General features: G+C 37.0%; 2 protein-coding genes across 2 annotated transcripts; both read left to right on the forward strand.

The window, feature by feature from the left end:
* The first annotated feature begins 8291 nt into the window (after window positions 1-8291).
* Window positions 8292-199477, forward strand: LOC149783150 (uncharacterized). The gene is made up of 5 exons (XM_089933351.1): window positions 8292-8394; window positions 197805-197890; window positions 198432-198580; window positions 198733-198861; window positions 199090-199477. Exons 1-5 carry the CDS (start codon window positions 8292-8294, stop codon window positions 199475-199477), a joined length of 855 nt encoding a protein of 284 aa, XP_089789477.1.
* Window positions 199478-201209: 1732 nt separating this feature from the next.
* Window positions 201210-239914, forward strand: LOC149783151 (uncharacterized). Its single transcript, XM_089931384.1, has 14 exons — window positions 201210-201308; window positions 209576-209819; window positions 210893-211015; window positions 212314-212433; window positions 215929-216051; window positions 220132-220254; window positions 222349-222557; window positions 225347-225392; window positions 225762-225895; window positions 228303-228428; window positions 229718-229832; window positions 231152-231286; window positions 232155-232280; window positions 235228-239914. Exons 1-14 carry the CDS (start codon window positions 201279-201281, stop codon window positions 235377-235379), a joined length of 1806 nt encoding a protein of 601 aa, XP_089787510.1. The 5' UTR covers window positions 201210-201278; the 3' UTR covers window positions 235380-239914.
* The last annotated feature ends 48444 nt before the right edge of the window (window positions 239915-288358 follow it).

The following is a 288358-nucleotide window of genomic DNA, read 5'->3' on the forward strand; positions in this document are numbered from 1 at the left end:
TTGACAAACAATACTGTTACAATACAACAGTATTGACAAACAATACTGTTGTAACAATGTGTGGCGATCATAGTCAACCGCCACCTTTGTTCGATTGTCTCCGCACGAATGGTTAAAGAAGTTTGTAGATTGTTATGAAGAAATAACTGATGGTCATAGAGCACTTGATCAAAAATTAATTGAGGTTAAGAAATTAATCAGACTACAGCTGAATAAAGTTCAGTGTGAAATAATGTGTAAAATAATTTCAGAAAATCCTATTAATATTTTTTGGAATATATAGAGACAATATGATTTGATAGTTGCAAGTAGAAAGATAGTTCGTGATACACTTCAACAACAATTATTTATGTTATATAAAGAAAAATTTTCAAATCTACCCGTACCATTGTAGTGTCAACCGGTTGATACGCGACGACAGAATATCGACGTTGATATACCAGGATCGTCACAAAAACAAAATCTTGTATTAAATGATATTGTCCTAGTTCCTGTCAATGTTGTTGAGTGCATTACTCATCGATAAAACTCCGTGGACGCTAGGATACGCAATGACATTTCATTCATCACAAGGATTAACCTTCTCTGATACAAGTTCTTTGATCATCGATGATCGTATTAGTTTATCTCGCAGTGTCTCGAGTCAGAAGAATATTTCAGCTGCGGACAATTGTCATAGACTTTACAGAAACCAGTGGTAATAACAATATTTTTGACAATGATATAGTAAGAAAGAAACTGGTCATAAATAGTGTGACCAAAAAAAAATAAACGCCACTTTGATCTCCATGCTGAATTTATAATGACATTAAAACAACATCTGAATAATCATTGTGCGAGCTGTAACACAGTAATATTGTGACGGTATTCAAATAATAATCCAAGACAACTTACTGTAGACAGAATTAATAGTAAATATGGTTATACACGCGAAAATGTGATGCTGACCTGTCTTGAATGTAACCTACGTCGAGGGGCTAGTTTACAAAAGTGAATGCGGTGGTAATAATGTGTCTTCAGGAATTACTTGTAATTGCTCACGTACGAATTCACGTTGAGGAGCAGTTGAATCTAGTCTGTAGATTGCAAGTCTACCCGTAGATCTTACCACGGAAGAAATTGTGTGTGTCGTAATACTCCAATTACCATCAGTCTCTCTTTTATACCGCCTTCAAATTCACCGGGTTCATATAAATATCTTACATTCACGTTACCTAATACTGGTTGTTTTCAAAAGTGATGTGTTGTATTGGTATATGTTTTTTTTTTTTTTGTAATCGCATTAATTGGTTTCATGGCAGTTCGAGTAATTTCATTATTTAATGCAATTATCACACTTCTTAATCTTGCAACCCAATCGCAGGATATTTTGTCTTTGTGAATTATTTCCTTGGCATATTCATGTCCAAATAACCGCTCAGCAAGTGTTCGATTAAATCGTTCAACAATTGCCTGATCACGATGTATTGCAGTATGTCGTCGTCTGATTTTGACATTATGTTTATTTATCAGAGATGATACTGTACCAAGACATTCTTTGCCAGGATCAACCTGTAATAGTAAATGTGGCCATCGCAAGGGTCCTCGCTGATAAATTAGTTCAAAAGCAGAAGAAACTTCAGTTGCTGTTTTGGTTGATAATAGTTCCGCTTCCTTATATCTGCTTGCAACGTCAACGATAGGTAACGCTTATTTTTTGTTAATTGACGTCTTCCAATTTTAATAGTATCAACTGGTAAAAATACAGTATCTGATTTATGAACTTCATTAGGAGTGCTGACATGAAAATATGCATGCTAAATTTTATAAGGTGGTGGAAGGTAAAATTGCCATATTGCCTGTCGTGTTAACCATTTTGCATCAACATAACGTGTAACATTTGCCGCATCAGGAAGTTTACTAATTGCTGTTCTACCTTTCAAATATCCTCTTGGGTTATAATAAATCGATTACATTATTTCAATCATTCGTTGATTAATTACCGGCTCTGAATAATTATTTACCTTTCATCGCGGATCTTACCAACAAATTAGCTAATGATTCCCTGTAAGATTTATTTTTTATAGAAGTTAATGCATGAATTAATTTTACGTCTGCAATATGTCGTTGTTGTAAATTTTTCCTTTTATAAGCTACATCATGAGCGTGACATGCTTTATCAGTATCATTTATAGGATACTCTCCAGCTCTTGGTTAATCTTGTTTATCAAGTCAGTTATCCAGTCGGATACCAGGACCATATAGTTATATCCAGGAAGATGTTTTACTCCTGGGTATTTAGCCCATGGAGTTCCTGGTAATTTTCCTAATGAAGTAGCGATATCACTACTAACTTTCATTGACTTGTCACCTGACTGTGTCAGGGAAATGCATTTATATTTATTTCTTACACATTTGCCTGTAAGTGCACGCTTTTCATTTTTTGTTATTATTGTTGTTAATCTACTTGTAGCGGGTGGATGATCTACATAGAACGCAATATAGATTCATATTATTTATTATATTTCTACAACATCGATGTCATTGATTTCTCAGCGACACGAAAGCAAGAGCCAGTAAAACATATTTCAGCATTACCGAATTCTATCATAATGATAATAATAGGTCCATCTGGGTCCGGTAAAACGCAATTATTACTTCATTTGATAATGAGATGGCTCAAGTGCGACAGTTATATTTAGTTGTACCACCAGTTGATGATAAAAGATGTTATGATGCACTTAAAGATTTTAATGAAAATGCAAAATTGTTAAATGAAGATCGTGACGACATTAATAATTTTATAACTGATATTGATGAAGCACCGTCCGTACATGAATTAGACGGGTTTATTAATAATCTCGTAGTCTATGATGACGTAATGTTAGTCAAACAATGAAATTCAGCTAGAATATTTTCTCGAGGTAGGCATAAAAATACTGATGTAATTTATGTTACTCAGAGATATACACAAATACTTAAAGTGATCAGAGATAACAGTAATATTTTAGTTGTTTTTAATGGAGTTGATATACATACTCTGCGAAATATTCATCAAACTTGGTGTAGTGGGGGATATGGACATGATTAGGTTCAAAAACTTCTTTTTAAAAGCAAACTCTACTCCACACGGATTTATAGCAATAAATGTACATGATCCTAGAACAAGATATCGTGTAGGATATTTGGCTGATATAATAATTACTTAATTACAGCAGCAGAGAGGGAGCGACCTCAATGAAACGTCTGGTGGGTAAACAAAAACACACATACACATATAGAACACACTAACGACAAAGACAAAGTAACAAAATAAAACTAACCCAATTAGACAAACTCTCGGTAAAGTTAGATGCTTCGGTTTGGCGTTAGTGGCCTAGAAGCATACGATGCCTGAACTAAAACTTCCTTGGTCATTGAAAGTCGCTATCTGAGAATATTTCTAATGTTCTTGTAGTTCTAGGCCAGCATGTTTCGTAGGTATGGTTCCTGGTGCAGAAACGAATAATGTTACAATGAGCAAAAATCACAATTGCAAATACAATTTCTGATGGTCTTCATGCTAACTTCCGGAATTTTTTTTTTAAAAATGTTGGAAAATGTAATATAACATACACCCTACGATTGATGAAACAAGAAATGCTCAGGAATGAAGCTGTAAACTTATTACATTTCTACTCTGGTCTTGAAAGCTTTGATTGTAAGGCATGATAAAGGAAATGATGTTTGACAAGTACTTTTTCTGACACTGGAGATTAATGCATTGATTGCCTTTCTATTGATTGCATTAGGAAGTGATGGACCCGTTGTTAACATAACCTATTAGACATAAGAGCTTTCATGATGTTTGTTTTTTATGTTCATTGTGATTATCACCAGTACCAATTATGGTTTGAATGTTTTGTTTACTTACTTGCAGTGTTTGTAGCACTGGTTTGACTAATTGGAAAATATAGTATTGTATTACTTTGGGAATTATTGCTTTTAATTGCAGTAGAGAAGACTGATTGGAGTTAAACATTGTAACTTATCACTGTAGAGTTAACTCTTTCAGTAATATACATTATTGTGCTTCTTTTTCACCCATTGTAGTAAAGGAAACTGTTTGGATTTAAATATTGTAACATTGTAGAATTCAGTTTTGTAGAAGTATAAATTCTTGTGTTTGGTTTTCACCCACTGCAGTTGAGGAAACTTGTTTGGAGGTAACTATTGTAGCTTTCCATTACGGAATAAGGTCGAAAAACATCAAGTGTTAGTCTAGAAATCAGTGTTGTAGAAATATACATTTTGTGTTTGTTTTTCACCCGTTGCAATAGAGAAAACGGTGTAGAAATACAAATTATTGTATTAATTTTTTCCACTGGGAAGTCTTTCTGGAGTTAATTATTCTGATTACACATAGTAGATTTAACAGCTGTATAAATAAAATCTCTTATGAAGTGTTTTTCATTAGACATGTAATAAAGAAAACTGTTATACACTTAAAATCTACATTTTAGAGTTCAGATACCGTTGTAGAATTATAAATGCTTGTGGGGTTTTCCATCATATTAGAGAAAACTGTTTGAAGTTAAACACTGTAACGTTTTATGGTAGAAATAAAATTCTTGTGCAAGTGGTGTTCATCACAATCAGTTATGTGCCTACTCTAATTTTCCTTGACACAGCTGAGAATTATTTACTGCCTAGCCAGGTCATATTGCTCATCATATATTGTCTTACGTTTTGAGTTCATTTGATGCAAACTAAATCAATAAAAAGTGTGAGGTTTAAAATTTCTGGTCCATACACTGTTGGTGAAAGTTCGGTGTTGTTGTTGTTTTAGGGTTTAACACCATTTTTGAGCACAAGATAGGTTATACATGGCGGCCAGTATAAATAGTGGAGGAAGAACCCGGGAAAACCCCCAAAAGAACCACCGACCCACGAGAAGGAACCGGCAAGCTTTCTCACATACCTCATTACGTTTCTTAGAGATATTGCTTGTGCTTGTATTTGTGTTGTAATCAAGTGTCCTCAAAGAAGAAAAAAAATGGTTTGTTCTGGCTGTTAGGACAATATTATGCATTGAAAAGACATTATGATGATATGTGAGGTAATTGTTAATCTTGAAGGTGAGTCATCAGAGTTTAAAATTTGATTTGTTTCTGACCTTATTTGCATACGCTTGTCCATACTTTATCATGAAATAGATCTTTTGCACCATTTGTTTACAGCTATACACACACACGCACACACACACACACACACACACACACACACACACACACATATATATATATATATATATATATATATATATATATATATATATATATATATATATATATATATATATATATATATATATATATATATATATATATTTATATATATATACATATATATATAAACAGCCTGACATGATTCATTTATTTCCCAAAAGAGCCAGTGACATTCCAATACATGTATATGAAAGTACTGTACTTAATGCAAGTACATGTATGTTGTTTCATTTCCAGTATTATCTAAATTGCCAGAACATGTAACTCTTCATGAAGCTGCAACATACATTTTGAATTATATTGATCATAACTTTTTGAAGCATGTTAGCCATGCCCTTTTCCAAGGAATTGGTAGGTATTATAATCATGCCAATCCAAGTATAGTGGTGTCTGTGACCATTATATAAATCGGGAGTTAGATTGAAATGTAAACAATGGTTTTATCATTTTGATCAGTCACCCAGAGCTAGAGTTTCTGGTGAGGACACTACTGTATCTATGTAACTATATATAAATATGAAGTATTTTCATACGTTTGGTTTATTGCACAACTCTTACTTCAGAAATCCGGACGGAGACTTTAAATCTTGGATATAATTGGATGTAAAGCTGTAGTATCCATCTTTAAGAAGTGGAATTGAGTGATGGATGAGGGGGAGCAATTATTGCACCTTAGTCACAACTAAGAAAATGCTGATATTCATATTCATTAAAAATATTATCATACAGGCCTTCAGGTTAGAAGATAATATTTGATTCACAAATGAGGATTGAACAGAGGTCCAGTAGCTACTGCACTTATCGGCTTGCCTGTATGTACGAACCCCAAAATGGCCTAGACTTAGAGGAAAATGGAATAAAAGGATGAAACGTGTTCATGACTATAGGCATTCATTTGTACCATTTACACATGATGACCTGATAATAAATTATCCAATGAATTCGGTCACCTTTGATTCCTCTGGCATAAATCAAGATATATAAAAGTTATTATTATAAGTTTCAAATATAACCAAACATAACGGAAAATGCTATCTCTATATCCATTAGAGGGATGCATGATACTATTAAGTGAAAATACATGGACAAATAATAACAGACAAGATGATGGATTTAGTGGTAACAAAATGGCTTGTTCAACAGACAGGTATGGTATTGTATGCTAGATGCCATTGTGTGAAACTGCAGGAACGCAAAGGGTCTGAAGATACTTCAGTGAATGTTTTGCAGTGCAAGACTGTGAGAGACGAGTTACAATGTGCGGTGTCTAGCTCTGATTAAAATGAAGCATATCAGCCAGGGATCGCACCTAAGTTTTGAGGATCTCTATGTAACAGATTTGTCTCAGGCAGAGTGGCAAAGTGGCAGAATAAGGACATTTGTGTCTGAACTAAAGAGAGACCATTGAATTCTTTGAAGCCAAACGAATTAGTGTCTACAGCTTTATAGTCACCCTGAGCTGTGCTACATTGTCATTGAGGACCCAGGTACCTTCTTCCTATCTTCCTTTTTAACTCATCTAAGTGTTTTACTCATTTGATTTTGAAAGGAGATGAATTATTAGGGATTTGAATGGTTAAAGTTTGACAGTAAGAGGACCTAGGATGGGTTTGATGATTTGGAGAACATCTTAAATGTTGCTCTTCACGGCAATGTCGGCAGGACGATACAATCCCTTTCTAGAAACACTTATGCCATCAGAAAGGAGAAGTGTGGTGTCCATAAAACAAGATCCGATTCAGCGACCCCCAGACCCATTAAATGACAAATAGAGCAAATAACATATGGCAGAAGTTTTGGTCAAGATGTAATGCAATGTGCCATACGTTGCTTATAAATCTTTAGGAAATGAGGCGATTGATATGGAGGAAATGAAGGATCCAAGTTTGGTAGCGCAATGCTGAGGGCTTCTTTGGTATCAAAGGAGAATGTCTCCAAAGATATTTTCGTTCTGGACGATATCGCTAGCGTATAAAGAAAGGTAGTCCTTATGAATTTGACAAAGAGAATAACCAAGGATATTAATACATCAGAGTTGAAAGGAATCGTGCAAGGACGGATGTTTTTCAACGTATATTGAATGCAGAAGTGCCATAAATCAACTAATTAGAGAAACCAGAATTCATTATGGCGATTTAACAATTCTATGACCAGACCATGCCAATGACTATGGTTGATTTTGACAAAGAGAATAACCAAGGATATTAATACATTAGTGCAGAAAGGAGTGGTCCATTGGTGTTTTTTTTTCCTGCGTGTATTGAATGCAGAAATGCCATATATAAACTAATTATATAAACTAGGATTCAGTATGTCAATTTAACAATTCTATGGTTCAATATTCCAGAGGCTGATTGAATTAGCTCTGGATCATTGTCATGCACCAGAGAGGCAACCAAAGTTAATCAGGGAGCATTACAACCCCATCCAGCTACAATTTACAGCAGAGATGTTTTTCAGTTCATGGATTGCGCGGGAAATGGGATCATCACAGGGTGTACCATCTCTGATATAATATTTGTCAAAGGCATGAACCTAATAATCAAGCGGGATATCCAAAAACAATATCAGTGATATATGTAATAACTCACGGGAGTATTCATAGATAACCATAAGTAATGTCTGACTCACATATCCAGATAAGATAGGTATTAAGTTTACTGAAAAATACCGTATCATGGGTTGGTATGAAATTAAAGGCTCGGATGTCCAGGAACTCGATGTTAGTGGACATAGTGGGAACAACCTACTCTGGAAGACAAGTCTTGAGAGATGGACACACGCAGCGCGGAAAGGAAGCTGATCGAGCTACGAGAGGGTCAATACTCCAGAACGAGTTATGGAAAATGGCGGAAAAGTGTCCGCTAAAGAGAAAGATTATATTGTCTTATGTTTAAAATCATGAGACTCTCTAGATCCAGTTTCACCTGAGATTTGTATATGATAGTTTGCCATCTCCAACAGACTTTGAGAGATGGGCCTCATTGAGAATCCTGCGTGTCCTCTACATGATACAAGATGTAGCCTAGAGCACATCCTGTAAGCATGCCAGATTTCACAAATACACGGCCACTATATATGGAGGTACGAGAGGGTCCTGCAAGAGCTAGGGGACAACTTGAAGAGGCAGAGAAAGAAGAAAAGAACAGTAATCAACAGGCCAAAAAACTTACCAACATTATCAGAAACAGAAACCAGTAACACCTCATAGCAGAGGGGAATCCTCAGTGAACCAGAGAGTTGGATAATGCGTGTGGATCTCGGAAATAAATTGGGTTTACTAGAAATTGTCTTGATGTCTCTTCGTCAAGATGTAGTGATTTGGTTATAGTCTAGGAAAATCTGGCAGCCATTGAGTTGATTGTGTTGATGGTGTGATGAGGCTGATGAAAGTCATTTGACAAAGTGTACAGATCTGATGGAGACATTCGACAGCAGGGAATATAGTACTTAGTTGTTCCCAGTAGTACTGGAAATTAGAGTGGTTCTTATTAACTCGGTCTGAAAGATGCTCATTGCTCTACTGATATTAGGAAAAGTGGAGGTTCAAGTAATACTGCTGAGAGTACTGCTTGCTATGGATGAAGCACAACAACACAATCTGGCTGCCTACCACCACCATCTAGTTACTGGTCAACATTGCCGCCCCGCCATCATTAGGGAGTTACGGAATAAGGTCCAAAAACACCAAGTGTTAGATTGTCCCAGCTGATAATATTAATGGTGCAGCAGTTGATACACTGTATCAAAATATCTACAGTTTGAATGGATATAGCAAAACAATTTCTCTTATTTACAAACACTCATGATGGCCCTATTATTTTGATTGCTCACATTGAGAAAAATTTCACTGACAAGTTTTACTTTAGGTACCAAATCTAACTGGAACAGGAAGGTTTTAATCCAAATTGTGTGTGTGTGGGTGTTGGGGGGATTTGTCAACGTTTTCGTGAATACAAGTCTCATATTGGGTGAATAAAAATCTATTTTGATACGAGCCTTAACACTAAATTGAGAATTCTCAACTCTGCGAAACATGTTGATGTCAAAGACATTTGGGTGGTTTTAATGACAAGCACAATTAATTTATATTCTCAGCAAGGGATAATGGTACAGAGCAAGTAGTAATTACTATGCATATGTCACAGAATACGTCAAGAAATAATTTGTCTTTGCTATAAAACGATATTATCATTTTCGTTGTACATGCATACAATGTTACCTAGGGTGAATAATTGAAGCAACTGAAGTAGCATGCATCTCTTTGTAGATCGCTTGTGGCGAGAGTTACTAAATGCACGGTATGCACGGGTATTTTACCCTGACAAACACTCACTCTCCTGTGGATTTAAGGCAAGTTTCATTTCTAACTGACACACTGGTCTATGGATCTTGTCAAGGAGTGAACGTTCTCCAGTTGTGTTCTCCAGCCATAGAGTATTTTATTTGATATGTGACTCGTATTCAGCTTTTAACGTCGTATCGTGAAATGATGCCTATACTATTATGCAGATTTGAAACGTTGTGAACTTTTGCTATTAGAGTTTAATTTAGTAGCATGTATCCATAGATTTTAATTCTGAAGCTATTATTATGATCAGTTTGGTTTTATTGTAGCTGTTAGGGCTGTCTGAAGCTGCTAAGTGCTTTCTGAAGCTTTTAACGGCTGTCTGAAGCTGTTTAGGGCTGTCTGTATCTGTTTAGGGCTGTCTGTACGTATGTATGTGTGCATGGTGGATCAATGAAGGGTTGGCGTGGTTAATACAAGTGTGCCAACCCAATTAAGAACTGTGTGCTGTAGGTGCGTATGTGCGTGCGGGTATCCATAGTATCTGTCTGGCATTCTGAGTGTCGATATGGAAGATGATGTAACCATCAAGCCCATACGAAGAGGAAACCGCTAGTTTGTAAACTTGTGCGCATGGTGAACCCATGAAGGATGTGTACGGCCACTACAAGTGTGGGCCAACCCAATAATTCGGGTGAGCTGTGTGGTTTGTCAGTGGACACATTTGCAAGTTTTAAAAATATTTATGAATCACACGGCTATACAAATGACTGAGTGATGTTTGTTTCAGCTGGTTGTTGTTTCAGCTGAGTACAATTGAGTCATTTTGATTACATAAGATTATTTGAATCTTTATTTTAATTACATGAGATCAGTTGAATCTCACTTTCATTACATGATGTAACATAGGATTATTTGAATTATATATTAATTCGATTTCTAAATGTTCATCTTTCATCACATTGTGTTGTGTTTTCATTCGATCAAAGCATTCGTTCAGGTCTATCTTGTTATAGTATAGGTATACAAATGACATCTAAACGAATGAGCCATATAGGATAAAAAAATAAACGACCGCTCCATTGTACAACACGTTGTTGACCTGATGCATATATATCTTTCTAAATGCACCAGATCTTCGTGTTATCCCTTTGGGTTTTGACAAATAAATATTTTACAGGATATAATAATGAAAAAGCAATGTGCAGCAAGTTAGAGATAATGGCCAAGCGCGTTGGACATGTACGAATACCTTGTTCGAGAAAGGCGACACAAAGAACATTATTTATTACCGATTCAATAAAGAAAACATATTTACTTAATGGAACCGGGACTTGAATGTATTAGCACCACAATAATGGATCAGCATGAAGTGAAATGTCCGCAGGAAAGTATAAATTTTGTGTGGTCAGCAAGAGAGAATGACCAGCTGAGATGTGATAGAGGTGCTTCAGCTCACTCGTTGAAAGAAGATAAGGCTCTGTTTATATGGCAGCCAATCAACGACGTCAATGTGTCGGCCGCTTTTAAAGCAATGATATGACATCATGATGGTGATCATGGTGTATGCTCCAACTAACGAAGCCCCTTAGGTGGCAATGTACAATTTAGATCGCGTTCTGATGGTCATGATGCGAATGATAAGACGAAAGATCCTTGTTGTATGCATCGGGGACTTGAATGTACTTACCGGTTCTACACGTTCACCTTCATTGCATGTAGTTTGACCGCATGGAGATTGATCATCGCATGGCACACCAATATACTGCTTATGTGCTGCAAATAAGCTATGTATAGGTGTCTCCGGGGGTTCAGGCAAACAGACATCCATCGTAATGCATGTATTTCAACAAAGGATAATTCAAAGAAATTAAATTAATCACACCATTGAAAACGGCAAGTAGATGTCAGTCTCAAACTGCCATGTCTTCCGCTTGTTTGAATTTGTCTGACCACCGACCCGTCTTTGCTGATATGTCGACCCAACTTAAGTTCAGCGACACGTAATGCGCAAAAGCCTTACTACGAAGCTGTACGAACGCAGTTAACATTTGAAACCGCATTGTATTGCACTCCGAGAACGAGGGACAATCGTGGCAATGTTTCCATGATACAATGAACTACACCACCAGACAACATCTGGGTCAAGAAAAGAGTGTCACGATAAGCTGGACTTCAAACAAAACTTTGGATGTCTTTAGGTTCAGAAGATCTGCTAGACTCCACGGTGATTAAACAGCCTATCGCAATCTCTGATCAATCTGAAAAAAGCAATGAACAAGCAAATGTAAGCTCGTAACATAGCTAAAGAGGCAAAGGAGTCCTTAACGAATGGGCTGGGGCATATGCAAATCCTTTTTCGGATCATCATACAGATCTATTTGAGGTTTTCGGGTAAGATTCAATGCGAGAGAAGGCAGATGCTACAACAATGGAGAGAACACCACAGCCGGTTGCTAAAAAGGCCGACCCACCACAACCCATGAGTTTGACCACGCTGCCAATCTAATTGAATCAGCATATGCTGTCCTTGTTGAACTGTGGTCTAAGGTTGACATTGCCCGGGGTGGGAGTGGGAGACAAGCGCCCCAATCCTCCAAAATGCCCCATACAGCCTGCGTCTCTTACTGCCTCTGTCAACTAAAATCCAGCTCCTGGCCTTCGCGAGTGGCTTAGATTTGAAGCCCGGCAGACCATGTTTTCTACTAACATGAGAAGGGGTGAAGGCGGCCCACTGGCGCCTTAAAACCAGTTGCTTCGGGTAGATGGGACTCGTAAACCTTGGATGGTAGCTCATCTAGGAGAAGGAAAACTCCGATTCCAAACCTCTGCTGCCTTGTGGCTATACCCACTCATGGGAAAGGCTAAGGGAGTAAACCCCGACAGAAAATCCGGAGATGGAGTCCCTAAGGCGGTATGACATTGACTTCAACGTCATTCCGGCAACTCCTGCGACGCCGTTGGTGCCAAGCTGTATCGACATTCGTCGTTCCCTTGGGCACACCAGCTGCGTGGAGAGGGGGCATCTGCTGCATGGGCAACAGCTGATTCTCCATACCACCCTGCCCAGGCTTCATAGCTCCACTGGAGAGGATACTCCAGCGTCGTCATACGGCGTCGGCACAACACAAGAAGTAGCAGTTTACCGGTTCTAAGTCAAAACTCGATTGGCGTAGAGCTTGGCGCCAGGGGTTACTTCTGACGGTGGGAGAGATCATCAAGTCTCACTGGACAGCTACCGCCCGCCTCAAGCTTGTCAGCCCCCAGTCAGTAAGGTGCTGACCGCCATGGCCTGCCTGCTTCACTGGGTGCGTGAAGCTTAGAGAACCATCTCGACAAGTGGGCCACAAAACTCTTCACCAGGAAAGACTAAAAGAAGAAATAAAAAGACTCCAACTCTTCGTTTTGCAACCTGGAACATCAGGACCATGTGTCCTGGATTGACCACTGACCTACAGCAGATCGACGATGCACGGAAGACTGCCGTCATTGACAGAGAACTCTCCCGACTGAACATCGACATTGCCTGCCTCCAGGAGACCCGACTGGCTGACAGCGGCACCATCATGGAAGCCAATTATACATTCTTTTGGCAGGCGAAGCCCTTGGATGAACCTAGGCAGCATGGTGTAGGCTTTGCCGTCAAGAACACGCTAATCGACTTCATTGAACCTCTATCATTAGGTACTGAGAGAATCCTTGCCCTCCGGTTGTCAACATCCTTAGGCCCGGTCAACATCTTCAGTGTGCACGTCCCAACCCTCTGCTCCACCTACGAGGAGAAAGACAAGTTTTATGAGGCTCTGGATCAGGCAATATCCAGTATCCCCAACAATGAAAGCCTTTACTTACTAGGAGACTTCAATGCTAGAGTGGGAGCTGACCATGAGGCCTGGTCCACCTGTCTCGGCTTTTACGGAAGGGGCAAGATCAACGAGAATGGTCAGCGACTGCTGGAAATGTGCTGCTCCCACAGTCTATGTGTGACCAACACTTTCTTCAAATGCAAGGAGATCCACCAGGTGTCGTTGAGACACCCACGTTCACGCCACTGGCACCAGCTAGACCTCGTTATCACCAGGCGTGCAGAACTGGCCAGTGTCCTCCTTACCCGCAGCTACCACAGTGCCGATTGTGACACGGACCATTCCCTCGTGGCCAGCAAGGTGCGAATATTACCCAAGAAGCTGCACCACGCCAAGAAGAAGGGTCACCCACGCATCAACACCTGCTGCGCAAGTAACCCAGAGAGAACACAGCAGTTCATCAGCAAACTGAAGGAAGCCCTCACCAAAGTGACACCTGATGACACCATTGACTCCAAGTGGTCCCATATCTGTGACCCTGTGTACAATTCAGCCATCACAGCTAACGGGAAGAGGGAGCGAAAGAATGTCGACTGGTATGAGGCAAACTGGGAGGAGATGGAGCCCGTGACTGAGGCAAAGAGGAAAGGCCTCCTGGCATACAAGGCTGCACCTAGCCTCAGAACACTACAAGCCCTCAGGATTGCAAGGAATAACGCCCAGAAGACAGCCCGCCGCTGTGCCAACACCTACTGGCTGAACCTTTGCAACAGTATACAGACAGCTGCTGACACCGGGGATACAAGAGGAATGTATGAGGGTATCAAAAAGGCGACAGGCCCCCCCCCAGCTACAAGACCGCCCCTCTCAAGTCCAAGACGGGTGAAGTCATCACAGACCAGGGGAAACAACTGCAGCGATGGGTCGAGCACTATCTCGAACTATATGCAACCCAAAACAATGTCACTGGAACTGCCCTGGACGCCATTCCAGACCTGCCTGTCATGGAGGAGCTAGACACACAGCCCACCCTGGAAGAGCTCGGAAAAGCCATCGATTGCCTTGCCTGTGGGAAGGCTCCTGGAAGCGACGGCATTCCACCTGAAGTCCTCATGAGCGGAAAACCAGCACTGCTTCAGCCCCTACACACACTCCTCTGCCTTTGCTGGGAACAGGGATACATCCCACAGGACATGCGTGACGCCAACATCGTCACTTTGTACAAAAACAAAGGAGACCGTAGCGACTGCAACAACTATCGGGGCATCTCCTTCCTCAGCATCGTCGGAAAGACTTTCGCCCGTGTTGCCTTGGCGCGCTTGTAGATCCTAGCCTACCGCGTTTACCCAGAGTCCCAGTGTGGATTCCGAGCGGGCAAGTCAACTGTAGACATGATCTTCTCTCTACGTCAGCTGCAGGAGAAGTGTCGCGAGCAGCAGATGCCCCTCTACATTGCCTTCATAGACCTGACGAAGGCGTTTGACATGGTTAGTCGGAGTGGACTCTTCAGACTCCTGCAGAAGATCGGCTGAACCTACGTCTGCTTGCTGTCATTATGTCGTTCCACGAGAACATACACAGCACAGTGTGCTTCAATGGCGCAACATCTGAAGCATTCCCAGTCATTAGCGGAGTCAACCAAGGCTGTGTCCTTGCACCGACGCTCTTTGCCATCTTCTTCTCCATGTTTCTCCATGTACGCATTCAAGGACTGCAGCGAGGGAGTGTACATCCATACCAGGGCTGACGGCAAGCTGTTCAACATCGCCCGTCTCCGTGCTAAGACTAAACTCACAGAGGTACTCATCCGTGAATTGCTCTTTGCCGACGATGCAGCCTTGACATCACACACGGAAGATAGACTTCAGCAGCTGGTATGCCGTCTCTCCCATGCATGTAAGGAATTTGGACTGACCATCAGTTTGAAGAAAACGAATGTCATGGCACAGGACACAGACTCCCCTCCCTCTGTCTCCATCGATGGGTACAATTTGGAAGTTGTCGAGAACTTCACATACCTCGGGTCTAACAACTCCAGCTCACTCTCCGTTGATTCTGAGGTGGGCAGCAGGATTGCCAAGGCAGCAGCAGTGATGGCCGGACTTAACCAGAGGGTCTGGAACAACCCCAACCTCACAGAAAAGACCAAACTGCGTGTCTGCCAAGCCTGCGTGCTCAGCTCACTTCTCTACAGCAGCGAAACATGGACCACCTATGCAAGACACGAGAGGAAACTCAACAGCTTCCACCTGAGATGTCTGGGGCGCATTCTGCACATCCAGTGGCAGGACAAAGTACCCAACACAGAGGTTCTAGAACGCGCCAACATGAACAGCATGTTCTCCGGCCATGTCAAGAGAATGGACCCAGGTCGCATTCCCAAGGACCTGTTATATGGGGAGTTAGCAGAAGGTGCACGACCAACCGGACGACCACATCTGCGCTACAAAGATGTTTGCAAGAAGGATATGAAGACAGCAAACATCAATGTCAACGACTGGGAGAGCTGTGCAAACAACCGTTCCAGCTGGCGTCTAGCTGTCAGGCAGGGAGTTCAAAACGCAGAGGAAAAGAGAAGAATAAAACAAGCTGAAAAGAGAGCTAAATAGAAGGATAAGCAAAAGCGTACTTTGGAGCTATGCCATCGTCTCCCGTAGACGGACGGATGCCAAGAAGTTGAACAACCAACGAGGTCATGGTACCTGTTGCAGTTAAAACATTGACAGCTGATAAAGCAGCTGGAAACTGGCATCACGAGCGAATTGCTAAAAGCGGAATGCTAGGGATACATAGCGTGGATAGCCAAGAGGTTTCCTTATGTGTAGAGACGGGCGACATTTCTGATGCCTGGAAAAGGGGTATTCTGAGATATTGCAAATGTAAAGCTATTTAGCGAGACTGCTGTAATAACCATATCACTACCCTACTTTATATGCATATAAAGACCTTAGTATATACCTTCCAAACCAGAGTGAAAACCATTAATTTCAATTGACTGTATGAACTGAATGATCTTACACCAGAAACTTGAATCAATGATTGCATTAAAACGTCTAACATATTGATTATATTCAGCATGGAAATCAACGAATCACCAAGGATGTCCTAAAGTGTGATTTTCACTAGATCTGATTTGCTGTAGATCTTTCTAATTAGCCTGGACATCGTGCAGAAGGATGAAGGATGGAAAAGCTTTTGGCCTTACATCAATTAGGGTAAATCCAAAATCCAAACGACCACTCCAGAAGCTATCACCAGCAAGAGCACCAAAGAAGCACGAGGATCAGATGCGTGTCTCTACTGCGTAAACCACAGCCCGGTTAGCAGCGAAGCAGAGATTAGACGCAGCATCAAAACCGCTTGTGGCTGCATGAAAACCAGAGTATAATACATCAGATGATCACATTCAGCCGTGCTACAACGGTCCAGCTATATACCACATACATTCTTCAGGCCATGCCATACCTTGCAACGTATGAACACATATATCTATATATGTGTATAACCAACGTTTGGGGCGTAAAATTGACATGATTATGAGCAATATTCAAAGGAAGGACAACACTTCAACAAATATAAGGTCATCAATTATGTTCAGTTTTTGGGGATGTCTTTTCTTTACTTTGCAAATATATACTATTAGAGACAAAAACATTTAATACATAGGCTGCGAACGCTTTTGCAAGTATCTTTCTAAAAAGTACTGTGTTGGTAAAACACTGTAGTTCTTTAGCATTTAAATTATTTTTGAGGTGAAACTCTCCGGAAGTTAACAGCATTTAAAACATATAGAGCAATAAGGTAAAATGGTAAATAAATGGATGGCAAATATAAGCTTTGTCAAGAATAGTACGTAATTTGAACAATTAAATGAATATATAGGTAACTGTTTGAATTCTCTGAAAACAATGGAGTGAGAAGAAATGCTTGTAAATTGGAATGTTTATGCCTAGAAATGAACTTAACAGTTCGGATATTGTCCAAATTAAATAGAGGAGAAGAACAAAACAACATTTTCTAAATGCTATTATTTAAATATGTAAATAGACTTGGAATAATGTTCTAAGAAGCTGCGTATCTGATTTTACCAGAAAAGATTAAAGTCTGACACCACTAGAATATGATCATGCGTGAGCGAATCATTGAACACAGATGGCATGAGAGCAAACAATTAATACACATGGTATAAGTGACAACCATTAATATACAGATGCGGTCTCTTGATAAAGGAACACAACAATTGATGATTGTATTGATTATCAAACATATGAGGGAGAAAACGATAATGAATTAGAATCAACTTCAACTTAATTGTTCGTTCAACTATTATTGCAAGAGTGATGCATATCACGATTGGAGACATGTCACAACTTGATGATACAAATGATAAATCATCCTGGGATGTTGTCGACAGGGATCGCAAAATGTATAGCTTAGTATTGAAAGATCAAATTATATCCAACCATAATGGAACAATTACTAATTTATTGGTAGACCGGTTAATGCGCAGGTTGACATAGTCCATTACAGAACATTAACAATGCATAATTACATGATATAGATAATTGTGTCTTTGACGGACAAATAAAGGATTTGTTGGTCCTTCCCTTCGTCCTTCTAGTCTCAACTTTATTTATTTGCAGGGAGGACATGGTATAAAAGTAATCGGAACATCCCCGGCCTTATCCGTAAAATCGAAAAGAAACATTAGATCTAATTTGGAGCCTTTGAGAACACAGTTTGGAACTACTTGTGTTTACATGGCACAATATGGCGGCAGCATGTGTCAGATTAAATGAAGTGAAACTTATCTGTTGTGGGAAAACAAACATTCGCTTAGAAAGATTAGTAGACTGTCAGCCATGTTGAAGCTTTATTATGTGCACCTGGGAGTTACCTGATCAGATGATAATTGCCAATTGTCAAATGAAAACACTAAATACGCATTGAAAAGTAACATAATTGTTATAATTTTTTTTTTTCGAATAAAGGAAATACTAGAGTAACATTTCACATGAAAAAGAAACATACAAACGAGCACAAGCAAGATACATAAAAGAGCGGAAACATTACAGGCAGTCAAGTATGTCAGAGAGAGTGTCAGTAACCATACAAACAGTATTTGTGACATATGTACCTTAATGGGTCTCTTTTGTACTTTGTTTGACCAGCATAAATAGATACAGTATGTGATCAATACGATTCCTATAATTTATCTATAGAAATATACGTCAGTGGTTGTCCGAATGTAATATCTACCTCATAACATGTTCACTTCTTGGTTTCATTACAGTTAATAACGGTATTATTCTAGTTACAAGATGAACAGATCTCGACCATTCAATAATAAAATAAAGATACTAAAATTTTCCGTCACTTCAAAATTAAACAAAATGTTATGAATACGATAGTGTTTTAGCATGTCGACGTTTGAAACAAAAATGAGAACATTGTCAATTTGATCTAGTATTCTTAAGAGCACACGTTCAGTTCAATATTTTATTTTCGTGTTTCTTTATAATGATTAGTTGATTATTTAACTTTACGTCGTCTACGCCTTACTGGGCATGTACGACGCTTACATCCAGCAATGCTGGATGTTTAATTACTCCTGGGGGATGGAATTGGTGCTTCATCCCCCAGGCATTTGTGGGTTCAAAGGTCACTGATTCATTTGACCATCAGATCGTGGGTCTAATTAGTTACTAACGACCTGAATATAGGGCCGCCATGAGTGGGAATGAACCCAACACGCACTCATGATAAGGAAGGTTGTATTCAGTTGCGATTGAACGCACCAGGTGTCAACCCAAGCAGTATGTAAACGTCCAATACGATTGGTCGGCAGCGATGACATCACATTAGGAAACCTGGTTATTTGACGGGTGAAAATGGTTCCACATCTCCCTCAATGTACGATGTCTGAGAGCGGCAAGGAAGGTAAATGAACTCGGCAAGCAGGACATGGATGTCGTGTACTCCCAGAAACGCCAGCCCGTCCTTATTTCAAATTAAGTCCAGCTGTTACTAATGGACGATATAGAATCCCAATAACGTGTAAGCCACCTATGCAATAAGCCAAATCAACTGAGTTAAAATAGTTTTCCTATAAATGATAAGAGTTGACATTTTATGTACAGAGTGTACCTTGTCCTCTAAATTTAAATAATACCAACCGGTGTAAGTCAAAATGACTCAATACATTTGGTATCACGCATATGAATAAAACAAAATGTACAGTATGTAAAAGTTTGATGGCTGTATGGAAATTATCAAATTAGGTTTAAGACAGAGTTGTTATCTAAAGATGTCTTCTTAATTCCAAAATGAAAACCTCATGATGACAAACAATTTGGTAGCCCTTAAAAGGACTATTTTAGTTAAGTCTACCCACTGCCATATACTCTGATGGAGGGCCAGGTTCTATCATATCCATCAGTATCCAGTCTTGCATTATTAGTGGGAAGCTAATTGACGGCACGTCCAGTCCATGATGTATTCTCATTAAAGTTGCGGGTCATCTGTTGACTGGACATTCCTGTAGTATTTCCCCTCTCTTTTTGAATTTAGCCACTACCTTTTTAATTTTGGATTTACTGGGTCTGGTGACGTTCTTCGGAGATTCTTCCCATTTGCAGAGTATGAGGGTGCTCAATTCGTCCATAAAGGTTTGCGCCACATATTTTTCAAACCATAGTCTTCCGAATATCACCAGGCGACATGTCTATTTGCCTGGTACAGGTCATGTTTATACGCACTCGGTCCTGCCGGCATGCTTGGTAAAGTTAATGCAGATTCCAGCTGATTTGATGTGGATAAAGTTTGCAGTGATGATGAAGGTGGTGGTGGTGATGGTAGTGGCGGTGATGGAGGTAAAGTCAGTTTTCTTCTAGTCACCTCTTCTAGTTGTTTTGGTGTTGCAGTCCGTTTATCTTGCACAGCCGTGACCCCTTCGTGTAGTTGAGTAGGTTGTATCATTTGTATTGTCTTTGGTGGTGGTGGTGGTTTAACGGACATTTCCAACTGCTGTTCGGCTCTTGTGTTTGCTTTGGGGACAGTAGATGGTTGCTCACAAGTAGTTTTGTTTACGCCATTATATCTTCCTGTTGGTTTTGTTCCATATCAGGAGTAAGGTAGTTCTTTTATCCTGAACTCTCAAGCTCCACCCTGATGCTACAGAAAGACCTAGGCCTTTCAATGCATTCATAGCTTCAGTGGGTATCATTTCCATCGCTAGTGTCATTCTTGCTGATGGGTGCTACTTGTTGCTGTGTTCGCTGTCGACCGAATGAATGACATAATGTATTTCTTTACAAAGATTTATAGCGTAATTTATAGTTACGTAAGTTGTTGAAGATACTGTATACAAATTTTATTGCGCCACGTCAGTCTTATTCATGACTGTATTTTGTTTGATTTTCCTGAAAGGGTACTTTGAACTAATGTAGGCACAACGGAAACTCCTGTGTGTAAAATAAGATATTTATATCGAGCGTGAAGTATTACTTTAGAAAGGTTTAGGTGCAGGCAAAATTACACGTCTCTACAAACATTAAGGGCACATTTTGTTATTAGACCGTAGAGAAAACGAATTAATTAATTGGTGCCATATGATCTGGTGAGTAGTTATTGTATTACATATCTGATCAGCGGGTCATCTGTATGTTTCCACATTAATCATGCTGCGCTTGCCAAAAGTAAACAACATATGTCGTTGATCCGATGAAAGGGATAAGCAGGCATATAAACGAAGTAAATATATTAATATACTGATTGGATGAAACTAAACCTTGCTTGATGTAAATATGAAGAATATGAGATATTTTAGCTCTTAAGAACCCAGAGAATGTAATTATCTGAACGAATACGATTAAAACAATATACTCTCTAACTCCTACGAGATCCTATAATCGTTTCTTCTAATGGTGAGAGTTATTTATTCTTGATTATTTCGTGGATTACTTGGAGAGGTCTTTATAAGCGTACATAAAACTGCTTAACCTACTCCCACAGTCACCCCTCCCTCGAATTTGTATTGTGGATCTTTTACAACTTTTGAACGCAACGGTTGGATGTATAAGAGAGATTATTTGCAGAATTGAAAAGACATATCTGATAATATTTATCTAGCAATACGGAACGATCTATTGTTTTACCATTCTATACAAAAGGTACGAAAAGAAATCCTTCTGATTTTCGAACTATATCCTTACTAAGTTGTGTTGGAAAAATCAGGGGCAGATTTGCTCAAATTTTGTATAATCACATATAAAATACAATTGGAGCATCGTCGATCGTTTCTATCTAGTCGAGAAGGAACCTCATGTAATGCGCCGCCATTGCACACTGTAATTTACAATTGCACACACGACCGAGTTAGAACATTTCCATAGCATACACATGATGAACTCCGCCAGAGGCGAACCCCTTAATCCATCAAATTGTATGAATATTAATAGAACTGCTTCTGAGGTTATTTATGGACTTGATGGAAATGATAGGTGCATATTATTTTATTTACAAGTATCAGTCTGGTTGTCTTCTTAATCACGCCAATTCATAGACTCTTTCTATAAGACGAAACTTTTAATTATCTCCCCCAGATGCCTTCACACGAGGATAACAGGGAAAACCAACACGTACAGGTAATCAGTTGGTACATACAGTTTCTGTAGATAAGTGAGATCGAAATGGTTTAATTTTCCATTTTATTAGTGCTGCATACTACTAATTATTTAAAAACAAAATGAGAATTAAATTCACCATGCATTTCACACCATGCACTGAAGGACAAAGAATCCACAAAAGGGTCCAAAAATATTATTTTATTGCTAGATGTTCGATGATCATCTTTGCCGTTTTCTTTACAATCAACTAAAACGTCATGCTACATGCCACTTTTGAGAAGGCAATCCACAAGCGCATGTTGTGCAATCTGAAGAATGGAGACAGATTTCAATAGTCTTAACTTGTTAGATTTTCTTCAACAAAACTTCACATTTAAAGTGATTACCGAATATTATGAAAGGCCGACATGTTATCATTGCCAGTAAACTCTCCTTTTCAACACTTCCTATATATGGGGACTGGGAGTAGAACTGTGTGATTTTAGCCCAGAACATAATACCGTTATGTTTTCTGCTCATCTCATTGTATAGATTAAGATTAAAAATTGAGATCAGAAAAGTTGACACTTAAAATTACCGTAATGATAAAATGTGCATCAAAGATTAATTATACAATACATTACGCTACACGTATTTTATTAATGCAAATAATGTAACTATAGAAATCATTCAGCTGCATTGGTAGAAATTAATTTGTTTTATTTAATAGGTTGGAATTACAGTGCTCGAATTATTCAGATTAATTGGAATAATAGTTCTAACGGAAATACAAAGTCATTTGGATTTATAGCGGCATCGGAAATACTGTGAATTAATTGTAATACATTTTGGGAGTATATTATAGTGATTCTTCTGTACTGTTCATACATCAGTACATTAGTGACCATCATTCGGAATATCTTTGGAACTCGTTCAAAATATTCGATACTATTGGAGTTGATAGATCATTTATCACTTTAGAATGTCATTCACCATACTGTAAGTAATTTTTAATGCCAATTCAAGAACTACAATAGCAGCCTCGCCGCTGAAACCCGTCCTGGGACAATACACCGTTTAAAGAAAGACAATATAATCATTGTGATAAAAATGACATCGGAGAAGAATATCATTATTTGTTCATTGGTCTCAATTTTCACAGAAATGGGTATGTTTCTAAACCCATTTTCGTTTTAACTGCGAACCATCAAAAATCTTGTGGGCCACCAATAACCGTAAACGTCTCAAAAATGTTGCCCAGTTAGTTAATGTGACGATGAAAATAATATAAACAAAATTGTCTTATCTATAGAAGAGAAAATTTTCCAAACTTCACAATGACATTTATTCTCTCATTCAGCTTTTGTACACTCCAGGAGAGTCAATGTATTCGAACACTGCAATGATACATTTATGTTTTATTGATGTGATTGTAAATGTTAACCTATGATGTGATTTGCATAGCATGTGTTAGTGACGTCGTCTTATAATGCTGTAGTAGTTGTAGTATTCTCATATGCCGTATATGTGTGACCGAAGATTTACTTTAATTAATGAAAATTTTGTTTTGTTCTGTCCTGAAATAACGCTTAAGCATTTTAAACCGACACTCTAATGAAAGATAAGTGAAAATTTCGTCAGCTTTAAAATTATTGTGCTAATTCATCGCTGCCATTCAGTTACCATATCTATTGGCATCCGCTACAGAAGCATTGTGCCGTCATCTAAATCAATCGTAAAAGACGTAATGTATGCCAATTAGATTTTGTTAATACATTTGCTTTTAAGCAATTTATGGAAATGTATCTCAAGAACAGAAGAATATCTCGATCCCTTTTTATTCCTCATTAATACTAGCAAATTTAACAAACGGATTAGTATTTGATCCCTTTCAATTCCTTATTTATACTTGCTTTCCAAGAAGCGCAGTTTTCTGTAGAAGATCTGTTTTGAGTTATGCTTCATCTAGCCTTTTTAAGATGTCTCCTGGTTTGTGTGACATGACATTAATTGATATGATATGTGTTTGCTTTTATCGGAGCTTTCTAAATTATATAGCCAGGACACAGTAATCCATTACAATCTATTGTTCTTGGCCTGCAAGATGTGATACTAGTATTGCTGTCTCACTCGGTATTCTCGTCCTTGTGTATCAATATTCTATTTGTTTCCTGTTATATACTCTGTAGTTAGAGTGCATGTTAAAACCCCAAAAGTTTTATATTTGCTGCTGTCATTCGCCTTTTCTACCGTGTGAAGGTTCTCAATGTTTCCACAGCCAAAGGCTGCAAAGTTTACCAACATTTATAAACGTGTACTCGGTTTACAATTGCCAAAACATTCATGTTTAATTGAAACGATTAAAAGCTCAACGTTTCCTCCTATCGACCAGAGTAGTTAAGTGGGATACTAGACGTACAATGGGAATTAGCATTACAGACCCCCCCCCCCCCGGGTCAATATACATACAAGTGGAATTTAACATGACGAAAAATCGTGGGTCAATATACGTACAAGGGAATTTAACATGGGAATAAATCGTGGGTCAATATACGTACAAGGGGAATTTAACATGGGAATAAATCGTGGGTCAATATACGTACAAGGGGAATTTAACATGGGGAATAGAGCTTGGGTTTGTTTAGGGACAAGGGGAATTGAATATGGGATTTTTTTTTTTTTTTAAATTTTTTAAAAAAAGGGTAGGCAATTGAAAAGTCATTCTCTTTTCGAGAAATATGGCTGGCCCTGAAAAGGGTCTTTGGGTTTATGTTAATGTATCCATTAACATAAAGGGCACCGCATTGGTCTTCTTCTTGTCCTTAGGCTGCGTCTCACTGTTGGTCCGTAAATCAGCACTCTTTTGAGGCATCCTTGTCTTTCTACGTAGATCCTACGTATCCACAGACTGGTGTTTGTCCTGTGGACAACGGTCCACTTGGATCGGACATACATGAGCATGTCCGTCCTGAACATCATGGAAGACACAAGCGTAGAAGATTGCACATCGGTCCACATCTTGAAGCGACGAGAACAGGTAGAGGAAGGATTGAAACGGACGGAATGAGTTCATTCACCAATCCGAACACGCGTTACAAAATTCAGTCAGCCCGCATCCAATCCGAAGAGAGTAGTCTGTGACGTCACGTGGTCTATATAGATTCGCTAGCGCTTGTGTACAGTCAATGTATGCGACAGTGATTCAACATGACGGAAACTCAGAAAACGATCCATTGGGGTGCACCAGCAGGGGAGACCGTCCAAGGGAACTCGGACTTACTTTCAGAAGAGGTGAATTGGGATTTTGTGGATTTTCTCTCCTCGCAAGAATTTGTTCCGGAACCTTCGTTACCTTCTTCATTGCCGCAAGTGGAGAATTTTAGACAGAGACAGAAAGAAGAATTGGAGAAATTTATACAACGACAAAAGGAAGCGGAACAAGCTTTTCTCCTACAGCAACAGCAGCAAGAAGAAGAGGTAAGAAAAAAAAGCAACAACAAGAAGTAGCAGCAAAGAAACAAGAGGGTGAAAATCAAACGGTCACGGTACTGTTGGACATTTTAGCGGAGTTAAGAATTCTGAAACAAATGTATCAGACTTCTTTATTACGACCGAAGAGAATACGACCTTCCCGAGCTAAACACGTTAACCCTGTGACTAAGCCTACCGTACCACCCTTAGTGATTTCAACCCAATCATCATCATCAACATTACGCAGTCCAGAAGTAGGCCTTGGCCGTGGCAAAGGCTTAAGGCAGTTAAAGTTGATTGCTTGAACTCACCCCTGCACCTAAATAAAAAGGCCCTTTTCAGGGCCACCCACATTTCTCGAAAAGAGATAGCCTTTCAATTTGCCAATCACTCAAAAAAAAAAAAAAAAAAAACAACCCCATTTTACCCCGTATAGTACGTGTCTTTGTATGAGTGCGTGAGTGTACGTTCTTATTTTAAAATCATAACTCAAAGACACTTATCTTATATCATTAATTTATTCTTTTATGAATATTTACAATCCAATTCACAATTCACAGCACAACACTTTAATAAAAAGTTCATTGACTTCTTCTTTCTCCTTGTTTAGTCTCTCTGTTTTTTAAATTTCTTCACCGTCAAACTCTTTTCCTCTTCTTCCTCCTCGCTTTCTTCCCTTCTTTTCTTCTCCTGTTTCTTTTTCTTCACCTGTCTGCTTTGTTCCTCTGAAAAATCCCTCTCTTCTTCCGAAGAATCCCTCTCTTCTTCTGAAGAATACCTCTTTTCTTCTGACTCCTCTTGTTTCTTTTTTGGGCAATCTGGAGACCAATGTCCTTTTTCTTTGCAGTAATAACAGGTATCATGACTTTTGTCTTTTTTAGTCCCTGTTTTTGTTCTTTTTTGACGGTCTGGACACTCTGAAGACCAATGCCCTTTCTTCTGACAGATATAGCAAGTATCTTGACTTTTATCTCGAAAGGAAGGAGAGTAGTCTGTAGGCTGGTCTGAAGAGAATTTTCTAATGACCCCTCGCAAAGCTCTGACGAAACGTTCGATTTGGTTAGTCTCTTCCATCGTTGTGCTCGGCTTGAGAGTGAAATGAATAGTGAAACGACAAGACACACACCCTTTTATATACGCTGGTATGCTATGACTATAAAGTAGTTCATGGTGTTTGAACTTGAGTCATTTGACTTTTTGCTTTCAAGATGAAACGATCTAATTCATTCGAGAAGAAAGAAGAAGAAAGAAGTAAGAGGCAGAAACGTGATCTATCGCCTCGTACCAGGGCTGAAATCTTGGCACAAATTAATGCCAGTGATTTTGAAGAGGACATGAGTGAACCAGAATTTGAAACCTCTGAACCAAGTTCACCACCCTTAGTCAACCCTGAAAAATACTATTCCATTCGAGAGACGGAAAAGCGGTCCTCTAGAAAATTTAGAACCACGGCTTACAAATACACGGTGAAGTTTAAAGATTTCAAGGCTGAAGTGCCGTTAGAGAAAGCAGAAGTGTTTATCACTGGGGTGTGGGATTCTTTGCTCACTGCACTCAAGCGACAATGTCAACCCAAAGAAGACGATCGCTTGAGACTTTCCATACAACACGACGGTTTGAAATCCCCTGTTTGGATCGAGTTTAGCACCCCTGCAGAATTGACCGCTTCCAAAGTCATGGACAAGATTCAACACGTACAACAATCTAATGATCAGTTTGACATCACCGATGGTAAAGCCACACTGGACATGACCTACGTCTCTCCTCCTCAAGGGACCGGACGCAAAAAGATGTTATTGGTGGACGACCTTCGCAACACCAAAAAGAGTCTTGTCCGAATTAACAACACTCATGACCAGATGTGTTTAGCCCGTGCCATCGTGGTGGGACGAACCTATGCCAACAAGAACGACACGGTAGAATGGAAAAGAACCTGGAACACTATTCAACGTTCCTATCGAGCCAAACAACGAAACGAAGCAGAACTCCTGTTGCAACAAACTGGCCTGTCCAAAGACACACCCTGTGGCATTCCTGAGATGCAAAAATTGCAAGATGTCCTAGCTCCACGCTACACCTTGAAAGTGCACCCTCAAGAAATGCGCGGACCTCTGTTGTTTCGAGGCCAAGATTTTAAGGACGGAAAATACATTCTTGTTTATTATCACGATGACCATTTCGATACCATTACCACCATCACCGGATTCCTGGGATACGGTTATTATTGTGAGAAATGTGATTATGGTTATAACAATCGAGAGCAACACAAGCATTGTGGAACGAAATGTCCAGGATGTTTGGCCTCTCCACCCTGTCTGAGCGAAGAACCAGTGCCTTGTTCAACTTGTCTGCGCACGTTTGTCAGCCCTACCTGTTACCAACAACATTTGAAAACACAAGGTTCACAGCAGAAATGTGCTTGTCAACTGCTGAGATCGTGTCCTACCTTTGGACCAGGCCTATGTACCAATAATGCCAAGGCACACGTATGTTCAGGAAAGAAAAAATGTCACATTTGTCACCACATCGTGGACTTGGAACACCAATGCTACGTGCAAAAATACCAACCCCCACCAGAGATAGAGGACGGTCACAAGAAGAAAGGCAATTTCATCTTTTTCGATTTCGAATGCATGCAAGAGACCGGCATTCACATCCCTAATTTCTGCGTGGCTCATCGAGCGTGCGAGAAGTGCATTCAAGAACCTATCTTCAGTCATTGCCCTCACTGCAGCAAGATTCCCGGAGGGCGTGAACAAATCTTTCGGGGACCGAACACGTTAGCCGATTTTGCCCAATGGGTCTTAGACCCCATCGACAAGACATGGAGCAAAGAGGACATCGAACGTTACGGAGATTGTCATCGTCATGCCACGGTGATGGCTCACAATTTCTCCGGATACGATGGACAGTTTCTTCTCAGATACTATACGGAACAAGGCACCGAGCGTCCTAAAGTGACTTTGAACGGAGCCAAAATAATTTTCATGCAAGTGGGACAAGTGCAGTTTAAAGATTCGATGAGTTACTTGGCTATGCCTTTGAGTCGAATGCCTAAAACGTTTGGAATGACAGAAATGACTAAAGGGTAATTTCCTCACTTTTTCAATACGGAAGCCAATCAACACGCCGTTCTACCCCATTTGCCTGAGGCTCACTATTACGACCCCGACAACATGCGTACCGAACAACGAGAAGCTTTCTACGCTTGGTACCAGGCTCACGCCTCGGACCCTTTCGACTTTCAGGAAGAAATGCTAAAGTATTGTCGTTCCGACGTGGACATTTTACGAAGTTGCTGTGGAAAATTTCGAGAACTGTTCATGGAACACGGAGGGGACGATCCTTTGAAAGAAGCTTGCACCATTGCCAAAGCGTGTTCCTTAGTGTATCGACAACGATTCATGCCTGAAAACACCGTGGCTGTCATCAGTCCTCAAACGACCCACTTTGTCAAGCGTCAATACTCGGTCAAAGCCCTACGTTGGTTACATTACTTGTGCGACAAGGAAGACAAGTGGATTCAGCATGCCCGCAACGGAGGGGGTGAAAAGACCATCGGAACGTATTCGGTCGATGGCTAGGACTTAGAAAACCCCAAGATCGTGTACGAGTTTAATGGTTGCTTATTTCACGGATGTCCCGTCTGTTACCCTGACCGTGACACTAAAAATCAGTTTTTACAACGGACCATGGAAGACCTGTACCAGGACACTTGTCAGCGACGCCTAAAGTTAGAACAGCAAGGATACCAAGTGGTGGAAATGTGGGAACACGAATACGATCACCGTATGAAAACCGATCCCGAGTTTAAACGCCTCGTGGAAAGTTACCAGTTCATGGACCCGATGAACCCGAGGGATAGTTTGTACGGAGGAAGGACCAATGCCACCTGTTTGCTGTACCAAGCCGACGAAGAGAAAGGAGAAGAAATCAAATACTTGGACGTGTGTTCGCTGTATCCCTACGTGTGCAAATATTGTCGCTTTCCTGTAGGGCACCCGCAATTATTAACGGAACACATCGACCTGAAAAACATTCGACAATACGAAGGCTTGATCAAGTGTAAAGTTTTGCCTCCCACGAACCTATACCATCCCGTCTTACCTCACCATTGTCAAGGCAAACTGATGTTTCCCTTGTGCCGTACTTGTGCCGAAACGTGCAACCAAGACCAACCTTGTCAGCACAGCCAGGAAGAACGTGCCTTGACGGGAACCTGGGTCAGCGTAGAATTGTTCAAAGCTTTGGACATGGGATACGAACTGTTAGAAGTGTACGAAATTTGCCACTTTCCCAAGACACAACAGTACCACAAGGGTGATCCCAGTCAGAAAGGCATTTTCGCTGACTACGTGGATGCCTTTTTGAAACTGAAGCAAGAAGCCAGCGGCTATCCTTCCTGGTGTCACACTCCCGAAGACAAAATACAATGCAAAGAGAAATACTATGAATAAGAAGGCATCACTTTAGACCACATCGAGAAAAACGAAGGCAGACGGTCGTTTGCCAAAGTGATGTTAAATTGCTTGTGGGGTAAAATGGCACAACGCCCGTGTTTACCCAAGACGGAATATTTGACAGAACCTTCCCGCTACTTCCAGATGATTCACGACAAAACCAAATACATGAAACACGTGGACGTCGTTCGAGAGGATTTGATCTTGGTCAATTACGAAGAAGATCTGGACTTTGTACATGACGACCCCTTTGGAAATGTCATCATTGCGGCTTACGTGACAGCCCATGCTCGCTTAAAATTGTACGAAGCTTTAGAACTGTTAGGGGAACGCGTCCTGTACTTTGACACAAACAGTTGCATTTACATCCATCACCCGATTCAACATCACCCTGACAGACCGTTTAGGAGCCTGGACAGACGAGCATCCCGACGACAAGATTCTAAGTTTCGTCAGTGGCGGTCCCAAAAATTACGGCTACGAATACCGTGACAAACAAGGAGAAGTGCACACGACGTGCAAAGTGAAAGGACTGACTCTGAATCATCGTACCAGTCGAGTGGTCAACTTTGGGGTATTGAAAGAAGCCTTGCAATCGGGAGAGGATGGAAACTTTAAAGTGACCACCTATCAACCGAACAAGATTGTACGTTTACTCACTCACCACATCGTCAGTCGGCCCTTGGAAAAAGTCTATCAAATCGTGTACCAGAAGCGAGTTCGACTTCCCAATCATTTCACCTTACCGTATGGACACGTTGGTATAAAACATTGGTTGTAAGAGGATAGTCGCCCACCAGAAAGATGACTTCGCCACAGCAAGAATCGAGTGAGAAACCCGATGAGAACTCCAAGTTCAAACCCTACCATTTTCCGGTCTTCTTACCTGACTATTGTGATTGTGCCCGTCGATTGGACACGTTTCAGAAATGGCCTACGGATAGGGAAGGATTACCTTCTTCGCATGTTTTAGCTAAAACAGGATTTGTCTACTTGGGACCTGAGTCAGGATTGGGATACGAGGTACAGTGTTTCGCTTGCGGACTGAAGTTACGAATGGATCTATGTATCTATAAAGATTCAGCTATTCTGGAACATACTCGATGGTCTCCGCACTGCCCTTACCTTTCTATGGCCTTTCCACCCATCACACTACGGTACAATGTTGACTGTACCTTAGAGACGGTATCTTCCTGAACAAGACATAAAAAACATAAAAAAGGAAAGATGTACAAGCTGGAGAGTGCATTGCGACTAGTATAAAAAGGGGGCTATGGTCAAGATCGGTAGTTCATTGGGACTACCAAGACCAAGCGAACAAGATGAATACTTTCAGAGAAACACAGAACAAGTTGTTTAGAAAGGCACAATTCAAGTGTGAGGCTTCTGAAGTGGAATGCGATTGTGAGCCTTGCGATGGGTACGATGCTGTACGTTGTGACCTGAGCGATGCCGTAAAGCATCATGGGAAATTTAGTGTCACGACCCCTATCATGGAAAGGGATGCTGTGCGTGTCAAACCTGAGGGATGCGAAAGTGATGCCGCTCGTCCTCTTGGACATTTTACTGGGTTTCGTTTTAAAGAGGAATGTTCACCTTCACGTCTACCCCCCTACGGATGTCATCCAGCCCTGAGCAAACTCCTGCCCATGTCACTCAACCCTCATCGAAACGAACCTGTGAAAGACGAATATTCGTTTCCTGTGCGTTTGTCGGAATACTGCGACTTTGAAAATCGTCTTCAATCGTTCAAAGGAGAATTTCCTAAGTATCTGGGAGGACCGACCCCAGAAGAATTAGCCAGAGCCGGATTTTTCTACTTGGGCGAAGGAGATAAAGTCAAGTGCTTCAGTTGCGGTGTGTCACTTCACCACTGGGAACCGCAAGATTCGGCCTACGTAGAACATGCTCGATGGTCACCGAATTGTCATTACTTACCCTTAGTGGGACCGAGACATTGAAGTAACTTACCATAATCTGTTCATGGATACTTTACAAGAGAACATTCGTGCTTTGCCTGTGGAGTTGAGAGAACGCATTTACCGAGAGCTGGTCAAAATACAAGTGAAACGTAAAGAACAATTGCATCCGTTACGTCACCGGTGTTTGATCCACTGGTACCTGAAGGCTATACAAGGATTGATTCAATTGAAAGTGTTCCATTGGACAGACATTGATCAACGATCCCCTGGTTTTAAAAAGGATTGGTTTGTTATGGACGATTCTATCTACTACATCATTGTAAACTTACTACATCGAATTCCAGAGGAAGAGTTAACGAATTACCAACATCTTGAACACAATGTCAACTAGGTGAAAGAGGAAACTTCTGAACGAATTGTAATGTGTAGATTAGTGACTAAACGATTTAAATTCGACACTGAAGTAAAACCATGTTTGTGCAAAGAGTACATTTCTTGTGTCAGACCAAAGAGGATTTAGTATGACCTATTCATGGATACTTTGCTAGAGAACATTCGTGCTTTGCCTGTGGAGTTGAGAGTACGCATTTACCGAGAACTGATCAAAATACAAGTGAAACGCAAACTCAAAGTGATTCATCCGTTTTTAAATTATGCTCTGTTCCAAAGTACAAGAAGACTGATTATGAGTGGATATTACATCAGGCACAAAGTTAAACGAGGCTATTGGCCACCACCCAAGGATTCCAAAAACAGTGTATATACTTATGGATACTTTACAAGAGAACATTTTGGGCTTGCCTGAGGAGTTGAGAGAAAGGATTTACCGAGAGCTGTATTGCTTCCGAAACAAAGAGACTATAAAATTAGGCTGCCATGCCACGGATTATGTCACATGTTATTGAACAGATTCCGTGGAAGGAACTCAACGACCATATTCAAACCGTGGATCATTACCATCGATTATTACAAGAACTGTATCCATTCAATTTGGGACGACAAGTGGTGTGTGTCTTAGTGACTTGTTTTCTGGGATTTCGTTTACCAGCCGATTCTTTGTGGACTCTTTACGATCAGTACTTACCACCTCAATGGTCTTAAATGGTCACGAAAAACTCCTTTTGCTCAAAGCCTTGCGTTTTCATCTGGATACTTCTCGACCTCAACAGGAAAAAAAGATTCGTCAACTTTTAGCTACCCAAGACGTGTATGACGATGTGTGTGTAGCTTGTGACTTACATCCCCATTGTACAGATGTCCGTGCCTGGAAAGAATGGGGTTTTGAGGCTTGGACCCAAGAAGTGGCCCAGTATGCACGAGAGTTGTTCAAGGAAAAAAGTTACTTTTCAACCCGTGTTAGTGACGGTGCCAGAAGAACCCGCCACCCAGGACGGGACTGTCGTGGACAGGCCTGAAAGACCCTTTCGGGAGGACACTTGTGTGACCTTACTACCCCCTACTATAGAACTGGTTAGAACATTACCCAAAACATGTGTCTTAGAAGGTAGTCTCAAAGAAGTCTTACGATGGTTCACGGTGACGGCACGTCAATTACTCCAAGGAATCATTCAGATTCCTCATCAAACCAAACGCTTTTTCGATCGAAACAAAGTCGCTTTGGTCCAACTGGCCGATCCCCGCATCGACACTCAAACCAAAAAACAAATCATTTTGAAACCTGGAGGGAGCGGTACTCTAGGAGGGGTCATCATTCGCTCTCTCTTAAGATGGGATCCTAATGCCCCCAAAGTTATCCCCCCAAGAAAAGTCCAACGAAGCCCCAAGAAGAAAAAGAAAAAGACCAGGTCCCCAAGAAGAACTTCTCCAGTGGCGGGACCCTCCTCTGATCAGACACCACCACCCCGGAAAAAGAAAAGAAGCCCCCAGAAAAAGAAACAGAGAAAAAGTCCCCAGAAAAAGAAAAGCCCACAGAAGAAAACTAGTCGCAAGAGAGGCACTTCGGCCAGGACGTAACCTTACACTCGCAAACCACGATCTGCCACGGCAGTGACTGCGTTTCCGGCATCCTCACGTTCATCCACTTCTCCGTTGATGACACCAAGAACTGAAGAGTACTTGGAGACGTTGATTACACCAAGAACTTCTCCGGTGATGACCCCAAAAAGAACTTCCCCAGTGGCAGGACCCTCCAATTTAGCGGCAGTGGCTGCTGCTCACAAAGTACCTTCTCCCAAAATCAAAGTCCATGAAAGATCGGACATGTTACAAAGTTTACTGGATTTGTCCAAGCAAGAACTGGCTCGATTTAGTCCGTTGCGTACCCCTGCACGACGTGTCATGCCTGTCCTCAAACTAATACGACGTAAAGACAATCAGTGGCGACGCGTTCCAGTATAAAAAAGGCCTGTGACCAAGTCGGGGTATCAGTGTTTTTTGGTGCTCCTGAAGACTCAAAGATGTCACCCTCCAGAAAACCCCAAGGAAAGAAAAGGAAAGGACTACCACCACGTTTAGTCAAACATGGGGACATGTTATCTGTCCTGTCCAAAGCTTCTCCACCTCTACGAAAAAAAACTCATTCAATCGGCCTCCAAAGAGGTCATCGATACCGTGTGCGAATGTTGTTTGAACGTTTTGAAAGGCACGATCCCTTTGTCCAAACACCAGAAACAATGCTTAGGCAAACATCGTCACGTTCTTCGCCAAATGGTTCGAAAGAAAATTCCCATTCGTCAAAAAAAGAAGATGTTGGTACAACGTGGAGGTATTTTACCTCTCTTGTTAGGCCCCATACTGAAAGGAGTCTTGGGAACCATGTTGGGAGGACTGGTGGGAGCAAGATAAAAAGGCCCTCTGGAGACCCAAGATCTCAGAATCAACCCCTGACAACCCCATGGAAGGACGAAAACTAGCTTTAGTGCCTTACAAACGATGGATGGAATACCATCGTTGGCAAGAACAACGCACCCCGCATCTACCTCCCAATCCCAATTTGAGCGAGATGTCCCAGTTACAACACGAATTGCAGTCCTTGATGGATCGCCAAGATTTGTCCGAAACAGAAAAATCGCAAAAGTACGGTCAACTCTTGCAACGACTGCAACTCTTTCACCAGAAAGCTTTAGACGAAACAGCTTTACCCACTCTGAAAGATTTTAAGACCTTGATGAAAAGTCCAGCACCATCACCAGTACCAGTACCAGTACCACCAGTACCAGTGACCAAGACAGAAAAAGGAAAAGAAGAAGAAGAAGGGTTACAAACTCCACCAGAAAAAGGACGCAAGTTAACAACACCACCTACCTCCAGAATTGGATGGATTAAAAAGATGATGGCCACCCCTTCTTCATCACAAGAGAAAAAGAAAGTGAAGACAGAAGTGAAACAAGAACCGATATCCCCCGCTCAGACATCCTCCTCTTCAACACCTATTGCCGGTCGCACACGCAAAGCATTGCAATCCAAGAAAATACCCCAAGAGAAAAAGAGTAGCATCTTCCAAGAGTGGGTGCCTTATTAACACACAAACCTACCAAAAATGGAAAAAGTCTTAACTAGCATTTACTACGATCCCTCCCATCCTGCAGGTTACGCAGGAGTTCAAAAATTGTATCGTGCTGCCAAAACTCGATTGAAAAGTCTCCGTTTACCTCAAGTGCAACGATGGTTACAAGAACAAGCTACCTACACTTTACACAAACCCATTCGACGCAAGTTTACCAGAAGTCGCACCCGAGTGGAAGGCATCGCTCATCAATGGCAAGCCGATTTAGCCGATGTCTCTCATTTGGCCAGCTACAATCGTGGCTACAAATATTTGTTTTGTGTCATCGACGTCTTTTCCAAATTTGCCTGGGTCGTGCCCTTGACTTCCAAATCGAGCAGCGAGTTAGTGCGAGCCCTGCAACGGGTGTTGAAACAAAGCGGTCGTCACCCTCTTCGATGGCAAACGGACAAAGGCACCGAATTTCTGAACCAAGCTTTCCAAAAAGAATTAAAGAAACGTGACATTCATTTTTTTACCACCGAGAATCCCGAAACCAAAGCCAGCATCGTGGAACGTTTTCAACGCACTTTGAAAGAACGCATGTGGAAATATTTTACGCATCACCACACTCTGAAGTACATCGACATCTTACCGCACCTGGTGCAAGCGTACAACCAATTTTACCATCGAAGCATCGGACGTGCCCCGCAAGACGTGACTCCCGAGAACGAAGTTTTGGTGTTTGAGCGCCTGTTTGGTACGTCCCCGACGAGGGCTGTCCCCAAGAAAAGTGGAGTGTTGGCCGTAGGAGATTGGGTGCGCATTGGCAAAACCAAACGCACTTTCGACAAAGGTTACTTACCTAACTGGACGACCGAATTGTTTCGCGTCACTGGACGAGTGCATGGCCGTCATCCTACCGTCTATAAATTGGAAGACATGAACGGAGAAGTGCTCAAAGGAACGTTTTATTTGCCCGAGTTACAACGTGTCACCAAAAAAGAAGACGACGTGTACGACATCGAAAGCATTCTCGAACGCAGAACCCGTAAAGTGGGCAAACGACGTGTCAAAGAAGTCAAAGTACTTTGGAAAGGATATCCACCCAGTTTTGATTCTTGGATCGACGCTTCGCAAGTCATCGACTATAAAAAGAAGTGACCATCATGCCCTTTCACACAGCAAACGCAGCTACGTCGACCACTCCTTCTTCACCTAGTTCTTCTGTGCAAGATTTACAAAAACAACCCTTGTGGGTGTGGTGCGGAGAACGTGTGCCTAAAACGCAAATCGTCTTTTTCTGCCAAATCTGTATTGTGTCATCGGGGCAGCCATCGCCAATTTGAGTTTGCAACAAGGAGACAAACAATTGTGGACCATTTTATTGAGCAGTTGCATCGGTTACCTGCTTCCCAATCCCTCTCTGAAATTCTCCTCGAACGGGAACCTTGTGTCCAGTGCCAGTGTCAGTCACCACTCCAACAACAACAATCAGAACCCCATTTTGGGCGGAGACACGCCTCTGACGTCCAGTAACCCCTCGGACAGCCACAGAACTCTGGAATTATGAGTCACCAAAACCAATTTTACTTAATCTTACCCAGTGACAGTTCCATGGAGGTGTTTCCCCACAACACGTTGTGTTGTTACACGGCCAAATTACCTCAGGGCATCCCCTTAGATCACGAGGCCCATTGGGAAGTGGCTTTAGTAGAAATGATTCACATGACCCAAGTCCTCAATGTCCTTTCCAATCAAAATTTTTTTCATGTGGAAGTTCATGACGAGCAATTGCAACAGGAGTTGAATAAGACAGCCAACTATGACAATAAAACCTATAATGAGAAAACTCAAAAGTGGACCTACCACTTGTCCATTCTCCCAGGCTATTATTTCAGTGGTCAACATTTGGTCAACACCATATCTGCCAAGTTTAATGGCGTGTTTGGGAAAGCTTTGGAGCATGTCAACAACAAAAGTGTCACCATGGAGTACCACAAAGTAGCTCGTCGCTTCTCGATGAAATTTGAGCGGAGTAAAATCATGTCCATTTTATTTTGTCCTGAATTGTTTGACATGTTGGGCGGAGACATGAACATGAGAACGACCATACTCAATAACAACGAATTACCCATCGTTTACGACAACGAGTCTTTTAGCAAGTTATTTCGTACCCCAGTAGAACTGAACCAAGGACTGAATTTGATGTTCGTGTATTCCGATGTGGTGGAATACAACGTGGTGGGACACACCTCCGTACCGTTACTGCGTGTCATTCCTTTCAAAGTGGATTCTGCCGCGAACGCTGACGAGGAAGGTGGAAACACTTACCACGTCCACCTCGAATTTGTCCATCCTCACTATTTACCGGTCAGCAAGTCGTATTTGGACACGGTCAACATTACTATAAAAGGAGATTTGGGACAAAATATTCCATTCACCAAAGGAAAAGTGACGGTGAAACTCCATTTTCGAAAACGGTTCTCTCGCGACTCGTAAGTCATGTATCCAGTGTACCGAGGGGTTGCACGACAGCGAGGACACGGTTTAGGAGATATGTTAAAATCGGCCTTTCGTTCGGTGGCCCCAGTGTTGAAACCGATGGTGACACGCGGATTGCACGCCTTGAAAGATGCGGCACTGACGCAAGGCAAAGAATTTCTCCAAAATGTCATCATCGACAAACAAAACCCTAAAGAAGCCTTCATGAGGGCAGGCAAAAATGTCTTGCTGCAAACGGGTAAAGACATTTTAGGTCGACGAGACACACCTATAAATGCCCTGCACGCTACCGAGTCAGGCATTCAGCAAGGACAAGGCAGAAAGAGACGACGAAGAAAATACCCTTTCACCAGACTTCAAGCTATAAAGGCCAAGAAAAGAAGAACCGTTCGAGACTTAGACGTTTTCGATTATTGAGAAAGAACAGAACAAAATGATGCACCGAGAGTCTTGCGCTTGTTCCAAGACGGAACTGGATCTGTTTGCCATGCCCCAACCATGATGACGATGCAAGAATCCCAGTGGGTGGAATTTCACCCCATCTCCTCATTGACCGATTCCGCTCCCATCGAGTTTGAAATCAAAGGACAGCCCGAAGATTACATCGATCTGAATAGCACTTACTTGTACTTGAAAGTCAAAGTTCTAGATAAGGATGATGGTGGAGTAGAGGACACTGAGAATATGGCTCCCGTCAACAATTTCATGCATTCCTTGTTCAGCTCAGTGGACTTGTACTTGAATAACAAACTGGTCAGCAGCAGCATGGATACGTACCCTTACCGTGCCTACCTGGAAAATCTCTTGACGTACGGAATAGATGCCAAGGATACTCATCTCAATGCCTGTCTGCTGTGGGAACCTGACGAAGCGACCAAGTTCGACGCATTGGATGGAACCAATCCCGGCTTTGAGCAAAGAGAAAGCAAAATCTCAGATAAGAAGAGTTTAGAACTGATGGATCGTTTGCATTTTGACATGTGGTTGCAAGAGAAATATTTGCTGAACGGGGTCAATGTCCGCTTGAGACTGAATCTCAGCAGTACCGCTTTCCATTTGTTGGCTGATCCTGCTAAGACTCCTGAAAGCAAAATCGAGGAGGCCAAACTCTACGTACGACGCGTGGAAGTGCTACCCAAAGTGGGAAACGACATCAGTCAAACGTTGAGCAGAACGACCGCCATGTATCTCATCCGACGTGTGGAAGTGAAAACGTTCACCATTCCCGCTAACCATCATTCCATGATCGAAGATCATCTGTTTCAAGGACAGTTACCCAAACGTTTAATCCTTGGTATGGTCGAGAATTCAGCCTTCAACGGAGCCCTCGCTAAAAATCCTTTCCACTTTCAACACTTCAACGTGAAGAAAATCGAAGTCAGTCGCGATGGCAAGACCTTGTGTACCAGACCTTTCGAACCGGACTTTAACCCCACGAAGATGAATTACTTGAGATCGTACTTGTCCCTGTACGAAGCCACTGGACAGTTAGGAACCAACACCAGTCACGGCATTACGTACGAAGATTACGCAGGAGGCTATGCTTTGTGGGCTTTGGATTTCACTCCAGACCAAGGCAGCGACGAGGGACATTTCCACCCTATAAAATCAGGCCAGATTCGTGTGGAACTTCAGTTTGCAAAGCCACTGGACGAGACAGTGAACGTCATCCTGTATGCAGAATTCGATAATACCATAGAAATCAACAGTTTGAGAGAAGTCATTCTAGATTACTAGAAGCCATGGAAGACTGTTATCCCTCTTTACCTAGTGGAGAAACTTTAAAGATGGAATGTAAGGAGACCGTGGAAAAAGAAGTAGAAGTGATCATGATGAAATCGAGATGGCCAGAACAAGAAGCCCATTTAGTCTCCTGTTTTGCCAAACACTTGGTCGAAAAATTGACGGAATTGATCAAGAAAAAATGCTATGGATGTCAAAACGATCAACCCAGTCAAATTCAACAAGATAAATGCCTGATGTTGAGTCAAGAAGAAAAATTGGACGTGTACCTGGATGAAGCTTGGAGTCTCAGCTCGGACGAAGACGTGTTGCACCAGTGGTATAAAGACTTGCGTGAACATTCTTATCCACCATTAACCACTCAAGAGATCCATCGTATCGAAGCTCTCCTGAATCATAGTGAGGAGACGAAACGAAGAAACGGTTATTTGTCAGACATTTTCATGCAAAAAGTCAGGATCGAATTGACGACTTATTATTACCTGTGAAGAAGAAGAAGAGAAAACAACACACAAATCAATGGATACCTGGGAACTTTATTACCTTTTGAACCACAGTTCGTATTCGTCTTCTTGGAATCCTGTCGTCTGTGCTAAAGATGAACTCCCTCATCGCAGACCTCAAGGCCATCAAGCTTACGTGATCAACACGGACGAAAGTCATCTCCCAGGAACCCACTGGGTAGCCGTTTACTTTCCTCAAGAAGGATGTGTGGAATATTTCGATTCGTACGGATTGCCCCCTTTGGAAGACGATATCATTGACTTTATGAGAAGAAATGCTCAGACCACCCGATTCAATAATGTGAAATTACAAGGCACAGATTCCTTGGTGTGTGGACAGTACTGTGTGTATTTTCTGCATCATCGCAGCCTGGGCTATTCCTTAGAAAATTTAGTGACTCATTTTGATCCTCGTTCTTCTTCAAGAAACGATGTGAAAGTAGATCGATGGTTTTGTGACCATTATGCTTATCTTTTGTCTCAAGCTAGGAAACGTAGTGTCCATCAATGTCCTAATGATTTCCAACAGTGGAAATCACAACGTTGTCAGCCCTGTTTAAAGTAGAGTGTGAACTGATAAAAATGTTAGTCATTTTTTTAAAAAATGTTTGATGTTATAATGTTGGATTATTGTTTAAAATATGTTAAAGTTGTTGCTTAGTGTTAAGTGATTTTTGAATAAAAAATGTTGTGTTTTGAAAAAAAAATGCCTTTGTCTTTTGTTTAGCTATAAGAATGTTTGATTCATGCTCTTTGACTTCTTACTATCCCTCTCATAACACTCATTGAACGTTGCGACTCGAAATCCGTGTGGGGGATGTTTTCCTTAACGTCCGCGCTTTGACTTTAAGAACCGGGGTGGTTTCCAGTCTAACCATCCATTGTCGACTCATCCTCCTACGAAGATGTGCTCCAAACTAGCTCAACGAAGCGTGCGTGAATTTGCATAGGGTCAGACACAGTCTGATACCGAAGCCAGAAGAAATAGAGAATGTGAGAATGCTAAAAGTCACTGAAGACCTGATAGAAGAGCTCTTCAGAGAAGAAGTGAACAGGGAGAAAGAAGAATGGACAGAGAGGTACAGACTTCAGAGACAGCAGCAACAGCAGCAACAGCAGCAACAACAACAGCAGCAGCAGCAGCAACCTGAACCTGACAGAGGCTTTGTCGATTGTCGTATCGACACCAAAGAGTTCTTCTTCTCTTTCCGAAGAAGCAGACCTATCGCCAGAAAGTCTATCCTCAGAGGACATCGCATTCTTAGAAACTAAAAAAGATTGCCATAGCAAACAAAAAAACAGCCCTTTTCAGGGCTACCCAATACTCTAGAAAAGAAATAACGATAAATTTGCCAATGTGTGTAGGTAGAGTAGTGTGAATATAAACACTAACTCTTTTTTAAAAAATGTGAGGGTATGCGTTTGTGTGTTTGTAAGTGCTCAAGTACGTTGGCATGGATAGTAGATTAAAATGATGTCTTTTTTGGCGTTTGAGGTGTATATTTGGGGTTAGATTGGATTGCTTTGCGTATGTGGATAGTGTATTGAAGTGATTTATAAAAAATTTTAAAATAGTGATGGGTAGCATAAAAAAGTGAGTGAGTGTTTCTTTTAGGTCTGCGCGTTGTTTTTTTTTGGTCATGATCTAGATAAGATCAATTTTATGTTTTTTATGTTCGTTCGGCAGTCTAGCTACCCTTGTTGATTGATCAACACAAGAATGAATAGCAGAATAAGCAAACTTCTTGAACTCCAGATACATCTGGAATATGTCAGGCGCCTGTTAAATGAACTGGCCGCGGAGGCTATAGTAGAAGAGGAAAGAATAAAGAAAGAAGAGGAGGAGAGAAGACAGAGGGAAGAGGAGGAGGAAAAGAAAATAGGAGAGAGGATGTCGTACAATATTCCCGAGACAGAGGATTGGGGTGCTGAAGCGAATCATCCTCCCTCTGCGCTCCCCAGAAGAAAGGTGAAAGGAGACTGGGGAAGAAGATGCGTGTGTGGCGCCAGGCCAGGAAGGTGCCATCATTAGATAAGTGCATCTGGAGTTCAAAAGAAAAACAGCCCTTTTAAGGGCTACCCAATACTCAAGAAAAGAAATAACCATCAATTTGCCAATGTGTGTAGGTAGATTAGTGTGAATATAAACACTAACTCTTTATTAATAGTGCGAGTGTTTGTGTTTGTGTTTGTAACTGCTCAAGTAAAGTTAGTGTGAATAGTAATTTCTTTATTGTTTCTTAGCGTATGGGGAGAGTATAGTTAGGGTTTTATTATATGAAATGAGAAAAGTGGGGATATTTTCCTTCACGTCCGAGCGTTGTTTGGTCATGATCTAGGTAAGATCAATTTTATGTTTCAGGGGAATGTTTTCCTTCACGTACGCGCTTTAAGTATAAGAACCCACAAAGTTTGATGTTGGAACCATTCTAAGGAATAACTGAGACAGAATGACTCAAGTATCAGTTCTATTTAATCTATTGAGAGACATCTATTTCTGGATAATGGATGTAGAATATGTTTTAGGAAGAATAGAAGAGGAATGGAGGCATGGAGATATGAAAGACTTTGTAACGAGTCAAGTTCAAGGCCTAAAGACAGCAAGAGATATCATAGCAGGGATGATTGAAGAAGAAGTCGGTAAGTCAAGAGGCTTCATTAACCCACCTTACTTCAGAGTGGGAAGTTTGAAGGAAGCACTGGATAATGTCATCAAAGTCCGGTGCTTCCTAGAAAAATTATAGTACTAGACAGAGTGGAGAAATGTAAAATGGGGATTGGAAAAGGTGAAGAAAGGGGAAGATCTGATGAGAAAAGTAATGGAGGAAGAAGTAGAGAAGATTAAAGAGAAATGGAGGGAAGAAATCAAAGATGTGGAAAACAAAAAGAAACAGGCAGAGTTTGAGAGGTTGAATCAGAATTGGATAAAAGTTCAGGAAAAGTTTAGAGCTCTAGGTCATCCTGACTGGATGCCAGAAAAGGAGAAAAAGAAGACAGGAATAGTGACAAAAGTGAGAAGATGGTTGAAGATGTGGAAGTGTTAGAAGAAACCCAAAGGCCCTTTTCAGGGCCAGCCATATTTCTCGAAAAGAGAATGACTTTTCAATTGCCTACCCTTTTTTTTTAAAAAAATTTAAAAAAAAAAAAAATCCCATATTCAATTCCCCTTGTCCCTAAACAAACCCAAACTCTGTTCCCCATGTTAAATTCCCCTTGTACGTATATTGACCCACGATTTATTCCCATGTTAAATTCCCCTTGTACGTATATTGACCCACGATTTATTCCCATGTTAAATTCCCTTGTACGTATATTGACCCACGATTTTTCGCCATGTTAAATTCCCCTTGTACGTATATTGACCCGGGGGGGGGGGTCTGGAATGCTAATTCCCATTGTACGTCTAGTATCCCACTTAACTACTGACCAGGCAGATGTATGGCTACTGGACAGCTGACTTTTCTTTAAAATAAAATGTTTCTAATTAGAGGTCCGTTACTCATATGTAATCCAAAGGTATATATTGTATTTTTTTATTTAAAAATGCGTCACCATGATCAGCAAATCAACTTGACTTGCAGTGTTGTGCATTGTGCGTAATATTATTTCCTAAGTGATGTGGTGTCAGGTTAAAGACGACTGAGAGAGACATGATGCTACTTGTCTGCGGCATTATGCCCCAGTAATAAACATCACTATAAACTGCCACACTGCGGACATCGTAGCGATATGACTGGAAAATAGTTAAAGCTACGTTAACAAAATTAAAATCATCTCTCTCTCTCTCTCTCTCTCTCTCTCACACACACACACACACACACACACACACACACACACGACCTTATTCTATTTCACAAATGTTGTAATTGTCGTTGTCATTTTGGGTTTGTGAAATAAGCCACAAATAGCAGCCAGTATAACTGAGAGAGGAAGAATCCTGTGTAGCAGGCCAAAGTAACCCCTGCCCAGATTAAACCCGGGTATAGTTTGGCCCAGGATAGAGTATACTCCGGGGGATAAAATGTCCTAAGCTAAACTATGCTGGGGGAGGGGGGTAAAATAGCCTGGGCCAGAATATGCCCCACTTGTATATTAAATTAATATTTACTTATCGTTCTGGTCTTTACTTGTAGCAGGAAAACATGAACAACAATCATCACCGCCTTTTTTGAGTTTATTGAAGTATGTTTTAGCTTCAGCTTAAAGAAATAAGAATACCATTGTGATTTAAAAACTAGAAAATATAATAGTTAATCAATACAATTGGACTGGAAGAATGTGAGGTATATATTGGATCATCATTCTTGATTCCGTCTTCAAGTTTTCCAAAAAATCCTCATATTGTTGTGCATTGACACTACCACGATAGTGTACCACATGATTTACACTGTCTCTGGACATGAAGAGTATATATATATATATATATATATATATATATATATATATATATATATATATATATATATATATATATATATATATATATATAAAATCTTATCTTGTACGTATATACCTTGACAGACTACGAGTACGACTGAAACATGTCACTTAACTTGCCTGACAAAGCTGAATCCTCAATGAAATGTTGAAAAATTAAGTAATTCTTGTGTATATCGCTCAACACTATTGATATGATAGGGGCCTGAGGGGTATGAATTGGGCCGGTAAAAACAAGCGGCCCAACGGAAGTTGCGGCAGCATTTCCATATGCTCAAATTGTCGAAGTTGAGACTCGAACCCACGCCGACAGAAGTGAGCCGTCACTAGGAAAGAGAGAAAAAAATAGAATAGTGATTGAAATAATGTTCACATGTATATGTACATGTTAAAAAGACACATTCACATATACACATCCCACCACACACACACACACACACACACACACACACACACACACACACATATATATATATATATAGTCATTTTTACTGGAATCTATTAAATCGTTCTCCAGCAACTACTGATTTTCTTTTTCTAAGTATTCCTGTTTGAGAGGGTTGATCCTGTATGGGTGTCGTTTCTTAGGTGTGGAATTTACAATTTCAGCACCATGGAAAATGTTGCTTGTTCATGTAGGAACATCTGGAAATAAGTGCTGCTATTAAAAAATAATAACTGTTTAAGTTCATTTCTTTCTTGCTCTTGCAATGGGAAAGTTTCTGATCCAGATCATTCATAATTTCTCTATTCCCAATATTTGTCGCTCCAGAATCAGTAGAATCCGATGGCCTTCCTTTACTTAAATCTTTACTGAATGAAACAGGTACAACTAAGTTGATTGCATTTTTAACCTAGCTATCTCACTGAATATACCCCTTTAAGATGCTTATGTGGCAAAGTTGTTTTTGTTTTCGCCTCCCAGGAGTATTTATGATCTAATTTAAATCATTTACTCTCTTTTCAAGTGTGTAGGGACCATAAAGCTTGCCCTGAAGAGGATTTTGTGGTATGTGCAAGAGAGCCACAATTCTATCACCAGGCTGAAAACTCCTTTCCTTCGAGTTTTGATCATACCTTTATTTCATTTTTAACTGAGTAGAGTGCAGATTCTCTCTTGCAACCTCACAAGCCTTTGACAACTTATACTTAAAATTGGAAACATAATCGAGAAGATTAATTTTAGTATCTTCACTAGAAAGAAGTTTCTCTTTCAATAACTTCATTGGCCCACGCACAATGTGTCCAAAAACCAGTTCAAAGGGATTGAAACCTAAATATCCTTGAACTGATTCCCTAACAGCAAACAATAGTAATTGAATGCCGTCATCCCAGTGTTTAACCTTATCAAAACAACATGGTCGAATCATATGTTTCAAAGTATGATGAAATCTTTTTAAAGCCCCTTCGCTCTCAGGGTGATAGACAGAAGTTTTGAATTGTTGGATGCCCAATTCATACATAACTTGCTGGAAAATTCCAGACATGAAATTTGACTCTTGATTAGATTTGACAGATTTAGGAAGGCCAAATTGAGTTTTAAAAAAAGGCTTTATTAAAACTTTTACTAGTGTTTTAGATTTAATATTCTTTAAAGGAATTGCATACGGAAACCTTGTTGATGCACACATAATGGTCAACATGTATTGGTTACCTGACTTGGTCTTAGGTAAGGGACCAACACAGTCTACCATAGTTCTGTTAAATGGTTCGTTAAATGCAGGACTATGTTGTAGATGAGCCTTATGTATCTTCTGATTGGGTTTTCCTACAATTTGACAAGTATGACAAGATCTACAGTATTTAACAAAATCAATTTTAATTTTTGGCAAATAAATGTGAGTCACGATCTTGTGATGTTTAATCCCTAAATGACCATCCTAAGGACCTTCGTGGGCCATACTAAGTATTTCCTGTCTGTAAGATTTTATATAAATGTTCTACATTCTTCATCAGTTGAAGTTTTAATACCAAGATGGGTAAATATTTTTTTCGTAATTCTCCATATAGCGGACAAGCAGTAATAACACGGATTCGTTTTTGATATTAACGTTACAAATATGACAAATCGTTCTTCATAATAAATACTTTCATATCTTGGAGTAGACTTAGATGTAGTAATATTATATTTACATTTTTGTTTGCAAAATAACAAATGAACGTTTTTTCTTTAAATAAATAATATCACTGGCATCGAACAACTCCCAAACCTCATCCCCATACTAAAGGCTGGGAGCTATCTTCGAGGCAAACAGGTGAAGCAATCCAGTTACGGGTAATCTGCCAAATATTCAAACACTTTGCTTCAATATATGCATAGACGTCAGCGCCTGCAAGGATATCATTTTCTAGCACATATACCACGAGGTTTGTGAAGTAAATATGTATCATAGATACTTATGATATGATTCAATCTTTTTATCTGTATGGCTGTTGTACCACTTTTTGTAACTCTGCGAATTATAATCACTCCTTTTTTCCATACTCAGTGTTAATTTCCACTTTAGGCAACCCGTATGCATTGTGTATGCAGCCTAGTGAGCATATTTTGCAAGTGGTGAGCAGTGTCAGCAATGACAGTTAAATCGTCTGCATACAACAGTAAAATAAGTTCTAAGATTTCTACAGACAACCCCTTGTTTCCTTCAGCAAATAATGGTTTCAAATCGTTTAAAAATTAAGAAAAGAGTAAAGGCGATAAAACACAACCTTGTCGTACGCCCAAATGACAATTACACTCCTTAGTAATAAGATTGTTGGGTTTAATACATACTTTGACATCATTATATGTTGCCCAAACGATTCTTAACATTTTTCCACTAATACATCCACTAACTAGCTTTTGATGCAGTAAAGGTCGCTCTATCCTATCAAAATAATTCACCCATACATTGTTTCTTAAACATTTACAAATTTATGTGTATAATATAAATATATATCTACTATAGAATTATCGGCTCTACACCCAGTTTGTTCTTCACCCAGTAATTCGTTTTCGTCAACCATTCATTTATCCTATTATTTAAAAACCATGTGAACACTTTTTTTTAATACAGATGGTAGGCTAATACTTCTGTAATTGGGTTTTCATGTGCATCCCTTTTCTGCAACATTGGCATGATGATAACCATTATTCTGGATAATATCCAGCATCAAATAATTCATTAAAAATGCTATTAATATTGGTGCAATTATGTTATCCGAAATATATGCTTGGGTTGGGGTGCTGCCAATATTTTATTTAAATTATTATAGCAGTCCAACCCAGGCTCTATTTTGTTGGAAGTTAAATTTTGTACAAGACAGATGTAACTCTCTGAGCCCCAGGTCAGCAATGCCGACGGTTAGATGTTTAGATGCACAACAAATGTTGAAATTCAATAAATAACAATTTAGTAGCAATTCACTAATCAAAAGACTCAAATTTATAATCCTCAAGTGCTTCACTTATGTCTTTTATTCTGAAAAGCGTTAGATATTTGAAGGCTTTGCATTTTTGGCGGTTATGCAATTTGCATCAAACCAAACCTGACATTTGGCAAGTCTTCTTGAAGATGTCACATCTAAGTTTTGTTTTCTATTGCTTGTCTTCGTTGTGTTTGCTGCATCGTGGTACATATCGGTAATTGTTTTAACGCATTCGTTGAGTTTGTTATTGTTTATATCATTTCAATCTCATCCACATTTTGAGATAATAAATCTTTGCAACTTTTGATTAAAGAAAGACCTTTTTCTTTGTTCCTTTGCAATTTTGCAGAAGATATAGAGCTTTGTCATTGTTCTATATGTATTTATTTATTTTCGTTACCCCCCTCTCGAGGCACTAAAAAATTTTTTGATCTAGTTTATACATGTACTCAAGGTAAAATACATGGGGGCATATGTATTGATCCCAATCTATCATATATGTCAAAGGATAATATATGTTGTAAACATACGTCAGCTAAAACATAATATAATGCAGAGGCCAAGTTTCCATGGATAAATGCAAATTTCCCTATCCCTTTATCTGATCCACGTCTACCATTGGCGATCCTCAACCCAGCCATCTTGCATAGTTGTTGAAGTTTTTCTCCATTGTGAGTTATCCCCCTTTTGTCTAGATTATCCCGATCATACACGTATTCGTCTTCTGTATAATTAAACTATTGGTGTAATTCAATAACACTCTTTGATATATCTGGCTCCGTATCATTACAGGTATTAAAATCACCCACAATTATTATTTTATAGTCAGCATTTTTCATTTTTAGGTGGGCTACCTCATTTTCTACTACAGAACATACGTTTTATTCGGAATGAACAGCTGATTATTCAGATGACAAATAGTCAAAACCAAAAATTAAGGTTCACGTCAGTATACTAACCTTAGATGACACTACTGACCAGATAATATTTTTTCCGACGCTTTTTTTCCTTAGCAATATTGAAATGCTTGCAGGGGTGTTCACAACCAAACACGAAGATCCCCCCACCACCACCACCATTAAAAGATTGTTTTAGCTGATTGTAATTTAATTCTTGCGATATCAAACCTTGTCACCGTTATTATGAAACTGATCGATAGGTTATGCATACGTTTCAACAAAGCCTATATATCACAGTTTTGAACATAGTGAATAAAATCAGTCCTCTTTTCTATAGAAAATTTCTCACTTAAACCAGAAGATATATTCCATACCAAATAACCTCACACAGAAGCTGAACAGCACTCTTCATTCACATTGTGTAGGCCTCAGCCGGTGTCCAATCCATACCAAACAACATCACACAGAAGTTGAACAGCTTTCTTTATACAGGTTATGTAGGCCTCGGCCGGTGTCAGATACATACCATACAGCATCACACAGAAGTTGAGCAGTTCTCTTCATACACATTGTGAAGGCCCCGGCCGGTGTCAAATATAACGTGAAACCGTCTTTTATTAGCTTACCATGTTTCTAGAATATGCTTTCCCTTATTCAATGGCTTTTTCAATGTCGGATAGAGGTTGGCACGATCTTTTCTCACTCGGAATGGAGAATCTACAGTTACACGTACGCTAACTAGTCTACTAGCTCCCGCTGTATCTTCATTCTGAGCCGTGGTCCTGGTGGCTGATTCACAGGCTTCTTTCCTTGTTTCTCAATAGCGTTTCAACACATTGTCTTCCTTTCTTGAAAATTGGACAATCACGGGTCTTGTGTTTTCTTTTGATCTCAGTCGACGTGTTCTTTCAACTTCTATCCTCTCTTAATCTAGATAAAGTGCATCCTTCACACTCACTTTAATTGATTTTTCTGTATCCTAGCACACTCTTCGCGGATCTCCGGCACACACACACACACACACACACACAACTAGATTCTCTCGACGGCAATATTCCTCTTGTTGCTCAAGTTTTTTTCATTCTCCAGCAATCGTTTTTCCTATTCATTAACTGGCAATGTCAGGTTCACAATCGTGAATTCTGATTTGTCAGCAATTCATTTATATTTTTCAGCTTATCGGAGGGAAAATTCAGTAGATGTAAATCTTTCATTAAGTTCCCTTACTTCATTTTTAATCTCTACCATTAAATTTATAGAGCTTGAATCCATTGTTTCTGCAGTCTCTATAAAGATATGAGCACTCATATCGTCCCTTTCTTTATAATGTTTGCTAATGTGCGGGAGTTCTGAGGTGTTAGTACAAAAACATTAGCCCGAATTCGACTTGTAAAATCAGGTTGAGAGTTACAGACCCACGTAAATCACGTGTTTTGTAAGTTTGTCGCCCATTCCTCGTGGCCTGGTATTACTGAGAGGGCTATATGTCATTTGTGACCCTTTTGGATGTGTTGTGGTTCATTGGCTGGTTTTTGGGAGTAAACCCATTGACCCAGGGCCTGCATTAGTCTCCACTCCATGACCAAATAACAGCAAAGACAACACACATTTCACTGCCTCAGATAATCAACTGATTTCAAGTTTTATGGTTGATGTAGATTTCAGCGATTTATTTGTCTGGAACATACATACGATCCGACACCTCCATTGCTGTAATATAAAAAATGAAAATAAATAAATAAATACATAAGACGTGACTAATGGCTTAGTCGAGTCACAAATAAAGTTCGATATTGCACAAGTCCTTTGAGTATTGGTAATTTAAACTATGAAAATATGAATGACAACTACAATATACCGAAGTGTTCTATTTCGTTAATTTTTTCTGAATTATTTAGGGGCAGAGCATTCCTAGGTATTGGGATTTTAATTGGAAGTCACAACCAATTTCACATTTAAGTAGAATATTTTATTTTTTAAATAAAATGGTTAATAAAAATGTACTCACAGTATTACCTTTGTTTCTTAATTAATCTTTTCCCCTCAGTTTCCCAAGTCATTTGTTTCGACTCTGACCACAGGTGAGACTGATTACTTGTATTCTTTTGGTGTTAATAGCACGTTTAACACATTATTGTTTTACCATGTAGAGGATCTGGCAGTGAATTGCCATTCCTGAGGACGTACTGAGTCTTTCAATACGGGCTGGTGACCCTTGTATTATCTGCTGCTCTACCGCGTCACGTGCTAGCGAGATCGAAGGTCCACTAACAATCCACATAATCATATTAAATGGATATAAGATATCAGTTACAAGATTCTTTGTGTTTGAAACAGAATCCGACATCAAAGTCAATAAAACTTATGCGGCGTATAACTTTGAGTTAACATCAGAGATGTAAATAATTCAATAAGAAAATGTTGAAAGTTACATCGCAAAATGTTCTTGCCATGGATAATTTACGGTACACAGGCTAGCTTCGAACATCAGCAAAGTACGGTACACAATCTAACCAACCTCTCACTAAGAACCATATATCGCTAGAACATCACTAAATGTTAATATCCTTCAATTAATATCTGCGAAAAACGTGCGATGCCAGAACTCTATCCATCATGATATTACATGCACCTCTTTCATGTTCATTGACTTAAAGAAATGTATACTTTTTTTGACAACACGACCGAAACATGTTATATCAAAAGCTTTAGAAAAATCAACAAATTAATAAAATTTACCACCCTCTTTTGAAAAATACTTATGTACAATTGACTATATATTCACCAAATATTGCCTACTGTTCAATACTTTTTTCAAAATCCTGCTTGCGACTTATATATAGTATTATCATCAAACCACAGTTTTAACAGACACCGTATTCAACACTTTTATCAAACCACAGTTTTAACAGACACCGTATTCAACACTTTTATCAAACCACAGTTTTAACAGACACCGTATTCAACACTTTTATCAAACCACAGTTTTAACAGACACCGTATTCAACACTTTTATCAAACCACAGTTTTAACAGACACCACATTCAACACTTTTATGAAATTGTAAACAAAGCACATATTAACGAAATACCTTCAGGAATACTCGGATCTTGTACAATTGAACCTTTCTTATCAAATCTAAAAAAAATAAAAATTACTATTGTAATGATGATTGATGTGTGTGTGTGTGTGTGTGTGTGTGTGTGTGTGTGTGTGATTTGGATTTTTAACATAGCTTTCACAGTTTTTCAGTCATATCGCTACGATGTCTGCAGTTTGGCTGTTTATAGTGATGTCAAGCACAGGGGCATCATGCCGCAGATATGTAGCATGATGTCCCACCCAGTCACATCATTCTGTCACCAGGACGACAAGTCCTAACACTAACATCTCCGAGGCGGACGCTCTAACTACTAGTCCACCAGAGCGGTCGATTGATTTGTCGACTAAATGTAATCCTGCCAGCGCTTCTAATTATACTTATATTCAAGACGTTGAAAGTTCATTATACGCCATTAGGTCCAAACCGGAATGTCCATTATTACTCATTTGAGTGAGATTGTGATATTTGATCTACCTGTCTACCTACCAATGCTATCTATCTATGTATCTATGTATCTATATATCTATCCATCCATCCATCCATCCATCTATCTATCTATCTATCTATCTATCTATCTATCTATCTATCTATCTAGCTAGCTAGCTAGCTAGCTAGCTCGCTATCAATCCCGAATGTTCCCAAACTTCGACCTAGCTATACTGTTTAAGGCTCTCCACTATTGCTCATTTGAGTGAGATTGTGATATTTGATATACCTGCCTACCTATCAATACTATCTATCTATCTATCTATCTAGCTAGCTAGCTAGATTGCTCGCTATCAATCCCGAATGTTCCCAAACTTCGACATAGCTATACTGTATAAGGCTCTCACTGTAGCACATACTATTCCTGACAAAGTATTAAACAAACTTTTTGTTTATATATAATAGGCTTTAATAGCTCCAAACTTGATTTTCGCTACCAGTTCGCACGTGTGCAATAGTAAAATTCAATCGGACTAGTTGTTGCTCAGGTTGTTGGATTCCAAACCAATTTTCACAATATCCACGCTTAGAAATAATGATTTTATTTCTAATCATCTGTTGCAATCAATAAACTTTAATTATTCGGATTATGCTCTTGAATATACCTCAGTACGTTATGGCGTAAACAGATTGCGCATGCACAGCACTGGTTGAAATGCATTATCACTTAATACAGTATATCTAGTAGACTCTCTCTGGGTGGGATAGATTACAAAGGTCATGTAAATTAATGTGTTTAGACGCGATCGTCTTAAATTAAGAAACAGAAAGAAGCGAAACCAGCAGGTTTTGTAAAAGTCAAGAAAACAACTTATTTAACATGAATGCACATGACAAATTCAAAGGATAATTACAGCGTTTTGATTTAAATCCCAGAAAATCCTAAATGTTGTATCACAAGTCCTAAAGATTAGAACGTTCTGAACTTATTTCAGTATTGTATGTGCTGATGTACAAATAGTCTTAAATGTATTGGTGTACCGATTGGCTTGGTGTATCACAATGATGTAATCCCATAATAGTGTTTAGTCCAAGAAGACAATGAGCACTTTGTAATTCTAATGAGCATTTTAAATAACTGAGTCCTGTCAATTTATATCTCAACACAGCAATAAATATTGATGCAGTCTAAACTTAAAATCCATTTTAAAACTTAAATATACATAAGTAATTTTTCATCGTGTCCCTAGCGCACCAACTGTTTGTGTTTTTACAGGTTTTTCTTCACTTGCAGTGGTATAACTTCGCAAACCCATTGTCTAACATTTATATATTATGACAATTGCTTTATTCTCGAAGAGAAAATGTCATTTATAATAACTGACTGGAATAAAATTACTTATCCAAATTTACAACAAATATTATGTTTGAATGCATCAGGCATGCTTGTCTCCTTGGTATTGATTTTGTTTTATCTCAACATGTATGTACTAAAGCAGAGAAGACGATCAGCCAAAGACTGGAAAAAAAAGAGTACATCTAATTGATCAATGGCAAATTTAATCAAACCTGAAGATCAGTATGGATTCGCAAGCAGATGTTCAACATCTCAATGTCATGTCTCAAGGTATTGGTGTTGTTTTGGATTTAAGGTCATTTTTCAGTACAAGATACATAGAGGCCAAAACAATTACAGGAGGAAGAAGCCAGAAAAATCGTTGAAAGATCTGCCGACGCACAGAAAGCTACTGACAAGCTTTCTGACATGCTTAACGCCTTACGAGCCTGAAAATCGAACCCACTCAGATATAGGTACAATGTTGGTGATAGGCAAAGTCGAGCGACGTAGACCACTCGACCACCTGGGACATCGTCTGAGGGCGTGTACCATTCGTGCATGATTGTTTATAAATTATTCTTATGAATGGATTCTCAGTGAGTGCACAATGAAATCATTATTGACATTTATCACACATAAAGGCTTGCTTATTTCCTAGTTTCATACTTAAATTGAAAATTAAACAATTGGTGCACTTGTATCCAAGACTTAAGGGTGATTTTCGGGGTGGGGGATGTTGGGGGAGATGTTGACATTTTCTTTCGAGCCTGTATACTGTGGGTTTACATTTTGCTTTAACCTCAATAATTTTCTGTCTACTAAAAAATATATTTGATAGGTTCGTTTTACCTGTGCATCAGACCCAGACATTTTTTGAAGGTATTTAAGAGCCAGGATTTTTTTAATGACTTCTAATGGGTTAAATGGTAGCAGTGACGTTCAAGAAACAATGGTGGGATGAAGGGAGTGTACACTGGAACAAATACATTTCCTCATTACCTGTCTGCTGATTATTTATATTTTCCTTCCCTTCATCCATGGATCCCCACGCGATATAAAATAAGAAACTGATGCCTCTCCACTCATCGTCTTCCCAATGAACATATCAATATTGATGTCTATCTATTCAGTAATAAAAGTATACTATTCATAGAACACATGTGCGTCGCTTGCTGTATGCTTTATGGCCAATCTCCCTCCCCCCCCCCATAAAATCGTTTTATCATTGATCAATATTAGGAATAATTTGATCGAATTGTAGTGAAGTATGATGTACGTTTTACACTGTCTATACATACACAAAATACACAAAACTGCATTGATCACTGATGTTCTGAAGGTTTGGTTTTGATTCCTGAATATACATTATATCAACATATAGCCATTGCTACTGTACGAAAGATCTGCGCGGTAATAGGTGTTTATTCATGGTAAAGAAATATATACATTGTTATTCTGTGGTAATCAAGGTGAAATTTTGACACGCCTAATCAGTATTAAACATAATATATGTATAACGTTTAAAATGAAAACAAATGTCTGCGTCATATAAAACATATTGAATCAATACTATTAATGACTATTAGGCATACTGTGTACAGATGCAGAATTTTTTATGTATCTCTTTTAGACCATAGCTTCGTAGGGGCTTGTTAGCCACACTGTGTAAAAATCACGAAAATAGATACCAGGACAGATGAGAAGACCAGTAAGTTTTTAATAGTCGAGATTTTCTTTATTACTATCAATCCTGGATAAGGATTTTGTAAACATGTTGGGGGGGGGGGGACTCTTTTATCTTAATGAGTTTCATAGGAATTTGATGGGGGAGGGGAATGATCATAATCGGTACCTTATCAAACCTTGTACTATAAGACATAAAATACAATTATTCCTATCTGGAAACAATACTTCCGCCTTCCACAGTCCACAAATTTAGTGGAGACGAATTTTTGTTGTATTTTTCCAAGTCCGATAAATCAACCCCTCGAATCTGTCTTGGTACTGATATAACGATATGTGGATCTGGATGTCACCTGTTTACTAAAATGTGCAATTTTGCTGATTCTGATCTTTCCGGAACACAAGTGCGTACAGTTTAGATACTTACATGCATCTGGTAATAGTAATATCTTATGCGAAATTGAATATGTCCACAGGACGTAGGGTTTTGCTATTCCACGTAGAACTACAAGTCACCAAATACATGATATTATCCTGAAACAGTATGTACATATCTCCAAAAGAACCCTTCAGCCGAAGGTAGTTCAACAGCCGCTAGAATACCGGTAAGTGTATAAAATGTACACCGATGTGCATAGGTGTGGGGATGATTTATAGGCCTATGTTTTCTCAAGCCACGAAACTTGATACACATGAAAATAAATGAACTCACAACTTGAACTACTTCACTGTCGCATCATTTGCCAGATTCCTTCATTATGGTGAACAAATGGACCGTTTCGGAGAATGAGAGCAATATATTCCATTTTGGAGGACGTCCGACGACTAATTTAAAAAAATAATATATAATTACTGGATCAACATTATTTGCAGTGTTCATACGTTTACAGGAACAGGAAAGAAATGTTTGCTCTTTTCAAACGTTTACAAGAGTACGGTGAAATTGTTTGATGTGTTCAAACGTTAACCTGAATATGATCGAAATGATGGAAATGTTTCTTGTGTAATAACATTACAGAAGCCCGAAGTTAATGTTCTCTTTATTCAAACATTTGCCAGAACACGATGGAAACATTTGAGCTCGAAGTTTTAGCGTCTTTCTTGAGTACACCTACAAACTTTTAACAGACCCGAATCTGTGTCTGTACTGGTGGCCAGTACATTCAGTGGACGAATAATCTGCAGAGACTCCGGGAAAAATCAACGACCCATGGGAAACTACGGGCAAGCGTTTTCACATGTGATTCTTCTATCAACGGCAGAATGAAGATAGAGAAAACACGAGTCTTTTTTCGTATTGCGATACTTTATCGTGGCTTCTCGAAGCATGGTACCATGGTAATGATTATGCCATGGACCATTCCTAGAAACAGAGATATACTTACATCTTCCAACTGACATGTTGCTAGCCCTGCTAAATTAGTAAAAAAGTAACAGAGACAATCGTAAAATTAGATATTGAATTGCGATTGCAAAAATATCAAAATCTTTAAATAAATAAAACATGAATTGGTGTTGTTTTTTTTAAAAAACATTTTAACATCCATTTTGACACATTGTTGGTTATATCATGCCGAAGAAATGGAAGCTTAGCGCCTTTCCCAAGGACACGCTGATGCATCTGACCAGCGTTTGCCTTGGCGAATATCGAATCCGCGACTGTTGGATTACACTTCCGACTTTCTGCCAACGGTGTTAAGGTGGGGCTGCCCCTCCCTATACAACAGCCTACCTGTACATGTTTGTAACTTTCTTTATTATACAAACCTTAACAACCAGCTTTTTCTAATTTTAGGAATTTAAATTGGTGATTTCGGGGTTACCATATCTAATTTTAAGAAACAAGTCAAAAAATGGGGGAGTGAGGTAGACTCCAGTAAAAGATATAGTTCAAAACATTTAAAATTATTTTTGTCTTGTAAATTTACACAAAGTATTAGTCGTTTCATACAAATGTAATTATTTCCAGACAATGCAAAATGCCCTATGCTGATTGTTTTCATATATTGTGTCCAGGTTAGTGCATTATATAAGATAGGCATGGAATAAAGCTTATAAGTTATGCACTCAATTTCATCAAAAATGTTGAAAAATAAAGAAAAACATAAGGAAAATAATTAGTATAGTGAAGTATTGTAATTATTAAGACTGATATTCAAGACAATTTTGAACTATTTCAATTTTAAACGGATAGCTCCAGCTCTCTCAGAACCTCGTAACACATGTTAAAACTAATTAAAACTGTTGAGTCAGTCCTGATCAATTAACCACGCCAGTAAATCACATACTCTGTGACGTGATAGGACTGATTCATTGGAAGAGTGGCCAAGGCGCTGTCAATGTTGTTTATAAGTTATTATACACAGTTGACGTGAAGTGGATAAAATGCATCACTGGATGATTTTATGTAGCAAAGAGGTTTACGAATCTAGGAATGTTAACTAGGACTGCCTTAAAATACTCAAGGTAGGAATTTATTATTATCATTATTATTATTATTATTATTATTATTATTACACACTCTTACAAGTATATTTAAATTTCTATAATAAATACGTATACAATTAATGTTTCAGAAGAGTCTATGCCACGCTTTGAGGCAATCATTTCGATACATACAATTTTCTTTTATATATATATATATATATATATATATATATATATAGAGAGAGAGAGAGAGAGAGAGAGAGAGAGAGAGAGAGAGAGAGAAAATTCTGGTGTAAGTAGTTTATTTGAAGAATATGGATGCCCCGGGATTTCAATAAAAATATGCATTCATTTTTTTTTAACAGTACATGACAGCTATTGGTGTTTAAATGTGACGTCAAAAACTTTTCGGTGCTTCTTTTTATTGTCTCCTATAATTTAGTATTAGTTTGTAGCCACTGTGAGGCTGCAAACTGCTGTGTCAGAGGTGTCAATTAAAATCTCATTCATATAAACACTCTGCTTTTCTGACGTCCCAAACTTGCCTGTAACATGAGCCTGCAAACAACGGTGCCAAAGTTATGAATTAAAAACCTTATTTATATAAGCACACCTCTTTTCTGACGTAACACAGTGTGTGTAACGTGTTTCCAGAAATCTTTATCTCATAGTGATTAGCCTTTCTCTCATATAAACACTCTTTTTGTTATAATTGTTATGACATGATTTGTATCATAACATTCTTCTCATCTCTTGCTATGAGAATGGATTACTCATAAGTTAAGAAATGTCTTTGCCCATGTTCAGAGAGAGAGAGAGAGAGAGAGAGACAGAGAGAGAGAGAGAGAAAAGGAATTCAGACTCTCTAACAAGGGTGTCATCAATAACCGTGAAGATACGACTACATCTTGGGGCATGAGGTACGCACTGTAAGGAAAAGACAGAGCTGTTCTGACTGGAGCAAGGAATTTATTCTTCGTAAGCCCAGTCTTAGTGAGAACAGGCCCCTTTGAACCTTTCCATGGCGATCGTGTGAACCATCTGCGCAACGCATCCAATATTGATATAATAATAATTTGTATGTTCTGTAGCTTCCCTCCAAATCTAAATTGATGACATTTAGATACGAGCGAAATGTATTTTGTGCTGACAATTGTTGATTTTTAGTTACGAGCCAAATGTACTTTGTGCTGATAGATGTTGACATTTATTTACGAGCGTGTCAAAATGAAATAGAAATCGCATTTAAACCAACCGAAGAGTAATAAGTGAAAATATCATTATAATCGTAACACTGGTTCGGTGAGGTCCAATGCAACTTTGAAATGGATGTGTATTACAGACGTTACATGTGACGTATGAAAGAGAATGTATCGCCGTTATCGTCTCAATCAAATTTGACTTAGAAGTTGGCCGTATGTAGGCCAATAGCTGCTCATGTCTTATGAGAGCTATGCAACGCTAAAATCTGATGCTTCATAATAGACCTTTCTTGTGGGCAAAATGAACGAAAATGACAGAGAGGTTGTCCAGTCGTTCCGGAGTTGATGTAGCACAGCTAGACGGCGTGATGTCTGATGGTTCGAGAGTTTCGGTGCGAGTCTGTTCCGTAGATCTTAATTATGCAGAGTGTCACCCTTATTCGTGATATTCTCCATTAATCCTTTATTCTCCATCAACTGTTATGATATGCGTTGTATCATAACAAGGGTGTCACCGATAATCGTGAAGATACGACTACATCTTGGGGCATGAGGTACGGAATTGCTGTAAGGAAAATACAGAGCTGTTCTGACTGGAGCAAAGAATTTATTCTTCATAAGCCTGATTCGCTATTTATACAGTTTTCTGTTTGCTCACTGTTAGTGAGAACATGCCGATTTGAACTTTTCCATGGCGATCGTGTGAACCATATGCGCAACGCATCCAATATTGATATAATAATGATTTGTATGTTCTGCAGCTTCCCTCCAAATCTAAATTGATGACATTTAGATACGAGCGAAATGTATTTTGTGCTGACAATTGTTGATTTTTAGTTAAGAGCAAAACGTACTTTGTGCTGATAAATGTTGACATTTAGTTACGAGCGAAATGTATTGTATATTTTGTGCTGACAATTTGTTGATATTTAGTTACGAGCGAAATGTATTGTATATTTTGTATGGGTTTCAGCACCTGGTCGTAAAGTGCGATCTTTATAAATTAGAATACAGTTATATTTCACAGATATATAAATTGTATCTCCATATATTTTAGTGGAAAATTATTTTCAATATAAATTAATGAAAAATTACTTTTAATACAATTTAGAATAAATTTCAATCTAATACTTTTACTTACAAGTTGTGTCCTAATATAATGATTGATAATTCTTAGCTTGTTTTCCTATTCGTGTAACAGCTTCCAAAAAATAAGTGGTTCATGTTTACGTTTTCTTCATTCTAAATTGCATTGTCTTTAATTAATATATACAAATTTGGTGTGTTACCCTCAGTAGTATCGTATCATTTTAGAAGTAATGTCTTGCTTGAAAACATGGCAACAGACATGCGATGTTCTGACGTAATTGTACTTTGCGCTTCAGGATGTGCATCAAGAATAAAGTGATCCGTCTTTGAAGCTCAGTGTCAACGTCTTTTATCTCATTTTGAAAATGCCAGGAAAACAGTATAAATAACAGTTCGGTTCTCCTACTAAAGAATGATCGTAGATATCAAGAACGCATGATGTTACATTTGGGTTCAAAGGACACACAAACACAAAGTAAGGGTCCTATAACTGTATGTAAAATAAAGCTAAATTCTTTACAAAAAATAGAGTAAAACCAGTGTTGCTTACAGTACCAAACCCATTTAAAAACTTCCTGCTCTACCACTCTACTCTTGTTTTAGTAAGGGTTAGAGATAAGGGATCTTAATTAATTTAACATTTGAGCCTTATAAGAAGCACAGGAAGAAGTATAGGCTCAGTTAGCCAAGGGAAGATAAACAATAGATTCTGACCTGTTGATAGTCTCTGACATCAAATAGCAGAATACTGGGATTAATGTTTTGGCCAACCGTCACTGCATACAGCTAGAATCTGAAAAAGCACTTAGGGTGAAATCATACTTATAACACATCTATTCTTAAGAGAAAACTTGGTTTTCAATACAATAATAATTTTTTTTATAAAAAATAACTTGCTATCTTGGTACAGTAAAATGATAAAACTTACATAAAGCTTACGTTACTAATAAAATGCAAACATTTTAGAGTCACTACTATTAACCTCTGTAAAAGAGTTTAATTCCAGTAGTGACCATCCAGAATAGGGAAATCAAACAAATTGGTTACCGTCTATATCCGCATAATTCCTTATTATTCAAAAAAACAGAACACACTGAAGTTCAAACTATCCAGGAATCATGAGCTATTACATTAGGTTTCTCAGCGCCGAATATTTTGTCATTTAATTCCTACATCTTTCAGTTACATGCGCAATAATCCTTATGCATTCCCATGCTGTTTGCCGCTCCTGTGCCTTATAATGAAGATGTAAGGCTGGAGTGCCAAACACCATCCAAGTAGACGCTGATTCTTACTTTGCATTTGTTTTAACTACGTCAATGCATTGTGATCAGTCACGATTTGAAATGTTGTCCCTGACAGGTAATACCTTAATGAAGCAATCGCCCTCACGATTGCAAGACATTCCTTCTCGATAGCTGCATATTTCTATGCTAGCGGAAGAAGTTTCCGGCTTGGATAGGCCACCACATGTTCTTTATCATCCATTGTCTGGCTTAGCACAGCCTGAAATTCGTTGCAAGGATTTCAAAATATCATACCATTGTTCTTTTATCAAGTTTACCCCCAGCTTAACGCCGGCGGCACCTTCACCTGCTGTTAGTGGACAATCAATGTCCACACCATCGTTCTCGTCTGCCTGTGTCGCCAGCAGCAAAGCACGTTTGTATCCACGTAGTAAGTTTACATGATAGGTTACCGTACCGCACATACAGGGTAAAGATACCTGTTAGTTAACATCGTTTTCCTTTCTGACCACACGATAAGTCCTTGCTATTGTGCCTCTTTCTTGGACAAACTTGACGGCAAGATAATAAGGACGTCATCCCCTGGACTAGATTTCCTTGTCTTCATGTGACGATCGTACAATGCCCTGATTTTCCTTTGGCGATTCAATTGCGTATCTTCGAGAAAAGATCCGATATCGGCCATCTTCTCATGCATATTCACAATATGCTCCAAAGCTGCCTTCTTTCTGGCATCCTTTTCTACCGTAAACAAGCCTCGCAAAATTGGCTTTGGGTCTCTACTCGGCCAACCAAGCAACAACACTGAATCTTACTCGAAGGGTGCGTGAATCCAGTTTCCTCATGTGGTACTTCACGGTATGCAAACAACAAATATGGTAACATCTCTTCCCATTCATTATAGTTGCCTGTACTGATCGTCCGCAACATTGACTTCAACATCCCGTTAAAGCATTCTACCTTTCCAGTCGCTTGTTGGTTATAAGGCGTTGTTGTAACTCCACGGATACCCAATAACTTATACAACTGTTTCAAAAAGGTGAGAGTGAAGTTGGTCCCTTTGCATGTTAATTGAGCCTTGGAAAGCCAACACGGCTAAACAGCTCAATCCGTGATGTAGATATATTCGTTTTCTCCATATCTTTCATGAGAGTAATTTATTACCATTTCCACTGAATTCATTGCTATTCTTATTAGCTCAGGAACAGCAGTAACTTGTACGGTCATTTCCTGTGACTGGTTTGTAGGTTATATTTGCTAGATGTGAAAAGCAGATCTTTCTAACACAAAATTATGAATGCCTTAAGATAATTAAGTTAGATGCTGTAAACCTGTCAACATAACATTTTTTCAATACTTAAAAATATACCATATAGGTACATCTTACTTGATAATTTATTGCTAATTTTCTTTTTGTATTCTGTTCATACTTTTTATAGTGTATATATAATTACAGAAAAAAAAGATAAACAATAATTATCATCCAATTCCTAATGTGATTAAATATATGCAAAATATAAACGAATAAAATGTAAGTCTAAAAAAGATTAAAGCTGAAATAGATCTGGAGACCAGACTACTGGATCTTTCAAAAGAGGGGGTGGGGGTATTATCTGAAGAAAAAAACCTCGTAAATATTGACTAAAATATAACAAAGCAAAAGCTTCAGGATACCTGGTTACATCATCAGCCACTGTCAGAATGTATTTGTGTCTAGTCTTCGCTCCAGATAACGGTCCTCCAATATCCATTGCAATTTTTGAGAACGGTTGTGTTATCACCAGTGGGCAAACTATTGGTGCTTTCTCACATGAAGTCGGTTTTTATGTCATCACATTCATGACACGATATACAATACATTTTTACATCGGAAAACATTCCGGGCTAAGGAAGAATTGGAGAATCACAACGTTTGTTTTCTCCTAACCTAGGTGACCTACAAGCGGTTGATTATGTGCCAGCTCCATTACCATTTTGCGTAATCCTGCTGCTACAACAATTTGCATCCCTCCACTTGAACCATCACCAGATTTCCATTTCCGCCGCAAAATAACATTCTCACAGAAGAATGACATTGGCCCCTACTCAGCCTCTTCACGAGTAGCAAAGGACTTCTCTCTAATACTTTGCAGTGAAATATTTCCAATCTGAAGTTTCCACAACATGTCCACTTTCATTGCTGAAAGTTTGTCAACTTCATTGTCATCACGCTAATCAGTATCTTCTATCTCGATGCTGTTGTTGACAACTTCATTCTTACCCTCATCATCACATTGGTCCGTATTTTCCTCTCATCGTCGAGTTCTTTTACCATCGACCTCGTAACAACAGATGACCCTTTCCTGCTAAGTACATCCATCCTCAATAGGGCTTCAGCGGATAAATTTGAAACACGACCAACTTGCGCTGGTCGTAGTGTCGATATTTACCACAACCAGCTGTGCGGTAAATGGTTTACCCACTGCTGTTTATAATGTAATATTGTGCCCCTCCAGCTTGCAACTCTCATCAACAAGATCTTCTCTTATCAAGGTCATATCTGATCGAGTGTCTTTCACAAACATGATCTCGCCATCCTTTAAAACATCCTGTTTCCGAAATAAGCCTTTCACCTATTGTTGGCTTAACAATACAAGCTGCTGGGTTGCCACGACGTATCATATCATATGTTGGACAATACCTTGCAATATGTCCACATTGCTTGGATCGATGCCTGTTCTTATGCTTGGACTGGACATTCGTCGATGTTAGTTTCGCTTGCTGCTGTAAGTTCTAAATATTCGCCTTGTCACTAATTCCATTTATAATTTGAGAAACTTATTATTCTGCCCTTGCTGTTGTACATTTGGTGGAAATATAATCTTCGGCAGCCTCTACAATCGCACTAGAACCATTGTTCCTCCTAATCAGCTGTGCATGATCTTGTGGCAAGGCTTTCAATAAACATTCCTCACGAATACATATAATAGGGCCACGATCCTCAACAAAACAAAATGCAACGCTTTATGTGCTGATCAATCCTAGTAATGAGACCACGATACGTTTCAGTGCTTTCCTTTTTCATGCTAATCAACACATTGAAATGTTCATGCAGACTCTTTCCAAATCGATTAATCAGTCCTTTACTGGGATCCATGTAATTGCCACAAGCATGAGTTGCAACATATATAGCCTCACCTGTCAAAAGAGTTCTTAGCTGTAATACCTTCAACTCGTCAGACCACTTAGCATGTTTTGCAATTGATTCATACTCTGCTAGGAAAGTCACAATATCTTCTCGTTCATGGTTATATGCCTGAAGCTTTACTTTAAATGGTTCAATTGTTCCCAGCTTTATCAAGGACCGACCAGTCAAACTCGGTAGTGGGGTGTGGCTCCAATTGTTAATACATAATACACTTGCTCAAGTTTGTTTAGAGTGAAGGACCAGTCCATTCTACCGTATTTGGTTGAAACAATAATTATGGTTGTAGTAATATCCTATTTGGAAAGAAAAATGCAGTCTCATACTCTAGTTAACAAAATAGTCGAATCCTTGATGTGAAAGTAAGATTATTTAATCTGATTATTCCTTCAATGAAAATAATTACAAATAAAACTAGACCATTTACAAAGGAAATGCTCTTTAATAAGAAAGATAATCCTGAAAGTAACAAGGCTAACTTAAGCATGCTACCATTACTCCTGCTGTATAAATTGCATGTACAACCAGCATCGCTGTCTTTCCAGCCATAACATTCTAAGATTGCTAATGTCGTTAGCACTGATTGCTTTCACCATTACAAATACTATGACTATAATAGTATAGACACCCCTCCATTTATTAAATGTTAGGTTGTGTATGTAAACCACTAGAGGCTACGTATTTAATGTGACATAAACCATCTCCTTAATGCACCTTTCAATTTTGTGCCGAGAGTCAGGGATATTGATTATTTATCTCTGCAAGAGTACAACCAAGGCAAAATGTTTTTTCAACTGCAGTGATTTGTATCAGATAATGTAGTAGTCGATAGAAATTCAGTATTTTAACAAGACAGATTGTGAAATCGGGTAATGCGATTCATTGCGTAATATCCTAGCGACTAAGATAATCCGCCAACACAATATCATAATCCTTGTCGACAAACTTTGTAACATGGCTACTAAGTTTCAATATGGCCAGTAACTAAAGACGATGTACCTGGTGCGACATTAACATACATTCTAATAGAAAATCACTCTTTTATACAACTGAATGGGCCTGAACATTTATATGTAGAAACGTCCCGATAAATTTAAAGAGGTAATCATCTGCATAGAGATGTTTGCAATATTACTTGATGACTTTATACTAATTATCTTGTGTTGACTGATTTTCCATCTCATGCGAGTTTGGAGAAATACAATCTTTTTAATGCCTGTAAATAACGAAGCATGAAAATTATTTAATCGCACATTTATTTTAATTAGATAAAAATTTAATTGATGTTGCAGAATTCCTCCATAACGAATGTATCACTGTAATTATAACTATTCGCCTGAATTTCTTTGACGATTTACGATTGCTGTTAATAATCTAATTTATTTGGTTTCGATTTCATTAGTCAGTTTTATAATTAAAAGGAACGCAGAATGAAAGGGAAGTACTAACAGAGGCAGGTACTTATAGGTTAATAAGTAAAAGAGTAGGTGTAAGAATAGAACAAATGAAGGAATGAACAAACGACGATTGAACACTTATAATGAATGTATGAAAAGATAGACAAATATGAGAAATGTGAAATACATGAATTTACACACGTCTGAAAATAAACAAGAGGATACTAAACGGCCATAACATTTCGCACAATCGACATTATAATTATAATGAGACTAGAAATGACAATAAAATATGCAAATGACTCCATCGAATGTAGATTACTCTTTAATGTTGTTTTCATTTACTGTTTGTATTAGATCAAATAATACAACAATTATCTTTGTAGCCGACAAATCACTATGTCCAAATTAGATGCCTTATTATCTATACAACAATTCTTTATTTGTTTCATGCTTAGAACCTGCTTAGTATTTTCAATATTTGAGTGCTATTTTGTGGACATATTTCACAGAGTACAAAACCTATTGAATGTAGGCATTACATTGTGTCCACTAGAATTTTGTTTCCATTGCAGTGTCTGGGCCTGTCGGGTCATGTGGGTAAATGACATCAAATTCTATCTATAGCAACAAGGTGATTTGTAAGCTACCCGATTGCGGTCAACCGTGGTATTGCGTCATGTTTAGAAATGCAACGGTAAACAAAATGTTCATGGTACCTAACTCAATATATATGTCAATCCAACTATCTCTATTATAACCATCTAATTTTTCTTTCCCAACACGCACGGTTTTCATTGACACTGAATGTCGTTTGCAAAGGATCGAACCTTAAAGGAGACTTCTTCAAAACGTCTACGTACATTAACATTGATTTATGTATTTCCAAGGATATGTAAATAATGACATATTACTTTGTAGGTCATTATTTACATATGAAACAATGGCCTAATATGAATATAGAGAACAAAGAAAATCTAAATCTACTTCCCTTAGCATGGCATTGCTTTAGTGATCAAAATGATACTAATTTGGTTTTTAAATATAAAAGCATGCGTTGTGATTTACTGAAAGAAATTTCTTGATCCCTGGCTTCCATGTTTACAATTATTTTATTTATGGTTCTGATCCTACGGCACCCATGTCTTAATATTTAACTAAAGCCATACCAAACTTGCAATACAGTAAATATGCATACATTGTTACAATGGTAAAAATATTTTCCTGTTTGATCCAACTGTTCCAGATTTCGTTTCTTATATATTTATCTACATGGTTTAGTATATCTGTTATGGTTGAACTCAGATGTATCAGTCTGACATTTTGCTAATGAAAATAACTCTAACAAAATGGTCCTTTTAATTAAACAAAAGACAATGGGCCCGGCACAAGGGCGTAAAGAAGCCCCATGATATAATCATTTCTACGACATTTAGCTAAATTATTAAGTAAGGCCAAAATGCCAATCTATAAAAGTATGAAAGAGTGCAGACTTATGTCAGTGACTCAAAAACCCTTTATAAAATCTAGAATAAGTTTGTTCCCGAATGTTTGGATCAGCTGCTATGTTCAAACACAATAAATCCGATTTCAGACATTCAACTATTTTCGATTGCAAAATCGTTATGAATTGAATATGACAAGAAAGGTATTCTGTGAAATCAGCTGACAAATCATTTAAGAGAGGAAACAAATTTCAATGCACTTTGATCTTCAATTATACCGAGGAATGCTCACGAATGTAAATGTAACATCTACAAATCCTCACAACAACAACAACTCTCTTGCCATCATGACGACAACTAATATATGTGTTGAAGTGTGTCTAATTCCTTTTCTTGTGAAATAAACAGCAACATAGGTTTTAGTTTTCGTGAACAAGGAAGAAGAGTGATTGTTGTTGCTGAGGTTTGCATATATTACATTGCTGCTTTGTTTTGTGGTGTGTGTATGGGATAAAGTTTGTTAGTAGCTGAGTGTGAGTTGGTGGCTCTTAAGCGGATTTTCACGCGTTCTTCTTCCATCAGTTATACCACACGCCATTTATAGCCTATCATGTGCTTAAAAATGGCGTTAAACCCAGGACAACAGCTTTGTCTTGTGTAACGTCAAGCGCCCATCATTTAGAGTTTCGTCAGGAGGTATCTTACATTTAATTTGAATTACATCAGGTGTCTTACATTTAATTTGAATTTCATGAAGTGTCCAACATTCAATTTGAATTTCATGAGTGTCGCTGTAAATGTATGACTGGTTTTACATCTTCAAACCCGCCAGGTCGTAACCAGTGCTTTGCTTCAGTTACATGAACACTATATGAATTGTTAAATATTAATTTTTTAAAGTCCTTTACATGCTTACTTTTTCGAGTCTGTGTTATGTGATGTATCAGGTTGTATTTATGTGCTATGCCGTGCATATAAGTCTTGTAAATCATGCTACGTTAAGAACATTATTGTTTTATATAATGCCGGCAAGAAGGTTATATTGAGCTTATTACTAAATGTTGTTACTAATTAGGCCGACTATAATAAATGTTATCGCGGGTTGTCCCGTTTGCTCCGTTGGTTCAATTGTTCCCAGCTTTATCAAGGACCGACTAGTCAAACTCGGTAGTGGGGTGTGGCTCCAATTGTTAATACATAATACACTTGCTCAAGTTTGTTTAGAGTGAAGGACCAGTCCATTCTACCGTATTTGGTTGAAACAATAATTATGGTTGTAGTAATATCCTATTTGGAAAGAAAAATGCAGTCTCATACTCTAGTCAACAAAATAGTTTAATCCTTGATGTGAAAGTAAGATTATTTAATCTGATTATTCCTTCATTGAAAATGATTACAAATAAAACTAGACCATTTACAAAGGAATTGCTCTTTAATACGAAAGGTAATCCTGAATGTAACAAGGCTAACTTAATCATGCTACCATTACTCCTGCTGTATAAATTGCACGTACAACCAGCATCGCTGTCTTTCCAGCCATAACATTCTAAGAATGCGAATGCTGTTAGTACTGATTGCTTTCACCATTACAAAGACTAGGACTATAACAGTTTAGATACCCCTCCATATATTAAATATTAGTTTTGTGTATGTAAACCACTAGACGCTACTTATTTAATGTGACATAAACCATCTCCTTAATGCACCTTTCACAGAAAATACAATTTTGTACCGAGAGTCAGGGATATTGATTATTTATCTCTGCAAGAGTACAACCAAGGCAAAATGTTTTTTCAACTGCAGTGATTTGTATCAGATATTGTAGTAGTCAATAGAAATTCAGTATTGTAACAGGATATATTGTGAAGTAGGGAAATACGATTCAAAGCGTAATATGAAACTATCCACCATTTTACCTCAATATACAACCTTTGATCTATCAATCTAAATTTCCATCAGTCCTTTGACAGGTGTGTGTGTGTGTGAGGGTGTTCAGGACTGGGATTATTGTAGGAAGACAACAAATTATTGCCTGACCCAAAATTCCTTTAAAACTATAATTGTTCTGATTTATTGAAAATAAGAACTAATTATTTTCATGAAAATTTATCCTCATGAGAAGGACAATACTATCCTTAGAAATCTGTGTTCAGACATACACAACTAATTATTAGCAGAATTATTCGTACTTTGGTAAAAAGTTTATTTTATTCTTAATAATGATGAATACATGTGTTCTTCATCTGTTTAAGACTGTCTTTCGATTATGCGTGAATAGTCATCTTTTACTTCGTCGTTTTGGCACATATCACTAGCCACGTTCTGCTGCCTTCTCTGCAGATTGAGAGGCGAAATTTTGTACATGTGTGCTTGTGTGACTTAGATTTAAAACGCAGCTTTAACAATTTAATCCCATCGATACGATTTATGCATGTGGTTGTTTATAGTGATATCTAGCACTGGGGTGTCAATCCGCAGACATGTAGTATTACGTCCCATTCAGACACATTAAACTAACACCCGGCCGGCTAGACCTAACACTAACCTCTTAATGCTGAACATCAAGCGAATCAACCGCCAGTACCATGTTTATAAATTTTTGCCATGACTCTGCCGAAGTTCTAATCCGCCACCTTCCGCTTCAGAGGAGGACGGACTAACCAACTAGGACACCGAAGCGGTCTGGGGTTCGTGAAGAAAGCAATACTGGGGAAAATATGTAGTTAAATCTTTCGACTAATATCATAACGTTTGTTAAAGCGATATAATACACTTGCCAGGAACAACAAATCATGCCATCACTCATTTTTCATACCATCACTCATTTTTCGAGCAGAAAACCGGACTATAATATGTAACTTGACCGAAATGAAACTTGTGCTGATTAGACCTGCAATATAGCCGCCATTATAATCATTATGCAAATCCAGTCATTGCTACTTCCCCTAAAATAGTCATTTAGACTTGAGTATTTCATTTCACTAAATACTTCTTTCGCTATCTGATTGGTTCTAAATCAGAAATGGTTCTGATCGTACCGCCAACACGACAGTCATGGTGTAGAATTTTAAATTCGTGTTCTTAGTATTTTTCTTTATTTGATGGTCGTCTTCACACTGAGTTTCCATTAAAACATTTAGTTCTATATTTAGTTCGTCTTTAATTAAAATGATGCAGATCTGACATCCATGAAAATAATATATCTATTTACTGCCACTTCTCTTGAACGGACATAGTACCAACATCAAATGAGAAGATAAATTCTTTCTCTTACGATTGTATTGTCTTAAACAAAGTTACAGAAAAGAGCGAAAACCCACTGATCCTTTTATTAAATCCTTCGCCAAAAGAGAAACTGCAACGTATTTGTACCATTGCGTCTTTTCTACCCTTGAACTTATCATAGGACTGACCGAGAAATTGCGAATGAGAAAATAGATGCATTCCCAGCGTTCTGGTCAATCCTGGTATTGTGAATAGGCACACGTTCTACATTTGATATATATAATTGACGTGAGTTTCGTATAAATGGTTTTTATCTTACATTTTCTATAGCAGTTTTAAGGAGTTTAAATGTCGTTATACTATTGATGAATGAGGCAGTATTGGATGACGAAATGGCATACATTGAACACACTTACAATTTCATTACTCTGATTGTTGACTGTAAATCGTGTGCAAATTGGTAAAGTATTTGTTCCATTAATCGTAAATAACAATTGTGAACTGACGCATGTCCATGCCATGAGTCCTCTTTACTTTATAGCTATGTGAGCTCATCTCATTTTAATGAAAGCTAGAATAATTTTGTATGGAGAAGAAATCAGGAATTACAGTATCACATAATATCAGAATTTCTTGGAAATGGAACGTAATGAAAAACAACTAAAATAGTTTCTTCCTTTATTGGATTGAGGAAAGTATTCCAACTGACGACAGTATAATTTAAAAATGAATTCCTATTCATTTTACACGAGTGTTCATTTGCAATACGTCATACTATTTATAAGATTATATCGTTTAGATTCACCAACTGATGGCGACAGTAATACAGAAAGAGAAGAGGAAGATGCTCCAAAATCCATTTTATAAAAGTAGCAATTCTTGTGAAATTTACGTTGGTCTGCTAACATAAGCCAGCCCGTTTTCTCATATATTAGTGTTGGGTAACACGACAAATGTACATCGGTATTTCTGAGCTCACCGCCGTACGTACTACCGTATATTAAAGTTATATTAGGCACCAACAATTGAATATTCTGGAGAAGGTGGGAAGAAACTTCTTTGGCAAATTAACGGCTATAAAAAATATCTTCCTCTAATATAAAGCCACATAACACCATATTGTAACTATCACAGTATTTAAATGACAAAATTAATATCGTAATATGATAGGGAATAAAATATCTCGGCTCGAAGAAACGTACAGCTCCCCACACCTGGAAAATTAAGTGATCAGTACGAACATTGTAGTAGATAACTTTCCTGTGCGCATGTCGACGATTATATCGGTTGGCCACCTATAAACTAAGACTAAAGAGGGATGATTCAGCTTACGTTATGGCTGCCACCCTGTAAAGACATTGCACTAAAAATGGAGGGCTATTGAACCGAAAATATTATTAGCATGGAAACTAAGAGTGAGATGCCAACACCGGGGTAAGATATGTATCAAAGAGGATATGTAAACATGTTACGCACGGACTCAACAAACGATAGGTCATTTAGTTAACGGGAGGATTGACATAAATTTTAATCAGAAAACAATCGTTCTTCGCTCTCCTGACAATCTTTGCATGATTGTCTCGGTCTTGCAAAGGAATTAATGTACTTATGACTGTTGCAGAATAGAAACCGAGTGGGTTTTTGGACTGAATGAATAAGACAAACACAATGTGTGAAAGATGGAAATTTATTAAATGAGTTGATAAAGAAAAATATATGGTGTAAAATACAATGATTCTCTCAACATACGATTGACCCAATCATTGTACACAAACATTCACACATTGAAAATAAACCAAACAAATGAATTCAGTATGAAATACAGATCCAATAAACCTCATGGACTGCATATACGTTTCAAACAGTATTATACACTAGAAGAGAGATTCACATAATCTCAAGTATGGACACCGATTAAGACGATTAAAATTCCAAATAAATCTTATGATATTCAAATGTGTTTCAAAATAATGTCATAAAATATAAGAGAGATTCACATCTCTTGGAACAAGACTAAGATTCAAAATAATCTTATGAACACAAAAATGCACCCAATTGGAACAACAATTGAACCAAACGTATGCTTCTAGACCCCTTGTACAGTCGCACGATTCCTTGGGTTGGCCTACACTCTTATCGGCCGCTCGCAACCTTCATGGATCCACCACATGTACAGTCATACGTATACACACGTACAAACAGCATACATCCCCTTTTGAATTAGCTATGTCTACGTCCATGGCTCAGACATACGTACATACATACATACGTATCGACAGCACGCAGCCTTAAATGCCCTGGAAACTCCAGACAGCTCTAAGCAGCTCTAGTCAGCTCTAGTCATAGTCAGCTCTAGACATAGTCACAGTCAGCTACAATAAAACCAGACTGGCCATAATAAGAGTTTATGTAAAATCTCTAGATATATGCTAATACAATAACCTGTAATAGTGACTGGTAATTCAAACTTCAAATCAGCGTTGTAATAAATGCATTATTACGCGATAAGACATTACAAACCGAATAAGCTTCGCATATCAAATCACATATAAATTTAACACTTACCCCTATGGCTGGAGAGCATACACTCATTGACGTAATCCAAAACGACCAGTGTCGGTCTAGAAATTGATGTTACTTAAATCCATAGGAGAGTGAACAATAGTCAGGGTAAAATTCCCGTGCATATCATGTTATTAATGTCCCTCGTCGCAAGTAATTTCCGGCGAGGTACATGTTAAACCAGTTACTTACCTGAAAAAACACGTATTCACCCTAGATAACGTGTACGTATGTATAACGAAAAATAGTCAAATAGTTCTAATGCAAAAAGCAAGTTATTTATTTGCCAAATTCTGTGACAACGACTTTAAAATATGCTAGTAAATTATTTTAAATGAGAATTTAGCTGTTCGTTTTAGTTATTCCAATTTTATGTCAAACGTTGGTTTTGGCATGATTAAGTACCGGGACACATACATATAATTATATTTTTAATATTCAAATGAAGTACTGACATATCCAATCGTTTTGTTAAAACCAATAATAATTATTGCATTTATTTCTCATAAACATGAAAACATGGTTTTAATATCCATGAATTCTTATCAAGATCACTAGTTAATTTCCGTACATTCCTTACTGATGGAAACTATCGAAGCACCGGTACAGTGGAAAACGTTTGCGGGTAAGAAGCACTGGAGAAGAGAAAAAAGAAAACACATTAGTCAAGAGCGGCTTACAAGGAATACCGGCCATCGCTATCAGAGATATATTAAGCCGATACACTTCTGGTTACATCAAACTTGTCCCTTCCTGTAGATGCAATGTTTTTCTAATTCGAGGGTCTCTTTAGAACCTGGCAGCGTCTGAATATTCAAGTAAAGGTAGGACATCAGCGACATATTGCTCCAAGACTTTTCTATTGAATCTGTATTGAAGTATTTTAAACAAACCTATACTTTTAGAGGCAGAGGCAAACAAATTAACGACATGTGAGCTAGTGCCTAAGGTGCTAAAAGTAACTCCCTTGTGTTTATCATTGCCGACGATAGGTACGATATTAATTCTACATCTTAGTTTATGAAAGACGGGTTCTGATTTAAGTCACAAAATCAGTGCAGCTAAGATGAAACATGCGCAACGTACACTGGGTACAGATAAAGAAATATGTTCTCTCCACATTTCAGAATCCAAGCTAGATTGTCTTAATCAACCGCTGCTGTCAATTTATTGTGTTAATCCACTGCTGCTGTAAACTGAGTGTGTTAATCTGCCGATGCTTCAATTTATTGAGTTAATCCACCACTGTTGTCAATTGTCTTAATCAACGCACCTGTCTATTGATTGTCTTATTCCACCGCTGATGTCAAGTCTATTGTTGTGTGCAACACGTTTAGTCGGAGGATCTGGCTTTCGAACAGAAACACAACTCTCATTCCTTCAGGCATTTCCTGTTGGTTGGGTTTCCTTGCATTTTTTTCTTTTTCTATTCCATAACCCAATTTTAAAATCAAACGCTATATTCGTGGCGTTTTTACGTTGCTGTTCATATCAGAAGGATAAAATAGTGCATACATTATGAATTTTCTTAAAATGATTCCATGAAAATAAAAATTATTGCTGATATAAAAGCAAAACATCCCTAATGTATAACATCCTGCACCGTCGCCCCAATAGGATCTCCATGGGATTTATTTTTCATGTCTGGATGGATGTTTGATCGGTTATAACATTGGCTATTTTCCTCTTGATTTCTATATTGCCTTTAGTGAAACACGTTTTCTCGGAGGATCTGGGATTGGCATTGGTTCCTTGCGATCGGATAGTAGAGTTTACTAATCATATGATGTAATATATACACATAAGTAATGATTTGTGTACAATATAGTAATACTTTAATACTTCTGATATTTTAGTACAGCTACCGAATATGGTGAACATGTTGATCATGTTATTGGTACGGAAACGTTATGTGCAATGCAATATTTATGTGAACAAACCTATTCATGTTCGACAGTCAAAAGTACATTGCCTCCCCATGTTGACAATTCGAACACAGTTCAGTCTGACATTGTACTCACTGTGAATTCATCTGCAAACCGAGGCTACAGTACAACAAATCATGAGCTGAAAAGTCAACCATGTAGATTAAGTCCTTCTATCACAGGTTTAAGAAAATTATTAAAGATATGTGAACAATACGCATTTGAGAATGATATAATCTATAATACAAAAAAATCAGTATGCATGGTCTTTCAGCCAACTTCTTTCAAATTACCATCTCCTCCCCCTGTACATCTTAACGGCAATGCTCTTACGTATGTCGACAGTTATACCTATTTGGGTCATATTTTGAAATTCAATCGGTCGGATAATGAAGATATGATGAGACATTACCGATCTTTGTGCACTCGAACAAACATGCTTCTACGTAAATTTAAGAATTGTTCATTGAAATCAAAATTAGATTATTCAAATCTTTTTGCTGTACTATGTATTGTGCTCCTCTGTGGACAAACGTTAGTGAATCTATGAAAAGAAAACTAGTTATTGGTTATAATAATAGTCTTCGTTTTCTAATACGTCTTCCTAGGTGGAACAGTGCCTCCAGCATGTTTGTAAATCATAATGTATTCAGTTTTGATGAAGTAATGAGAAAGTATGTTTTCTCAATGATGACAAGAATATCTAATAGTAAGAACTGTATATTGAAAACTCTTTGGAACTATGACATTCATTTAAATTCTCACATTATTAGTCGATGGAACAAATTATTATTTAAATGTGCCGTTTAATTTCCTTCTTAACACTCCATGACACAATTATTTATTTTAAATGTATCTGTATACTTGTATGTATGATATATATGTCCTTTTATGTTTACAATGCTTTTACTTTATAATTATATTTTAATTTAGAGGTATGGACATTGTAGTCTGAAATAAAAAAAATTCTTATCTTCTTATCTTATCTAATCTTATCTTATCTTATCTTATCTTATCTTATCCATACTGTATGATTCAGTCAATAGTCGCGTTTCACCATTTGAGTGTAGTCACCTTTTGCCGAATGGCTTAATGTACGTATATCATCAGGTCCATCACCTTTACTACGATTAAAGTTTATATTTGTCCGCATATTGATCTCTCGTAAGCCTTCAGGTCTGATAGATCAATTCGTTGTTTCAGGCTCGTCGACTGGTCACGAGAAACTTCTCGTTATCAGTGTCCGTGGCAGATGTATCAAAGTTACCATATAGTAGTGGCCTTGCAGATTCTTCTTCTTGAAGCTGTAATTTCTTTCTAATTTGAGAACCTCTTCAACCGCAAAACCATCCCAGACAACGTCGGCATATTCAAGTAAAGGTCGAATATAAGTGTAATATATTGTGTCAGGAGTTTTCTATTTAACATGTATTTAAGGTTTTTAAACAGAAATAATGTTTGGGGAAAATGCATACATTATCGACATGTTGTGCCCAATACCTACAGGTACTAAAAGTAACTCCCATATGTTTAGGATTGTCGATGAAATGTAAGATCTTATTTCTGAATTTTATCTTGGTAAAGACGCGTTCTGATTTAACTCACAAAATCAGTGCAGATAAGATTAAAGATGGGTAAATTATACTGGGTAGAAAAAAAGATTTAAGTCTTATCGTCTTACCTGAATACAAGTTAGATTGTTTTAATCCACGGCTGCTTTCTCTTGATTGTGTTAATCCACTGCTGATGACAAGTCAGTTGCATACGAAATGTGCATCGCTCTTATGATTGCAAGCTTCACTTGATCTATTTGGACTTTCATGGTAAACTGGATATAAATAAAAGGTATCTTGCATAGAATTTGTTTGAAAATATAATGTTATAATTAATTTATTGCACTTTCAGAAGTAGTTATTCTCTTCTCTGTCAAAGTCCTTTCCTCTTTCTGAGTAACTGGCTACGTTAGCGGGCTTTGGACTTGTTCATCTTCAGTTATCAAGCATAAGCCATATCGACAACTATCTGCATTAAACAGAATGTTGCTTTCCTACAGCATCGTATAAAAAAAATCAGGTCACAGTGAATGATAAGTATCATACAGATATGTAAACTTATCTCCACCTTGTCGCAAGGTTACACAAATTCACCCTTTATCTCACTATCATCAAGTAGCTCTTAATAACTGTAGATCAAAGCCTAAGTAAATGTAATAAGCATTATTCTTTGTAAGTGAAATTACCCCAAGATGTGATAAAACATATCAATACCTGTAATAACAACTGATTCCTCAAGTTATAGACTATGTCCCAGCAGATGATCCCTGCAGATTGTGTCCATGCAGACAATCCCTTCAGTTGCTGTGTTCCAACAGACGATCCCTCTAGCTATATGCTGTGTCTCAGCAGATGATCGCTTCAGTTACAGGCTGGGTCTCAGCAGATGATCCTTCTAGCTATAGAGTGTGTCCCTGCAGTTGAATACTCCGGCAAAAAATGACTTTTTGACTTATTTGACTTCCATTAAAAGAAACAAACCTATCTACGGTTTCAGGTAAATGGCTACAGAAATATGTGCCGATAGACTTGATATTATTAATTAGAAAAAATTAGATTGATTTTTGGTTACAGCATAAGTGATAGTGTTTATGTCCTACATTCAGTTGTCGAAACATACATAGCAAAGGGTAATATATTGTGCCTTGCTATATTTATCTAATAAAACCGTTTGATTCTACTTAAAAACTAATGTCCTACAACATTATTTCATGAAAGGAATGCAGAAGATACCAACCTTGAACGTTGTATTTTTATGCATTACAGATATGTATTAAATACTTGATGAAGGTTATAAAAATGTTTTCAATTCGCTAACCACACCAAAGTAATTTAATATTGAAACGATTAGAAGAAAATAACCATATCACCTGTTAAAGACATTTTATTTCACTTCAGGTTTTGGGTATGTCTCTCTAAATCAAGATGATGGAGAAGATAAGTAATTTTCGTCTCACTATTTTTTTTTACAAAGCATTACATTCCAAACCTAACAATTCACATAAATATGTCTGTTATAATATGTATAAAGCCGAATGTGGATTATCATATTTTCTTAGGATGTTATTTGCTAAATTTAGGTGTTCAGTGAATAATCTGAAAATAGCAGGATTAAGAGAAATAACATTTATTGTCAATTATGCTGGGAAAACAATGTTTATTTGGTAGAATATGAATTCCATTTTGTTTGTGTTTGTCCAGCTTATGGCCATTTAAGAAAGAAAAACGTTAATGAAGTTACATATATAGACACATCTGTAAAAAAAGTGTATCATTGATGAGTCACAGTAATGTATTAATTCTAAAACATCTTTCTTACTCATTAGTAATAATATTATGAATGATCATAGGTAGTTATGTATGTATACTCATTTGTAATATGCGCCGATGGTATAAATTACTGAATAAACTATATTGTTATTGTTATTATTATAAGTATTATTATTGTTATTATTATTATTATTATTATTATTATTATTATTGTTAACATTATTATTATTAACCTTATTATTATTATTTTATATTATTATTATTATTATTATTATTAGAACATTATTTTAGTAAATCTTTTAAAATGAACAGAGTCGTGAATTAGTAGTTAAACTCGTCATAATATTAAGACCATTTTTTCAATAAATGTGTGAAACGTATTAATGAATGGAAGTTTACAATAAAAATACAAGTATTGAGGGAAGCAGAGACTAAACATATTTTAGTGTAATCACGACAAGTTCTGAAAGGCTTGATTATGTTACTCTGTTTGATGAATGCAGAAAGCAATATTGTAGTCATTTTTGCTGTGATAGGGGGTTAAACTTTGTAATTCTATTATTCAGCCTATTCCAAAATATATTTGTGGCATTTAGAGTATTGCATCTTGCAATCTTCGCATGTGAAACTATAATAACTGATCATAGTATTCATATGATAAGAAAGTGTGTGAAAAATAACTGGTGCTTAAATAAAATCAGCATCTAAGCTACAAGAGTCGAAATGGGAGAATGTTTATGCCCTATGCATATACGTCATTGTACATTAGGTACAATTCTGGAAAGGAAATACCTTAACAACTGTGTCGACTAAAATTATTCAGCCTGTCCCATTGCAGTATGTCTGGGCCTGTCGGGTCATCTGGGTAAATGACATCAAATTCTATCTATAGCAACAAGGTTATTCGTAAGCTGCCCTACTACGGTCAAACGTGGTATTGTGTCTTGTTCAGAAATACAACGGTATAAAATATGTTCATGGTACCTAACTCAGTATATATGTCAATCCAACTATCTCTATTATCTCCATATATTTATGCGTCTACTTGCCGATGTGTTGTGTCAATCCACCTCATTATCCAACTAGGCACCATTTTACCTCTGTATACAACCATGGATCTATCAATCTACCTTACAATCCGTCCTTTGAAAGATGTGTGTGTGGGTGAGAGTGTTCAGGGCTGGGATTGTCTTAGGAAGACAACAAACTATGGCCCGACCCCAAATGCCCTTATAACATATTCTTGTTCTGAGTTATTGAAAATAAGAAATAATTATATTCATGAAAATTTGATCTCAGGTAGAAGGACAATACTTTCTTGAGAAATCTGCGTTCAGACATACACTACTATTTATTAGCAGAATTATTCGTACTTTGGTAAAATGTTTATTTTATTTTCAATCATGATGAATACATGCATTTTTCATCTATTTATGACTGTCTTTCGATTATTCGTGAATAGTCACCTTTCACTTCGTCGTTTTAGCACATATCACTAGTCACTTTCTGGCTGCCTTCTCTTCAAGAAGAGAGGCGAAATTGTGTATCTGTGTGTTTGTGTGATTTAGATTTTTTAAATGTAGCTTTGATAATTAAAACACATCGCTACGATGTATTCAGTGTGGTTGTATGTAGTGAAGCAGTCTGCGGTCTTGAAGAAGGCAATACTGAGGAAAATATGTCGAAAAATATTTTGACTGATATCGTAGCTTATGATTGTTAAAACGATATGCCCTTGTTGGAAATAAAAACTCATGCCAAACCTATGGTCATCATGCAAATCTAGTCATTGCAACTCTTCCTGAAATATTGTCATTTAGACTTGAGGACTTGATTTCATTTAATACTTTTTATACTACATAATTGGTTCTAAATCTAAAAGGATTCTGATCGTATCTCCAATATGACAGTCATGGTGTCGAATTTAAAAAATCTTGTTCTTACTAATTTTCTTTATTTGATTGTCGTATTCACACGGAGTTTTCATTTAAACATTTAGCTCTCTATTTAGTTCGTCTGAAATGAAAACGATGCAGAACTTACATCCATAAAACTGACAAATCCCTTTAAAGCTACTTCTCTTGAACGGACACATTACCATCATCAAATAAGAAGAAGAACAATTGTTTCTATTAGGACCGTATGGACTTAAAGAAAGATACAGAAAAGAGTGAAAACAAAATGATCCTTTAATGACATTCTTGGCCAAATGAGAAACTGCAATGTATTCAAATTACCGCGGCTTTTCTACCAGTGAACTGAACATCGGACTTAACGAGAAATTGCTAATGATAAATTATGTGCTTTCGCAATGTTCTGGTCAATCCATGTTTCTTTAATATGCACACATTCAACATCTGATATACAGAATTGATGTGGAAGTTTCGCATAAATGTTTTTTATCTTACATTTTCTATAACAGTTTAAGGAGTTTAAAGGTCGTTATACTATTGATGAATGAGGCAGTATTGGATGACGAAACGGCATACATTGACCATGTTCAATAGGTCATTACTCTGATTGTTTACTGTAAATCGTGTGCAAATTAGTCAAGTATTTATTCAATTAATCGTAAATAACAACTGTGAACGGACGTAGGTCCATCCCATGAGTCATCGTGGCTTTGTAGCGATGTGAGCTAAAAGAAACAGCTATCTCATTTCAATGAAAGCTAAAATAATTTGGTATGGAGAAAAAATCAGGAATTACAGTGTCACATAACAGCAGGATTTCCTAAAAATGGAACGGTAATTAAAAACAACTAAAATAGTTTTTTTTCCTTTATTTAATTGAGGAAAGTATTCCAACTGAAGTCAGTAGATTTTAAAATGAATTCCTTTTTATTTTACACGAGAGTTCATTTGCAATACGTCATACTATACCTAAGATTATTTTTTGGTGTATTAAATACTGAGAGAAGGTTGTAAAATTACTTCCAACTCGCTAACCACACCAAAGTAATTTGGAACTATTAGATGAAAATACCCATGTTACCTGCGCTACCAAAGTTGAAGAAAGTTTATTTCACTTCAGGTTTTAGGTATGTCTGTCTAAATCAAGATGTTGGTAACAAGGCATTACATTCTGAAACTTTGAGAGTGATATTTACAATTCACAATGTCGAATATAATATGTATAAAACCGGATTTTACTCGGAAATCTACAGCTTGTCTGGATTGTCTTATTTTCTCAGGAAGGTAATTACTAAATTTAGGTGTTCAGCGAATACGCTGAAATAGCAGGATGAAGAGAAATAATATTTATTGTCAATTATGCAGGAAAAATAATGTTTATTTCGTAGAAGATGAATTCCATTGTGCTTGTGTTTGTCCAGCATCTGGCCATTTCCGAAAGAAATACGTTAATGAAGTTAAATATATCTATCCGTCTGTAAAATACGTGTATCACTAATGAGTCGCAGTAATCTATTAATTCTAAAACATCTTTCTTACCCTATAGAAATAATATTATGTACCGTTCATAGGTAATTATGTATGTGTACTCATTTGTAATATGAGCTAGTGGCCTAAATTTCTGAATTATCTATATTATTATCATTAATATTATTATGATTATTACCATTATTGTTGTTGTTCTTTTTATTTTTACATTACTTTAGGAAATGTCTTAAATTTATCAGATCCGTGAATTAGGAGTTAAACTCGTCATACTGATAAAATACTTTTTTGTTGTAATAAATGTGTCAAACGTATTTATGAATGTAAATTTACAGTAAAAAAATACAAGTATTGAATTGAGGAGATAGTAAACATATCTTGGTGTAATATTGAGTTTTACAGAAGTGTCCAAGAACTAAACTAGTTCTAGAATATATGATCTTGGGTCATTCGTAACAAACGACAGTGACAATCAATCTAATTCGTGGAGAATCAAACCTTAAAACTTATTTATTCAAAGATGTCCACGTACATTAATATTGATATTTGTCTGATGTATTTCTCAGGACGTGTGAATAATGACCTTTATAGGCAGATGGATGCACGATGATTTAAAATAAAGAGGATAATCAGGATTTAAAGATATGTGAAATCAAATTCTAAAAATTGACGATAACGTTTAAAATAGTCTGCATTTAACGCGAACATGACCTGTACTACTTTTACTCTAAATCGTTGTGAAATGAGAACATGCTAACCATCAATTCAGTGTTAAACGTTTTAATTAAAGTTCAGGGACTGCTTGTGTCATACAATAATATTAGTCTCGCTTTAAATTTTATCAGTAATTGAATTTTTTTTTAAATGTACGTATATGTGTGTATAAGAACTAACAGTGGTGGATCTAAAATAGTGAATGATATAATTAGATATTTGATATTTACTAATACATGGTCAGTGTTTCCCAACAGAATATATGACCATGAGTGAAAACTCCTCTTGGTGTCAGAAACGGAGGTGAGATTGAGTACAAGAAATATACTGTCAACGATGGAGGTCAATTTAAAACTTTGGTTGTTTCTTATGCACAAATGACGGTAAAGGGATATTCTAATTTTAGTTAATGGAGTATCCTTTCATTGCATAAAATACAACACATTATCTTATTCATCTCTCTTGCTGTCTGAGTATTTTGAAAATATCACTCTCATCTAACGACACAACTGTAAAATTGCGTTCAAATTATAATAGTTATCAAATATGTTTTAGCTGTACCTTTAATGCCTTTTACAGTCGATAATATCACAAAAATGACAAAAATTGGTATGTTACGTGATTATTACATTTAATGTTCGTAGGCATTTAAACTAGTAATCGTCTCGGGGCTAAGCTAACTCCAACATTAATTTTAGGGTTACAATTATATACAGAAGGTATGCGTTCCAGCGTTTAGGTGATTATGCTGGCAGTCAAGACAGGTTTGATATAGGACTCTAATGAAAGTACTTTTACACCATACATGTCTATATGCAGTAACATTAAAATTATATTCAAAATCTAACAATGGCAAAAGCAAACATAGATTGGTATATATCATAGAAAGAAACCATCTTTCTCAGATGGTTTGCGTTATTAGTTTCAGGGTTTCAGGTGTTGATTTGTTGTTTCTGATTGTTACGAAAAAATAATTTTATCCGTGGACTGAAGCTAGAACTACAGTAATATCCAGGTAGCCATTTCCTTTATTTATATTGAAATTCCTTTTTATAAAGGATGGCATTATCATTTCTAATAAATTGATTACATAACAAATCTATTGTACACTTTCATATTTCCAATATATAGATAACATAATGAATCAATTGTACACCTATGTACAAAGAACTGTTTATATTGGAGAACCTTTTATTCTGAAAAAGATATATTGTACCGAAATAATGCCATGTTGTGAAATTATCATTACATACAAAAATTATTATAAGTCAAAACTTCAGAAACGTTATGAATTCACAAAGACATTTCATATATAAAATTCAAATGGTTTGAAACAAAACTAAAAATATATAACTATCATATCGACTGTGTTTGTCCAGAGAGAGAGAGAGAGAGAGAGAGAGAGAGAGAGAATATGTACGTTTTATGAGTGGATATAGTGAAATATTTCACTTGTGAAGTAGAAACATTGTGTTTTCACTAGTGAATATCCCTATATCAGTAACGTATATGTATTTAGATGCTTTTTCCTTTATTAATGGTATCGATACATTGTTTCTGAGGGATGTAGCATCATGCAATCATTTCCAGCATAGTTCATTAATACAATCAATTTTTACTCCGGATTAACTTTGTTCTCAAAATCGACCGTAAGGTATCTCTTAGGTGTAATAATCAATGCGATATGAGATCGTCTGATTCAAACTTGTACTACAATTACACGACTACATGTTTACTATTCAGATTACGGATCGACTGGACTGGAAATAAAAATTTTTATTATATGTTTTACTTAGTTGTATGTGCAATCATAATTATAAAATAATCTATAAACAAACACAAGTTTCACAGTTTTAATGTATATAAATTTGATAATGATTTGCAATTGCTTCGTTCCTTTCATGTCCACAAACAATGATTCACAATTAGCCACAAAAACCTAATAACAGTTTTGTTATATGTTATAGACAAACATGCTTCAATAAAATATGCCAACCCAGAGAGATGCACTTGTAGAAACAAAGATATCCCTGTATGAAACAATGGCCTAATACGAATATAGAAAACATGTGATGTTCACAAGATATTTACCAATCATTAAAAGGCCTTGAAAATTACTCTTGGAATCAGATCAATTTGGTGAACAACATAAATGTTGTGTCTTTGAGAAGATACCTTGTGAAATTATGTAATAGGGAAAATACAGTATGTAACTCTGGTCCGTGATTAAGTCTAATGTTTCTCATAAATATTTTCCTGGTCTAAATTAATGATTTATATAGAACGAAAAGAAAACTTGTAAAGAATACAAATGAAATTCATCAAACCTTTAATGATGTTTATGTAAATGCGTTATAAGGCATTGTAAAGAATATTCACGTAAAGAATAAGGACAATAAGAACAAAACAGGTTTTGTAAGCATGTTAATTGTTAAAAGCACAGAATTCCAATATTTGTAATGATTGAGTAAATAGATCACAAGTTCTTTTAGTCTGGATAAACAAACATAAAATCATCCTCTCAATTCACTTGACTATGGGCAGCCAGCATTTTATTTCTCAAATCAAGCCTCGTAGAAAGATCAATATATTCCCAGTTGGCATCCTGTTTTGGGAACGCATTTGTACAAATATTTGAGTACATTTTGAAACATTTATTGATCCCAGTCTACACGTTTGCGCTAAACCGAAAACGGAAAGTAGGCGCTATATTGAAAAGAATATTTTACTACATCTCTAATAGATTAATCTCCCTTGCGATATTCTCGTTTGGAGGTCAAGGGTTATATTATGGAACATGTTACAATCTATTTTAATTAGCTATCTGCCAAATCGTAAGGAAGAAATTGAGATATATGGTGTCTTGAGTAGCCGGACCGAAATTCAAAATGGGGTAAATCCTATAACGTTTACTATTTAATGTTTTTGTCAATGACATTTGTCTATGCAAATGAAAATGATTGCCATTTTCCTTAGGGCTTTGACATCCTCGACATACGCAATGTCATTATAAACATTGAAGAAATTCTCAAGCTGATAGTAAATGATATTGACTATGAACTGGAATTCGGTACATATAAAAAGGCTTTGAATGAGTGGTTCACTAGAACTCATTATCTTACACCGTGCTGGAGTAATGTTTGTATGAAAGCTTCATGAGAGCTAATTATCTTAAACCGTATTGGCTCAAAAGTTACCGAGATTCAAGAAACCGACCGTTTTCCAACCTTTGATCCTTTCCAATGTCAGCTTCTTACACTAGCATGCATTGCTTCATGGAAAACAATGGACCACGGACCTTTGGGCGTAAGGCTGCCCCTGATATGTCTATTTTAATGTAAAGTACTATGAATTATTAATTTAAAATAAAATGCCAATCCAGAAAGTGTACTGTCTTATATCAATGACTAAAGGGACTTTGTAAAATCCAGAATATGTTAGCTGCGGAATGTTTGAGTGATCTGCTATATTTAAGCACAATAAATCCGGTTTTAATATTCAAATATTTTATATTCCAAGAAGGTTAGATACCGGCCGTACAACAAAAGGTATTCTGTGAAATCAGTTATCAATTCATTTGAGAGAGGATATGTGTTGTAGCTTGTCTAACTGCTGTTTCTTGTGAAACGAGGGATTATTATTTCTGGAGTATGCAGATGTTACATTACTGCTTTGTCTTGTAGTGTGGATAGTGGTTGAACCTTGTCAATAACGTAGCGTGGGTCTTTGGTTCTGATGTGGATTCTCCACCAGTTATACTGACCAACATGTATTGTGCGCTTCAAGATGGCGTTAAACCAAAGAGAGCTTTGTCTTGTGCACCGTCAGGTGCCCTTTGTTTTATTTGAGTTCGTCTTGTTGCCTATTTAAATTTGAATTTGATCAGGTGTCCTACATTTAATTTGAATTTCGTAATACGCCCGACAGTTAATTACTTTGAATTTCATCAAATACCCAACGTTTATTTTGGATCTCAGCATATTTCTCACTCTCAACTGTGTTCCTTTTACTTCAAAATACTTAAAATTGTCTTGCTTGTTTGTATGTTGTGTCTGTTGTTCTTGTTTTTGTAAATGTATGGCTGATTTTATATCTTAAAATCAGTAACCGTAACCAATACTTTGTTGCAGTTAAATAAACGCTATATTCATCGTTAAATATTGATTCTTCAAAGTCCATTGCATGCTTAATTTTTCGTGTCTGTCTTATGTCATTTATCTAATTGTATTCATGTGTTATGCCATGTCTTTAAGTCTTTTAAATCTTGTTTGTCTAAGGAATTTATTGTTTAACATAACGCCGACAACAAAGGCTCTATTGGGATTATTGCTTTTAATGTTGTTTTAATCATGCCGACTTTTTCAACGACCGACCAATAAAACTCAGTAGTGTATAATGGCTCCTATTGTTAACACATAATACTCTTGCTCGAATTTGTTGAGATACAAGGACAAGTCGAATCTACTACTTGTTGTTTGAAACGACTATCATGGTTGAAAGCAAAATACATTGTCATACTCTAGTCAAGAAAAAGTTGGATCCTTGATCTGAATGTAAGGTTATTTAGTCTGATTATTTGTTCATTTGACAATAATTACAAATAAAACGAGACCATTACAAAGCAATATGTCTTTTATATTAAAAAAGTGGTAATCCTGAAAGGAACAATGTTAACTTAACTATTTTACTCCTGCTATTTAAAGTGCATATACAACCATAACCTTCTAAGAATGTGAATGCCGCGAGTACTGATTGCTTTCACCATTACAAAGAGTATGACTATAACAGCATAAACACCCCTCCATATATTAAATGTTAGTTTTGTGTATGTGATATGAACCATCTCGTTAATGCAACTATCACAGAAAATATCATTGTGTGTTGATCATGAGAGACATCGAAGGTTTTTCTGTAAATGAATTCAACCCAGGGAATAATTTATTTCAACTGCAGGGATTGTTATCCGAAATTGAATTTGGCGATCGTAACAGGACAGGTTGAAATCGTAAAAACCTCGTGACGTAGGTAACCCGCTACGACAGTGTCCTAATCCATACAAACTTTGAAACTTGGCTCTTAAGGTCAAAATGTCGAGTTAACTAAGGTCTCACTGGACAATTTATCTGGTGAATTTTCATTCGACAATGACCTATTGCAGAAACATGAGAATAAATTTACACTAAAGATACAAATAAAAACACACTAATTATTTTGTAGAAAGCATGCATGCAAGATTTTGAATGCGGCAATCAAGACATTTCCTTGTACAACTGGTGGCTTTTATACTGAACCATCACTACTATCAACCGATCTTTTTGTCGTTCATTTTTGAGAGCTAAGATCACATTTGAATATGATCCAATGACAAGGCAGATAAAAGAATCAGTATGTGCCTTATGCATTAATAAATTTTACTAGTGCTATAACAAATTAGCATACGTTTCATTACCCCTCAACCACTTGAATCAGACATACGTAAATACGTAAGTGAAGTCTGCTGTTTATTTGCAGCCCAAGTTACGCAATTGATCTCCAGTGCTAGTATAACTGTGACAGGCAGACACCAAACAAGCCATCCCATTTTCAATCCTAACTCAAAGTAAATCTAAACTACATTACATATTTAGCTTCTGTGTAAATTTATAAATACAATGCTTATGGGAATTAAGTCTTCTGTCTTAAAAATTAGGGAGCTTTCAAAATGCGAAAATTTCCAGTGAGACGTAAATAAGACGCTACGACAATGTCCTAATCCATACCGACAAACTTCGTTACATGGCTCCTAAGTTTCAATATGGCGAGTTTAGTAAAGACGATGTTCCTAGTGCGAAATTACGTTACAGTCTAATTGAAAATCACTCTTTTATACAACTGAATGGGCCTGAACATTTATATGTAGAAACGTCAAGATGAATTTAAAGAGGCAATCATCTGCATAGAGATGTTTGCAATATTACTTGATGACTTTTTAATAATTATATTGTATTGACTGAGTTTCCATCTCATGCGAGTTTGGAGAAATACAAGCTTTTTAAAACCTAGAAATGATGAAGCATGAAATGTTTTTAATCGCACATGTATTTTGGTTAGATAAAAATGTAAATGATGTTGCAGAATTCCTCCATGACGGCTGTATCAGTTTAATTATGACTATGCGCCTTAAGTGTTTCTTGATGATGCTACAATTGCTGTTAATAATCTAATTTATTTCGTTTCGATTTAATCAGTCAGTCTTATAATTAAAAGGAACGCAGAATGAAAAGGAGGTACAGAGGTAGGTACTCATATGTTGATAGGTAAAGGAGTAGGTATAAGAATAGAACGAATGAAGGAATGAACAAACGGCTATTAAACTATTATAGAGAATGGATGAAAAGATAGACAAATAGTAGAATTGTGAAAAATATGAATTTACACACGTTTGACAATAAACACGATAATACTTAAGTGCCATAACGTTTCTCACAATCGACATTATAATTATGATATGACCAGATATGACAACAAAATATGCAAATGACTCCATCGAATGGAAATCACAATTTAATGTTATTTTGATTTACTGTTTGTATTAGACCGAAGAATAAAACAATTATCTTCGTGCCGAAAAATCAATATGTCCCGAATTAAAGGCCTTATTTTCTACACATCACTTCTAGATTTGTTTCATGTATAAAATCAGTTTAGTATGTTTTCTTTGAGTGCTATTTGGTGGACATATTTCACAGAGTATAAGACCTACTGAGTGTAAGAATTACACTGTGTCCACTAAAATGTTGTTCTGTCTATCCCACTGCAGTATGTCTGGGCCTGTCGGTTCATGTGGGTAAATGACATCAAATTCTATCTAGCAACAAGGCGATTCTTATGCTGCCCTATTCCGGTCAACTGTGGTATTGCCTCATGTTAAGAAATACAACGGTACAAAAAGTTCATGGTACCTAACTCAGTATATCTGTCAATCCAACTATATTCTATCCATCTACTTGCCTGTCTAATTGCCGATACGTTGTGTCAGTCCACCTTGGTGTCCAGCGATCCACCATTTTACCACAGTATACAACCCATGATCTATCAATCTTCCTTTCCATCCATCCTTTGACAGGTGTGTGTGTGTGGGAGGGTGTTCATGGTTTGGATTGTTTTAGGAAGACGTCAAATTATTGCCTGACCACAAATGCCTTTAAAAACTATTCTTGTTCTGATTTATTGAAAATAGGAACTACTAATATCCACGAAAATGTATTCTCAGGTAGAAGGACAATACTATCCTAAGAAATTTGCGTTAGACTAAATATTAGTAGAATCACTCGTACTTTGGTTAAACGTTTATGTTATTTTTAAACATGACGGATACATGAATTCTTCATCTATTTATGACTGTCTTTCTGTTACGCGTGAATAGTCACCTTTGACTTCGTCGCTTTGGCACATATCACTAGCTACTTTCTGGCTGCCTTCTCTTCAGGTTGAGAGGCGACATTTATATCTTTGTGGGATTTGGATTCTAAACGCAGCCTTGACAATTTAATCACATCGCTACGAAGTATGCATGTGGTTGTTGATAGTGCTATCTATCACTGGGGCATCATGCCGCAGACATGTAGTATCACTTCCCATCCATTCACATCTTACTGACACCGAGCAGACTAGACCAAACACTAACTTTTTAATGCTGAGCGCGAAGCGAGACAGCTGCTAGAACCATGTTTATAAATCTTTGGTATGACTCGGCTGCAGATCTAAGCAGTCAGCTTCCGCATCCGAAGACACCGAAGCAGTCTGCGGTCGTGAAGAAGGCAATACTGTAGAAAATATGTAGCTAAATATTTTGTCTGATATCGCAGCTTATGATTGTTAAAACGATGCAATGCATTTTCTGGAAACAAAAACACATGTCAAAACTCAATTTTTCAAGCTGAAAAGCTGACTATGAGATGTAGCTGGTTCTAAATGAAACTTGTGCTGATTAGACCTCCAATATGGCCACTATTATAGTCATCATGCAAATCTAGTCATTGCTATTTCCCTTCAAATATTGTCATTTCGACCTGAGGACTTCATTTCATTAAATACTTCTTATGGTACCTCATTGGTTCTAAATCAAGAAGGATTCTGATCGTACCTCCAATATGACAGTCATGGTATCGAATTATAAAAATCGTGTTCTTACTAATTTTCTATATTTGATGGTCGTATTCATAAGGAGTTTTCAATAAAACATTTAGCTCTGTATTTAGTGTTCGTCTTAAATGATAATGATGCAGATGTGACATCCATAAAACTGTCAAATCCCTCTAAAGCTACTTTTCTTGAACGGACACATTACCAACATCAAATAAGAAGAAGAACAATTGTTTCTATTACGACCGTATGGTCTTAAAGAAAGATACAGAAAAGAGCGAAAACCAACTGATCCTTTTTTAAATTCTACGCGAGATGAGGAGCTGCAATATATTCAAGCCACTGCGGCTTTTCAACCATTTAATTGATCTTAGAACTGACCGAGAAATTGCTAATGAGAAATTAGATGCATTCGCAACGTTATGGTCAATCATTGTTTCGTTAATTACCACCGTGTTCGAATGTCAGCTATAGGCACACTTTCGAAGTTTGATATACAGAATTCACGTGGAATTTTCGTAAAATGTTTTTCATCTTAGATTTTCTATAGCAGTTTTAAGAAGGTGTATAAAGGTCGTTATACTATTGATAAATGCTGCAGTAATGGATGACGAAACGGCATACATTGAACACATTTAAAAGGTCATTCCTCTGATTGTTTACAGTAAATCGTGTGCAAAATATTCAAGCATTGATTCAATAAGTCGTAAATAACAACGTGAAAGGAAAAATGACCATGTCATGAGTCCTCTTGGCTTTGTAGCGATGTGAGCTAAAAGAAACAACTATCTCATTTCAATGAAAGCTAAAATAATTTGGTTTGGAGAAAAAAATCAGGAATTACAGTGTCATATAAGAGCAGGATTTCTTGGAAATGGAACGGTAATGAAAGACAACTACAATAGTTTCATCCTTTATTGGGTTGAGGATAGTATTCTAACTGAAGTCGGTATAATTGTAATTCCTTTATATTTCACACGAGGGTTCATTTGCATTACGTCATATTATTTATAAGATTGTATCGTTTAAATTCACCAAACAGTGGCGTCAGTAGCACAGAAAGAGAAGAAGATGCTCCAAAAAGATTTTATAAAAGTAACAAATCTTGTGAAATTTCCGTTGGTCTGTTAACATAGGCCAGTCCGTTTTCGCATATATTAGAGCTGGGTAACACGACAAATGTACATAGATATTTTTGAACAAACCACGGTACGTACCACCGTATAACCCAGTTATATTAGGTACCAACAATTGAATATTTTGGGAAGGTGGGATGGAACTTCTTTGACAAATTAGCGGTTCTAAAAAAGTTCAGAAAAATATCTTCCACTAATATAAATCAAAATAGCACCATATTGTTACTATCACAGTATTTAAATGACAAAATAAATATCGGAACAAGATAGAAAATAAAATATCTCCGCTCGAAGGAAATTGCAGCTCCCTACACCTGGAAAATTAAGTGATCAGTATGTACATTATAGTAGACGACTTTCCTCCGCGCATGTCAGTGATTATATCAGTTGGCCACCTATAAACTAACACTAAAGTGAGATGATTCGGCTTACGCTCTAGCTGCCAGCCTGTAAAGAGATTGCACTGAAAATGGAGGGCTATTGAATCCAAGATATTATTAACAAGGAAACTTAGAGTGAGATCCCATCACCCGGGTAAGATATGTATGAAATAGGATATGTAAACATGAGACGCACGGACTCAACAAACGAGCGTCTATTTAGTTAACGGGAGGATTGACATAAATTTTAATCAGAAAACAATCGCTCTTCGTTCTCTTTAAAATCTTTGCATGATTCTTGGTCTTACAAAGGAATACATGTACTTATGACTTTAAAATATGCTAATAAATTATTTTAAATATGAATTTTGCTGTTCCTTTTATTTATAACAGTATTTTTTTAAACGTTGGTTATTGTATGATTAGGTAACGCGACACATATTTATAATTGTATTTGTAATATTCGAATGAAGTTTTGACAAATCCAACCGTTTAGTTAAAAAAAATGATAATAATTATTGCATTTATTTGTCATAAAAATGAAAACATGGTTTTGATATCCCTTAATTTTTAACAAGATCACTAGTTAATTTCCGTACTTTCCTTACTGACGGAAACTACCGAAGCCCCGGTACAGTGGAAAACGTTTTGCGGGTAAGTAGCACTGGAGAACATAAAAAAGAAAACACATTAGTAAAGAGCGGATTATAAGGAATATAGCACACCTCTATCGTATATATATTAAGCCGATGGACGTCTGGTTACATCAATCAAACTTGTAACTTCTATAGCTTTTTTTTTCTACTTCAAGAGCCTCTTCAGAACCCGGCAGCGTCGGAATATACAAGTATAAGTAGCATATAAGTGAAATATATTGTTTCAAGAGATTTCTATTGAATCTGTATTTAAGTATTTTAAACACAGACAAAATTATTGAAGCAGGTGCAAACACGTTATCGACACGCTTTGCACAAGTGCCTGAGGTATTAAAAGTAACTCCCTTGTGTTTATCGACGAAGGGTAAGATAATATTTCTATATCTTAGTTTATGAAAGACGGGTTCTGATGTAAGTAACAAAATCAGCGCAGATAGGATGAAGTATGTGCAAGGTACACCGGTACAGCAGAAGCGTGATGTTCTTTCTATTTATCAGAATCCAAGCAAGATTGTCTTAATTCACCGCTGCTGTCAATTTATTGTGTCAATCCACCGCTGCTGTAAATTGAGTGTGTTAATCTGCCGATGCTTCAACATATTGTGTTAATCCGCCGCTGCTGTCAGTTGTCTTAATCAAGCGCACAAGTCAATTGATTGTCTTATTCCACCGCTGCTGTGAAGTCTGTTGTTGTGTGCAACATATTTCGATGGGGATCAGGGTTTCGAAAGCAAACCCATCTCCTATTCTTTCAGGCATTTCCTGTTGGTTGGGATTACTTGCATTTATTATGTCGCTTTGAGGCATCAGCATTGTCCTTTGCTCTTAAGGTCTTTTCCATATTTCACTGTTTTCTCCTGTCCTCATTAGTATAAAGAGTTCCAATTGTGTTTGCATCTGTTGTTGTGCTTCATTCCTTTTTTGTATTCAGACGGGAACATTTAAGAATGTAAATTCCATAACGCAATTTTCAAATCAAACGGTATATTGGTGGTGTTTTTTGCATTGATGTGCATATCAGAAATATAAAATAGTACATACATTCTGAATTTTCTTGAAATGATTCAATGAAAAGAAAAATTATTGCTGATATAAAAGCACAACATCCCTAACGGATAACATCCTCCACCGTTGCCCCACATGGGATCTCCATGGGATTTATTTGTCATGTCTGGATGAATGTTTGATCGGTTATAACATTGGCTATTTTCCTCTTGATTTCTATACTGTCCTTAGTCAGTAGTCACCGTCAACAATTTGAGTGTAGTGGCCTTTTACCGTATGGCTTAAAGCACGTATCTGTTCATGTCCATCACCTTTACTACGAGAAAAGTTTATATTTGTCCGGATGTTGATCTCTCGTATGCCTTCAGGTCTGATAGGTCAATTTGTTATTTCAGGCTCGTCGACTGGCCACTAGAAACTTCTCGTTATCAGTGTCCGTGGCAGATTTCTGAAGTTACCATATAGTATTGGCCTCGCAGATTTTTCTCCTTGAATCTGGAATTTATTTCTAATTTGAGAACCTCTTCAACCGCACAAACATCTCAGACAACGTCGGTATACTCAAGTAAAGGTCGAACATAAGTGTAATATATTTTTTCAGGAATTTTCTATTGAATATATATTTAAGTTTCTTTTCAACAGTAATACTTTTTGGGGCAGATGCAGTCATTATCGACATGTTGTGCCCAACTGCCTAAGGTACTAAAAGTAACTCCCATGTGTTTAGCATTGTCGATGAAAGGTAAGATCTTCTTTTTAAATTCTAGTTTATTAAAGATGCGTTCTAATTTAACTTACAAAATAAGTGCAGATAATCTTAAACATAGGTAAATTATACTGCCTAGACAAAATGAGTTAAGTTCTATCAACTTATCTGAATCCAAGCTAGAGTTTGTTAATCCACAGCTGCTGTCTCTTGATTGTCTTAATCCACCGCTGATGTTGCTATGTGAAACACGTTTTGTCGAAGGATCAGGGCTTCGCATTGGTTCATTGTGATCGGATAGTAGAGTTTACTAATCATGTTATAAATTATATACACATAAGTAATGATTTGTGTACAAAGTTGTTGTCACGCTTGCCTGCCAGCGATTACGTAAGTCAGGAACAAAGGAATGGGTTAGCGCAATGAGTATGTTGACCCTGCACTATTATGGCGATTTTTGTTTGTACAAAAGCCGCCTCGTTAGGTGATAACACTCGCATATAGATGATAGAAGCTTTGTTCTAAGAACAAAGGACCCTCAACGCTATTGCAAATCTCCCCGCTTTGACAGATGGCCTGAGGCTCATCTGTTAAAATGGACCGACTGGGGATAGAATTGATATCCAATCAGAACTGAGGAAGGGTGGGGCCACCATCAATTCGAACCAGAACTTAACAGTCATTCGGACTAATAACGAATTAGTGATTTTGTAAGCCTTCGTACTGGTAAAGCAGAATATACTCACTCCGAGGGAGCCACTCGTGATTTGGCGGGAAAACTCTTAGTACACTCTAAGGACAGAAAGCTTCGTAAAGGTCAGTGAGTTATTTGCTCGATTGTTGCAGAATGTTACGGCATTGTAATTGTAATTAAGTGCAGTATGTATATTTACTTACTAGAATCGTTAGCCTTGTATTGTTTAATTTACATGCGTACTTGAAAAATGAGCTACGATTATGTAGATTGCTTGCTCGTCAGAATTAATATTGTATTTCGCTATTTAGTTACTTCGTAGTAAACTAGTATATTTATTCATGTGATATTCTAGATTTTGCCATTCTGAATTAAATGGTAGCTGGTAAAATGGTTGCAGTGTGTAAATTTAAATAATATGAATATTTGAATATTTGGGTACACTTGTGGGAGTATAAAGTACATAAATGTATCGGATTATTGTGATATTTTTGAGAATAATGAGATTAAATATATATATATATATATATATATATATATATATATATATATATATATATATATATATATATATTGATGTGACGCAATTTAGGGATTTGTGTATGATAAGTAGGATATCGCTCTTATTGCAACGTTGTTTCTATAAGAACATGTGTGTTTTTCGATGTGCACGAATGCGTGACCAAAGATGTAGATAACCTTGATCTGATGATTGATTGGTTGTTGATTTAGTGTGAGCGAGATGGCTAACACAAATGCTAACGTCCTTGTGTTTTTCGTAGGAAGCTTTTGGGGACAGAGTAGTCAAGTCCCGAGTCTCAGAGAGACAGGATAGAAGTAGGCGGAGTACAAGCTTAGTTGAAGGAGAAATAGAGAAGAGAAGTAGGCGGAGAACAAGCTTCGTTGAAGGAGAAATAGAGAATAGAAGTAGGCGGAGAAAAAGCCTCGGAGAAAGAGAGAAAGAAAAGGAGGAGGAGAAAAGAAGACAAAAGGGGAAGAGGACAGGAAAAATCGGAGAACGCCGGAAGGAGGAAAGCAATTGGCGTAGTAAACACAGATGAGTAGAAACCAAGTACAGGGGAAAGCCATCTCACACTAAAATCACGTGATGAAATAGGTTCTCACACGGTCGAGAGGAAGTAGATTGGTTAAGAAATTAATATCGTTTAATTTGTATTAAATTGGTATTCTTTTGGATTTCACCTTTGTGTTCTTAATAATTTAATTGTCGGTATTGCTGACTGGGGGCTCGGAGCTTTACCTCTCTCTATCACTAATTTTACTTCCTACAAAAACGAGCCAGGGTGGGAATTCCACAGTAATTCAAATAATTTGGGAGCACCCCACCCCAACGCATAACAGTGAGTCACATAGAACTTCACAGTGGTAATAATTTAATACTTCTGATCTTTTTAGTACAACTATAGAAACTGGTGTACCGGTAGATCATATTATTGGTGTGGTAATTTCTTATGATGTCCAATGGGTACCTGTTTATCATGGTATTGGAATGGATATTTCTTATGTTATCCATAGGTTTTTGATTCAGTTAGCAATGATATGATGACATTATTAGTTCACTGTGTGCTTTAAAAATATTCTTCCGCTGTACATTATCGTACCTTAATCATTTTTACTTTGCTGAAAAGAAATAGTATTTCCAATAATATATTCGCTGGTATTGCTTGGTTAATCAGGCAAAAACTATTTATACCTTTTGAAATGTAAGAATAACATGGAATTATTTTGATTTGGTGCGTGATTGATGGGTGTAATTATAGATTATAGTGCATACGGAATGTGCATCGTCCTTATGATTGAAAGCCTCACTTGATCAGTGTACCTACGTGGACTTTCATGGTAAACTGATATAAATAAAAGGTATTTTGCATAGAATTTGAATATCATGTTATAATTATTTATTGCACTTTCAGAAGTTGTTATTCTCTTCTCTATGAAAGTCGTTTTCTCTTTCTGAGTAACTGGCTTCGTTAAAGAGCTTTGGATTTCGTCATCTTCAGTTATCAAGCATAAGCAATATCGACAACTATCTGCATTAAACAGAATATTGCTTTTCCTACAACCTCGTGTAAAGAAAGATCAGGTCACAGTGAATGATAAGTATCATATAGATATGTAAAATTATCTCCACGTTATCGCAAGGTTACACACATTCACCTTTTATCTCACTATCTTCAAGTAACTCTTAATAACTGTAGATCAAAGCCTAGGTAAATGTAATAAGCATTATTCTTTGTAAGTGAAATTACCCAAAGATGTGATAAAACATATCAATAAATGTCCTAACAGCTGATTCCTCAAGTTATAGACTGTGTCCCAGCAGATTATCCCTGTAGAGTGATTCCATGCAGACATTCCTTTCAGCTACTGTGTCCCAACAGATAATCCTTCCAGCTATAGACTGTGTCCCAGGAGATGACTACTCCGGCTATAGACGACTTATTGATTTCTTTGACTTACATTACAAGAAACAACCTATCTACGGTTTTAGGGAAATGACTACAGAATTATGTGCCGATAGACTTGATGTTATTAATTAGAAACAATTAGTTTGATTCTTGGTTACAGCATAAGTGATAGTGTTTATGTCCTACATTCCATTGTCGAAATATACATAGCAAAGAGAAATATATTTTGCCTTGTTATATTTATCTAATAAAACATTTTGATTCTACGTACAAACTAATGTTCTACAACATTATTTTATGAAGGGAATGCAGAAGATACCAACTTTGAACGTCGTATTTTTATATATTTTTTGTATGTATTAAATACTTGTTGAAGGTTGTAAAATGTTTTCAATACGCTAACCACACCAAAGTAATTTAATGTTGAAACGATTAGAAGAAAATAACCGTGTCACGAGGACTACCAAAGTTAAAGAGATTTTATTTCACTTCAGGTTTTGGGTATCTGTCTAAATCAAAATGTTGGAGACGATAAGTAATTTTCATCCACTGTTTTTGGCAGAGTGATATTAACAATTCACATAAATATGTCTATTATAATATGTATAAAGCCGAATTAGAACCGGAAATCTACCGCTTGTGTGGATTATCATATTTTCTTATGATGTTATTTGCTAAATTTAGGTGCTCAGTGAATAAGCTGAAAATAGCAGGATTAAGAGAAATAACATTTATTGTCAATTATGCTGGGAAAATAATGTTTATTTGGTAGAATATGAATTCCATTTTGTTTGTGTTTGTCCAGCTTATGGCCATTTAAGAAATAAAGACGTTAATGCAGTTAAATATATACACACGTCTGTAAAAAACGTGTTTCATTGATGAGTCACAGTAATCTATTAATTCTAAAACATCTTTCTTACTCATTAGTAATAATAGCATACATGATCATAGGTATTTATGTATGTATACCCATTTGTAATATGCTCCGTTGGCCTAAATTACTGAATAAAATATTATTATTACTATTATTATTATTATTCTTATTATTTTATATTATTATTATTATTATTATTATTATTATTACAACATTATTTTCGTAAATCTTTGAAAATGAACAGAGTCGTGAATTATTAGTTAAACTCGTCATAATATTAAATCTATTTTTTTTTGCAATAAATGTGTGAAACGTATTAATGAATGAAAGTTTACAGTAAAAATACAAGTATTGAAGGAAGCAGAGAGTACACATATTTTGGTGTAATCATGAAAAGTTCTGAAAGGGTTGATCATGTTGCTCTGTTTGATGAATGCAGAAAGCAATATTGTAGTCATTGGTGCTGTGATTGGGGGTTAAACTTTGCAATTCTTTTATTCAGCCTATTCCAAAATATATTTGTGGCATTTAGGGTATTGCATCTTGCAATCTTCGCATGTGAAACTATCATAACTGATCATAGTATTCATATGATAAGAAAGTGTGTGAAATATGACTTGTGCGTAAATAAAATCAGCATCTAAGCTACAAGAGTCGAAATGGGAGAATGTTTATGCCCTAAGCATATACGTCATTGTACATTATGTACAATTCTGGAAAGGAAATATCTTAACAACTGTGTCGATTAAAATTATTCAGCCTGTCCCATTGCAGTATGTCTGGGCGTGTCGGGTCATGTAGGTAAATGACATCAAATTCTATCTATAGCAACAAGGTTATTCGTAAGCTGCCCTACTACGGCCAAACGTGGTATTGCGTCTTGTTCAGAAATACAACGGTGCAAAATATGTTCATGGTACCTAACTCAGTATATATGTCAATCCAACAATCTCTATTATCTCCATATATTTATGCGTCTACTTGCCGATGTGTTGTGTCAATCCACCTCATTATCCAACTAGGCACCATTTTACCTCAGTATACAACCATGGATCTATCAATCTACCTTACAATCCGTCCTTTGAAAGATGTGTGTGTGGGTGAGAGTGTTCAGGGCTGGGATTGTCTAAGGAAGACAACAAACTATGGCCCGACCCCAAATGCCTTTATAACATATTCTTGTTCTGAGTTATTGAAAATAAGAAATAATTATATTCATGAAAATTTGATCTCAGGTAGAAGGACAATACTTTCTTGAGAAATCTGCATTCAGACATACACTACTAATTATTAGCAGAAGTATTCGTACTTTGGTAAAATGTTTATTTTATTTTTAATTATGATGAATACATGCATTCTTCATCTGTTTATGACTGTCTTTCGATTATTCGTGAATAGTCACCTTTTACTTCGTCGTTTTAGCACATATCACTAGTCACTTTTTGGCTGCCTTCTCTTCAAGAAGAGAGGCGAAATTGTGTATCTGTGTGTTTGTGTGATTTAGATTTTTTAAATGCAGCTTTGATAATTAAAACACATCGCTACGATGTATTCAGTGTGGTTGTATGTAGTGAAGCAGTCTGCGGTCTTGAAGAAGGCAATACTGAGGAAAATATGTCGAAAAATATTTTGACTGATATCGTAGCTTATGATTGTTAAAACGATATGCCCTTGATGGAAATAAAAACTCATGCCAAACTAATGGTCATCATGCAAATCTAGTCATTGCAACTCTTCCTGAAATATTGTCATTTAGACTTGAGGACTTGATTTCATTTAATACTTTTTATACTACATAATTGGTTCTAAATCTAAAAGGATTCTGATCGTATGTACAATATGACAGTCATGGTGTCGAATTTAAAAAATCTTGTTCTTACTAATTTTCTTTATTTGATTGTCGTATTCACACGGAGTTTTCATTTAAACATTTAGCTCTCTATTTAGTTCGTCTGAAATGAAAATGATGCAGAACTTACATCCATAAAACTGACAAATCCCTTTAAAGCTACTTCTCTTGAACGGACACATTACCATCATCAAATAAGAAGAAGAACAATTGTTTCTATTAGGACCGTATGGACTTAAAGAAAGATACAGAAAAGAGTGAAAACAAAATGATCCTTTAATGACATTCTTGGCCAAATGAGAAACTGCAATGTATTCAAATTACCGCGGCTTTTCTACCAGTGAACTGAACATCGGACTTACCGAGAAATTGCTAATGAGAAATTATGTGCTTTCGCAATGTTCTAGTCAATCCATGTTTCTTTAATATGCACACATTCAACGTCTGATATACAGAATTGATGTGGAAGTTTCGCATAAATGTTTTTTATCTTACATTTTCTATAGCAGTTTAAGGAATTTAAAGGTCGTTATACTATTGATGAATGAGGCAGTATTGGATGACGAAACGGCATACATTGACCATGTTCAAAAGGTCATTACTCTGATTGTTTACTGTAAATCGTGTGCAAATTAGTCAAGTATTTATTCAATTAATCGTAAATAACAACTGTGAACGGACGTAGGTCCATCCCATGAGTCCTCGTTTTTTGTAGCGATGTGAGCTAAAAGAAACAGCTATCTCATTTCAATGAAAGCTAAAATAATTTGGTATGGAGAAAAAATCAGGAATTACAGTGTCACATAACAGCAGGATTTCCTAAAAATGGAACGGTAATTTAAAACAACTAAAATAGTTTTTTCCTTTATTTAGTTGAGGAAAGTATTCCAACTGAAGTCAGTAGATTTTAAAATGAATTCCTTTTTATTTTACACGAGAGTTCATTTGCAATACGTCATACTATACCTAAGATTATTTTTTGGTGTATTAAATACTGAGAGAAGGTTGTAAAATTACTTCCAACTCGCTAACCACACCAAAGTAATTTGGAACTATTAGATGAAAATACCCATGTTACCTGTGCTACCAAAGTTGAAGAAAGTTTATTTCACTTCAGGTTTTAGGTATCTCTGTCTAAATCAAGATGGTGGTAACAAGGCATTACATTCTGAAACTTTGAGAGTTGATATTTACAATTCACAATGTCGAATATAATATGTATAAAACCGGATTTTACTCGGAAATCTACAGCTTGTCTGGATTGTCTTATTTTCTCAGGAAGGTAATTACTAAATTTAGGTGTTCAGCGAATACGCTGAAATAGCAGGATGAAGAGAAATAATATTTATTGTCAATTATGCAGGAAAAATAATGTTTATTTCGTAGAAGATGAATTCCATTGTGCTTGTGTTTGTCCAGCATCTGGCCATTTCCGAAAGAAATACGTTAATGAAGTTAAATATATCTATCCGTCTGTAAAATACGTGTATCACTAATGAGTCGCAGTAATCTATTAATTCTAAAACATCTTTCTTACCCTATAGAAATAATATTATGTACCGTCCATAGGTAATTATGTATGTGTACTCATTTGTAATATGAGCTAGTGGCCTAAATTACTGAATTATCTGTATTATTATCATTAATATTATTATGATTATTATTATGATTGTGATTATTATTATTATTATTGTTGTTCTTTTTTTAACATTATTTTAGGAAATGTCTTAAAATTATCATATCCGTGAATTATGAGTTAAACTCGTCATACTGATAATATACTTTTTTTTGTAATAAATGTGTCAAACGTATTTATGAATGGAAGTTTACAGTAAAAATACAATAATTGAATTGAGCAGAGAGTAAACATATCTTGGTGTAATATTGAGTTTTACATAAGTGTCCAACAACTAAACTAGTTCAAGAATATATGACGTTGGATCATTCGTAACAAATAATAGTGACCTTCAATCTGGTTCGTACAGAATGAAAACTTAAAGTTTATTTATTCAAAGATGTTCACGTACATTAATATTAATATTTGTCTGATGTATTTCTCAGGACGTGTAAATAATGATCTTTATAGGCAGATGGATGCACGAGGATCCAAAATAAAGAGAATAATCAGGACTAAAAGATATGTGAAATCAAATTCTAAAAATTGACGATAATTTCTGAAATAGTCTGCATTTAACACGAACATGACCTGTACTAACCTGTACTACTTTTACTATAAATCGTTGTGAAATGAGAACATGCTAACCATCAATTCAGTGTTAAACGTTTTAATTAAAGTTCAAGGACTGCTTGTGTCATACAATAATATTAGTCTCGCTTTAAATTTTATCAGTAATTGAACTTTTTTAAATGTACGTATGTTTGTGTATAAGAACTAACAGTGGTGGATCTAAAATAGTGAATGATATAATTAGATATTTGATATTTACTAATACATGGTCAGTGTTTCCCAACAGAATATATGACCATGAGTGAAAACTCCTCTTGGTGTCAGAAACGGAGGTGAGATTGAGTACAAGAAATATACTGTCAACGATGGAGGTCAATTTAAAACTTTGGTTGTTTCTTATGCACAAATTACGGTAAAGGGATATGCTAATTTTCGCTAGTGGCGTATCCTTTCATTACATACAAGACAACAAGTTAACTTATTCATCTCTCTTGCTTTCTAGCTGTCTGAGTATTTTGAAAATATCACTCTCATCTAAAGACAGAACTGTAAAATTGCGTTCAAATTGTATTAGTTATCAAATATGTCATTTCCTCTTGTTTTAGCTGTACCTTTAATGCCTTTTACAGTCGATAATATCACAAGAATGACAAAAATTGGTATGTTACGTGATTATTACATTTATTGTTCGTAGGCATTTAAACTAGTAATCGTCTCGGGGCTAAGCTAACTCCAACATTAATTTTATGGTTGCAATTATATACAAAAGGTATGCGTTCCAGCGTTTGGGTGATTATGCTGGCAGTCAAGACAGGTTTGATATAGGACTCTAACAAAGGTACTTTTACACCATACATGTCTATATGCAGTAACATTAAAATTATATTCAAAATCTAACAATGGCAAAATCAAACATAGATTGGTATATACCATACATAGAAACCATCTTTCTCCGATGGTTTTGCGTTATTGGTTTCAGGGTTTCAGGTGTTGATTTGTTGTTTCTGTTTGTTACGAAAAAATAATTTTATCCGTGGACTGAAGCTAGAACTACAGTAATATCCAGGTAGCCGTTTCCTTTATTTATATTGAAATTCCTTTTTATAAAGGATGGCATTATCATTTCTAATAAATTGATTGCATAACGAATCTATTGTACACTTTCATATTTCCAATATATAGATAACATAATGAATCAATTGTACACCTATGTACATAGAACTGTTTATATTAGACAACCTTTTATTCTGTAAAAAATATATCGTACCGAAATAATGCCATGTTGTGAAATTATCATTACATATCAAAATTACTGTTGGTCAAAACGTAGGAAACGTTATGAATTCACAAAGACATGTCATATAATTCAAATTGTTTTGAGACAAAACTAAAAATATATAACTGTCATATTGAGTGTGCTTGTCCAGAGAGAGAGAGAGAGAGAGAGAGAGAGAGAGAGAGAATATGTACGTTTTATGAGTGGATATAGTGAAATATTTCACAGGTGAAGTAGAAGCATTGTGTTTTCACGAGTGAATATCCCTATATCAGTAACGTATATGTATTTAGATGCTTTTTCCTTTATTAATGGTCTCGATACATTGTTTCTGAGGGATGTAGCATCATGCAATCATTTCCAGCATAGTTCATTAATACAATCAATTTTTACTCCGGATTAACTTTGTTCTCAAAATCGACCGTAAGGTATCTCATAGGTTTAATAATCTATGCGATATGAGATCGTCGATTCAAACTTGTACTACATTTACAAGACTACATTTTTACTATTCAGAATACGGATAGATTGGACTGGAAATAACAATTTTTTATTATATGTTTTACTTAATTGTATGTGCAATCGTAATTATAAAATAATGTATAAACAAACACAAGTTTCACAGTTTTAATGTAAATAAATTTGAGAATGATTTGCAATTGCTTCGTTCCTTTCATGTCCACAAACAATGATTCACAATTAGCCACAAAACCCTACTAACAGTTTTGTTATATGTTATAGACAAACATGCTTCAATAAAATATGCCAACCCAGAGAGATGCACTTGTAGAAACAAAGATATCCCTGTATGAAACAATGGCCTAATACGAATATAGAAAACATGTGATGTTCACAAGATATTTACCAATCATTAAAAGGCCTTGAAAATTACTCTTGGAATCAGATCAATTTGGTGAACAACATAAATGTTGTTTCTTTGAGAAGATACCTTGTGAAATTATGTAATAGGGAAAATACAGTATGTAACTCTGGTCCGTGATTAAGTCTAATGTTTCTCATAAATATTTTCCTGGTCTAAATTAATGATTTATATAGAACGAAAAGAAAACTTGTAAAGAATACAAATGAAATTTATCAAACCTTCAATGATGTTTATGTAAATGCGTTATAAGGCATTGTAAAGAATATTCACGTAAAGAATAAGGACAATAAGAATAAAATAGGTTTTGTAAGCATGTTAATTGTTAAAAGCACAGAATTCCAATATTTGCAATGATTGAGTAAATAGATCACAAGTTCTTTTAGTCTGGATAAACAAACATAAAATCATCCTCTCAATTCACTTGACTATGGGCAGCCAGCATTTTATTCCTTAAATCAAACCTCGTAGAAAGATCAATATATTCCCAGTTGGCATCCTGTTTTGGGAACTCTTTTGTACAAATATTTGAGTACATTTTGAAACATTTATTGATCCCAGTCTACACGTTTGCGCTAAACCGAAAACGGAAAGTAGGCGCTATATTGAAAAGAATATTTTACTACATCTCTAATAGATTAATCTCCCTTGCGATATTCTCGTTTGGAGGTCAAGGGTTATATTATGGAACATGTTACAATCTATTTTAATTAGCTATCTGCCAAATCGTAAGGAAGAAATTGAGATATATGGTGTCTTGAGTAGCCGGACCGAAATTCAAAATGGGGTAAATCCTATAACGTTTACTATTTAATGTTTTTGTCAATGACATTTGTCTATGTAAATGAAAATGATTGCCATTTTCCTTAGGGCTTTGACATTCTCGACATACGCAATGTCATTATAAACATTGAAGAAATTCTCAAACTGATAGTAAATGATATTGACTATGAACTGGAATTCGGTACATATAAAAAGGCTTTGAATGAGTGGTTCACTAGAACTCATTATCTTACACCGTGCTGGAGTAATGTTTGTATGAAAGCTTCATGAGAGCTAGTTATCTTAAACCGTATTGGCTCAAAAGTTACCGAGATGCAAGAAACCGACCGTTTTACAACCTTTGATCCTTTCCAATGTCAGCTTCTTACACTAGCATGCATTGCTTCATGGAAAACAATGGACCACGGACCTTTGGGCGTAAGGCTGCCCCTGATATGTCTATTTTAATGTAAAGTACTATGAATTATTAATTTAAAATAAAATGCCAATCCAGAAAGTGTACTGTCTTATATCAATGACTAAAGGGACTTTGTAAAATCCAGAATATGTTAGCTGCGGAATGTTTGAGTGATTTGCTATATTTAAGCACAATAAAACCGGTTTTAATCTTCAAATATTTTATATTCCAAGAAGGTTAGATACCGGCCGTACAACAAAAGGTATTCTGTGAAATCAGTTATCAATTCATTTGAGAGAGGATATGTGTTGTAGTTTGTCTAACTGCTGTTTCTTGTGAAACGAGGGATTATTATTTCTGGAGTATGCAGATGTTACATTACTGCTTTGTCTTGTAGTGTGGATAGTGGTTGAACCTTGTCAATAACGTAGCGTGGGTCTTTGGTTCTGATGTGGATTCTCCACCAGTTATACTGACCAACATGTATTGTGCGCTTCAAGATGGCGTTAAACCAAAGAGAGCTTTGTCTTGTGCACCGTCAGGTGCCCTTTGTTTTATTTGAGTTCGTCTTGTTGCCTATTTAAATTTGAATTTGATCAGGTGTCCTACATTTAATTTGAATTTCGTAATACGCCCGACAGTTAATTACTTTGAATTTCATCAAATACCCAACATTTAGTTTGGATCTCAGCATATTTCTCACTCTCAACTGTGTTCCTTTTACTTCAAAATACTTAAAATTGTCTTGCTTGTTTGTATGTTGTGTCTGTTGTTCTTGTTTTTGTAAATGTATGGCTGATTTTATATCTTAAAATCAGTAACCGTAACCAATACTTTGTTGCAGTTAAATAAACGCTATATTCATCGTTAAATATTGATTCTTCAAAGTCCATTGCATGCTTAATTTTTCGTGTCTGTCTTATGTGATTTATCTAATTGTATTCATGTGTTATGCCATGTCTATAAGTCTTTTAAATCTTGCTTGTCTAAGGAATTTATTGTTTAACATAACGCCGACAACAAAGGCTCTATTGGGATTATTGCTTTTAATGTTGTTTTAATCATGCCGACTTTTTCAACGACCGACCAATAAAACTCAGTAGTGTATAATGGCTCCTATTGTTAACACATAATACTCTTGCTCGAATTTGTTGAGATACAAGGACAAGTCGAATCTACTACTTGTTGTTTGAAACGACTATCATGGTTGAAAGCAAAATACATTGTCATACTCTAGTCAAGAAAAAGTTGGATCCTTGATCTGAATGTAAGGTTATTTAGTCTGATTATTTGTTCATTTGACAATAATTACAAATAAAACGAGACCATTACAAAGCAATATGTCTTTTATATTAAAAAAGTGGTAATCCTGAAAGGAACAATGTTAACTTAACTATTTTACTCCTGCTATTTAAAGTGCATATACAACCATAACCTTCTAAGAATGTGAATGCCGCGAGTACTGATTGCTTTCACCATTACAAAGAGTATGACTATAACAGCATAAACACCCCTCCATATATTAAATGTTAGTTTTGTGTATGTGATATGAACCATCTCGTTAATGCAACTATCACAGAAAATATCATTGTGTGTTGATCATGAGAGACATCGAAGGTTTTTCTGTAAATGAATTCAACCCAGGGAATAATTTATTTCAACTGCAGGGATTGTTATCCGAAATTGAATTTGGCGATCGTAACAGGACAGGTTGAAATCGTAAAAACCTCGTGACATAGGTAACCCGCTACGACAGTGTCCTAATCCATACAAACTTTGAAACTTGGCTCTTAAGGTCAAAATGTCGAGTTAACTAAGGTCTCACTGGACAATTTATCTGGTGAATTTTCATTCGACAATGACCTATTGCAGAAACATGAGAATAAATTTACACTAAAGATACAAATAAAAACACACTAATTATTTTGTAGAAAGCATGCATGCAAGATTTTGAATGCGGCAATCAAGACATTTCCTTGTACAACTGGTGGCTTTTATACTGAACCATCACTACTATCAACCGATCTTTTTGTCGTTCATTTTTGAGAGCTAAGATCACATTTGAATATGATCCAATGACAAGGCAGATAAAAGAATCAGTATGTGCCTTATGCATTAATAAATTTTACTAGTGCTATAACAAATTAGCATACGTTTCATTACCCCTCAACCACTTGAATCAGACATACGTAAATACGTAAGTGAAGTCTGCTGTTTATTTGCAGCCCAAGTTACGCAATTGATCTCCAGTGCTAGTATAACTGTGACAGGCAGACACCAAACAAGCCATCCCATTTTCAATCCTAACTCAAAGTAAATCTAAACTACATTACATATTTAGCTTCTGTGTAAATTTATAAATACAATGCTTATGGGAATTAAGTCTTCTGTCTTAAAAATTAGGGAGCTTTCAAAATGCGAAAATTTCCAGTGAGACGTAAATAAGACGCTACGACAATGTCCTAATCCATACCGACAAACTTCGTTACATGGCTCCTAAGTTTCAATATGGCGAGTTTAGTGAAGACGATGTTCCTAGTGCGAAATTACGTTACAGTCTAATTGAAAATCACTCTTTTATACAACTGAATGGGCCTAAACATTTATATGTAGAAACGTCAAGATGAATTTAAAGAGGCAATCATCTGCATAGAGATGTTTGCAATATTACTTGATGACATTATAATAATTATATTGTATTGACTGAGTTTCCATCTCATGCGAGTTTGGAGAAATACAAGCTTTTTAAAACTTAGAAATGATGAAGCATGAAATGTTTTTAATCGCACATGTATTTTGGTTAGATAAAAATGTAAATGATGTTGCAGAATTCCTCCATGACGGCTGTATCAGTTTAATTATGACTATGCGCCTTAAGTGTTTCTTGATGATGCTACAATTGCTGTTAATAATCTAATTTATTTCGTTTCGATTTAATCAGTCAGTCTTATAATTAAAAGGAACGCAGAATGAAAAGGAGGTACAGAGGTAGGTACTCATATGTTGATAGGTAAAGGAGTAGGTATAAGAATAGAACGAATGAAGGAATGAACAAACGGCTATTAAACTATTATAGAGAATGGATGAAAAGATAGACAAATAGTAGAATTGTGAAAAATATGAATTTACACACGTTTGACAATAAACACGATAATACTTAAGTGCCATAACGTTTCTCACAATCGACATTATAATTATGATATGACCAGATATGACAACAAAATATGCAAATGACTCCATCGAATGGAAATCACAATTTAATGTTATTTTGATTTACTGTTTGTATTAGACCGAAGAATAAAACAATTATCTTCGTGCCGAAAAATCAATATGTCCCGAATTAAAGTCCTTATTTTCTACACATCACTTCTAGATTTGTTTCATGTATAAAATCAGTTTAGTATGTTTTCTTTGAGTGCTATTTGGTGGACATATTTCACAGAGTATAAGACCTACTGAGTGTAAGAATTACACTGTGTCCACTAAAATGTTGTTCTGTCTGTCCCACTGCAGTATGTCTGCGCCTGTCGGTTCATGTGGGTAAATGACATCAAATTCTATCTAGCAACAAGGCGATTCTTATGCTGCCCTATTCCGGTCAACTGTGGTATTGCCTCATGTTAAGAAATACAACGGTACAAAAAGTTCATGGTACCTAACTCAGTATATCTGTCAATCCAACTATATTCTATCCATCTACTTGCCTGTCTAATTGCCGATACGTTGTGTCAGTCCACCTTGGTGTCCAGCGATCCACCATTTTACCTCAGTATACAACCCATGATCTATCAATCTTCCTTTCCATCCATCCTTTGACAGGTGTGTGTGTGTGGGAGGGTGTTCATGGTTTGGATTGTTTTAGGAAGACATCAAATTATTGCCTGACCACAAACGCCTTTAAAAACTATTCTTGTTCTGATTTATTGAAAATAGGAACTACTAATATCCACGAAAATGTATTCTCAGGTAGAAGGACAATACTATCCTAAGAAATTTGCGTTATTCTAATTATTAGTAGAATCACTCGTACTTTGGTTAAACGTTTATGTTATTTTTAAACATGACGGATACATGAATTCTTCATCTATTTATGACTGTCTTTCTGTTACGCGTGAATAGTCACCTTTGACTTCGTCGCTTTGGCACATATCACTAGCTACTTTCTGGCTGCCTTCTCTTCAGGTTGAGAGGCGACATTTGTATCTTTGTGGGATTTGGATTTTAAACGCAGCCTTGACAATTTAATCACATCGCTACGAAGTATGCATGTGGTTGTTGATAGTGCTATCTATCACTGGGGCATCATGCCGCATACATGTAGTATCACTTCCCATCCATTCACATCTTACTGACACCGAGCAGACTAGACCAAACAAATAACTTTTTAATGCTGAGCGCGAAGCGAGACAGCTGCTAGAACCATGTTTATAAATCTTTGGTATGACTCGGCTGCAGATCTAATCAGTCAGCTTCCGCATCCGAAGACACCGAAGCAGTCTGCGGTCGTGAAGAAGGCAATACTGTAGAAAATATGTAGCTAAATATTTTGTCTGATATCGCAGCTTATGATTGTTAAAACGATGCAATGCATTTTCTGGAAACAAAAACACATGTCAAAACTCAATTTTTCAAGCTGAAAAGCTGACTATGAGATGTAGCTGGTTCTAAATGAAACTTGTGCTGATTAGACCTCCAATATGGCCACTATTATAGTCATCATGCAAATCTAGTCATTGCTATTTCCCTTCAAATATTGTCATTTCGACCTGAGGACTTCATTTCATTAAATACTTCTTATGGTACCTCATTGGTTCTAAATCAAGAAGGATTCTCATCGTACCTCCAATATGACAGTCATGGTATCGAATTATAAAAATCGTGTTCTTACTAATTTTCTATATTTGATGGTCGTATTCATAAGGAGTTTTCAATAAAACATTTAGCTCTGTATTTAGTGTTCGTCTTAAATGATAATGATGCAGATGTGACATCCATAAAACTGTCAAATCCCTCTAAAGCTACTTTTCTTGAACGGACACATTACCAACATCAAATAAGAAGAAGAACAATTGTTTCTATTACGACCGTATGGTCTTAAAGAAAGATATAGAAAAGAGCGAAAACCAACTGATCCTTTTTTAAATTCTACGCGAGATGAGGAGCTGCAATATATTCAAGCCACTGCGGCTTTTCAACCATTTAATTGATCTTAGAACTGACCGAGAAATTTCTAACGAGAAATTAGATGCATTCGCAACGTTATGGTCAATCATTGTTTCGTTAATTACCACCGTGTTCGAATGTCAGCTATATGCACACTTTCGAAGTTTGATATACAGAATTCACGTGGAAATTTCGTAAAATGTTTTTCATCTTAGATTTTCTATAGCAGTTTTAAGAAGGTGTATAAAGGTCGTTATACTATTGATAAATGCTGCAGTAATGGATGACGAAACGGCATACATTGAACACATTTAAAAGGTCATTCCACTGATTGTTTAAAGTAAATCGTGTGCAAAATATTCAAGCATTGATTCAATAAGACGTAAATAACAATGTGAAAGGAAAAATGACCATGTCATGAGTCCTCTTGGCTTTGTAGCGATGTGAGCTAAACGAAACAGCTATCTCATTTCAATGAAAGCTAAAATAATTTGGTTTGGAGAAAAAAATCAGGAATTACAGTGTCATATAAGAGCAGGATTTCTTGGAAATGGAACAGTAATGAAAGACAACTACAATAGTTTCATCCTTTATTGGATGGAGGATAGTATTCTAACTGAAGTCGGTATAATTTTAATTCCTTTATATTTCACACGAGGGTTCATTTGCATTACGTCATATTATTTATAAGATTGTATCGTTTAAATTCACCAAACAGTGGCGTCAGTAGCACAGAAAGAGAAGAAGATGCTCCAAAAAGATTTTATAAAAGTAACAAATCTTGTGAAATTTCCGTTGGTCTGTTAACATAGGCCAGTCCGTTTTCGCATATATTAGAGCTGGGTAACACGACAAATGTACATAGATATTTTTGAACAAACCACGGTACGTACCACCGTATAACCCAGTAATATTAGGTACCAACAATTGAATATTTTGGGAAGGTGGGATGGAACTTCTTTGACAAATTAGCGGTTCTAAAAAAGTTCAGAAAAATATCTTCCACTAATATAAATCAAAATAGCACCATATTGTAACTATCACAGTATTTAAATGACAAAATAAATATCGGAACAAGATAGAAAATAAAATATCTCCGCTCGAAGGAAATTGCAGCTCCCTACACCTGGAAAATTAAGTGATCAGTATGTACATTATAGTAGACGACTTTCCTCCGCGCATGTCAGTGATTATATCGGTTGGCCACCTATAAACTAACACTAAAGTGAGATGATTCGGCTTACGCTCTAGCTGCCAGCCTGTAAAGAGATTGCACTGAAAATGGAGGGCTATTGAATCCAAGATATTATTAGCAAGGAAACTTAGAGTGAGATTCCATCACCCGGGTAAGATATGTATGAAATAGGATATGTAAACATGAGACGCACGGACTCAACAAACGAACGTCTATTTAGTTAACGGGAGGATTGACATAAATTTTAATCAGAAAACAATCGCTCTTCGTTCTCTTGAAAATCCTTGCATGATTCTTGGTCTTACAAAGGAATACATGTACTTATGACTTTAAAATATGCTAATAAATTATTTTAATTATGAATTTTGCTGTTCCTTTTATTTATAACAGTTTTTTTTGAAACGTTGGTTATTGTATGATTAGGTAACGCGACACATAAATATAATTGTATTTGTAATATTCGAATGAAGTTTTGACAAATCCAACCGTTTAGTTAAAAAAAATGATAATAATTATTGCATTTATTTGTCATAAAAATGAAAACATGGTTTTGATATCCCTTAATTTTTAACAAGATCACTAGTTAATTTCCGTACTTTCCTTACTGACGGAAACTACCGAAGCCCCCGTACAGTGGAAAACGTTTTGCGGGTAAGTAGCACTGGAGAACATAAAAAAGACAACACATTAGTAAAGAGCGGATTATAAGGAATATAGCACACCTCTATCGTATATATATTAAGCCGATGGACGTCTGGTTACATCAATCAAACTTGTAACTTCTATAGCTTTTTTTTTTTCTACTTCAAGAGCCTCTTCAGAACCCGGCAGCGTCGGAATATACAAGTATAAGTAGCATATAAGTGAAATATATTGTTTCAAGAGATTTCTATTGAATCTGTATTTAAGTATTTTAAACACAGACAAAATTATTGAAGCAGGTGCAAACACGTTATCGACACGCTTTGCACAAGTGCCTGAGGTATTAAAAGTAACTCCCTTGTGTTTATCGACGAAGGGTAAGATAATATTTCTATGTCTTAGTTTATGAAAGACGGGTTCTGATGTAAGTAACAAAATCAGCGCAGATAGGATGAAGCGTGCGCAAGGTACACCGGTACAGCAGAAGCGTGATGTTCTTTCTATTTATCAGAATCCAAGCAAGATTGTCTTAATTCACCGCTGCTGTCAATTTATTGTGTCAATCCACCGCTGCTGTAAATTGAGTGTGTTAATCTGCCGATGCTTCAACATATTGTGTTAATCCGCCGCTGCTGTCAGTTGTCTTAATCAAGCGCACAAGTCAATTGATTGTCTTATTCCACCTCTGCTGTGAAGTCTGTTGTTGTGTGCAACATATTTCGATGGGGATCAGGGTTTCGAAAGCAAACCCATCTCCTATTCCTTCAGGCATTTCCTGTTGGTTGGGATTACATGCATTTATTATGTCGCTTTGAGGAATCAGCATTGTCCTTTGCTCTTAAGGTCTTTTCCATATTTCACTGTTTTCTCCTGTCCTCATTAGTATAAAGAGTTCCAATTGTGTTTGCATCTGTTGTTGTGCTTCATTCCTTTTTTGTATTCAGACGGGCACAGTTAAGAATGTAAATTCCATAACGCAATTTTCAAATCAAACGGTATATTGGTGGCGTTTTTGCATTGATGTGCATATCAGAAATATAAAATAGTACATACATTCTGAATTTTCTTGAAATGATTCAATGAAAAGAAAAATTATTGCTGATATAAAAGCACAACATCCCTAACGGATAACATCCTCCACCGTTGCCCCACATGGGATCTCCATGGGATTTATTTGTCATGTCTGGATGAATGTTTGATCGGTTATAACATTGGCTATTTTCCTCTTGATTTCTATACTGTCCTTAGTCAGTAGTCACCGTCAACAATTTGAGTGTAGTGGCCTTTTACCGTATGGCTTAAAGCACGTATCTCTTCATGTCCATCACCTTTACTACGAGAAAAGTTTATATTTGTCCGGATGTTGATCTCTCGTATGCCTTCAGGTCTGATAGGTCAATTCGTTATTTCAGGCTCGTCGACTGGCCACTAGAAACTTCTCGTTATCAGTGTCCGTGGCAGATTTCTGAAGTTACCATATAGTATTGGCCTCGCAGATTTTTCTCCTTGAATCTGGAATTTATTTCTAATTTGAGAACCTCTTCAACCGCACTAACATCTCAGACAACGTCGGTATACTCAAGTAAAGGTCGAACATAAGTGTAATATATTTTTTCAGGAATTTTCTATTGAATATATATTTAAGTTTTTTTTCAACAGTAATACTTTTTGGGGCAGATGCAGTCATTATCGACATGTTGTGCCCAACTGCCTAAGGTACTAAAAGTAACTCCCACGTGTTTAGCATTGTCGATGAAAGGTAAGATCTTCTTTTTAAATTCTAGTTTATTAAAGATGCGTTCTAATTTAACTTACAAAATCAGTGCAGATGATATTAAACATAGGTAAATTATACTGGCTAGACAAAATGAGTTAAGTTCTATCAACTTATCTGAATCCAAGCTAGAGTTTGTTAATCCACAGCTGCTGTCTCTTGATTGTCTTAATCCACCGCTGATGTCAAGTATGTTGCTATGTGAAACACGTTTTGTCGAAGGATCAGGGCTTCGCATTGGTTCATTGTGATCGGATAGTAGAGTTTACTAATCATATTATAAATTATATACACATAAGTAATGATTTGTGTACAAAGTTGTTGTCACGCTTACCTGCCAGCGATTACGTAAGTCAGGAACAAAGGAATGGGTTAGCGCAATGAGTATGTTGACCCTGCACTGTTATGGCGATTTTTGTTTGTACAAAAGCCGCCTCGTTAGGTGATAACACTCGCATATAGATGATAGAAGCTTTGTTCTAAGAACAAAGGACCCTCAACGCTATTGCAAATCTCCCCGCTTTGACAGATGGCCTGAGGCTCATCTGTTAAAATGGACCGACTGGGGATAGAATTGATATCCAATCAGAACTGAGGAAGGGTGGGGCCACCATCAATTCGAACCAGAACTTAACAGTCATTCGGACTAATAACGAATTAGTGATTTTGTAAGCCTTCGTACTGGTAAAGCAGAATATACTCACTCCGAGGGAGCCACTCGTGATTTGGCGGGAAAACTCTTAGTACATTCTAAGGACAGAAAGCTTCGTAAAGGTCAGTGAGTTATTTGCTCGATTGTTGCAGAATGTTACGGCATTGTAATTGTAATTAAGTGCAGTATGTATATTTACTTACTAGAATCGTTAGCCTTGTATTGTTTAATTTACATGCGTACTTGAAAAATGAGCTACGATTATGTAGATTGCTTGCTCGTCAGAATTAATATTGTATTTCGCTATTTAGTTACTTCGTAGTAAACTAGTATATTTATTCATGTGATATTCTAGATTTTGCCATTGTGAATTAAATGGTAGCTTGTAAAATGGTTGCAGTGTGTAAATTTAAATAATATGAATATTTAAATATTTGGGTACACCTGTGGGAGTATAAAGTACAGAAATGTATCGGATTATTGTGATATTTTTGAGAATAATGAGATTAAATATATATATATATATATATATATATATATATATATATATATATATATATATATATATATATATATATATATATTGATGTGACCCAATTTAGTGATTTGTGTATGATAAGTAGGATATCGCTCTTATTGCAACGTTGTTTCTATAAGAACGTGTGTGTTTTTCGATGTGCACGAATGCGTGACCAAAGATGTAGATAACCTTGATCTGATGATTGATTGGTTGTTGATTTAGTGTGAGCGAGATGGCTAACACAAATGCTAACGTCCTTGTGTTTTTCGTAGGAAGCTTTTGGGGACAGAGTAGTCACGTCCCGAGTCTCAGAGAGACAGGATAGAAGTAGGCGGAGAACAAGCTTAGTTGAAGGAGAAATAGAGAAGAGAAGTAGGCGGAGAACAAGCTTCGTTGAAGGAGAAATAGAGAATAGAAGTAGGCGCAGAAAAAGCCTCGGAGAAAGAGAGAAAGAAAAGGAGGAGGAGAAAAGAAGACAAAAGGGGAAGAGGACAGGAAAAATCGGAGAACGCCGGAAGGAGGAAAGCAATTGGCGTAGTAAACACAGATGAGTAGAAACCAAGTACAGGGGAAAGCCATGTCACACTAAAATCACGTGATGAAATAGGTTCTCACACGGTCGAGAGGAAGTAGATTGGTTGAGAAATTAATATCGTTTAATTTGTATTAAATTGTTATTCTTTTGGATTTCACCTTTGTGTTCTTAATAATTTAATTGTCGGTATTGCTGACTGGGGGCTCGGAGCTTTACCTCTCTCTATCACTAATTTCACTTCCTACAAAAACGAGCCAGGGTGGGAATTCCACAGCAATTCAAATAATTTGGGAGCACCCCACCCCAACGCATAACAGTGAGTCACATAGAACTTCACAGTGGTAATAATTTAATACTTCTGATCTTTTTAGTACAACTATAGAAACTGGTGTACCGGTAGATCATATTATTGGTATGGTAATTTCTTATGATGTCCATTGGGTACCTGTTTATCATGGTATTGGAATGGATATTTCTTATGTTATCCATAGGTTTTTGATTCAGTTAGCAATGATATGATGACATTATTAGTTCACTGTGTGCTTTAAAAATATTCTTCCGCTGTACATTATCATACCTTAATCATTTTTACTTTGCTGAAAAGAAATAGTATTTCCAATAATATATTCGCTGGTATTGCTTGGTTAATCAAGCAAAAACTATTTATACCTTTTGAAATGTAAGAATAACATGGAATTATTTTGATTTGGTGCGTGATTGATGGGTGTAATTATAGATTATAGTGCATACGGAATGTGCATCGTCCTTATGATTGAAAGCCTCACTTGATCAGTGTACCTACGTGGACTTTCATGGTAAACTGATATAAATAAAAGGTATTTTGCATAGAATTTGAATATCATGTTATAATTAATTTATTGCACTTTCAGAAGTTGTTATTCTCTTCTCTATGAAAGTCGTTTTCTCTTTCTGAGTAACTGGCTTCGTTAAAGAGCTTTGGATTTCGTCATCTTCAGTTATCAAGCATAAGCAATATCGACAACTATCTGCATTAAACAGAATATTGCTTTTCCTACAACCTCGTGTAAAGAAAGATCAGGTCACAGTGAATGATAAGTATCATATAGATATGTAAAATTATCTCCACGTTATCGCAAGGTTACACACATTCACCTTTTATCTCACTATCTTCAAGTAGCTCTTAATAACTGTAGATCAAAGCCTAGGTAAATGTAATAAGCATTATTCTTTGTAAGTGAAATTACCCAAAGATGTGATAAAACATAATAATAAATGTCCTAACAGCTGATTCCTCAAGTTATAGACTGTGTCCCAGCAGATGATCCCTGTAGAGTGATTCCATGCAGACATTCCTTTCAGTTACTGTGTCCCAACAGATAATCCTTCCAGCTATAGACTGTGTCCCAGGAGATGACTACTCCGGCTATAGACGACTTATTGATTTCTTTGACTTACATTACAAGAAACAACCTATCTACGGTTTTAGGGAAATGACTACAGAATTATGTGCCGATAGACTTGATGTTATTAATTAGAAACAATTAGTTTGATTCTTGGTTACAGCATAAGTGATAGTGTTTATGTCCTACATTCCATTGTCGAAATATACATAGCAAAGAGTAATATATTTTGCCTTGTTATATTTATCTAATAAAACATTTTGATTCTACATACAAACTAATGTTCTACAACATTATTTTATGAAGGGAATGCAGAAGATACCAACTTTGAACGTCGCATTTTTATATATTTTTTGTATGTATTAAATACTTGTTGAAGGTTGTAAAATGTTTTCAATACGCTAACCACACCAAAGTAATTTAATGTTGAAACGATTAAAAGAAAATAACCGTGTCACGAGGACTACCAAAGTTAAAGAGATTTTATTTCACTTCAGGTTTTGGGTATCTGTCTAAATCAAAATGTTGGAGACGATAAGTAATTTTCGTCTCACTGTTTTTGGCAGAGTGATATTAACAATTCACATAAATATGTCTATTATAATATGTATAAAGCCGAATTAGAACCGGAAATCTACCGCTTGTGTGGATTATCATATTTTCTTATGATGTTATTTGCTAAATTTAGGTGCTCAGTGAATAAGCTGAAAATAGCAGGATTAAGAGAAATAACATTTATTGTCAATTATGCTGGGAAAATAATGTTTATTTGGTAGAAGATGAATTCCATTTTGTTTGTGTTTGTCCAGCTTATGGCCATTTAAGAAATAAAGACGTTAATGCAGTTAAATATATACACATGTCTGTAAAAACGTGTTTCATTGATGAGTCACAGTAATCTATTAATTCTAAAACATCTTTCTTACTCATTAGTAATAATAGCATGCATGATCATAGGTATTTATGTATATATACTCATTTGTAATATGCGCCGTTGGCCTAAATTACTGAATACAATATTATTATTATTATTATTATTATTACAACATCATTACAACATTATTTTCGTAAATCTTTGAAAATGAACAGAGTCATGAATTAGTAGTTAAACTCGTCATAATATTAAATCTATTTTTTTTTGTGCAATAAATGTGTGAAATGTATTAGTGAATGAAAGTTTACAGTAAAAATACAAGTATTGAAGGAAGCAGAGAGTACAAATATTTTGGTGTGATCTTGAAAAGTTCTGAAAGGGTTGATCATGTTACTCTGTTTGATGAATGCAGAAAGCAATATTGTAGTCATTGGTGCTGTGATTGGGGGTTAAACTTTGCAATTCTATTATTCAGCCTATTCCAAAATATATTTGTGGCATTTAGGGTATTGCATCTTGCAATCTTGGCATGTGAAACTATCATAACTGATCATAGTATTCATATGATAAGAAAGTGTGTGAAAAATTACTTGTGCGTAAATAAAATCAGCATCTAAGCTACAAGAGTCGAAATGGGAGAATGTTTATGCCCTAAGCATATACGTCATTGTACATTAGGTACAATTCTGGAAAGGAAATATCTTAACAACTGTGTCGACTAAAATTATTCAGCCTGTCCCATTGCAGTATGTCTGGGCCTGTCGGGTCATCTGGGTAAATGACATCAAATTCTATCTATAGCAACAAGGTTATTCGTAAGCTGCCCTACTACGGTCAAACGTGGTATTGCGTCTTGTTCAGAAATACAACGGTGCAAAATATGTTCATGGTACCTAACTCAGTATATATGTCAATCCAACAATCTCTATTATCTCCATATATTTATGCGTCTACTTGCCGATGTGTTGTGTCAATCCACCTCATTATCCAACTAGGCACCATTTTACCTCAGTATACAACCATGGATCTATCAATCTACCTTACAATCCGTCCTTTGAAAGATGTGTGTGTGGGTGAGAGTGTTCAGGGCTGGGATTGTCTAAGGAAGACAACAAACTATGGCCCGACCCCAAATGCCTTTATAACATATTCTTGTTCTGAGTTATTGAAAATAAGAAATAATTATATTCATGAAAATTTGATCTCAGGTAGAAGCACAATACTTTCTTGAGAAATCTGCATTCAGACATACACTACTAATTATTAGCAGAAGTATTCGTACTTTGGTAAAATGTTTATTTTATTTTTAATTATGATGAATACATGCATTCTTCATCTGTTTATGACTGTCTTTCGATTATTCGTGAATAGTCACCTTTTACTTCGTCGTTTTAGCACATATCACTAGTCACTTTTTGGCTGCCTTCTCTTCAAGAAGAGAGGCGAAATTGTGTATCTGTGTGTTTGTGTGATTTAGATTTTTTAAATGCAGCTTTGATAATTAAAACACATCGCTACGATGTATTCAGTGTGGTTGTATGTAGTGAAACAGTCTGCGGTCTTGAAGAAGGCAATACTGAGGAAAATATGTCGAAAAATATTTTGACTGATATCGTAGCTTATGATTGTTAAAACGATATGCCCTTGTTGGAAATAAAACTCATGCCAAACTTATGGTCATCATGCAAATCTAGTCATTGCAACTCTTCCTGAAATATTGTCATTTAGACTTGAGGACTTGATTTCATTTAATACTTTTTATACTACATAATTGGTTCTAAATCTAAAAGGATTCTGATCGTATGTACAATATGACAGTCATGGTGTCGAATTTAAAAAATCTTGTTCTTACTAATTTTCTTTATTTGATTGTCGTATTCACACGGAGTTTTCATTTAAACATTTAGCTCTCTATTTAGTTCGTCTGAAATGAAAATGATGCAGAACTTACATCCATAAAACTGACAAATCCCTTTAAAGCTACTTCTCTTGAACGGACACATTACCATCATCAAATAAGAAGAAGAACAATTGTTTCTATTAGGACCGCATGGACTTAAAGAAAGATACAGAAAAGAGTGAAAACAAAATGATCCTTTAATGACATTCTTGGCCAAATGAGAAACTGCAATGTATTCAAATTACCGCGGCTTTTCTACCAGTGAACTGAACATCGGACTTAACGAGAAATTGCTAATGAGAAATTATGTGCTTTCACAATGTTCTGGTCAATCCATGTTTCTTTAATATGCACACATTCAACGTCTGATATACAGAATTGATGTGGAAGTTTCGCATAAATGTTTTTTATCTTACATTTTCTATAGCAGTTTAAGGAGTTTAAAGGTCGTTATACTATTGATGAATGAGGCAGTATTGGATGACGAAACGGCATACATTGACCATGTTCAAAAGGTCATTACTCTGATTGTTTACTGTAAATCGTGTGCAAATTAGTCAAGTATTTATTCAATTAATCGTAAATAACAACTGTGAACGGACGTAGGTCCATCCCATGAGTCATCGTGGCTTTGTAGCGATGTGAGCTAAAAGAAACAGCTATCTCATTTCAATGAAAGCTAAAATAATTTGGTATGGAGAAAAAATCAGGAATTACAGTGTCACATAACAGCAGGATTTCCTAAAAATGGAACGGTAATTAAAAACAACTAAAATAGTTTTTTTCTTTATTTAATTGAGGAAAGTATTCCAACTGAAGTCAGTAGATTTTAAAATGAATTCCTTTTTATTTTACACGAGAGTTCATTTGCAATACGTCATACTATACCTAAGATTATTTTTTGGTGTATTAAATACTGAGAGAAGGTTGTAAAATTACTTCCAACTCGCTAACCACACCAAAGTAATTTGGAACTATTAGATGAAAATACCCATGTTACCTGCGCTACCAAAGTTGAAGAAAGTTTATTTCACTTCAGGTTTTAGGTATGTCTGTCTAAATCAAGATGGTGGTAACAAGGCATTACATTCTGAAACTTTGAGAGTGATATTTACAATTCACAATGTCGAATATAATATGTATAAAACCGGATTTTACTCGGAAATCTACAGCTTGTCTGGATTGTCTTATTTTCTCAGGAAGGTAATTACTAAATTTAGGTGTTCAGCGAATACGCTGAAATAGCAGGATGAAGAGAAATAATATTTATTGTCAATTATGCAGGAAAAATAATGTTTATTTCGTAGAAGATGAATTCCATTGTGCTTGTGTTTGTCCAGCATCTGGCCATTTCCGAAAGAAATACGTTAATGAAGTTAAATATATCTATCCGTCTGTAAAATACGTGTATCACTAATGAGTCGCAGTAATCTATTAATTCTAAAACATCTTTCTTACCCTATAGAAATAATATTATGTACCGTTCATAGGTAATTATGTATGTGTACTCATTTGTAATATGAGCTAGTGGCCTAAATTACTGAATTATCTGTATTATTATCATTAATATTATTATGATTATTATTATGATTGTGATTATTATTATTATTGTTGTTCTTTTTTTAACATTATTTTAGGAAATGTCGTAAAATTATCATATCCGTGAATTATGAGTTAAACTCGTCATACTGATAATATACTTTTTTTTGTAATAAATGTGTCAAACGTATTTATGAATGGAAGTTTACAGTAAAAATACAATAATTGAATTGAGCAGAGAGTAAACATATCTTGGTGTAATATTGAGTTTTACATAAGTGTCCAACAACTAAACTAGTTCAAGAATATATGACGTTGGATCATTCGTAACAAATAATAGTGACCTTCAATCTGGTTCGTACAGAATGAAAACTTAAAGTTTATTTATTCAAAGATGTCCACGTACATTAATATTAATATTTGTCTGATGTATTTCTCAGGACGTGTAAATAATGATCTTTATAGGCAGATGGATGCACGAGGATCCAAAATAAAGAGAATAATCAGGACTAAAAGATATGTGAAATCAAATTCTAAAAATTGACGATAATTTCTGAAATAGTCTGCATTTAACACGAACATGACCTGTACTAACCTGTACTACTTTTACTATAAATCGTTGTGAAATGAGAACATGCTAACCATCAATTCAGTGTTAAACGTTTTAATTAAAGTTCAAGGACTGCTTGTGTCATACAATAATATTAGTCTCGCTTTAAATTTTATCAGTAATTGAACTTTTTTAAATGTACGTATGCTTGTGTATAAGAACTAACAGTGGTGGATCTAAAATAGTGAATGATATAATTAGATATTTGATATTTACTAATACATGGTCAGTGTTTCCCAACAGAATATATGACCATGAGTGAAAACTCCTCTTGGTGTCAGAAACGGAGGTGAGATTGAGTACAAGAAATATACTGTCAACGATGGAGGTCAATTTAAAACTTTGGTTGTTTCTTATGCACAAATTACGGTAAAGGGATATGCTAATTTTCGCTAGTGGCGTATCCTTTCATTACATACAAGACAACAAGTTAACTTATTCATCTCTCTTGCTTTCTAGCTGTCTGAGTATTTTGAAAATATCACTCTCATCTAAAGACAGAACTGTAAAATTGCGTTCAAATTGTATTAGTTATCAAATATGTCATTTCCTCTTGTTTTAGCTGTACTTTTAATGCCTTTTATAGTCGATAATATCACAAGAATGACAAAAATTGGTATGTTACGTGATTATTACATTTAATGTTCGTAGGCATTTAAACTAGTAATCGTCTCGGGGCTAAGCTAACTCCAACATTAATTTTATGGTTGCAATTATATACAAAAGGTATGCGTTCCAGCGTTTGGGTGATTATGCTGGCAGTCAAGACAGGTTTGATATAGGACTCTAACAAAGGTACTTTTACACCATACATGTCTATATGCAGTAACATTAAAATTATATTCAAAATCTAACAATGGCAAAATCAAACATAGATTGGTATATACCATACATAGAAACCATCTTTCTCCGATGGTTTTGCGTTATTGGTTTCAGGGTTTCAGGTGTTGATTTGTTGTTTCTGTTTGTTACGAAAAAATAATTTTATCCGTGGACTGAAGCTAGAACTACAGTAATATCCAGGTAGCCGTTTCCTTTATTTATATTGAAATTCCTTTTTATAAAGGATGGCATTATCATTTCTAATAAATTGATTGCATAACGAATCTATTGTACACTTTCATATTTCCAATATATAGATAACATAATGAATCAATTGTACACCTATGTACATAGAACTGTTTATATTAGACAACCTTTTATTCTGTAAAAAATATATCGTACCGAAATAATGCCATGTTGTGAAATTATCATTACATATCAAAATTACTGTTGGTCAAAACGTAGGAAACGTTATGAATTCACAAAGACATGTCATATAATTCAAATTGTTTTGAGACAAAACTAAAAATATATAACTGTCATATTGAGTGTGCTTGTCCAGAGAGAGAGAGAGAGAGAGAGAGAATATGTACGTTTTATGAGTGGATATAGTGAAATATTTCACAGGTGAAGTAGAAGCATTGTGTTTTCACGAGTGAATATCCCTATATCAGTAACGTATATGTATTTAGATGCTTTTTCCTTTATTAATGGTCTCGATACATTGTTTCTGAGGGATGTAGCATCATGCAATCATTTCCAGCATAGTTCATTAATACAATCAATTTTTACTCCGGATTAACTTTGTTCTCAAAATCGACCGTAAGGTATCTCATAGGTTTAATAATCTATGCGATATGAGATCGTCGATTCAAACTTGTACTACATTTACAAGACTACATTTTTACTATTCAGAATACGGATAGATTGGACTGGAAATAACAATTTTTATTATTTGTTTTACTTAATTGTATGTGCAATCGTAATTATAAAATAATGTATAAACAAACACAAGTTTCACAGTTTTAATGTATATAAATTTGAGAATGATTTGCAATTGCTTCGTTCCTTTCATGTCCACAAACAATGATTCACAATTAGCCACAAAACCCTACTAACAGTTTTGTTATATGTTATAGACAAACATGCTTCAATAAAATATGCCAACCCAGAGAGATGCACTTGTAGAAACAAAGATATCCCTGTATGAAACAATGGCCTTATACGAATATAGAAAACATGTGATGTTCACAAGATATTTACCAATCATTAAAAGGCCTTGAAAATTACTCTTGGAATCAGATCAATTTGGTGAACAACATAAATGTTGTGTCTTTGAGAAGATACCTTGTGAAATTATGTAATAGGGAAAATACAGTATGTAACTCTGGTCCGTGATTAAGTCTAATGTTTCTCATAAATATTTTCCTGGTCTAAATTAATGATTTATATAGAACGAAAAGAAAACTTGTAAAGAATACAAATGAAATTTATCAAACCTTCAATGATGTTTATGTAAATGCGTTATAAGGCATTGTAAAGAATATTCACGTAAAGAATAAGGACAGTAAGAAAAAAATAGGTTTTGTAAGCATGTTAATTGTTAAAAGCACAGAATTCCAATATTTGCAATGATTGAGTAAATAGATCACAAGTTCTTTTAGTCTGGATAAACAAACATAAAATCATCCTCTCAATTCACTTGACTATGGGCAGCCAGCATTTTATTCCTTAAATCAAACCTCGTAGAAAGATCAATATATTCCCAGTTGGCATCCTGTTTTGGGAACTCTTTTGTACAAATATTTGAGTACATTTTGAAACATTTATTGATCCCAGTCTACACGTTTGCGCTAAACCGAAAACGGAAAGTAGGCGCTATATTGAAAAGAATATTTTACTACATCTCTAATAGATTAATCTCCCTTGCGATATTCTCGTTTGGAGGTCAAGGGTTATATTATGGAACATGTTACAATCTATTTTAATTAGCTATCTGCCAAATCGTAAGGAAGAAATTGAGATATATGGTGTCTTGAGTAGCCGGACCGAAATTCAAAATGGGGTAAATCCTATAACGTTTACTATTTAATGTTTTTGTCAATGACATTTGTCTATGTAAATGAAAATGATTGCCATTTTCCTTAGGGCTTTGACATCCTCGACATACGCAATGTCATTATAAACATTGAAGAAATTCTCAAACTGATAGTAAATGATATTGACTATGAACTGGAATTCGGTACATATAAAAAGGCTTTGAATGAGTGGTTCACTAGAACTCATTATCTTACACTGTGCTGGAGTAATGTTTGTATGAAAGCTTCATGAGAGCTAGTTATCTTAAACCGTATTGGCTCAAAAGTTACCGAGATTCAAGAAACCGACCGTTTTACAACCTTTGATCCTTTCCAATGTCAGCTTCTTACACTAGCATGCATTTCTTCATGGAAAACAATGGACCACGGACCTTTGGGCGTAAGGCTGCCCCTGATATATCTATTTTAATGTAAAGTACTATGAATTATTAATTTTAAAAAAAATGCCAATCCAGAAAGTGTACTGTCTTATATCAATGACTAAAGGGACTTTGTAAAATCCAGAGTATGTTAGCTGCGGAATGTTTGAATGATCTGCTATATTTAAGCACAATAAATCCGGTTTTAATATTCAAATATTTTATATTCCAAGAAGGTTAGATACCGGCCGTACAACAAAAGGTATTCTGTGAAATCAGTTATCAATTCATTTGAGAGAGGATATGTGTTGTAGCTTGTCTAACTGCTGTTTCTTGTGAAACGAGGGATTATTATTTCTGGAGTATGCAGATGTTACATTACTGCTTTGTCTTGTAGTGTGGATAGTGGTTGAACCTTGTCAATAACGTAGCGTGGGTCTTTGGTTCTGATGTGGATTCTCCACCAGTTATACTGACCAACATGTATTGTGCGCTTCAAGATGGCGTTAAACCAAAGAGAGCTTTGTCTTGTGCACCGTCAGGTGCCCTTGTTTTATTTGAGTTCGTCTTGTTGCCTATTTAAATTTGAATTTGATCAGGTGTCCTACATTTAATTTGAATTTCGTAATACGCCCGACAGTTAATTACTTTGAATTTCATCAAATACCCAACGTTTATTTTGGATCTCAGCATATTTCTCACTCTCAACTGTGTTCCTTTTACTTCAAAATACTTAAAATTGTCTTGCTTGTTTGTATGTTGTGTCCGTTGTTCTTGTTTTTGTAAATGTATGGCTGATTTTATATCTTAAAATCAGTAACCGTAACCAATACTTTGTTGCAGTTAAATAAACGCTATATTCATCGTTAAATATTGATTCTTCAAAGTCCATTGCATGCTTAATTTTTCGTGTCTGTCTTATGTGATTTATCTAATTGTATTCATGTGTTATGCCATGTCTATAAGTCTTTTAAATCTTGCTTGTCTAAGGAATTTATTGTTTAACATAACGCCGACAACAAAGGCTCTATTGGGATTATTGCTTTTAATGTTGTTTTAATCATGCCGACTTTTTCAACGACCGACCAATAAAACTCAGTAGTGTATAATGGCTCCTATTGTTAACACATAATACTCTTGCTCGAATTTGTTGAGATACAAGGACAAGTCGAATCTACTACTTGTTGTTTGAAACGACTATCATGGTTGAAAGCAAAATACATTGTCATACTCTAGTCAAGAAAAAGTTGGATCCTTGATCTGAATGTAAGGTTATTTAGTCTGATTATTTGTTCATTTGACAATAATTACAAATAAAACTAGACCATTACAAAGCAATATGTCTTTTATATTAAAAAATGGTAATCCTGAAAGGAACAATGTTAACTTAACTATTTTACTCCTGCTATTTAAAGTGCATATACAACCATAACCTTCTAAGAATGTGAATGCCGCGAGTACTGATTGCTTTCACCATTACAAAGAGTATGACTATAACAGCATAAACACCCCTCCATATATTAAATGTTAGTTTTGTGTATGTGATATGAACCATCTCGTTAATGCAACTATCACAGAAAATATCATTGTGTGCTGATCATGAGAGACATCGATGGTTTTTCTGTAAATAAATTCAACCCAGGGAATAATTTATTTCAACTGCAGGGATTGTTATCCGAAATTGAATTTGGCGATCGTCACAGGACAGGTTGAAATCGTAAAAACCTCGTGACGTAGGTAACCCGCTACGACAGTGTCCTAATCCATACAAACTTTGAAACTTGGCTCTTAAGGTCAAAATGTCGAGTTAACTAAGGTCTCACTGGACAATTTATCTGGTGAATTTTCATTCGACAATGACCTATTGCAGAAACATGAGAATAAATTTACACTAAAGCTACAAATAAAAACACACTAATTATTTTGTAGAAAGCATGCATGCAAGATTTTGAATGCGGCAATCAAGACATTTCCTTGTACAACTGGTGGCTTTTACACTGAACCATCACTACCATCAACCGATCTTTTTGTCGTTCATTTTTGAGAGCCAAGATCACATTTGAATATGATCCAATGACAAGGCAGATAAAAGAATCAGTATGTGCCTTATGCATTAATAAATTTTACTAGTGCTATAACAAATTAGCATACGTTTCATTAACCCTCAACCACTTGAATCAGACATACGTAAATACGTAAGTGAAGTCTGCTGTTTATTTGCAGCCCAAGTTACGCAATTGATCTCCAGTGCTAGTATAACTGTGACAGGCAGACACCAAACAAGCCATCCCATTTTCAATCCTAACTCAAAGTAAATCTAAACTACATTACATATTTAGCTTCTGTGTAAATTTATAAATACAATGCTTATGGAAATTAATTCTTCTGTCTTAAAAATTAGGGAGCTTTCAAAATGCGAAAATTTCCAGTGAGACGTAAATAAGACGCTACGACAATGTCCTAATCCATACCGACAAACTTCGTTACATGGCTCCTAAGTTTCAGTATGGCGAGTTTAGTAAAGACGATGTTCCTAGTGCGAAATTACGTTACAGTCTAATTGAAAATCACTCTTTTATACAACTGAATGGGCCTGAACATTTATATGTAGAAACGTCAAGATGAATTTAAAGAGGCAATCATCTGCATAGAGATGTTTGCAATATTACTTGATGACTTTATAATAATTATATTGTATTGACTGATTTTCGATCTCATGCGAGTTTGGAGAAATACAAGCTTTTTAAAACCTAGAAATGATGAAGCATGAAATGTTTTTAATCGCACATGTATTTTGGTTAGATAAAAATGTAAATGATGTTGCAGAATTCCTCCATGACGGCTGTATCAGTTTAATTATGACTATGCGCCTTAAGTGTTTCTTGATGATGCTACAATTGCTGTTAATAATCTAATTTATTTCGTTTCGATTTAATCAGTCAGTCTTATAATTAAAAGGAACGCAGAATGAAAAGGAGGTGCAGAGGTAGGTACTCATATGTTGATAGGTAAAGGAGTAGGTATAAGAATAGAACGAATGAAGGAATGAACAAACGGCTATTAAACTATTATAGAGAATGGATGAAAAGATAGACAAATAGTAGCATTGTGAAATATATGAATTTACACACGTTTGACAATAAACACGATAATACTTAAGTGCCATAACGTTTCTCACAATCGACATTATAATTATGATATAACCAGATATGACAATAAAATATGCAAATGACACCATCGAATGGAAATCACAATTTAATGTTATTTTGATTTACTGTTTGTATTAGACCGAAGAATTAAACAATTATCTTCGTAGCCGAAAAATCAATATGTCCCGAATTAAAGACCTTATTTTCTACACATCACTTCTAGATTTGTTTCATGTATAAAATCAGTTTAGTATGTTTTCTTTGAGTGCTATTTGGTGGACATATTTAACAGAGTAAAAGACCTACTGAGTGTAAGAATTACATTGTGTCCACTAAAATGTTGTTCTGTCTGTCCCATTGCAGTATGTCTGGGCCTGTCGGTTCATGTGGGTAAATGACATCAAATTCTATCTATAGCAACAAGGCGATTCTTACGCTGCCCTATTCCGGTCAACTGTGGTATTGCCTCATGTTAAGAAATACAACGGTACAAAAAGTTCATGGTACCTAACTCAGTATATCTGTCAAACCAGCTATATTCTATCCATCTACTTACCTGTCTAATTGCCGATACGTTATGTCAGTCCACCTTGGTGTCCAGCGATCCACCATTTTACCTCAGTATACAACCCTTCATCTATCAATCTTCCTTTCCATCCGTCCTTTGACAGGTGTGTGTGTGTGGGAGGGTGTTCATGGTTTGGATTGTTTTAGGAAGACAACAAATCATTGCCTGACCACAAATGCCTTTAAAAAGTATTCCTGTCCTGATTTATTGAAAATAAGAACTAATTATATCCACGAAAATGTATTCTTAGGTAGAAGGACAATACTATCCTAAGAAATTTGCATCAGACTAATTATTAGCAGAATCACTCGTACTTTGGTTAAACGTTTATGTTATTTTTAAACATGACGGCTTCATGCATTCTTCATCTATTTATGACTGTCTTTCTATTACCCGTGAATCGTCACCTTTGACTTCGTCGCTTTGGCACATATCACTAGCTACTTTCTGGCTGCCTTCTCTTCAGGTTGAGAGGCGACATTTGTGAACGTGTATCTTTGTGGGATTTGGATTTTAAACGCAGCCTTGACAATTTAATCACATCGCTACGAAGTATGCATGTGGTTGTTGATAGTGCTATCTATCACTGGGGCATCATGCCGCAGACATGTAGTATCACTTCCCATCTATTCACATCTTACTGACAACGAGCAGACTAGGCCAAACACTAACTTCTTAATGCTGAGCGCGAAGCGAGACAGCTGCTAGAACCATGTTTATAAATCTTTGGTATGACTCGGCTGCAGTTCTAATCCGTCAACTTCCGCATCCGAAGACAGCGAAGCAGTCTGCGGTCGTGAAGAAGGCAATACTGTAGAAAATATGTAGCTAAATATTCTGACTGATATCGCAGCTTATGATTGTTAAAACGATGCAATGCATTTTCTGGAAACCAAAACACATGTAGAAACTCATTTTTGCAAGCTGAAAAGATGACTATGATATGTTTCTGGTCGTAAATGGAACGTGTGCTGATTAGACCTGCGATATGGCCGCCATTATAATCAAGATGCAAATCTACTCATTGCTACTTCCCTTCAATTGTTGTCATTTAGACCTGAGGACTTCATTTCATTAAATACTTCTTATGGTACCTCTTTAGTTCTAAATCAAGAAGGATACTGATCGTACCTCCAATATGACAGTCATGGTATCGAATTATAAAAATCGTGTTCTTACTAATTTTCTTTATTTGATGGTCGTATTAATACGGAGATTTCAATAAAACATTTAGCTCTATATTTAGTGTTCGTCTTAAATGATAATGATGCAGATGTGACATCCATAAAACTGTCAAATCCCTCTAAAGCTACTTTTCTTGAACGGACACATTACCAACATCAAGTAAGAAGAAGAACAATTGTTTCTATTACGACCGTATGGTCTTAAAGAAAGATACAGAAAAGAGCGAAAACCAACTGATCCTTTCTTAAATTCTACGCGAGATGATGAGCTGCAATATATTCAAGCCACTGCGGCTTTTCAACCATTTAATTGATCTTAGGGCTGACCGTGAAATTGCTAATGAGAAATTAGATGCATTCGCAACGTTATGGTCAATCATTGTTTCGTTAATTATCACCGTGTCCGAATGTCAGCTATAGGCACACTTTCGAAGTTTGATATACAGAATTCACGTGGAATTTTTGTAAAATGTTTTTTATCATAGATTTTCTATAGCAGTTTTAAGAAGGTGTATAAAGGTCGTTATACTATTGATAAATGCTGCAGTAATGGATGACGAAACGGCATACATTGAACACATTTAAAAGGTCATTCCTCTGATTGTTTAAAGTAAATCGTGTGCAAAATATTCAAGCATTGGTTCAATAAGTCGTAAATAACAATGTGAAAGGAAAAATGACCATGTCATGAGTCCTCTTGGCTTTGTAGCGATGTGAGCTAAAAGAAACAGCTATCTCATTTCAATGAAAGATAAAATAATTTGGTTTGGAGAAAAAAATCAGGAATTACAGTGTCATATAAGAACAGGATTTCTTGGAAATGGAACGGTAATGAAAGACAACTACAATAGTTTCATCCTTTATTGGGTTGAGTATAGTATTCTAACTGAAGTCGGTATAATTGTAATTCCTTTATATTTCACACGAGGGTTCATTTGCATTACGTCATATTATTTATAAGATTGTATCGTTTAAATTCACCAAACAGTGGCGTCAGTAGCACAGAAAGAGAAGAAGATGCTCCAAAAAGATTTTATAAAAGTAACAAATCTTGTGAAATTTCCGTTGGTCTGTTAACATAGGCCAGTCCGTTTTCGCATATATTAGAGCTGGGTAACACGACAAATGTACATAGATATTTTTGAACAAACCACGGTACGTACCACCGTATAACCCAGTTATATTAGGTACCAACAATTGAATATTTTGGGAAGGTGGGATGGAACTTCTTTGACAAATTAGCGGTTCTAAAAAAGTTCAGAAAAATATCTTCCACTAATATAAAACAAAATAGCACCATATTGTAACTATCACAGTATTTAAATGACAAAATAAATATCGGAACAAGATAGAAAATAAAATATCTCCGCTCGAAGGAAATTGCAGCTCCCTACACCTGCAAAATTAAGTAATCAGTATGTACATTATAGAAGACGACTTTCCTCCGCGCATGTCAATGATTATATCGGTTGGCCACCTATAAACTAACACTAAAGTGAGATGATTCGGCTTACGCTATAGCTGCCAGCCTGTAAAGAGATTGCACTGAAAATGGAGGGCTATTGAATCCAAGATATTATTAACAAGGAAACTTAGAGTGAGATTCCATCACCCGGGTAAGATATGTATCAAAGAGGATATGCAAACATGAGACGCACGGACTCAACAAACGAGCCTCTATTTAGTTAACGGGATGATTGACATAAATTTTAATGAGAAAACAATCGCTCTTCGTTCTCCTGAAAATCTTTGCATGATTCTTGGTCTTACAAAGGAATACATGTACTTATGACTTTAAAATATGCTAATAAATTATTTTAAATATGAATCTTGCTGTTCTTTTTATTTATAACAATTTTTTTTCAAACGTTGGTTATTGTATGATTAATTAACGCGACACATAAATATAATTGTATTTGTAATATTCGAATGAAATTTTGACAAATCCAACCGTTTAGTTAAAAAAAATTAATAATAATTATTGCATTTATTTGTCATAAAAATGAAAACATGGTTTTGATATCCCTTAATTTTTAACAAGATCACTAGTTAATTTCCGTACTTTCCTTACTGACGGAAACTACCGAAGCCCCCGTACAGTGGAAAACGTTTTGCGGGTAAGTAGCACTGGAGAACATAAAAAAGAAAACACATTAGTAAAGAGCGGATTATAAGGAATATAGCACACCTCTATCGTATATATATTAAGCCGATGGACGTCTGGTTACATCAATCAAACTTGTAACTTCTATAGCTTTTTTTTCTACTTCAAGAGCCTCTTCAGAACCCGGCAGCGTCTGAATATACAAGTATAAGTAGCATAGAAGTGAAATATATCGTTTCAAGAGTTTTCTATTGAATCTGTATTTAAGTATTTTAAACACAGATATAATTTTTGAAGCAGGTGCAAACACGTTATCGACACGCTTTGCACAAGTGCCTGAGGTATTAAAAGTAACTCCCTTGAGTTTATCGACGAAGGGTAAGATAATATTTCTATATCTTAGTTTATGAAAGACGGGTTCTGATGTAAGTAACAAAATCAGCGCAGATAGGATGAAGCATGCGCAAGGTACACCGGTACAGCAGAAGCGTGATGTTCTGTCTATTTATCAGAATCCAAGCAAGATTGTCTTAATTCACCGCTGCTGTCAATTTATTGTGTCAATCCACCGCTGCTGTAAATTGAGTGTGTTAATCTGCCGATGCTTCAACATATTGTGTTAATCCGCCGCTGCTGTCAGTTGTCTTAATCAAGCGCACAAGTCAATTGATTGTCTTATTCCACCGCTGCTGTGAAGTCTGTTGTTGTGTGCAACATAGTTTGATGGGGATCAGGGTTTCGAAAGCAAACCCATCTCCTGTTCCTTCAGGCATTTCTTGTTGGTTGGGTTTCCTTGCATTTATTATGTCGCTTTGAGGAATCAGCATTGTCCTTTGCTCTTAAGGTCTTTTCCATATTTTACTGTTTTCTCCTGTCCTCATTAGTATAAAGAGTTCCAATTGTGTTTGCATCTGTTGTTGTGCTTCATTCCTTTTTTGTATTCAGACGGGAACATTTAAGAATGTAAATTCCATAACGCAATTTTCAAATCAAACGGTATATTGGTGGCTTTTTTTGCATTGATGTGCATATCAGAAAGATAAAATAGTACATACATTCTGAATTTTCTTGAAATGATTCAATGAAAAGAAAAATTATTGCTGATATAAAAGCACAACATCCCTAACGGATAACATCCTCCACCGTTGCCCCACATGGGATCTCCATGGGATTTATTTATCATGTCTGGATGAATGTTTGATCGGTTATAACATTGGCTATTTTCCTCTTGATTTCTATACTGTCCTTATTCAGTACTCACCGTCAACAATTTGAGTGTAGTGGCCTTTTACCGTATAGCTTAAAGCACGTATCTCTTCATGTCCATCACCTTTACTATGAGAAAAGTTTATATTTGTCCGGATGTTGATCTCTCGTATGCCTTCAGGTCTGATAGGTCAATTCGTTATTTCAGGATCGCCGACTGGCCACGAGACGCTTCTCGTTATCAGTGTCCGTGGCAGATTTCTGAAGTTGACATATAGTAGTGGCCTCGTAGATTCTTCTCCCTGAATCTGGAATTTATTTCTAATTTTAGAACCTCTTCAACTGCACAATCATCTCAGACAACGTCGGTGTACTCAAGTAAAGGTCGAATATAAGTGTAATATATTTTTTCAGGAATTTTCTATTGAATATATATTTAAGTTTTTTTTTAAACAGTAATACTTTTTGGGGCAGATGCAATCATTTTCGACATGTTGTGCCCAACTGCCTAAGGTACTAAAAGTAACTCCCATGTGTTTAGCATTGTCGATGAAAGGTAAGATCTTCTTTTTAAATTCTAGTTTATTAAAGATGCGTTCTAATTTAACTTACAAAATCAGTGCAGATCATCTTAAACATAGGTAAATTATACTGCCTAGACAAAATGAGTTAAGTTCTATCAACTTATCTGAATCCAAGCTAGAGTTTGTTAATCCACAGCTGCTGTCTCTTGATTGTCTTAATCCACCGCTGATGTCAAGTATGTTGCTATGTGAAACACGTTTTGTCGAAGGATCAGGGCTTCGCATTGGTTCATTGTGATCGGATAGTAGAGTTTACTAATCATATTATAAAATATATACACATAAGTACTGATTTGTGTACAAAGTGGTTGTCACGCTTGCCTGCCCGCGATTACGTAAGTCAGGAACAAAGGAATGGGTTAGCGCAATGAGTATGTCGACCTTGCACTGTTATGGCGATTTTTGTTTGTACAAAAGCCGCCTCGTTAGGTGATAACACTCGCATATAGATGTTAGAAGCTTTGTTCTAAGAACAAAGGACCCTCAACGCTATTGCAAATCTCCCCGCTTTGACAGATGGCCTGAGGCTAATCTGTTAAACTAGACCGACTGGGGGTAGAATTGATATCCAATCAGAACTGAGGAAGGGTGGGGCCACCATCAATTCGAACCAGAACTTAACAGTCATTCGGACTAATAACGAATTAGTGATTTGTAAGCCGTCGTACTGGTAAAGCAGAATATACTCACTCCGAGGGAGCCACTCGTGACTTGGCGGGAAAACTCTTAGCACATTTTAAGGACAGAAAGCTTCGTAAAGGTCAATGTGTTATTTGCTCGATTGTTGCAGAATGTTACGGCATTGTAATTTTATTAAATGCAGTATGTATATTTATTTACTAGAATTGTTAGCCTTGTATTGTTTAATTTACATGCGTACTTGAAAAATGAGCTATGATTATGTAGATTGCATGCTCGTCAGAATTAATATTGTATTTCGCTATTTAGTTACTTCGTAGTAAACTAGTATATTTATTCATGTGATATTCTAGATTTTGCCATTGTGAATTAAATGGTAGCTTGTAAAATGGTTGCAGTGTGTAAATTTAAATAATATGAATATTTGAATATTTGGGTACACTTGTGGGAGTATAAAGTACAGAAATGTATCGGATAATTGTTGAATATATATATATATATAGTGATGTGACGCAATTTAGTGATTTCTCTATGATAAGTAGGATACCGCTCTTATTGCAACGTTGTTTCTATAAGAACGTGTGTGTTTTTCGATGTGCACGAATGCGTGACCAAAGATGTAGATAACCTTGATCTGATGATTGATTGATTGTTGATTTAGTGTGAGCGATATGGCTAACACAAACGCTAGCATCCTTGTGTTTTTCGTAGGAAGCTTTTGGGGACAGAGTAGTCAAGTCCCGAGTCTCAGAGAGACAGGATAGAAGTAGGCAGAGAACAAGCTTAGTTGAAGGAGAAATAGAGAATAGAAGTAGGCGGAGAACAAGCCTCGTTGAAGGAGAGAGAGAAAGAAAAGGAGGAGGAGACAAGAACACAAAATGGGAAGAGGACAGGAAGAATCGGAGAATGCCGGAAGGAGGAAAGCAATTGACATAGTAAACACAGATGAGTAGAAACCAAGTACAGGGGAAAGCCATGTCACACTAAAATCACGTGATGAAATAGGTTCTCACACGGTCGAGAGGAAGTAGATTGGTTGAGAAATTAATATCGTTTAATTTGTATTAAGTTGTTATTCTTTTGGATTTCGCCTTTATGTTCTTAATAATTTAATTGTCGATATTGCTTACTGGGGGCTCGGAGCTATACCTCTCTCTATCACTAATTTCACTTCCTACAAAAACGAGCCAGGGTGGGAATTCCACAGCAATTCAAATTATTTGGGAGCACCACACCCCAACGCATAACAGTGAGTCACATAGAACTTCACAGTGGTAATAATTTAATACTTCTGATCTTTTTAGTACAACTATAAAAACTGGTGTACCTGTAGATCATATTATTGGTATGGTAATTTCTTATGATGTCCATTGGGTACCTGTTTATCATGGCATTGGAATGAATATTTCTTATGTTATCCATAGGTTTTTGATTCAGTTATTAATGATATGATGACATTATTAGTTCACTGTGTGCTTTAAAAAATATTCTACTGCTGTACATTATCGTACCTTAATCATTTTTACTTTGCTGAAAAGAAATAGTATTTCCAATACTATATTCGCTGGTATTGCTTGGTTAATCAAGCAAAAACTATCTATACCTTTTGAAATATAAGAATAACATGCAATTATTTTGATTTGGTGCGTGATTGATGGGTGTAATTATAGATTATAGTGCATACGAAATGTGCATCGTCCTTATGATTGCAAGCTTCACTTGATCAGTGTACCTACGTGGACTTTCATGGTAAACTGATATAAATAAAAGGTATCTTGCACAGAATTTGAATATCATTTTGTAATTAATTTATTGCACTTTCAGAAGTTGTTATTCTCTTCTCTGTGAAAGTCGTTTTCTGTTTCTGAGTAACTGGCTTCGTTAAAGTGCTTTGGATTTCGTCACCTTCAGTTATCAAGCATAAGCAATATCGACAACTATCTGCATTATACAGAATGTTGCTTTTCCTACAACCTCGTGTAAAGAAAGATCAGGTCACAGTGAATGATAAGTATCACATAGATATGTAAAATTATCTCCACGTTATCGCAAGGTTACACACATTCACCTTTAATCTCACTATCTTCAAGTAACTCTTAATAAATGTAGATCAAAGCCTAGGTAAATGTAATAAGCATTATTCTTTGTAAGTGAAATTACCTAAAGATGTGATAAAACATAATAATAAATGTCCTAACAGCTGATTCCTAAGTTATAGACTGTGTCCCAGCAGATTATCCCTGTAGAGTGATTCCATGCAGACATTCCTTTCAGTTACTGTGTCCCAACAGATAATCCTTCCAGCTATAGACTGTGTCACAGGAGATGACTACTCCGGCTATACACGACTTATTGATTTTTTTGACTTACATTACAAGAAACAACCTATTTACGGTTTCAGGGAAATGACTACAGAATTATGTGCCGATAGACTTGATGTTATTAATTAGAAACAATTAGTTTGATTCTTGGTTACAGAATAAGTGATAGTGTTTATGTCCTACATTCCATTGTCGAAATATACATAGCAAAGAGTAATATATTTTGCCTTGTTATATTTATCTAATAAAACATTTTGATTCTACGTACAAACTAATGTTCTACAACATTATTTTATGAAGGGAATGCAGAAGATACCAACTTTGAACGTCGTATTTTTATATATTTTTATATGTATTAAATACTTTTGAAGGTTGTAAAATGTTTTCAATTCGCTAACCACACCAAAGTAATTTAATGTTGAAACGATTAGAAGAAAATAACCATGTCACCTGGACTACCAAAGTTAAAGAGATTTTATTTCACTTCAGGTTTTGGGTATCTGTCTAAATCAAAATGTTGGAGACGATAAGTAATTTTCGTCTCACTATTTTTTTTACAAAGCATTAGATTCCAAAACTGGCAGAGTGATATTAACAATTCACATAAATATGTCGATTATAATATGTATAAAGCCGAATTAGAACCGGAAATCTACCGCTTGCGTGGATTATCATATTTTCTTATGATGTTATTTGCTAAATTTAGGTGCTCAGTGAATAAGCTGAAAATAGCAGGATTAAGAGAAAAAACATTTATTGTCAATTATGCTGGGAAAATAATGTTTATTTGGTAGAAGATGAATTCCATTTTGTTTGTGTTTGTCCAGCTTATGGCCATTTAAGAAATAAAGACGTTAATGCAGTTAAATATATACACACGTCTGTAAAAAAACGTGTTTCATTGATGAGTCACAGTAAGCTATTAATTCTAAAACATCTTTCTTACTCATTAGTAATAATAGCATACATGATCATAGGTATTTATGTATGTATACCCATTTGTAATATGCGCCGTTGGCCTAAATTACTGAATAAATTATTATTATTATTATTATTATTATTATTATTATTATTATTATTTTATCATTATTATTATTATTGCAACATTATTTTCGTAAATCTTTGAAAATGAACAGAGTCGTGAATTAGTAGTTAAACTCGTCATAATATTAAATCTATTTTTTTTTTGCAATAAATGTGTGAAACGTATTATTGAATGAAAGTTTACAGTAAAAATACAAAATACAAGTATTGAAGGAAGCAGAGAGTACACATATTTTGGAGTAATCATGAAAAGTTCTAAAAGGCTTGATCATGTTACTCTGTTTGATGAATGCAGAAAGCAATATTGTAGTTATTGGTGCTGTGATTGGGGGTTAAACTTTGCAATTCTATTATTCAGCCTATTACAAAATATATTTGTGGTATTTAGGGTATTGCATCTTGCAATCCTCGCATGTGAAACTATCATAACTGATCATAGTATTCATATGATAAGAAAGTGAGTGAAAAATGACTTGTGCGAAATAAGCATCTAAGCTACAAGAGTCGAAATGGGAGAATATTTATGCCCTAAGCATATACGTCATTGTTCAGTAGGTACAGTATTGGAAAGGAAATAGCTTAACAACTGTGTCCACTAAAATTTATCAGTCTGTACCATTGTAGTATGTCTGGGCGTGTCGGGTCATGTAGGTAAATGACATCAAATTATATCTATAGCAACGAGGTAATTCTAAGCTGCCCTACTGCGGTCAACTGTGGTCTTGCGTTATGTTCAGAAATACAACGGTATAAAATATGTTCATGGTACCTAACTCAGTATATCTGTCAATCCAACTATCTCTATTATATCCATCTACTTACGCGTCTACTTGCCGATGTGTTGTGTCAATCCACCTCAGTATCCAACTAGCCACAATTTTACCTCAGTATACAACCATGGATCTATCAATCTACCCTTCCATCAGTCCTTTGAAAGATGTGTGTCGGGGTGGGGGGTGGGGGGGGGCGAGTGTTCAGGACTGGGATTTGCTCATGTTCAGAAATACAACGGTACAAAAAGTTCATGGTACCTAACTCAGTATATCTGTCAATCCAACTATATTCTGTCCATCTACTTACCTGTCTAATTGCCGATACGTTGTGTCAGTCCACCTTGGTGTCCAGCGATCCACCATTTTACCTCAGTATACAACCCTTCATCTATCAATCTACCTTTCCATCCGTCCTTTGACAGGTGTGTGTGTGTGGGAGGGTGTTCATGGTTTGGATTGTTTTAGGAAGACAACAAATTATTGCCTGACCCCAAATGCCTTTAAAAAGTATTCTTGTTCTGATTTATCGAAAATAAGAACTAATTATATCCACGAAAATGTATTCTCAGGTAGAAGGACAATACTATCCTAAGAAATTTGCTTTAGACTAATTATTAGCAGAATCACTCGTACTTTGGTTAAACGTTTATGTTATTTTTAAACATGACGGATACATGAATTCTTCATCTATTTATGACTGTCTTTCTATCATGCGTGAATAGTCACCTTTGACTTCGTCGCTTTGGCACATATCACTAGCTACTTTCTGGCTGCCTTCTCTTCAGGTTGAGAGGCGACATTTGTGAACGTGTATCTTTGTAGGATTTGGATTTTAAACGCAGCCTTGACAATTTAATCACATCGCTACGAAGTATGCATGTGGTTGTTGATAGTGCTATCTATCACTGGGGCATCATGCCGCAGACATGTAGTATCACTACCCATCCATTCACATCTAACTGACACCGAGCAGACTAGACCAAACACTAACTTCTTAATGCTGAGCGCGAAGCGAGACAGCTGCTAGAACCATGTTTATAAATCTTTGGTATGACTCGGCTGCAGTTCTAATCCGTCATCTTCCGCATCCGAAGACACCGAAGCAGTCTGCGGTCGTGAAGAAGGCAATACTGTAGAAAATATGTAGCTAAATATTTTGACTGATTGTTAAAACGATGCAATGCATTTTCTGGAAACCAAAACACATGTAGAAACTCATTTTTGCAAGCTGAAAAGATGACTATGATATGTTTCTGGTCGTAAATGGAACGTGTGCTGATTAGACCTGCGATATGGCCGCCATTATAATCAAGATGCAAATCTACTCATTGCTACTTCCCTTCAATTATTGTCATTTAGACCTGAGGACTTCATTTCATTAAATACTTCTTACGGTACCTCATTGGTTCTAAATCAAGAAGGATTCTCATCGTACCTCCAATATGACAGTCATGGTATCGAATTATAAAAATCGTGTTCTTACTAATTTTCTTTATTTGATGGTCGTATTCATACGGAGTTTTCAATAAAACATTTAGCTCTGTATTTAGTGTTCGTCTTAAATGATAATGATGCAGATGTGACATCCATAAAGCTGACAAATCCCTCTAAAGCTACTTTTCTTGAACGGACAAATTACCAACATCAAATAAGAAGAAGAACAATTGTTTCTATTACGACCGTATGGTCTGAAAGAAAGATACTGAAAAGAGCGAAAACCAACTGATCCTTTTTTTAAATTCTACGCGAGATGAGGAGCTGCAATATGTTCAAGCCACTGCGGCTTTTCAACCATTTAATTGATCTTAGGACTGACTGAGAAATTACTAATAAGAAATTAGATGCATTTGCAACGTTATGGTCAATCATTGTTTCGTTAATTACCACCGTGTCCGAATGTCAGCTATAGGCACACTTTCGAAGTTTGATATATAGAATTCACGTGGAATTTTCGTAAAATGTTTTTTATCTTAGATTTTCTATAGCAGTTTTAAGAAGGTGTATACAGGTCGTTATACTATTGATAAATGCTGCAGTAACGGATGACGAAACGGCACACATTGAACACATTTAAATGGTCATTACTCTGATTGTTTACAGTAAATCGTGTGCAAAATATTCAAGTATTGATTCAGTAAAACGTAAATAACAACGTGAAAGGAAAAATGACCATGTCATGAGTCCTCTTGGCTTTGTAGCGATGGGAGCTAAAAGAAACAGCTATCTCATTTCAATGAAAGCTAAAATAATTTGATTTGGAGAAAAAAATCAGGAATTACAGTGTCATATAAGAGCAGGATTTCTTGGAAATGGAACAGTAACGAAAGACAACTACAATAGTTTCATCCTTTATTGGATTGAGGATAGTATTCTAACTGAAGTCGGTATAATTTTAATTCCTTTATATTTCACACGAGGGTTCATTTGCATTACGTCATATTATTTATAAGATTGTATCGTTTAAATTCACCAAACAATGGCGTCAGTAGCACAGAAAGAGAAGATGCTCCATAAAGATTTTATAAAAGTAACAAATCTTGTGAAATTTCCATTGGTCTCTTAACATAGGCCAGTCCGTTTTCGCATATAATAGAACTGGGTAACACGACAAAAGTACATAGATATTTTTGAACAAACCACGGTACGTACCACCGTATAACCCAGTTATATTAGGTACCAACAATTGAATATTCTGGGAAGGTGGGCTGGAACTTCTTTGACAAATTAGCGGTTCTAAAAAAGTTCAGAAAAATATCTTCCACTAATATAAAACAAAATAGCACCATATTGTAACTATCACAGTATTTAAATGACAAAATAAATATCGGAACAAGATAGAAAATAAAATATATCCGCTCGAAGGAAATTGCAGCTCCCTACACCTGGAAAATTAAGTGGTCAGTATGTACATTATAGTAGACGACTTTCCTCCGCGCATGTTAATGATTATATCGGTTGGCCACCTATAAACTAACACTAAAGTGAGATGATTCGACTTACGCTATAACTGCCAACCTGTAAAGAGATTGCACTGAAAATGGAGGGCTATTGAATCCAAATTATTATTAGCAAGGAAACTTAGAGTGAGATTCCATCACCCGGGTAAGATATGTATCAAAGAGGATATGTAAACACGAGACTCACGGACTCAACAAACGAGCGTCTGTTTAGTTAACGGGAGGATTGACATAAATTTTAATCAGAAAACAATCGCTCTTCGTTCTCCTGAAAATCATTGCATAATTCTTGGTCTTACAAAGGAATACATGTACTTATGACTTTAAAATATGCTAATAAATTATTTTAAATATGAATTTTGCTGTTCCTTTTATTTATAACAATTTTTTTTTTCAAATGTTGGTTATTGTATGATTAAGTAACGCGACACATAAATATAATTGTATTTGTAATATTCGAATGAAGTTTTGACAAATCCAACCGTTTAGTTAAAAATAAATAATAATAATTATTGCATTTATTTGCCATAAAAATGAAAACATGGTTTTGATATCCCTTATTTTTTAATAAGATCACTAGTTAATTTCCGTACTTTCCTTACTGACGGAAACTACCGAAGCCCCCGTACAGTGGAAAACGTTTTGCGGGTAAGTAGCACTGGAGAACATAAAAAAGAAAACACATTAGTAAAGAGCCGATTATAAGGAATATAGCACACCTCTATTTGTATATATATTAAGCCGATGGACGTCTGGTTACATCAATCAAACTTGTAACTTCTATAGCTTTTTTTTCTACTTCAAGAGCCTCTTCAGAACCCGGCAGCGTCTGAATATACAAGTATAAGTAGCATAGAAGTGAAATATATTGTTTCAAGTGTTTTCTATTGAAGTATTTTAAACACAGATATAATTTTTGAAGCAGGTGCAAACACGTTATCGACACGCTTTGCACAAGTGCCTGAGGTATTAAAAGTAACTCCCTTGTGTTTATCGACGAAGGGTAAGATAATATTTCTATATCTTAGTTTATGAAAGACGGGTTCTGATGTAAGTAACAAAATCAGCGCAGATAAGATGAAGCATGCGCAAGGTACACCGGTACAGCAGAAGCGTGATGTTCTGTCTATTTATCAGAATCCAAGCAAGATTGTCTTAATTCACCGCTGCTGTCAATTTATTGTGTCAATCCACCGCTGCTGTAAATTGAGTGTGTTAATCTGCCGATGCTTCAACATATTGTGTTAATCCGCCGCTGCTGTCAGTTGTCTTAATCAAGCGCACAAGTCAATTGATTGTCTTATTCCACCGCTGCTGTGAAGTCTGTTGTTGTGTGCAACATAGTTCGATGGGGATCAGGGTTTCGAAAGCAAACCCATCTCCTGTTCCTTCAGGCATTTCTTGTTGGTTGGGTTTCCTTGCATTTATTATGTCGCTTTGAGGAATCAGCATTGTCCTTTGCTCTTAAGGTCTTTTCCATATTTCACTGTTTTCGCCTGTCCTCATTAGTATAAAGAGTTCCAATTGTGTTTGCATCTGTTGTTGTGCTTCATTCCTTTTTTGTATTCAGACGGGAACATTTAAGAATGTAAATTCCATAACGCAATTTTCAAATCAAACGGTATATTGGTGGCTTTTTTTGCATTGATGTGCATATCAGAAAGATAAAATAGTACATACATTCTGAATTTTCTTGAAATGATTCAATGAAAAGAAAAATTATTGCTGATATAAAAGCACAACATCCCTAACGGATAACATCCTCCACCGTTGCCCCACATGGGATCTCCATGGGATTTATTTATCATGTCTGGATGAATGTTTGATCGGTTATAACATTGGCTATTTTCCTCTTGATTTCTATACTGTCCTTATTCAGTACTCACCGTCAACAATTTGAGTGTAGTGGCCTTTTACCGTATGGCTTAAAGCACGTATCTCTTCATGTCCATCACCTTTACTACGAGAAAAGTTTATATTTGTCCGGATGTTGATCTCTCGTATGCCTTCAGGTCTGATAGGTCAATTCGTTATTTCAGGCTCGTCGACTGGCCACTGGAGACTTCTCGTTATCAGTGTCCGTGGCAGATTTCTGAAGTTACCATATAGTAGTGGCCTCGCAGATTCTTCTCCTTGAATCTGGAATTTATTTCTAATTTGAGAACCTCTTCAACCGCACAATCATCTCAGACAACGTCGGTATACTCAAGTAAAGGTCGAACATAAGTGTAATATATTTTTTCAGGAATTTTCTATTGAATATATATTTAAGTTTTTTTAAACAGTAATACTTTTTGGGGCTGATGCAATCATTATCGACATGTTGTGCCCAACTGCCTAAGGTACTAAAAGTAACTCCCATGTGTTTAGCATTGTCGATGAAAGGTAAGATCTTCTTTTTAAATTCTAGTTTATTAAAGATGCGTTCTAATTTAACTTACAAAATCAGTGCAGATAATATTAAACATACGTAAATTATACTGGCTAGACAAAATGATTTAAGTTCTATCAACTTATCTGAATCCAAGCTAGAGTTTGTTAATCCACAGCTGCTGTCTCTTGATTGTCTTAATCCACCGCTGATGTCAAGTATGTTGCTATGTGAAACACGTTTTGTCGAAGGATCAGGGCTTCGCATTGGTTCATTGTGATCGCATAGCAGAGTTTACTAATCATATTATAAAATATATACACATAAGTACTGATTTGTGTACAAAGTGGTTGTCACGCTTGCCTGCCCGCGATTACGTAAGTCAGGAACAAAGGAATGGGTTAGCGCAATGAGTATGTCGACCTTGCACTGTTATGGCGATTTTTGTTTGTACAAAAGCCGCCTCGTTAGGTGATAACACTCGCATATAGATGTTAGAAGCTTTGTTCTAAGAACAAAGGACCCTCAACGCTATTGCAAATCTCCCCGCTTTGACAGCTGGCCTGAGGCTAATGTGTTAAACTAGACCGACTGGGGATAGAATTGATATCCAATCAGAACTGAGGAAGGGTGGGGCCACCATCAATCACCAGAACTTAACAGTCATTCGGACTAATAACTAATTTGCGATTTGTAAGTCGTCGTACTGGTAAAGCAGAATATACTCACTCCGAGGGAGCCACTCGTGATTTGGCGGGAAAACTCTTAGTACATTCTAAGGACAGAAAGCTTCGTAAAGGTCAGTGAGTTATTTGCTCGATTGTTGCAGAATGTTACGGCATTGTAATTGTAATTAAGTGCAGTATGTATATTTACTTACTAGAATCGTTAGCCTTGTATTGTTTAATTTACATGCGTACTTTAAAAATGAGCTATGATTATGTAGATTGCATGCTCGTCAGAAATAATATTGTATTTCGCTATTTAGTTACTTCGTAGTAAACTAGTATATTTATTTATGTGATAGTCTAGATTTTGCCATTGTGAATTAAATGGTAGCTTGTAAAATGGTTGCAGTGTGTAAATTTAAATAATATGAATATTTGAATATTTGGGTACACTTGTGGGAGTATAAAGTACACAAATGTATCGGATTGTTGTGATTTTTTTGAGAATAATGAGATTAAGAATATATATATATATATATATATATATATATATATATATATATATATATATATATATATATATATATATATATAGATTGATGTGACGCAATTTAGTGATTTCTGTATGATATGTAGGATACCGCTCTTATTGCAACGTTGTTTCTATAAGAACGTGTGTGTTTTTCGATGTGCACGAATGCGTGACCAAAGATGTAGATAACCTTGATCTGATGATTGATTGATTGTTGATTTAGTGTGAGCGAGATGGCTAACACAAATGCTAACGTCCTTGTGTTTTTCGTAGGAAGCTTTTGGGGACAGAGTAGTCAAGTCCCGAGTCTCAGAGAGACAGGATAGAAGTAGGCAGAGAACAAGCTTAGTTGAAGGAGAAATAGAGAATAGAAGTAGGCGGAGAACAAGCTTCGTTGAAGGAGAAATAGAGAATAGAAGTAGGCGGAGAACAAGCCTCGTTGAAGGAGAAAGAGAGAAAGAAAAGGAGGAGGAGAAAAGAAGACAAAAGGGGAAGAGGACAGGAAAAATCGGAGAACGCCGGAAGGAGGAAAGCAATTGACGTAGTAAACACAGATGAGTTTAAACCAAGTACAGGGGAAAGCCATCTCACACTAAAATCACGTGATGAAATAGGTTGTCACACGGTCGAGAGGAAGTAGATTGGTTGAGAAATTAATATCGCTTAATTTGTATTAAATTGTTATTCTTTTGGATTTCACCTTTGTGTTCTTAATAATTTAATTGTCGGTATTGCTTACTGGGTGCTCGGAGCTATACCTCTCTATCACTAATTTCACTTCCTACGAAAACGAGCCAGGGTGGGAATTCCACAGTAATTCAAATAATTTGGGAGCACCCCACCCCAACGCATAACAGTGAGTCACATAGAACTTCACAGTGGTAATAATTTAATACGTCTGATCTTTAATGTACCACTATAGAAACTGGTGTACCTGTAGATCATATTATTGGTATGGCAATTTCTTATGATGTCCATTGGGTACCCATTTATCATGGTACTGGAATGGATATTTCTTATGTTATCCTTACGTTTTGATTCAGTTATTGATGATATGATGACATTATTAGTTCACTGTGTGCTTTAAAAATATTCTTCCGCTGTACATTATCGTACCTTAATCATTTTTACTTTGCTGAAAAGAAATAGTATTTCCAATATTATATTTGCTGGTATTGCTTGTTTAATCAAGCAAAAACTATTTATACATTTTGAAATGTAAAAATAACATGCAATTATTTTGATTTGGTGCGTGATTGATGGGTGTAATTATAGATTATAGTGCATACGAAATGTGCATCGTCCTTATGATTGCACGCTTCACTTGATCAGTGTACCTACGTGGACTTTCATGGTAAACTGATATAAATAAAAGGTATCTTGCATAGAATTTGAATATCATGTTATAATTAATTTATTGCACTTTCAGAAGTTTTTATTCTCTTCTCTATGAAAGTCGTTTTCTCTTTCTGAGTAACTGGCTTCGTTAAAGTGCTTTGGATTTCGTCACCTTCAGTTATCAAGCATAAGCAATATCGACAACTATCTGCATTAAACAGAATGTTACTTTTCCTACAACCTCGTGTAAAGAAAGATCAGGTCACAGTGAATGATAAGTATCATATAGATATGTAAAATTATCTCCACGTTATCGCAAGGTTACACACATTCACCTTTTATCTCACTATCTTCAAGTAGTTCTTAATAACTGTAGATCAAAGCCTAGGTAAATGTAATAAGCATTATTCTTTGTAAGTGAAATTACCCAAAGACGTGATAAAACATATCAATAAATGTCCTAACAGCCGATTCCTCAAGTTATAGCCTGTGTCCCAGCAGATGACGCCTGTAGAGTGTATCCATGCAGACATTCCTTTCAATTACTGTGTCCCAACAGATAATCCTTCCAGCTATAGACTGTGTACCAGGAGATGACTACTCCGGCTATACACGACTTATTGATTTCTTTGACTTACATTACAAGAAACAACCTATCTACGGTTTTAGGGAAATGACTACAGAATTATGTGCCGATAGACTTGATGTTATTAATTAGAAACAATTAGTTTGATTCTTGGTTACAGCATAAGTGATAGTGTTTATGTCCTAGATTCCATTGTCGAAATATACATACCAAAGGGTAATATATTTTGCCTTGTTATATTTATCTAATAAAACATTTTGATTCTACGTACAAACTAATGTTCTACAGCATTATTTTATGAAGGGAATGCAGAAGATACCAACTTTGAACGTCGTATTTTTATATATTTTTATATGTATTAAATACTTGTTGAAGGTTGTAAAATGTTTTCAATACGCTAACCACACCAAAGTAATTTAATGTTGAAACGATTAGAAGAAAATAACCGTGTCACCTGGACTACCAAAGTTAAAGAGATTTTATTTCACTTCAGGTTTTGGGTATCTGTCTAAATCAAAATGTTGGAGACGATAAGTAATTTTCGTCTCACTATTTTTTTTTACCAAGCATTACATTCCAAAACTGGCAGAGTGATATTAACAATTCACATAAATATGTCTATTATAATATGTATAAAGCCGAATTAGAACCGGAAATCTACCGCTTGCGTGGATTATCATATTTTCTTATGATGTTATTTGCTAAATTTAGGTGCTCAGTGAATAAGCTGAAAATAGCATGATTAAGAGAAAAAACATTTATTGTCAATTATGCTGGGAAAATAATGTTTATTTGGTAGAAGATGAATTCCATTTTGTTTGTGTTTGTCGAGCTTATGGCCATTTAAGAAATAAAGACGTTAATGCAGTTAAATATATACACACGTCTGTAAAAAACGTGTTTCATTGATGAGTCACAGTAATCTATTAATTCTAAAACATCTTTCTTACTCATTAGTAAGAATAGCATACATGATCATAGGTATTTATGTATGTATACCCATTTGTAATATGCGCCGTTGGCCTAAATTACTGAATAAAATATTATTATTATTATTATTATTATTATTATTTTATATTATTATTATTATTATTATTATTACAACATTATTTTCGTAAATCTTTGAAAATGAACAGAGTCGTGAATTAGTAGTTAAACTCGTCATAATATTAAATCTATTTTTTTTTGCAATAAATGTGTGAAACGTATTAATGAATGAAAGTTTACAGTAAAAATACAAGTATTGAAGGAAGCAGAGAGTACACATATTTTGGTGTAATCATGAAAGGTTCTGAAAGGCTTGATCATGTTACTCTGTTTGATGAATGCAGAAAGCAATATTGTAGTCATTGGTGCTGTGATTGGGGGTTAAACTTTGCAATTCTATTATTCAGCCTATTACAAAATATATTTGTGGTATTTAGGGTATTCCATCTTGTAATCTTCGCATATGAAACTATCATAACTGATCATAGTATTCATATGATAAGAAAGTGTGTGAAAAATGACTTGTGCGTAAATAAAATCAGCATCTAAGCTACAAGAGTCGAAATGGGAGAATATTTATGCCCTAAGCATATACGTCATTGTTCAGTAGGTACAGTATTGGAAAGGAAATAGCTTAACAACTGTGTCCACTAAAATTAATCAGTCTGTCCCATTGTAGTATGTCTGGGCGTGTCGGGTCATGTAGGTAAATGACATCAAATTATATCTATAGCAACGAGGTAATTCTAAGCTGCCCTACTGCAGTCAACTGTGGTCTTGCGTTATGTTCAGAAATACAACGGTATAAAACATGTTCATGGTACCTAACTCAGTATATCTGTCAATCCAACTATCTCTATTATATCCATCTACTTACGCGTCTACTTGCCGATGTGTTGTGTCAATCCACCTCAGTATCCAACTAGCCACAATTTTACCTCAGTATACAGCCATGGATCTATCAATCTACCTTTCCATCAGTCCTTTGAAAGATGTGTGTGTGGGGGAGAGTGTTCAGGACTGGGATGTGCTTAGGAAGACAACAAATTATATCCCGACCCCAAATGCCTTTATTACATATTCTTGTTCTGATTTATTGAAAATAAGAAATAATTATATTCATGAAAATTTGATCTCAGGTAGAAAGACAATAATTTATAGAGAAATCTGCGTTCAGACATACACTACTAATTATTAGCAGAATTATTCGTACTTTGGTAAAATGTTTATTTTATTTTTAATCATGATGAATACATGCGTTCTTCATCTGTTTATGACTGTCTTTCGATTATTCGTGAATAGTCACCTTTCACTTCGCCGTTTTGGCACATATCGCTAGCTACTTTCTGGCTGCCTTCTCTTCAGGTTGAGAGGCGAAATTGTGCATGTGTGTGTTTTTGTGATTTAGATTTTAACCGCAGCTTTAATAATTCAAACACATCGCTACGATGTATTCGGTGTGGTTGTTTATAGTAATATCTATCACTGGGGTATCATGGCGCTAACACGTAGTATCAAGTCCCATCCAGTCACATTTTGCCGACTAGACCTAACACTAACCTCTTAATGCTGAGCGGCAAGCGAGACAGCTGTTAGTAGCATATTTTACATCTTTGTTATGACTCGGCTGAAGTTATAATCCGTCACCTCCCGCATCCGAAGACACCGAAGCAGTCTGGGGTCGTGAAGAAGGCAATACTGGGGAAAATATGTATATTTTGACTGATATTGCAGCTTATACTTGTTAAAACGAAGCAATGCATTTTCTGGAAACAAAACCACATGTCCAAACTCATTTTTCAACCTGAAATGCTGACTATGATATGTAGCTTGTCCTAAATGAAACTTGTGGTGATTACACCAGCAATATGGCCGCTATTATAGTAATCATGCAAATCTAGTCATTTGCGACTCTCCCTAAAATATTGTCATTTAGACTTGATGAACTGATTTTATTAAATACTTTTCATACTACATAATTGGTACTAACTCAAAAAGGTTTCTGATCGTACCTCCAATATGACAGTCATGGTGTCGAATTTAAAACATCGTGTTCGTACTAATTTTCTTTATTTGATGATCGTATTCATCCGGAGATTTCATTTAAACATTTAGCTCTGTATTTAGTGTTCGTTTTAAATGAAAATGTTGGAGATCTGACATTCATAAAACTGACAAATCCCTCTAAAGCTACTACTCCTGAACGGACACATTACCAACATCAAATAAAAAGAAGAACAATTGTTTCTATTACGACCGTATGGTCTTAAAGAAAGATACACAAAAGAGCGAAAACCAACTGATCCTTTCATGAAATTCTTCGCCAAATGAGAAACTGCAATGTGTTCAATCCACCGCGGCGTTTCTACCAGTGAAGTGATGATAGGACTGATCGAGAAATTGCTAATGAGAAATTAGAGGCATTCTCAACGTTCTGGTCCATCGTTATTTCGTTAATAGGCACACATTCAACGTTTGATATATATAATTGACATGGAAGTTTCGTATGAATGTCTTTTTTATCATAAATTTTCTACAACTGTTTCAAGGAGTTTAAAGGTCGTTATGCTATTAATGAATGCGGCAATAGTGAATGACGAAACGGCATATATTGAACACATTTAAAAGGTCATTACTCTGATTGTTTACTGTAAATCGTGTGAAAATTGGTCACGTATTTATTCAATTAATCGTAAATAACAACTGTGAACGGACGAAGGACCATGCCATGAATCATCTTGACTTTCTGGCGATGTGAGCTAAAAGAAACAGCTTTCTCATTTCAGTCAAAACTAAAATAATTTGGTCTGGATAAGAAATCAGGAATTACAGTGTCACATAATAGCAGGATTTCTTGGAAATGGAACGGTAATGAAAAACAACTAAAATAGTTTCTTCCTTTATTGAAATGAGGAAATTATTCCTTTTTTATTTTACATGAGGGTGGAATACCTCATACTCTTTATAAGATTGTATCGTTTAGATTCACCAATCAATGGCGTCAGTAGTACAGAAAGAGAAGAGGGAGATGCTCCAAAAACCATTTTATAAAAGTAGCAAATCTTGTTAAATGTCAGTTGGTCTGTTATTATAGGCCGGTCCGTTTTCGCATATATTAGAATTCGGTAACACAACAAATGTAGATAGGTATTTCTGAACACACCGCGGTACGTACCACCATATAACCCAGATTTATTATATGCTCATTTTTTTATCCGTTAACTTTACATTATCAGAATCGTTCAATATTTTACGATATTGCACATCATAATATTGCACCCACGCACAGGACACGTGCCCAATAGTGTATCAGGAACTACTTTGTAAACAAATCATGTACATTCACATAGTAGACGCAATACGTTTTGGTTGATTAAATTTGTTTCTGAATGAACTAAAGCAAATGTTTCGTGGACTGCAACATATAATCTGTTTTGCTTTATTCCACGTTAACGTTTTGATACATTGTTTCAGATTTTGCGATAGACACCAGATTTCATAAAATTGCTTGGTGCCTACAAATAACATGCAAGCTATAAAGGCATAAACTGTCTCTTTTAGCTGGTAATAAGAATGGCAAAAAAATATGCTTACAGTTTTACATCCAGAATTTCCTCAAAATATACTTTCTTAGTTCTGCAAATCTCAAGTTTGATTACACATTTCGAAATTGTGCTGTAATTTCGATTATATTCTAAGTGCAACTGCATCTTCCTTTTTGTACTCAGAATGAAATAATCATTAAATTCAATAGCGTCTGTTTCATAATTGCAATTGAAACACTTCATATTTTTCCCACATAATGATTTAAAATAGTCAATGACAGAAAAAACACTTGCAGATGTAAACACGCTTCTCCCGCGCCGCTTCAATCCGATGTATTTCATGTACAATTTGCACAGATGAATCCAGTCCAAAATCACAAACTTTAGTCGAATCGAAAAACAATACCAAAATCTATTCATTCCAGATCAGATGGAAAAGTGGTTGCAATGCGTATTCATTCACAATATGAATGTAAATTTCAATTTGAACTAGACACGCCGTTTTCTTTCGAAAGTTATCTCCAGCGCTCGACTAAGTTCATATTTATCTGGGCGGAGTTATGTGCGCATAAATAATGATGTTGTTGTGTAAAGATAAATATGCGCTTGTGTATTTAATTTGGAATACGGCATACATTCATTTACGTTGTTTCTTGTAGTGTATTTTGTCTATATAATTAAGCCTTAGGTAGAAAAAGAAAATGAGCATATAATAAAAAGGTTGCTGCATTTGTATGGGAAAATATGAACTCGTTTTTTCGGATGGATATATTGCACTCTCAAGGTCGTGCAATATACCATCCAAAAAACTCGTTCATATTTTCCCACACAAATGCAGTAACCTATAAATATTATATACCAATAATGGAATATTCTAGGGAAGGTGGTATGGAACTTCTTTGCCAAATTAGCGGCTCTAAAAAAGTTGGGAAACATATCTTCCACTAATATAAAGCCAAATAACACCATATTGTAAGAATCGCAGTAATACGATGGAAAATAAATTTTCTCGGCTCAAAGGAAATTGCAGCTCCCTACACCTGGAAAACTATGTGATCAGTACATACAATATAGTAGATGACTTTCGTGTGCGCATGCTGATGATTATATCGGTTGGCCGCCTATAAACTAACACTAAAGTGAGATGATTCAGCTTACGCTATTACTGTCACCCTGTAAAGAGATTGCACTGAAAATGGAGGGCTATTGAACCCAAGATATTATTAGCAAGGAAACTTAGAGTGAGATGCCAACACCCGGGTAAGATATATATCAAAGAGGATATGTAAACATGAAGCGCACGGACTCAACAAACGATAGGCAATTTAGTTAACGGGGGGATTGACATAAATTTCAATCAGAAAACAATCGCTCTTCGCTCTCCTCAAAATCTTTGCATGATTCTTGGTCTTACAAAGGATTACATGAACTTATGACTTTAAAATATGCTAATAAATTATTTTAGATATGAATTTTGCTGTTCCTTTTATTTATTGCAATTTTTTTCAAACGTTGGTTTTGGCAAGATTAAGTTCCGGGACACATACATATAATTGTATTTGTAATATTCGAATGAATTTCTGACAAATCCAACCGTTTTGTTAAATGAAAAAATAATAATTATTGCATTTATTTGTCATAAAAATGAAAACATGGTTTTGATATCCATTAATATTTAACAAGATCACTAGTCAATTTCCGTACTTTTCTTACTGACGGAAACTACCGAAGCACCCGTACAGTGGAAAACGTTCTGCGGGTAAGTAGCACTGGAGAACATAAAAAAGAAAACACATTAGTCAAGAGCGGTTTACAAGGAATACCGAACACCTCTATCTTGTATATGTTCAGCCGATGCACGCCTGGTAACGTCAATCAAACTTGTCCCTGCTTGTAGCTGCATTGTTTTCTAGTTCGAGAGTCTCTTCAGAATCTAACAGCGTCTGCATGTTCATGTAAAGGTCAAATAAAGGTCGAATATAAGTCAAATATATTTTCTCAAGAGCTTTCTATTGAATCTGTATTTAATTATGCTTAAGGAGTAGTGAATAGGGCCACCTTACGTACAATGCAAAATAACATTACAGAGACCCCTGGACCACTTTACGTACAATGGAAATTTAACATGGCGAAAAATCGTATGCCACTTTACGTACAAGGGGAATTAACATGGGAATAAATTGTGAGTCATTTTACGTACAATGGGAATTGAACATGGGATTTTTTTTTAAAATTTTTTAAAAAAAGGGTAGGCAATTGAAAAGTCATTCTCTTTTCGAGAAATATGGGGGCCCTGAAAAGGGCCTTTGGGTTTTTCTTCTTCTTCTTCTAACTTCTTAACTTCTTCCACCATCCTCTTATTTTGTCCATCATTCCTTTCTTCTTCTTCTTTTCTGTTTCCGGCATCCAGTCCGGGTGACCCATGGCCCGGAACTTCTCTTGGATTTTCATCCAGTTTGCGTTTAGTTTTTCTAGTTCTTCCTTTTTTTTCTATTTTCTTCTTCTTTTCTTTCCTTTGACCACTTTTCTTTGATCTTCTTGACCTCTTCGGTCAGCACATTCCTCATTACTTCTTCCGCTTTCTTAAGTTTGTCTAACCCCCACTTCGCGAAAGACCAATCTGTCCATTCTACAATGTCTTCTAGAAAGCACCTTGCACTCGTCACATGAACTATCGCTTCTTTTAACTTACCCACTTTCACATACGGTGGGTTAATTAAACCTCTGATTCTCTTCTCCTCATCATCTATCATTTCTTTTACAATATTTACGGATAAGTGGAGGCTGGTTACTTGTCTTGAGACGAAGTCTTTTGTCACTGCATACCTCCATTCCTGTTCAACCCTTTCTGCTACACTCAATCCATCCACCATCCAATACCAACTTCCCATAAGATCGTTGTATAAAGCTGAAGCTGCTGGCATCTTCTTGTTTGCTTATTCCGTAGAATGGGCTCCAATGGCCAACACTGTTAGTTTTATAGTGAAAGCGCGGACGTGATGGAAAACATCCTCCTAAAAACATAAAATTGATCTTACCTAGATCATGACCAAACAACGCGCGGACGTGAAGGAAAACATCCCCACTTTTTCTCATATCATATAACAAAACCCAAACTATACTCTCCATATACGCTAAGAAACAATAAAGAAACTACTATTCACACAAACTTACTTGAGCATTTACAAACACAAACACACAAACACATACACTCTCACTATGAATAAAGAGTTAGTGTTTATATTCACACTACTCTACCTACACACATTGGCAAATGGATCGTTCTTTCTTTTCTAGAGTACTGGGTAGCCCTTAAAGGGCTGTTTTTTTGAACTCCAGATGCACCTATCTAATGATGGCACCTTCCTGGCCTGGCGCCACACACGCATCTTATTCCCCAGTTTCCTTTCACCTTTCTTCTGTGGAGCGCAGAGGGAGGATGATTCGCTTCAACACCCCAATCCTCTGTCTCGGGAATATTGTACGACATCCTCTCTCCTATTTTCTTTTCCTCCTCTTCCCTCTGTCTTCTCTCCTCCTCTTCCTTCTTTATTCTTTCCTCTTCTACTATAGCCTCCGCGGCCAGTTCATTTAACAGGCGCCTGACATATTCCAGATGTATCTGGAGTTCAAGAAGTTTGCTTATTCTGCTATTCATTTTTGGTGTTGATCAATCAACAAGGGTAGCTAGACTGCCGAACGAGTTTCAATTTATAGTGAAAGCGCGGACGTGAAGGAAAACATCCCCCTAAAAAGATAAAATTGATCTTACCTAGATCATGACCAAAAAACAACAACGCGCGGACCTAAAAGAAACACTCACTCACTTTTTTATGCTACCCATCACTATTTTAAAATTTTTTATAAATCACTTCAATAGACTATCCACATACGCAAAGCAATCCAATCTAACCCCAAATCTACACCTCTAGCAGCCAAAAAAAACCAAACATCATTTTAATCTACTATCCATACCAACGTACCTGAGCACTTACAAACACACAAACACACAAACACATACCCTCACATTTTTTAAAAAAGTGTTAGTGTTTATATTCACACTACTCTACCTACACACATTGGCAAATTTATCGTTATTTCTTTTCTAGAGTATTGGGTAGCCCTGAAAAGGGCTGGTTTTTTTTTTGTTTGCTATGGCAATCTTTTTAGTTTCTAAGAATGCGATGTCCTCTGAGGATGGACTTTCTGGCGATAGGTCTGCTTCTTCGGAAAGAGAAGAAGAACTCTTTGGTGTCGATACGACAATCGACAAAGCCTCTGTCAGCTTCAGGTTGCTGCTGCTGTTGTTGTTGCTGCTGTTGCTGCTGTCTCTGAAGTCTGTACTTCTCTGTCCATTCTTCTTTTTCCCTGTTCATTTCTTCTCTGAAGAGCTCTTCTATCAGGTCTTCAGTGACTTTTAACATTCTCACATTCTCTATTTCGTCTGGCTTCGGTATCAGACTGTGTCTGACCCTATGCAAATTTACCTAGGCTTCGTTGAGCTTAGCTAGTTTGGAGCACATCTTCTTAGGAGGATAAGTCGACAATGGATGGTTAGACTGGAAACAACCCCGGTTCTTAAAGTCAAAGCGCGGACGTGAAGGAAAACATCCCCCACACGGTTTTCGAGCCGCAACGTTCAATGAGTGACATGAGAGGGATAGTAAGAAGTGAAAGAGCATCAATCCAACATTCTTCTAGCTAAACAAAAGCCAAAGGCATTTTTTCAAAACACAACATATTTTATTCAAAAATCACTTAACACTAAACAACAACTCTAACATTTTTAGCAATAATCCAACAATATAACATCAAACAATTGTTTCAAATCACTAACATTTTTTTTTTCAATTTACAGTCTACTTTAAACAGGGCTGACAACGTTGTGATTTCCACTGTTGGAAGTCATTAGGCCATTCATGGACACTACGTTTCCTAGCTTGAGACAAAAGATAAGCATAATGGTCACAAAACCATCGATCTACTTTCACATCGTTTCTAGAAGAAGAACGAGGATCAAAATGAGTCACTAAATGTTCTAAGGAATAGCCCAGGCTGCGATGAAGCAGAAAATACACACAGTACTGTAAACACACCAAGGAATCTGTGCCTTGTAATTTCACATTATTGAATCGGGTGGTTTGAGCATTTCTTCTCATAAAGTCAATGATATCGTCTTCCAAAGGGGGCAATCCGTACGAATCGAAATATTCCACACATCCTTCTTGAGGAAAGTAGACGGCTACCCAGTGGGTTCCTGGGAGATGACTGTCGTCTGTGTTGATCACGTAAGCTTGATGGTCTTTAGGTGTGCGATGAGGGAGTTCATCTTTAGCACAGACGACGGGATTCCAAGAAGCCGTATACGAACTGTGGTTCAAAAGGTAATAAAGTTCCCAGGTATCCATTGATTTGTGTGTGCTTTTTTTCTTCTTCACAGGTAATAATAAGTCGTCAATTCGATCCTGACTTTTTGCTTGAAAATGTCTGACGAATAAACGGTTATTCGTTCTGTTTCCTCACTCTGATTCAGGAGAGCTTCGATACGATGGATCTCTTGAGTGGTTAATGGTGGACAAGAATGTTCACGCAAGTCTTTATACCACTGGTGCAACACGTCTTTGTTCGAGATGAGACTCCAAGCTTCGTCCAGATACTCGTCCAATTTTTCTTCTTGACTTAACATTAGGCATTTATCGTGTTGAATTTGACTGGGATGATCGTTTTGACATCCATAACAATTTTTCTTGATCAATTCCGTCATTTTTTCGACCAAGTGTTTGGCAAAACAGGAGATTAAATGGGCTTCTTGTTCTGGCCATCTGGACTTCATCATGACAACTTCTTCGTCTTTGTCTTGAGATTCTTCTCCTTCCACGGTCTCCTCACATTTCATGTCCAAAGTTTCTCCACTAGCTAAAGAGGGATAACAGTCTTCCATGGCTTCTAATAATCTAGAATGACTTCTCTCAAACTGTTGATTTCTATGGTATTATCGAATTCGGCATGCAGGATGACGTTCACTGTCGCTGGTAGTTCTTTTGCAAACTGAAGTTCCACACGAATCTGGCCAGATTTTATAGGGTGGAAATGTCCCTCGTGGCTGCCTTGGTCTGGAGTGAAATCGAAAGAACACAAAGCATAGCCTCCTGCACACTCGTCGTACGTAATGCCGTGACTGGTGTTGGTTCCTAACTGGCCGGTGACTTCGTACAGGGACAAGTACGATCTCAAGTAATTCATCTTCTTGTCACTAAAGTCAGGTCCGAAAGGTCGGGTACACAAGGTCTTGCCATCGCGACTGACTTCGATTTTCTTCACGTTGAAGTGTTGAAAGTTGAAAGGATTTTCAGCGAAGGCTCCGTTGAAGGCTGAATTCGAGACCATACAAAGGATTAAACGCTTGGGTAACTGTCCTTGGAACAGATGATCTTCGATCATAGAATGCTGTCCCTTGGGAATGGTGAACGTTTTCACTTCCACACGTCGTATGGGATACTTGGCGGTCGTTCTGCTCAACGTTTGACTGATGTCGTTTCCCACTTTGGGTAACACTTCCACGCGTCGTACGTAGAGTTTGGCCTCTTCGATTTTGCTTTTAGGAGCCTTAGCAGGATCAGCCAGCAAATGGAAAGCGGTACTGCTGCGATTCAGTCTCAAGCGGACATTCACTCCGTTCAGCAAATATTTCTCTTGCAACCACATGTCCAAATGCAAACGATCCATCAGTTCTAAACTCTTCTTTTCTATGATTTTGATTTCTCTTTGCTCAAAGCCGGAATTGCTTCCATCCAATGCGTCGAACTTGTTCGCTTCGTCAGTTTCCCACAGCACACAGGCATTGAGATGAGTATCCTTGGCATCTATTCCGTACGTCAAGAGATTTTCCAGGTAGGCACGGTAAGGGTAAGTATCCATGCTGCTCCTGACTAGTTTGTTATTCAAGTACAAATCCACTGAGCTGAACAAGGAATGCATGAAATTGTTGACGGAAGCTATATTCTCACTGTCATCTACTCCACCATCATCCTTATCTAGAACTTGGACTTTCAAGTACAAGTAACTGCTATTCAGATCGATGTAATCTTCGGGTTGTCCTTTGAGTTCAAACTCGATGGGAGCGGAATCGGTCAATGAGGAGACGGGGTGAAATTCCACCCACTGGGATTCTTGCATCGTCATCATCGTGGGGGGCATGGCAAACAGATCCAGTTCCGTCTTGGAATAGGCGCAAGACTCTCGGTGCATCATTTTGTTCTGTTCTTGTCTCGAACGGTTCTTCTTTTCGTGGCCTTTCTCGCTTGAAGTCTGGTGAAAGGGTGTTTTCTTCGTCGTCTCTTTCTGCCTTGTCCTTGCTGAATGCCTGACTCGGTAGCGTGCAGGGCATTTATAGGTGTGTCTCGTCGGCCTAAAATGTCTTTGCCCGTTTGCAGCAAGACATTTTTGCCAGCCCTCATGAAGGCTTCTTTAGGGTTTTGTTTGTCGATGATGACATTTTGGAGAAATTCTTTGCCTTGCGTCAGTAACCGCATCTTTCAAGGCGTGCAATCCGCGTGTCACCATCGGTTTCAACACTGGGGCCACCGAACGAAAGGCCGATTTCAGCATATCTCCTAAACCGTGTCCTCGCTGTCGAGCAACCCCTTGGTACACTGGATACATGACTTACGAGTCGTGAGAGAACCGTTTTCGAAAATGGAGTTTCACCGTGACTTTTCCTTTGGTGAATGGAATATTTTGTCCCAAATCTCCTTTTATAGTAATGTTGACCGTATCCAAATACGACTTGCTGATCGGCAAATAGTGAGGATGTACAAATTCGCGGTGGACGTGGTAAGTGTTTCCACCTTCCTCGTCAGCGTTCGTGGCAGAATCCACTTTGAAAGGAATGACACGCAGTAACGGTACGGAGGTGTGTCCCACCACGTTATACTCCACTACATCGGAATACACAAAGATCAAATTCAGTCCTTGATTCAGTTCTACCGGGGTACGAAAATACTTGGCAAAAGACTCGTTGTCGTAAATGATTACTTGCTCACCTTTTTGATCAAATTTCTTTCTCATCTCCATGTCTCCGCCCAACATGTCAAACAATTCAGGACAAAATAAAATGGACACGATTTTACTCCGGTCAAATTTCATCGAGAAGCGACGAGCTACTTTGTGGTACTACATGGTGACATTTTTGTTGTTGACATTCTCAAAAGCTTTCCCAAACACTCCATTAAACCTGGAGGCTATGGCGCTGACCAAATGATGACCACTAAAATAATAGCCTGGGAGAATGGACAAGTGGTAGGTCCACGTTTTAGTTTTCTCATTATAGGTTTTAATGTCAGACATGGCTCTCTTATTCAATTCCTGTTGCAATTGCTCGTCATTAACTTCCACCTTAAAAAAATTTTGATTGGGAAGGACATTGAGGACTTGAGTCGGGTGAATCATTTCTACTAAAGCCACTTCCCAATGGGCTTCGTGATCTAAAGGGATGGCCTGAGGTAATTTGGCCGTGTAACAGCACAACGTGTTGTTGGGAAACACCTCCATGGAACTGTCACTGGGTAAGGTTAAGTAAAATTGGTTTCGGTGACTCATAATTCCAGAGTTCTGTGGCTGTCCGAGGGGTTACTGGACGTCAGAGGCGTGTCTCCGTCTAAAATGGGGTTCTGATTGTGGTTGTTGTTGGAGTGGTGACTGACACTGGCACTGGACACAAGGTTCCCGTTCGAGGAGAATTTCAGGGAGGGATTGGGAAGCAGGTAACCGATGCAACTGCTCAATAAAATGGTCCACAATTGTTTGTCTCCTTGTTGCAAACTCAAATTGCCGATGGCTGCCCTGATGACACAATACACCACGAAGATTTGGCAGAAAAAGACGATTTGCGTTTTAGGCACACGTTCTCCACACCACACCCACAAGGGTTGTTTTTGTAAATCTTGCACAGAAGAACTAGGTGAAGAAGGAGTGGTCGACGTAGCTGCGCCTGCTGTGTGAAAGGGCATGATGGTCACTTCTTTTTATAGTCGATGACTTGCGAAGAGTCGATCCAAGAATCAAAACTGGGCGGATATCCTTTCCAACGTACTTTGACTTCTTTGACACGTCGTTTGCCCACTTTACGGGTTCTGCGTTCGAGAATGCTTTCGATGTCGTACACGTCTTCTTTTTTGGTGACACGTTGTAACTCGGGCAAATAAAACGTTCCTTTGAGTACTTCTCCGTTCATGTTTTCCAATTTATAGACGGCAGGATGACGGCCATGCACTCGTCCAGTGACGCGAAACAATTCGGTCGTCCAGTTAGGTAAGTAACCTTTGTCGAAAGTGCGTTTGGTTTTGCCAATGCGCACCCAATCTCCTACGGTCAACTCTCCACTTTTCTTGGGGACAGCCCTCGTCGGGGACGTACCAAACAGGCGCTCAAACACCAGCACTTCGTAGTCGGGAGTCACGTCTTGCGGGGCACGTCCGATGCTTCGATGGTAAGATTGGTTGTACGCTTGCACCAGGTGCGGTAAGATGTCGATGTACTTCAGAGTGTGGTGATGCGTAAAATATTTCCACATGCGTTCTTTCAAAGTGCGTTGAAAACGTTCCACGATGCTGGCTTTGGTTTCGGGATTCTCGGTGGAAAAAAAATGAATGTCACGTTTCTTTAATTCTTTTTGGAAAGCTTGGTTCAGAAATTCGGTGCCTTTGTCCGTTTGCCATCGAAGAGGGTAACGACCACGTTGTTTCAACACCCGTTGCAGGGCTCGCACTAACTCGCTGCTGGATTTGGAAGTCAAGGGCACGACCCAGGCAAATTTGGAAAAGACGTCGATGACACTAAAACAAATATTTGTAGCCACGATTGTAGCTGGCCAAATGAGAGACATCGGCTAAATCGGCTTGCCATTGATGATCGATGCCTTCCACTCGGGTGCGACTTCTGGCAAACTTGCGTCGAATGGGTTTGTGTAAAGTGTAGGTAGCTTGTTCTTGTAACTATCGTTGCACTTGAGGTAAACGGAGACTTTTCAGTCGCGTTTTGGCAGCACGATACAATTTTTGAACTCCTGCGTAACCTGCAGGATGCGAGGGATCGTAGTAAATGCTGGCTAAGACTTTTTCCATTTTTTGTGTTTGTGTGTTAATAAGGCACCCACTCTTGGAGGATGTTACTCTTTTTCTCTTGGGGTATTTTCTTGGATTGCAATGCTTTGCGTGTGCGACCGGCAATAGGTGTATAAGAGGATTATGTCTGAGCGGGGGATATCGGTTCTTGTTTCACTTCTGTCTTCACTTTCTTTTTCTCTTGTGATGAAGAAGGGGTGGCCATCATCTTTTTAATCCATCCAATTCTGGAGGTAGGTGGTGTTGTTAACTTGCGTACTTTTTCTGGTGGAGTTTGAAACCCTTCTTCTTCTTCTCCTTTTTCTATCTTGGTCACTGGTACTGGTGGTACTGGTCCTGGTACTGGTGATGGTGCTGGACTTTTCATCAAGGTCTTAAAATCTTTCAGAGTGGGTAGAGCTGTTTCGTGTAAAGCTTTCTGGTGAAAGAGTTGCAGTCGTTGCAAGAGTTGACCGTACTTTTGCGATTTTTCTGTTTCGGACAAATCTTGGCGATCCATCAAGGACTGCAGTTCGTGTTGTAACTGGGACATCTCGCTCAAATTGGGATTGGGAGGTAAATGCGGGTTGCGTTGTTCTTGCCAACGATGGTATTCCATCCATCGTTTGTAAGGCACTAAAGCTAGTTTTCGTCCTTCCATGGGGTTGTCAGCGGTCGATTCTGAAATCTTGGGACTTCCGAGGGCCTTTTTATCTTGCTCCCACCAGTCCTCCCAACATGGTTCCCAAGACTCCTTTCAGTATGGGGCCTAACAAGAGAGGCAAAATACCTCCACGTTGCACTAACATCTTCTTTTTTTGACGAATGGGAATTTTCTTTTGAACCATTTACCGAAGAACGTGACGATGTTTGCCTAAGCATTGTTTCTGGTGTTTGGACAAAGGGATCGTGCCTTTCAAAACGTTCAAACAACATTCGCACACGATATCGATGACCTCTTTGGAGGCCGTTTGAATGAGTTTTTTTCGTAGGGGTGGAGAAGCTTTGGACAGGACAGATAACATGTCCCCATGTTTGGCTAAACGTGGTGGCAGTCCTTTCCTTTTCTTTCCTTGGGGTTTTCTGGAGGGTGACATCTTTGAGTCTTCAGGAGCACCAAAAAACACTGATACCCTACTTGGTCACAGGCCTTTTTTATACTGGAACGCGTCGCCACTGATTGTCTTTACGTCGTATCAGTTTGAGGACAGGCATGACACGTCGTTCAGGGGTACGTAACGGACTAAATCGAGCCAGTTCTTGCTTGGACAAATCCAGTAAACTTTGTAACATGCCCGATCTTTCTTGGACTTTGATTTTGGGAGAAGGTACTTTGTGAGCAGCAGCCACTGCCACTAAATTGGAGGGTCCTGCCACTGGGGAAGTTCTTTTGGGGGTCATCAACGGAGAAGTTCTTGGTGTGATCAACGTCTCCAAGTACTCTTCAGTTCTGGGTGTCATTAACGGAGAAGTGGATAAACGTGAGGCTGCCGGAGACGCAGTCACTGCTGTGGCAGGTCGTGGTTTGCGAGTGTAAGTTTGCGTCCTGGCCGAAGTACCTCTCTTGCGACTAGTTTTCTTCTGTGGACTTTTATTTTTCTGGGGACTTTTTTCTTTTTCCGGGGTGGTGTCTGGTAAGAGGAGGGTCCTGCCACTGGAGAAGTTCTCCTTGGGGACCTGGTCTTTTTCTTCTTCTTGGGGCTTCGTTGGACTTTTTTCTTGGGTATAACTTTGGGGGCATTAGGATCCCATCTTAAGAGAGAGCGAATGATAACCCCTCCTAGAGTACCTCTCCCTCCAGGTTTCAAAATGATTTGTTTTTTGGTTTGAGTGTCGATGCGAGGATCGGCCAGTTGGACCAAAGCGACTTTGTTTCGATCGAAAAAGCGTTTGGTTTGATGAGGAATCTGAATGATTCCTTGGAGTATTTGACGTGCCGTCACCGTGAACCATCGTAAGACTTCTTTGAGACTAGCTTCTAAGACACGGGCTCGTGTTTGTGGATTTTTTTCTCGACTGATGCCATACAAGGCACGAATCAATTTGACGGGAAGATGCGACTGAAGGGACGTCATGTTGACGTTGTGTGAGACAGACGAAAAAGAGTCTGAGGTTTTTATAGATTTTTTTATGGGGAGTGAAATGAAGTCGAGGACGGAGACGTGTACAGGACAGGCCCTCCGTCTTGGCACCAGTGGTGAAACAAGTGGGTACGAAATCGCAAATCCTCGGGGGTCGTAGGTTTCAAATCGACGAGTGAATAGGCGTGTGGCGTTTGAGTGGCATCGTCGTACGCCTGAGTCAGCCAAGGCGTTCCTAACTGTTTGGCTAAGACTTGCACTTGCGATTTATCTCGAGGGCTTTTAAACAAGACCACGTAATGCGCATTGAGACTGATGGTACGATGGGCTTTACTTTGTTGAAACAAATTTTGAGTGATGTAAACGACACTGGCATTACGGTGATGCCCTTTGCGCGTGAACCACAGTTGAATTTCTTCGTCGTCTTCTTCTAACATGTCGAAAATGACCAAATGGGTTTGACGGAAGTCAGAGACGATGCTGTCGTCTTCTTTAGGAATGCCTTCCACAAACACGATGGAATCGCCTTGACTTTCTCGCAAGAGGCTGTACGCCGATTGCCACTCTTTGTAACACCACACGATCCGCTGAGGTGGCCGATCGATCAAATGATGTTTATGTTCGATCAAACGTTTGACGAATTCGGTTTTGCCTGAACCGCTAGGTCCAGCAATGAGCATGTTAAAGGGATGGCGAGGATACAAAGCCTCCCAACTGGCACGATCTAAGTGTTCGTCGATGACTTTGACAGTAGAGGAAGAGGGAGCAGAGACAGTAGAGGTAGCCATTGTGTGAGAAATGTCACTTGTGACACGAAAACAAACAAGACAAGAGTTTATATACTTTTTCAGAACACGTTTATTGAATGTTGTTTTTTTTTTCAAATATGAATACGAAAGACAAAAATACATAAAAGCCAAAGGCTTAAGTACAAGTATAAAAGGCACATGATAACCATTAACGTGGAATAAAAACAAGTGTCTGTACAACAACATGTTTTGGGTAATGTTCTAATCAGTTCTATAGTAGGGGGTAAGGTCACACAAGTGTCCTCCCGAAAAGGTCTTTCAGGCCTGTCCACGACAGTCCCGTCCTGGGTGACGGGTTCTTCTGGCACCGTCACTAACACGGGTTGAAAAGTAACTTTTTTCCTTGAACAACTCTCGTGCATACTGGGCCACTTCTTGGGTCCAAGCCTCAAAACCCCATTCTTTCCAGGCACGGACATCTGTCCAATGGGGATGTAAGTCACAAGCTACACACACATCGTCATACACGTCTTGGGTAGCTAAAAGTTGACGAATCTTTTTTTCCTGTTGAGGTCGAGAAGTATCCAGATGAAAACGCAAGGCTTTGAGCAAAAGGAGTTTTTCGTGACCATTTAAGGCCATTGAGGTGGTAAGTACTGATCGTAAAGAGTCCACAAAGAATCGGCTGGTAAACGAAATCCCAGAAAACAAGTCACTAAGACACACACCACTTGTCGTCCCAAACTGAATGGATACAGTTCTTGTAATAATTGATGGTAATGATCCACGGTTTGAATATGGTCATTGAGTACCTTCCACGGAATCTGTTCAATAATATGTGACATAATCCGTGGCATGGCAACTTGATTTTATAGTGTCTTTGTTTCGGAAGCAATAAAGGTAATTTCTAACCAAACATGTTCGTTCTCCAGTAGGGAATTTAAATGTTACATGCTGTAACTGAAACGTCAGAGTTTGTCTAGATGTTTCGTCTTTTTCTAAGCAGATTCCATGTAACAAATGTTGGTAATCCTTTAACTCGTCTTCCTCAATGCGTTGCAGTAAGTGAATCTCGAAGTAACCAAAATTACCTACGTCTAGTCCATCATCATCCCCAAACTGAAAGTGTTCAACAAGGTCTGACCACTTAAACAATTTCTGACGAATCAGTCCTCTTATACCATTCAGGTACCAGTGGTTAAAGATCTGGTGACGTAACGGATGCAATTGTTCTTTACGTTTCACTTGTATTTTCACCAGTTCTCGGTAAATCCTTTCTCTCAACTCCTCAGGCAAGCCCAAAATGTTCTCTTGTAAAGTATCCATAAGTATATACACTGTTTTTGGAATCGTTGGGTGGTGGCCAATAGCCTCGTTTAACTTTGTGCCTAATGTAATATCCACTCATAATCAGTCTTCTTTAACTTTGGAACATAGCATAATTTAAAAACGGTTGAATCACTTTGCGTTTGCGTTTCACTTGTATTTTGATCAGTTCTCGGTAAATGCGTTCTCTCAACTCCACAGGCAAAGCACGAATGTTCTCTAGCAAAGTATCCATGAATAGGTCATACTAAATCCTCTTTGGTCTGACACAAGAAATGTACTGTTTGCACAAACATGGTTTTACTTCAGTGTCGAATTTAAATCCTTTAGTTACTAATTTGCACATTACAATTCGTTCAGAAGTTTCCTCTTTCATTAAGTTGACATTGTGCTCAAGATGTTGGTAATTCGTTAACTCTTCCTCTGGAATTCGATGTAGTAAGTTTACAATGATGTAGGTAGAATCGTCCATAACAAACCAATCCTTTTTAAAACTAGAGGATCGTTCATCAATGTCTGTCCGATGGAACACTTTCAATTGAATCAGTCCTTGTATAGCCTTCAGGTACCAGTGGTTCAAACACCGGTGACGTAACGGATGCAATTGTTCTTTACGTTTCACTTATATTTTGACCAGCTCTCGGTAAATGCGTTCTCTCAACTCCACAGGCAAAGCACGAATGTTCTCTTGTAAAGTATCCATGAACAGATTATGGTAAGTTACTTCAATGTCTCGGTCCCACTAAGGGTAAGTAATGACAATTCGGTGACCATCGAGCATGTTCTACGTAGGCCGAATCTTGCGGTTCCCAGTGGTGAAGTGACACAACGCAACTGAAGCACTTGACTTTATCTCCTTCGCCCAAGTAGAAAAATCCGGCTCTGGCTAATTCTTCGTGGGTCGGTCCTCCCAGATGCTTAGGCCATTTTCCTTTGAACGATTGAAGACGATTTTCAAAGTCGCAGTATTCCGACAAACGCACAGGGAACGAATATTCGTCTTTCACAGATTCGTTTCGATGAGGGTTGAGTGACATGGGCAGGAGTTTGCTCAGGGCTGGATGACATCCGTAGGGGGGTAGACGTAAAGGTGAACATTCCCCTTTAAACCCAGTAAAGTGTCCAAGAGGACGAGCGGCATCACTTTCGCATCCCACAGGTTTGACACGCACAGCATCCCTTTCCATGATAGGAGTAGTGACACTAAAGTTCCCATAATGCTTTACGGCATCGCTAAGGTCACAGCGTACAGCATCGTACCCATCGCAAGGCTCACAATCGCATTCCACTTCCGAAGCCTCACACTTGAATTGTGCCTTTCTAAACAACTTGTTCTGTGTTTCTCTGAAAGTATTCATCTTGTTCGCTCGGTCTTGGTAGTCACAATGAACTAACGATCTTGACCATAGCCCCTTTTTATACTAGTCGCAATGCAGTCTCCATCTTGTACATCTTTCCTTTTTTACGTTTTTTATGTCCTGTTCTGGAAGGTACCGTCTCTAAGGTACCGTCAACATTGTACCGTAGTGTGATGGGTGGAAAGGCCATAGAAAGGTAAGGGCAGTGCGGAGACCATCGAGTATGTTCCAGAATAGCTGAATCTTTATAGATACATAGATCCATTCGTAACTTCAGTCCGCAAGCGAAACACTGTACCTCGTATCCCAATCCTGACTCAGGTCCCAAGTAGACAAATCCTGTTTTAGCTAAAACATGCGAAGAAGGTAATCCTTCCCTATCCGTAGGCCATTTCTGAAACGTGTCCAATCGACGGGCACAATCACAATAGTCAGGTAAGAAGACTGGAAAATGGTAGGGTTTGAACTTGGAGTTCTCATCAGGTTTCTCAACCGATTCTTGCTGTGGCGAAGTCATCTTTCTGGTGGGGTAACTATCCTCTTACAACCAATGTTTTATACCAACGTGTCCATACGGTAAGGTCAAATGATTGGGAAGTCGAACTCGCTTCTGGTACACGATTTGATAGACTTTTTCCAAGGGCCGACTGACGATGTGGTGAGTGGGTAAACGTACAATCTTGTTCGGTTGATAGGTGGTCACTTTAAAGTTTCCATCCTCTCCCGATTGCAAGGCTTCTTTCAATACCCCAAAGTTGACCACTCGACTGGTACGATAATTCAGAGTCAGTCCTTTCACTTTGCACGTCATGTGCACTTCTCCTTGTTTGTCCCGGTATTCGTAGCCGTAATTTGTGGGGCCGCCACTGACGAAACTTAGAATCTTGTCGTCGGGATGCTCGTCTGTCCAGGCTCCTAAACGGTCTCCTTCGATGTCAGGGTGATGTTGAATCGGATGATGGATGTAAATGCAACTGTCCGTGTCAAAGTACAGGACGCGTTCTTCTAACAGTTCTAAAGCTTCGTACAATTTTAAGCGAGCATGAGCTGTCACGTAAGCCGCAATGATGACATTTCCAAAAAGGTCGTCTTGTACAAAGTCCAGATCTTCTTCGTAATTGACCAAGATCAAATTCTCTCGAACGATGTCCACGTGTTTCATGTATTTGGTTTTGTCCTGAATCATCTGGAAGTAGCGGGAAGGTTCTGTCAAATATTCCGTCTTGGGTAAACACGGTCGTTGTGCCATTTTACCCCACAAGCAATTTAACATCACTTTGGCAAACGATCGCCTGCCTTCGTTTTTTTTCGATGCGGTCTAAAGAGATGCCTTCTTGTTCGTAGTATTTCTCTTTGAATTGTATTTGGTCTTCGGGAGTGTGACACCAGGACGGATAGCCGCTGGCTTCTTGTTTCAGTTTCAAAAAGGCATCCACGTAGTCGGCGAAAATGCCTTTCTGACTGGGATCACCCTTGTGGTACTGTTGTGTCTTGGGAAAGTGGCAAATTTCGTACACTTCTAACAGTTGGTATCCCATGTCCAGAGCTTTGAACAATTCTACGCTGACCCAGGTTCCCGTCAAGGCACGTTCTTCCTGGGTGTGCTGACAAGGTTGGTCTTGGTTGCACGTTTCGGCACAAGTACGGCACAATGGAAACATCAGTTTGCCTTGACAATGGTGAGGTAAGGCGGGATGCTATAGGTTCGTGGGAGGCAAAACTTTACACTTGATCAAGCCTTCGTATTGTCGAATGTTTTTCAGGTCGATGTGTTCCGTTAACAATTGTGGGTGCCCTACAGGAAAGCGACAATATTTGCACACGTAAGGATACAGCAAACACACGTCCAAGTATTTGATTTCTTCTCCTTTCTCTTCGTCGGCTTGGTACAGCAAACAGGTGGCATTGGTCCTTCCTCCGTACAAACTATCCCTCGGGTTCAGCGGGTCCATGAACTGGCAACTTTCCACGAGGCGTTTAAACTCGGGATCGGTTTTCATACGGTGATCGTACTCGTGTTCCCACATTTCCACCACTTGGTATCCTTGCTGTTCTAACTTTAGGCGCCGCTGACAAGTGTCCTGGTACAAGTCTTCCATGGTTCGTTGCAAAAACTGATTTCTAGTGCCACGGTCAGGGTAACAGACGGGACATCCGTGAAATAAGCAGCCGTTAAACTCGTACACGATCTTGGGGTTTTCTAAGTCCCAGCCATCGACCGAATACGTTCCGATGGTCTTTTCACCCCCTCCGTTGCGGGCATGCTGAATCCATTTGTCTTCCTTGTCGCACAAGTAATGTAACCAGCGTAGGGCTTTGACCGAGTATTGACGCTTGACATAGTGGGTCGTTTGTGGGCTGATGACAGCTACAGTGTTTTCTGGCATGAATCGTTGTCGGTACACTAAGGAACACGCTTTGGCAATGGTGCAAGCTTCTTTCAAAGGATCGACCCCTCCGTGTTCCATGAACAGTTCTCGAAATTTTCCACAACAACGTCGTAAAATGTCCACGTCGGAACGACAATACTTTAGCATTTCTTCCTGAAAGTCGAAGGGGTCAGAGGCATGAGCCTGGTACCAAGCGTAGAAAGCTTTTCTTTGTTCGGTACGCATGTTGTCGGGGTCGTAATAGTGAGCCTCAGGTAAATGGGGTAGAACGGCGTGTTGATTGGCTTCCGTATTGAAAAAGTGTGGAAAGTACCCTTTAGCCATTTCTGTCATTCCAAACGTTTTAGGCATTCGACTCAAAGGAATGGCCAAATAGCTCATCGAATCTTTAAACTGTACTTGTCCCATTTGCATGAAAATTATTTTGGCTCCGTTCAAAGTCACTTTAGGACGTTCGGTGCCATGTTCCGTATAGTATCTGAGAAGAAACTGTCCATCGTATCCGGAAGAATTGTGAGCCATCACCGTGGCATGACGATGACAATCTCCGTAACGTTCGATGTCCTCTTGGCTCCACGTCTTGTCGATGGGGTCTAAGACCCATTGGGCAAAATCGGCTAAAGTGTTCGGTCCCCGAAAGATTTTTTCACGTCTTCCAGGAATCTTGCTGCAGTGAGGGCTATGACTGAAGATAGGTTCTTGAATGCACTTCTCGCACGCTCGATGAGCCACGCAGAAATTAGGAATGTGAATGCCGGTCTCTTGCATGCATTCGAAATCGAAAAAGATGAAATTGCCTTTCTTCTTGTGACCGTCCTCTTTCTCTGGTGGAGGTTGGTATTTTTGCACGTAGCATTGGTGTTCCAAGTCCACGATGTGGTGACAAATGTGACATTTTTTCTTTCCTCGACATAACTGTGCCTTGGCAGTATTGGTACATATGCTTTGTCCACAGGTAGGGCACAATCTCAGGAGTTGACAAGCACATTTCTTCTGTGAATCTTGCGTTTTCAAATGTTGTTGGTAACACGTAGGGCTGACAAACGTGCGCAGACAAGTTGAACAAGACACTGGTTCGTCGCTCAGACAGGGTGGAGAGGCCAAACATCCTGGGCATTTCACTCTACAATGCTTGTGTTGCTCTCGATTGTTATAACCATAATCACATTTCTCACAGTAATATCTGTATCCCAGGAATCCAGTGATGGTGGTAATGGTATCGAAATGGTCATCGTGATAATAAACATGAATGTATTTTCCGTCCTTAAAATCTTGGCCTCGAAACAACAGAGGCCCGCGCATTTCTTGAGGGTGCACTTTCAAGGTGTAGCGTGGAGCTAGGACATCTTGCAATGTTTGCATCTCAGGAATGCCACAGGGTGCGTCTTTAGACAGGCCAGCTTGTTGCAACAGGAGTTCTGCTTCGTTTCGTTGTTTGGCTCGATGGGAACGTTGAATAGTGTTCCAGGTTCTTTTCCATTCTACCGTGTCGTTCTTGTTGGCATAGGTTCGTCCCACCACGATGGCACGAGCTAAACACATCTGGTCATGAGTGTTGTTAATTCGGACGAGACTCTTTTTGGTGTTGCGAAGATCGTCCACCAATAACATCTTTTTGCGTCCAGTTCCTTGAGGAGGAGAGACGTGGGTCATGTCCAGTGTGGCTTTTCCATCGGTGATGTCAAACTGATCATTAGATTGTTGTACGTGTTGAATCTTGTCCATGACTTTGGAAGCAGTCAATTCTGCAGGGGTGCTAAACTCGATCCAAACAGGGGATTTCAAACCGTCGTGTTGTACGGAAAGTCTCAAGCGATCGTCTTCTTTGGGTTGACATTGTCGCTTGAGTGAAGTGAGCAAAGAATCCCACACCCCAGTGATGAACACTTCTGCTTTCTCTAACGGCACTTCAGCCTTGAAATCTTTAAACTTCACCGTGTATTTGTAAGCCGTGGTTCTAAATTTTCTAGAGGAGCGCTTTTCCGTCTCTCGAATGGAATAGTACTTTTCAGGGTTGACTAAGGGTGGTGAACTTGGTTTAGAGGTTTCAAATTCTGGTTCACTCATGTCCTCTTCAAAATCACTGGCATGAATTTGTGCCAAGATTTCAGCCCTGGTACGAGGCGATAGATCACGTTTCTGCCTCTTACTTTCTTCTTCTTCTTCTTTCTTCTCGAATGAATAGGATCGTTTCATCTTGAGTGCAAAACGTCAAATGACTCAAGTTTAAACACCATAGACTAATTTATAGTCATGGCAGACCAGCGTATATAAAAGGGTGTGTGTCTTGTCCTTTTCACTATTCATTTCACTCTCAAGCCGAGTACAACGATGGAAGAGACTAACCAAATCGAACGTTTCTTCAGAGCTTTGCGAGGGGTCATTAGAAAATTCTCTTCAGACCAGCCGACGGACTACTCTCCTTCCTTTCGAGATAAAAGTCAAGATACTTGCTATATCTGTCAGAAGAAAGGGCATTGGTCTTCAGAGTGTCCAGACCGTCAAAAAAGAAAAATAACAGGGGCTAAAAAAGACAAAAGTAAAGATACCTGTTATTATTGTAAAGAAAAAGGACATTGGTCTCCAGATTGCCCAAAAAAGAAACAAGAGGAATCAGAAGAAAAGAGGGATTCTTCAGAGGAAGAGAGGGATTCTTCAGAGGAAGAGATGGATTCTTCTGAGGAAGAAAGAAGACAGGTGAAGAAAAAGAAACAGGAGAAGAAAAGAAGAAGGGAAGAAAGCGAGGAGGAAGAAGAAGAGGAAAAGAGTGTGACGGTGAAGAAATTCAAAAAACAGAGAGACTAAACAAGGAGAAAGAAGAAGTCAATGAACTTTTAATTAAAGTGTTCTGTTGTGAATTGTGAATTGGATTGTAAAAAAATGGAGAAAAGAATAAATTAATTATACAAGGTAAGTGTCTTTGAGTTTTGATTCTAAAATAAGAAGCTACACTCACGCACTCATACACAGACACGTACTATAAGGGTAAAATGAGTGGTTTTTTTGAGTTATTGGCAAGTTGAAATTGTATTTCTTTTCGAGAAATGTGGGTGGCCCTGAAAAGGGCCTTTTTATTTTGGTGTAGGGGTGAGTTTAACCAATCAACTTTAACTGCCTTAAGCCTTTGCCACGACCAAGGCCTACTTTTGGACTGCGTAATGTTGATGACGATGATGATTGGGTTGAAATCACTAAGGGTGGTACGGTAGGCTTAGTCACAGGGTTAACGTGTTTAGCTCGGGAAGGTCGTATTCTCTTCGGTCGTAATAAAGAAGTCTGATACATTTGTTTCAGACTTCTTAACTCCGCTAAAATGTCCAACAGTACCGTGACCGTTTGATTTTCACCCTCTTGTTTCTTTGCTGCTACTTCTTCTTGCTGTTGTTGCTGTTGTTTTTTTCTTACCTCTTCTTCTTGCTGCTGTTGCTGTAGGAGAAAAGCTTGTTCCGCTTCCTTTTGTCGTTGTATAAATTTCTCCAATTCTTCTTTCTGTCTCTGTCTAAAATTCTCCACTTGCGGTAATGAAGAAGGTAACGAAGGTTCCGGAACAAATTCTTGCAAGGAGAGAAAATCCACAAAATCCCAATTCACCTCTTCTGAAAGTAAGTCCGGGTTCCCTTGGGCAGTCTCCCCTGCTGGTGCACCCCAATGGATCGTTTTCTGAGTTTCCGTCATGTTGAATCACTGTCGCATAGATTGACTGCACACAAGCGCTAACGAATCTATATAGACCACGTGACGTCACAGACTGCTCTCTTCGAATTGGATGCGAGCTGACTGAATTTTGTAACGCGTGTTTGGATTGGTGAATGAACTCAATCCGTTTCAATCCTACCTCTACCTATAAATAAGCGCAGTTCACTGCATTGATTCACCTGTTCTCGTCGCTTCAAGATGTGGACCACAGTTGAGTCATCCACCCTTGTGTCTTCCATGATGTTTAGGACGGACATGCTCATGTATGTCCGATCCAAGTGGACCGTTGTCCACAGGACAAACACCAGTCGGTGGATACGTAGGATGTACGTTGAAAGACAAGGATGCCTGAAAAGAGTGCTGATTTACGGGCCAACAATGAGACGCAGCCTAAGAACAAGAAGAAGACCAATGCTGTGCCATTTATGTTAATGAATACATTAACATAAACCCAAAGGCCCTTTTCAGGGCCAGCCATATTTCTCGAAAAGAGAATGACTTTTCAATTGCCTACCCTTTTATTTAAAATTTAAAAAAAAAAAAATCCCATGTTCAATTCCCCTTGTACGTAAAATGACCCACAATTTATTCCCATGTTAATTCCCCTTGTACGTAAAGTGGTATACGATTTTTCGCCATGTTAAATTTCCATTGTACATAAAGTGGCACAGGGGTCTCTGTAATGTTATTTTGCATTGTACGTAAGGTGGCCCTATTCACTACTTTAAGGTACTAAAACTAACTCCCATGTGTTTATCATTGCCGTCGATTGGTAAGATATCATTTCTAAATATTAGTTTATCAAACACGGGTTCTGATTTAAGTCACAAAGTCAGGGGAGATAAGATTAAACATGCGTAAAGTACACCGGGTACAGCGAAAGTGCCATATTCTATCCATTTATCAGAATCCAAACTAGATGTCGTTAATCCACCGCTGTTGTCAAATGTGTGTGTTAATCTGCCGTTGATTCAATTTATTGTGTTAATCCACAGCTGCTGTCAATTGTCTTAATCAACAGCAAAAGTCAATTGATTGTCTTATTCCACCGCTGCTGTCAAGTCTGTTGTTATGTGCAACACTTTTAGTCGGAGGATCTGGCTTTCGAAATCAAACACAACTCCCATCCCTGCAGGCCTTTCCTGTTGGTTGGGTTTCCTTGCATTTATTCTATCTCTTTGAGGAATCACGATTGACATTTGGTCTTAATGTTTTTTTCCATATTTCAATGTTTTCTCTTGTCCCCATTAGTATACAAAGTTCCAATTGCGTTTGCATCTGTTGTTGTACTTCATTCCTTCTTTAAGTAGGGAGACGATCACGTTTAGAATGTAAATTCAATTACGCAATTTTAAAAACAAACGGTATATTTGTGGTGTTTTCGCATTGCTGCTGATATCAGAAAGTTAAAATAGTACATACATAATGAATTTTCTTAAAATGATTCCATGACAAATAAAAACTATTCCAAATATAAAATACCAACTTCCCTAACGTATAACATCCTCCATCTTAACCCTAATGGCATCTGTATGGGATTTATTTGTCATGACTGGTTGGATGTTTGGTCGGTTATAAAAGTGGCTATTTCCTCTTGATTTCTATTCTGCCCTTGGTCAATAGCCGCTTTTCACAATTTGAGTGTAGTAGCCTTTTACCGTATGGCTTAAAGCACGTATCTCTTCATATTCATCACCTTTAGTGCGAGAAAAGTTGATCTATCTTATACCTTCAGATCAAATAGGTCAATTCCGTGTGTTCAGACTCGTCGACTGGCCACGAGAAACTTCTCGTTATCAGTGTTCGTGGTAGATGTTCCAAAGTTGCCGTATAGTAGTAGCATCGCAGTTTTTTCTGCTTGAAGCTGAAATTTTGTTTTAATTTGAGAACCTCTTCAATCGCAAAATCATCCCCGACAACGTCGGCATATTCAAGTAAAGGTCGAACATAAGTGAAATATATTTATTCATGAGTTTTCTATTGAATATTTAATTTTTTAAATAGTTATATTTTTGAGGCAGATGCATACATTATCGACATGTTCTTCCCAGTTGCCTAAGGTACCAAAAGTAACTCCCAGGTGTTTATGATTGTCGACGAAAGATAAGATCTCATTTCTAAATTCTTGTTTGGTAAAGAGGCGTTCTGATTTAACTCACAAAATCAGAAGAGATAAGAATAAACATGGGTAGATTATGCTGGGTAGAGAAAATGTGTTAAGTTCGATCCATTTATCCAAGCTAGCTTTTGTTAATCCACGGCTGTCGTCTCTTGATTGTCTTAATCCACCGCTGATGTCTACTATGAGCAGCAGAGGAGGCGAACAGATCATTGGCAGAAAAACGTCCAAATGTCGAAAATAAGCCTTCCTACAAATGATCAAAAAAAAACCAAACGCGTCGACAGATTTAAAAAAGCGTCGACACTTTACTGAGAGAGTGAATTTGTCTAATTAATATTACTCCATTGTCGTTGGTGACTTTTTTTTCTAGTTTATTATGCGCGTTGTTTACACAATTACGTCTTCGCGAGGTCCCGCCTCCTCTGCTGCTATATTAATTTATCAAAATATGTTATCAAGTCCAATACGATATCTTGTTCTAGGATCGTGCACATTTATTGTTATAAATCCATGCGGAGTAGCTTGCGCTCGTGAAAAGAAGTTTCTGAATTTAATTATATCCATGTCACCGCTGCACCAAGTGTGATGAATATTTCGCAACGTATGTGTATCAACTCCATTAAGCACAACTAAAATATTACAGTTATCTCTAATCACTTTTGGTATTTGTGTGTATCGTTGAGTAACATAAACGACATCGGTGTTTTTATGTCTACCTCGAGAAAAAATCCTAGCTGGATTTGATTGTTTGTCCAGCATCACATCATCATACACAACTAAATTATTAATAAATCCGTCTATGGAATCTACTGATGGTGCTTCATCAATATCGGTTATAAACTCGATAGCATCGTTATCTTTATCTATTTGCGCGTTTTCATTAAAATCCTTAAGCACATCATAACATCGTTGATCATCAACTTACGGGGCTACCAAATACAATTTATCCAACTTTAACCATCTCATTATAAGATTAAGTAACAACTGTGTCTTTCCACTTCCAGATGGTCCTATTATTATCATTCTGATGGAATTTGGTAACGCAGGATGGTGCTTGACAGGTTCTCGTTTTCTTGTCGCTGAGAAATCAATTATATCCATGCTGTATAAAATATCTATGGATTTATATTGTGTGAAGTGCAGGACGCGTACCCCGACGGATACACTAACAACTATTACCACAAAAAAATAATATATCAGCGGTTACGGGTAAGTGTACGCTGTGTGGTACAAAGAAATTTAAATTTATCTCCACGCACTCAGGTGAAAAGCCAAAACCAAAGTCAAAACCAAAGTCAAAATCAAGTAAAAAATAAATCAAGGTGATATTGCAGCAAAATTAACAAAATTACCGGGAACTCCGTGGGCTAAATACCCAGGAGAAAAACACCTACCAGGATATAATTATTGCGGTCCTGGTACTCGACTCGATATCAGGCTTGATAATCAGGATCAACCAAAACCAGGCGAGGAACCAATAAACTCTATTGATAAAGCATGTCATGCTCATGATGTTGCGTATAAAAGCAATGATCTACAACATAGGCATATTGCAGATGTGGAAATTAAATTATGCGTTAAATTCCATAAAAAATAAAAATGTCAAAGAATCACTAGCTAATTGGTTAGTAAGATCCGCAATGAAAGGTAAATTAGCGCTAGGGGCTGGTAATATATAAAATGGAATCGATTTATTATTCCCCAATTGGATACTGGAAAGGTAAAGCAGCAATTAGTAAACTTGCTGATGCAGCAGCGGTTAAACATTCTACTGCTAAAACGTGGTTATCCAAACAGGCAATATGGCAAATTTACCTACCACCACCGAAATAAATTCAGTACGCGTATTTCGATGTTAGTGTTCCTAATGAAGTTTATCAAGCTGATATTCTGTTTTTACCACATGGTACTGTACATAGATAAACGTACAAATACGCGCTAACCGTTGTTGATGTTGCAAGTAGATATAAAGAAGCAGAGCCGTTGTCAACAAAGACAGCTGCTGAAGCAGCTTATGTGTTTAAACGAATTTATCAACGAGGTGGTCTACGATGGCCACAGCTGCTACAGGTTGATCCTGGCAAGGAATTTCTTGGTCCAGTATCATCATTAATGAAACAACATAATACCAAAATACGACGAGGACATACTGCAATTCATCGTGATCAGGCAATTGTTGAACGATTTAATCGAACACTTGCTGAGCGGTTATTTGGATATCAATACGCGAAGGAATTTATTCAAAACAAAAGATCTCGTGAATGGGTTGCAAGATTACCAAGTGTGACAGCCGCGTTAAATAATGAGATTACTCGATGGTCCAACAACCTATTAATGCAATTACGAAAAGACATATATCCGTACAACGACGTGATCTTTCAGCACAGCCAGTATTAGGTAATATCGGAGAACTCGAAGGTGGTAAAAAAAGAGCGACTGATCCTATTTGGAGTATTACCACACACAAGATATTCACCGTGACAAGATCCTCAGGTAGACCCGCAATCTACAGACTGGATTCAACTGCTCCTCAACGTGGATTTGTACGTGAACAATTACAAGTAATTCCCGATGACACACAATTACCACCCAAATCACTTAACTAGCACCTCTACGTCGGTTACATTCAAGACAGGTCAACATGATATGTTCTCGTGTATGACCAAGATTGTTAAATTTTATATCTACGGTAAATTGTATTGGATCATTTTTCAGATACCGCCATAACATTATACAATTACAACTTGCACAATGATTATTCTGTTGTTGTTTCAGCGCATTAATAAAATCAACATCAAGATCAAAATCGCGCTTGTTTGTTTTTTTCACCTTGTTTATAAGCAGATAATTTTTTTCTTATTATATCATTGTCAATATCATCGTTGATCACTGACGAGTCCATGACGATTCGTCTCAATTTAGATATTTTTCTAACTCGAGACACTGCAAGATAAACTAAGTTCGACCATTCGATACGATCATCAACGATCCAAACAACTGTATCAGTAATAGTTAATCCCTGAGATGAATGAATCGTCATCGCGTATCCAAGCATCCACGGGGATTTATCAGCACGTAGAGCATCTTCAACAACATCAACATCAACTGCAACAATATCATTCAACACAAGATTCTGTTTCCTTGACTCGGTGTGTCCTGGTATATCAACGTCAATATTTTGCCGTCGCGTATCTGCTGGTCGATAACATAACGGAACTGGCAACGTTGGAAACTTTTCTCGTTGTAACTGAAACAACTCCCGTTGAAGTGTATCACGAACTATCTTTCTACTTGCAACTATCAAATCGTTTGGTCTCCACGCGCGCAAAAAGTCCTTCATGGGTGTTTCTGAAATTATCTCGCGCATTACATCACACTGAATTTTATTCGGTTGTAGATTGATTAATTTTTTAAATTCCTTCAACGTTGCATTAAGTGCTCTATGATCATCAGCCACTTCTTCGCAGTGGTCAACAAAATTTTTTAGCCAATCATGTGGAGATGGTCCAACTACGGGTGCTGGTTGACCGTGATCGCCGCACATTATCACAGCAGTATTTCTTGTTAATAACCAACCAAGCGGTACAGTGCATATTTCATCCCATATTATGATCCTTGGAATATATTTTTCTCCCATCCTTAAAGATGTCCATGTATCACCCTTCCATCGGAAGAAGCTGTGATAAGTACATGATTGTACTTCTCGTTGTTTCATTTCTCGCGCGAGTCTATGTGTTGGTGTTAGCACAATCATATCTGAATTCTGAAATAGTTCGATAGCTCGAGTGGTTTTACCAGAACTTCCAGGTCCGTTTAGATAAACCGTTTGATTTCTGGTTATTGGATCGTATGCTGATGGTGCAGAAGATATCTGATTATTTCTGCCTGATTTTATGAGGTAAATATCTTTATCCGCAACATCAGCGGATTCGGAATAATCGAGTATATATTCCCCTTTTATTCTCCACGAACCCCACGATGCACAAGTGCCTATGTTTAATCTTTCTAACAATATTGAATATTTTTTACTTATATAAAACGAATCAGTAGCAACTCTGACAGCGAGTGTAGAAACTTTATTTATCATCGATAATAGGTTTATTGAAACGTACGCGAGCATTGAAGATCTTAAATGAGTATACTGCGGTGACTCACCGTCCATGTAGCTCACAATTGTACCTAGTTTAGTTCCATTTGACAAGAAAGCTATTTCTCGACTTATAAACGAGTTTTTCTTCGTTGTATCAGCGATTATAAAATCTAACTCAGCATCATCTATAATCAATCTTGTACAATGTCGTCTGTGATCATATGCTTCTCCTTGGGTAAACTTGCCGATTATTTTTCTACCAAGATCTTTTGTTATTTTATTCTCGTAATCGGTTTCATCAGAATATTTCTTTTGTTGTGGTGACCAAACTTTGGTTTGTTTCCTGTATGATATAATTGCTTCACTTACAATCAACCGTGTTAACATCGCACAATCGAGCATATACTGTAATAATACTATTGGTGCCCACATTTTTTCTGAAAAATGTTTTCCAAACCAAACATAACAAATTGGATGAAATCCTTTAGACATTTAAAATGACTCGATACAAGCGAATCCAGTTAGGTCAAAATCCGGTAATGGTCCATTTATCGATACTCGTGTCATCTCGTGCGTCGGATGACCGAATCGCTCAAAGTACACAGAACAATCTCCGTATCCAAGAAAGCTTCCCGGATAACATGCAACCATATCAACTGAAATAACATCTTTATGATCGTATTTAGTATTTCATAGTCCGCCGTGTCCATATTCGACACAACTCAGTATTATGTCATTGAGATGATCAGACCGAGTTGGCTTCCACGAATTTTTCTTTCTAGCAAAATGATCCGCAACTGACGGAACAGTAAAACAGTTGCTCAATAGTTCGCAGTGTCATCAGTATATTGCAGTGCAAGATTTTTCATTTTCTCGTGAAGAAGATCTGTTCGATAAATAACGCCATTTGGTCTTACAAACTGATCAAATCTATTCTTTTTTTCCATGCATGATTCGTCGCTAAAACTCTGAAATAACCATCCTGACACAGGATCGATTTTACTTATTTCGTTAATAAAATCAAACATATCTCCGCGATAGTATTTAACAGTTCGATCTCGTGGAAACACTGTTACTGCGTTAATCCATGCGTGTGCGTTATGATCAATAATTGTAATTGAGGCTCCTTTTGATTTATATTTTGATTCACACAAAATCTCTCCTGTTATCGTCGCTACGGTTATTGGAAATTTTAATCTTTTTCCTAACCCAACGACATCTTTGATAGACGCACCGGTATCTTTAACCATTTCTCCCCACGTGTTTATTATTTTACGTCTTTTATCCGTTAGACCGTTTCCACGGGCCGCGTTTGTAAAATGTTCTGTTACTCGCTCGGCTACACAGTTTATTTTTGAAAATTTCATCGCGCCAGTTTATCAACGTTGGGTTTTTCATTTATCACATAGAGTCCATAAATAACCGCGGTCACAGGATATGCTCGTTCATAATACGGTTTGTCAATACCGGTCAATAGACCTGGTTTGGAATCTTTACTTAGTACGACAGTTTTTTTATTACCGTGGACAGGATATATTTGTCACAGATAATCCAATCATCTGTTTCTGCAAGTATGACAAATTTTATTCTGAAAAGATACTTTCGATTATCAAGGTATTTGATAGTTGTCGCTCGTTTGTCATTTATCGTAGCGTCGGTGATATCCTTGTTGCGTATAATCTTAAACGTTGACCAGACATGAGATGCACCATCCGGGTGAAATTCTTTCTTGGCGTCGTGAATTTTATTAATCAAACTTTTATTTTTCGGATCAACCAGATCTTGCATCGGTAGGTCAGGAGATATTCTGTCGAGATTAAATTTATCCACGCTCCAGGGCTTTATTCGGGATAATCTATCGAATTCGTTCTTATTATATTTCAGAAAAATATTTAAATTAAAATATTATGTATACAATGTCTCAATGCAAATGGTTCATGGTGGGTTCATTGACTCGTTGCAATAAATCCTGTAAAAAGGAATTCTGCGGACAACACATGCAAAACGTTCACCGTGGAAGCTTAGGACCAATACCATGTCTGCGATGTGGTGCTGGAGTACGAGAAAAAACACAGTTGTGTGCGTGTTGTGGTGGTAAACGATACAGATAGCTTAAAAGATATTATGACAAAAAAAATAACAACCCTGACAGAGTCAATGACAACGCTATAAAATCCGTGGAGGATTATCTAAGTTTTCACACAAATTATGATTTAAATAAATAATATTATTATAATGAACCACGAGTTTGTAAAGCATCCTATAATAACAAACTACGAATCAAATCGTGATGGCTTGACTAGAAATTGCAGGTTGAAGAGACCAGTTGGTTTTGTTACTAATACTGGCTATCTGATGTTTACTGTTGGGAAAAAAAAATTATCTCTGTCACCGATTTGCGTATGAATGTCACAATGGGTTGATCAAAGACGGTCTTGTAATCGATCATATCAACGGGGTGAAAATTGACAATAGTTTATCCAATCTTCGAGCTGTTACACAGAGCGAGAACTCTGCACGGGGAGGGACTGGTAAATATGAAAAAAAAAAGTTGCAAGGGGGCGGTAAAATCCACAAACATAGAAAATGGCGAAGAAATTATATTTCAATCAATGTATTTAGCTGCGAAATGATTTGATATTAACCGGCGTGTGGTAAAATACGTCGCAGAAAATATAACCAAAACTACCTTTTCCAGTAAATATAAACAGAAAATCACCTTCCAATATTGTTAATGGAGATAAACTATCATTACTATCAAGTAATTACCATAAATTGTATATATTAACCATTTATTATTTGGGTCGCAGCATTTCCCCCATATACTACTGATTTTTCGATTATGCGAAAGGGAGATTACTTCTGTAATATAGCTTTCTCTTCGTAGATTTCTGATTTTTATGGTCGTAATTAGTCAATTAATCATCTACGTCGTAATTAATATCAATAATTATACCAAAGAAAGATATTTATGGTTCCCAATTTAGAAGATAGAAAAATAAACGTATTTTACATCGTACAATATAGCGGAGTTATTTTTAGATCTGTTATGAGAAATCGAGGCATAACACGCTGTTTTAATGCAGATATTTACAATCTGTTACAATACAGAAATATTTAAACCGATCTGTAGGTGGTAAAACGTTTGATGGTGCAGTGGTAGTATGTAAATATATTTTATCAAGGCAGAAACACGTTGCTCATTTACATATTCAGAAACCGCTGTTTTATCATATCCATACAGAAATATTTACAATATATTCAGAAACCGCTGTTTTATTACATTTATACTGAAATATACACAATCTATTCAGAAACCGATCTGTAGCTATATGATAACCTCTGAAACATATATTGTTAGATGACTCGATAGCTCAGTTGATAAGGTATCTGACCGTGATACTTACGGTCCCAGGATCGAATCCCATGACTGACAACTGTCGGTGGTTACGCATATTAGCGATTTTTATAATTAATTGGGGCACCGCCAGCCCCTCTCCGCTCAACAGAGCTCCTCCAACCACGTCACTGGTGGTTGATACATCTTTTGTATCACCCACGGGCTGATTGTTGGGATGAGTGTTCTGTTGAGCGTAGAAAATGGCCCTATATATGTTTGTGCCGTCCTTAATTAAGATTTCATTCATTGTATATATTTCATTCATTCATTGTATATGTTTGTGCCGTCATTAATTAAGATTTCATTCATTGTATGTATTTCATTCATTCATTGTATTGTGTGCCCGTTGAACTTGGTAGAATGCGGTGGCAAGCTACGAGTTCTGGGTCGTAAATATGTAATATATGTTGTGCTGTCCTTAATTAAGATTTCATTTATTGTATTGTGTGCCCGTTGAACTTGGTAGAATACGGTGGCAAGTTTCGAGTTCTGGGAGGTAAATATGTAATATATGTTGTGCTGTCCTTGAAACATCCTCATGAATTCGCTAGAACACTCGACTAGGGGTCTGAGGATATATTTTTTTCTTTTAAATATATATATATACTAAATAATGAACCATGAAAATATCAATGATGTAATTGCTGCTATTAAAAAATTAGAAAAAGACATTATTAATATATCTGATGAACTGAATCCTGAAAAGATTATTTCTGATTTTGAAATCTTAGAAGAACGTAAGAATGATGGTGGTTTTACACTGTCGTCTGATTACAAGTTCATAAAACGAATTCAGGCGGCGATGTTCCGGTCACTAGCTACAGTAAAAGATAATCAGGTCAAGGAATTCGTTCCTCTCTCTGCCGCAGTAGAACAAATTAGATTGGAGTTAACCCACGAATACGAGGCAAAGAAAACGATTAGTACTCGTATAAGACAATTAAGAAAAATTATGTTAGATCGTGAAACGATCCAAAGTAACCTCGTTGGTGAAGTAGTACAAAATAATTCTGGTGAAAATGAAAATGAAATTTTCGGTAACTGGGGTCCCTGTCAACACTGACCACGTGTAATATTATATATTTATTCTGAAACATCTTATTTCAGAATAATAATAAAATATTTGTGCTAAAATAAAATATTTCAGAAAAATAATAAAATTTTTCTGCTAAAATAAAATACTTTTTTGTAGTATTTTTTGCGAAACTGCTTGATTTTATTAATTTTAAGTACCTAACTACATATCAGGATTACAAAACTGATTGATTTACACGATTTTAGTACCCATTTGCTAGTCAAAATTAACAAACTGATTGATTTGCATGATTTTGAGTACCAACCACCATGTAAATTTAAGATATTTCTGATAAAATTAAAATATTTCTGATAAAATCAAAATATTTCAGAATAATAATAAAATATGTTTTGTAGTATTTTTTGCAAAACTAATTGATTTTGTTAATTTTGAGTACCAATCACCATATCAAAACAAACAATCTGATTGATTTTGTTAATTTTTGAGTACCAATCACCATATCAATTTCAGAATAAAAAAAATATTTCAGAATAATAATAGGATATTTTTTTGCAAAACCGATCGATTTACATGATTTTGACTACCTAAAGATATATCAAGATTAACAAACTGATCGATTTACACGATTTTGACTACCTAAATACATATCAGGATTAACAAACTGATCCATTTGCATGATTTTGAGTATCAATAATAAAATATTTTTGATAAAATACAATATTTCTGATAAAATAAAATATTTCTGAAAAATCTACAATAAAAGTCTACGATTTCACATACAGATTGACAATCAGTTCCTCTCCCGAAGGTCAATTAAGTGTCCTGTGTGGTCAGGTAGCTTAAAATTTATTCGTGTTAATATAGTATTATGACACCGCAGATAAACAGGATTAGTTGGTTCTTGCACGATCAAATTCCAGGGGGAACTTGTGGTGTGAACGTGTAAAGGATATATCCTTGTTGAGCCTGACTTGATTTTCCGAGATTTATTTGATAGCTGCCATCCATTACGTCACAAACAAGATTGACTGCGATCGTTGAGGTTATATTAACGATTCCCGGAGATACATGTCTACCGCCACCGTGTGGATCATTATTATATCTAAGAACAGTTGCTGGTGGTAATGTTTTTCTCCACGTATCGCGTATTTTAGGAAAGAACTCATCAATGATTTCGTTGGTATATTTTCTTAACTCAAATACACTATACCCTGGAAATTTAAAATTTGGTATATCGGCTTCTGTTAATTTATATTTATCTAACCATTTTTTTTGTATTAGAGTCTTCAGAAAATTTTGAATTAACCATCGCTTGAACTATTCGGTTGTTAAAATATTCCATATCTGATACAAGCTGATTTAATATTTCCACACGTGTGATGATTTTTTCACGTGATGACGCTGATATGTCAAAAATATGTTCGTTTAAATATTGATTTAGTTGATCTAGTTGTTTTTTACATTCTTGATTGATTTCCTGAAAATATTTAATAATATCAGTTCGGTAAAAACCTAAAGTAGTTGTTTCCCCGGGTTTTTTTAAAAGTCCATATCTCATCATCACCGATAATGATAAATATGCTAAACAGTGATTTACTTTTTAAATTACGTAGTAGTTCCCGGTATGATGGATTAATTTCATGATCTGATTGCCTATCCGTGACATAATCAGGCTTTTTCGGTTCTGATGGTATCGGTGGTATCGGTGGTGGGATTTCAGACCAACCTAGTACGGATCTTATCGATGATTGATAAATATCAACGACGTAATCAGGCAAGTTTATTTCGATTGCAGAAGATAACGTTGGTTCATGAACGTTAATCGATATTTTTGATTCTTTTCCTGTTATTGATTTTATTCTACGCGCAAATTCATCATTGATTTGTTCGATCTCATAACTACCAGTTGGTATTCCAACAACGACCCAGTCAGGTGTTCCATCGGGTTTATTCTTATTAGCAAATACAAGTGAATTAAATGATTAAATGATTAGATGATTTCGATCTGATATTTGGCCAACTATGGTATACTCGAAATTGCGCTAGTGCAATTTCTTTTACTGGAATTGCAGTTGGAAAATTGATGTTAAATTCAGGCTTAATCGAGCTTACCGAGATCATCGTGATCTTGTGCGGGGTTGTGTTTGTCACGATCTGCTGGAGTAATTCCGTCATTATTGATACTCGTACCTTTAACAGCGCTGTTATATATTTTAATCATTTCTGAAAACTCAAAATCAGATACAATTTCATCACTGAGACTCGCTGATAACAACGAAGATAACTTCGAGTATGCGACCGTCGCTGTATGTAATCTTATCATGTAATCGGATAATTTTTCATTCGTGCAAGTACATATTTTTTTTTGCAATGATATGAGCACACCTGCAATCGTTGTTGCTGCTGAAATACAAATAGTTACAGCTACATGTGCCATCATTGTCATTGTTGATAATATCACACCGGTTCCACCAACAACAGCAGATGCTGAATAAATGATTACGTCGACGATAACTAGTCGTCGTCGATATTTCTTTACTTTTAGCGTGTATTGTTCGACTCGATCTTTTAAGTTCGTTTGCCATTCACGCTCTTGATTGTACCTATAATGTTGCGATGCAACATCATTTTGAACGTCGATATAGGTACTCATTATATTTTATACAGTAACCAATTGAGGTGTTTCAGCTACAAATCCAAACACCATCGGAAAGATGTTGCGGTTAATTTCTTATCAGCTGTTTCCAGAATAAATATTTCTTCGTTTCCGCTATTTAATATAACAGATACAACCCCGGAAAACTTATCAGTTGAATGACGCCATGGATACGTTGTAAATATTTCAAATTTTGCAGCACTAAACACAGACAGCCTGTACACGCCAGTGATTGTTGCGGTATATTTGATAGTTTTATTTTGCTGAGACCATGTTGCGAATCCCGATGATACCGTGTATACGATGTTGGTAATGTGCCCGGGAGTAACCCCGCCGGGAATTTTAATCAGACTAATTTTATTAATGATCTCAGGAATCCCCGCTACGACATCTTCGAGTGTTCTTTTAGTTGTGTCGATGTTCGTCTTGATATCAACGAGATTTATGTCAACGGAGTGCAGTGTGCCGGAGAATTTATCTATGGATTCATCGGTTTTTTGAAAATTTCTTCGAAATCTTCCAAAAGCGCCCACGTGCACATCATACTCGGCCCGCAACGTGGATAATTTATCATCTACGGTGTTGTAGTTGACGTCAACGTATTTTTTGTTGCGGCATCTTCGTCGGATGTTGGATCTCTTAGCGCTGTTATCTTATTCCCGTTCATGCTGAGTTCTTCCGTCATTGTGTCACCGGTATTTTTCACGCGATTAGCAACACTTACTGTAATTTGATCTCTGATGGTTAAAAATGATATGCTTGAATCCCTGATTCTACCGCCGTTAGTAAACACAGGGATATTATCCGTGACCGCACCGAGTACTCGTCGAATTATGTCATTCCATTTGATATTGCTGGTTTTTAGTTTATCATAGCGATCCTGAAAAATAACAACCTCATCTGGGTCAACTCCAGCCAGGTTCATGATATGAACGAGTTCATCTTTAGTCGCGTACTCTGACAGATCAATATCATCGGACTTTTTCTTAACGCGTGAAGAAGATCTTCCGTAAATATCAACCATTATATAAGATCTAAGATCTAAGATCTGTTTAAAACGAATTGGTTGCTTGTATAATCATGCACGACTTTATGTGGCGGTTTGGATGATTTTGATATAGCGTTAAGTACATTAATTACTTCACGGCCGCATATTGGCGGATCTGTCATCGTTTGTGTGGGTAGCGTTGAATATCAAAATTGCGTGTGAAGTGGTGCAATATACTTGATAAATCAATGGGTGGAGCTAACTCGTATGAATCAAAATAAACGATTCCACGTGGATCAAACGCGTATGATACCCAGTGAGTACCGGGTCCTGAATTCGAGTCAAGATTAATAATACCTGTTTCGAGTTTGTTCGGTTGTTTCGGTAATTGATCTCGCATAAAAACACCTCTGAAGTTTTATATTTTTAATCGTTTAGCAGCATCAAGTAAATCAAAATTTGATGCTGGAGCGTCTAACGAAGTGATCCTGGAAGCCTCAGACCTCTTCGCCAACGAGATCCCGGTAATCTTAGGCCGCGTCCCTTTTTTTTAAATCCATTTCCTGTTGCTTTCTTTAGAGCCATTCCAGCAGCTGTTCCAACAGAACCTAATGCGGCTGCTTTTGCTAAGGCTGGAGCATCAGCAGCTATTAATGCCGGAATGGCCGCGAGAAGTGGAAAAATACCACCGGTTTTTGCCGAGTCCTTAATCTCACCCGCAGAGAGATTAAGTTTGACTCCTGTTTTTGATTGCTTTGCGCCGTTGAAATGTTTAAGTTGACGTTCTCATAATGATAATTTATTTTGACCACCCGTGATCTGATCTCGCTTTAGTGATATTTTCATTCCGCAGTTTTTTTTTCTGACTTTGATTGAAGGTTTTTAATCTGACCAGGAGTCAGACTGACACTAACGTGATGATATGGCATTTTATAATAAATACTTGCCACGCTCCAAATAATGATTAAAGATTTTCCACTGGTGCATCAACGACCCTCATTCGACCACTACCACCTTCAAGTAACATGGCTTTATCGCTGTGTATAACCGCGATTGCTCTATAATCAACACCACCTGTATTTAATGCTGCTTTAAGATGTATATCAACGACAGATTGTTTTGATAGATCAAGATGCTCCAGTGAAAAATAATAAATCGGATACAAAGTTCTGAAATCATATTGTGATATTTGCAACCCAGTATCTACATTTTGATCATGTCCCATGAATAACATCAAACGATGATATGCACGTATTATATGATTTTGTGCATGATTTAGTTGTATATTCTCTGTTGGTTCTTTTTGTCCGTTTATCCGTAAGGAAATATTTGTGATACCCAGTTGGTCAAATATCATATGAGTACGTTCTTGACTATTTAAACGACTGCGGTTCTGAAACGCGATAAAAATATGCCGTGGTGCAGAAACACCTTGTTGTGATGCTATATGCCACGTAAACTGCTCCGTTAACGTTAGTTTGCATACTATCTGTGCTTGTTGTTAACCATGACAACAAGGATTTACCACCTGTGTCCATGAAAGAAATCAATTTTCGTTCTTCTGCGATCGTTGGAGTCATTACCGGCATTCACAGAGAAAGTTTCGATAATACTACTTTACCAGCATCACCAGCGGGTCTCCACAGAGCATCGTTATCATCACCCTTTCTTGCAAGAACAACCGTGTATCTAGCTCCAAAAATAACCTTTTCAACATTCCTACAAAATCCAAAAATATGCGATAGTGGAATTGTACATGAAAATCTTCTATTGTCTCCTAGCAACATATTTCTACGCGCTGCAAATCCCAAGTTGAAATGTTCATTAGGACCATGAACAACCGGCCACACATCAGCATCAGCGGCATCGGCAAAATTTCTTGGTCGTCTTATATTATACGGATCGTTTTCAGGGTTATTAGAATTATCTTTCGCAAACATCATTGTGGGACCTGCTGATTTTGTATAATCATCAGAATATCTTGCCAACCCTATTATTGTTGTAGCAACGTCGAGATCCTTCTGAATCGATTCAATATTTTTTCCAGCGATCATATACGTGGCGCTATCAAATAATGCCATGATTCCATTGTTGCCAAAACCAACTTTTACTGCATTTCCGTAATTAGTATCATCCGTTTTTACAATTGTACCTTCTACCTCAATAAAAGCCTCAGCGGGTAGAAAGTATCTACTTGTGTCATGAACTTGTAGTTCAATTCTTCCTCCAAGTTGATCTGGTGTTCGTGCGTCATAAGAATAAAACTGATAATCACGTACAGATTCATCTTTTAGGACAGGTGCTTCCATGTCAAATGCTGTGTCGGATACGCGCTTGAACATTTTATTGTAATTATTTTCGTCTAACACGTTGATTACCGCGTTCGGGAAATTCCACTTCGTGAAGTTCCACTTCCTGATATTAAACCTGAGATATTATTTCCCGATTCACAGAGTCCCCGATCTGCTAACGCTGCTAGTTTTTGATTATCAGCTTGATTTATTATTTTACTGACATCTGCGGGCATCACTTCAGTACTTGGCAATTTTACTGGTTGTCGTTTTCGTCTTATTAATCGTGCTAGTCTATCTTTGATCGCCGAGAGCGCCTTACCAGCAACATTGACAATTGCACCAGGAGCTTTTTCACGAACAACATCAATAGCTTTCATCGATAATTGTTTTGCAATAGGCGCTGCTTTTGGGGCTAACCCTGTAAATAATCCCTGAATAACATCACCAAGTCCATCTCCGTAAATAAGTCTATAGATTGGTAATCGTGAGTTTACCGCTCTGACCGATACGGATTTACGATGATTATTGTGTACTATCATCTTATTTTATTTACCATTTATCTAATCGCGGCGACTAATCATCAACGAGCTCATCAATAAGTTCACGGTAAATACTGATATCCATGATGCCGCCGCGAAATAATCGCTGACAAATATCAGCTGCTTCATTGGTTATTTCTGGTGAGTTATTTCAGGCACGTTTTCCCCTTATGAGAACTTCTAACCGTGACAGGTCATTGAGAATATAGTCAGGACATAAACGAGAACCTTTTTTAGGTTCATTTTGAGGTGTTTTAAATACTGGTGGTTGCATTACCGGATGAAATGATTCAGCGGTGACCGGGTGTGTATCAGGTGAATCACTTTGAAATCCACGTGGTGAATCTGTCGGTGTAAATGTCATCACCGGCGCAGAAATTATTTTACGTTGTAAGGGTGGAGGAAGCTGATATGAAGGTTCTTGCTGCGGTGGAGGAAGTTGATATGAAGGTTCCTGCTGGGAGAGTTCTTCTTGTTCTAGTTGTTCCAGTCTCTCTCTATAAAGTCTTTTTACTTCTTCATCAATACTTTTGTATTCTGGACCTCTAGCTTGTTTTTTGTTTCTATATACGCTATATATCCATCTAATAAGATTATCATTATTTACTTTTTTATGCTTTTTTTTTTAAATATTAGATTCATTAAATATACCAAATAACATTATTTCGGGTAATTTTTCTCTTTTAGTATTTCTAATATCTTCAACAAACCCTTCGTTAAATTTTGCAACCAATTTACCATTTTCTTCTACTGGTTTAGGTTCAGATGCAAGTTCTTTTCTCACGTCGGTGACTTCAGCACGAAGTTTTCCAATATCTTCACCAACGGGTGGAGGTTGAGCTGCAGCTATATCAGTTGGAAGATCTCGTAAAAATCTTTTTCGTTTGTTTGGTTCTTCTTGCGATTTTTTCAGACTGCGCTGCAGTTTGTTCTAATACTGGAAAAATACCCTTTTTCCTCTTCTCATCATCCTCAATATCTCCCCATATAATTTTTTCAACAGCCGCTGCAGCTTTTTTAGTAGCTGTAGTGACGGGTTTAAATAGTTTTTCAGTGTCTTCTTCGTACTCAACTTGTGATTGTTGCTGCGCTTGTAGGTTTTTTCTAAATGAATCTCTAACAGGAAGAAATTTTTTGATTGCTTCTAATTGTTCTCGTGCAGTATAAGATTCCGGATGTACCATTTTATTATAACATAAATGATAATGATTTAATTAATATAGCAGCAGAGGAGGCGGGACCTCGCGAAGACGTAATTGTGTAAACAACGCGCATAATAAACTAGAAAAAATCACCAACGACAATGGAGTAATATTAATTAGACAAATTCCATAGAGGCTCTCTCAGTAAAGTGTCGACGCTTTTTAAATCTGTCGACGCTTTTTTCCCGATCATTTGTAGGAAGGCTTATTTTCGACATTTTGACGTTTTTCGTCCATTGGTCTGTTCGCCTCCTCTGCTGCTCTATGTGCAACGCGTTTTGTCGGAGGATAAGGACTTCGTATTGGTTACTTGTGAGCGGATAGTATAGTTTACATATATATTCACATAAGTAATGATTTATGTACAAAGTAGTATAATTTACTACTTCTGGTGTTTTTAGTACAGGTACAGAATCTGATGTACCTGTTTATCATGGTATTGGAATGGATATTTCTTATGATATTCATAGGTTTTTGATTCAGTTATTAATGATATGATGACATTATTAGTTCACTGTGCGTTTCAAAAGCTATGCTTCATCTGTATAGTATCGTACCTTAAGCATTTTTACTTTGCTGTAGAGAAATAGAAATTCCAATATTATATTTCCTGGTATTGCTTGGTTATTAAAGCAAAGACTTTATATACCTTACGTATTGTAAGAATAACGTGAAATTATTTTGATTTGGTGCGTGATTGATAGGTGTAATTTTGGATTATCTTGCATACGAAATGTGCGTCGCTCCTAAGTTTGCTAGCTTCACTTGGTCATTTTACCTTCCTGAACTTTCAAGGTAAATTGGATAGAAATAAAAGGTATCTTGCAGAGAACGTTCTAAATATATTATGTTATAATTAACTTATTGCACTTTAAGAAATGGTTCTTCTCTTCTCTGTGAAATTCGTTTTGTCTTTCTGAATAACGGGCTACGTTAGCGTGCTTTGGACTTCGTCATCTTCACTTATCAAGCATAAGCCATATCGACATCTATCTGCATTAAACAGAGAGTTGCTTTCATATTGCCTCATGTAAAGAAAGATCAGGTCACAGTGAATGATAAGTATCATACAGATATGTAAAATTATCTCTACGTTGTAACAAGGTTACACAATTTCACATTGTATCTTCAAATAGTTCTTAATAACTGTAAAGCGAAGCCGAAGTAAATATATTAAGCATGATTCATTGTAAGTGAAATTGCCCCCAAGATGTGATAAAACATAAATTTCAATTCCCAAAAGATGATTCCTCATGTTATAGACTGTGTCCCAGCAGATGATCCCTGTAGATTGTGTCCCAGCAGATGATCCCACCAGTTACTGTGTCCCAACAGATGATCCCTCTAGATATGGTCTGTGTATCAGCAGATGATCCATCCAGTTACAGGTAGTGTCCCAACAGATGTTCCGTCTAGCTATAGGCTGTGTTCCAACAGGTGTTCCGTCTAGCTATAGGATGTGTTCTAACAGATGATCCCTCCAGTTACAGGCTGTGTCCCAACAGATGCTCCGTCTAGCTATAGACTGTGTCCCAACAGATGCTCCGTCTAGCTATAGGCTGTGTTCCAACAGATGATACCTCCAGTTACAGGCTGTGTCCCAACAGATGTTCCGTCTAGCTATAGATTGTGTCCCAACAGATGCTCCGTCTAGCTATAGGCAGTGTTCCAACAGGTGTTCCGTCTAGCTAAAGGCTGTGTTCCAACAGATGATCCCTCCAGTTACAGGCTGTGTCCCAACAGATGTTCAGTCTAGCTATAGACTGTGTCCCAACAGATGCTCCGTCTAGCTATAGGCTGTGTCCCAGCAGATGTTTCGTCTAGCTACAGACTGTGTCCCAGCAGATGACTCATCTGGATAAAGAAGACGTATTGCTTTCTTTGACTTCCATTAAAATAAACAAATTTCTGTACGATAGAATTGATGTTATTAATTACAAACAATTAGCTTCACACATGGTTACAGCATAAGTGATCGCGTTTCTGTCCTACATTCTGTTGTCAAAACATACATATTAAAGGTTAATATATTTTGGACTTGCTGTATTTATCTAATAAAACATTTTGTTACTAAGTACAAACTAATGTACTACAACATTATTATGTAAAGGGAATGCGGAAGATACCCACTTTGAACGTCGTATTTTTTTCGATGAATTAAATACTGGTTGAAGGTTGTGAGAATGCTTTCAACTCGCTAACCACACTAAAGCTATTTAATGTTGAAACGATTAAATGAAAATAACCATGTTACCTGTGCTACCAAAGTTAAAGACATTTTATTTCACTTCAGTTTTGTGTATAAACTGACTAAATCAATATGTTGGAGACGAAAAGCAATTTTTTTTCTCACTATTTTTACAAAGAATTAAGGATTTTACACTCCAAAACTGGCAGAGTGATATTCACAATTCACATAATTATGTCTATTATAATATGTATAAACCCGAATTAGTACCGGAATTATACCGCTCATGTGGATTATCATATTTTCTTATGATGTTATTTGCTAAATTTAGGTGCTCAGTGAATAAGCTGAAAATAGCAGGATTAAGAGAAATAACATTTATTGTCAATTATGCTGGGAAAATAATGTTTATTTGGTAGAAGATGAATTCCATTTTGTTTGTGTTTGTCCAGCTTATGGCCATTTAAGAAATAAATACTTTAATGAAGTTAAATATATGTACACGTCTGTAAAAATTTTATGCCTCATGGGTTACAGAAATATATTAATTATAAACAATCGTTTTCCCTTTATACTAATAATATTATGCAGTAATAATATTATGCACCGATTATAGGTAATTGTCTGTGTGTACTCATCTGTAATATGCGTCTGTGGCCTAACTAATTGAATAAACTATATTATTATTATTATTATTATTATTATTATCACAGGATTATTTTAGGAAATGTCTTAAAATTATCATAGTCGTGAATTAGGAGTTAAAACTAGTCACACTGATCAAATTATCTTTTCAGCAATAAATGTGTGAAACGTATTAATGAATGGAAGTTTACAGTAAAAAATACAAGTATTGAGGTGAGCAGAGAGTAAACATATTTTGGTGTAATCATTAAAACTTCTGAAAAGCTTGATTATGTTATTCTGTATTATGAATGGAGAATAGCAATGCGGTAGTCATTGATGCTGTGATTGTGGGTTAAACTTTTCAATCCTATTATTCAGCCTATTCCAAAATATATTTGTGACATTTAGTGTATTGCATCTTGCAATCTTCACATGTGAAGCTATCATCACTGATTATAGGGTTTATATGATAAGAAAGGGCGAAAAAATTCTTGTGCGTAAATAAAATCAGCATTTGTTATACAGTAATTATTTATACATTGTTACAATGGTAAATATATTTTCCTTTTTGATGAAACTGTTCCAGGTGTTATTTGTTCTTATATATTTAGCTACATGATTCAGTTATGGTTGAACTGAGATGCATCCGTCTGACCTTGAGGTAATGCACGGAGCTCTGACCAAAGGGACCTTTTATTTAAAAGAAAAACAATTTTAAGTGCAATGTGGGCAAAGAAATCTATATAAACAAACAAATAGATTATCATTATTATTATTATTATTATTATTACTGTTTTGAAAAAAGTTTAACTATTATTGCTTTCCTATTTGTGCAGGATAGGTAGGATCATAAGCAACGTTTTGTCAATTTGGTCTATATTGGCTACCATGGAATGAAATTCCAAGCGAAACCGTTTAAGGGCATGTATTTCACCATCGGTATATATGACGCATGCTCATCAAACATAAGACGATACACTGCGTATATTTCGCAATTAAGAATGTAATGCTCTTTGTTATTGATGAATAACTCTAGAGGGCGTTCACTGCTATTTATTAATTACGAAGCGTTCAAAACGCTGAAACCAGTTATCCCAAGTTTTAGGTTTCGAAAAGTCAAATTTGTCTTGATTTTTAAATTGAAATGAAGCCATTTTTAACTCTTATAATTTCAGTCTTGTGCTTTTACCGCTGCCACCAAAATGCATTCTATACTATTTATTAAGTACAAAACATCAGTACAGTGCGTGACAAGACTACCCTGAAAGCATTTTCCCCACGGAACATAAACACTAGTAAATATATGACATACGGCGCATGTTCAAAATGGTACCTGGACGTTTCGCCCCATGGACGTTTCGGCCCAAGACATTTCGCCCCACTTCAATGGACATTTCGCCCCACATGGTACATGGACGTTTCGCCCCATGGACGTTTCGGCCCATGGACGTTTCGCCCCACATTAAATAAAGTATGAACCCTCACTCGAGTACAGCCTGTCTCAGTATAATGGTAATGCGAGAAACGACACACATCATCAATCATACAAAACAATATGGTTTATTTGTCGTTTAAATATAATACACTATTTATTCACCCAAATTCTAAGCTAAATTTAAAATAAAAACCGGACTAGGATTAACAACCCTATATATTACACTAGGGAAATACAAAAATACCCCGACAAAATTTTGAATTTTTTTGTTCAGAAATCTTTTATAAAGCAAACAAATCTCATACCTTTGGGGAAAACATACACATATAAAACAACTATTTTTTTATAAGTAGGGGTGTATCTGTCTGGTGCCATAAAGAAAACAAATGTTCTGGCGTTCACTATTGCTCCCAGCAAGTGTTAATATGACTTAATTACATCCAGGTAACTTCTTTGATCTTCATATTTAAATAATCTACTAAATGTGGTATCAAGGTAATTAAGCTGCAGCCAGAGTTTTGAGTAAGTCGTGTAAGCTTTTATGAAAAGGAAATTACTATTTAGCACATATTGTATGACGTTCACTAATAACAAAAAATAAACAACGTTTGATCTTAGTATATCAAGTGAATTGTCCGACAGATCATTTGGTATAGAAGCTCGTGCACGTGTTTGCATGGAAATTTATCAGTGGCTTTATAAATTGCAGTCTTTCATTTTCTTGGTACTAGTTGTTTTAATATCACTTAAATCAATAGATCGAACAATGTCTTCGTGCATTTACTGCAGAAAACCAGTTACCCGTCGTCAGCAAGCCATAGATTGCGATAGTTGCGGCCTATGGCAACACAGAGCATGTGGAAATACTGGTAAGTTTATTTATTTATTTATTTCTACATCATATTACGATCATTCCGTAACGGAACGGGCATAACAAAAGAAATACATTTTTTATAATAATTTTTATGTATCTGGTGACCCTTTCTCGCATGTTATTGTTCTTGTTTCAGTATATCTAGTGTCTTTCAAAATAAATGTTATCATACGACGTAGATAGAATTAACTGAACGATACTAAGAAATGGTTTCTATTTACAGGTTTATCAAGCTACAAGCATGGTCTCCTTAGACGTAAAAAGATATCTTTTCAGTCTGTGTGTGACCTGTGCAGTTCTAAACCTGAGGTAAGATTTCATTACAAACAAAATATTTTAAGAAAAAAGACATGCTACAGTAGCTGGTTCCCATTCGCATTCGATGTACTTAAGCTACGGTTAAATACAAATTGCGAACAAAACGTGAATCGCTGCCTACATTCTCCCTATCACAAATGCTGGGAGATTAGTAAAAATAATTTTTCTTGTATCAAATATTTCGTTGTTTTTCTTGGGCTACACGACGTTCCATTCTAGTAAGCGTTCTTATGTGTACTATTATAATTGGGGCCCCGAGTGGCCGAGTGGTCTAAAGCGCTCACCGTTACGGATCACTGCCATCTCACCTCTGTCTGCGTGGGTTCGAGTCTCGGATTCGGCCAATGTGGATATGTGAGAAAGCTTGCCAGTAGCTTCTCGAGGGTCGGTGGTTCTTTCCGGGGATTTCCCGGTTTCTTCCTCCACCATTAATACTGGCCGCCATGTATAGCCTATCGCGTGCTGAAAAATGGCGTTAAACCCTACAACAACAACAACTATTATAATTTTTAAATATTAATACTGTTTACAGACAGATGGCTACGATGTCGAAATTGACTTAAGCGGCATACCAAATACATCTGACAGATTTGAAATGTATGCCGGTACAGCACGGGGGCAGATGGAGAGCACGAGAAATTCGACGTCGATTTCTATCAATAAAGAGGATATTTCGACAAGGTGAATGTTATTTTATTTATTAGAATCGTACGGATGCTTGCATACGTCTTTATGTTTAAATACCATATTCGGTATAGTTAAATTTGGTTTTCTCTATATTTGCTTGTATGTTTTCAACATTTTCTGACAAGTTCAGACATTTCTAATTACAGGCTGGATATAATTCAACAAGTGAACGAGTTTATGGGCAACAATGATGCTGCATCAACACTTGCAGCCGATATGTCTTCATTTGACGTTGAGCGCCCACACAGATCATTGACACCAGAAGAAGAAGAAGCGTAAGTTAAAAATCGAAGCGGACAAGAAAGCACAGAAAATAGCAACAATTTATTCCAGTAATATTGATGTACATAAATCGTTATAGAGTGTGTCTTCTAATCAAAGATTGATCATCTTTTACTGAATCTTGTTAGGTATCTTGTAAACATGTTATTTTACTGATGCATATTTTTTGTTCATGTAAAATAATAGTTTTTTGATAATCACGATTTTTCTCCTTTCTTTAGGTCAGTTAGGAATGTAACTGTTTATGGAGAAGTGCCAGTGGATTCGGAGGATCGTATAACATTTGAGGTATTAGCCACGGGATCCACTCGAGGAAAAAGGAAATTAATATCTAGTGCTGGATATAGTTTTGTTGTTAAGCGTGAGCTGAAGAATGGAACCATCGAATGGCGTTGTAGCGTGCGTGGAAAGAATACGCAATGCCCTGCAACCGTGCGACAGACAGAATCAGACTTTTTGCCAAGTCATCAGAGCCATAACCATACTGCCACTCCTGGGTTGTTAACAGCCGTCAAAATCAAAACCGAGGTATTTGGCATGAACATGATTAATCTGTCTAAATACTGGGTGTATTCTATCAATATATTATCAACAGTATATAATGGTTAAATTGTAATCAATATACTTATAATTAATGTATGCTAATTCCAGAAATATCGCTTTATTATATACAGTAAAGATCGTCTTCTTGTTGCTGTTGCTGTAGGAGAAAAGCTTGTTCCGCTTCCTTTTGTCGTTGCATAAATTTCTCCAATTCTTCTTTCTGTCTCTGTCTAAAATTCTCCACTTGCGGTAATGAAGAATGAGACGAAGGTTCCGGAACAAATTCTTGCGAGGTAAGAAAATCCACAAAATCTCAATGTACCTCTTCTGAAAGTAAGTCCGGGTTCCCTTGGGCGGTCTCCACTGCTGGTGCACCCCAGTGAATCGTTTTCTGAGTTTCCGTCATGTTGAATCACTGTCACATAGATTGGCTGCACACAGGCGCTAGCGAATCTATATAGACCACGTGACGTCACAGACTGCTCTCTTCGGATTGGATGCGGGCTGACTGAATTTTGTCACGCGTGTTTGGATTGGTCAATGAACTCAATCCGTTTCAATCCTTCCCCTCCCTATAAATAAGCGCAGTTCAGCGCAATCACTCACCTGTTCTCGGAGCCTCAAGATGTGGACCGACGTTCAATCTTCCACCCTTGTGTCAACAATGATGTTCAGGACGGACATACCCATATATGTCCGGTCCAAGTGGACTGTTGTCGATAGGGCAGATACTAGTCTGTGGATGAGAAGAGTTTACATAGAAAGACAAGGATGCCTCAAGAGGGTACTTGTGTATGGACCTGCAGTTAGAAGGAGTTTAAGAAGAAGAAGATGTGACAGATGCCGTCTATGTTAATATTAACATAAAACCAAAGGCCCTTTCCAGGGCCACCCACATTTCTCGAAAAGAGATTGACTTTCCATTGCCGACCCCTTTTTAAATTTTTTTTAAAAAAAAAAAAATCCCATGTTCAATTCCCCTTGTCCCTATACAGGCCCAATTAACATTCCTCGCCCCTCCTCCTGTCTTTTCATTGCTCGCGATATGTCGGGCTATTATGTGCATAGCTTTGAAAAGATGTGATGTATAACGATCGGGCTATAGAAATGAAATACATTAATTTGGACTGTTTCTGTCAGCAATTCAGTCGAGTAATTAGGACCCGATTTATAGCTAGTTTTACAAAATTCAAAGTAACAATGCCAATAAATGGCAGGAGATAAAAAGTCAATTAACCCGAGCTTGAAAAAAATATGAGTAAAGTTCAACATTTAAAAAAAAAAAGTTTAACGATAGATCTTATTACATAATTGAAGAAAAAAAAAAGGAAAATATTGTCTGATATAACGGCACGCTGAATGTAATTGAAATGGATGAGAGTGATGGGATTATGGGGCATGAAATTAAATCATAACGGCAGGCCCCTAAAGTAAAATGAAGATAATGGTGTAATGCTTGTGAATTTCTATAAATGTCCGATATTTCCAATGATGTGGGGCGAAACGTCCATGGGCCGAAACGTCCATGTACCATGTGGGGCGAAATGTCCATTGAAGTGGGGCGAAATGTCCATTGAAGTGGGGCGAAACGTCCATAATCCGTTCAAAATTATTCGGGAAACCCTGTTTGCCGCGATAATAAAATGTTGTCAGTGCCCATGCGGTCATTGTTCTGAGAGTTAATAGTTTATATAAACACCGGTTCTTGCAATTTATAACGAAGAAAGAGGTTGGTCACTACCATCTAAACCCTATTTTGATTGGTGGTTATTTTGATCGATTTTTTCTGCACCCAAATCAAAATCCAAGTATTAACAGGTGCTTTGTGTGGAGGCCACAGATTCAATGAGAATACGAACTGGCGAAGATGGATGGTACTCAAAGCCTGAAGGAAAAGGTATTTTCAATACTTGGATCATATATTGCTGTTATATTCGTATGTCTGAGTAGCCTAGTTCATGTCTTTATGCAATCGTTTGTGTACGTAGGTAATCATAGCGAACACATTGTTATGTAAAAATCAATACTGGAATACAAAGGATTTACACATTAAAATTGACATGGTCTTTCCAGGTTTAAATAATTCTCTAAAGAAGTGTTTGAATACAGTGTTGATTTATTACTATTATATATATATATATATATATATATATATATATATATATATATATATATATATATATATATATATATATATATATATACAGTATATATGCATGCATGTCTGTATGCGTTTGATGAGTAATATATCATAAAAATGAAATAAGGCATGTCAAGTTCCCTTTAAATGTTCAGCATAGATACATGTACTCTGTGTGTGTATGTCTATATATATATATATATATATATATATATATATATATATATATATATATCACTTGTAAATACACATACTGGCATTTCCAAATGAGTTAAGGTTGAATTTAGGAATATGTGTATGGATGCACTTATTCACAATCCTCTTTGGAAATTGACAATTTGTGTCTTTTCTTCTTCTGAGTATCAATTTTCATTCATATTGATTCAATAAATAAAAGACTCACTTATGAAAATTGATTAAATGAAGAAAGCTGAGCACTACAAACACTGCACAGTTAGCTGCTTGAACACTGAATGTGCAGCCATTCAGTCAGTGGCAAGTATGTTGAAACAATTGGGGAATATGGTGTAAGCAATTTGATGAATGAGCAAGAGCGAAAGGTAATTCAGACATTTAAATTTCTTTAAAATTTTTAAATCATTATTATTATGCGTTAATTAACATAGCTGCTGACCATATGATTGTTTTTATACTTATCTCTTTCCCCATTCAGTTTGTCATTGAATTTTACCCATAAGGCCATATACATCATCAATGGCAAAAATCTCTCATGCTATGGAGGAAGATGTTAAACTTTTATGCTGACAGAGAGGGGGTGGAGGTTAGGTCAAGACTTAGCATTTTTTTTTATTGTTCGTCTTGTTTCTCTTTAGATCAGTTAGTCTGCTGTGAGAGAGCATCCTTTGGATGTTTTAATATTAAAAAATTGATCTATTTTTAAAACCATATTTTTATGTTTAAAGAATCCCCCAAACATTAAATAGATTACAGTATGTGTGTGCCTCCAACCAAAACGTTTACCTGCCAATTGCAACTTTAATCATTGGTATTGTGAACACTTTAGAACTATGGAAAATATACACATACCATTACCACAGCCCAAGTCCTTGTAGGTTACTTGGTGCAAGTTTAAGGGGTTTCATTCTTTTCAAAGTCTTTCTCTCTCTCAACAGATTTTAAAAACAACAAATTCCTTCTGCATAAGAGAAAAGTGAAAATGGGAATTTGATAAAATTGTGCACTAATGCATGCAATAATCATGACACCCTGTGTCAGGCCTAGTGAGTTGCAAACCGGTCATTTCAGCTCATCAGTGTGACATGTCTGGCAAAATTTGATTTTGTTTTAAAAATTCTGTTGGTGTTACATAAAGCTTTGATAGACATGTATACTGCACTCTGTCATTATAAAACAGATATTATACCTCAAGCACCTGGCAGATCAAATGCATGTATACTCTGGACATCTTTAAAGATCAGCACAGTATATTCAGTTGTCTTTGATTTGTTATCGAATAAACTGCAAAATTAAAGACTTGAAAAAAATAACATTCAGATTCACTTTCTCTTAATTTACATATATTTTTTTTTTGTACTCAGTAATGACTAGGTGGAGCTTACACATCATTTCTTTGTGAAACAATCGTATTGTTTGGTAATTATTTTCTCCCAGTGGTTAAAGCTCTATAATAGCAAGGCACATAGCAAAGTGGTATGAAAGCTTAACTTCTGGACTTGCACCATGCTAAATTGGAAGATTGGGCATAAATAATTCCACCCATTGTCTTTGTCTTGCCTTCATAATCATCATGTGGCATTTTTGGCATCATAATGAAGTTTTCTTTTGAAGATTAATATATTATTCATAATTTGCAGCTTTTGATAAAATTTTATAAATGAAAATCTTTGGTAACATTTTTTCTGTGTTATAGTTTTATACTGGAAGTTCCTTGTGTGTCTGTCTTCAATGCTTAAGCATCGTGCTTAACAGTGTTAGAGTTTGGTTGGTTGGTTTGGTGTTTTTTTTGCACACAACTATTTTATTTAGTGCTATGGCAATTATATTAAAATGCCTTGCCCAACGTAACACCATCACGTTTGGATTCAAACCTGAACCCTTTCGGTTGTGAGTCTGGCATGCTGACCATCGAACCACCATGGCTTGCCATTGTTAGAGTGATGCCTTTTTTGAAAGTCTCATACCTTTGCAGTAGCAAACTTCATGATATTATTACAATGATTACAGTAACTCCAGTCTCTCGAGAGACCAGTTTTTTTCATGCACATGTTTAGTGACTATACAGCATTGTGACCTGTCAGGAGAAACCAACTGTATTGAAAGATCATTATATTATGGCAGAAGGATGTTCTTTAACAGCAGGTTTTACTATATTACAAAAGGTCTACCATTTTTATAGTGCTTCCCCCCACCTCATTATAATACCACCACTTTTGCAATACAAATGTGCTGTTATAAATAGGGTTGTTTTGTAAGGGGGGAGGGATAGCTAAAATGCATTATTTCCATGACATGCATGGTGGCATTATAAAAGGAGGAGGGCCTGTATGAGGGGAGATCACTCTATGTAAATTCAGTTCATGTAATTCTAAGGACTGTTTTGGTGGCCTAGTGCATAGATCATCCACCTCAGATAAGGGAGGTCACTCTGGCAAGTCATAACAAAGACTTGTACAAATGGTACTGACAGTTGCCTTGCTAGGTGCTCAGCATTAAGAGATTAGTGTTAGGACTGGTTGGTATGGTGTCAGGATAATGTAACTGGGTGGTACATCATGCTACGTGTCTGCGGCATTATACCCCAGTTCTAAACATCACTATACGTTGCCACGTCATAGTGATATGACTGAAAAATTGTTAAAGCTACATTAAAATTCCTAACCACTAGGCCGGCGGAGTGGTTACAGTCATTTGTAATTGTAATTGACATCACCACCATCGTGTAATTATTAAGTCATTTGTAATTGTAATGGATATCAGCAAGCACATCATAATTGTAATTGACAAAAGTATAATTGAACCCAAGTCTGGAAACTGATACGCAAGGAGCTTATCTCTTGACAATGTTTTAAAAGAAATTTTTAACAATGTTCACGTTTAGTGACATTTTAAATATATTGGCCTTTGGCAAATTCTTAGCATAAGGGTATGGTGTGACTTTTTGAGCTATTATTGTGTGATAGTTAAAGATATGGACATATTTGCGAATTTTGTCTTTCTGGCTTATGGCATACTTGAAACTGATGCGAGGCATGTACACCTCATGTAGTCATTGCACAGTATTTAGCCAACAAAATACCAATAGCTAGTTGGCTAGGATGCAGAGCTAGATATTTATAGCATTAGACATGGTGGTTCAAGGCAAGTTGAATGTCTCAAAACCTGGTTGGATGACATCTATTTTGAATAGCAGCAAACTATTAAGTACATGTTTGTCAAAATTATCACCCAGGGAAAGGTTTGTGTTTGCACTGTGATCATCACATTACTCAAAAATGGCCTTTGGACATGAAGAGTGCATGTATAAATTTGGGGGTGAGGTGCATCAACATTTTATTCTTGATAATTTCACTGACTTCTCAGATCAAGTGAATGATATTCTTATGTGTTGCTTTGTTATATCCATCCAAAAATATGGACTTTGTCTCATGTATTTTACGTTTTATGAATTTGCATGTCACATTAAATTTGTGCATAGAGACTGTCCCGTGGACCTTAAGACAAAATTCAAGTTCACATATGGGACACAGTGGATCATTAAACCAGCTGTGAACCATTATTTGGTTGGAGGGTCTGTTTCTCTCAGTACATTGTCCTTTAAGCTCACAGTACATTGTCCTTTAGGCTGTTATGTCTGGCTACATTGAATTGTTCATGTTATCTTCAAAACTCACTGTGATTGATCCTTTTATATATATATCATTTGGGTATCAACTGATTTGACAGACACAAATCACCCAAGAAAGTCATACAGTCTCAAACAGATTTGCATGCAGGAATATATCGTGTATTCTTTTGGAAAGGAGGAAATATATTTGGAAATGGCAGTAAGAGGGGTAATTATTATTAGTATTTGAGAACTGTTTTCATTACAATCTAATTATTTATAAGTATATAGGTAAAACTGGATTCTTTATGTTTGAGGCACAATTATATGTACATGTAATGGTTTTAAGAATGTAAAATATTTAGTGTGTTTTAAGTGCAATCGAATAAGTTAGATTTGTATTTGCTTTGTAATACTAAGACTTTAGAAGTATTTTATGGAGATAAAAAAAATCACATCCATGTTTAGTATTTTCATTTATAATGCTCTCTTGAAGTTTTTTTCTCCATTGTTCAGCAAGACAATAGACTTGGAATTTTGACTGATCTTGTGTGAAAGGTACACATTGTACATGATACTAAATCAGCTTAAAATGCCAGTTGTTCATTTAGAATCATAACAGTTAATTAACAACCTTAATTGGCTACAGATATAAGCTGACGACTTACCAGAACGGTGATGGCATTGGCTATTCATTGCTATAGCATTTTCTTTGAAATCCTTTAAATGCAGTTTTCCGTTGACTTATTATTTTATAAGATACATTTTCAATTGATAGCAAAAATTTCTTACAATTTGGATGAATAAATATGAAGTTATTCCACTGTTATTGCAAAGTTATTCCACTGTTATATGGCTGCTCTTTACATCATTGTTTCATGTTCCTTTAAATTGGAATTAAAACTTTCTTAGAAAAGGTTGTTCTGTCCCAGCTTGTATCTCATCTAAATTCAAAGTCTTTTTAGCAATGTACAATTTGCATATCACCCTTGCTACAGTACTGAAACTACTCCTCTAAAAGTAGTTTATGACATTCTTTCTGCGTTGGATAGCGGAAAGATTATAGTCTACACCCTCCTTGATTTGTCTGCAGCATTTGACACAATAGACCATGATATATTACTTCACCGTCTCCAGCATGTATTTATTATTCATGATACAACCTTATCTGTGGTTCAAGTCCTACTTGGTCAACAGGACACAAATTGTGTCTGCAAATGGAATACACTCCAGCCCAGTTAATCTATGTTGTGGTGTTCCACAGGGGTCTGTTCTTGGACATGTTTTCTTCATTCTGTACACGCAGTCGCTCTCAAATGTCATAGATCATCATCCAGTGTATCACCAGTTGTATGCTGATGACACCCAAATATACAAATCTAGCCACCTAGCTGAAGTTGATGCTACCATCCAAGGTGTAGAGAGGTGCATTTCTGATGTGAAACCATGGATGACATGTAACAAGATGCAGATGAATGACGATAAAACTGAGGCCATTCTGATCACAACACAAAGACTTTCTCATTCACATCCTTTACCTCAGACAATAAATATCTGCAATGCCAACATTAAATTCACACAATCAGTACGAAACCTAGGTGTTACTCTGGACAGTACTCTCACATTGCACCAACATGTCATGAACATATGCAAGGCTGCATATCTTGAGCTGAGATGCATCAGCTCAATTTGCAAATATCTTTCAGTTGATGCCACTAAAACACTTGTGTGTTCATTAGTACTTTCAAGACTGGACTATTGTAACTCAATTCTGTCTGGTTCATCTCAGTATCTACTCCAGAAACTTCAAAAAGTTCAAAACACAGCTGCTCGGATCATACTTAGAGTACCACGATCAGAGCACACCTCTCCACTGCTCTGTACCCTACACTGGCTATCCATTCGATCCAGAATCAAACACAAAATTTGTTCTCTGTGCTACATTTCACTGTCGGACTCTAGTCCAACATACCTATCTGACCTCACCCATGTGTACACACCAGCAAGATACTTACGTTCCTCTTCTGACAATCGTATACTTATTATTCCCACTATGAAAACAAAGTCATATGGACAGAGTTCTTTTGCATACCAGGGCCCAGCAATGTGGAATGAATTGCCCACTGAACTTAGACACAAAGACACAGTGATCACATTTTCAAGAGGGCTCTCAAAGCTCACTTATTTCGACTGCAAGAACAAACTTAAAGACCTAATAATGTTTCCTACCTAAAATATTCTCAGCCTGTTTTTTTATTTTTTAATATTTTTCTAATTTCATGTTGTTTGTTTTTGTAATATTATTATTATGTTTTTGTATCTTATAGGTGTTGTCTAATGTTGTAAAGCACTTAGAACTTCTAAAGATAAGGTGCTATACAAAGTCCTCATTATTATTATTATTATTATTATCATTATTAGAGTAGAAAATGTAACTCATGTAGCCAGGATGGACAAATAAAATTTATTTCTCTATTTTAAAACTCATAAAATATTTGGGTGCCAGCAATTGACAGGTTGATGATATTTTGTATTCAGCTTCTTCGTTGCCCCGTAAAGATGATATTTTGTATTCTGCTTCTTTGTTGCCCCGTAATGATGATATTTTGTATTCTGCTTCTTCGTTGCCCCGTAATGATGATATTTTGTATTCTGCTTCTTTGTTGCCCCGTAATGATGATATTTTGTATTCTGCTTCTTCGTTGCCCCGTAATGATGATATTTTGTATTCTGCTTCTTTGTTGCCCCGTAATGATGATATTTTGTATTCTGCTTCTTCATTGCTCCGTAATGATGATTTTTTGTATTCAGCTTCCTGCTTGCCCCTTCATTTGCTAACTTTCTTGACAAATATGGCCACCAATGATGGTAATTCTGATGTAATCTAAATTAGAAATATATTTTTTAGTATATTGGGTTTGTAATGCATTAGAACATATACTTTAAAATATTGATATAATCCTAGATTTATGTTTTGTTGCATTATTTTCATTTGCAATATATAATACTGATTCTGAGTGCACCTCTTGGCATTTATGTATGCTCAGTGGTATGCCAGCATGCTTAGGGTGACTTCTGAACTTGATATCAAAGAAAACTGTTTGGTCTTTATTGCTTATCTGATAAAGCTGTTGCCAAAAAGTCGCTTAGTTTTTTTTTCTGGAAGTTTTGTATACAGTTGCAGTCAGAAAGATTTCTAAACTACTTTGAAACAACCCCTGTAACATGTACAAATGAGCAAGTGACTTCATACCATATCGTTTGTACTAATTTGTGGCTCGTTAACTAGCACTTTATAGATAAAACATTACTGTAACTACTTATACAGGACACACTGAATCATTTATGTCGATATATGACTGAACTAGATCCTTCTTTCCAAGTGAATCGACACAACCATTAAGAACATGTACTGTGCCTTGTGAGTGTATCTATTTTTATAAAGTGGGATTTTTTTAATAATCACTTCTTGTTACAACAATCCATTGATGGGACTGCAAATTTATGGTTTTAATTTTTGCCTACATATATGAAGTAATGACATGCATTGGCTAAATAGTATCTGTTTCAATGTCTTTTTTGTATTTTCATAAAAATGAATGATGTTAGAAAACAACCTTGACCGTAACAGCAGTTTTTAAAATTCCACAACATAGCATTGCTCCATATGTTTCTGATCCACATGGTTAAATATTTATCTAAATCTACTAGCACATAATATTTAGACTTTGTTTTCATTGAATTATATATCTTCCTTAATCTTTTTGCCAGATTGTTTACAAAAACAGACAACCAAATGATGTGGTATTTCATAGATAAACAACAAATTCTGCTAATACACCATTATTCTGGTCAGAAATGTGTGTCTTTAAATCCTTTATAAATAATCAATATAAAATATGTGATAAAACACAACCTTGCCTTACCTTGGCTGGACATTTAAATATTTATATCAAACTATTTGGAGTTTTCACACAATCTTTTACATCTGCATTATATGGGTTTTGGTATAATAAGCATTTTCTACTATTTTCATTTATTAATTTATGATAAGTGAGAATATTTGTTTGTGACTAAATAAAGGACAGTAGCTGTTTGAAAGTAAAGTAGAATTTAGGCTATTGTATCAAATCTAAATTTACATCGCATGGTAAAACTAAAACCCGTTTCTTTTTGTATTCAGTCTGAATTGATGAACCTTATTCTATTGTATTTGCAGGGAGTGACAGCTAAGAAACAGTTTGAAATAAAAACTGAGGAATCCAAGCCAGATCCCTTTGAGGAATTACTGGCATTTCTAAAACGGTTGTTAAACTGTTGTTTGCGTTGCGTGATGTGTGGTTGTTACCCTGGCAACCAGAGTAGCAGAATAACAGATTCAGTTGAAAGTGAGAGTTATAGGGATATGTTATTGGACTCTGAAAGACAGGCAGTGGAGAATTTGCTGTTATACTTAGAAAATGGTAAGCATAATGTATTTCTGCTGAATAAATACCAATTTGTCATATTCAATCAAGATGGTGATAAAAAAATGATATACAGTGTGACCCTGTTATAGCATGCTCCGTTATAACATGAATTCGAATATAACATGGTCACGCCGTGTCTTCCGAAATTTTATATACATGTATTTTAATGGCACATAAAAAGATCTTTTGTTCAAAATACAAAAAAATTTAGAAAGTTTATTATTATCATTTTGGGGAAGAGATCGCACATGAATAATACAAGATAAGCATGGCATGGCTCCTGAAATTGTATGTGTATTTTTCTTGTACAAGAGAAAAGTTTTTTCTTCTTAAAAGTACGAAAAATAAATTGTAAAATGTTTATTCTAGAATCGCGTAGGGCTTTGCCAATGTTGCAAACGGTGATTTTATTTCCTTACTAGTAGCAAAATATACCATCTGGCGATTTTTTTTAAATTGGCAACACTGTTGGCTGTTTTAACTTGTATATACAACCATTAGTTTGGAGTGGAGAAATTGAGAGGCCCTATTAAAGGAAGCCGCAAATTTGATATAAAATGCACTGAAATTTATCTGTTGTTACATAAACAATTTCTTGGTCCATACTGACAAACCATCTTAACAGTGCATAGCTATATCACAATCCGCTTATGTTGACATTGATCATGAATACTGTATATTGTGAGATATCTGCTTTTTCTGTTGTTAACATTTCTGGTAGCAGAGATTAACCGGACTAGGCATTATCTCATAATCTATCTTCTGTTGGATTTTTGCCCACTCGCTAGTAATTAATATATTTACGTAGACTGATATTTGTGTATGGATGGTAAGTAAAATTCCTTTTCTTTCCACTCTTGCTTTATATTTTAAAAAGGTCACTGCTTTCTTAATTACACTACTCTAATACTAATGACCTTGGATAAAGCTATGGAACTTTGTTTGACTTAATGTGGTATTGTCACAGGTCAGAATTACATGTATTCAGTGTACACCAGCCATGCTTGATGGTTGTCAGATTTCAGTGAGCTTTCTTGTAACATGTACATTATGTTCTGTATTTCCAGTGGAAACAAAAAACTTTGTTCTGAAAGGAGATCAGATTCGGGCCTTGGGTGTACTGACATATTCTGACAATATTGAACTTCAGCGATCAGCTGCACTATGCTTCTCTGAGATGAGCCAGAAAAGTAAGTATTTACAGCTTTTTTGCTTTCCGTTGATTTGAGGATTGATTATCATACTGCATGGACAACTCGTGTGAGAGAAATGGTATCAATTTTTCAGCTGCAGAAAAATAATAGTGTGGTAGATAATGGATTTATTAGACTTTATTTTACTCCCTGGATTGGAATTAATTGTTTCACATACATAGCACAAAGGGCTTTGTCATCAATATGTTTTTGGTGCCTTCATCAAGCAGCTGAGTGATCAAGACTGCAGGGTTTTATTGTATTTTATGGCTGAGTTTGCTTGTGTTCTCTCAGTAATCTAGTATTATTATTTCAAACATAGAGGAACTATAACATAGTTTATATTGATGAAACAGACCATATAAAACAAGAGGGGAGGGAATTCTGCTTATGGCAGGATCTATATATGCTGGTAAATTCGGACTGAATACTTTGACTATATTAGACAGGCGGTTGTTAATATGAATAGTTGTATCATCATCTGGTGTTGTCAAAACATTTGTCAGATATTTATCAGAAATTGGTGTTTATCTACAATAAATATTTTGGGGACTCGACAATAGATTGAATTCATTGATAATATTGTTTACCATCTCCTCCACATCTTTTCAATCACATCTGAACTGTCATGATTGTAAAACTTTCTGACTACTTTGTACTCGTCCATTTCTGATTTTAACGGATTTGCTTGCACACAAGCAACTGAACTACAACTTTGCGAGGTCTGAGATAGAATAGCACTTAAAATGGAACCTGAACATTTTCATCAGATCTAAATAATTATAATATGCATTACATTTTCCAACAGATTGCCATACTTTTTGTCACAGCTTGTTAATTCTTTAGCTATTGTATTCTAACAAAGCCCCCCAAAAATGTGTTTCCTGTTTTTGAAATCGGGGTAGGTAGGTATTTTTAAAAATATTATATATATTATAATGATTAGCATATATAATGTATTAAGTACTTCAAGTACTGGGTAAAACTGGTTTATTTAGATACACAAATCTATTTCAGTATTTAAAAAAATTGGAAATTTTCACCCTGTGGGTAAAAAGTGGGAAAGCTGGTTGATCGAAAATAGCGAAATTTTTTACAAGTTTTTGCCAATTTCAGATATATTTAAACATTTTAAGCAAGACCATAAAGCGTGTAAATCTGAAAAAAGCCATAAGCGTGGATTGGTTGGACCTGTCTCTGCGAAACAAAATCAGCTCATTCCATCATTCGATAAATATAATCTTATTACCATGCTCATGTCATATTAAATTTATCTAATACATTTCTTATTTCAGTGAAATGCCCTATGACCCAAGGATTGGCACGTCCTCTGATTGACCTTTTGAAGTCCCGTGATACACAGGTACTAAAAGCTGCAACTCTTGCTGTCAGCAGCTTTGCCCTTAGTCGTCCAGGTGAGTTTTCTTTATGTAATAAGCCTCTGTCTCTCTCTCTGTATATATATATATATATATATATATATATATATATATATATATATATATATACGTTCATGGCAGCGTGTACAGGAATCGCCTCTAAAATGACACAAGCAGGTCATCATTATGTCTGGTCTCAATATTCAGTGTATAGGTGTATCATATACAGGGTTCCAACGCTATCAAGAAGAAGTCGGGAGAAATGTTAATTTTTTCCTGACCCTGAAAAGTCCTTGAATTTCGCAAATATTGATGAAAGTCAGGCAAAACCCTGGAATTTTCTGTCACCACTTGACACCCGAATTAATCACGTAACTAAGTCATAACAAAACTGATCATGAGTTAAATTTATCGAGTTCTAACCAGAATATTCAGAGGGTGCAGTATGTATCATTTGGGTGCTTGAAATAAACATATATGTTGAGTCAATCCAAATGCTCAGTGGATTAGATTTGTCTAGTAGACTTTTATTTTCAAAGTCTGCTCAATATCCGTATCTTTCCTTACGTGGAAGCTATGAAAACCACTTTAGAGCATCACAACTTCCGGATTTTTGTTCTGTCATGGGATTACCACGTTGACTTATGCTCTCTGCCTTATAAATCAGGCTGGCCAGATTGCTGGTTTTTACAAAAAGTATCTGACTTTCATTTAATATAATTGAATTTCACTACAACAACATTAAAATGGAGTTTGTTGTTGATATGACGTGACTAATGGACTTCCGATGTCATCATTTGAGATTCATGAAGTGACTAGTAATGCAAACGGCAAGTACTAGGTCAGGTTTCATCAATGCCGTAGTTTTTTCTAGTCTGTCAGCAGAATAAAGACATAACGATTATAATAGTTGCCATTTCTGAGCAAATAAATCATTTTTCTATTGATTTCATGCAGGTATAAGTCGATATAATGTAAGTTCAAATTTGCTAGGCCAGCTGGTAAGCAACTACCATATGTCGCTATCATACGGTGGCGGCAAATTTCAAATATTTTATATGCAATTGCATCGACCCCACACCCTAACCTAAATGCCCAAATATGAAAAATGGGGTGGAAATATTCAGAGGAAACCTGGATTAGAAAATGGACTGCTATCCATTTTAGTCCAAATTGTTGAATCTTAAAGCTGAAATGAGAAATTGTCGTCCCTTGTATTATATATTAAGAAACGATTCAAGCCCCTGTATCAATACATGTTTAGGGACTGGTTTAACAAATTACAAGAGGACATGTTGATTTTAGAGAAAATTCAGTCCTTGTTTATACAACAGTATATAATTTTGACGGTCTTTTGTCAAAATTAAATCAACCCTTTTGAAAATGTTTTTTAAATGATGGATATTTAACGAGATCTTCTTAAGGAGCTTAAGTTTGAAAAATCTTGCTTTTGATTTGATTGGCACAGATAGGTTCAGGGTTAAACTCTTTGTTAAACGACAAGATTTTAATTATTTGCATTTATTGTTTTTTATACTGTAATAGGAAATATTTACTTTCTATAAGATGCATCTATATATATATATATATATATATATATATATATATATATATATATATATATATATTGCTATAGAATTCTTTAGAATGAAAGGTTTAAAGGAAACAAAACTGATTTATGTTTTTCTCACTAAGCAACATAATGCAGGTCAGCAAAATAAATTTAGAAATTTTATTTTGTACATTGAAATGTCTTTACATGCCAGTTTAAAAGAATATAATTAAACTTGTTTCGTGTGATACCTTTTTTTGGTTTTGTACATGATCAATTTTTCTGGGTTAGAGGTTTTGGAGAGTCTTGAAAGAGAACCATACTTAGATTTAGAAAATGCATGTTTTATTATCTAAAATGTTGTTTAATTCCATTCAGTAATGGTCATATGTAAACCTTGATAAAAATTATTTCATCCTGGAAAAACACTGGAAATTTATCTTTAGAAAAGCGTGGGAACCATGCAGTAATTAGAAAGTCTTTTTGATGATAGCATGTGCTATTTGTGAATGTAATTGGTTAAATTACAGATGCTTGTGTTAACAAAGTGTCTTATAATCAATTACTTTCATTACTTGAAAATAAAGTCAACTAAAGATGAATGTAATGTCAAATATCATAGGATTTCATGTCAGGCTCTCAAATATAGTATTTCATGTCAGGCTGTCAAATATCATAGTAATTCATGTCAGGCTATTAAATATCTTAGTATTTCATGTCAGGATGTCAAATACCATAGAATTAATTAAGTCCCGTCCAACTGCAAACAAGATACTACCCTGATTTGTTGGTGAATTATGGGTGTGTTGTTTGGTCTTCTGATTGCTCCCAACATAACTCATAGACCCAGATCTGCCAGCGCATTATGCATCAGCATCTGGATTGATTTGAACTTGGAATTGAGTATATGCAATACTTGCAACAGTTGGTATTAATCCCCCCTCCAGTGACTCACCTGTCCTAAAACTAAAATGAAATGATTTTTGCATAAATCAAGCTACAATTATGTTGTATGTCCAGTGGGACAAAAGCAATGTAAGAAATTACAGATGAGTTACAGTTGAAAGTCTTATCAGCTGTGTGAGTGGTGATATTATGAAACAGGCAACTTAACAGTTTGATTAATGATATATGCAGAGAGTTTTAACACTGGAAATATGACCTTATTAAAAAAGTGACTTTTCATGAGGGGAGCAAAATAGTTAATTTATACTATTTTTGTCTTAAGCAGAATGGCTTTTAAAGGGGTGACCTTGTTTGAAAGGGGCAGATGACTCAAATAGACTATGGCCATGTGGCTTTTAATGAGTGATCTCTCTTAGGGATATCCTCTAAACAGAAGAAGAAAGAAAGCTCAAATCTGAGTTTAAGATTTTAAAAGAATATATTGGCCATGTGGCTTTTAAAGAGTGACCTCTCTTGGGGCTATCCTCTAAATACCAGGATAAAGATTTAATTAGAATTTAAGATTTTTTAAAAAAACATTGCTGTGGGAACTTGCTTGGGTTGCATGTGAGTTGTCTGGGGTTTGATCTGCCTTGTCATTGACTATGGTAAATGGACAACCATGTTTCAGTGGTTTTCTCACAGCTATTTAAGTTTCCTGATCACTGTCCTAATATGGGAACTATCTGGAGAATGGACTGTGTCAGAACATCAGTTATCAAAATTTAATTTTGAGGCTTTATGGGTTTAATGTCATTTTCCAACACATGATAGACTATACATTGCAATCAGTATATCTAGCAGAGGAAGAAAGCGGAAAAACCCTGAGAAAGATCACTGACCCACAGTAAGCTACTGCAAACTTTCTTGCATATCGATGTTGGCCAAGCCCAAGACTTGCACCCACATGGTCCAGAGGTGAGGTGGCAGCGATTGGTAAAGTTGAACACCTTAGACCATTGTGCCACCTGGGGCAAAATAAAGTAGGCAAAGAATCGGAATCTAAATCTTTTTTATCTTTGTTTCAATTTCAGACATAAACAAGGATTTGATGATAAGATGTGGGGCATTCACAGCTTTATTGCAACTTTTAGACTCTGAAAGTGTGGAGGTTCAGTGTAACACTTGTGCCTGTATAACAACACTAGCAACAAAAGGTAAAGTTACAATTATTTAACTTTGCTGCTAGCTTGCCTCCATGATTGGGATGTTCTCTTTAAATTCAAGATTGTAAAAGTTATGCTTCTTTGTCTGCTATGTGTTGTACGTTTTAATGGGTACTGCAAGCTTGATTAGGATTATAGAGAATTAAACATGATTTCTATTAGAACATTATCAGTGTGGTGACGTTTCATGCTTCATTGAATTTAGTTAAGGTAGGTTTCTGTTTAACTTCTGGAAGATGTAAAAACAGATGGGGCATTGGGGTTTGGTGCATGTTCTGAACACATTTCCATTTATTAGGTCTCAGCTTTTTTTTTTGGTACCATGTATACTTTCTTATGAGCCAGATCCAACTGTAAGCAACATAGATCCAGATCTGCTGTTGCATAAAGTGCTGGTAGATCTGGGTCTGTGTTCATTTTTATTTGTTCTTCAGATTTTTCCTTAGAAACTGCATAGACCCAGATCTGTCAGTACATTATGCAACAACAGATCTGGATCATTACAGTTGGCTTGACTTGTAAGTGAGTATATATGGTTGTTATTAATTCACAGTGCTATTTTGGTAGTGTAACAATATGGCCAGAATACTACTGTATGATTTTAACATTTTAGTATAATTAAAATGAAGTGCATACATTTTCATGAATTCTATTCCCTTCTGCAAACATTATGTCCATTAATGTACAGATTTCAGATCTGCACTGAACCAGATTATTTTCAAAAAGGGTCTGCTGTTCATAAATGACCAATTTTATTTATTTTTCCTTTGTTGTCTGTCAATTAAGATGCATTCTAGCTGTAAGAATATTAATGCATTTCAATTAACTAATGAGACTTCTAACCTGATAAATTTTGTATTTCATTTAAAAAAATGTTGCATCATGGTCATGGTTCTAAACTTTTTTGAACTTTTTAATTTAATTTAACTAACTTGCCTCCTGTTTCATGCAACATAGTTTTGTTAATCTGTACCTTAAATTTAAAAACGCAATTCACTCGGTTTCAGAAGTTAACATTGTAACATACCCCACTCAGAGAATAAGGTTAGATGAGGAATAACTGTAAATCCACATGTACTCATATGTCATGGTCAATTACATTGGAACAATAAATAATTAACTGTATTAATTAGAGTTTAGAAAATTATACAAACATATCTTTTGATCTAAGGAGTAGTTAACTACAATGCCACCTGAAATAACAATATATGGCACAATATGGGTACTTTATTTGATAGTTTTACAGAAGGTAGCAAAACTTTTGCATAAATGTTTCCATTTTATTTTCATCTTTGTAGATTAATTGTCAAGTTTTTCCATGTTGGTTTTATATATCGAAGCTTTTAATGTGTTAAATATCAAAAGGTAAAAAGAATGAAACCTGTTTAAATGTTGTTTTTCCTACCAGATAGTAGTAAGTTTGTCTCTCCATCACACCATGGTTATTATTGTATTTAGGCCATTGATGACCATGTCATGAAAATATGTTCTCCTTTATCACTGTTTTGTTTTTTGACTTATGTAAATATAGAGGCAGGGCGTATGGTTATTTTTGTATGTATCCATGGTAACATTTCATTATTTAACACTCTGAATCATGAAACTGATAATTTCCTTTGTGTGAATTATATTAGTTACCTCCCTTTTTCAACGGATTACCTCCCCATAGGAGGTATGCTTCTTTTCTGTGTATCCATGTTGTGTTGTTGTTGGGTTTAACGCCATTTTTCAGCACACGATAGGCTATACATGGCGGCCAGTATTAATGGTGGAGGAAGATCTCTGGAAAACCCCAGAAAAAAACACCGACCCATGAGAAGCTACTGGCAAGCTTTCTCACATACCCACATTAGCCAAATCTGAGACTCAAACCCACGCAGACAGAGGTGAGATGGCAGTGATCCGTAACGAACAGCGCTTTAGACCACTCATCCACTCTGGGCCTCCGTGTGTTATGTCAAACAGTATCTCCTACAACATACATGAGCTGGATATTTCAAACTGTTAGGATTGCAATGATCAGTAGACATGTCCAGCTGGTTTTTGCATTTCAATTTGAGCACGGGGATAGATCCTGTTCATCATGCGGTAAGGGAATGACCATTTAATTGCTACTAGTGTTGGCTGAAGGCTCTCAGATTTATATTTAAAAAGAAATTCTGGCTGTAAAAAAATATTCACGCTCTGATTACTTAACCAGATAAAACCAAATTTTTGAATTCTACCCCTTACAATAGTTGAAAAAATGTTGAGATAAAACAATTTTTTTATATCCTGGTTGGAAAGAAAATCCCAGCTCATCTGAGACAAAATTCAATGCTTTGTCCCTAATGGATCATGCAAGAATGCTATATTTTTGACACAATATGATGCTGGCAGTACAAACACAAACCCTTTTACTAGGAGATAATTCTGCAAAACATTGTGTACTAAACAGGTGGGTGCAATTTAAAATAGTTGCCATCCAAGCTGTTTTTGGGAAATTCTACCTGCCTTGAACCCACATGCTTAGTGCTATGGGTGGCTAGCTCTTCTTCCAATTGGACTATTGGTATATCACTGTCTACATACTGTAATTTAATTTTGGGAGGTGTACATGCCTCACATCAATTTCAAGAACGACACAAGCCCTAAACACCTAATTCATAAATGTATCCATATCTTTAATTATTAAAAAATATTAGTTGAAAAGGTCAAAACATAGCCTGATGTTAAAATATTTGACCACCAATTTATGAATTACCTCCTGCCACCTGTCAAACATTGTCTCTTTGACTGATTTTTCATATTGAGTTCAAAGGGAGAGAGATCTTGCATTTTCACATAAAATAAGCTGATGAAGTTATTTCCTACTTGACCTGTACAGGTTAGACCCCTGACTCATTACATATAATAGATTTTGTATTTTTTTTTAAAAAACTTACTGATTGTCAGCAAAATAGTAATGGGATAAGTATTTAAAACTTCATAAATTTTGCACAAGTTGAATATAATGAATTGTTATCAAATATAAAAAGAAATGGATATGTTGTGGGGGGTGGGTCTTAAGCACTTCACTGGTATTGAGTTTACATTAGCTTTCCATGAGACTGCTCTGGTGGCCTGAGTGGTTAGAGCATCTGCCTCGGATGTGGAAGTTGGTGGGTTCAAACCCTAGCCAAGTTATACCAAAGACTAATAAAAAATATGGTACTACATGTACCAGCTTTCTCACTTGGCACTCAGCATTGAAAGGTTAGTGTTAGGACTGGTTGGCATGGTGTTAGGACAATCATGTGACTGGGTGGGTCATGATGATACATGTCTGTGGCATGATGCCCCAGTGCCAGACATCACTATAAACTGCCATACTGCAGATATAACTGAAAAATTGTTAAAGCTATGTTACAAATTTAATACATATACACACACATACAGAGTTTTCCATGACAGAAAACCTGCATAGCCATTGTAAGACAGATTGTAAATCACTTTTCCTTATGTCTCCTATGCACATACTTTTAATCGACGTTGTGATTTTCTTTCATAGCACTGTTATTTCCATTCTTAAAATTGTTTAATTAAGAATTTTTCTTTTTTTTTATTATAATAAGAAACAAGTTACAACCATATCTTTTATCTCCATCCTACCAGAGTTTGTAGCACTATGATAAACAATGGTAAAATGTGATATATTGATGATATCAATATGTAATGATCACAGCAATTTGAGTTGGGGGCCCAGGGTGGCTGAATAGTCTAAAGTGCTCACCTTTAACAATCACTTGCATCAGCTCTATCAATGTGGGTTTGCGTCTCGGGCTTGACGTAAAAGCTTGCCACTAGCTTCTATGGATTGGTTCTTCTTCCTTTGTTTTTACCTTGGTTCTTCCTTCACTAGCTATACTGGCCACCAAATATAGCCTAGTATGTGCTGAAAAATGGCGTTAAGCCCACAAAATCAGCCTCAGCATTATAAAGGCTGACTATCTTAAAAGCCTTTATCCATCTCTTCGTTTTCTTCATTTGGTATTTAAAAAATTTGCTATCCTAAAAAAACTATGTTACATGTTGTTTTTTTTTTTTTTGCAGATGAACTTGAAACATTTATTGTAACAGAAAATGGAGTCAAGCCACTCCTGAATCTTTTGATGTCACATGATCTTAGAGTTCAACGCAATGCTGCAGGAGCTGTACTCAACCTCACACACATAGGTAAGATTATCATAATTTGCGTATAGCCAACTCTCTAAATTAATGCTTACCAGTAATCTCTCTGGACTACTGATCATTAATATTGCTTGTGAATTATTACATCAATATGATTACAATAAAACTATCTTGGAGCATTCGGTCTGTTGTACCAAACTACACAACTACCTCAATAACTCGCGAACCCGCTTATAACTTGGGGTCAGGTGTGGATCCCAATTTTTTAAACCAGAAAATAAAATTTATTCCTATTTGTTGAACTTGAGGAAAATCGCGATCAAAATTGGTAATGGAAGCTTTGGTGTATCACTCATTTTATCATCGAAAACGGTAGATAGGACCTGGAAATTTTATTCATCACAATGAAATTTCAAATTTAAAAACAGGTCATAACATATTTTACATTTTCTTTGCAAACGACCTTCCTATTACACTGCAATAATTTTTTAATGATATGCAAGGAAATTGCGGGAACCAGACTCGTCAAGAAAACAAAAAGCAGTGATGTAATGCACCGATTTTTTTGCATACGCATGATGGTTGTTGAAACCAGTTGAAATGATCTTTCATATGTTAGACATTTTGAAAATAAATGTTTTTTAAACAGAATAACGAACAACTTCATTATAAAATTTGCGTGATTAAAAATTATTATCGATGTAATTGTAAAATGAGGATTCATCAATAAACAGCCTAGTTCCCTAATGCTTACCCCCCCCCCCCGTTTTCTCGATGTCAAAGCGATTTTATTCAATTTTTTTAGGTCCCTTGGTAACATGTACCTCGCTTATAGTGCAGTCAATGTTTGTGAACCCCATTGTGCGTGAGTTATTGAGGGAGAGGTGTAGGTAAATTGCAATGGGCATTATGTCATTATTTCTAAATAGCTTTTCATGAAGTTTTCACTATGTTACTAAAAATCTATAATTTACTTTATATGAATATTTTTGTTTAAAGCAAGAAAATAAGTTTTAATATCATTAATTTTGTAATGATTAAGTAGCTTTTTAATTGGTAATTAAGTTAATTGCAAGAATCCATCACATAAGGAATTTCAGGATTGTTGATTTTTTCACATATCTGTTTTTAAATTAATTGTGTCCTGGTATTTCATTATAAAAAGGGAAAGTATTATCAGTACATAGTTTTATTTTGGTTGATTGGTAGGAATATACATGGGCCTGGCTGGGACTCTAACCCAGATGGAAAGAGGGAAGAATTTTGTGTTTAATATATACAGACCAGGGTGGCTAAGTGGTCTAAGGAGCTTACCTTTACAGATCACTGACTTCTCACCTCTGTCCATGTGGTTTCATGTCTCATCTTATCCAACGTGGATATATAGATAAAGCTTGCCATTAGTTTCCCATAGGTCAATGGTTCTTCCTGGGATTTTCCTCCACCAAATCTACTGGCTGTAGTCTGTAACCTACCATATGCAGAAAAAGGCATTAAACCAAACAAACTAAACTTTATACATACAGACCATTGCATTTTCATTTTTGACATAGTGTGTACAACTTTGAAAACTTGAATTTAAAGAAGTTTTTTATTTTTCAATTGTCTTTGAAATTGTTACTAAATGTTCCATAAATATTTTTCCAAGAATTCCCTGAATGTACCTAAAGGAATACAAAATGGCTAACCTGAATAACATGTATCACTTTTTGAAATAAAATTTAATTTTTTATTATTAGAGTTTTAAAAAGATTCATAAAAATAGGATAAAATGTGATAAAAGGCACACATTTACTTACCTGATGGAGTTGAATAGGCATTATTACATATTTTTGTATTCCTTTTGTAATCATTTATACAGTAATAAACAGTTTGTAAGATCTGGGACAAGTTCAAATTCTGTAAGAAAAAATATTCCTTGAAATTTACATAAGTTTCAGAAAACATTTTGTGAGTAGTAATATTAAATCCAATGAATTTAAAATATTTATTTAAAACATTAGATACAGACACAGTTAGTTTTATAGAGTATATATAGATAAACCCTGATGTTGTCTCTTCCTTTTATTTCATGTTCTCAATATTGGATCTTGTTACTAAGTGGGCCAGCTGAATTATTTACATTTGTTATGTCTACAGAATCAAATCGCAATGAGCTGGTGAACAGAGGTGCAATTCCTGTTCTAGTTCAAGCACTACATTCTCCTGATGGTGATGTACAGTACCACTGTTCAGCTGCACTCAGCAATATCGCTGTCAACAAGAAATACAGAACTATGATAACAGCAGTGGGACATCATGATGTTATTGAACTTTTAATACGATTGATCTCGTCAGAGTCAGAAAAGGTAACTAATGAAATTTTAAGAACATTTTGCAACATTATAGGGACCAATTTGTTTATTTACAGCATGCAAATATATGCTTGAGCGTAAGAAATATGTTTGATCCTGAGGGGTTTAAGTCTTGTTCAGTATGCTCCTGTCAAGATTTGCACATATCAAAACAATGTGTGATTGTTTTTTTGAAGAAAACAATAAGCAACTTAGTGCAAAAAGGATATACCAAATACAGTCTATTCCTGTTTGAACGCTCCAGTGGCCTAGCGGTTAGAGCATCTGCCTCGGATGTTGGAGGTTGTGTGTCCAGTCCCTGGATGAGTCATACCAAAGCCTTATAAAGAATGGTACTAAGAGATGCCTCGCTTGGCACTTAGCATTGAGAGGTTATTGTTAGGACTGGTCGGCCTGGTGTCAGGGTAATGTGACTGGGTGGGACATCATGCTACATCTCTGCAGTATAACTGAAAAATTGTTAAAGCTACATTAAAAATCCAAATCACACACACACACACACACTATTCATGTTTATTGCGTAAGACACTAACATTATTGGTTAAGCATACCAGCTGGATATTGTGTATATGACACTAGAGATGACAATACAGTATAGTATGCATATCACACTGTGGATGTGTCAATAAAGTATAGTATGCATATCACACTGTGGATGTGAAAATACAGTATAGTATGCATATCACACTAGAGGCGACGTTACAGTCTAGTATGCATATCACACTGGATGTGACATACAGTATATTATGCATATCACACTGGATGTGACAATACAGTATAGCATGCATATCACACGGGTGGATGTGACAATCGTCTAGTATGCATATCACTCTGTGGATGTGACAATACAGTCTAGTATGCATATCACACTGGATGTGACAATATAGTATTTTATACATATCACACTGTGAATGTGACAATACAGTCTGTTATGCATATCACTGTACAAGTTACAATACAGTATATTATGCATATCACACTGTGGATGTGACAATACAGTATATTCTACATATCACACTGTAGAGGTGACAATACAGTATATTGTGCAGACCACACTGTAGAGGTGACAATACAGTATATTATGCATATCATACTGTAGATGTGACAACGCAGTATAGTATGCATAACACACTGTGGATGTGACAATACAGTATTTTATGTATATCATACTGTGGATGTGACAATACAGTATAGTATGCATCTTACACTGTGGATGTGACAATACAATATAGTATGCATTTCACACTGTGGATGTGACAATACAGTATTTTCTGTATATCATACTGTGGATGTGACAATACAGTACACTGTGCATGTCATACTATGGATGTGACAATACAGTATATTGTGCATGTCATAATATGGATGTGACAATACAGTCTCATATGCATATCACACTGTAGAGGTGACAATACAGTATATTATGCATATAATACTGTGGATGTGACAATACAGTATAGTATGCATATCACACTGGATGTGACAATATAGTATAGTATGCATATCACACTGGATGTGGTAATATAGTATAGTATGCATATTACACTGTGGATGTGACAATACAGTAAAATATGCATATCACACTGGATGTGACAATACACACTTTGGATGTGACAATACAGTATTTTATGTATATCATACTGTGGATGTGACAATACAGTATATTGTGCATGTCATACTATGGATGTGACAATAGTCTAGTATGCATATCACACTGTAGAGGTGACAATACGGTATATTATACATATCACACTGTGGATGTGACAGTACAGTATATTATGCATATCACACTGTAGAGGTGACAATACAGTGTAGTATGCATATCACACTGTGGATGTGACAATACAGTATAGTATGCATGGTACACTGTGGATGTGACAATACAGTATAGTATGCATATTACACTGTGGATGTGACAATACAGTATAGTATGCATACCACACTGGATGTGGCAATACAGTATAGTATGCATATCACACTGTGGATGTGACAATACAGTATTTTATGCATATCATACTGTGGATGTGACAATACAGTATATTATGCATATCATACTATGGATCTGACAATACCATCTAGTATGCATATCAGACTGTAGAGGTGACAATTCAGTATATTATGCATATCATACTGTCGATGTGACAGTACAGTATAGTATGCATATCACACTGGATGTGACAATACACTATAGTATGCATATCACACTGTAGAAGTGACAATACAGTATATTTTGCATATCACACTGGATGTGACAATATAGTATAGTATACATATCACACTGGATGTGATAATACAGTATAGTATGCATGTCACACTGGATGTGACAATACAGTATAGCATGCATATCACACTGGATGTGACAATATAGTATAGTATACATATCACACTGTGGATGTGACAATACAGTATAATATGCATATCACACTGTGGATATGACAATACAGTATTTTATGCATATCACACTAGATGTGACTATACAATATATTATGCAGATCACACTGTAGAGGTGACAATACAGTATATTATGCATATCATACTGTAGATGTGACAACACAGTATAGTATGTATATCACACTGGAGTTGACAATACAGTATATTATGCATATCACACAGTAGGGGTGAAAATATGATGTCACCTTAAAAATATCAAGATGCATAATGCATGCACCCACTACAATACAGCTTTAGGTTTATCACAGTTTCAAGACATATTTAATAGGTGATCTTCTAATATTAAGAAATGGGAATGCTACATGATAATATTTTTTACTTTTTCCTTTCAGGTTAAGTGCCAGGCATGTATTGCCTTGAGAAATTTGGCTGCAGATGGTAAGTGTAAAGTACCATTCTGTCAGAGTTGTAATAAACAATCAATACTTACAGAGTGTACAGTAGTATTCATTTTTTTATATATTGTCTGTCAAATAAGATATGAATTGGTCATTGCTTGATTAAGTCCCAAAAGTGAAAAACTAATGGTCAAGAATGATGTCATTTTTCCTTTCCAATAAAATATTATTTTGCCCAACCAAAGAAGTAACATTGTTGTTTTTTATTTGTATTTTTTTCTGCATTTAAAAATATGAATTCAAGAGAAGTAGAGAGCCAGGATAATTTGAAGAGCACATTAGGACTGTTGTGCCAAATGCTATGAATTTTATTTGTAATATACATCAGATCTTTATTTATTCATTTTAGAGGACAACCAGTGTCTGATAGCCCAGCATGGCACCATTCCAACTCTACACCAGGCACTGAATTCCAAACATCCTGAGACAAAAACTGCTGTCATGGGATGTATCAGAAATCTCTCATTACATAAAAGCAATGAAGTGAGTGTGAAATTTCATTACTGTTGGATTAAAATAGTGGTAATCACACAGTAACAAAGCAATAACAATAATAATGGAAATCATACAGTAACAAAGAAATATAATAATTAAAATGGTGGGAATCTTACAGTAACAGAGCAATAACAATAATTCAGTAGTGGGAATCATATAGTAACAAAGCAATAACAATTATAGTGGGTACCATACAGTAACAAATGAATAACAATAATAGTGGGAATCATACAGTAACAAAGCAATAACAATAATAGTGGAAATCATATAGTAACAAAGCAATAACAATAATAGTGGGAGTCGTACAGTAACAAAGCAGTAACAAGCACTTTTGTTTTCATATTGATAACTTAAAGGTAAAGCAACCTACCCAGAAGTGGATGAATTTATCAGATTTGCATTTCATATGCAGTTCTTGTGCATTCTGTTTGTATTCCATTTTTATTCTGTCGGCATTCCATGCATATTTCCTATATCATCTTGTCTTTTTTTTGTGTCTCATTGATTAGTCATAAATGAAAATGTTATCGTCACTCTTCTGAAAGGATGGATGATCATATCATTATTGGGTTCATACCAAATGACATCTTATGACGTCTAGTTGGTCCATAATACAGATAATGCCAATCTGATATCAGATATGGCCACCATGGCAGCCATCTTAAAAATCATGTTATCACAACTCTACTTGAACAGAAAGTCATATTGGTATATGCTTTCTCCAGGAGACTTATGATGTCTGGGTGTATGTCTTAAATGAAAATTGTGCTGATCTGACATCTGTAATGGTTGCCACAATATCTACCTTGAAAATATTATTTCTACTCTTCCTGAATGGAAAGTCACACCTTGAAAATATTGTTATCTCTACTCCAACATGGATAGCTATATCAAATGAGGTTTCAGTCATTAGACCTCTTATGATACCTAGTTTGTCCTATATGAAAATTCTACCAGTTGTTCGTCCAATATGGCTGCAACAATGACTGTCCTACAAATCTTGTCACTACTTCCCCTGAAAGGATGAGCCACATGACCTGAGGTTTTCAGCAAATGACTACTAATTATACTGATCTGACAACCATTATGATTTCACCATTTTTTCAAAAATTACCTGTAAAATATGAATTTATGGAATAAAAGCAAAACTTACATTGTATTGTTGTGGTAAAATCTGGACCCTGGCTTGTCCATGTTTGATTTGGATCCTGGTTTCATGTTAGATTTAGTAGAATTGGTCAGGGAACCAGACTAACTTTACATGAGTACCTAAACTGCACATATTTGTTCATTCATTATGTCTGCATCATCAAGCAGTTGCTGATGAGACTCAGATCACAATTATTTTTCCCATATAGTCTCTGCATTTGCTCCTCAGTACTGAACTTTCCACTGTGTCCAAATCCAAATAAATTATATGTTAATCTAAAGAACCTTTTGTAAAGAAAGCAGCATGCAACCAGACTATAATGCTTATTTTCTATAAAAGAAACTATAACTTTAAAATGAATGCCTGTAAATAACTCTTGTATCACCATCAAAACAGACTGGGACTACATTCTTGGGCACTGATCCAGAAATAATAATTATGGCCTGAGTCCTATCATGCCATATTATTTACGGCCAATTTTAGTAAGACTTTTATATTTCAACTTTACTCACAAAGTCATTTTGAATTTCATGGCAAACAAGATGTGTGACAGCTGTCAGTGTATCGTGTTGGTGTAGTTTTGGGTGAAGTGTTCTTGAGACACTAAAATTGAACTTGCTATGTCTTTCTTAATTATAAGAATTTTTAAATGCAAAAGAACTAAATTGTAATACAAGCTAGCTTATATCCAAAGATATATTTAAAATTTAAAAACAATGATTATAATATGTCCACGACCACAATAAATTTGAAAATATTGTTATCATTTGAGAATATCAGAGATAGTTTCAACACTCAACAGTTAAAAGGTAGAAATGGTCTTATCTTGAATTTAAGATTTTTTTTTATACCCAGATAAGTGTCAGTACCTTTGAAAGACTGTTATTTGTAATAATAGTTTTACAAGTGCAGTCAACACTTAACCATATATGCACTTAAACTTAAAATCGGAATTTGAAAGATATAATGCTGCCTATATTGTATGCGGGGCCCGCATCATATAAATAATATAGCCACATTCAGACATGGCCTTATTTTCAGTTTAATAAAGATTCACATAGATTGAATATGTTTGCATACTAGAAACTGGACTTGAACCTGTAATATTTTCCTACTAGAAACTGTACTTTAACATTTAATGCTTACCTACTAAAACCAGGCTTTAACGTGTATTGTTTACCTATTAAGAACTGGACTTTAACATGTATTATGATTGCCTCATACAATTACTTTCTTTATTTTCAGTCTGTAATCATAAAGTCGGACATACTGGCTGATATCAAGGCCATTTTGAGTGACCATAAAAATCCAGAAGCGCAAAAGCATGCAGCAGGGACAATCAGAAATCTAGCTATGGGGGATCATCTCAAGGTAATGGTCTTAGCAGCTTAGTATTATATACCCTGTTGGGGACCATAAAGCAGTGGTCTTTGTAATTTAGCACCATGTTTACCCATTGCAGGATCATCATAGTATAATGATCTTTAAGTATCAAATTAACTTATGGCAGTGATAATAACTGTCATATTAACTCAGTGTTTGACCATCTCAGAGTTGTTGTTGTTGTAGGGTTTAACACCATTTTTTAACACAAGATAGGCTATACATGGCAGCTAGTATAAATGATGGAGGAAGAACCTGGGAAAACCCCAGAAAGAACCACTGACCCACGAGACCATCTCAGAATAATGGTCTTAGTAACTTAGTGTCATATTAAACCAGTGAAGGACCATCTCTGAGTAATGGTCTTAGTAACTTAGTGTCATATTAACCCAATGAAGGACTATTTACTGTTAAGTTGATATTAAGAGTGTTTGATTGTATCCTCAGAAGGAAAGCTAAGATGTCATACTTGGCCCCAGATAATTAAAGATACCTCAAAAACTGTACCATATTGTACTGTACAGTATCTAACCATTGCTTACCATAGAACATTTTCCAAAATTAGAACTGATGGAAGGTAAAAGTTAAAGTATATAGTATATTAATTATTGTTAATTTCATATTACATCCATTGATTAAATGTGATAATACAGTAATAACATCAAATGTTGTTATGCTTCTATCTTCTCATGCATATAACTTGTTAGATAAGTTTCGACAGGTGCCCTCATTAATATATTCATATTAATGCTCGGTATTTATAAGCAATAACAGCTTGTTCCAGATGCACATTGTGAAATCCTTTGAACACGTATTAATTATAACTATTTTCTTTATTTCTAATTTGTTAAGAGTGGCTTATGTAAGCTAGATTCTGCTTAGATAATTATTCATATTTTCATAAAAGAGTACAAGACTTGATGACCTTGATATAGAGTGACAGGCAATAATAATAATACCTGATTAATGTTTTGAATCTGCTAACAGTATAGCAAACATGCAGGGATATTTTCACTTAACTGAAACAGATTGGGTGAGAAAATAATCTATGTTGGTGCTTGTACCTTGTCTCGGTGCAAAAACACCAACATAGATCCTATTAAACTATGGTCATTCCCTACCCCTTTTTTGTTTCTACTTCCCCATATTTGGTAACAGGGAGGGGAAAACCCCCTTTGAGGTAAAATCCTCGAAAGATCTATAGAGTTTTGTGACTTTTCATCTTATATTATGTTTCACTAGTGGACTCTACATAGTTTCTGCAATCTTCATTTTAGGTCATTGCTGAGAACCGGTGTGTGAAAAAACTGGCAGCTATTGTCCTTTCTAGGGAAACTAAGATGGATGTTCTGGCAGAGGTCACTGCAGCTCTTGCTGTATTGGCTGATGATGGTAGAGACATTTCTTTAAACATTTTTAGTGTTTATTGACTTTTCAGGTTATAGGATCTTTGCTGAATCGTATTAAAACTAATTGTACATCTTGAGACAGGTTATAATTACCATATGTATTCACTTACAATTTGAGTCTAACTGTAAACTGCACAGACCCAGAGCTGCTAGCACATAATGCTTTGGCAGATCTGGGTCTGTGCAGTTTTTTTAGGAGTAGCCTGTAGAACAAACAACACAGACCCTATTCTGCAGGTGCATTATGCTATGGCAGATCAGGATCTTTGTTGTTTGCAGTTTGACAAACTTGTAAGCATGTCTATACGATATTCAGTAGTTAGGTCAGCCTTATGTAAACCAATTTGTGATATCAACAGGGTTTTCAACAGACACGTACCCTCTGGTTTTGAATTTAAATATGACCAACTTTTGACCTGTGGAAATTCTGACTTGTGCGACAATTACATTTGGAGTTTATGGTAGAGGAAAAGGAACAGTTATGACACAAATGGACTGCCTTGTTAATCACATATCGGAATTGGTAAATTTGGACATCAAATTCCCTAATCAGCTGGTCAGAACTGGAGCATATGGTGGCTTGTAAATACATTTGTCAAAATGTGGACCAACTTGAATAATTTTATTTGCAATTAATTTACTTCATTTGGCAAAATGTTTAAAACTTCTGAATAATTTATGACTTCACTGGATTCATTTCTGATAAAGTATTGGTGTTTGTTTGATTGCTTTTTAAATTGTAATCAGTTATACAAAACAGGAATAGCCTATATGGTTTCTTGCAAATCCAGTTTTCTGCATGGGATTATGGCGATTAATTTGCTTCATTAGGCAAACCGTTTAAAACCTGTATCATTTTAATTAATGGATCATTCAGAAAAAATTGAACAGATAAAACACTCAGTGCATACATCTGAACTGTAAAATCACGAAGTCACTTTTCCTGTCTTTTCCATGCTAACCAATAAATTGACCTCATTTTGGAAAGATTTAGGCCATTTGAACCATTCAAAGGCAAATATAATTGCAACACTTGATAGTCCAAAATAGATTTGAAAATAATATATTTTATTTTAAGAATATCAATACAGATTTTACCTCCAGTTTATGCCCAGACTTCAGGTGTTTGAAAGAACGTACATCATGGTATCGTTTGTGGTCATGACTGAGTTTCTTTAGAACCCATCTTTGTCCCTTCAATTCAAATGTTGGTGATTGAGTCAAATTTTGTTTTGTATAATTTTGAACTCAGTATTCAGATGAACTCATACTACAGATTCTTTATATATCCTTTTATTTCAGATGAGGTCAAATATAGGCTTGTTCATTTTCAGGATGGACAGCTGTTTTTTAAGCTGGTCACTCTAGCTTCATTGTCCAGTCACTCTGAGGTCCAGTACAACAGTGCAGGGATCCTGGGTCAAATTTCACTTATAGGTGAGTTTTTACAGCTATTTGTTGAAAGGTATCCCACAACTTTCAATTTTAAATACAGCTAAGCCCACTAAATTGGCAACTGCATCAAGGTTCATTTAAGTATATAGATCAGATACAAATAAAGCTGGTAAAAAAATATGATTGACACATACTGACAAATTTTGTGGTCATGCCCTGAAATTTTCATCTTGTGTCTAGATGTCATGAAACCACTGGACATCCAGGATATTATCTGTCTTGCTACATATTACTGCTCAGAATCTGGAAGGAGGTGGTAGCCTGGTTGTAGCATACTGACCTGTTTTGGTGCAGAGAGGATACAGGTAAATGATCTTCCCTGTGTGATTTGAAAAGTAGCAGTTGCCATTTACTGCCACCAGGATTCTCACCACAGCAGGAGTATGCATAAGCACACACATTCCTGCTGTTTGGTATACAAGAGTGTAGCAAGTTGATGGAAGAGAAAATGTTTGTTGGATTTTAACAGCACTTCTCACATTATTGGACATCACTCCAAGGAAATCGGAATTAAGTGCTCTGTGCAAGGGACACACTGATGGCAGCTGACTCAAGATGGTCTGTGGGAGTATAGAACCGAAATCCACTGGATTATGAATCTAATGCTATACCAACCATCAGTTCTATCATTATCAGTAACTTTGTTAGTTCTCTACTTTGGTTTGTTCTTTATTTAAAAATGGATACATGTAAGCCCTGGCCTTCATTTTGTCTCCCTTGCAGTTATCATAGTGAAAATTAGTTATGTACATTTTTATGGCAGTGAAGGCAACATTAGCATAGGTGGATGCCAGGTTTTATAGAGTACTTATTGTCTTTCCATTTTCAGTTGGTTTTTTTTCTTTTTCAGTAATTCCGACCTATGTAAAAGAGGAAACTCTTAAGGGTATTGTGCTATACATCGACAGATTTCTCAAGTCTTCCGATCCCAACTTTGTGCATATTGCTTTGTGGACCCTTGTTCAACACCTGAAAGGTTAGTTAGATCACTAAAATGTGCTTAGGCAAAATTGTGATGGTCATATTTTTTTTAAAAGAAATTATTTTGGTGACCAAACTCTTCCTATCTTTATATGTATATATATATATATATACATACATGCATACATATGTACATACACCGAGTGGCCAAGTGGTCTAAAGCGCTTTCCATTACTGATCACTGCCATCTCACCTCTGTCTTCGTGGGTTCGAGTCTAGGATTCGGCTAATGTGGGTATGTGAAAAAGCTTGCCAGTAGCTTCTCGTGGGTCGGGGTTTCCCGGGTTCTTCCTTCACCAATAATACTGGCCGCCATGCGTAACCTATCGTGTGCTGAGAAATGGCGTTAAACCCCACAACAACATACATACATACATACACACACACACACACACACACACACACACACACACGGCTCTGTGCATTTCAGATGTTGACATGATACCAGGATCTTGTTTCCAACAACTTCGTGAGTTGTTGGAAACAGAATAAAGGCATCATGTAACAAAAATGGCCTGGAATGAACAAAAGAAATGTTATAGCATGGCACCATCCTAAAATGGATAAGGGGAAACAGTTGTAGCAGGTAAGTTATAAATCATATTTTGGCGGGGGCCTCGAGTGGCCGAGTGGTCTAAAACGCTCTCCGTTACGGATCACTACCATCTCACCTCTGTCTGCGTGGGTTCGAGTCTCGGATTTAGCCAATGTGGGTATGTTAGAAAGCTTGCCAGTAGCTTCTCGTGGGTCAGTGGTTCTTTCCGGGGTTCTTCCTCCCCCATTAATACTGGCCGCCATGTATAGCCTATCGTGTGCTGATAAAGGGCGTTAAACCCTACAACAACAACAACATATTTTGGCAGAGTATATTATGATTCAGTATCTTGGTCCTAATTTATGGAAAAGCTCTCCTTTCTTTGTAAAATGTCTCTTTTATATTTCTTGATAATAGAAACAGTTTATGTGCTCAGTTTATTTTAACATTTTGTTACGTTCTTAACTGTTTATATAGTAGCGCCGAAAACTTAGACAAGATATTTGCAACTTCCTTCAGGGTGCAGGCCATTTAAGTAATTTTTAAAGCCATGCCCTGTGGTGTAAATAAACATATTAAACAAGATCTGGCCTGTGGGTGATTGGTTTCACAGGCCTATCTTAGACATTGTGTAGCAGATCAACACTAATTAGCACAACTGGGTGATGCATAAAGGATGTCAGTTTTGTTCTAAATGACATGATGAGCATTGTCTGGGTGTGGTCAGTTTTGTTCTAAATGACATGATTAGTGTTGTCTGGGTGTGGTCAGTTTTGTTCTAAATGACATGATGAGCGTTGTCCGTTCATCTGAGAAACTACTACACAAGATAGGCATGCATTGTATCAGAGCTTATGAGGGAAAAACAACAACAAAATGACCAATATTTGGCAAATAGAAAAACTGTTTTTAAGTAAATAGTTTTTGACAGGTTTTGGTATTTGTCAGTTAATAATTTTGTGGTATTCATGTAGTTAATTAAATTAACCCAATTTAATCACAAATTAAAGCCCAGTATTGAATAGGAAATGTCAGTAATACTCCATTCTCAAATGAAAATATTCCATGATTACAACAGTTCTCTTGACTGGTAATACAATTCTTTTCAAAAAGCATTAAGAAAGAACTATTGAATACACAGACCCTGCCCTTCAGTCTAACTAAAATCATAGTTCATCCAAGACATTCAGAAAATGCGTGAAAGAAAAAGACAGGCATAATAAAATTAGGAACTTTTTTATTTATACCCATATATTCTTCCAACAATGGATTATTGTTCTAATGTATGGGGAAACTGTGCTAAATCTGAACTTGACAGGATTTATAAACTTCAGAAACGAGCAGCACATGTAATAATTTTAGATACATCTGTTGATCATCCCTCAAAAGCATTATTTACAGAACTCAAATGGTTCACAATATATGACAAGATAGATTTTCACAAGGCAGTTCTTTTATATAAATGTCTACATGGAATTGCACCAGAGTTATCTTCAGGACTTATTCAGGCCTTTTTCAACAAAATACCAGTTGAGATCAATATCACATGGAAACCTTCTAGTACCAGAACCAAGAACAGAGCAATTTAAAAAGAGTTTTTAATATTCTGGTACAGTTCTGTGGAATAAGCTTCCACTACATGTAAAATCTGCTGAAAATAATAGAGTATTTAAGAAAACATATCATGAGCATGTATGTGTTTCTAATAGATAATGGAATTTAGTATTTTAATACTAAACATGTTAAAATAAACACTAGTTATTGCTATCTTCATATAATGTGCATTGCTATACTCTCCTTAAGAGGGCCTCAAGGAAGAATAGTCCTTGACTAATGAGTCATCCTCTATAAATAAAGCATTATTATTACTATTATTATTATTATTATTATTATTCATGTTAATTGATGATGATTGGGGAGATTTTACTCTGTGCATGTGACTAATAGCCATTATTAAATTTAGTTTCAAAACATTACTGTCACATGTGTCTGTTGCTAAGGAAAGGTGGATAATTAATGAAAATAAAATGTTGCCATGGATTTTACTCATGCAACTTTTAGGGTGGATTACACATAGGATTTGCGGAGCTTTACATCTGTACAGCCTCGATAAAACAAGACTTCCTTTTGATCATGAGATACATTTGAAGTTCCCTTTTTGCAGGATAATTGTCATGCTGTTTTAAGTCCCATAGAAAACTCCAAACAACACATGGTACTATTATTGAATAGTATGAAATTATAGATAGAAACTCTAGAGAATTTTCATGAAAAGTAAACATGATTATGCTTGTTAAATATTAAATGATGCCACTCATTTCCCATAAATATCATTATAGCCAATTCATTATTCTTTTACATTACAAATGTGGGATTTCTCTTAACTATGTTTTGGTTTCTGTTGTAGATGAGGTGTTTTTAGAAGCCTTCAGAGACCATAGTATTCAAGTTGTGATATCCCATATCACTGAGTCACACAGTGGGTCAGCTATAGGTGAGCTTGCTCAGTGCGTAATGAGGTATTTGAAAGGTGAAGAATCTGCATCTGGCAGCTATTGACCAAGTTATGCATTTCCCATTGCAAATTTTTATAGAACTAATTTATGTTCATGTTGTAAATCGTTTATGAATTGACAGTGTCAGCTTGTTTGTATATGTAGATGCATATATGTGTCAGAACGACAGGTCAGGACAGATCAGGAGATTTGCAAAAATTTGGTCAAGTGCTTTGTTCTCAAAAGAAAGAGGATTTTCATCAATCCAGTTTTTGGCAGGCAAAGCGGAACATACCTTGCGGAGAGAATGAGAGTAATGCTTATTGTTTTGTGCTGACTAAGCTCCATAGTAACCCAGCCATAATCATTTAACTTCGTTATTCCTTTTGGAATTAGACCTGCTTACACATAGTATAATCCACCGTGACAAACTTGAAACAGTGAATACAACCAATGAAGCTGAAAGGATCGGAGGTGAAATTAGCAATTGGATTTTTAACAAAGTTTCATGTTTATGTGTATTTTGTGCATTTTTGTTATCTTTTCCAATTTTCTTACTCCATTGCTTTTTAATAAAGAACTTGTTGTCAGAATTTTAATGCATATGAAAATGTTCTTATACATTTTAAAGGCTGAAGAAGACTGGATGGCTTATAGCCATAACTGGAATTGTTCTTTAAATATTGAATATGCATTGATAATAAAATATGTCAGTATTGAACAGTTTTATGTAAAGTAAAAAGGAGTTTTATATTAACACTGCTACAGCTGCTGTCAAAATGCCAATATATGAGTTAAAATATATGCTCACTTACAAGTTCTGTCCAATTACAAACAGCATGGACCCAGATCAGGTGGCTCATAATTTGCCATAAGCAGTTTGTAATCATTTCAGTAAAGAAAAAAGCAGATTAGGATCTATGTTGTTTGCAGTTGAATGTGACTTTAAGTCATGATGAATGGTAGAACTTTTGTATTTCTTCTGTAAGAAAGTATCAGATTAAGAACTAAGATCTAATACAACAAATCAATTGATTATTAAGAAACATTTAATCTGAATCTGTTCAATCTGTAAGCAAGATTCACTTGGTCATTTTACTGAAAGTAATTATGTCCTGTTTGATTTTAGCATTTGATTTTGCTGTTGTTCCACCCAATGCTTGAAAGCATGCTTATCTTTTTCTATTTTTGACTTGGAGGGATATTTCACTCTCTGTTGCATAGTGTCTGGTCTCTTTTACCAGACATTGTTTGGATATGCTAATAATAGTATTAAAAACTATTTTAAGGTATTACTAAAATTAGTAATAAAGTTTGACTGCCTGTCAGTCACTTTCTTGTTTTTTTATGGTATATCAAAGGAGGCAATTCAAATATATTTGATTAGATTTGGTAGTAGCTATCTTCCTTATGTATTCTCATAGTGTCATATTAGGCACAAATAGTAGAAAGTGCTTTTAAAATTAAATCAAAATAATTCTTCAAACGTTGTTTATATAAATTCTTTTGTGATATATAATGGAAAGAAAATAGTATATCTGGAGTGTTAAATCTGATCATGTGCGAATTTGTATCAGTTCAATTAGTCATACCTTTTGACCACTTATATTACAAAAAATATGATTGTCTTTCACAGGGATGGCAATTTATGCAAGTGGCATCTAGAATCCAAAATCTGTACAGTGTACTGTGGATTTAATGGCCTGAAATTTCTTGATTGTCATCTAATTAAATGAAGATTTAACAATTTGTTTCCCAATAGAACTGAGTATTTATGTACACTATAGTATTCTCACAACTTCACATTTGTACCCTCCTTCTGATTTTAAAGATGAAAAGCATCAAGGATATTTTTTAAAAATGCACAGAACTTGTTCATTTCATTCATTGATTTATAATTTCTAACCTGACAGTCACCAAGGGGTCCCTAAAACTGTCATTATTTGCATTACAATCAGACTACTCACTGTCCATTTCTGGTTTATAAAATAGTCTATTTCTGTGTCCAGTATTCTTAGTGTATAGTTTTACTATTTTAAAAACAAATTGAACAAAGAAACAGAAGGAACTCTTGTATATGTATTTGTTCAAAGAAATAGAAATCCAAAATTTATGGAATTATTGCAATTTTCAAAGGCGGTTAACTATATCACATATGTCGCTTGAATACATAGACTGGCCCAAGCAAATATGGTGACCATGTGCTAAAGAAACACCTGTTTGATTTGAAACAACAAGAAGTTGATAGTATTTGGGACCCTGTAGTGACAGGTTAGAAATTACAAATCTGTGAATAAAATGATTATGGCTTGTGCATTTTTTTATATCCATCATGCCTTCTCATTTTTAAAATCAGTATGGGGGGTACAAACAGTACAGACATAATGGTTTGAGAATACTATCATATATTAAGTATGTATTTGTATTTTTATGCCCAGTTTACATAGAATTCAATGCATTTAACTTGTTGTTTCTCAGGAAAAATGTATTTTCTTTATATTTTTAATGAAAATAAGATAGTAAAAATTACAGGATGTAATACATTTGAATATATATATATATATATATATATATATATATATATATATATATATATATATGTATGTGTGTATGTATGTATATATGTATAGTGTCCCAAGACAGTAAACTTCCAGGTGTTTATGCATTTAAATATTTTACTTATTAATACTGGTACAAATTATTATGTATTGTGTTTCCTAAGGTGGTGATTACAGTATTGAATATTTTTCATATTGTACATATTAAGAAGCCGTCATGTATTGCATTATAACTGCAGTATCAGGTACTGCTGATGCCATCTTTAGTTCAAGCATGCTTAAGTGGCTATTGCATTTTCTTTTCTTTTTCTTTTTTTTTTTTGTTTCTCCCTATTTGTATTTTACTTAGTTACCTCCCTTTTTTGTGAGGGTTTGTCTGCCTAAAATATATATTTTTACTGTGTTTTATCTAAGTTAAAGAACCTTTTTCTGTGTTATATATGATTTGAATGAAATATTCTTATGTTGTCATCATGTATTTATGAGCACACTGTATGCAATGGGAAAGTAATTATGCAATGGAAATTAGCAACCTTCAGAAAGAGTTAGTTTCATAAAAATTAATGATGACACCAGTTTAAATGCTCTTCATTTTTCTCATAATGTAGAAAGCGGTCTGGTTCCATGCCAGTAATTGTATATGCATGTTCTTTAGCATTGTATTTGTCATGGCTTTGTCAAGGGAAGGACCTTTTGAAGTATTTTGATTTTATTCTTTATGTAGGGATTGTAAGACTTTTGTACATAATGGTAAAGGATCAAATTTTTCCAAAAGAGTTTTCTCTACAAACAATGTCAGGGCATTGTCAGATTCCTGGCGTAGCTAGTCATGCAAAAACAAATCAGTGTTTTACAGTTCACGGTGGGTTCATCACAGCCCAGCCTTAGTTCTTGAGAAAATTGCCTGTCTAAGCTCCCATCAATCAAATCAAGAACTTCCTTACACACAGAAAAGCCATCTTTGTTTTGGCTTTTTTATTCAAGTTTTTGAGTTTTTCTTTAAAATGTACAAAACTTTTAATATCATTAGTATTATATGATTTCTAATACATTCCATTTCACAAAGTTTTGGGGTTTTTTTTCTGGGGATTTATTATGATATGTATTTGTTATTAATATTTGGGAAGTCTTTCATAGTGTATAAGATGTGACAAAATCATGATTTTTTCATGTAAATGTCTTTTGGATATCGTGCAATACATTACAGTACATGGTGGAATTTTCACCCATAGAATTTGTTGCTTTTTGTGTAACATTTTTACATCATTTTGTAATTTTTAATGTGAAGTGACCTGCAGATGTGGCACGGGTCTAAAGTGCCTTCTGCATGTATTAAGAAGCAATTAATGGAAGCAGAAGTTGTGGTGGCTAAGTGATTCGCATACTGGACTCGGTGACCAAAAGAGTTAAGGTTGAAATCTTGTCATCAGATTTGTTGCGGTCAACTACTGTAGTGTGTTTATGGGCAAGGCAATTTATTCTGATTGTCCTGCTACTAAATAACCTGCATGTGTTGATGTGCCATAACTTATCCATATTATGTGTATTTATCTCAAATGCTTTCATGTTGTTTTTTCTTACTTTTATTGCAATGTTCACTACTGTAAATTGATATTTTTCGTGTTTGTAATATACTCATTGTAACTAAAAGAAAATACATTATTCTTAAAACAGTTATTTGTTCACCAAATTTAATTTTCTGCTCTTGCATTATATATTAAAACATCTAAGAAGGAAACTGTTCATAAGAAAAAATTCAAAAATTGTTTTTCACAACCAATCTTTGAAAAACGTGTCTGTCATTTTCGACATAATATCAGCAATGAAATATTTAGTTTTTAAACAAAATAGCGGGCTTGAATGATTTTGTTCACTACCATTGTCATAGATCAAAACACTACCATTGTCATAGCTCTAAACAAATAATCTAGTCCTTTACACAAGTGCTTATTCCAAAATAAAGTTTTCACTCATCAAATAATTTTAAATCCTTTCCTTACCAAGGTGTACAAATGATAGAAATTAGTGAAATCTTTTTTTTTTTAAATGTCATTTGAAATGTGCAATAGTGTCAGATCCTTTATGCATAAACTAAAACCTAATATGGTTCACATGAAATAATGGGTCATATATTAAACCTAGATTATTAGTGTAAATAAAAACTCTCACACAATAAATAATGTTATAATAGAGTGTAATAGTTTGGAAACTTGTGATCTGGTTTCAAAATCAGTGGATACTCCTGAACAAATAAATTACACAACTCTAGCTTTCAGAATAATGAAACACACACACACACATGCATATATAGATCATTTTGCTTTTCCAAGGTTTGCTCACCAAACCTCTCAATGTGGGAGAAAATGACAGCTCTCTTAATCCTCAGTTTATTGATACTATAGCCCTCTCTTTAAATGAAAAGAAAAATAATTGCATTATTTGATCAGAAATTGAGGTGTTTTTGAACACGAGCATATTATATTTGTTATCTTAATTATCATGTTTTGAAATGATGGTGTTGTGACATGTTTTAAATAAAGTTTGAAAACAATTCACTTTGCTTCATTTTACCATGTTTTCATCTGTTCAGATTTCTTTGACCTATTAAAAAATAATGCATGCTTCACTCAGCTCTGCAGTACATATATCATGTTTTTCAAAAACATCCATGTTCCCACTGTGGATTTTGTCCTTTTCATGCTGTGGTCGTCATGGATTGCCCATGTCATGGCTTGTAAGTCAATGGATTAAGTTTTATTGCCCCAGCAATATAATTGTGTAATCATGGAAGTCCAGTACATCGCATAGAATTTACCTATTGGCTCATCTACACTACACAATGCAGAATGCTTTTTTAAGTTGTTATTTCATATTCAAAAACTTGCCCACTAAAACGCAATCACTTGTACATATTTTAAGAGATTAAGGATTTCCAAGCAAGAATGCTGAGATTATTCACAAAATGTACAGTGTTTAATTATAGCAATTTTAAAATAAGAGAGAAATGGACTTGTATGTATTATTATAAGTGTCACAAGATGAAGCCGGGTTGGGACTGGATTAGTGAAGACACCCAAAGCAACTGCGTTAATAAGATGTTTATTTATAAACGCAAATTAAATATTAACAAATCTGACACCATTATAAGCAAAAAGATAAGAAAAATTATAATGTTCCTAACATGGAACTATCAACAACAAGTAACTCAGCGAGAAAACTCAAACATAAATTTAACGAATGGAATTTCAAACAAACGTGAATTAAGTCCTATCGCCGATCAACAAAATAAAAGTATATGATCTACACCCCAATATAAACAAGGTCTTATTAAACACCAAGGGATATAGGGATATGTATAAATGTATGAATCTATCACTCATATAACGATAATAAATTTATGAATCTATCACTCATATAACGATATTGAAATGGGAATGCATGTAATTATGAATCTATCGTTCATGAAACGATATTGAAATGGGAATGCATGTAATTTTGCTCAGATAGCAATAGTGAAATAACGACAACATAGAACATGTAATATATTTAACTATCGTGGCACCTATTTGACGTCCAAGATGTGTCTCCAGTTCCACTCGCTCTAGTCAATGGTCAAAGAAGCGCCTATGCATGGTCAGCCCCTCTCAGTCTGTTGAAGGATCCCTTCGAGAGCCCTCATATTCAACACAGACCCGATGGTCACGAAGCCTAGGTCCCTCGCATCGAGAACACCAGTACATTCTTCCGAACCAACGTCACCAGACACAGCGGACACGTCACAAGAAACCACGGAGCTCTGACTCCACATCAAACCATGTATAACGCAGCTCTACAGCTGGAGATTTGCTTCCGTAAAGAGGTAAGCTTCCTGACAAGACTCATCGTAATGTAATATTGATAGAGAATTTGCTCAATATGTATCCTAGCTGTGACAGTTATGCGCAGCTAGGTACTTATGTTTTCGCTGCAGGCATTTGCACATGCAGTATAGGTTGAGTTTCACTCAGTATTTCGAAATAACTAGAGCCAAAAAAATATACCACCCTCGGGTGACGCTGTACGCGGCAACGAAACCCCGAGTACATTTTTGATCACATATACATATTGATATAACTCACACAATTCAGTGACAATAAGATAATGCAAATTTTATTTATTTGGTATAGAACATTCTGTCAATCAATATGACAACTGCTGGAAACTGCTTGCATGGCAAGTGATTATTGTTGATCAGTTTATTTGATACATTTTTACCCAATTATCCTTTTGAAGACGTTGAAATGAATACATATAAAACATTTTGTCTCCAACTAAAATGGATCCAAGTGTGTATTTATACAGGGTTTAGCAACTAGGCAAACAATTTGAAATTACTGAAATTATGCCCATAATCGCCCAAATGGGAATGAATCTTTGGGAACGAAATCTATGTTTTGATGAGTTACATGAACAAATTTTGGACTAGGACAATTAAAAGCAATAATAAACGAATGTAAAAATGGTGGGAACAATTAGTATGTACTAATATCTCCAGTACATCCATCGTATCACCAGCTTATGCAATTCAACAGAAATACCTGCTGTTATGAAATGGGTATAATCAGCAGTAGCTATGATTGTATTTTTGATGTACATTACCAGATATCTTCCAGTTTTGTATGTTCGGTTTGAGCTTTATCTACATGGATTTTCTTCTTGTTCTTGCTACCCCCGGCCCTTCACCCCATTGTTTAGTTTTATGGTATTAGGCATATGCTGAATACATCGTATCTTTCAATAATATCCTGTAGTGGTAAGGCTAAGAAAATCATTCTCTAATTATACTGATTGTTGTTATTATGTGGCTTCTTCGTTTTCATGGCTTTAAACAGATATCCCTGTCAGAACTTTGTTAACTACATGTACTCCGAACTGGAGGTGGAAGAGCTTTTGGCTTCAGAGGATGTAAATCCCTATCAATTCCTGTTTATTTTGAACCATTCATATGTATTCTAACTTTGTTGTGAATATTGTCACTGTATTCAATTTGATTATTGATGGTTTCAGTCTATTAGATTTCTGGAGCTCTTAGTTCATACATGTTAATTATGACCAGATTCACCCAAATAGATAATAAGAAGAAAAAGAATAGCATTTGTAATTGAAAATATCTCAAATGAACCCTATTGCGTTTCTCAGTCTGTATTATAAGTACAAAATTAATTTTTTACACAATCATAAAACATTCAAATCCAGGAGTTAATGTTTCTTTTGAAACATCGGTGCAAAAAATAAAAGACACCAGGTACACATGTACTATGATAAGGGTTTTCTGCTTTTTTTACCCTTAAAAATTGAAATTATTGTTTATGAGATAGTTGGCTGTTTCACTCTATCAATGGCCATTCATGCTATGAACAGAGTGATTTCAAAGAATAATACAAAGTTATTTATATCCTCACTTTTTTCATGAAATCTACGTGCGACACTGGCTTAACAAGTGTCTGACTTTGAAGTCTGCCCCTAAGCCTGTTCCTGCATCCAGCCAACATCAGTTAGTCGGGACAATTCGCACATGTACAAGATATTGTACAACAACCTGCTCATGATACAGTACACAAATACCTCCCTCTATAGGCTTATTATTTAAAAGTTGATATTTTTAATGCACCAAATTTGTCCACACTCTACAAAGTACTGAAGTCTGCTTACTATCAGTGTCTGTTCATGCAATCAACGAAGTCATTTTCATGAAAATGGTAACTATTTTCAACACCTTTTTTTTCAGCCAAGGAGCGACAAGCTTACTTTGAAGTCTGCCATTATGCAGGTCAAAATGTGCTAGGGTTCTTGATTATACATGTTTGATATAAATAGGACAGCATTCATTTGTAACATCTTTTCAAAATTTAAATGCTTTACAGCTTTCATTAATTTCTTCTAAGTGGGTATTGGAAATAGTATGTAAATATATGGGAAACGTTTACAAAGTATTAACCAGCACACAAAATATTTTCTTGTAATATCACTTATGGAGAAAGAACAGCGAAGTTACAGCTTGAAGCAGAACATTATGTAAATGTGAACTGCAGCTTAGCAATTTCTTGTGATATACACCATATTATGGACAGAGTGGGAAGATAACGATGAAATTTAAAACCTCATCTTTTCTATGTTACAAATGTTCATCTTTTTGTTTCCTAGCTTGGTCAATGAGAAATATAACAAGAAACATATCCACTGTAGAGTTTCTTTAGGTAAAGGTATGCCATTGACATCTGCCATGATCGGGTTGCGCTCTTTGGCTTCTCCCATATGTTTTTTTTAAATGTGTATTCTCGTGGAGAGAATGCAATATAATTAACAAGGAGTGCCATAAAACCTACTATAGCTGAAATAAACTCTGTGGCAGACTTGCACTAGATTGAGTGGATTTTCACTAGAATGGGTGGAAGATTCGCCAGACACAGTGGATTTTCACTATTCATTGTGGGCACTGAATCCCCAGCCCCTATGTCCACATCCACCAGACTGAGTGGGCAATCTGCAAAATACAATGTATGTACTATATATGCAAGTCTTGTGTACATGTATTTCAAAGCCAGGTAGAAGATCATTATAACCAAATTTTTTGTTTGCAATTATCTACTGTTTATCTGTCGTTCATATGTATGTACCTGTACCCTATGAGCTTGAGGATGTAAAATAGGTCCAATGCACTTTTTCTTGTGTGTCGTAGACAACCTTTTTACCCTGGGATAATGTTTTAGCTGAGGTCTTGGTCTTTTTAAAAGAACGTGTTTTATATGATTTTTTAAAATGGTTTTAAACAAATCATATCCTTTTATTTTATTGTGTGATTTTTTTTTAAACTTGCTGTTTTGAGTTTAATGCAGTATTTTAGCACATGATAAACTATAAATGTCAGCCCTTATATTTGGTGGAGGATGAATCCAGGATGAACCACCAAACCAAAGTGAAGCTACTGCTAAGATGTATCACATACCCACATTGGCAAACTTACTCAACACTGTACAGTCAGGATTTATGTGCTTTTAACCTCTATACATATATACATGCATATATGCATCCATACATTTATACATGCATATTTACACCCATATATGTTTGCAATTGTCTATACATCCATGTATGCGTCCATACATCCATATATGTATCCATATAGGCATACATACATGCATTCATACATACATTCATCCATCTCATTATAAATAGGCTGTAGGTTGGAATATCATCTCCCTTCTATATATATTTCATACACTGAGTCTCATACAATGTATTTTTGTCTTTGATGCCAGTAGTATATTTTGAGGGCTATTGACTGAGGCATCCTTTTTGAGTCAGAATACTTTTCATAGAAAGAGAGACAAAATGGTTATTTTAGGAAAGAAAACACTCTTTTTTTAATCAAAATCAACCTCCCCACCCCTAACGAAAAACCTTGGATCCGTTTCTGGATGTCCCCATTAGAAGCATTCCTAATGATTTCTCATTTAAAAGCATTCCTAATGAAATATCAGGAAGATATAGTGACGTTGAAAGATTTAACACTATTCACTCATTTTGGACACTGACAGGGTCACTGGCAATTTGTTCTTTACCTACATCCCCACTATTTTGTTGACACGAGATTAAAATCATTGTCAAGGCTGGTTTGAGCAATGCTGAAGGGTCGTTCTAAAAATTGTTAAAGATGGTTGTCGTAGAATCTGCACAAGTGACCACTAGCAAAAGGAAAGCCACATCAATGATCAGATGGATTGAAATCTGCTATTGTTTCATGCTAGTTATGTTGCAATAGCATTTGATTCTGATGTGTTGCATTAATACTTTGAATGTAGCTGCTTCATGTATTCCAGTTATGTTGAAATTGCATTATGTTTCTGCTGTTGTGTTGCATTAGATACAGATGCTATGAAAGATGTATCTTCCTCAAGCAAGATGGTTACTATGCGTTAGCATTAGACGCTGATATTGTAAAACAGCTGTTGCTACAAGAATGCTAGTTATGTAAAGATAACATTAGAGGGTGTTGCTATGAACCCAGCTGCTGCTTCAAGCATGCTTTGGTAGTTATGTCGCAATATCATTACAGGGTGATGCTGTGAACACAGATGCTGCTTCAAACATGCTTTGGTAGTTTTGTAATAATAGCATTATAGATTGATGCTGTGAACCCAGCTGCTGCTTCATGCATGCTTTGCTAGTTATGTCACAACATCATTACAGAGTGCTGCTGTGAACACAGCTGCTGCTCCGAGCATGCTTGCGTAGTTATCTCGCAATATTATTAGAGGGTGATGCTGCGAACCCAGCTGCTGTTTTATGCATGCGTTTGTAATGTAATAATATCATTAGAGAGTGATGTTGTGAACCCAGTTGCTGTATTATGCATGCGTTTGTTGTTATGTAATAATATCATTAGAGGGTGATGCTGTGAACCCAGCTGCTGCTTCATGCATGCTTTGGTAGTTATGTAATGATAGCGTTAGAGAGTGATGCTGTGAATCCAGTGGCTAACGCTAAACCAGAGCCTATAACTTTAGCAGAAACAGACAATAATACTTGGACTATCGATGGCAAACATGACCATGTCCTTCATAATGAAAAACCATGCAATACTGAGTGAAAATTCCAAATCAGGAATGTTGACTGGTATTGGCAAACCATATAATGGACGAGCGTATCCTGTAACCGCGGTTATCTACGCGTTATATCCAATAAATGATAAACTCGGCATCAATAATCTAAAACCAAAGACATTGTCAAGGCTAAATTGTGTAGCCAAACAAGTAATGGAACATTTTACAAACGCGATACGTGGAAACAGTCTAACGGATAAACAAATGGTTGTTGTTGTTGTGGCGTTTAACGCCATTTTTCAGCACACGATAGGCTATACATGGCGGCCAGTATTAATGGTGGAGGAAGAACCCGGAGAGAACCACCGACCCACGAGAAGCTACTGGCAAGCTTTCTCACATGCCCACATTGGCTGAATCTTAGACTCGAACCGCCGCAGACAGAGGTGAGATGGCAGTGATCCGTAACGAAGAGCGCTTTAGACCACTCGGCCAGATAAACAAATGGAAAGAAATAGTTAAAGATACCGGAGCCTCTATCACAGACGTCGCTGAGCTAGGAAAGAAACTAGAATTCCCAATAACAATAAAAACGACAACCGAAGAGATTTTGTACAAATCAAAATATAAATCAAAAAGAGCTTCTATCGAAATTATTGATCATAATGCACATGTATGGACTAATGCAGTTACAATATTTCCACGAAATCGAATTCTTAAATTTTACCAAGGTTGATTTTATTAAAGAAATAAGTACAAATGATTCTGTGTCAGTATGGTTATTTCAAAGTTCAGATAATGGAAACTTGGTCAGTTTGTACGACTAATGGCGTTATTTATCGCACAGAATCTCTCCATGAAGAAATGAAAATTCTTGCACTAAAATATACCCATGACGATGTAGAACAATTACTGAGTAATTGTTTTACCGTTCCGTCAGTTGCTGCTCATTTTGCTAGAGAAACAATTCTCGGAAATCGACACGATTGGATTTTGTGAATGATATACTATCAGTTGTGTCGAATATGGACACGGTGGATTGTGGAATAGTAAATACGATCATAAAGATGTTATTTCGGTTGATATGGTTGCATGCTATCCTGGAAGTTTTCTTGGTATGGAAGAGTGTTCAAATATTTTGAGCGTTTTGGTCAACCCACACACGAAATGACGAGGTATCGATACAAGGACCATTACCAGATTTTGACCTGACTGGATTCGCTTGCATCGAATCATTTAAGTTTACTGAAAATCTTCATCCGATTTGTTATGTCTGGTTTGTCAAACATTTTTCAGAACAAAACGTATGCACCAACAGTATTATTACGGTATATGCTCGATGTAAAAATACTATAATTGTTAATAGTAAGTGAAACAATTATGTCATATCGTCCGCAGAAAGAAGTTTGGTTACAACAACAAAAGAAATATTCTGATGATGAAAATCCTGATATAACTGATTTTGAGAATATAATCGCGAAAAATCTTGGCAGAAAAACAATCGGTAAATTCACCCAAAGAGAATCATACGATCATAAACGACATTGTACAAGATTATTGTTAATGATGCTGAACTAGATTTTATAATTGCAGATACAACAAAAAAAATACGTTTATAAGTCGAAGTAAAGTTAACTTATCGGACGGAACTAAATTAGGTACAATTGTGGGTTATATTGATGGTGAGTCACCGCAGTTTAATCATTTAAGATTTTCAATGCTCGCGTACATTTCGATAAATCTATTATCAGTGATAAACATATTTCCTGATACCGCTGTTAGATTCGCTACGGATGCGTTTTATATCAATACAAATATTCAGGATCGCTGGAACAACTACATATCGGCACTTATGCATCATGGGGGTGAATGGAGAATAAGACAGTAAAATATACTTGATTATTCTGAATCCGCCTACGTTGAAATTAAGGGTATTTATTATAAAATTAATCAAATGTAAAAATTATCATAGCACCGTCAGTGTATAATCCCGTAGCTAGACATAAAACAGTTTATCATAATGGACCTGGAAGTTCTGGAAAAACAACTCGTGCGATTGAACTATTTCGGATTTTTGATCTGGTCATTTTAACCCCTACACACATACTCGCAAGAGAAATGCGAAAAAGATATTTGAAATCATGTACTTATCATAAATTATTTCCATGGCAGAGAGATAAATGGACTTCTGAACGAATGGGAGAGAAATATGTTTCAAGGCTTATCGTTTGGGATGAAATATGTACAGTGTAGTTCGAAACATTAAACACATTTCTTGATTGGTTGTTGACAAACAGTACTGTTGTAACAATGTGTGGCGATCATGGTCAACCGCCACCTTTTGTTGGATTGTCTCCGCACGAATGGTTAAAAAAGCTTGTAGATTGTTATGAAGAAGTAACTGATGGTCATAGAGCACTTGATCAAGAATTAAGTGAGGTTAAGAAATTAATCAGACTACAACTGAATAAAGTTCAGTGTGAAATAATGTGTAAAATAATTTCAGAAAATCCTATTAATAATTTTTGTAATATATGGAGACCAGATGATTTGATAGTTGCAAGTAGAAAGATAGTTCGTGATACACTTCAACAACAATTATTTATGTTATATAAAGAAAAATTTTCAAATCTACCCGTACCATTGTAGTATCAACCGGTTGATACGCGACGACAGAATATCGACGTTGATATACCAGGATCGTCCCAAAAACAAAATCTTGTATTAAATGATATTGTCATAGTTCCTGTCAATGTTGTTGAGTGCATTACTCATCGATAAAACTCCGTGGACACTAGGATACGAAATGACATTTCATTCATCACAAGGATTAACCTTCTCTGATACAAGTTCTTTGATCGTCGATGATCGTATCGAATAGTCAAACATAGTTTATCTCGCAGTGTCTCGAGTCAGAAGAATATTTCAGCTGCGGACAATTGTCATAGTCTTTACAGAAACCACTGTGTTACACGGGGGGAGTGATTGTCCCTCCGTATTTGGTTTTCGTTATCTAGGGGTTGACCGCCCTCGATGTTATTGCCCGGTTCGAGTAAATATAAATATAAGTGGTGAAACTTATAGGTGGAATAGATAGAGATCTGAGCAGGTATATAGAACAAACCAACACGAGCCCCCGTACATGTAAACAAACAATTTAATCAATTACATACAAACACTGTGAAAATTCATTACATCAGGAATGTACTCTGCTTTTAGAAATTTAACTTTCACCGAAATACAAAGAAAACGCAAATAGATTTAAATAAAATAGCCGATCAGTTTACTGATAGATTTAGTTCATCATAGGATCGAGTGAACAATCGAAATCAACGTCTTGTACGATTTCATAACCTGCTCGTCCTCAGTCTGTTTTGCTTCCTCTGTCGCTGTTCAGACCCTTGGATCTCAGGATGATACTTTCTACCACCCGTCTCAGGATATCCTCAAAATACTTCTTCAGAAATTAATACGTCGCAGGGTTGCGTCATAGGATAATCCGTCTCATACGTCCCAGGAGCTATTTTCTCCCTTTAAAATAAATATAAATAGAGACAACCTAAATTTCCCGTTATTTATGAAACGGTTAATTCTTCATTATTCTCCCTCGTTATCACATTTCACTATCAGTGCTAAACAGACGCTAAGGCTATCAATCGACTCCACATGTCCTATAATGACCCTAGTTAGTCAAATGGCTAATTCGTTACGCCTAGACCTTACACATTAACACATACGCGAGGCCTGGGGTTCTGAGCCAGCCTCAATTTACACAGCGAATAAATAGGATACATCACATCAATCAATTACTAGATCATTTCCGTCAATACACACTTATTCTTAATCATACGTGAAATCTTCTAAATTCGGCGAATTCACACGGATTCTTGTAATCATATTAACTAATATAATGTATTAAATTCTTAGAACATAATTCCTATGTAAACAAGACAACAAATTCAAACAATTCGTCAAACTTCTCTAAAGAAGATTAATGCACAACTTCCTATGCATAAACTCAACACAGTTATACTTCATAAAGCAAATTATTACACGAATGTAGAAAAAAGATTCATGCAGATACAAGTAAATAACTTCAGCAAAGCATTATATATAGCATCAACAAATTACATAGAATTGTCACACTACCTTTGCTTTCAACGTTCCTCCCTCTAATCGGTAAATTAGATCGTCGGTTCCTTTCGACAATCGTCCCCTTTTTGGACAACAGTTGTTTTACGGAAATTTCTTGCAAATTTCCGGAGTCGTACTTTTTGGGTCTCCTCTCGTAGGAAAAGCTTAGACTGATTAAAATTCGATGCGGGCGATATTAAAACCTATGAAATTTTGTGTTGGAACACGTCCTCTCATTTAACGTACCAATCAGAGTCGAATATCTCTGCCGCCTTTTTCCAGGGGCGCCAAAGTCAGGGTCAGCTTGACCTGGTAGTTTGAGTAACAGAGTTTCTGCGTTCTCTCAGTTGTGACAACTTTACCATGAAAATGAAGTTTTCCTTGTCCTAAATTGTCCGCCTGGCTGCTGTATAAACAATTGTTTAATTAGGAACGAAATTCTCCCTCTGAAGGACATTACCGTACACGGTAGTATGGCGATATGATACGCGCCTGTCTCCATAAATCTAATTAATGGTTGTCTGGTCTCAACTAATGTATTCTTGTTAGATCGACATAAAATTTAGGTTGTCTCTATTTATATTTATCTAAAAGGGAGAAAATAGCTCCAGAGACGTATGGGACGAATGAGGTGGTGTTATTCTGAGACCTATACGGAGAAGCATAGAGAAGAGTGCAGTGAGACGTATAATCCTGTGACGCAATCCTGCGACGTATTAATTTCTGAAGACTTATTCTGAGAGTGTCCGGAGACGGATGGTAGAAAGTATCATCCTGAGATCCAAGGGTCTGAACAGCGACAGAGGAAGCAAAACAGACTGAGGACGAGCAGGTTATGAAATCGTACAAGACGTTGTCTTCGATTGTCCACTCGATCCTATGATGAACTAAATCTATCAGTAAACAGATCGGCAATTTTATTTAAATCTATTTGCGTTTTCTTTGTATTTCGGTGAAAGTTTAAATTTCTAAAAGCAGAGTACATTCATGATATAATGAATTTTCACAGTGTTTGTATGTAATTGATTAAATTGTTTGTTTACATGTACGAGGGCTCGTGTTGGTTTGTTCTATATAACTGCTCAGATCTCTATCTATTTCACCTATAAGTTTCACCACTTATATTTACAATTACTCGAACCGGGCAATAACATCGAGGGCGGTCAACCCCTAGATAACGAAAACCAAATACGGAGGGACAATCACTCCCCCCGTGTAACAAGGGGCTAGTTTACAAAAGTGAATGCGGTGGTAATTGTGTGTCTTCAGGAATTACTTGTAACTGCTCACGTACGAATGCACGTTGAGGAGCAGTTGAATCTAGTCTGTAGATTGCAAGTCTACCCGTAGATCTTACCACGGAAGAAATTGTATGTGTCGTAATACTGCAAATACGATCAGTCTCTCTTTTATACCGCCTTCAAATTCACCGGGTTTATATAAATATCTTACATTCACGTTACCTAATACTGGTTGTTTTGAAAAGTGATGTATTGTATTGGTATGTGGTTTTTTTTTTTTTTTTTTTTTTTTTTTTTTTTTTTTTAATCGCATGAATGGGTTTTTTTTTTTTTTTGTAATCGCATGAATTGGTTTCATGGCAGTTCGGGTAATTTCATTATTTAATGCATTTATCACACTTCTTAATCTTGCAACCCATTCGCGGGATATTTTGTCTTTGTGAATTATTTCCTTTGCATATTGATGTCCAAATAACCGCTCAGCAAGTGTTCGATTAAATCGTTCAACAATTGCCTGATCACGATGTATTGCAGTATGTCCTCGTCTGATTTTGACATTACGTTTATTCATCAGAGATGATACTGTACCAAGACATTCTTTGCCAGGATCAACCTGTAGCAGTAAATGTGGCCATCGCAAGGGTCCTCGTTGATAAATTAGTTCAAAAGCAGAAGGAACTTCAGTTGCTGTTTTGGTTGATAATGGTTCCGCTTCCTAATATCTGCTTGCAACGTCAACGATAGTTAACGCTTATTTTTTGTTAATTGACGTCTTCCAATTTTAATAGTATCATGTGGCAAAAATACAATATCTGATTTATGAACTTCATTAGGAGTGCTGACATGAAAATATGCATGCTAAATTTTATTAGGTGGTGGAAGGTAAAATTGTCATATTGCCTGTCGTGTTAATCATTTTGCATCAACATAACGTGTAACATTTTGCTGTATCAGCAAGTTTACTAATTGCTGTTCTACCTTTCAAATATCCTCTTGGGTTATAATAAATCGATTACATTACTTCAATCATTCGTTGATTAATTACCGGCTCTGAATAATTATTTACCTTTCATCGCGGATCTTACCAGAAAATTAGCTAATGATTCTCTGTAAGATTTATTTTTTATAGAAGTTAATGCATGAATTAATTTTACGTCTGCAATATGTCGTTGTTTTAAATTTTTCCTTTTATAAGCTACATCATGAGCGTGACATGCTTTATCAATATCATTTATAGGATACTCTCCAGGTTTTGGTTAATCTTGTTTATCAAGTCGGTTATCCAGTCGGATGCCAGGACCATATAGTTATATCCAGGAAGATGTTTTTCTCCTGGGTATTTATCCATGGAGTTCCTGGTAATTTTCCCAATGAAGTAGTGATATCACTACTAACTTACCATGACTTGTCACCTGTGTCAGGGAAATGCATTTATATTTATTTCTTACACATTTGCCTGTAAGTACACGCTTTTCAATTTTTGTTACTATTGTTGTTAATCCACTTGTAGGGGGTGGATGATCTACATCGAACGCAATATAGATTCATATTATTTATTATATTTCTACAACATCGATGTCATTGATTTCTCAGCGACACGAAAACAAGAGTCAGTAAAACATATTTCAGCATTACCGAATTCTATCAGAATGATAATAATAGGTCCATCTGGGTCTGGTAAAACGCAATTATTACTTCATTTGATAATGAGATGGCTCAAGTGAGACAAGTTATATTTAGTTGCACCACCAGTTGATGATAAAAGATGTTATGTTGTACTTAAAGATTTTAATGATAATGCAAAATTGTTAAATGAAGATCGTGACGAAATTAATAATTTTATAACTGATATTGATGATGCACCGTCCGTACATGAATTAGACGGGTTTATTAATAATCTCGTAGTCTATGATGACGTAATGTTAGTCAAACAATGAAATTCAGCTAGAATATTTTCTCGAGGTAGGCATAAAAATACTGATGTAATTTATGTTACTCAGAGATATACACAAATACTTAAAGTGATCAGAGATAACAATAATATTTTAGTTGTTTTTAATGGAGTTGATACACATACTCTACGAAATATTCATCAGACTTGGTGTAGTGGGGGATATGGACATGATTTGGTTCAAAAACTTCTTTTTAAAAGCAAACTCTACTCCACACGGATTTATAGCAATAAATGTACATGATCCTAGAACAAGATATCGTGTAGGATATTTGGTTGATATAATAATGACTTAATTACAGCGGCAGAGAGGGAGCGACCTCAATGAAACGTCTGGTGGGTAAACGAAAACACACATACACATATAGAACACACTAACGACAAAGACAAAGTAACAAAATAAAACTAACCCAATTAGAGAAACTCTCGGTAAAGTTAGATGCTTCGGTTTGGCGTTAGTGACCTAGAATTATCGATGCTTGAACTAAAACTTCCTTGGTAATTGAAAGTCGCTATCTGAGAATATTTCTAATGTTGTTGTAGTTCTAGGCCAGAATGTTTCGTAGGTATGGTTCCTGGTGCAGAAACGAATAATGTTACAATGAGCAAAAATCACAATTGCAAATACAATTTCTGATGGTCTTCATGATAACTTCCGGAAATAAATTTTAAAAATGTTGGAAAATGTAATATAACATACACCCTACGATTGATGAAACAAGAAATGCTCAGGAATGAAGCTGTAAACTTGTTACATTTCTACTCTGGTCTTGAAAGCTTTGATTGTAAGGCATGATAAAGGAAATGATGTTGACAAGTACACTTTTTCTGACACTGGAGATTAATGCATTGATTGCCTTTCTATTGATTACATTGGGAAGTGATGGACCCGTTGTTAACATAACCTATTAGAGATAAGAGCTTTCATGATGTTTGTTTTTTTATGTTCATTGTGATTATCACCAGTACCAATTATGGTTTGAATGTTTTGTTTACTTACTTGCAGTGTTTGTAGCACTGGTTTGACTAATTGGAAAATATAGTATTGTATTACTTTGGGAATTATTGCTTTTTATTGCAGTAGAGAAGACTGATTGGAGTTAAACATTGTAACTTATCACTGTAGAGTTAACTCTTGCAGTAATATACATTATTGTGCTTCTTTTTCACCCATTGTAGTAAAGGAAACTGTTTGGATTTAAATATTGTAACATTGTAGAATTCAGTTTTGTAGAAATATAAATTCTTGTGTTTGGTTTTCACCCACTGTAGTTGAGGAAACTTGTTTGGAGGTAACTATTGTAGCTTTCCATTACGGAATAAGGTCGACAAACATCAAGTGTTAGTCTAGAAATCAGTGTTGTAGAAATGGACATTTTTGTGTTTGTTTTTCAGCCGTTGCAATAGGGAATACGGTGTAGAAATACAAATTATTGTATTAATTTTTTCCACTGTGAAGTCTTTCTGGAGTAATTATTCTGATTACACATAGTAGATTTAACAGCTGTATAAATAAATTCTCTTATGAAGTGTTTTTCATTAGACATGTAATAGAGAAAACTGTTATACACTTAAAATCTACATTTAGAGTTCAGATACCGTTGTAGAATTATAAATGCTTGTGGGGTTTTACATCATAGTAGAGAAAACTGTTTGAAGTTAAACATTGTAACTTTTTATGGCAGAAATAAAATTTTTGTGCAAGTGGTGTTCATCACAATCAGTTATGTGCCTACGCTAATTTTCCTTGACATAGCTGAGAATTATTTGCTGCCTAGCCAGGTCATATTGCTCATCATATATTGCCTTGCGTTTTGAGTGCATTTGAAGCAAAATAAATCAATAAAAAGTGTGAGGTTTCAAATTTCTGGTGAATACACTGCTGGTGAAAGTTCGGTGTTGTTGTTGTTTTAAGGTTTAACACCATTTTTGAGCACAAGATAGGTTATACATGGCGGCCAGTATAAATAGTGGAGGAAGAACCCGGGAAAACCCCCAAAAGAACCACCGACCCACGAGAAGGAACCGGCAAGCTTTCTCACATACCTCATTAAGTTTCTTAAAGATATTGCTTGTGCTTGTATTTGTGTTCTAATCAAGTGTCCTCAAAAAAGAAAAAAATGGTTTGTTCTGGCTGTTAGGACAATATTATGCATTGAAAAGACATGATGATATGTGAGGAAATTGTTAATCTTGAAGGTGAGCCATCCGAGTTTAAAATTTGATTTGTTTCTGACCTTATTTGCATATGCTTGTCCATACTTTATCATGAAATAGATCTTTTGCACCATCTATTTACACACACACACACACACACACACACACACACATATATATATATATATATATATATATATATATATATATATATATATTGAGCCTGACATGATTCATTTATTTCCCATGAGAGCCAGTGACATTCCAATACATGTTTATGAAAGTACTGTACTTAATGAAAGTACATGTATGTTGTTTCATTTCCAGTATTATCTAAATTACCAGAACATTAACTCTTCACGAAGCTGCAGCATACATTTTGACGTTTGAAAAAATATTGAGAATTATATTGATCATAACTTTTTTCAGCATGTTACCCATGCCCTTTTCCAAGGAATTGGTAGGTATTATAATCATCCCAATCCAAGCATTGTGGTGTGTGTGATCATTATATAAATCTGGAGTTAGATTGAAATGTAAACAATGGTTTTATCATTTTGATCAGTCACCCAGAGCTAGGGTTTCTGGTGAGGACACTACTGTATCTATGTAACTATATATAAATATGAAGTATTTTCATACGTTTGGTTTATTGCACAACTCTTACTTCAGAAATCCGGACGGAGACTTTAAACCTTGGATATAATTGGATGTTAAGATGCAGTATCCATCTTTAAGAAGTGGAATTGAGTGATGGATGAGGGGGAGCAATTATTGCACCTTAGTCACAACTAAGAAAATGCTGATATTCATATTCATTAAAAATATTATCGTACAGGCCTTCAGGTTAGAAGATAATATTTGATTCACAAATGAGGATTGAACAGAGGTCCAGTAGCTACTGCACTTATCGGCTTGCCTGTATGTACGAACCCCAAAATGGCCTAGACTTAGAGGAAAATGGCATAAAAGGATGAAACGTGGTCATGACTATAGGCATTCATTTGTACCATTTACACATGATGACCTAATAATAAATTATCCAATGAATTCGGTCATCTTTGATTCCTCTGGCATAAATCAAGAGATATAAAAGTTATTATTATAAGTTTCAAATATAACCAAACATAACGGAAAATGCAATCTCTATATCCATCAGAGGGATGCATGATACTATTAAGGGAAAATACACGGACAAATAATAACAGACAAGATGATGGATTTAGTGGTAACAAAATGGCTTGTTCAACAGACAGGTATGGTATTGTATGCTAGATGCCATTGTGTGAAACTGCAGGAACGCAAAGGGTCTGAAGATACTTCAGTGAATGTTTTGCAGTGTAAGATTGTGAGAGACGAGATACAATGTGCAGAGTCTAGCTCTGATTGAAATGAAGCATATCAGCCAGGCATCACACCTAAGTCTTGAGGATCTCATTGTAACAGATTTGTCTCAGGCAGAGTGGCAAAGTGGCAGAATAAGGACATTTTTGTCTGAACTAAAGAGAGACCATTGAATTCTTTGAAGCCAAATGAATTAGTGTCTACAGCTTTATAGTCACCCTGAGCTGTGCTACATTGTCATTGAGGACCCAGGTCCCTTCTTCCTATCTTCCTTTTTAACTTATCTAAGTGTTTTACTCATTTGATTTTGAAAGGAGATGAATTATTAGGGATTTGAATGGTTAAAGTTTGACAGTAAGAGGACCTAGGAAGGGTTTGATGATTTGGAGAACATCTTAAATGTTGCTCTTCACGGCAATGTCGGCAGGACGATGCAATCTATTTCTAGAAACACTTATACCATCAGAAAGGAGAAGTGTGGTGTCCACAAAACAAGATCCGATTCAGTGACCCCTAGACCCATTAGATGACAAGTAGAGCAAATAATATATTGCAGAAGGTTTAGTCAAGATGTAATGCAATGTGCCATACGTTGCTTATAAATCTTTAGGAAATGAGGCGAGGGATATGGAGGAAATGAAGGATCCAAGTTTGGTAGCGCAATACTGAGGGCTTCTTTGGTATCAAAGGAGAATGTCTCCAAAGATATTTTCGTTCTGGACGATATCACTAGCGTATAAAGAAAGGTAGTCCTTATGAATTTGACAAAGAGAATAACCAAGGATATTAATACATCAGAGCTGAAAGGAATCGTGCAAGGACGGATGTTTTTCAACGTATATTGAATGCAGAAGTGCCATAAATCAACTAATTAGAGAAACCAGAATTCAGTATGGCGATTTAACAATTCTATGACCAGACCATGCCAATGACTATGGTTGATTTTGACAAAGAGAATAACCAAGGATATTAATACATTAGTGCGGAAAGGAGTGGTCCATTGGTGTTTTTTTTCCTGCGTGTATTGAATGCAGAAATGCCATATATAAACTAATTATATAAACTAGGATTCATTATGTCAATTTAACAATTCTATGGTTCAATATTCCAGAGGCTGATTGAATTAGCTCTCGATCATTGTCATGCACCAGAGGATCAACCAAAGTTAATCAGGGAGCATTACAACACCATCCAGCTACAATTTACAGCAGAGATGTTTTTCAGTTCATGGATTGCGCGGGAAATGGGATCAGCACAGGGTGTACCATCTATGATATAATATTTGTCAAAGGCATGAACCTAATAATCAAGCGGGATATCCAAAAACAATATCAGTGATATATGTAACAACTCACGGGGGGGATTCATAGATAACCATAAGTAACGTCTGACTCACATATTCAGATAAGATAGGTATTAAGTTTACTGAAAAATACTGTATCATGGGTTGGTATGAAATTAAAGGCTCGGATGCCCAGGAACTCGATGTTAGTGGACATAGTGGGAACAACCTACTCTGGAAGACAAGTCTTGAGAGATGGACACACGCAGCGCGGAAAGGAAGCTGATCCAGCTACGAGAGGGTCAATACTCTAGAAAGAGTTATGGAAAATGGCGGAAAAGTGTCCGCTAAAGAGAAAGATTATATGGTCTTATGTCTAAAATCATGAGACTCTCTAGATCCAGTTTCACCTGAGATTTGTATATGATAGTTTGCCATCTCCAACAGACTTTGAGTGATGGGCCTCATTGAGAATCCTGCGTGTCCTCTACATGATACAAGATGTAGCCTAGAGCACATCCTGTAAGCATGCCAGACTTCACAAATACACGGCCACTATATATGGAGGTACGAGAGGGTCCTGCAAGAGCTAGGGGACAACTTGAAGAGGCAGAGAAAGAAGAAAAGAACAGTAATCAACAGGCAAAAAAACTTACCAACATTATCAGAGACAGAAACCAGTAACACCTCATAGCAGAGGGGAATCCTCAGTGAACCAGAGAGTTGGATAATGCGTGTGGATCTCGGAAATAAGTTGGGTTTACTAGAAATTGTCTTGATGTCTCTTCGTCAAGATGTAGTGATTTGGTTATAGTCTAGGAATATCTGGCAGCCACTGAGTTGACTGTGTTGATGGTGTGATGAGGCTGATGAAAGTCATTTGACAAAGTGTACAGATCTGATGGAGACATTCGACAGCAGGGAATATAGTACTTAGTTGTTCCCAGTAGTACTGGAAATTAGAGTGGTTCTTATTAACTCGGTCTGAAAGATGCTCATTGCTCTACTGATATTAGGAAAAGTGGAGGTTCAAGTAATACTGCCGAGAGTACTGCTTGCTATGGATGAAGCACAACAACACAATCTGGCTGCCTACCACCACCATCTAGTTACTGGTCAACATTGCCTCACCGCCATCATTAGGGTGTTACGGAATAAGGTCCAAAAACACCAAGTGTTAGATTGTCCCAGCTGATAATATTAATGGTGCAGCAGTTGATACACTGTATCAAAATATCTACAGTTTGAATTTGCATAGCAAAACAATTTCTCCTATTTACAAACACTCATGATGGCCCTATTATTTTGATTGCTCACATTGAGAAAAATTTCACTGACAAGTTTTACTTTAGGTACCAAATCTAACTGGAACAGGAAGGTTTTAATCCAAATTGTGTGTGTGTGTGTGTGTGTGTGTTGGGGGGATTTGTCAACGTTTTCGTGAATACAAGTCTCATATTGGGCGAATAAAAATCTATTTTGATAGGAGCGTTAACACTAAATTGAGAATTCTCAACTCTGCGAAACATGTAGATGTCAAAGACATTTGGGTGGTTTTAATGACAAGCACAATTAATTTATATTCTCAGCAAGGGATAATGGTACAGAGCAAGTAGTAATTACTATGCATATGTCACAGAATACGTCAAGAAATAATTTGTCTTTGCTATAAAACGATATTATCATTTTCGTTGTACATGCATACAATGTTACCTAGGGTGAATAATTGAAGCAACTGAAGTAGCATGCATCTCTTTGTAGATCGCTTGTGGCGAGAGTTACTAAATGCACGGTATGCACTGGTATTTTATCCTGACAAACACTCACTCTCCTGTGGATTTAAGGCAAGTTTCATTTCTAACTGACACACTGGTCTATGGATCTTGTCAAGGAGTGAACGTTCTCCAGTTGTGTTCTCCAGCCATAGAGTATTTTATTTGATATGTGACTCGTATTCAGCTTTTAACGTCGTATCGTGAAATGATGCCTATACTATTATGCAGATTTGAAACGTTGTGAACTTTTGCTATTAGAGTTAAATTTAGTAGCAAGTATCCATATATTTTAATTCTGAAGCTATTATTATGATCAGTTTGGTTTTATTGTAGCTGTTAGGGCTGTCTGAAGCTGCTAAGTGCTTTCTGAAGCTTTTAACGGCTGTCTGAAGCTGTTTAGGGCTGTCTGTATCTGTTTAGGGCTGTCTGTTCGTATGTATGTGTGCATGGTGGATCAATGAAGGGTTGGCGTGGTTAATACAAGTGTGCCAACCCAATTAAGAAGTGTGTGCTGTAGGTGCGTATGTGTGTGCGGGTATCCATAGTATCTGTCTGGCATTCTGAGTGTCGATATGGAAGATGATGTAACCATCAAGCCCATACGAAGAGGAAACCGCTAGTTTGTAAACTTGTGCGCATGGTGAACCCATGAAGGATGTGTACGGCCACTACAAGTGTGGGCCAACCCAATAATTCGGGTGAACTGTGTGGTTTGTCAGTGGACACATTTGTAAATTTTAAAAATATTTATGAATCACACGGCTATACAAATGACTGAGTGATGTTTGTTTCAGCTGGTTGTTGTTTCAGGTGAGTACAATTGAGTCATTTTGATTACATAAGATTATTTGAATCTTTATTTTAATTACATGAGATCAGTTGAATCTCACTTTCATTACATGATGTAACATAGGATTATTTGAATCGTAGTCATACATGAGAATACATAAATCATTTTTAGTTTACCAGTTTGTGAATGTTTGGATAGAGTATTTGAATGAGACGTATATTTGGAGGGTGAAAGAATCAGTGTATTTGTAATATATATATATATATATTAATTCGATTTCTAAATTTTCATCTTTCATCACAATGTGTTGTGTTTTCATTCGATCAAAGCATTCATTCAGGTCTATCATGTTATAGTATAGGTATACAAATGACATCTAAACGAATGAGCCATATAGGATAAAAAAATAAACGACCACTCCAATGTATAACACGTTGTTAACCTGATGCATATATATCTTTCTAAATGCACCAGATCTTCGTGTTATCCCTTTGGGTTTTGACAAATAAATATTTTACAGGATATAATAATGAAAAAGCAATGTGCAGCAAGTTAGAGATAATGGCCAAGCGCGTTGGACATGTACGAATACCTTGTTCGAGAAAGGCGACACAAAGAACATTATTTATTACCGATTCAATAAAGAAAACATATTTACTTACTGGAACCGGGACTTGAATGTATTAGCACCACAATAATGGATCAGCATGAAGTGAAATGGCCGCAGGAAAGTATAAATTTTGTGTGGTCAGCAAGAGAGAATGACCAACTGAGATGTGATAGAGGTGCTTCAGCTCACTCGTTGAGAGAAGATAAGGCTCTGTTTATATGGCAGCCAATCAACGACGTCAATGTGTAGGCCGCTTTTAAAGCAATGATATGACATCATGATGGTGATCATGGTGTATGCTCCAACTAACGAAGCCCCTTAGGTGGCAATGTACAATTTAGATTGCGTTCTGATGGTCATGATGCGAATGATAAGACGAAAGATCCTTGTCGTATGCATCGGGGACTTGAATGTACTTACCGGTTTTACACGTTCACCTTCATTGCATGTAGTTTGACCGCATGGAGATTGATCATCGCATGGCACACCAATATACTGCTTATGTGCTGCAAATAAGCTATGTATAGGTGTCTCCGGGTTCAGGCAAACAGACGTCCATCGTAATGCATGTATTTCAACAAAGGATAATTCAAAGAAATTAAATTAATCACACCATTGAAAACAGCAAGTAGATGTCAGTCTCAAACTGCCATGTCTTCCGCTTGTTTGAATTTGTCTGACCACCGACCCGTCTTTGCTGATATGTCGACCCAACTTAAGTTCAGCGACACGTAATGCGCAAAAGCCTTACTACGAAGCTGTACGAACGCAGTTAAAATTTGAAACCGCATTGCATTGCACTCCGAGAACGTGAGACAATCGTGGGAATGTTTCCATGATACAATGAACTACACCACCAGACAACATCTGGGTCAAGAAAAGAGTGTCACGATAAGCTGGACTTCAAACAAAACTTTGGATGTCTTTAGGTTCAGAAGATCTGCTAGACTCCAAGGTGATTAAACAGCCTATCGCAATCTCTGATCAATCTGAAAAAAGCAATGAACAAGTAAATGTAAGCTCGTAACACAGCTAAAGAGGCAAAGGAGTCCATAGCGAATGGGCTGGGGCATATGCAAATCCTTTTTCGGATCATCATACAGATCTATTTGAGGTTTTCGGGTAAGATTCAGTGCGAGAGAAGGCAGATGCTACAACAATGGAGAGAACACCACAGCCTGCTGCTAAAAAGGCCGACCCACCACAACCCATGAGTTTGACCACGCTGCCAATCTAACTGAATCAGCATATGCTGTCCTTGTTGAACTGTGGTCTAAGGTTGACATTGCCCGGGGTGGGAGTGGGAGACAAACGCCCCAGTCGTCCAAAATGCCCCATACAGCCTGCGTCTCTTACTGCCTCTGTCAACTAAAATCCAGCTCCTGGCCTTCGCGAGTGGCTTAGATTTGAAGCCCGGCAGACCATGTTTTCTACTAACAGGAGAAGAGGTGAAGACGGCCTACTGGCGCCATAAAACCAGTTGCTTCGGGTAGATGGGACTCGTAAACCTTGGATGGTAGCTCATCTAGGAGAAGGGAAACTCCGATTCCAAACCTCTGCTGCCTTGTGGCTATACCCCCTCATGGGAAAGGCTAAAGGAGTAAACCCCGACAGAAAATCCGGAGATGGAGTCCCTAAGGCGGTATGACATTGACTTCAACGTCATTCTGGCAACTCCTGCGACGCCGTTGGTGCCACGCTGTATCGGCATTCGTCGTTCCCTTGGGCACACCAGCTGCGTGGAGAGGGGGAATCTGCTGCATGGGCAACAGCTGATTCTCCATACCACCCTGCCCAGGCTTCATAGCTCCACTGGAGAGGATACTCCAGCGTCGTCATACGGCGTCGGCACAACACGAGAAGTAGCAGTTTACCGGTTCTAAGTCAAAGCTCGATTGGCGTAGAGCTTGGCGCCAGGGGTTACTTCTGACGGTGGGAGAGATCACCAGGTCTCACTGGACAGCTACCGTCCGCCTCAAGCTGGGCAGCCCCCAGTCAGTAAGGTGCTGCCCACCATGGCCTGCCTGCTTAACTGGGTGCGTGGAGCTTAGAAAACCATCTCGACAAGTGGGCCACAAAACTCTGCACCAGGAAAGACTAAAAGAAGAAATAAAAAGACTCCAACTCTTCGTTTTGCAACCTGGAACATCAGGACCATGTGTCCTGGATTGACCACTGACCTACAGCAGATCGACGATGCACGGAAGACTGCCGTCATTGACAGAGAACTCTCCCGACTGAACATCGACATTGCCTGCCTCCAGGAGACCCGACTGGCTGACAGCGGCACCATCAGGGAAGCCAATTACACATTCTTTTGGCAGGGGAAGCCCTTGGATGAACCTAGGCAGCATGGTGTAGGCTTTGCCATCAAGAACACGCTAATCGCCTTCATTGAACCTCCATCAGCAGGTACTGAGAGAATCCTTGCCCTCCGGCTGTCAACATCCTTAGGCCCGGTCAACATCTTCAGTGTGTACGCCCCAACCCTCTGCTCCACCTACGAGGAGAAAGACAAGTTTTATGAGGCTCTGGATCAGGCAATATCCAGTATCCTCAACAATGAAAGCCTTTACTTACTAGGAGACTTCAGTGCTAGAGTGGGAGCTGACCATGAGGTCTGGTCCACCTGACTCGGCTTTTACGGAAGGGCAAGATCAACGAGAATGGTCAGCGACTGCTGAAGATGTGCTGCTCCCACAGCCTATGTGTGATCAACACTTTCTTCAAATGCAAGGAGATCCACCAGGTGTCGTTGAGACACCCACGTTCACGCCACTGTCACCAGCTAGACCTCGTCATCACCAGGCGTGCAGAACTGGCCAGTGTCCTCCTTACCCGCAGCTACCACAGTGCCGATTGTGACGCGGACCATTCCCTCGTGGTCAGCAAGGTGCGAATATTACCCAAAAAGCTGCTCCACGCCAAGAAGAAGGGTCACCCACGCATCAATACCTGCTGTGCAATCAACCCAGAGAAAACACAGCAGTTCATCAGCAAACTGAAGGAAGCCCTCAACAAAGTGACACCTGATGACACCATTCACTCCAAGTGGTCCCATATCTGTGACTCTGTGTACAATTCAGCCATCACAGCTAACGGGAAGAGGGAGCGAAAGAATGTCGACTGGTATGAGGCAAACTGGGAGGAGATGGAGCCCGTGACTGAGGCAAAGTGGAAACCCCTCCTGGCATACAAGGCTGCACCTAGCCCCAGAACACTACAAGCCCTCAGGATTGCAAGGAATAACGCCCAGAAGACCGCCCGCCGCTGTGCCAACACCTACTGGCTGAACCTTTGCAACAGTATACAGACAGCTGCTGACACCGGGGATACAAGAGGAATGTATGAGGGTATCAAAAAGGCGACAAGCCCCCCCCCCCCCAGCTACAAGACCGTCCCCCTCAAGTCCAAGACGGGTGAAGTCATCACAGACCAGGGGAAACAACTGCAGCGATGGGTTGAGCACTATCTCGAACTATATGCAACCCAAAACAATGTCACTGGAATTGCCCTGGACGCCATTCCAGACCTGCCTGTCATGGAGGAGCTAGACACACAGCCCACCCTGGAAGAGCTCGGAAAAGCCATCGATTGCCTTGCCTGTGGGAAGGCTCCTGGAAGCGACGGCATTCCGCCTGAAGTCCTCATGAGCGGAAAACCAGCACTGCTAAAGCCCCTACACACACTCCTCTGCCTTTGATGGGAACAGGGATACATCCCACAGGACATGCGTGACGCCAACATCGTCACTTTGTACAAAAACAAAGGAGACCGTAGCGACTGCAACAACTATCGGGGCATCTCCTTCCTCAGCATCGTCGGAAAGGCTTTCGCCCGTGTTGCCTTCGCGCGCTTGCAGATCCTAGCCTCTCGCGTCTACCCGGAGTCCCAGTGTAGATTTCGAGCCGGCAGGTCAACTGTAGACATGATCTTCTCACTACGTCAGCTGCAGGAGAAGTGTCGCGATCAGCAGATGCCCCTCTACATTGCCTTCATAGACCTGACGAAGGCGTTTGACATGGTTAGTCGGAGTGGACTCTTCAGACTCCTGCAGAAGATCGGCTGCCCCCCACGTCTGCTTGCTGTCATTATGTCGTTCCACGAGGACATGCACAGCACAGTGCGCTTCAATGGCGCAACATCTGAAGCATTCCCAGTCATTAGCGGAGTCAAACAAGGCAGTGTCCTTGCACCGACGCGCCTTGACATCACACACAGAAGATGGACTTCGGCAGCTGGTATGCCGTCTCTCCCATGCATGTAAGGAATTTGGACTGACCATCAGTTTGAAGAAAACGAATGTCATGGCACAGGACACAGACTGCACTCCCTCTGTCTCCATCGATGGGTACAATTTGGAAGTTGTCGAGAACTTCACATACCTCGGGTCTAACATCTCCAGCTCACTCTCCATTGATTCTGAGGTGGGCAGCAGGATTGCCAAGGCAGCAGCAGTGATGGCCAGACTTAACCAGAGGGTCTGGAACAACCCCAACCTCACAGAGAAGACCAAACTGCGTGTCTACCAAGCCTGCGTGCTCAGCTCACTTCTCTACAGCAGCGAAACAAAGACCACCTATGCAAGACACGAGAGGAAACTCAACAGCTTCCACCTGAGATGTCTGCGGCGCATTCTGCACATCCAGTGGCAGGACAAAGTACCCAGCACAGAGGTTCTAGAACGCGCCAACATGAACAGCATGTTCTCCATACTCAGTGAGAGGCGCCTTCGCTGTCTCGGCCATGTCAAGAGAATGGACCCAGGTCGCATTCCCAAGGACCTGTTATATGGGGAGTTAGCAGAAGGTGCACGACCAACTGGACGACCACATCTGCGCTACAAAGATGTTTGCAAGAAGGATATGAAGACAGCAAACATCAATGTCAACGGCTGGGAGAGCTGTGCAAACAACCGTTCCAGCTGGCGTCTAGCTGTCAGGCAGGGAGTTCAAAACGCAGAGGAAAAGAGAAGAATAAAACAAGCTGAAAAGAGAGCTAAAAAGAAGGATAAGCAAAAGCGTACTTTGGAGCTATGCCATCGTCTCCCGTAGACGGACGGATGCCAAGAAGTTGAACAACCAACGAGGTCATGATACCTGCTGCTGTTAAAACATTGACAGCTGATAAAGCAGCTGGAAACTGGCATCACGAGCGAATTGCTAAAAACGGAATGCTAGGGATACATAGCGTGGATAGCCAAGAGGTTTCCTTATGTGTAGAGACGGGCGACATTTCTGTTTCCTGGAAAAGGGGAATTCTGAGATATTGCAAATGTAAAGCTATTTAGCGAGACTGCTGTAATAACCATATCACTACCCTACTTTATATGCATAGAAAGACCTTAGTATATACCTTCCAAACCAGAGTGAAAACCATTAATTTCAATTGACTGTATGAGCTGAATGATCTTACACCAGAAACTTGAATCAATGATTGCATTAAAACGTCTAACATATTGATTATATTCAGCATGGAAATCAACCAATCACTAAGGATGTCCTAAAGTGTGATTTTCACTAGATCTGATTTGCTGTAGATCTTTCTAATTAGCCTGGACATCGTGCAGAAGGATGGAAAAGCTTTTGGCCTTACATCAATTAGGGTAAATCCAAAATCCAAACGGCCACTTCAGAAGCTATCACCAGCAAGAGCACCAAAGAAGCACGAGGATCAGATGCGTGTCTCTACTGCGCACACCACAGCTCGGTTAGCAGCGAAGCAGAGATTAGACGCAGCATCAAACCCGCTTGTGGCTGCATAAAAACCAGAGTATAATACATCAGATGATCACATTCAGCCGTGCTACAACGGTCCAGCTATATACCACATACATTCTTCAGGCCATGCCATACCTTGCAACGTATGAACACATATATCTATATATGTGTATAACCAACGTTTGGGGCGTAAAATTGACATGATTATGAGCAATATTCAAAGGAAGGACAACACTTCAACAAATATAAGGTCATCAATTATGTTCAGTTTTTGGGGATGTCTTTTCTTTACTTTGCAAATATATACTATTAGAGACAAAAACATTTAATATATAGGCTGCGAACGCTTTTGCAAGTATGTTTATAAAATGTACTGTGTTGGTAAAACACTGTAGTTCTTTAGCATTTAAATTATTTTTGAGGTGAAACTCTCCTGAAGTTAACAGCATTTAAAACATATAGAGCAATAAGGTAAAATGGTAAATAAATGGATGGCAAATATAAGCTTTGTCAAGAATAGTACGTAAATTGAACAATTAAATGAATATATAGGTAACTGTTTGAATTCTCTGAAAACAATGGAATGAGAAGAAATGCTTGTAATTTGGAATGTTTATGCCAAGAAATGAACTTAACAGTTCGGATATTGTCCAAATTAAATCGAGGAGAAGAACTTAACAACATTTTCTAAATGCTATTATTTAAATATGTAAATAGACTTGGAATAATGTTCTAAGAAGCTGCGTATCTGATTTTATCAGAAAAGATTAAAGTCAAGAAAGAAAAAAATGATTTGTTCTGGCTGTTAGGACAATATTATGCATTGAAAAGACATTATGATGATATGTGAGGGAATTGTTAATCTTGAAGGTGAGCCATCAGAGTTTAAAATTTGATTTGTTTCTGACCTTATTTGCATATTCTTGTCCATACTTTATCATGAAATAAATCTTTTGCACCATCTATTTACACGCACACACACACACACACACACACATATATATATATATATATATATATATATATATATATATATATATATATATATATATATATATATATATATATATATATATATATATATATATATATATATATATATATACTCAGCCTGACATGATTCATTTATTTCCCAAGAGAGCCAGTGACATTCCAATACATGTATATGAAAGTACTGTACTTAATGCAAGTACATGTATGTTGTTTCATTTCCAGTGTTATCTTAATTACCAGAACATGTAACTCTTCACGAAGCTGCAACATACATTTTGACGTTTGAAAAAATATTGAGAATTGTATTGATCATAACTTTTTTCAGCATGTTACCCATGCCCTTTTCCAAGGAATTGGTAGGTATTATAATCATCCCAATCCAAGCATTGTGGTGTGTGTGATCATTATATAAATCTGGAGTTAGATTGAAATGTAAACAATGGTTTTATCATTTTGATCAGTCACCCAGAGCTAGGGTTTCTGGTGAGGACACTACTGTATCTATGTAACTATATATAAATATGAAGTATTTTCATACGTTTGGTTTATTGCACAGCTCTTAATTCAGAAATCCGGACGGAGACTTTAAACCTTGGATATAATTGGATGTTAAGATGCAGTATCCATCTTTAAGAAGTGGAATTGAGTGATGGATGAGGGGGAGCAATTATTGCACCTTAGTCACAACTAAGAAAATGCTGATATTCATATTCATTAAAAATATTATCATACAGGCCTTCAGGTTAGAAGATAATATTTGATTCACAAATGAGGATTGAACAGAGGTCCAGTAGCTACTGCACTTATCGGCTTGCCTGTATGTACGAACCCCAAAATGGCCTAGACTTAGAGGAAAATGGCATAAAAGGATGAAACGTGTTCATGACTATAGGCATTCATTTGTACCATTTACACATGATGACCTGATAATAAATTATCCAATGAATTCGGTCACCTTTGATTCCTCTGGCATAAATCAAGATATATAAAAGTTATTATTATAAGTTTCAAATATAACCAAACATAACGGAAAATGCTATCTCTATATCCATCAGAGGGATGCATGATACTATTAAGTGAAAATACACGGACAAATAATAACAGACAAGATGATGGATTTAGTGGTAACAAAATGGTTTGTTCAACAGACAGGTATGGTATTGTATGCTAGATGCCATTGTGTGAAACTGCAGGAACGCAAAGGGTCTGAAGATACTTCAGTGAATGTTTTGCAGTGCAAGACTGTGAGAGACGAGTTACAATGTGCGGTGTCTAGCTCTGATTAAAATGAAGCATATCAGCCAGGGATCGCACCTAAGTCTTGAGGATCTCTATGTAACAGATTTGTCTCAGGCAGAGTGGCAAAGTGGCAGAATAAGGACATTTGTGTCTGAACTAAAGAGAGACCATTGAATTCTTTGAAGCCAAATGAATTAGTGTCTACAGCTTTATAGTCACCCTGAGCTGTGCTACATTGTCATTGAGGACCCAGGTACCTTCTTCCTATCTTCCTTTTTAACTCATCTAAGTGTTTTACTCATTTGATTTTGAAAGGAGATGAATTATTTGGGATTTGAATGGTTAAAGTTTGACAGTAAGAGGACCTAGGAAGGGTTTGATGATTTGGAGAACATCTTAAATGTTGCTCTTCACGGCAATGTCGGCAGGACGATGCAATCCCTTTCTAGAAACACTTATGCCATCAGAAAGGGGAAGTGTGGTGTCCATAAAACAAGATCCGATTCAGCGACCCCTAGACCCATTAGATGACAAGTAGAGCAAATAACATATGGCAGAAGTTTTGGTCAAGATGTAATGCAATGTGCCATACGTTGCTTATAAACCTTTAGGAAATGAGGCGAGGGATATGGAGGAAATGAAGGATCCAAGTTTGGTAGCGCAATACTGAGGGCTTCTTTGGTATCAAAGGAGAATGTCTCCAAAGATATTTTCGTTCTGGACGATATCACTAGCGTATAAAGAAAGGTAGTCCTTATGAATTTGACAAAGAGAATAACCAAGGATATTAATACATCAGAGTTGAAAGGAATCGTACAAGGACGGATGTTTTTCAACGTATATTGAATGCAGAAGTGCCATAAATCAACTAATTAGAGAAACCAGAATTCAGTATGGCGATTTAACAATTCTATGACCAGACCATGCCAATGACTATGGTTGATTTTGACAAAGAGAATAACCAAGGATATTAATACATTAGTGCGGAAAGGAGTGGTCCATTGGTGTTTTATTTTTTCCTGCGTGTATTAAATGCAGAAATGCCATAAATAAACTAATTATATAAACGAGGATTCATTATGTCAATTTAACAATTCTATGGTTCAATATTCCAGAGGCTGATTGAATTAGTTCTGGATCATTGTCATGCACCAGAGAGTCAACCAAAGTTAATCAGGGAGCATTACAACACCATCCAGCTACAATTTACAGCAGAGATGTTTTTCAGTTCATGGATTGCGCGGGAAATGGGATCATCACAGGGTGTACCATCTCTGATATAATATTTGTCAAAGGCATGAACCTAATAATCAAGCGGGATATCCAAAGCAATATCAGTAATATATGTAACAACTCACGGGGGGATTCATAGATAACCATAAGTAACGTCTGACTCACATATCCAGATAAGATAGGTATTAAGTTTACTGAAAAATACTGTATCATGGGTTGGTATGAAATAAAAAGGCTCGGATGTCCAGGAACTCGATGTTAGTGGACATAGTGGGAACAACCTACTCTGGAAGACAAGTCTTGAGAGATGGACACACGCAGCGCGGAAAGGAAACTGATCCAGCTACGAGAGGGTCAATACTCCAGAAAGAGTTATGGAAAATGGCGGAAAAGTGTCCGCTAAAGAGAAAGATTATATGGTCTTATGTCTAAAATCATGAGACTCTCTAGATCCAGTTTCACCTGAGATTTGTATATGATAGTTTGCCATCTCCAACAGACTTTGAGAGATGGGTCTCATTGAGAATCCTGCGTGTCCTCTACATGATACGAGATGTAGCCTAGAGCACATCCTGTAAGCATGCCAGACTTCACAAATACACGGCCACTATATATGGAGGTACGAGAGGGTCCTGCAAGAGCTAGGGGACAACTTGAAGAGGCAGAGAAAGAAGAAAAGAACAGTAATCAACAGGCAAAAAAACTTACCAACATTATCAGAGACAGAAACCAGTAACACCTCATAGCAGAGGGGAATCCTCAGTGAACCAGAGAGTTGGATAATGCGTGTGGATCTCGGAAATAAATTGGGTTTACTAGAAATTGTCTTGATGTCTCTTCGTCAAGATGTAGTGATTTGGTTATAGTCTAGGAAAATCTGGCAGCCATTGAGTTGGATGTGTTGATGGTATGATGAGGCTGATGAAAGTCATTTGACAAAGTGTACAGATCTGATGGAGACATTCGACAGCAGGGAATATAGTACTTAGTTGTTCCCAGTAGTACTGGAAATTAGAGTGGTTCTTATTAACTCGGTCTGAAAGATGCTCATTGCTCTACTGATATTAGGAAAAGTGGAGGTTCAAGTAACACTGCTGAGAGTACTGCTTGCTATGGATGAAGCACAACAACACAATCTGGCTGCCTACCACCACCATCTAGTTACTGGTCAACATTGCCGCCCCGCCATCATTAGGGAGTTACGGAATAAGGTCCAAAAACACCAAGTGTTAGATTGTCCCAGCTGATAATATTACTGGTGTAGCAGTTGATACACTGTATCAAAATATCTACAGTTTGAATGGGTATAGCAAAACAATTTCTCTTATTTACAAACACTCATGATGGCCCTATTATTTTGATTGCTCACATTGAGAAAAATTTCACTGACAAGTTTTACTTTAGGTACCAAATCTAACTGGAACAGGAAGGTTTTAATCCAAATTGTGTGTGTGTGTGTTGGGGGGATTTGTCAACGTTTTCGTGAATACAAGTCTCATATTGGGTGAATAAAAATCTATTTTGATAGGAGCGTTAACACTAAATTGAGAATTCTCAACTCTGCGAAACATGTAGATGTCAAAGACATTTGGGTGGTTTTAATGACAAGCACAATTAATTTATATTCTCAGCAAGGGATAATGGTACAGAGCAAGTAGTAATTACTATGCATATGTCACAGAATACGTCAAGAAATAATTTGTCTTTGCTATAAAACGATATTATCATTTTCGTTGTACATGCATACAATGTTACCTAGAGTGAATAATTGAAGCAACTGAAGTAGCATGCATCTCTTTGTAGATCGCTTGTGGCGAGAGTTACTAAATGCACGGTATGAACGGGTATTTTACCCTGACAAACACTCACTCTCCTGTGGATTTAAGGCAAGTTTCATTTCTAACTGACACACTGGTCTATGGATCTTGTCAAGGAGTGAACGTTCTCCAGTTGTGTTCTCCAGCCATAGAGTATTTTATTTGATATGTGACTCGTATTCAGCTTTTAACGTCGTATCGTGAAATGATGCCTATACTATTATGCAGATTTGAAACGCTGTGAACTTTTGCTATTAGAGTTTAATTTAGTAGCATGTATCCATATATTTTAATTCTGAAGCTATTATTATGATCAGTTTGGTTTTATTGTAGCTGTTAGGGCTGTCTGAAGCTGCTAAGTGCTTTCTGAAGCTTTGAACGGCTGTCTGAAGCTGTTTAGGGCTGTCTGTATCTGTTTAGGGCTGTCTGTTCGTATGTATGTGTGCATGGTGGATCAATGAAGGGTTGGCGTGGTTAATACAAGTGTGCCAACCCAATTAAGAAGTGTGTGCTGTAGGTGCGTATGTGTGTGCGGGTATCCATAGTATCTGTCTGGCATTCTGAGTGTCGATATGGAAGATGATGTAACCATCAAGCCCATACGAAGAGGAAACCGCTAGTTTGTAAACTTGTGCGCATGGTGAACCCATGAAGGATGTGTACGGCCACTACAAGTGTGGGCCAACCCAATAATTCGGGTGAGCTGTGTGGTTTGTCAGTGGACACATTTGCAAGTTTCAAAAATATTTATGAATCACACGGCTATACAAATGACTGAGTGATGTTTGTTTCAGCTGGTTGTTGTTTCAGGTGAGTACAATTGAGTCATTTTGATTACATAAGATTATTTGAATCTTTATTTTAATTACATGAGATCAGTTGAATCTCACTTTCATTACATGATGTAACATAGGATTATTTGAATTATATATTAATTCGATTTCTAAATATTCATCTTTCATCACATTGTGTTGTGTTTTCGTTCGATCAAAGCATTCGTTCAGGTCTATCATGTTATGGTATCGGTATACAAATGACATCTAAACGAATGAGCCATATAGGATAAAAAGATAAACGACCGCTCCATTGTACAACACGTTGTTGACCTGATGCATATATATCTTTCTAAATGCACCAGATCTTCGTATTATCCCTTTGGGTTTTGACAAATAAATATTTTACAGGATATAATAATGAAAAAGCAATGTGCAGCAAGTTAGAGATAATGGCCAAACGCGTTGGACATGTACGAATACCTTGTTCGAGAAAGGCGACACAAAGAACATTATTTATTACCGATTCAATAAAGAAAACATATTTACTTACTGGAACCGGGACTTGAATGTATTAGCACCACAATAATGGATCAGCATGAAGTGAAATGGCCGCAGGAAAGTATAAATTTTGTGTGGTCAGGAAGAGAAAATGACCAGCTGAGATATGATAGAGGTGCTTCAGCTCACTCGTTGAGAGAAGATAAGGCTCTGTTTATATGGCAGCCAATCAACGACGTCAATGTGTAGGCCGCTTTTAAAGCAATGATATGACATCATGATGGTGATCATGGTGTATGCTCCAACTTACGAAGCCCCTTAGGTGTCAATGTACAATTTAGATCGCGTTCTGATGGTCATGATGCGAATGATAAGACGAAAGATCCTTGTCGTATGCATCGGGGACTTGAATGTACTTACCGGTTCTACACGTTCACTTTCATTGCATTTAGTTTGACCGCATGGAGATTGATCATCGCATGGCACACCAATATGCTGCTTATGTGCTGCAAATAAGCTATGTATAGGTGTCTCCGGGGGTTCAGGCAAACAGACGTCCATCGTAATGCATGTATTTCAACAAAGGATAATTCAAAGAAATTAAATTAATCACACCATTGAAAACGGCAAGTAGATGTCAGTCTCAAACTGCCATGTCTTCCGCTTGTTTGAATTTGTCTGACCACAGACCCGTCTTTGCTGATATGTCGACCCAACTTAAGTTCAGCGACACGTAATGCGCAAAAGCCTTACTACAAAGCTGTACGAACGCAGTTAACATTTGAAACCGCATTGTATTGCACTCCGAGAACGAGGGACAATCGTGGGAATGTTTCCATGATACAATGAACTACACACCAGACAACATCTGGGTCAAGAAAAGAGTGTCACGATAAGCTGGACTTCAAACAAAACTTTGGATGTCTTTAGGTTCAAAAGATCTGCTAGACTCCACGGTGATTAAACAGCCTATCGCAATCTCTGATCAATCTGAAAAAAGCAATGAACAAGCAAATGTAAGCTCGTAACATAGCTAAAGAGGCAAAGGAGTCCTTAGCGAATGGGCTGGGGCATATGCAAATCCTTTTTCGGATCATCATACAGATCTATTTGAGGTTTTCGGGTAAGGTTCAGTGCGAGAGAAGGCAGATGCTACAACAATGGAGAGAAGACCACAGCCGGTTGCTAAAAAGGCCGACCCACCACAACCCATGAGGTTGACCACGCTGCCAATCTAACTGAATCAGCATATGCCGTCCTTGTTGAACTGTGGTCTAAGGTTGACATTGCCCTGGGTGGGAGTGGGAGACAAACGCCCCAATCCTCCAAAATGCCCCATACAGCCTGCGTCTCTTACTGCCTCTGTCAACTAAAATCCAGCTCCTGGCCTTCGCGAGTGGCTTAGATTTGAAGCCCGGCAGACCATGTTTTCTACTAACAGGAGAAGGGGTGAAGGCGGGCCACTAGCGCCTTAAAACCAGTTGCTTCGGGTAGATGGGACTCGTAAACCTTGGATGGTAGCTCATCTAGGAGAAGGGAAACTCCGATTCCAAACCTCTGCTGCCTTGTGGCTATACCCACTCATGGGAAAGGCTAAAGGAGTAAACCCCTACAGAAAATCCGGAGATGGAGTCCCTAAGGCGGTATAACATTGACTTCAACGTCATTCTGGCAACTCCTGCGACGCCGTTGGTGCCACGCTGTATCGGCATTCGTCGTTCCCTTGGGCACACCAGCTGCGTGGAGAGGGCGGATCTGCTGCATGGGCAACAGCTGATTCTCCATACCACCCTGCCCAGGCTTCATAGCTCCACTGGAGAGGATACTCCAGCGTCGTCAAACGGCGTCGGCACAACACGAGAAGTAGCAGTTTGCCGGTTCTAAGTCAAAACTCGATTGGCGTAGAGCTTGGCGCCAGGGATTACTTCTGACGGTGGGAGAGATCACCAAGTCTCACTGGACAGCTACCGCCCGCCTCAAGCTGGGCAGCCCCCAGTCAGTAAGGTGCTGACCGCCATGGCCTGCCTGCTTCACTGGGTGCGTGGAGCTTAGAGAACCATCTCGACAAGTGGGCCACAAAACTCTGCGCCAGGAAAGACTAAAAGAAGAAATAAAAAGACTCCAACTCTTCGTTTTGCAACCTGGAACATCAGGACCATGACAGAGAACTCTCCCGACTGAACATCGACATTGCCTGCCTCCAGGAGACCCGTCTGGCTGACAGCGGCACCATCAGGGAAGCCAATTACACATTCTTTTGGCAGGGGAAGCCCTTGGATGAACCTAGGCGGCATGGTGTAGGCAGCATGGTGTAGGCTTTGCCGTCAAGAACACGCTAATCGACTTCATTGAACCTCCATCATTAGGTACTGGGAGAATCCTTGCCCTCCGGCTGTCAACATCCTTAGGCCCGGTCAACATCTTCAGTGTGCACGTCCCAACCCTCTGCTCCACCTACGAGGAGAAAGACAAGTTTTATGAGGCTCTGGATCAGGCAATATCCAGTATCCCCAACAATGAAAGCCTTTACTTACTAGGAGACTTCAATGCTAGAGTGGGATCTGACCATGAGGCCTGGTCCACCTGTCTCGGCTTTTACGGAAGGGGCAAGATCAACGAGAATGGTCAGCGACTGCAGGAAATGTGCTGCTCCCACAGCCTATGTGTGACCAACACTTTCTTCAAATGCAAGGAGATCCACCAGGTGTCGTTGAGACACCCACGTTTACGCCACTGGCACCAGCTAGACCTCGTCATCACCAGGCGTGCAGAACTGGTCAGTGTCCTCCTTACCCGCAGCTACCACAGTGCCGATTGTGACACGGACCATTCCCTCGTGGCCAGCAAGGTGCGAATATTACCCAAGAAGCTGCACCACGCCAAGAAGAAGGGTCACCCACGCATCAACACCTGCTGCGCAAGTAACCCAGAGAGAACACAGCAGTTCATCAGCAAACTGAAGGAAGCCCTCACCAAAGTGACACCTGATGATACCATTGACTCCAAGTGGTCCCATATCTGTGACTCTGTGTACAATTCAGCCATCACAGCTAACGGAAAGAGGGAGCGAAAGAATGTCGACTGGTATGAGGCAAACTGGGAGGAGATGGAGCCCGTGACTGAGGCAAAGAGGAAAGCCCTCCTGGCATACAAGGCTGCACCTAGCGCCAGAACCCTACAAGCCCTCAGGATTGCAAGGAATAACGCCCAGAAGACCGCCCGCCGCTGTGCCAACACCTACTGGCTGAACCTTTGCAACAGTATACAGACAGCTGCTGACACCAGGGATACAAGAGGAATGTATGAGGGTATCAAAAAGGCGACAGGCCCCCCCCCCAGCTACAAGACCGCCCCCCTCAAGTCCAAGACGGGTGAAGTCATCACAGACCAGGGGAAACAACTGCAGCGATGGGTTGAGCACTATCTCGAACTATATGCAACCCAAAACAATGTCACTGGAACTGCCCTGGACGCCATTCCAGACCTGCCTGTCATGGAGGAGCTAGACACACAGCCCACCCTGGAAGAGCTCGGAAAAGCCATCGATTGCCTTGCCTGTGGGAAGGCTTCTGGAAGCGACGGCATTCCGCCTGAAGTCCTCATGAGCGGAAAACCAGCACTGCTAAAGCCCCTACACACACTCATCTGCCTTTGCTGGGAACAGGGATACATCCCACAGGACATGCGTGACGCCAACATCATCACTTTGTACAAAAACAAAGGAGACCGTAGCGACTGCAACAACTATCGGGGCATCTCCTTCCTCAGCATCGTCGGAAAGGATTTCGCTCGTGTTGCCTTGGCGCGCTTGCAGATCCTAGCCTCCCGCGTCTACCCAGAGTCCCAGTGTGGATTTCGAGCCGGCAAGTCAACTGTAGACATGATCTTCTCACTACGTCAGCTGCAGGAGAAGTGTCGCGATCAGCAGATGCCCCTCTACATTGCCTTCATAGACCTGACGAAGGCGTTTGACATGGTTAGTCGGAGTGGACTCTTCAGACTCCTGCGAAGATCGGCTGCCCCCCACGTCTGATTGCTGTCATTATGTCGTTCCACGAGAACATGCACATCACAGTGTGCTTCAATGGCGCAACATCTGAAGCATTCCCAATCATTAGCGGAGTCAAACAAGGCTGTGTCCTTGCACCGACGCTCTTTGCCATCTTCTTCTCCATGTTTCTCCAGGACTGCAGCGAGGGAGTGTACATCCATACCAGGGCTGACGGCAAGCTGTTCAACATCGCCCGTCTCCGTGCTAAGACTAAAGTCACAGAGGTACTCATCCGTGAATTGCTCTTTGCCGACGATGCAGGCTTGACATCACACACGGAAGATAGACTTCAGCAGCTGGTATGCCGTCTCTCCCATGCATGTAAGGAATTTGGACTGACCATCTGTTTGAAGAAAACGAATGCCATGCCACAGGACACAGACTCCCCTCCCTCTGTCTCCATCGATGTGTACAATTTGGAAGTTGTCGAGAACTTCACATACCTCGGGTCTAACATCTCCAGCTCACTCTCCATTGATTCTGAGGTGGGCAGCAGGATTGCCAAGGCAGCAGCAGTGATGGCCAGACTTAACCAGAGGGTCTGGAACAACCCCAACCTCACAGAGAAGACCAAACTGCGTGTCTACCAAGCCTGCGTGCTCAGCTCACTTCTCTACAGCAGCGAAACATGGACCACCTATGCAAGACACGAGAGGAAACTCAACAGCTTCCACCTGAGATGTCTGCGGCGCATTCTGCACATCCAGTGGCAGGACAAAGTACCCAACACAGAGGTTCTAGAACGCGCCAACATGAACAGCATGTTCTCCATACTCAGCGAGAGGCGCCTTCGCTGTCTCGGCCATGTCAAGAGAATGGACCCAGGTCGCATTCCCAAGGACCTGTTATATTGGGAGTTAGCAGAAGGTGCACGACCAACTGGACGACCACATCTGCGCTACAAAGTTGTTTGCAAGAAGGATATGAAGACAGCAAACATCAATGTCAACGACTGGGAGAGCTGTGCAAACAACCGTTCCAGCTGGCGTCTAGCTGTCAGGCAGGGAGTTCAAAACGCAGAGGAAAAGAGAAGAATAAAACAAGCTGAAAAGAGAGCTAAATAGAAGGACAAGCAAAAGCGTACTTTGGAGCTATGCCATCGTCTCCCGTAGACGGACGGATGCCAAGAAGTTGAACAACCAACGAGGTCATGGTACCTGTTGCAGTTAAAACATTGACAGCTGATAAAGTAGCTGGAAACTGGCATCACGAGCGAATTGCTAAAAGCGGAATGCTAGGGATACATAGCGTGGATAGCCAAGAGGTTTCCTTATGTGTAGAGACGGGCGACATTTCTGATGCTTGGAAAAGGGGTATTCTGAGATATTGCAAATGTAAAGCTATTTAGCGAGACTGCTGTAATAACCATATCACTACTCTACTTTATATGCATAGAAAGACCTTAGTATATACCTTCCAAACCAGAGTGAAAACCATTAATTTCAATTGACTGTATGAACTGAATGATCTTACACCAGAAACTTGAATCAATGATTGCATTAAAACGTCTAACATATTGATTATATTCAGCATGGAAATCAACCAATCACTAAGGATGTCCTAAAGTGTGAGTTTCACTAGATCTGATTTGCTGTAGATCTTTCTAATTAGCCTGGACATCGTGCAGGAGGATGGAAAAGCTTTTGGCCTTACATCAATTAGGGTAAATCCAAAATCCAAACGGCCACTTCAGAAGCTATCACCAGCAAGAGCACCAAAGAAGCACGAGGATCAGATGCGTGTCTCTACTGCGCACACCACAGCTCGGTTAGCAGCGAAGCAGAGATTAGACGCAGCATCAAACCCGCTTGTGGCTGCATAAAAACCAGAGTATAATACATCAGATGATCACATTCAGCCGTGCTACAACGGTCCAGCTATATACCACATACATTCTTCAGGCCATGCCATACCTTGCAACGTATGAACACATATATCTATATATGTGTATAACCAACGTTTGGGGCGTAAAATTGACATGATTATGAGCAATATTCAAAGGAAGGACAACACTTCAACAAATATAAGGTCATCAATTATGTTCAGTTTTTGGGGATGTCTTTTCTTTACTTTGCAAATATATACTATTAGAGACAAAAACATTTAATACATAGGCTGCGAACGCTTTTGCAAGTATCTTTATAAAAAGTACTGTGTTGGTAAAACACTGTAGTTCTTTAGCATTTAAATTATTTTTGAGGTGAAACTCTCCTGAAGTTAACAGCATTTAAAATATATGAGCAATAAGGTAAAATGGTAAATAAATGGATGGCAAATATAAGCTTTGTCAAGAATAGTACGTAATTTGAACAATTAAATGAATATATAAGTAACTGTTTGAATTCTCTGAAAACAATGGAGTGAGAAGAAATGCTTGTAAATTGGAATGTTTATGCCAAGAAAGTAACTTAACAGTTCGGATATTGTCCAAATTAAATCGAGGAGAAGAAAAAAAACAACATTTTCTAAATGCTATTATTTAAATATGTAAATAGACTTGGAATAATGTTCTAAGAAGCTGCATATTTGATTTTACCAGAAAAGATTAAAGTCTGACACCATTAGAATATGATCATGCGTGAGCGAATCATTGAACACAGATGGCATGAGAGCAAACAATTAATACACATGGTATAAGTGAAAACCATTAATACACAGATGCGGTCTCTTGATAAAGGAACACAACAATTGATGATTGTATTGATTATCAAACATATGAGGGAGATAACGATTAGGAATTAGAATCAACTTCAACTTTATTGTTAGTTCAACTATTATTTCAAGAATGATGCATATCACGATTGGAGACATGTCACAACTTGATGATACAAATGATAAATCATCCTGGGATTTTGTCGACAGGGGTCGCAAAATGTATAGCTTAGTACTGAAAGATCAAATTATATCCAACCATAATGGAACAATTACTAATTTATTGGTAGACCGGTTAATGCGCAGGTTGACATAGTCCATTACAGAACATTAACAATGCATAATTACATGGTATAGATAATTGTGTTTTTCACGGACAAATAAAGGATTTGTTGGTCCTTCCCTTCGTCCTTCTAGTCTCAACTTTATTTATTTGCAAGGACGACATGGTATAAAAGTAATCGGAACATCCCCGGCCTTATCCGTAAAATCGAAAAGAAACATTAGATCTAATTTGGAGCCTTTGAGAACACAGTTTGGAACTACTTGTGTTTACATGGCACAATATGGCGGCAGCATGTGTCAGATTAAATGAAGTGAAACTTATCTGTTGTGGGAAAACAAACATTCGCTTAGAAAGATTAGTAGACTGTCAGTCATGTTGAAGCTTTATTATGTGCACCTGGGAGTTACCTGATCAGATGATAATTGCCAATTGTCAAATGAAAACACTAAATACGCATTGAAAAGTAACATAATTGTTATAATTTTTTTTTTTCGAATAAAGGAAATACTAGAGTAACATTTCACATGAAAAAGAAACATACAAACGAGCACAAGCAAGATACATAACAAGAGCGGAAATATTACAGGCAGTCAAGTATGTCAGAGAGAGTGTCAGTTACCATACAAACAGTATTTGTGACATATGTACCGTAATGGGTCTCTTTTGTACTTTGTTTGACCAGCATAAATAAATACAGTATGTGATCAATACGATTCCTATAATTTATCTATAGAAATATACGTCAGTGGTTGTCCGATGTAATATCTACCTCATAACATGTTCACTTCTTGGTTTCATTACAGTTAATAACGGTATTATTCTAGTTACAAGACCATTCAATAATAAAATAAAGATACAAAATTTTCCGTCACTTCAAAATTAAACAAAATGTTATGAATACGATAGTGTTTTAGCATGTCGACGTTTGAAACAAAAATGAGAACATTGTCAATTTGATCTAGTATTCTTAAGAGCACACGTTCAGTTCAATATTTTATTTTCGTGTTCCTTTATAATGATTAGTTGATTATTTAACTTTACGTCGTCTACGCCTGACTGGGCATGTACGACGCTTACATCCAGCAATGCTGGATGCTTAATTACTCCTGGGGGAAGGAATTGGTGCTTCATCCCCCAGGCATTTATGGGTTCAAAGGTCACTGATTCATTTGACCATCAGATCGTGGGTCTAATTAGTTACTAACGACCTGAATATAGGGCCGCCATGAGTGGGAATGAACCCAACACGCACTCATGATAAGGAAGTTTGTATTCAGTTGCGATTGAACGCACCAGGTGTCAACCCAAGCAGTATGTAAACGTCCAATACGATTGATCGGCAGCGATGACATCACATTAGGAAACCTGGTTATGTGACGGGGTGAAAATGGTTCCACATCTCCCTCAATGTACGATGTCTGAGAGCGGCAAGGAAGGCAAATGAACTCGGCAAGCAGGCCATGGATGTCGTGTACTCCCAGAAACGCCAGCCCGTCCTTATTTCAAATTAAGTCCAGCTGTTACTAATGGACGATATAGAATCCCAATAACGTGTAAGCCACCTATGCAATAAGCCAAATCAACTGAGTTAAAATAATTTTCCTATAAATAATAAGAGTTGACATTTTATGTACAAATTGTACCTTGTCCTCTAAATTTAAATAATACCAACCGGTGTAAGTCAAAATGACTCAATACATTTGGTATCACGCATACGAATAAAACAAAATGTACAGTATGTAAAATTTTGATGGCTGTATGGAAATAATCAAATTAGGTTTAAGATAGAGTTTTTATCTAAAGATGGCTTCTTAATTCAAAAATGAAAACCTCATGATGACAGGCAATTTGGTAGCCCTTAAAAGGACTATTTTAGTTGAAGTCCACCCACTGCCATATACCCTGATGGAGGGCCAGGTTCTATCCATCAGTATCCAGTCTTGCATTATAAGTGGGAAGCTAATTGACGGCACTTCCAGTCCATGATGTATTCTCATTAAAGTTGCGGGTCATCTGTTGACTGGACATTCCTGTAGTATTTCCCCTCTCTTTTTGAATTTAGCCACTACTTTTTTAATTTTGGATTTACTGGGTCTGGTGATGTTCTTCGGAGATTCTTCCCATTTGCAGAGTATGAGGGTGCTCAATTCATCCATAAAGGTTTGCGCCACATATTTTTCAAACCATAGTCTTCCGAATATCACCAGGCGACATGTCTATTTGCCTGGTACAGGTCATATTTATACGCACTCGGTCCTGCCGGCATGCTTGGTGAAGTTAATGCAGATTCCAGTTGATATGATGTGGATAAAGTTTGCAGTGATGATGAAGGTGGTGGTAGTGATGGTAGTGGCGGTGATGGAGTTAAAGTCAGTTTTCTTCTAGTCACCGCTTCTAGTTGTTTTGGTGTTGCAGTCCGTTGATCTTGCACAGCCGTGACCCCTTCGTGCAGTTGAGTAGGTTGTATCATTTGTATCGTCTTTGGTGGTGGTGGTGGTTTAACGGACATTTCCAACTGCTGTACGGCTCTTGTGTTTGCTTTGGCGACAGTAGACGGTTGCTCACAAGTAGTTTTGTTTACACCATTATATCTTCTTCTTGTTTTTTTCCCATATCAGGAGTAAGGTAGTTCTTTTATCCTGAGCTCTCAAGCTCCACCCTGATGCTACAGAAAGACCTAGGCCTTTCAATGCATTCATAGCTTCAGCGGGTATCATTTCCATCGCTAGCGTCATTCTTGCTGATAGGTGCTACTTGTTGCTCTGTTCGCTGTCGACCGAATGAATGACAGAATGAATTTCTTTACAAAGATTTCTAGCGTAATTTATAGTTACGTAAGTTGTTGAAGATACTGTATACAAATTTTATTGCGCCACGTCAGTCTTATTCATGACGGTATTTTGTTTGATTTTCCTGAAACGTACTTTGAACTAATGTAGGCACAACGGAAACTCCTGTGTGTAAAATAAGATATTTATATCGAGCGTGAAGTATTACATTAGAAAGGTTTAGGTGCAGGCAAAATTACACGTCTCTACAAACATTAAGGGCACATTTTGTTATCAGACCGTAGAGAACGCCAATTAATTAATTGGTGCCATATGATCTGGTGAGTAGTTATTGTATTACATATCTGATCAGCGGGTCATCTGTATTTTTCCACATTAATCATGCTGCGCTTGCCAAAAGTAAACAACATATGTCATTGATCCGATGAAAGGGATAAGCAGGCATATAAACGAAGTAAATATATTAATATACTGATTGGATGAAACTAAAACTTGCTTGATGTAAATATGAAGAATATGAGATATTTTAGCTCTTAAGAACCCAGAGAATGTAATTATCTGAACGAATACGATTAAAACAATATACTCTCTAACTCCTACGAGATCCTATAATCGTTTCTTCTAATGGTGAGAGTTATTTATTCTTGATTATTTCGTGTATTACTTGGAGAGGTCTTTATAAGCGTACATAAAACTGCTTAACCTACTCCCACAGTCACCCCTCCCTCGAATTTGTATTATGGATCTTTTACAACTTTTGAACGCAACGGTTGGATGTATAAGAGAGATTATTTGCAGAATTGAAAAGACATATCTGATAATATTTATCTAGCAATACGGAACGATCTATTGTTTTACCATTCTATACAAAAGGTACGAAAAGAAATCCTTCTAATTTTCGAACTATGTCCTTACTAAGTTGTGTTGGAAAAATCAGGGGTAGCTTTGCTCAAATTTTGTATAATCACATATAAAATACAATTGGAGCATCGTCGACCTTTTCTATCTAGTCGAGAAGGAACCTCATGTAATGCGCCGCCATTGCGCACTGTAATTTACAATTGCACACATGACCGAGTTAGATCATTTCCGTAGCATACACATGATGAACTCCGCCAGAGGCGAACCCCTTAATCCATCAAATTGTATGAATATTAATAGAACTACTTCTGAGGTTATTTATGAGTAGTGAAGGGGGGCACTTTAGCGACAATGGGAATTAGCATTAAAAACACCCTTGGGGCACTTTAGCGACAATGGAAATTTAACATGGAGAAAAATCGTGGGGCACTTTACCAACAAGTGGAATTAACATTGGCGATAAATCGTGGGGCACTTTACCGACAAGGGGAATTAACATGGCGATAAATCGTCGGGTACTTTACCGACAAGGGGAATTTAACATGGGAATAGAGTTTGGGCTTGTTTAGGGACAAGGGGAATGGAACATGGGATTTTTTTCTTTTTTTTTTAAAAAAAATTTTTTAAAAAAGGGTAGGCAATTCAAAGACTATCTCTTTTCGAGATATATGACTGGCCCTGAAAAGGGCCTTTGGGTTTTCTTCTTCTTCTTCTAATTTCTTCTTTTTCTCCACCAAGTTCTTATTTTATCTCCTACACTCTTTTTCTTCTTTTTTTCTCCTCCTCTTCTTTCTTCTCTTCCTCTTCTTTCTTCTCTTCCTCCTCCTCTTCTTTCTTCCTCTTCTCATTTTCTTCTTCTTTTTCAATTTTTTCGTTCCATTTTGTGACGATCGTCGATAAATACCTATGTATCTATAATCAGCTGAAATTCCTATGAAATCCCACTATCTATTTATAGCTCCAACTTGTGGGTTTTTCCTTTGGAAAATCCCACTATCTTTTTATAGCCTCAGCTTGAGTGACGTTCCTGTTTATGAATTCAAGTATATATGTATAGCTACAAAATGTGGAAATCCCCAAGTTGATATTTATAGTCTCGAAATTTCCAGCGTCAGTGACGTCACTGTACTGAACACTAGGGATAAAATATCAACAGTGTTGCAAGTGGCTGACCTGAATACGCGCTACTGTAGGTAAGTAGGTAGAGTGTATCTGATAGGGATAAAGTGAGTTTTATACGGACAAACAGAGACCAATAGACACACACAACGTAAACGCGCAGACACACACACAAACACACAAACACACACACACACAACGTACGCGCGCCGACATACTCACACACACACACACATACTCACACACACACATACTCCCTCACACACACACACACACACACACACACACACACACACACACAGAAACACACAACGTACGCGCGCAGACATACTCACACACACACATAAACACACACACACTATAAAATAGATAAAATTAGTAACTACTTACAATATCAACTTCTGTGACGATCGTCGATAAATACCTATGTATCTATAATCAGCTGAAATTCCTATGAAATCCCACTATCTATTTATAGCTCCAACTTGTGGGTTTTTCCTTTGGAAAATCCCACTATCTTTTTATAGCCTCAGCTTGAGTGACGTTCCTGTTTATGAATTCTAGTATATATGTATAGCTACAAAATGTGGAAATCCCCAAGTCGATATTTATAGTCTCGAAATTTCCAGCGTCAGTGACGTCACTGTACTGAACACTAGGGATAAAATATCAACAGTGTTGCAAGTGGCTGACCTGAATACGCGCTACTGTAGGTAGGTAGGTAGAGTGTATCTGATAGGGATAAAGTGAGTTTTATACGGACAAACAGAGACCAATAGACACACACAACGTAAACGCGCAGACACACACACACACAAACACACAAACACACACACACACACACCCAACGTACGCGCGCCGACATATTCACACACACACACACATACTCACACACACACACACACACACACACACACACACACAGAAACACACAACGTACGCGCGCAGACATACTCACACACACACATAAACACACACACTATAAAATAGATAAAATTAGTAACTACTTACAATATCAACTTCTGTGACGATCGTCGATAAATACCTATGTATCTATAATCAGCTGAAATTCCTATGAAATCCCACTATCTATTTATAGCTCCAACTTGTGGGTTTTTCCTTTGGAAAATCCCACTATCTTTTTATAGCCTCAGCTTGAGTGACGTTCCTGTTTATGAATTCTAGTATATATGTATAGCTACAAAATGTGGAAATCCCCAAGTCGATATTTATAGTCTCGAAATTTCCAGCGTCAGTGACGTCACTGTACTGAACACTAGGGATAAAATATCAACGGTGTTGCAAGTGGCTGACCTGAATACGCGCTACTGCAGGTAGGTAGAGTGTATCTGATAGGGATAAAGTGAGTTTTATACGGACAAACAGAGACCAATAGACACACACAACGTACGCGCGCAGACACACACACACACACACACAAACACACAAACACACACACACACACACAACGTACGCGCGCCGACATACTCTCACACACACACACATACTCCCTCACACACACACACACATACTCACACACACACACACACACACACACAGAAACACACAACGTACGCGCGCAGACATACTCACACACACACATAAACACACACACACTATAAAATAGATAAAATTAGTAACTACTTACAATATCAACTTCTGTGACGATCGTCGATAAATACCTATGTATCTATAATCAGCTGAAATTCCTATGAAATCCCACTATCTATTTATAGCTCCAACTTGTGGGTTTTTCCTTTGGAAAATCCCACTATCTTTTTATAGCCTCAGCTTGAGTGACGTTCCTGTTTATGAATTCTAGTATATATGTATAGCTACAAAATGTGGAAATCCCCAAGTCGATATTTATAGTCTCGAAATTTCCAGCGTCAGTGACGTCACTGTACTGAACACTAGGGATAAAATATCAACGGTGTTTCAAGTGGCTGACCTGAATACGCGCTACTGCAGGTAGGTAGAGTGTATCTGATAGTGATAAAGTGAGTTTTATACGGACAAACAGAGACCAATAGACACACACAACGTACGCGCGCAGACACACACACACACACACACAAACACACAAACACACACACACACACAACGTACGCGCGCCGACATACTCACACACACACACACATACTCCCTCACACACACACACACACACACACACAGAAACACACAACGTACGCGCGCAGACATACTCACACACACACATAAACACACACACACTATAAAATAGATAAAATTAGTAACTACTTACAATATCAACTTCTGTGACGATCGTCGATAAATACCTATGTATCTATAATCAGCTGAAATTCCTATGAAATCCCACTATCTATTTATAGCTCCAACTTGTGGGTTTTTCCTTTGGAAAATCCCACTATCTTTTTATAGCCTCAGCTTGAGTGACGTTCCTGTTTATGAATTCTAGTATATATGTATAGCTACAAAATGTGGAAATCCCCAAGTCGATATTTATAGTCTCGAAATTTCCAGCGTCAGTGACGTCACTGTACTGAACACTAGGGATAAAATATCAACGGTGTTGCAAGTGGCTGACCTGAATACGCGCTACTGTA

Source organism: Sinohyriopsis cumingii, chromosome 14 (assembly GCF_028554795.1).
Source record: "Sinohyriopsis cumingii isolate HCF-2022 chromosome 14, ASM2855479v2, whole genome shotgun sequence".
NCBI lineage: Eukaryota > Metazoa > Mollusca > Bivalvia > Unionida > Unionidae > Sinohyriopsis > Sinohyriopsis cumingii.

What these genes read in the sequence shown, in the direction of transcription:
- LOC149783150 (XM_089933351.1), top strand. Translation starts at nt 8,292, where the DNA reads ATGCCAGATTTCACAAATACACGGCCACTATATATGGAGGTACGAGAG. An exon ending in AAAGAGGATATTTCGACAAG is followed by an intron (nt 198,581 to 198,732) that starts GTGAATGTTATT and finishes TTCTAATTACAG; the next exon opens with GCTGGATATAATTCAACAAG. An exon ending in ACACCAGAAGAAGAAGAAGC is followed by an intron (nt 198,862 to 199,089) that starts GTAAGTTAAAAA and finishes TCCTTTCTTTAG; the next exon opens with GTCAGTTAGGAATGTAACTG.
- LOC149783151 (XM_089931384.1), top strand. Translation starts at nt 201,279, where the DNA reads ATGGATGGTACTCAAAGCCTGAAGGAAAAG. An exon ending in ACTCAACCTCACACACATAG is followed by an intron (nt 220,255 to 222,348) that starts GTAAGATTATCA and finishes TTATGTCTACAG; the next exon opens with AATCAAATCGCAATGAGCTG. An exon ending in TGCTGTATTGGCTGATGATG is followed by an intron (nt 229,833 to 231,151) that starts GTAGAGACATTT and finishes CTTTTATTTCAG; the next exon opens with ATGAGGTCAAATATAGGCTT.